Source organism: Elephas maximus, chromosome 11 (genome assembly GCF_024166365.1).
Source record: "Elephas maximus indicus isolate mEleMax1 chromosome 11, mEleMax1 primary haplotype, whole genome shotgun sequence".
Taxonomy (NCBI): Eukaryota; Metazoa; Chordata; class Mammalia; order Proboscidea; family Elephantidae; genus Elephas; species Elephas maximus.
The window spans coordinates 77865379-78153736 of NC_064829.1; the positions used below are offsets into that span (position 1 = coordinate 77865379).

The 288358-nt window shown below is 38.8% G+C and overlaps 1 protein-coding gene and 1 long non-coding RNA gene across 7 annotated transcripts; one reads left to right on the forward strand and one right to left on the reverse strand.

Moving 5' to 3' along the window:
* Window positions 1–19323: 19323 nt before the first annotated feature.
* On the reverse strand, window positions 19324–225696 carry RTTN (rotatin). 5 transcript variants are annotated; one of them, XM_049899909.1, is made up of 49 exons: window positions 225551–225696; window positions 225024–225211; window positions 221405–221582; window positions 218999–219088; window positions 218096–218186; window positions 216301–216415; window positions 215234–215384; window positions 212626–212791; window positions 210165–210346; window positions 206709–206824; window positions 197295–197465; window positions 185832–186044; window positions 184320–184432; window positions 182997–183123; window positions 181627–181752; window positions 179989–180105; window positions 178311–178450; window positions 167896–168067; window positions 166094–166193; window positions 158521–158609; window positions 158025–158142; window positions 140277–140373; window positions 139540–139608; window positions 139046–139234; window positions 138143–138382; window positions 135671–135815; window positions 126720–126874; window positions 120328–120547; window positions 111376–111504; window positions 110774–110884; window positions 109478–109636; window positions 108115–108186; window positions 93920–94109; window positions 86909–87000; window positions 72816–72909; window positions 70771–70963; window positions 64811–64901; window positions 61113–61266; window positions 57637–57774; window positions 54031–54248; window positions 42617–42722; window positions 41575–41672; window positions 39426–39503; window positions 36009–36135; window positions 31205–31407; window positions 27906–28173; window positions 22707–22810; window positions 21276–21345; window positions 19324–19804 (listed from the first exon to the last, which is right to left on the reverse strand). In XM_049899909.1, the coding sequence occupies exons 1-49, from the start codon at window positions 225579–225581 to the stop codon at window positions 19719–19721; spliced, it is 6690 nt and encodes a 2229-aa protein (XP_049755866.1). In that variant the 5' UTR covers window positions 225582–225696; the 3' UTR covers window positions 19324–19718. The 5 variants fall into 5 exon arrangements, with proteins under 5 accessions (XP_049755866.1, XP_049755865.1, XP_049755867.1 ...); XM_049899908.1 differs by having other exon boundaries at window positions 41575–41687; XM_049899910.1 differs by lacking the exons at window positions 39426–39503; window positions 41575–41672; window positions 42617–42722.
* A 245-nt stretch (window positions 225697–225941) lies between these two features.
* LOC126085418 (uncharacterized) lies at window positions 225942–228016 on the forward strand. Of its 2 annotated transcripts, none has more exons than XR_007519271.1 (3): window positions 225942–226181; window positions 226732–227689; window positions 227837–228016. It is a non-coding gene; the product is annotated as an uncharacterized LOC126085418 (long non-coding RNA). The 2 variants fall into 2 exon arrangements; XR_007519270.1 differs by having other exon boundaries at window positions 225942–226156.
* Window positions 228017–288358: the final 60342 nt, after the last annotated feature.

Below are 288358 nucleotides of genomic sequence, written 5' to 3' on the forward strand. Positions count from 1 at the left end.
TCTGACTGTATACTCTTAGTACTAGGACTACGTTCTTAACATAGAAATAATTGCAAAAAAAAAAAAAAGAATCTTAAACTTTCCTTTGTAGGAAAGTGACACCAACGTGTTGGTAGAAGCACTCATGTGGTGATTCTGAAACTATTGTCTGCAGGTTGTAGGATAGAGGAAATGAGTAAATATATTTACTTTGATGTTGGGAGCCAGGGCTGTCACTGTGAGGAAGAACTGTACAAATATGGAATGGGGAAAAGAGGAAGAACTCTGCGTCACCAATCTAAAATTAAAGTTATCAGTATGAACTCATGAATTTTCGAAAAAAAATATACTTCTAGCTCTGTCTACTGAAAGGGCCTAGAAGCAAAGGCTCCCCAGTAGCAAGGCACAAACCTACCACCCAGCTCTCGGTTTCTAAATACTAATCCTACTAAAGAAACCAGGGTTCCTTGAAGAAATTGTTGATTGAGGGTCTGGGGCAAGGAAAATACGATACCACTCTGTTATCCTACCTAGGCACAGACAAAAACAATCTCTGTGTAAACCACAACAATTACCACACACCCCTCGCCCAGCTGACCTGATGACTGCTGCTTCTGTGCCAATTACAGCTTTAGCCTCGCTCCGTTTGGCCATCTCCAGTCTGGCACCCAACCCAGAGTAAACCCGCAGTTCGTAGAAACACCCCCCCTCCACCCCCTATCTCTTAACACAAGCCAAATTCCTACAGTCAGGCCAAACCAACATCTCCTTGCTCCATGTCCCGCCATTTGCCATGGTAGGTGGTTTCCTTTGCTGCAGCCTGGACTAGAGGCTGTGCTGGGTGGTTTTCAGCTGAGGGGCCTCAACACTCCCACCCCATCCACATGAGATAAAGCATTTTGTAGGTGTATGTGCTGAAAACTTTTTTCTTGATGATGGTGCTGAAACACGTTTCTAGAAGTTCTCAGACTATACAGCCAGATGGCATTCAGAAAATCACTGTACCCCACACCTCCCCACCTTGCATTGCTGTTCCCTAGAAACAACCATTCTCAAATCTCTGAGCTGTTTTCCTTATGCCACATTCCAAAATGATATGCCTTTACTGTTACTTCTTGGTCTATCTATCTTAAACATTATCCATTGCTTTCCTTTAGCATATTTAACTGTCTTATACGTGTGAAAGAAAAATTTATTAGTCAGAGAAAGGCAAAATGATGATTGCTGGGTTTGTTTGGTTTTTATCATGCTAAAGCTTTTTCTCATAAATCTGCTTATCGTCTGACCCTCGAGGAATGTAACTTTTTTAGTTCTCAAAACATTTGACTAACAATGCACAGTCAGTAAAGGCATTTTCTCTTTTCACACATCCGTATCCACTTCCTCCCAATCTACGCTAATGGTGATAGTTAAAAATTGATAATCAGTGTTTACATTTTTACTAGGGTGTCAGTGCTCCTCATTCCTTCCTAGAAGGACATCTCTTGCTGACTCTTCTGATATACATGGCAAATACCCTCTGCTATCCGAGTAACATCAGTCTCTCGATTCCACTCTGAAAATTTCCCAACTTTGTTGCACAGACAAGTATGGCAGCTGGAGTGGTCCTACCCCACTGATGACAAGGCATGGTGTCACCCCCTCATGATACAGCACACAGCAGCATCTCTGTAAAGTGGTGTCAGGCAACCCAGGACTGAGAAGCCTGGTTGAAATATGTGTCTCACCTGTTCTTCTTGTTAGGTGGATCAATTAAGGAGGAGCTGGACTTAGAAGAACCAGCCTCACTGTTTAAGTAAATTGGCCTGAGATATAATGTTAATTTCCTCTCCCTAGTGTTATCAATTTTTTTAGTGTTATCAATAGATTAAAAAAAGAGCTTATGCCATTTTTATGTGGATTGTGTAGACACAACTTTATCTTCTGGATGTCTATTTTATCTATTGGAAAGTTCACAGTACTTTAGCAGCACTATACATTAGATGGAAACCCTGGTGGCATAGTGGTTGAGTGCTATGGCTGCTAACCAAGAGGTCGGCAGTTCGAATCCACCAGGCACTCTTTGGAAACTCTATGGCACAGTTCTACTCTGTTCTATAGGGTTGCTATGAGTCGGAATTGACTCCACAGCAGTGGGTTTGGTTTTGGTTTTATACATTAGATAACATGATTGTGCCCTGAGGCTCCCTTTACTTTAGGCAGCCACAGGATTAAAAAAAGAAAAAAAAAAAAAACAGGATAAGGCTGGGTGAATTATCTGTGTCTAAAAACCTGAGGCCCTTGAAAAGGAAGAGGTGATGGAAAGTGAGGCAGAAACCATGTATTGTTGTTGTGCATCCTTGAGTCAATTCCGACACATAGCAACCCTATAGGACAGAGCAGAACTGCCCCATAGGGTTTCCTAGGAGCAGCCAGAGGATTTGAACTGCCAACTTTTGGTTAGCAGCCTGAGCTCTTAACCACTTCACCACCAGACTTCCACCATGTATTGAGAGCATTCTAAATATGAGGCATTACTAGGCATACTCAGCGATACTACAATTTAAACAAGATCAGGGGACACGAGAGGGCAACATTGTTGCCCATTGAAGATTGGGAAACATTTTAAAAGAAGGGATAAATATGAACTTCTAGAAGCTTATTTTATTTCTTTTCCAACTCAATCATTTATCTCTTTATTCTTAGTTCCCATAACTCCCTATAGAAATGCATGGAAAGAAGTCCCCTAATTCTCTAAATTCTCCCATCCTTCTGGAAATGTTTGTCATTATATGTGGCTGTGTAATTGCTGCTCTGTCAATATGAGCAAGCTGCGGTTAGGGGGATCAGAAAAAACACTAATGAACCCCTGGATGATTGTACAATTCATTGCCAAGAACATGCAGGAAACCTGAATTCCTCCGAAGCGACCTACTGATATCAAAAAGGAAGTGAGATGACAGGCTGTGAGGGAGGCAGAGGGCTTGTGGGAAGGACAAGGCAAGGAACGTGACAAAGGTTTTACAAGTGGTTGGGGGTCTTCCCAGTATAGATGATAACAGAAGTCACAGTTGCTTTACGACATCTTGGGGAAAGTACACAGAGGAAGAGCAGAAAATTTTTTACAATGAAACTAAACCCAAATATAAAACAAAACTCAAAACTCCGAATTTCTAAAGGGCACTTGATGGTTCAGAAGACAGGCCTCCGGGTGGGTTCATATTCTCAGAAATGAGAACCAGTTCATAATTTAGAAGAAGTGAAACGTAAGACCTTCTCGCAAATGTTTTCAATTTAGCAGCCATTGTATAATTAACAATAAATAATATTTCTCTTCTATACCACAGAGTACCATCAGGGTATGCTAAATAAGAAGGAGATTTGGAGGTTAAATAAGGGATAATATCAAGCAACAAGCAACACAAAGTAGAACTGCTCCCAGAGGGTTTCCAAGGCTGTAATCTTTACAAAGCAGACAGCCACATCTTTGTCCCGAAGAGTGGGTTCAAACCACTGACCTTTCAGTTAGCAGCTGAGCACTTAACCACTGAGCCACCAAGGCTTGTTAATAAAAACTTAGCCATCTAAAATGCTAGAAGAATATTAGGGCTGCACAAGATACACACATGCATGCACACGCCCGCACACACACACACAGAATTCAAATTTATGAAAAGTCTTACCTAATAAATCAAGTTTTTTTTCTAGGGGAGGAAATTAGTTACTGTTGTCAGAGTTCTTGTGACCTGCAATCCTCTAAGTACGGATTAGAGACAAATCAGTAGATTTTTTTTTTAATAACTGGATTAAGTTGACCTCCACTCTTATCAGCTCTAAGCAGGTGGAAGAGTGACCTTTACCTTTCATCAGGCCATAGAACAACACAAAATTCAATTTTGCAGGATGTGATGTTGGTGTTTAAATGTTTGGAATTCGATTGTCAAATTAGCTTGAGAATCACTATTCAATCAGAAGTACCCTACTTGTAAGAAGCCCTGGTGGTGCGGTAGTTAAAGTGCTCAGCTGCTAACTGAAGGGTCAGTGGTTCGAACCTACTAGCTGCTCTGCAGGAGAAAGATGAAACAGCCTGCTTCCATAAAGATTTACAGCCTTGGAAACCCTATGGGGGCAGTTCTACTGTGTCCTACAGGGTTGCTATGAGTCGGAATGGACTCAGTGGCAGTGAGTTTTTGGGTTTACCCTATTTGTGGACCCCTGGTGGTGCAAACTGTTAACATGCTCAGCTGCCATCCAACAGATTGGAGGTTCAAGATCACCCAGAGGCTCCTCAGAAGAAAAGCCTGGCCGTCAACCTCTGCAAAATTAGTCATAGAAAATCCCATGGAGCACAGTTCTACTCTGTCGCACATGGAGTGGCCTTGAGTTGGGGTTGACTCAATGGCAACCAGTACTGGTACCCTAGTTATGGGAGCCTAGTGGATCCAAGCTGGGGGGCGGGGGGTATGAGGCAGGGCACAGCCTAGGACAAGGTGATAAAGTCTCAGCAGGGTGAGGAGAAAGTATGCACAGGATGGTCCTGCCCAGCACAGGCTATCAGAGCCAAGCAGAAGGGTGTCCACACAGAAAGGCTGCTCAGGGTGTGAGGCTGGAGCCTGAACCAGGTGTTAAACAGAAAATTTGAAGCTGTTTGTGTTCCTTGGTATTATTCCTGTCTCTCCATATCTTCTCTAAACTCTGATATATAGCATGATGTGTATGTATGTACGTGTGTGTATTATCACAGGGGCTGGAAAGTCCAAAATCTGTAGGTCAGGCAAAAGGCTGAAAATTCCTGTGATCTCGTGTCCCATAATCAGTAGGTCAGGTGGTGGGGGATTGAGAGCAATTCTGGAAAGATGTCTATTTATAGTCTGGAGGCAGACTCTTCCCTCAGGAAACCTTTTTGCTTTTAAGGCCTTCAACTGATTGGATGAGGCCCACCCACACTATGGAGGCTAATCTGCTTTACTTAAGGCCTGCTGATTTAATCACATATAACTACTTCATTAACTATATCTAGACTAGCGTTTGACCAAACAACTGGGGACCACAGTCTAGCCAAGTTGACACAAAAATTATCACAGAATTATTTCTTTTTTTTTTTTCCTCCTATAATATCAAACACTTTGGATAAAATGGGGATAATTTTTTCTTTGAATGTTTGGTAGAACTTACCTGAAAACCATCTGATCTGTGTTTCCTTTGTGGGAAAATTAATAATCACTTCTTCAATTTCTTCAATAGTTAGTGGACAATTAAATTTTTTTTTTTTTAATTTCTTGGGTCATTTATAAGGAGCCCTAGTGGCACAACGGTTAAGCACTCAGCAGCTAACCAAAAGGCTGGCAGTTCAAACCCACCAGTCACTCCATGGGAGAAAGATGTGGTAGTCCTTTTCCATAACAATTATATCCTTGGAAACCCTGTGGGGCAGTTTTACTCTGTCATATAGGGTCACATAAGTCAGAATTGACTCAACGGCAATGGATATGGGTTCATTTATAGTAAATACTATTTTTCCAAGAAATTGTCCATTTATGATTTTTTTTCATTTGCTAGTATAGACTTGTTGATAATATTCAAGTAGTACTTCTTTAATCTTCACTTTATCTGTAGTTATGTCCCCTGTTAGACTCATGACATTATTTATGTTTTTTGGGTTTTTTTAATTGGTTTTTTGGTTAATCTTTTTTGGCACAAGTTTGCTGCTATTCTTTTCCAAAAAACAAACTTTTGCTTTGTTCATTACTGTATTGTACCTTTAAATTCTACTTCATTAATTTCTGATCATTTGTTATAATCTCTTTAACTTTATTCTGTGTTATTTTCAGACATCTTTAGACACCTAGCGCATTAATTTTAAGGCTTTCTTCTTTTATAAGGATTTAAAGACAAAAAAAAATCCTCTTGAAGAGAATAAAATAAAGAAAACTTCCTCTTTTGCTGTATCTTACAGTATTTTCATTATCATTCAGTAAATTTCCACTGTGGTTTCTACTTTAACTTGTGGGTTATGTAACAGTGTGTCTCTTAACTTCCAAACATACAGAGATATTTTACTTATCTTTTTGTTATTGATTTTTAACCACATAGCGTTCATAGTTCTGGGTCTGTATGATACCTATTCTTTCAAATGTTTTGAAACTTCATTTGTTGCCTAATACTTGATCAATTGTAAATATTTCACGTGGGCTGAGAAAGAAAAAAAACAATGTGTTTCACCTAATTTTTGTTTGTAGAACTCTATATATAGCCATTGATTAAGCTCATCAATTACGACATTCAGATTATCTAAATCTTTGAGTTTTTTCTTGCTTGGCCTATTTATAATCAAAATATGTTGATTATATGTTTGAAGCTGTAACTAAAATAGCAGATTTATCATTTTATCCTTGTAATTCTATCATTTTTTCCCTCATATATCTAGAGGTTATTTTATTAGGTTCATTTACATGTTCAAAATTGCCATATCTTCTTGGTTAGTTGAATCTTTTATCATTATAGTGGCCTTTTCTATCTTTAACAATTATTTTTTTATCTTAAAGCCAATCTTATTTGACATCGATATCAGTTGATAACAACACAAGTTTCATTTTGGTTGTATTTGCTTGATACATTTTTTTCATCCATTTACTTCAACCTTGTGAACAACATATATTTAGATTGCTTCATTCCATCTTTCAAAATTATCTTTTAACTGGTGAGTTTAGTCCATTTACATTTATTGTAATTATTGATATATTTAGATGTGATTCTGCCAATCTTAATTTACTATTTCAATTTCTCCCTTATTCTGCTTTCCATTCTTTCTTACTTAAAAAAAAATGATAACTTTATTCTCCAATCTAATAAAAATATAGTATTCTCTTATATTCTTTGCTCTTTCACCAATGACCATTATATTATCTAGATTTGATTTTTTTTCCAGTGATTTACTGAAGTATAACACACACATAGTAATAACATGCACAATTTTTAAGACTTTTTACATATGTATACACCTGTTACTACAAACAGGATCAAAATATCGCAGACAGAAGGTTGCTTTGTGCCCTTTCCAGTCAAAATCTACCCATAGGTAACTATTATTATAACTTCCATCACCAGAGATTAGCTTTGCCAGTTATTGAACTTCATATAAACAGAATCATCCAATATAAACTCTTTTTGTGTCTGGCTTCTTTTGCTCAATTTAATATTTTGAGATTTATCTATGGTGCTGTGTATATATGTAGTTTGCTATATTTTATGGCTGAGCAATGTTCCATTGTATAAATACCACAATTTGTCCATTCTCTTACAAATGGATATTGGGGTTGTTTCCAACTTAGTGTTATCATGTGATTTTTTTTATTGGATATTTACCTAAGAGTGAAATTGCTGGGTAAATGAATTTTTTTAATTTATTAGAAACTGCTAGGTTTTGAACTTTCAATTCTAGTATATTTTTTGTTTTTTACTTAGAGATATTAACAAAATAAAAAAAAACTTTTATTAAAGTATCTCACTAACTTTACTTCTTACAGCTCTTGCAGCATCTACTGGAGCTTTTTTCTTCTCTTCCATAAGTATTTTATCCAAAAGTATTTTAACGTCAATCTTTGTGATGTCCTGTATACCTAAGAATACATTTATGACATTCTCATACTTGAATGACTATTTTGCTGAATATAAAATTATAGTTCCAAATGTTTTTCCTTCATTACTCTGAAAATACTATTGTCTCTTTGTATCCACTTTTAAAAATTCTGATATCAATCTGATTTTTATTTTTTGTTACCGGAGTTTTTTTTTTTTTTTTTTTTGTCTTTGATAGTCTTAAATTTTACATTGAGTTTAAATAGTCATTTCTTCTTACCTCTCTTCTTTGATTTCCTATGGGCTCTTTAAATAGGAAAATTTTTTAATCCTTTTTTTAATTTTAGGAAATTTATTTCCATTATTTCTTCAAGTATTTCTCTTCATTTTTAGTCTTCTCTATTTCTGAACTCCTATTTTTTTTTATTATCCAGATGTAAGCATTTTTACTTCTATTCTCAATATCTCTAAGTTCTTATATTTTTAATATTTCTATTTATTTGTTCTTTCTTCCTTCTTAGATTTTGATCCTTTTTTCTAATTCATTTATTCACAACTGAGATGTATCCATTCTGCTATTCATCCTACGTATTGCAGTCTTTCTTTCAACTTTTATATTTGTCCCACATAATACTGTCCACCATTACATACTTTTTCTTGTTCTTGGTTCATATTTTTAATATTTTTCCTTATCTCTTTCAATAGATTAGGGTAGTTTAAAATTCTTGGTTCATCTGTTTTAATATTTCTGCTTCTTTTGGAATATGTATTCCCAGCACGTTATTTCCCTTTGGAATGATGGTACTCCTCAAATGTGTTGTTACTTTGGTCAGTGAGCTCATTTTCTCCTGGAAGTATCAGCTACTCTATGAGGCAAATGCTCATAGTTGAAGATCAGGCCCCAGTTTACATGAGCCGTAGAGAGCTCCAGGGGTGGCGGTGGCAGTGGTGGGTGTGGGTGTCTGTGAGAGTCCAGGCACCAATTGAACAACCCCAGGCCAGGTCTTCACCCTTTGCTCCCTGGTGAGAAGGAACACTAGGAAGAGACATTTCTGAGACTGCCATCCCTAGGCCTGGGGTGTGAAGTGGCAGGGTGCAGGAGGACCTGGTGGATGGCAGTAACACACCACCTATGAAGCTCAGCTCTTCATAGCACAGGGCACACCCGGACTAGAAACCTGAATAGCCACTGGCAGGAACTTTTTTATCCCAAGGCCACAGATGAGAAAAGCAAGAGTAGCTCCCCAAGACCCCCTGTTTTTCCTCCCCTCCTCTTCCTGGGCTGCCTCCTGCTTTGGCCAAAAAGATACCCCATCCCTCAAGCACAGCTGTTCAAAAAGTTCCCTGTGACTGCAACGTTTTCTCTCAGCTCTCAGTTCTTTCTTGATCCTTTGGGTGGCTCTTGGTGGAAGGAGTCAGTAGTAATGATAACCCAGCATCTTGGTCAGCATCTCCCCATATCCTTAACCATTTCAGACCTTTAAATCACACAGAGTGATTGCTGTGCACGTTGGATTTACCTGTCTTGAACCAGACTCTGTACACTTAGAGCTTCCCTATTTGGGTGACAACTCAAAATCCCTGGGCAACTCAAAATCAAAGTACCCTCATTCTCGCAGATTAAGCTGTTGTCAGCTACCAGTAAGAAATGTGCATGGAAGATTTAGAGTGATACAAAGACTTCATTCCCCATTGAACGGTACCCACAGACTTAAGCATTTCCACTCTTTCTCGTTAAGTCAAACTGTTGAAGGTTTCCTTTCAGCCTTTGCCACTGCCCCCTCCTCTCTTCCTGGGCAAAGCAGTGCCACATTTCCTATAGTGGAAGTCAGATTCTTACAGTGCCTTTTTCTGCCAAAGTGAGAACCAAGAACCAGAAAGAGAAGGAAGCCAACAGGTGATGTATGGGTTTGTGCTCTTCACACAGTATGGGTGAGATGCAAACAGGTGTCCTTTGTTTTTTCCCACACCGCTGGAGCTGCAGCATAAACAAACTCCAGGGTTTACTGTTCTGTGCTCAAAAAGCCAATACCTACACTCCGCCTCCCGAGAAGAATATCCCAGTAAGATCCCTGGCAAGCAATGGGTCTTGAGGGTTTAGATGGGCAGCTCTGTTTTCACGCTGGTGCTGATTACATTCTAGAATCATAGGTAAAATCTCTCTCAATGAACTAAAGAATATTACAAAAATTTTCAAATGTTCTTAGGTAGCAATTACTACTTTTTCTTTATTTTTAGAACTTAATATCCATTCTCACAAAAGAAACATTTATAGTTCTGCAAATTTTGACAAAGTCCATAGAATTTTCTGTCTAGTTATGAAGTTCTTAGCTTTTACTAATAATTTTTTTTATAAATTCATTTATTCATTCATTTGAATAGTCAAATTGAGCACCTGCTGTGTGCAAGGCACCACTTGAGGCAGGGAGGTACAAGCTCCATCAAAGGTGCTGGCCTTAAGGAGTTGGTGGGTGCAATGACTGTATGCAAATACATATAGAACAAGGGGAAAAGCGCTGAGTGATACAGGGGGCAAAAAAAAAGAAAAAAGGTCTACAGTGGGTGTGGGAACTCAGAAAGTAAAGACTTCCCCCCAGCTGGGGAATCTGAGGCAGATCATGGGAGAGGCCACATTTGATCGAGGCTTTTTAAATAAGCAGAAATGGAAACATGAAGGTGGGTGGAGGCAGAGTGGTAGAGGAAAGTTCAAGAATGAGATCAAGGTTGTAGGAGGGGAAAGGGCACATGCAGGAACCTGGAGAATGTGAGGAGGGCACAGGGTAAGGGAGCGTTGGGAATCATCTCTGAGCAAGTACTCGAGTCCTCCGGCAATGTTTGTTTCTAACAGTAGGGAGCTGGGCAAGGATGAAACACGCCATGAGGAAGTCCAAAGTTAGGGAATCTTAAAACCCATAGTATACCATAAAAAACCAAGCCAGCTGCTGTAGAATCGACTCAGACGCCTGACAACCCCATGTGTGTCAGAATAGAACTGTACTCCACAGGGTTTTCAATGGCTGATTTTTTAAGAGTAGATCGGCAAGCCTTTCTTCCTAGTCCATCTTAGTCTGGAAGCTCTGCTGAAAACTGCTCGCATCATAGCAACACGAAAGCCCCCACTGATACACTGTGGCAGCTGTATACGAGGTGCATTAGCCAGGAGTCAAACCCAGGTCTTCTACATGGAAAGTGAGAATTCTACTCCTGAACCACACTGCCTCATTTTATGATATACCATGGCCATGTTAGTCATCTCAATTTCTGGGAGGACCTCTGGAAATAACTCCCTGGGATCTCTTTTAACTTATCCAGCCATTTCATGTGAGCTTGTTTCTCCCTGAAATGTCATTTATTTCTGCCTTTGAACCCAATCATTTGTTTTGAAGGACAAGAGTCACATAAGAGAGAGGAGATAAAGTCAATACCAAGTTGAAACCTTTTGCTGTGTTCCTGGGCCTTGAGAGTAAGTATTGCCTTCAGCACCATGACTACTGTTTGCCTGAGTTCCAGGGAAAGGCGGGTGGAGGCAGGAAGGCTGGGGGAGCAGCCTAGAGGGTGGGCACTGTGAACTCCTAAGTTCTGGAAAAAAGGAAGAAGCAACACCGTTAAATTATAACAGTAGCACTCTTAAGTATGGCCTTTGCTGAAACCTCTGGTTCCTGCCCTAGAGTCTTATCTTTCCAACCAGCTCCTGTCAAGTCAACTCCTATGCGTGGTAACCCCATGCATGACAGAATAGAAAACTATCCTCTATAGGGTTTTCAATACCTAATCTTTTAGAAGTAGATCACCAGGCATTTCTTCCAAGGCACCTCTGGGTGGACTCAAACCTCCAACCTTTCAGTTAGCAGACGAGTGCATTAACCATAGCAGAATGTATGTTGTTGTTAGATGCCATCAAGCCGATTCTGACTCATAGTGACAAAGTAGAACTGCCCCATAGGTAGATCACCAGGTCTTTCTCCCAGAAGCCATTGGGTGGATTCAAATCTCCAACCTTTCGGTTAGCAGCCGAGCAGTTGGCCATTGTGTCACCAGGGTTTCTTAAATAGTAAAACCTGTGACAGCTAGAATCTGTGTAAGGTGGAAACCTGTCAGAGAAGGAAAACTCAAATATTTTCCACTAACAGAGAGTGATAGAAAAGTGGTAAGATTGTACCCTGTCAAAGGCGAAAGCTAGAGAGACCTGGAAAATAAGGCAGGCTCTCACAGGTTTCACTGTAGCTGAATATACCCTCTCTTAATTGACCACCACATAAGATTCAACAGTTCTCTCCATTCTCAGTAAAACATAAGGCCGGATGCCTGAGCCTGTGAACACGTGGGCTAGTGGACCCCCCTCTAGCACAAACCCCACTCTGGTTTCCACTATGTGAGGTTTATGCCTGTTACAAAACTTTATACCACTTAGACTTGTTATAATATTAATGACAGAATGAGAAGGAAAAAAAAAAAAAGAATTTTTTTAATAAAAACTAAGTTGAATAATTTGGAAAGAAATGACAACAAAGAGTCACTTAAAAATTGCCATTGAATTTGATGAGTTAATTGCAAAAGAAAAGCAAAAAAAAGTCCAAATCTGGAAGACTTCATAGAGAAAATGGTAAAAATAATATGGAAGACGTTAGAGTTTGGATTTTGCTTAATAAGTGCCTTAGTTTTTGCTCCACTTCCAGAAATTGAGACTTGACATTGTCTAGATGCACGGGGTTGGGGAGCTTATGCAAAAACAGCATCAGCACCGATCAATCAAAACCAAATTCATGGCCATGGAGTCGATTCCAACTCAGAGCAACCCAAAAGGACAGAGAGAACTGCCCCAGAGGGTTTCCAAGGAGCGCCTGGTGGTAAAGGAGCTACATTCAAAAGAAGGCCTCAGCCCTTAATCAAAAGATTGGGAATGAATACACACTTCAATATTTGAAATAAAATGCTAGAAGTATGTACAATTTTTAAATTAATCAACTAGTTTTGAGTTCTGCCTTTGAGGGTGCTGGGAGACTGTGTTTCCAGCCTAATTTCTCCATCATCAGCAGGTAGACCCTGAAAGTTGATACCGGCATATACACAGGGAGGCACTCCACACAGGGTATCTGCTTCACATGGCAGGTCATCTTGCTTGGTCTCTGAAAATAATATTTTTAGCTCCAGATGCAACTAGAACTAATCACAGTCAAAATCTAAACGCAGACAGAACAAATTGCATAAGCATCCTTTTATTTTCCATTTGGGGGGAGAATGCTTTACCCTTAATTATGTCACATATTTTTCTCTGAAGTTCAGTAGAACTGTGGTGGGTGGCAGAATCTGGGGCCTCGTGGCAAGCATCTGGCCCCCTGTACCACTAGCACCCGGCTCCCTGCACCACCAGAACCCCTACCGCTACACCACCAGCACCCCTGCCCCTGCACCACCAGCACCCAGTCGGACCAGACTTTTAGGAAGGCTCTTTCAAGGGTCAACAAATAGCTGGAAAGTCCTTTTTGTCCTCTCTCCTTCCTGGTGTCCATTAGGTGACTGAAAGAAGTCATGAAACAAAGACAAAAGCAGAAAGCTAGGCATGTGAGATCCCAATGATATCACAAGGCCTTTGGTCATGGACTTCACACCTGTGGGCAAAAAAAAAAGAAACTCCTATCTCATTTACTGGAGCCCTGGTGGTGCAGTGGTCAAGAGCTTGGCTGCTAACCAAAAGGCTGGCCATTCATATCCACCATCTGCTCCTTGGAAACCCCATGGGGCAGTTCTGCTCTGTCCTATAGGGTCGCTCTGAGTTGGAATTGACTTGAGAGCAATAGGTTTTTGGTTTTGTGTCATTTAAGCCATTATTATGTTGGACTTTCTATTGTATGCACTTGTGGCTTTTCCTGATATGAAGAAAAAAGAAAAGTTGCCATCAATTCCAACTCATAGTGACCTTGTGTGTGTCAGAATAGAATTGCATTCCACAGTTTTCGATGGCTGATTTTTGGGAAGTAGATCATCACCAGGCCTTTCTTCTGAGATTCCTCTGGGCAGACCTGAACCGCCAACTTTCAGGTAGCAACCAAGCACATTAACTGATAAACCAGGTATTATATACAGAAACTGATTCTTTGCAACTAAACCTTAATGAATATCATCAGAAAATAATTAAAAATAGTAGTTTTCCATTTTATAATCTTTGGTAAACCAAAGAGATTTTATAATCTCATGGTGAATGTTCTAATAAAGTAGCTGAAGAAATCACGTGTTCAGAATTTATACAGAACTGCGACCAACCTGCTCTAAGAATGCAGTCTCGCTGGCCCAGATGAACCTAGACGGGATGCAGACACTCCAAACGCACAACTATGGGCAGAGGCAAAACCAAAGGAAAGACAGAAAAAGGAGAAATGCATGAAAGAATTCTGTCCTCTGAGTCTACATTAAAACACATACTCTTGGCTTTTGTACAAAGTTAGTTAAAGAGAAATGTATGAAGTGTTACTGTATGGGTCCTTTGTGAAACATTGCTTTAAAATAGCAGTTTTTTTTTTTCTTCTGAAGCAGATGGCTAAAAGGCAGAAGGAGTAAAGGAAGTGCAGAGATGAACAGTGTTGGGGACATTTGTAATAGGACCACACTGAGCCAAAGATTAGGATTCCCGGAATCTCGGCATCATTCTGGTACCTCCTGAGCCTCAAGACCTACCACACTGTCATCTCGTCCCAAATGACTTATAACTTGAGTTCATAAGGAGTAACTTTTAACTTAGAAAAAATAAATCCTAAATTTCCCAAAATGAAGTTTCCTAATTCACATAATCGATAGCATCTTATCATCCATTTCCCTTACTCTTTGGATCACGGTAAGTCAATAGCAGAAAAAAGAAAACAGCTACTCCCAAGTTCTTGGATTCTTGAAGCTAAGATTTTCTTTTGGCTACTAAGAAGGTTACAATGTCTTGAATTTTCCATTTTCACAAGTCAAATGGAGAAAGACCAATATTTCACCAACTGACACTCAACCATGACAAGCTGACAAGCAGAAGAATAAAACGAGCCAAATCACCCAGGTGCACTTAACACCTCTATGTCATGCTTTGCAAGAAGTAGGTTCTCAGTAACTACTTCCTGAATGTCTCTGCAATCAGTCATCTCAGGAGGACAGCCAACATGTATTGACCAGAAACTTTTTGGAACGTTGGGACGTTAGTTTTGACAACACAACTCTTCCAAAGCACAACTCTGTTCCCAAAGGGAGGGAGAGTTTGCAAGGGCAGAAAAAATTTAATGTTATAAATGAAGAGAGATGAATTTGATTTGAAAATTTCACAGGAATAACTAATAACTAAACATTACTAGCATTTAAGGAATACTCAACTATGTACCCGGAACTGGGCTTTCCTGTCTCACAAGTCTATCACAGGGTAGATGTCCTCATCCCCAGTGACAGCTGATGAAACCAGGGCTTCAAACTGGTTTTTTCTGGTTCAAACGCCTGCTGAGAATTGGCATTTCAACAAGTTCCCTACTGAGTATTTGCATTTCTACCCCAGATATGCTGATTCACAATCTACATTTTAACAAGAGCCCCACGTGAATCCAATGTAAAACTTCCTGGGAACTTGTTAGAAATGCCAATTCTCAGCAGGGGTTCCAACCAGACCAAACCAGTTCAAAGCCCTGCTCCTTGAGGTTTTCCCCAGGCCCCCCGCAGCTGTGTGTTGTGAGGCGGAGTTGATTTCAGAGTCACTATTTTTTTTTTATTGCTCCAGACTCATAGAGACCCTATAGGACAGAGTAGAACTGCCCCAAAGAGTTTCCAAGGAACGCCTGGTGGATTCGAACTGACGGCCCTTTAGTTAGCAGCCGTAGCACTTAACCACTATGTCACCGGGGTTTCCATCAGAATCGACTTGACAGCAGTGGGTTTGGTTTTTTTGGGTTTATTGCTCCAGAGCCTGAAACTCCCACCCCACTCTATTTTACTCTCATGCTGAGATAATGGTAGGCACATCTCATTATGGCCAAATAGGGATGCTAATCATGACTCTCGCCCATCAATCTGCCAAATCTGAGGAACGTTTGAGACAAGAAGTGATTTGGGATACCAGCCACTTCAGAAAATGAAAGACAAGGTACAGCTACAGAGACTAACAATGAGAAATAACTACAGATGATGTATTTAACACGACAAAGGAACATTGATGACCTGCAGTTAAATGGGCAGAACTCTATTTTTCACTCCATTCTTTAAAGAACACCAAAGAAAGGTACATCCAGCAATTCATCTCTGAATGTGATTTTAGGAACAGTGGGAAAGGCTCCAATTAGGTTGGCTAGCTCTATTCTCCCACGTTTCCTGCTTTCAAAACCAACATTTACCCCCTCACCCAGACTGCTCATGTTAGGGTACTCTGGAGGCTGAAGACACTGAAGACACCTAATTAATCAGTACTCCACCAAGTACCAGGCCACTCCCAGTCACCTCCCCACCACATCACTCACTTCCTCTAAGTTGTTTTTCAGACCCTCTGGAGAGCCCTGGAAGAGTGCAGATCTAACTGGCTCAGAGTAGCCTGACATACGCAGAGCAGACCACAATGACGGACAAACGACCCTGGGTTGCCACGCATGCTCAATAACGCAAGAGAACTTAAGTCCAGGAACCAAAAGACTCATACCAAGGAACTAAAATCACCGGAAATGCATCATCGACAATAGTGGAGCCCATTTCAAAAGCATTTGGTCTGTCAGCCACTTCCGTGCGGAGTCTTAGCCCCGCCTTGTAATAAATAATCAGTAGAAACTATGAATAGGTAAAACCTCTGATCCTACCTACCATTTCCCTCCACCCCTAAATGAATATATGTAAGTACGAATTGTACATTGCTCCCGCAAATCGTGGAACTCAATCTGAGGTAGATACCTCTTGAGTTCCCGCTCGCTAGCCTGCAAAATAAACCCTTTCTTCCTCTCAGAAGCAGCGTCTGAGAGTTTGGCTTCTTGCACGCTGGGCACGAACACATTGGTCTGGTTTCACTCAGGGTCTTAAACCCAGGGTCCTTGAGGATCCATGTCTACATATCCTTTTCAACAAGACACAGCTTTTGCGTACACCCATAGCAGAAACACTAACCCGATGAGACACTGGCAACCAGGAAGCACAGAGTAGTCGCTACACCTGTTTTCTGAGTCCTCCCATATATTGGACCATACATGGTAGAAAGAATACTTCAGTAGGACTCAAGGGACTCCAAGTCCTGATTTCGCCATGAAGTAGTTTAGTGATATTAAGTCATTTCCATGTTCTAGGCAGTTTTCTGTAAAATCAGGGAGAATAACTGGCGGATCTCAAATTGAGGGGAGCATAAAGACCACTTGGAGGAAGTGTAACAGTCCTCTTGGCTACAAGATCAGGCTTTGCTTTAGTGGACCCGAAATATGCATTTCAGCGCTCACCCTGGATGGCGCCACGGCAGCTGCTGACATGGCGAGGTCTTCGCCTCAGGGACTTACTGCTGGGACTTCGTCGCCATTGGTTGGCTGGGCACGTCGGAAGACACAGCTGGAGAGAGATTGCTCTCCAGGATTCGCAGGGCTGCCTGCTCCTGGGGTTTATGCTCTTGACCACCACCAACAGACGAAACACCCTGGGTGATACACAAGTCTCCCTGAAGCCATTCTCCCTTCCCCTCCCCCTTTGCCAAGGCCAGCAGTCCTCCTGGGCTTCTGCAGGTAACCGTCCTTGGGTGGTGCTGGCTACAAATCCCCCAGGGTACTACCTTGAACTGCCAGGGAAACTAACCAATTACAATTCCTCCTGGTTACAAAGAAGAGGAAAAGAAAACCCTGAGGCAAACATCAATAAACCAGTCAATGAACCATTAAGGAAGTGAACATTTCCTCTCAAAGATGCAATTTTTGTAGAAAAATGTGGCTAGTTATAAGATCCAAACTACAAAAATGGGCATTTCAATGGGGTGGAGTGGGGAAGCCACCCCATATAGTGTTTAGAAAACTTTAGGCTTATTACCAGCTCTCCTGGGTTCAAATCTCAACTTTATTACTCACCAGCCACCGTTGAAGAGCACATTACTTAACCATTCTGAGCCTCTGTTTATTCACTTCTAACACAGGGATACCAGTAGTATCTTAAGACCAAAAACCAAACCCATTGCCACTGAGTCAATTCTAACTCACAGGGATGCTATCGGACAGAGTAGAACTGCCCCACAGGGTTTCCAAGGCCATAATCTTTACAGAAGCAGACTGCCACATCTTTCTCCTTCTGAGAAGTTGGTGGATTCAAACCCACCATGCACTTAGCCACTGAACCACCAGGACTACTAGTAATATCTTAGGAGAAATAAATAAAAGGTCTGAGACTTGTGCCTGGGACATAGATCTTTTAAGTGAATGTCATAAAGTAATTCATCTCATTTATTCATCAGTGAGAGTTAACAATGCAATACAAAGAAAATGGCATAAAACGTAAGCAACCAGGAGAAAAGAAAGAATTCCTAAGATTCCTGCAATTGGTATTGGCAAATTTTCCAGAATACTGGCAGGTCCATTTCATCAAATGAAGTTGGGCTACTCGGAAACTTCTGAGCTTCCTAGATTTATTTTTCAGATCTTCTATCAGTAACTTTTAGACACTACAAACATACCTGCTTCTATTTCAGTATTTAACACATATCTTGTCTTTATACACCTAGCTTAAATAACATGTTGGTTGCTGTCTCGTTGGCTCCAACTCATGGCAACCTCATGTACAAGAGAACAAAATGTCTGGTCCTTGCCATCTTCATGATTGTTGGTATGTTTGAGTCCACTGTTGTAGTTATGTTGTCAATCCACCTCACTGAGGGTTTCTCTTGTTTTTGCTGACCCTGTACTTTACCAGACATGATATCCTTTCCTAAGGGTTGGCCTTTTCTGATAGTGTGTCCAAAGTAAGTGAGCCAAAGTCTCACAATCCTTTCTTCTAAGGAGCATTCTGGTTGTATTTCTTCTACAACTGATTTATTTGTCCTTCTAGCAGTCCACAGTATATTCAATATCCTTAACCAATACCATAATTGGAGTGCATCAATTCTTTTGTCTTCTTTTTTGTTGTCTAGATTTTGTATGCATATGAGGCAACTGAAAAGACCACAGTTTGGGTCAGGCATGTTAACAGCACTTAAAAAAATGTTTTTTTTTTTTTTCTTGTTAATCATAATTCAATTAGAAAACTTTTTCCTAAATAATTAGTGTGCACACTGGTATGTATATATATACATGCATACATATAATTGTATATAAATATATTTCAGCTTTCTTTTTTCTCTTCAAAAGTTTTGGAAAAACAGAGGAAAGTAATATTACTTGATTTTGATTTAAACACCAAATTCAAAACTACATGTTAGTTAAGGGTTATGTAATGGCATCCTCTCAGAGCTTGAACAATTATATTGATTTGCTCCTGCAATATTTTTCTACTTGCTCTCCATGTTTTGAGCCAACCAAGAATTTGAATCTAGGCCTATATGACCAGAAATCATACTATTCTTTACTGTATGGCATTCCAGAAGTGAAAAGGTAAAAATTATAAAATACATCTAATTTACAAATCATATTGAAAGAAGTTAATACAATTAAAGACTGCATAAAGAAGCTACTCACAAAACTGTACATGCTTACATACATATATTCCTTCACCCACGTGTATGCTCTGGAAGATATAAAGGCTTGAAAAAAAAGATTTGTACTAACAGATAAGAGCCAAATTTCATGTAAAAATTAAAATAAAAAAAGGAAACGAGAACACAATGCTTTTTCCATTCTTAAATTTTATATTCATGAGACCAATAAAAATCTGCAAACAGCAATTATTAGTCAATTTTCAGTTCCAAAAATATTTTGTTTTATTAAATAGCTGTTAAATAGGATTTTTACAAAGCAAATTGCATAGAAAAAGGTAAAAATATGTATGTCCCAGGAATGTTCTGTGCCTCTTTTTCCATCATCTCTTTGTCAGCTGCTCTTACTTATGGAGAGCTGCTGAATGGACGGAGTTTGAGATGTCCCCGTCCTACTTCTCACGGGGAACTGAGGACATCAGCACCTTGCAGAGACTTAGCCAGTCTTCAGGTAGCCGCTGCTGCACACACCTGCTCCAGTGCTGCTCTCCGCCAGGTAACTGTCACTGTCAGGGTGAGCCTCTCCTGGTGCTCAGGAGGAGCTGAGCAGCTGCACAAGGTTTTCAAGACATTGCAAGTAATAGGCATTGAGAGAGCTTTCTTCTGAGTCTGAGAAAGCTGAGACAGAAAAACAAGAGCGTGGAAATACCAGTTTATTAAACTTAGTGCTACTTAGGAGTAGATGCACATACAAACATATATGAATAGATTTATATATCATTTAAAGTTCCATTTATCTTCTTAATGTACTAAACATTTTAAGAATATTTTACATTTAAAAAAATTAGGTTACAGGATTTATGTTTTTATAATTACTAGTTTTCTCAAGTGGCATAAACAAAAACAATATACATCCATGGTGGACACCATTAACTATAGTCCTAAATGAAAACTTGCCTTCTATGCTGGAGACCCAGATTCAACTCCTGGACAGAGCACCTCACATGCAGCCACTGCCCATCTGTCAGTGTGTTGCTATGATGTTGAATAGGTTTTAGCAGAGTTTCCAGACTAAGATGGACTAGGAAGAAAGGCCTGGCAATTCCAAAAAATCAGCCTCTGAAAAACCCTCTGGAGCCAAGAGTCTGAGTCGCACTGATCAGAGGGATAGTGTAGGACCGGGCAGCGTTTTATTCCATCGTGCATAGGGATATCATGAGTTGGGAATCGACTTGGCAGCTAACAACAACTCTTTTTATGTACCAAAAACCAAAAAGCAAACCTGTTGTTGCTGAGTCAATTCCAACTCATACCGACCCTACAGGACAGAGTAGAATTGCCCTGTAGGGTTTCCAAAGAGAAACTGGTAGATTCAAACTGCAGGCCTTTTGGTTAGCAGCCCAGCTCTTAACTACAGTGCCACCAGGGCTCCTTTTATGTACCATTCCTCCTAAATCATAAACTCTAATGTAACTCAATTATTCACTATTCCTAGAAACTCATGCTCACAATTTTAGAAACAAAGTCCATTCTTTAAAAAGTCAGATTATTAAAAAAAAAGACCAAACAACCTATTGCAGTTCAGCAAAGACACAGTTCAGATTCCTGGCTTAGCATTTAAAAAAGAATAACGCCCATTGAAAACTGGTGTCGCCTTTCTTTAAAAAGAAAACCCCTATCTTGTATCACAATCTGATCACACAGCTGAGTGGATACAAGGGTAATGGAATCTATTCTTGGAAGACTGTGATTCAACTGCCTGATATTACATCAAAGCTTTCTGTTCAAGGTCAATTCTAATTGGGCTGAGTTCTTATCACCTAAGAACACACTTTAGTACAGTGGTCACCACCGGCAAAGGAAGGTTAGCCAAGAAAAAAAAAACCGGAGAAAGATCACAGACACGTTTTAGGAAACTACTGTACCTCAAACCTTCACTTATGAGAGCATTTTGTTATTTAAAAACTGCTATAATGAGCAGCGTGGACCAAGTATCTGCACATTTTACAATGCCACAACAAAAAAAGCCCCAGGAAACACACCGGTGCAAAAAACTATCATTTCGCTGTGGCCTGTGCAGATGTTTCAGTAATCAGAGAATTCTCTTAGCTTCCAAATTTAATCAAATCTTTTTAATAATGAAACTTACTTTTCTTTGCTAAGGAATATGCTTCATCCACTCTTCTTTTTATTGATGGATTTTTCAAAGTTGCTTTTGCCTAGAGGTAACACAGAGTAATCTATTAACTAGATGCATGCGCACGTGTGAAAGATCAAGGCAGCACAATCCTAATTCTGCCCATTGCTGGCACAGTATTAAAAGGGACATTAGAAAACATGACAATGCAGCTAGAGAATAATCTACTGGTGCATCCTACTGTGTCCATCTCTCTGCTTACCTGAAGTCTAGCACACCTCCTTCCTCATCTGACTCGATTTCTCTCACTACCGTTCCACTTTGTTCCCTACCCTTTTATTCTCTCTCCCCAATCTCAGTTTTCTATTTTAAACCAATCAACCTCAGTTATTTTCAGTGTTTCATATTCCTTCATGCCTTAGACTTCAGATCAAGTATATCAAACACTAGGAACCCCTGGAGGGGCAATAGTTAAGTGCTCAGCTGCTAACCAAAAGGTCAATGGTTTGAACCCAGCAGCCGCTCCGCTCCTTGGGAGAAAAGACCCAGAGATTTGCTCCCATAAAGATTACAGCCTCGAAAACCCTATGGGGCAGTTGTACTCTGTCACATGGGGTTGCTATGAGTCAGAACTGACTTGACAGTACACCACCACCACAACAGCATATTGAACACTACCAGTCAGTCAGCAAATATTTACTGAGACCACAAAGTAGTGCATGCTGTACTAAGGCCCAAGGACACAAAGTGGCAAATGACAGCAGCAGCCTCTGTCCTCCTGGGCTAGGGCTGCAGCCAGTGTGGGCACAGACCAGGGACGGCCAGCTTAGAGTAGCACCATTCCACAATCGTTGTCTATCCTGACTGTATCGTTTGGCTACTATTTCATCACATGCATGTTCAGGGGCCTGCTTGTCTCTCAGCTGTGCAAGAGTGAGGTGTCTGCGATAAAACTGAAGAGCCAAGGCGAAAGCAAGATCAGGCAGTCTCCTACTCCGCCAGCCGTTTCTCTGAGCTGCCCCTGTGAGGCAGTCTTACTAGAACTTAGCTGATTATCAAACTCAGGGATAATGTTTAGTAGAGAAAGGGGCATCAGATAATTGAATAGTATTTTGTTATTAGGTTTTATTTGAAGATGCATTTTTCCTTTATACTTTTTTTTAGAAGTAACAATCTATACTATAGACTAACCTTGCAACTGTATGGCAAATCAATTTAAACTAATGGGAAAACTCACTTAAAAGAGAAGTACTATTTTGAACTAGACATCAAGTTGAAATGATTAAATGAAAAAGCTTTGATTCACAGTCCACTAATTGCATGAAAGCACAGAGGCTATGCGGGTCTCTGGCTTCATATCTTTTCTTTTCCTGACATTCCTCCCACATCCTTGGATACATCACAAGAGCCTTAGCTGGTTTGCCCGCAAGTTTAAAAACTGACCTTCTGATAGTTGTGACTCAGAGCCCAAAGCGCAGCAGCTCCAATTCTCTGAGCATTTTGATTCTCACTTTCCAGACAGGCAGCTAGCACAGTGATGACTTTTTCTAATGACAAACACATTAAAAATTGTTTAGTCATTGTATTATTTTGGACTAGTCAGTTAGCCCCTCTTTTCCCATCAGACAGAATTCACATAAAGTTGGTATGATCAGACTATGGATAAAAAACAGGCTTTTATACCATGTGGCACATGGGAGGAAAACCTTAAACTGACAGGCACAGAACCATCAGGGAAATAGCAGCTGCTGAATTATTTAATCCTAATTCAACACTGGCACATTCCATCTAAAGACAATAGTGCAGAAATCAGCAATCACACAGTACAGTATATTAATGAGTTATTCAATCACAGCTCACATTCTGGTATGCAGAAAGATAGGTCTACTCTCCTGATATAGTATACAAACATATCAATAGCATGGGCTGCTCTGTAAGACAAGAAATGCCACGAATTAAGCCTTTTTAAATAGGACTGAACATTTTTAGACGATTTTTCCTCGTGTCAGAGAATATAACACACAGGATACACCCCCTTTTGCAAAGCTAGCCAGAGTATGAAATGAAGACTCAGAAATTATCTGCACCAGCCCACTCGTTGTAAGAGAAGATCCAGGGGTGTAGGGTCCCACACAAGTTGTCAGGCTGTCATCTGGTGTTTTAAGTTTCAGAACAATATTTGAACCTATTTTATTACTTATTTTCATATATGATTAAATTGCATCAAATTATTTTTCCTCTAAAATAGGTGATTTAAAAAACGTGTTGCTTTCTAAAGGACAAATATTGTATAAGACTACTATTATAAGAATTCAAAAAAAGGTTTAAACACAGAAGAAAACATTCTTTGATGGTTACAAGGGTGGGGAGGGAAGGAGAGGGGAATTCACTAACTACATACCACACAAGAATTATCTTAGGTGAAGGAAAGGACAGCACACAATACAGGAGAAGTCAATACAACTGGACTAAACCAAAAGCTAATAAATTTCCTAAACACAACCAAATACTTTGAGGGACAGAGTACCATAGGCGGAGGTCTGGGGACCAGGGTTTCAGGGGACATCTAGGTCAACTGGCATAACAAAGTTTATTAAGAAAATGTTCTGCATCCCACTTTGGTGAGTGGCATCTGGGGTCTTAAAAGCTAGTGAGCAGCCATCTAAGATGCATCAATTGGTCCCAAACCACCTGGAGCAAAGAAGAATGAAGAATACCAATGATACAAGGTAATTATGAGCCCAAGAGACAGAAAGGGCCACGTGAACCTGAGACTACATCATCCTGAGACGAGAAGAACTAGATGGTACCCAGCTACAACCAATGACCGCCCTGACAGGGGACATAATGGAGAACTCCTTAGGGAGTAGGAGAGCAGTGGGGTGCAGAAGTCAAATTCTAGTAAAAAGACCAGACTTAATGGTCTGACTGAGACTACAGGAACCCCAGAAGTCATGGCCTCCAAATTCTCTGTTAACCCAGAGCTAAAACCATTCCCGAAGCCAACTCTTCAAAGATTCGACTGGACTATAAGACATAAGGAAACCATGGTGGCGTAGTGGCTACGAACTATGGCTGCTAAATCAAAAAGTTGGCAGTTTGAATTCTCCAGGCACTCCTTGGATACCCTATACGGCAGTTCTACTCTGTCCTACAGGGTCACTATGAATTGGAATCCACTCGACGGCAATAGGTTTTTATTTTTTAAAAAGAATACAATGATACATGTGAAGGGTGTGCTTCTTAGTTCAAGTAGATACACAAATCTAAATGGGCAGTTCCTGTCCAGAGGTGAGATGAGAGGGCAGAAAGGAATACGAGCCGGCTGAATGGATGAGAAATTCAGCGTGGAAAGGAGGAGTGTGCTGTCACATTACAGGGATAGCAACTAGGGTCACTTAACAACATGTGTATAAATCTTTGTATGAGAAACTAACTTGAACCGTCAACTTTCACCTAAAGCACAACAAAAAAAATAAATAAATAATAAGAAAAAGGCAAAAAAAAAGTGTGTTCTTCAGGGTGAGACAAACATATTCTTGGGCTCTCTCTGTGTACATTAACCCCTCCCCACCAGACTCACTGGGATGCACCGAATTAAACTGTAAGTAGTTTAAGGGCAGAGTCTGTGTCTGGTTTACCGGTATATAGTCCAACCATTTAAAAAAAAAAAACAAACAGTTGCCACTGAGTACCTTTCAACTCATGGTGACCCCACGTGTTGCAGAGCAGAACTGTGCACCACAGAGTTTTCAAGGCTGTGACCTTTTGGAAATAGATCACTAGGCCTTTCTTCCAAGGCACCTCTGGTTGGTCACTGAGCACTTAATGATTTGTACCACCCAGGGACTCCTTACCTAGGCATCTAGATACAGTACAATTAATACGGTATTAAATCTGCATCTTATAATTCCAGTACATGACGTCTAGCCATTTTTCCCCTGCTGGTTCTCACACCTTGCCTTGTTTCCTAATGCGCATGGCTATCTTTCACTGTGAGCTTTGAAAAATCATTTGTGGCAGTTCCCTGAGGCCTAGTATGAGAGTGGCCTTCATCAGAAAGGCAGTTTGCTCTGTGAGGTACCCAGAGGTGCCACCAATCAGGGACACACCCAGTTCATGGTCCCCGGAGGCTACACATGCTATATATATCAGGGTGCAGAGCCTCATGGTGGTCAGTCTGTGGTGCCCTTTCTCACAGATCTTTTTTTTTTTTAATTTTCTTCATGGTCTCTTGGATGAGGACCGGAGGACAAATTTTATTCTGATTCTTCCTCATCCCAAAAGGACAGGTCTTTGGGGTTCCTGCCCAACATGGGCAGGACTCCCTAAGGTCTCCTGCCTTGGGAGAGTCTATACTCCTGACTCCTGGCCCCTTGGGACTCCTGAACAAAAGCACAAACATAGAATATTGGCAGATGTCCTTGGGGGCAAAAGAGCATTCTATAGACTTCCTCCCTCTCTGGGCAAAGGCAAAGCCTGGAAGTTTCCCACTGTCTTTTCAGTTCTTTGATTCTTTTTAAGGTGGATTTCAGTAAGTTTTATCTAGCATGTTTTTCTTGTTTTTAGAGAAAACATCACCTGACATGACCTGACAAGAAACAGGAGGCTCTCTGGATCTATTTTTAACAACAAGGTCAAGTACACTCCACTCCGGACCATCTGAACCAGACGTCTGGGCTCTACGATCAAAGCCGCTTGGCCTCCCTGGTAGACTGTGAGGCCGGCTGGCTCTGCCGAGGCTGCCTCTCTGAACCCAGGGATAGGGGAGCCAAGCCTGAGACCATGTCTTCCCAGATCCACACAGTTCTGTGACTGCTGTCTCTCCTCCTGTGCCTGCCTCAAATGCCCACTGCTCTCAGTCTGAGGGTGCTGGGGAGGCTCTGTCTCGCCCAAAGTTTATCCATCATTTCAAGTTAATGAAGGAGGGAGCGAAGTACTGACTACAAGGAAATGCTAAAAATGAACCCAGAGGGATCTAGAAGTGGAAAATAGTATCTTTTCCCTCAGTTCCCTAAAAGCCTAACCTTTTCCAACTCTCTCAATAATAAAAATGCAGGAAGTAGTCCTCAAAGAAAAAAATTGAGAAAGGTGAATAACAAAGGGTACTACCGAGTACCTACTTTATACCAGGAGCGGTAACAGATACTTCTCACATGTATCTCATGCCCCTTAAGGCAGGGACTCTTATCACCTCATGTGACAAATGTGCAGTTGCTAACAGATACAGTGTGAGGATGGTAACAAAACTACGATGGACCCCCCTCCGCCAGTGGCTGAGGGCGTGGTGCCAGCACAGGGCCGGGGGGAGCAGGGTGAGATACATGGTATTGTAGGTAAGCTAGAGCTGACCGAACCTTACGAATCTGTCCATACATTTCTAGCAATTCAGTCGTTATTATCAGAAAAACAGAAACAGCACAGTGTGATGCAGCACGACCTCCACCCACCTTGAAAGCTCCATGGTTCACAGAAAAAAACCTCTGAGAAAAAATTAAGTGAAAAATGGAGGGAAAAGAATATATATCTTGAGCATCTCCCATGTACCAGAAAACAGTGCAAAGGCACTTTATGTATATTCATAAACTGACTCCCATCTAATCCACGAATGCCCAGAGAAGTGAAGTTGCCCCAGGTGACATGGAATGAGCATGTAGGGGCTGGCATTCTAGACCAGGCAGGTGGGGTCTGGAGCTGTCTCTTTTTTTTTTTCACTATAACCCAGTACACCTCCTTATAAAAGTCCTTCCCTATGGAAGTCACACATTCCTGATAGAAATATGGCTGCAGACATAGATCTTTTGATTTCTGTTTTTCTTCTTCACAATTTTTCTAAGTCCTCACCACCCCCACCCCCCCCCCCACATCCACCCACGCTGGGTCTCAGAGAATGAAGCCTCAGCAAGGCTCCTGTCGAACTTAGCCCTGGATCCTGAGCCCCCCTGCCTGCTCGGTGCTCGCTCCCTCTCTCAGTCACCAGATGCTTATGATGTGACAGGCAATAGTCCCAGATACTACAGATACAGCACGAAAGGAACAGACAAAAATTCCTCACCCTATAGAGCTTATGTTCTAGTGCAGGAAGACTAGCAATAAATAAACATGTAAAACACAAAGTTCATCAGATGGTGATACTGCTTTGGAGAAAATAAAGTTGGGGAAGGAGACAGGAGGAGGGGAGAGGGAGGCAGGAGAAGTGTGGTGCTGCCATTTTGACAGGCTGGTCTTCAAAGGCTTCACTGAGATGGCAGCACTTGCTCAGAGACCTGGAGCAGGAGATGGGGAGCTGGAGGAAGAGCAGGTGAGGCAGGAGGACCGGAAGGCCCTATATGCAGTCTACATGCCTGATGCTCCCATTCCCTCGCTGCCTCCTGTGTACAGTGTGTCTGTCCCAGACAACATGGTTTGTTAACCCCAGCAGACTCGGTAGCTCCTGGCAGGCGGGGGCCACCTGTGACTCATCCCCATGCCCTGCCTTCCACAGCGCCTGGAGCACAGGTAGGGCCTAACACACCCCAGCAAATTATAATACAATCACTTCCAGTGTTTCTATCTGAATGGAATAGTCCATAAATAACTCCATGTCTAAACGTACGTATATATACACGTATGTGCGTGTGTCATGTACAATGGGACTCTTACCGTTAGCCAGTATCTTAGGCTTATTAGCAGGACCGAAGCAAATATTGTGAAAGATAAGGAGAGGTATGTAGGGACTGCTCTTGTGCTTGTACTTGCTCATCTCCGTGAGTAAGTCCAAACAGCCTTCGAGTCTCAGGATCATCTGTTGCCCATCTTCCCCAAACGATATGTTCAGGAGTAACTTCAACCACAGAACGGTCAGGTTACTGAGATGTTTATTTCCTCCTTTTGGCAATGTTAGAGACAGAAAGTTCTGTAAGAAGTTGCTCTGTGGGTGAACAGAGAAAATATTACGTTATTCTTGAGTCTTTTCATTATTTCCCTATTCCCTGAGTGACCAATTAACTAGCATTCTGGCATTCCTTTTTCGAATTTTAATTTCTCCTTCCTAATACCCTCCAAATACTCCATCTATATAATTTTCAGGTAAAAATAAAAAAGGTAAGGAGAATACAACAGTGCTCAAATTTTAGTCCTTACCAATTCTTTTCTGATGATGGATGAAATAAAATACAATCAACTCTTAATTATCCGAGATTGATAATTCAGATTGGGGGTTATTTCCGGCCTCTTGAGTGTTCGCTTTCTGTCTGCCTTTTGGCAATTTCGCTACTCACTGAAAACTATCCAGACGAACGGACACAGGGAACCCGGGGTGGAAAGGGGGAGCGTGGTGTCATACCATGGGGAACGCAACCAATGTCACAGAACAGTATATGCATGCGTTTTTTAATGAGAAGTTAACTTGAGCTGTAAATTTTCACCTAAAGAACAATAAAAATTTTTTTTTAAAGTATAGCAAAAGACTATCCTAACAGAAAAAAAAGAAACAAACCCAAACCAATGTCTTAGATACTAGTTACTAAGCCTGGTAGCGGTGAGGATATTTTGAATCATTACGGCTACAAGTGTGTTAAAAAAAAAAAAGAAGAAGGTGTAGATACAGCATATGTCCACTTTACACCAGTAATTATCATTACAGATAGTAATTTCTCTTGGCTACATGTCATTTTATTAAACTTACAGATGAGAAAGCTCTATTACCTGAACTGTAGGACTCATTACAACCTCCAAATAAAACCTCTTCCACAAAACCCCACCAAATCCATAACTATATGAAAGGCAATAAATCATGGTGTAGAATCATCTATATGCAGACAAATAAAGTATAAAAGTACTATGTCACGTAGCCCAAGGCAGTATGGGAACCACAGTCAACTGGCAATTTTAGCTTGATCAGCGTGCAAAAATGTGATCACTTAACTTTCATAGTTGCCCAGAACATCTCATCTCTCTCTGTTTAATAATCTACTGTTGCTTATTTCTTGGCTTCTCCTGGACCTAAATCAAGATGTTGGCTTGAATGTATAAAACGAACTTCATACTTTTATGTCACAGAACTCTGAGTAGAAGAATGAAATGAGCTAGAGACACGGTAGCAACATTACCCAAGCGATAAGTGAACTGTAAAACTACATGCCCACTTTTGAAATGCACTTGCTGTTACTAACACTCATCTCTCAGCCTAAATTAATGCTTTCTTAAAATCCACCTCTTGCCTTTTCCATTCAGCTAGACACCACGATCAATATTAGAGACTTGGGGCTGGCCCAGAGATAAAATATTTGCAGTGTTTTAACATGGAATGGGTTGCTGACGAACCTCCTTCTTGGGGGCCTAAAGACATTCTCAGAAAGGTAGAACGTGTAGTAATGGGCCATGGTAGAGAGAAACTAGGCATTTTGGCACCTTAGTTGTGCAGTAGTGTTCACTGCATTTTCTAGTGCCTACAGATGAGTAATGGAGTGCTAGAACTGTAAGTAGCCGAGAGCTAATTATAACTAAATGCAACATAAGAAGTCTCAGGAGTTTCCTAATTAGAGCAGAGGAAAACGACTTGATTGGTCAGCCTCTGAGAATTGAGTCTGATAACACTCACATGAAAATATTCTCAAGTATAGCACCAGAATCATAATTGAGATCCTTTTGTTCAGCTTAATTATTTTTAAAATGAAGGAACTGAGGCTTAAAGAGCATAAGCCTCCAGCTCAAAGTCACATACCAGACCCACGATGAACTTCAGCTCTTACCACTGTGCTCTATGAGGGAGACAAGGTGGGAAGCACCAGCCATCTGCCCTTACACAATACGGATCTCTAGTTTTGAAGGGTGGTAATCACATACATCCAGTTCAATGTGACTTCTCATTTGGGAAGTGAAAGGAAATACCCAGCCGCGTGCTGGTACATGTCTAACAACGGGCTTCGGTAGAGGTGGGGTTCCCTGATTTGCACACTTGTCAATTCCCATGGTGTGGATACGCCTATTATAGCTGATTTCAAGATACTAACATCATGTGAACTGGCTTTCAAAATTTCTGAAGATTTAATGACGACCCTAATGAACCAATATGAGCTGGTTCCAATACTCTACTGAAACAACGTCTCCTTAGTAAGACTGGTCTTATTTATTTGGTGATTGCACTCAAAGTTTCTTTCAGGGGAGGTGGGGGGAGATGATACAGTAGAGAAAAAGGATGAATGCTATCAACTCTTAGTAACTTATCTTGGCCTTCATGTAACAGAAATAGAAGCCTTCAAATTACCATGTGTTCATTAAAAAATCCAGTGCTGTTATAGCAGGTCATATATCATATGCTCATATTCAAGCTTTAAGGAATTTTCTCAATTAGGAATTTTGTTGATACACATCTAAATAGAGACTCTAACTGACAACTAGTACTAGAATATGTTTAACTCATCTGATCCCTTTTAAACTACCCTGAGTTAAAATCAGTGATAAGCAGTCAAATTTCGACACTGGAGTCCCAAAGGACTCAGAAAAGAATGAATGCCTATTATGTCACAAAGCAGTTAAAGGGGGGAAGAGGGGCTTTGATTCCATAAACCATTTTGCCAACATAAAGTGAACTGAAATTGTTGCTACTCAATTTGGTCTGTTTAAAGAGCAAACGTATTACTTTTATGTTCACAAATAAATGTAAGACAGCTGTCTTTCTAAAATTCTCGTTTTTGTGAGCAATAAAACACAATCCCAAAGCTAAGAAGATAAACTAAAAGGAAATGTTATGATCTTCATAATCTAGCATCTGTCCTTTTTCATGTATCATCAACGGGCTTTAAACAAAGCGGGCCTCTTAATCCTTTTACAACCCTTTAAAATAAAATGTCTGGAAGCCACAAGAAATTAACCTAGACTTCCCACAAGTGTCCTTCAATGGAAGGTGGTGTGTTTTTCTGTGCACCTTCTTACAACAGGGAGGAGAGCTCAGCGCTTACCTTCTGAATGACCCCTTTGCAGTCATGAGACAAGGCGAGGTTGGAGAGGAACATGAATACCGTCTGCTGAACAGCACTGTTCTCCAGAGGCATCTGTGATGCCAACTTCATAATGCACAGCATCAGGGAGCTGCTGGCAGCCCCTCTACATGCAGGTTGAACAGGATACTGTCCATAACTGGACCAACAAAGAGAACTGCAACCTGAACAAACAACAGCCTGTCACAATGTCTTCTCAGCTTCACAGCACAGTTTCTTAAAACACTAAGTGGTACAGCACACCGTCAATCACATGTCTTGGCGATAAACCTGTGAATAGCGAACCAGCCTGCAGGCCAGTGCTGATGTCCACATTCAGCCTAACAAACTCACTGTCCTCATGAAGGGTCTAACCATCTCAAAAGGACATTTTAAAACACCAGGTATATAAAAATAAAAGAAACATAATAAGTTGTTTAACTGTTCTGTAAGAAGGCATCTGGAGTCCCCAGGTGGTGCAAATGGTTAGTGTGCTCAGCTGCTACCCGGAAGACCGGAGTTAGAGTCTACCCTGAGGTGCTTCAGAGGAAAGGCCTGGTGATTTCCTCCCTGAACACTCAGCCACTGAACCCCTACGGGTGATAGCTCCACGCTGACACACACGGAGCGGACACACCCAGAGCGGACACACACGGAGCAGACACACAGGGAGCAGGCACACAGGGAGCAGGCACACATGGAGCGGACACACACAGGGCGGCCGTGAGTGGGAACTGAGCCCACGGCACCTGGTCCAAGGAGACATCTACGTAAAGGCACGGGTAACGAAGAACAGACGATAGAAACGGAAGGGAGCTTAGTCCAATGTCTTCCTTTTACAGAAGAGAAGAAGGGAACACATTAACCCTGGGATGGAGGTGGTGGTGCTGGGAGGGGACACGACAAATACTAGTGACCATATTTGGTAGATGAAGATATAACACTCAGAAAAGTCAAATGTCAAGGTCCACTATTCACACGGAGCAAGAGCCCACAATGGGGTCTCCTGGTTTTTCAGAGTCTAGTGTTTCTTTCAGTAAATTATGCATCCATATGAGATTTATTACAGATACATTTTAATGTTCAGTCTGTAAGACTGAACATTAAACCTGAAGTACAATTAAAATTTTGAAATTCAGGTGAGGAAGCAACTCAAGTATAATATCAAATCCAGAACATTCCACAAAATAAGCTCATGAAAGGTGAGTAAACACAAATTTTAAAAAAATACAGTAACTTTAAAGCAGTACCCAAATACCTATGTTTCATTAACTGTCACAAAATGGTATAGTTTTGCCTGGAAACAAGCCAGGTAAACACAAAGTTTTGTCCTCAATTTAGTATCCTAACAATAGTCTAATATTTACATCAGTTTTAATCATAAAGGTAACACAGATTATAGTTTCAAAAGATTTGTATTGAAGTAGACATTTCTTTTGCTCAGTATTTTCTGACTGGTTCTTGTTTCCTCCCTATCTCTCCAGCTCAAAATTAAGGCGTGAAGGGCAGGGGAAAGGAGAACATTATTCAGATGCACACCTACAAAGACAAGCTGTGTTGTGCTGGGTCACACCGTAGGAGATGCTAGCCGGAAGACAAACTATGAGAAGTGAGGGGCAGGGAGTTAGCAGCAGCAGAATGAAAGCAGGGACAGTCCTTGGTAGGCAGCATGCCCCACAATGGAAGCTCCAGGTTCAAAGGTGTGCATGTCCAGTTATGCTGAGGGTGCTGGTTGACGACAGCCTGTGTAGGCCGTAGAAATGGATAACCTCAGAGTGAAGCCTGAGACTGTGGTGGACAACTCCCACGAGTGAGCTACCACCACCACAGGCCCAGTTGCTAAGCAGCTGAATGTTACCAGAAGAAAGTACATAACTGTGGTTAACTAGCCAAACCTTAAATTTATGACCCGAAGTTTTAAATAGGAACCCTGGTGGCACAGTCGTTAAGCACTCAGCTGCTAATGACAGGTCAGCAGTTTGAACTCATCAGCCACTCCGAGGGAGGAAGATGTGGCAGTCTGCTTCCGTAAAGATTCCAGCCAAGAAAACCCTATGGGGCATTTTAACTCTGTCCAATAGTCATCTGTCGTTATGAGTCAGAACTGACTGGACAGCAATGGGTTTGATTTTTTGGCTTCAGTTTTAAATGGGTACTTAATACTGCCAGTGATCTGACTTCACTTCCCTTGCCTGTCTGCTTCCTCTCCTCTAAAACAGAATTTGCACCTTCTTGTCCCTTCTCTAGTCCTTCCACTCCATCTTTGCTCTCTCTTTGTCAGTCCTCTTTCAATAATAACTAAGAAACAGAAGCATTCAGGTGGGAACTCTCTCCTCTTTCACATCAAATCTACCAATTGACCTTAATGTATCCATGCTGTAACAGTATGTATCTTATCCTCCTGTAACAGCAGCAGGAGTGTCCCTGTTCTTACCAGCCGAGCCCCTCAACCTGACGTGGGATCCCATGCCTTCTCATGTACTCAGACTTCGCTCTTGCAATTGCCCATACTCTCCTGAATCTCTTTATCCCAATCCCGTGGGTTAGTAAACGCATCTTAAAAACATCCATCTTTAAAATAAACAAAGCCCTCCCCTGACTCCACATTCACCTCTTGCTATTGTTCAATTTCTCTGCTGCCTATAGGAGGAGAACATCCGGAAAAGCTATGTCCAGTTTTTCACCACCTCTTCTCAACCCACACCAATTAGGCTTCAGTCCCCAGTGTAGCATAAAATTGCTCTTAAGGTCACTGAGAACATCACTGTTAGCAATTCCAGTAGTCATTGCTTTCTATCCTCATTTTATTAGAGTTTTCATTTGGCACAGCTCATTCCCTTCTCTGGCTTTTTGTGACTCTGCATCCTACCCAACTGGTTGCTCCTTCTCTTCATCTTGTACTCAACTCCAAAGGCTGATGTGCCCAGGGCTGGGTCATGGGGTTCCCCCTCCTCCCTGTGCACATACTCTCCTGGATGATCTCAAAGGCCCCATGACTTTACCTACAATCTATAAGGACCTCCGAGGTGGCTCCACGGCCCCAACTCTTGGTATTCACACCTATAACGGTCCCCTCCCCCACCGTACCAGGGTTGGTCTGTGTGACCAATCAAATATAACAAAAGTGACAGGATGTCACTTCCAAGATTATGCCATAACAGACTGCAACTTCTGCTGTAGGCTCACTTACTCTTGGATCGCTTGGTCTCGGGAAAAGGAGGCCTCCTGCCAGCAGCCACATTAGTGACCTTGGAAGTGGACCCTCTAGCCTCTGCCAAGGCTTCAGATGACTGCAGCCCCAGCTGGCACCTTAGCTGCAGCCTCATAACAGACCAAGCCAGAGCCACCCAGCTAAGCTGCTCCATATTCCTCACACACAGAAAACTGTGAAATAGAGAGCTTTGCTGTTTACAGCTGCAAACCATTGGAGTAATTTGTAATGCAACGATAATTAATAAAACTCCCAACATCTATTATCTTCCATCTTACCTCTCCTCTGAATTTACCTCCAACTTGGTTTTCCATATGGATGTATAAAGACATCTCAAACTTAACATGACCAAAACAGAACTCTTGATTTCCATTTCTTTCCTAAGTCAAACCTGCTACTCCAAAAACCTTTCCCATTTTAGTAAATGGCACCACTATACACTGCGGCTCATTGCTCCAACGGAGGATCATCCTGGATACCTGGGTTCCTTCCCACATTCCATCGGCAAGTTCTCTTAGCTCTACCTGTGCACCAGATCCCAAACCTATCCATGTCTCTCAGTCTCCCCTGCTACCACTCTAGCCCAAGCTGCCACTATGTGTTGTTCCAAACTGGTTGCCCTGCTTCCACTCTTGCCCCTAATGATCCATTATTCTCCACACACCAGCCAGAGTGATCTTCTTCAAAGACAAGTCACACCATGCTACTCCCTAGCTTACACCTCCAGTGGCTTCCTGTCCTGCTCAAGTAAAAATTCAAATGCCTTCCCATGGTCCTGAGGCCCTGCATGATCTGTGCTCCTCCTCTCTCATTTCATACCATTTTCACCACAGCTCACTGTGATCTGTCTTCTGTTTCTTAAACACACTAAGCTTATCCCTGCCTCAGGGTCTTAACAACACCGTTCCTCTTTTCCACGGCCTCCAACAATGCCTGGCCCATAGTAGCCTCTCAATAAAATATCTGTTGAATGAATGAATCAAAGAGCAGTCCCAAGGATATCAAGTATCACCAGACCAACTATATCTAGAACTTTCATTATACCAGTCTCCTGCACTGGAACTTATGAAAGTTTTTAACTTTACCTGGTGTTCAAGGTATTATATCATAATTTGTACCTTCTCAATTTTTGTATTAAACTCAATTTCCCACTACTGGATAATCTGGCTGGCTTCCTGCTCTCTAGTCCCTGTGCTGTCTAACGACTCTCTCATCTCAACAAAATCCAAACCCACCACCATCAAGTCAGTGCCGACTCACAGTGACCCTACAGGACTTAGGAGAACTGCCTCATAGGGTTTCCAAGGAAACCTGCTGGTGGATTCAAACTGGCAACCTTTTTGGTTAGCAGCCGAACACTTAACCACTGCATCACCAGGGGTCCATCTGGACAAACACACATTAAAATATCTGTCCACGCTTATAATACTTACAGGAAAGCTTGCCTTTGAACAACATACCTCAAAAGATAGAAGAAACACTTCAAAATACACATTAGGTTTTCAAGCCCACCTTAATAACACCATATAAAATTAGTGTTCTAACATATTATCGTACAGGCAGTACTATATTTACCATTTGGGTAATTTGCAGTATAGACGCAAAGTAACTGCAGGGCAATTTGCATCAGTGAATCATCCATCAAAAGCCAAGGCCAGAGAGAGTGCAAGACAGGGACAAGATGAGCCTCGAGAGCTGCCTCCTGTTGTGGAAAAGAAATAATGACAGCATTAGTCTGAATATCTGAAAACATAAAAGTTAAATCAAATTCTTAAAAAATCGCTGCCAACTGATGAAAACAAAGACCGAATTGAACTTTGCTGAGTCCCGTGCTTTTGTCAGTATCCTTGCAGTGGATTCCGGACCTTGCCCCAGGCTCCCTGGGTACCACAAACGGCTACGCTGACCAAGAGCCCAGCAGGCTCAGAAGTCCCTTCAGGACATGCAAGTTATGTGGAAAATACAGAAAGCAGCTTCTGTAACATTTAAGTTAGGCAGGGAAGGGATATCTCACAACACTGAATACACTCTCATCAATGCTCTGATATGGTCAAAATAGGGGTTTTCCTGGTGAAGCAGACATTCTGATCAACTCAGATATATATACACTACACAGAGGCAGCACACACTCACATACACACATCTACCCGAAGTTGTTACTGTTTTTGAATATAGCAAAATTCAGTAAAAGTATCTTAAATCAATGAAATTCTTAAGTCACTCATAGCCCTTATTACTACTAGATCAACTACTACTGGGTAACAGTATGGATAAAATATAGCTGTAGTAAATGCAGCAATGTATTTTTCAAATGAACAGGAATTACTAGGTAACACACAGACTCAAAACATCACATTTTTATGCACACACATATATACACACCCTACTCAATTTTATGTAGCATCAAATAGCAAAATGAGGTCACGGGGGAGGAAGTTATTGCCAATGTTGCACTACTTTTCACAAGTTCTGAAGTTATTCCCCGTGTCATTCCCAAGGTTCACCACTCTCCGTAAGCCTGGAACATGGCTCCTACTTTTGTAGCGATGACCTTGACTACTACTTCACAGAGAAAACGGACGCAATTTGTTAAGAACTCCTTCTCTATTCTATCCATGTAGCTTATTTCATTCATTCATCCTTCCTTTCTGCCTGTCAATGAGGAATCTGGTGTTACTCTTCTTGTTGGGAGATGAACACATCCATCTGTGTTCTGAAACACAGCCCCACCTGCCTTCTCAGCAATCTCTCTCCATCAATTACTTCTTTCCTTTCTCATCAATGCTAATCCCTGATTTGCTCATTTCTCTGTTTCAAGTAGTTTACATATTAGGAGAAACAAACACGCAAACCAACTTCCTTAAAAGCTGTATCTCCTAAATTACTAATGCTGCTTTTGTCATGATCAAGCCTCTAGTCGTCATTTCTCCATCTCTCATTTAATCTTCAACTCATTCCAATTTCTTTCCTATCCTGATTAATTCCACTCTGACCATTCCTACCTTGGTAGTTTTCAAAACTCTCAGGTATTATGACATGTGACCTATTTGTCACAGGTCTCTTTATTTCCATGCTGCCACTCTTCCTGGTCATTTCCAATCTCCTTCTCCAAGATTCCCTTCTTAGCTGTTTTCTGCCTTCTCTTACATACTTATATTTCCCAAGGATATGACCTAGCCTTTCACTATATATTCTCACGGAAGATTTCAACTATAGTCATGGCTTCAAACACCATTTAATACACTGATAATTCCTACAATTCCTAGCCTCTGTCTCTCCTCAGAACCCCACAGCCTCATCATCTACCGACGACAAGGTATTTCCCACCAGGAGGCTTCAAAGCCCCCTTACACTGGCATCGCAAGCCAGACCATCCTGATCTTCCACGACTGCACTTTGCTCTAGCATGTACTTCTGCATTGGTAAACGAGCTAGACCCGGAAGTCACTCTACATTTCTCTTCTCTCCTCAATACTAAAAATGCACTCCCCACTCCCCTCCCCTATCTAACTGCCCAAGTTAAGGTCTCATCAGCCTCTACCTCTACCCTTGCCAGCTGTCCAATCTATTTACCTCATGGCCGCCAGTGATCATTCCAGTATGAAACCCATTAAATGTTACACAAATATACACATCAGGGTTGGGTGGGGATGGGTAACTCTGCAAATTACTACCATAATGATCAACAAGTAGTAATAAGAGTGTGTCATATACCTCTGCTAAGTTGGAAAAGAAAAAAAAAGGCCGCCCCATAAGATTGTATCTATACTTAAAAGTAATCCAAATTCTTCTTTTGATTTATCCCTTATTAAACTTGAAAAATGTGGAAATGCTTTGATTATTGAGAGACTGCACTTTTCCACATGATAAACGTGATACAGATGTGAGCACTATGTTTCCAACCAGTCCCAGGTTAGATTTTACCTGGTAAATATTCTAGAGTATTTCCTAAGTAAGGTATCATGGATAAATATTAAGTCACAAGGATACTAATTAGAATAAAGTAATCATAAATTTAGTAAATGACACCTCTATTTTAAGAAAAAAGCTCATATACTGGGAATTTTAATAAAATGTATAAATAATTCCCATAAATTTTTTTGGAATGTAAATTTTTGATTACGTGTCTCGAACAAACACAGCTTAAGGAATACATGTTCAAAATGTTCATTTTCCAGATGTTTCTGTCCAGTTCTACCATAAGTAAAAGCAAAAAAAGATAAGACATTTAAAAAACAAAGGGAAACTTCTATAATTTACCTTTGCCTTACCCATCTTCCACAGTACTTCTCTATTAAACGGTTAATCTACTGCTTTAACAGTGCTGAATCAGTAAAGACAAAGCAAATCAAAGTGCTCAAAAGATTCTATCCTGTGTAACAGTACTCACAGAATGTTTCAAAACTGCAGCACCGATACTTCACAACGCAAAACATCTCAATGGTTTCCAAGCATCAAGGGTCACTGGGTATCTGCAGCATTAGAACTAAAGCACTTCCTCTAGGTATATATGGCCACAGCAGGTAAGAGCAGGAAGTACTTTCTACTCTGAAGCTGGGAACATACTCATCTTCTTTCCTTAGGATCCAGATATCTCATTTTTCTCTTGGAGAGTTGTTCTGACAACTCCTTTGCAAAAACCCATCTTCTAAGACACACACACCCATTTGTTCCATCCTAGCACAGAAACAACTGACAGGCATCACAGCACACAACGAGGCTGGAGTTTGCATGAGCTGCCTGTTATCGAGGTTTTGATGATGAGGTGAAAACATTGAGGTAAGCAAGAATGTACTTGGCGCTGAAAGACAGCGAGCTGAGATGCATCCACTGCTCAGAATTACCACTGAGTTTATGCACCAAACAACTGTGAATCTTAAAAAAATAAAATTCAGAGAGTTCTCCATTTTCCATCCTAGATTATCTCATACTGTAATTAAATTGCTTAATACCAGTGCTGCTATCACAATTTCAAGAAGCCACTCTACTTACTTTACATTCTTCATTTTGATAAAGACAGTTTCTTAGGAGCTGCATGGCAGTGCTTAACTCTTTAATAAAACCATCCTCCTATTTAAAGAAAAAGTGAAAACCGTGAGCATAATAGTACAATCCACTTTTTAGATATGGTGCTTCCCTCCCCTTGCGTCACATTAGAGTGCAACAGCACTCTGATCATGCCTGACCACCATCACTTTGAGGGGACTGACAAGCTAACGATCTCTGAAAGATGACCATATCTCAAGAAGCTCAACCACCACAAAGAAAGCGATTTCTGTTCCATCAAGCATAAGAAACTGAGATATGTAATAGACTCCATGTTTCAACAGAGTGAGGCAGGTGTGACTGGTTTTCAATCACATCAAGTGTTGCCTGACTTTCTCAGTGATGAAGTGAAGAGCCTCTGGCTAGAGAGGAAAAAGGAAAAGGACAAGAAAAGAAACCGACAAGCATCTGGTAACTGCATCAATTAAAATTTTAAATAAGGTGCTCAATACATACTTCTGAAGGAATGAGCCTTTCTTGAGCACGTAGTTTATTAGATCTTTCCCTCACTATATTCTAAAACACAAAAAACCTTATAGTACTGTTGGCTGAAATAGCAGCCCAAAAGCTCAGGAAGGACATTGCCAGTTAATGTAGCGGGGAAGGCATTAGGCTTGGAGTTGGGAGACCTCAACTGGAGTCTGCTCTACCACTCACTGTTATATGGCATTGAGCAAGCACTGCACTCCACATCTGTAGGCCTCAGTTTCATCAGTCCTGTAACAATTACATTATTGTAGGAATTAGATGAGATACCACCCAAAGGCAATTTTAAGTGCTATAAGCATGTTATTTAGTTTTAGGGTTTAGAGCTACTGTCTCTTGGAACATGTGATGTACAGACACGGTAACATCTGGTGAAGCTCAGCAGATCGTGTGCTGATTATTCTGCTCCAAAGGAGCCCTGGTGTCACAGTTAAGCACTCCACTGCTAACTGCAAGGTTGGAGGTTTGAGTCCACCCAGAGGAACCTTGGAAGAAATGCCTGATGACCTACTTATAAAAAATCAGCCATTAAAAACCCTAAAGAGCACAGTTCACTCTGACACACATGGGGTCGGCATGAGTTGGGTTCAACTCAATGGCAACCGGTAGGTAGGTAAGTTGTTTCAAGTTTACATGAACATGCAGTTTGAACCTAAGTCCAAGAGACTTAGCGCTAGAAGAGACACGTAGAAGTCATGGGAACAGGTAAACAGAGATTAGGAACACCACCTCTGCAACTGCTCAGATGTGAGGCATATACTGGCTTCATCAACTGCTAATTGTGTGACAATGTTGTCTTAAGCTTCAATGAGATAATAAACACGAAATGCTTAGAAGAGTGTCTGGCATATGTTAAAACGAGGGAAACCCTTGATGAAATGGACTGACACAATAGCTCCAACAATGGACTCACACTAATGATCATGAAGATTGCACAGGACTGGGCACATTTTGTTCTGTTATACATAAGGCTGCCATGAGTCAGAGTCAAATCAATGGCAACTACAACAAAAACATACATGTCATTCCTCTTGAACTAATGCTTCCTTTGGGGGAAATGGTTTCTTTTTATAGTATAAAAATAATTTTTATGGTATAGTATCACATACATGTGGATACTGCAAAATGTTTATAATAACAAAAATAGATAATAAATTCCAAGGAGCCCTGGTGGCACAGTGGTTAAACACTTGGCTAACTGAAAGGTTAGCGGTTCATACCCACAAACTGCTCCCCAGGAGTAAGATGTGGCAGTCTGCTTCCGTAAAGATTTACAGCCTTGTAAACCCTATGAGGCAGTTCTACCCTGTCCTATAGGGTCACTATGAGTTGGAATCGACTAGAAGACAAAGAGTTTGGTTTAGGTTTTAAAGCTAATACTCCCATTCAAATGAGAATTAAATCAATACCCACCCCCCCCCAAAAAAAACTCACCAAATCTGCTAATGTAGAAATCTCATTATTTTATCTGACAGCACCTTTCTTCTAAATCAGACACTCATTTCAACCAAATGTTGATGTCACTGACAAAGCATGAGAGCACTGGAGAGATGGTCTCTACGTACCTCCCTCCATTCCTTTATCGCAGAATGTTAGAATTCACAGTTACCTTTTTTTTCAAGGCTGCTTTCCCAGGCCTCAGGGAATCTAGGTTCAGTTGTGCATGAATATGCTTCATCTGCTCTATGCAGTTGTCTATGAGATCAGCTGAAAGACAAAAATCTGTAACAGTCAAAAGGATATTCCACTTCCAAATAGTTAAAAGACAAATAACTATCAGATTCAGACAGTATTTAATATTTCTCACCAACTTCACTTCAGTATTTTCAGTGAAAGATTAAAGAATCAGAAGGGAAAGAAAAAAAAAAACTGGAAGAGAACTAACATGCTAAAGCTGACTTATTTTCAAAATGCTAACTAAGACAGTCCCAAAATCTAAATTTATGTTTTAGGCATGCATAATTTGTTTCAGCGGCAAATCACAACTGAGATTCACTTTCAACTCTAAGACCTGTGTTCCCAGTTGTCCACATGAGAAATTACAGCATGCTAAGGAGGAAATTTACGTAAAAATATAAGATCATTTCATGCTACTGTTTACCATCAAAACTGTGTTTTTTACATGTATGCAATATTTTTATGAATATTTTGTTATTATCGTGGAAATAAGAAATGCATTACTTTTTTAGCTTCTCTTAATACTCAGGCAAGGGGCCCTGGTGATGCAGTGCTTAGGCACTCGACTGCTCACCAAAAAGGTCAGCAGTTCAAACCCACGAGCTGCTTCATGGGACAAAGACGTGGCAGTCTGCTTCTATAAAGATTTATAGCCTTAGAAACCCTATGGGGCAGTTCTACTCTGTCCTATAGGGTTGCTATGAGTTTTTTTGTTTGTTTGTTTCAATATTTAGGCATAGATTCTTTATAATCATTACATAATAAAAAATAATCTACACCTATAATATTCTTAGTTTTAAAAAGTAATGCCTGTTTACCGAACTTTTGTATGGAAAATCTATTTTTTCAAGTGACACTGAGATTATATTGTAAATTCTTCACATTTTGAGTTCAGAGAAAATTAGAATGACCAAGCAGAGGAATACACGAATTGACAACATGCCACAGAACAGCTGCTGTGCCGTGCAGCTCACCTTTCAGAGCGTGTCTCTGTGCCCTTCTGCTGACAGCCAGGAGCGACATCAAGGCACGGGCCGCAACTCTCTTCAGGGGATCTTTGGAGGATTTTCCTTCATAGCACTGCAAAGAATACAGCACAAACTGCCTTGGAGAAAAACTTAATCTGCAGCAAAACAACTGTGAATAAAAGACGTGTACTGCTTAAAAGGCACTGCTAGATTTCAACCATTCAATGAAATTCACTGGAATGCTCTGTAGATCCAACTGCAAAAGGAACTTAGAATATGGAAAGTCCCACAGTCATTTTCAAGGACTCATCATCTTAAAAAAAATAAAAGCGTTTTTAGTATTAACACACAGCAAGTGCATGCACTTACTCAAATTCACAAAGGCGTACATATGCGCGTGTGTAACCTGTTAGAAAAAGTGTTCAGCGAGGGAACTGTCATCAAAGTCCTCCTTTCTTCTTCTTGGGACACACTCCCCTCTTGCCCTGTCCACACAACACACCTCCTGTATCTTGGATTCTTTGGTTCTTCCCAGCTTTCATTTCTACAATAACATTTACCTGTAATATGGCATGTTTTTCTAAAAAAAAAAAAAAAATACTTCCTAGTTGTTTTGGACTCTTAAATAAAAAATCACTCTCAATTATGAAAATATTAACATTTTGGTTGACTTTCTTCATATATTTGAATTTATGTTTAAAATGTTTTATTATAAAACAAGACAAACATTTATAAAAGCAGAGAAAACAGCATAACAAAGCCCCATACACCGTCTTTTAAAAAAAATTTTGCTCAAGTATTTTAAAGTAAATACTAGGTATTATACAATGTCATACTCCAGTAGAAATAATCATAAAGTCATTACCACATCTAATATAATTAACAATAAATTCTTGGCATCAGCCTTTTGATTAGCAGCCAAGTACTTTAACCACTACATCACCAGGGCTCATAACCAATAAATTCAAATTTTCCCTTTTGTCTCAGAAATGCCTCTCACGGTTTGTTTATTGGAATCAGGACCCAATGAAGTCTTTACATCATATTTGTAAGTCACATCTCCTAAATCTAAAGCAACACTGTTCCCCACACAACTACCAGAGTTTTTTGTTGTTGTTCCCTCATGTTACAGAGTTGTGGAATAAACCAGGTGTGTGATCCTACAGAACATCCCGAATTCCGAATCTGTATGTTTGCTTCCTCATGGTGCTTGTTCAACCTGTCCCCTCTCCTCTGTATTTCCCATTAACTGGGTCTGTTAGCTTTAAAGTCTTGTTTAGATGCAAGTTCAACTTCAGAATTTTGGGGATAAGTCATGTCGACATATGTATGAATTGTGATCACAGTGTCAAAAGGTTCATGAATCCCAGAATACACTCTATGAGAACAGATGAATGCACTCAACCATTAAGGGAGTTAGGCTATATGAAGACCGTGGCATCAGGATTGGAGGGAGACTTATTAACAACCTGTAATACGCTGATGACACAACCATGTTTGCTGAAAGCAAAGAGGACTTGAAGCACTTACTGGTGAAGTAAGTATGAATTACACCTCAACATAAAAAAAGCGAAAATCCTCATAACTGGACCAATAAACAATATCATGACAAATAGAGGAAATATTAAAATTGGCAAGAATTTCATTTACTTGGATTCACAACCAACACCCATGGAAACAGCAGTCAGGAAATCAAATGACATATTGCATTGGGCAAATCTGCTGCAAAACACCTCTTTAAAGTGTTAAAAAGCAAAAACGTCACTTTGAGGACTAAGGTGCACCTAACTCAAGCCACAGTGTTTAAAACCACCTCATACGCATGCAAAAGCTGGACAATGAATAAGGAAGACCAAAGAATTGATGCCTTTAGATAATGGTGCTGGAGCAGAATATTGAATATAGCATGGACTGCCAGAAGAACAAACAAGTCTGTCCTGGAAGCAGTTCAACCAGAATGCTTCTTAGAAGCAAGGATGGCGAGACAACATCGCACATACTTTGGGCGTGTTATCAAGAGGGATCAGTTCCTGGAGAAGGACCTCACGCTTGGTAAGATAGAGGGTCAGCAAAAAAAAGGAAGACCCTCAATGAGATGGACTGACACAGTGGCTGCAAGCATAACAATGATTGTGAGGATGGCGCAGGACCGGGCAGTGTTTCTTCTGTTGTACACAGGGTCGCTTTGAATCAGAACCAACTTGATGGCACCTAACAACAACGAGGAAAACAAAAAGCTGTGCAGGAAAGCAAACGTAAGCATTGTCTTCAGCATGGTTCAATTGTGTATAAAGTTTTCACGGATTTAATACTGTAAATCTACTATTCTTAGTTGACATTATGCTATTTTTAAGCAGCTCTAGATTACAAATCAGTTCCATTCCTAAGTCTGTTTTTAAGTCAAATTTGTACATAAGTCAGAACAGTTAGGTACAATTCCTATCTAATGTCAGTTAGTCAAATGTTTACCTTAATATACAGTATACAGTGTACATTTCTATGCATAAAAAAATTAAAGAAACATTGGAGCACTGGTGGCACAGTGGTTAAGCCAGTTGTTCGTAACCGGAGACTACCTGTATCAATGCTGGGGGAACAAGAAGGGAATTCATTTCAGCTGGATAGGTGGGTAGAGGGTGAAAAGAGAGCTAAACCACACTTCTGCAGTAGGAAGTCAATAGGTACTGTCCAAACAGAATAATCAAGAAACAGAGCACGTTATTCAGAGACATGGAAGGAAAACTGTAAAATAATCAGCTAAAAGAGGTTGCCTCTGAAGAGGAAGCAGAGGAAGGCGAAAGAAGCCCCCTATTTTGGGTTAAAAAAAAAACACAACTATTTGGTGCTTCAAAATGTGGACATAGCAAAAATGTATGACAAAAACTAAAAACAAACAAGAAAGAAGTGAACAGGATTGACCCATAGCAAATCCACATGCTTTTCAACCTACACGGAAAAGATCAGAGTACATTCTTTATTCATATGGCACTTACTTTGACTGAAGAAGTGGTTCTAAGCATCTGTGTGCACAGGGGTGCCCACGGCAGACAGTGTGAGGGGCCTGCACAGGGAGGCCAAGAATCTGAGTGTCTGTGTGTGCAGGAGGTACCCACGGTGGTACGCGTGAGGAGCGTGCAGGGGGGAGGCTAAGAATCTGGGTGTCTGTGTGCACAGGGGGTGCACAAGGTGGACGGTATGAGAAGCCAGCGGGGGGAGGTCAAGAATCTGGGTGTCTGTGTGCACAGGGGGCACCCATGGTGGATGATGTGAGGAGCCTGCGGGGGGAGGCCAAGAATCTGGGTGTGTGTGTGCACAGGGGGTGCGCATGGTAGATGATGTGAGGAGCCTGCGGAGGGAGGCCAAGAATCCAAGCCTCTGTGTGCACAGGGGCTACACAAGATGGACGATATAAGAAGCCTCCAAGGGAGAAGGCTAAGAATGAGATTGTTTGAAGAGATAAAAAACTAGCTTCTGGCTGATGCAAACACAAAGAAAAGGGAAAATAAATCAAAGGGATATAGAGCAATTTTACATCTTTTTATTAACCACAGGAAGAAAGGAAATACTCAATGTAATTTACCCAAAGCTTACGCTTTTTTAAAATTTAATTCCTTTTACACATTAAATGATCTAGATATTTTAGGTCAAAATCTTTTTGCTTTCTTTCCAAAAGGCACTTAATGTAAAAAAACAGGCTTTCTAATTACAGTGAACATTCGTCAACACAATGAACATTTATCAACACAGTGGTCGCTTAAAAATATAAGCCTTCTCTCCAACAGATTTATTGTTAAATTTTATATTCATTAAACATAAATGCAAAATACATTTCCTAAAATTCTTTGCTTCCTTGCAATACTATCCTTAGATGCTAGATCAATGTAAGGAGTAAAACTTATTCAATGTGTCAATTACAAATACAACCTACTACATATAGATTTTTACTCATCTTGTTATCATCTATGTGTATTTGTAACTGAAACATATTAAGCATCTCATAAACTAGGGAAAGCAAAACATCCATTAAGACAAATATGTTTGATAATTTAATGTCAAAAGAGAGTTACGCCAAATAATAGATTGGCTTATAAAATAAACAATATTAATCCTGAGTAAGGCATTCCCTTAAACAATCAACTATATGAGTCCAAAAAATCAACATTTACCGAAAAGCAAAGATGAGAAGGTAAGGAGCGGAAGAGAAGCTAGATCAACCGAAACAGAACAAACTGAATGGAAACAATAAGAATGCTGTGAAACATTGTGAAAACTGAAACAGAACAAACTGAATGAAACACTAAGAATGCTGTGAAACATTGTGAACACTGGAACCAATGCCACAGAACAACCTGTATAAAAATTGATAAATGGTTATCTAATTTGCTGTGTAAATGTTCACCTTAAACACAATATATTTTTTAAAAGGACAGTTAATAGTTTCTCAGAGAATATTCAGACCATGATATCATCTCAAACAGAAATTATTAAAAAAAAAACTTACACACTCTTTAAGAGATAAGTACCAAACACATACTTTCAACACGCATTTCCCAAAGGATAGTACTGCAAAGCAGCCACTTAAAAGACACTCTGCCAAGATATTTTAATTGAAGTTCCAATATAATAATTTATAAGGAAGATGGAGAACTTCAGAGCCAGGTGAAATTTTGCAGTAATGTAACATAAACAAACCTCTCATTTTCCATTTGAAGAACTGAATCACAAGAGGTTAAGTCATTTGTCTAAAATTCCACACCTCATTTTTTTTTTTAGTACATATGGCTTTACATAGGGTTTAAATATATCTTAAATACATCGATTTTAGAATACTGTTTTTTCTGATAATTTAAAGATTGTAGTTTGTTTCCCAGACCCACACAGTAAAATACTGTTTTTTTTTTCTGATAATTTAAAGATTGTAGTTTGTTTCCCAGACCCCCACAATACATGCACATATATTAACACACAGTATTTATAATAATACTGTTGCTGATTAACGTACTTTAATTCACATATCATGTCGATATAAGAACAGAAAGATAGCATTTTGTAGCTTAATAAGCTCATTAATAAATGCTGTTTTACATCAGATATACATTTTCTCATAAATGTGTGATAGGTACGATTCCATTTTTTTTTACTTTCCTTTGTCTTACAACTTACCTGTTCCTTCTAACAAAAACCGTATCTCCATATTCTACTGTTGATATAAACAAGGACAAGAAGGGTTTGATTTATTATGAAACATGGTTTAAATAACTTACTTTTTTAATGTATCCATATCCACATTGTTGTTGTTGTTAGGTGCCGTCGAGTCGGTTCCCACTCATAGCGACCCTATGCACAACAGAACGAAACACTGCCGGGTCCTGCGCCATCCTTACAGTCGTTGTTATGCTTGAGCTCATTGTTGCAGCTACTGTGTCAATCCACCTCGTTGAGGGTCTTCCTCTTTTCCGCTGACCCTGTACTCTGCCAAGCATGATGTCCTTCTCCAGGGACTCATCCCTCCTGACAACATGTCCAAAGTATGTAAGACGCAGTCTTGCCATCCTTGCCTCTAAGGAGCATTCTGGCTGCGCTTCTACCAAGACAGATTGGTTCGTTCTTTTGGCAGTCCATGGTATATTCAATATTCTTCGCCAACACAATTCAAAGGTATCATCTCTTCTTCAGTCTTCCTTATTCATTGTCCAGCTTCCACATGCATATGATGCGACTGAAAATACCATGGCTTGGGTCAGGTGCACCTTAGTCTTCAGGGTGACATCTTTGCTCTTCAACACTTTGAAGAGGTCCTTTGCAGCAGATTTACCCAATGCAATGCGTCTCTTGATTTCTTGACTGCTGCTTCCATGGGTGTTGATTGTGGATCCAAGTGAAATGAAATCCTTGACAACTTCAATCTTTTCTCCATTTATCATGATGTTGCTCTTTGGTCCAGTTGTGAGGATTTTTATTTTCTTTATGTTGAGGCGTAATCCATACTGAAGGCTGTGGTCTTTGATCTTCATTAGTAAGTGCTTCAAGTCCTCTTCACTTTCAGCAAGCAAGGTTGTGTCATCTGTGTATCACAGGTTGTTAATGAGTCTTCCTCCAATCCTGATGCCCCGCCCTTCTTCATATAGTCCAGCTTCTTGGATTATTTGTTCAGCATACAGATTAAATAGATATGGTGAAAGAACACAACCCTGACACACACCTTTCCTGACTTTAAACCAATCAGTATCCCCTTGTTCTGTCCGAACAACTGCCTCTTGATCCACGTAAAGGTAACTCATAAGCACAATTAAGTGTTCTGGAATTCCCATTCTTCGCAATGTTGTCCATAATTTGTTATGATCCACACAGTCGAATGCCTTTGCATAGTCAATAAAACACAGGTAAACATCCTTCTGGTATTCTCTGCTTTCAGCCAGGATCCATCTGACTTCAGCAATGATATCCCTGGTTCCACGTCCTCTTCTGAAACCAGCCTGAATTTCTGGCAGTTCCCTGTTGATATACTGCTGCAGCTGTTTTTGAATGATCTTCAGCAAAATTTTGCTTGTGTGTGATAGTAATGATATTGTTCTATAATTTCCACATTCAGTTGGACCACCTTTCTTGGGAATAGGCATAAATATGGATCTCTTCCAGTCAGTTGGCCAGGAAGCTGCCTTCCATATTTCTTGGCATAGACGAGTGAGCACCTCCAGCACTGCATCCGTTTGTTGAAACATCTCAATTGATATTCCATCAATTCCTGGAGCTTTGTTTTTCGCCAATGCCTTCACAGAAGCTTGGACTTCTTCCTTAAGTACCATTGGTTCCTGATCATATGCCACCTCTTGAAATCGTTGAATATCGACTAATTCTTTTTGGTATAATGACTGTGTGTATTCCTTCCATCTTCTTTTGATGCTTCCTGTGTCATTTAATATTTTCCCCCATGGAATCCTTCACTATTGCAACTCGAGGGCTGAATTTTTTCTTCAGTTCTTTCAGCTTCAGAAACACCGAGAGTGTTCTTCCCTTTTGGTTTTCCATCTCCAGCTCTTTGGACATGTCATTATAATACTTTATTTTGTCTTCTCGAGAGGCCCTTTGAAATCTTCTGTTAAGTTCTTTTACTTCATGAATTCTTCCTTTTGCTTTAGCTGCTCAACGCTCAAGAGCAAGTTTCAGAGTCTCCTCTGACATCCATCTTGGTCTTTTCTTTCTTTCCTGTCTTCAGTGACCTCTTGCTTTCTTCATGGATGATGTCCTTGATGTCATTTCACAACTCGTCTGGTCTTCAGTCACTAGTGTTCAATGCTTCAAATCTATTCTTGAGATGGTCTCTAAATTCAAGTGGGATATACTCAAGGTCATATTTTGGCTCTTGTGGACTTGCTCTGATTTTCTTTAGTTTCAGCTTGAACTTGCATATGAGCAATCGATGGTTTGTTCCATAGTCGGCCCCGGCCTTGTTCTGACTGATGATATTGAGCTTTTCCATCGTCTCTTTCCACAGATGTAGTCAATTTGATTTCTGTGTGTTCCATCTGGCGAGGTCCATGTGTATAGTTGCCGTTTATGTTGGTGAAAGAAGGTATTTGCAATGAAGAAGTCGTTGGTCTTGCCAAATTCTATCATTCGATCTGCGGCATTGTTTCTATCACCAAGGCCATATTTTCCAACTACTGATCCTTCTTCTTTGTTTCCAACTTTTGCATTCCAATCACCAGTAACTATCAATGCATCTTGATTGCATGTTCGATCAATATCAGACTGTAGCAGCTGATAAAAATCTTCTATTTCTTTATCTTTGACCCTAGTGGTTGGTGTGTAAATTTGAATAATAGTCATATTAACTGGTCCTCCTTGTAGGCGTATGGATATTATCCTATTACTAACAGTTGAAAAGTTCTTTTTGACGATGAATGCAACACCATTCCTCTTTGTCATTCCCAGCATAGGAGACTATATGATTGTCCGATTCAAAATGCCCAACACCAGTCCATTTCAGCCCACTAATGCCTAGGATATCGATGTTTATGCATTCCATTTCATTTTTTATCATTTCCAATTTTCCTAGATTCATACTTCGTACATTCCAGGTTCCAATTACTAATGGATGTTTGCAGCTGTTTCTTCTCATTTTGAGTCCCGCCACATCAGCAAATGAAGGTCCTGGAAGCTTTACTCAATCCACGTCATTAAGGTCAACTCTACTTTGAGGAGGTAGCTCTTCCCCAGTCATCTTTTGAGTGCCTTCCAACCTGGGGGGCTCATCTTCCAGCAGTATATCAGACAATGTTCCACTGCTATTCATAAGGTTTTCACTGGCTAATGCTTTTCAGAAGTAGACTGCCGGGTCCTTCTTCCTAGTCTGTCTTAGTCTGGAAGCTCAGCTGAAACCTGTCCTCCATGGGTGACCCTGCCGGTATCTGAATACCGATGGCATAGCTTCCAGCACCACAGCAACACACAAGCCCCCACAGTACAACAAACTGACAGACACGTGGGGGCCATATCCACATAGAATCCTTTGCATCACTCATAATTTGGAAGAAATGGAGAGGAGAATTAACTAGTCATTAGGAAAATCACTGAGGTATCCTGTGGCTTTAGGATACGTCATTTTCTTTGGCCAAGAAGGTAATACCCAAACGATTATAAACGATAACTTTTATAATGAAGAAAATTACAAAGTATTAGGGAAAAATAAGGGTAGGGTGAATTTATTAAGTTCTTCTGGCATAGAGTTTTTCTTAAGTACACTATTATAATATAGTTATCCCCACACAGAGTCACATTTATTATTGTATCTGTCTAATCATGGTTCCTTGAAACACAGCAACTCTGATAAATAAGAGAAAAGAGTCCTGGGGGAAAAATGCTCATTATTTGACCTGACTGGAATCCTTCATATGTCCCTAGGTTCCACAGGATTGGTGTGGGAACCACAAGTCCTCCAGGAGGGGTCAGGCTTAGGTGACTGTTTTTCTCTTCCCAGAGCTGCTCACCACTTTGACCTGAGCAGAGAAAGGGAGAGGCCAGGCACATTGCCCTCACAGCACTTTTCTCCAGGGGAAAGTGAGGCAGGTCTCAACACATGATTTAAATTCCCTCAACTGGAACGCATGTCAACAAGAGCAAAGGGCCTTCCCTCAGAAGTAAAGTGCTAGATCAAAGCCAAAGTCAGGAAATTAGTAATTAGACTGGATTGGAGGGTAGCATGGGACTTTCAGAAAGATGGGAATTTGAGTTTTCTCAGTGGGGCTCTGTTCATTACTAAGAGGAAATTTTGCTGTTCTGATGGGGAATGGAACAAGAGGGACAGGGTCCAGTTTTGTTTTTCACACTAAGCTGAGTGAAATGAGAGTGAGCAGACAGCTACAGGGAAGCTGTGGCTTACCAAGAATAAATGACTTCTAGAGGAATGTTTTGAGAATCTTTTCCCTGTAGAAAGCAAGGGTCCTGAAGGAGCTGCTGAAGGCAGATGAGAAAATGCAGGGAGCTGACTATGAGAAAGTAAGTCTGCTATGGAGAGAAGGACAACTTCAGTCTGGGACTCCTTACCTATGCTCTGAAGGGTATGTGGAGGTTCATTACTCCCTCCACAGGCCAGGCTCTAGCTGGGCCCGGAGCTACCCTCTCCTCTTCCTGGCAGCCTTGTTTGCATTCTGCATAATCAAGGCTGGTGCTCAAAATGCACAAGTTGTCAGGACCGTGATTTTGCAGCCAGAGAAGAAGCAAAATTCCCAAATCCTAAGCAGCAAAGGGGACTGGAACAACTCATTTGACAGAAACAGCCCTTCTGTCTTAGTAAAAATGTGGTTGGCTGAGTCAGACACTTAGGAAAACTCTTCGATGCACATTGTACTACTTTTTCATCTTTCAGTGAGAATACAAAAATCATAAAACCATATGATTATTAGAAAAGGGGGTTCTTAACATTGAACATCTAGTAATACTCATATATGTAAAAAAAAACAACTATATAACTTTAACTTAGGAAAACATTTCTACTTTTTTGTTAATCTATAAAATGGCAATACTTTAATGACTTTAGAATATTTTTTGATCAAAAAAATCCTTTATTCACATTTTAGGGTTATAAAAAATAAATTTATACATTCTGTATTCCACTTTGGAGAGTGGCTTCCGGGGTTTTAAACACTAGCAAGTGACCATCTAAGATTCATCAATGGGTCTCAACCCACCTGGAGCAAAGGAGAATGAAGAACATCAAAAACACAAGGTAATTAGGAGCCCAAGAGACAGAAAGGACCACATAAACCAGAGACTACATCAGCCTGAGACCAGATGAACTAGATGGTGCCCGGCTACAACCAATGACTGCCCTGACAGGGAATACAACAGAGAACCCCTGAGAGAGCAGGAGAGCAGTGGGATGCAGATCCCAAATTCTCATAAAAAGACTTAATGGTCTGAGACTAGAAGGACCCCAGAGGTCATGGTCCCCAGACTTTCTGTTAGCCCAAGACAGGAAACATTCCCAAAGCCAACTCTTCAGACAGGGATTGGACTGGACTATGGGATAGAAAATGATACTGGTGAAGAGTAAGCTTCTTGGATCAAATAGACACATGAAACTATGTTGGCATCTCCTGTCTGGAGGGGAGATGAGAGGGCAGAGGGGGTTAGAAGCTGGGAGAATGGAAATGAAGATAGAGAGTGGAGGGAAGGAGTATGCTGTCTCATTAGGGGGAGAGCAATTAGGAGTATATAAATTTTTGTGTGAGAGACTGACTCGATTTGTAAACTTTCACTTAAAGCACAATAAAAATTTTAAAAAATAAGTAAATAAGTTTATAAACAAGAAATAGGCAGAAGAGCTTGGAAAAGGGGTGTTTTCCTATGAATATGTCAATAAGTCCATCCTTTTGTATGCATATAAACCAATACCAATCCTACTGCCATTGAGTCGATTCCCACTCATAACGACCCTATAGAACTGCCCCATAAGGTTTCCAAGGAGCAGTTCCTGGATTTGAACTGCTGACCCTTTAGTTAGCAGCCAAGCTCTTAACCACTTTGCCACCAGGGCGCCTCTATACATACAACCACTCACAAAAACATATGGTTCATTGACATAAATCTAATGTCATTTTAGTCACTGTATCTTCAGAGGTATACACATATCTTTACAATGGCAATACATTTCAATTACACAGCATTCCTGAAGTATAGCCATTTTAGTCATGATGTGGCACTGTTTTAACAAACTGCTGGATTAAGATGACGACTATTTCAGTTGGAACTTTTATATCACATTCATTAAAGAAACTGGTCAACATAAGAAGGGTGGGGCCAGAAAAGCATTAATTGCTTTTTTAATTCAAATGATTGAAGCCAATTTCACAAGATCAAGATGGACAGTTAATTCACTTAAACATTAAACAAGTTTTGAAAAATTAAGAAATAGATACCTGAAGAATTACTTCATTAAGTCGTTCTAGCGAGTTCTGATTTTCCTCAGTTTTATCAATAAGCGAAGCCACTGTTGGACTGTGGCATATATTTGTTTTATCTTTATCCTGGAGACATCTTTTTGCTTCTTCAGTCAAGAAAATAGAAAGGAATTGCAGGCTGGCAGTATACAGGGTAGGACATGTGGCAGACAAACCCACACATTTGCAGAACATATCTAAGAGAGAAATTAAATTTCAGATTATACTGTTTAAAAATTTCTTTAAACAAAGAAAAGAATCAGATAAATCTGAGTAATTAATAATATAGCTTTTTTTTTACTTCTATGAAGTAAAGCTATAAATAGTTCAAGTATCATAAGAATAAGTCAGTATTAAGACAACATACTGAATCAAGGAATCTATTTGATTTTCATTTAATTTGGGTTCTTTTTTATATGACAGAGTGAGTGAGTCAGTCTGCATGTGTGGGTCTCATTTTAAGACTCTAAGTGAGAAGATTATGTAATTTTTGAGTATATACCCTTGTGGTCCTCTGGGGTCTATTGGAATCCACAGGACTTCTCTAGACTTTGATCTCAGTGCTAAACCAACAAAAAATTAACATAACTATACTGTGGACTATCTAGGTTATCATCTTATAACTGTGGTTATATTTCTGTTTTCAAACAAGTTGATGCCAAATAGTATTTAAAAGCAAGACTTAGTATGCAGTGTTGGCATGTGAAAGAGCAAAGGCTTCATGGTAGTTAAAATAGTTAACAAGAGAGGTTATGAACTGATTTGCAAACATATAACACAAAGTAGAAATAGGCAAGCCAAACTTAAAAGAATGTACACCAAATCGGCCATTATTAATTCCGTTGTGTGCAATGACTTAGTCTAACTTAAAATAACATTTGTTGTATTATGTTAATTTTATTCATTTATCATTTGTTTTGGGATTTTGTTGTATTTTATTTTTTAATTATTTTGGATTTATAGTCAAATAAGAGTTACTACTATAAGAATTTATCTACCTAAATTTAGGCTTACACAAATTTAAGTAACATAAAAAAGTAATCTACTCAGCTGTGGGGTTTCTTGAAAATTGTTGTTATTAGGTGCTGTCAAGTTGATTCCAACTCACAGTGCCACTATATACAACAGAACAGAACAATGCCCAGTCCCCTACGCCATCCCCACAATAGTTGCTATCTTTGAGCCCACTGTTGTAGCCACTGTGTCAATCCACCTTATCAAGGTCTTCCTCTTTTTCGCTGACTGTCTACCATAGCAAGCATGATGCTCTTCTCCAGGGACTGGTCCCTCCTGGTAACGCGTCCAAAGTACATGAGACGAAGCCTCGCCAGCCTCACTTCCAAGGAGCACTCTGGCTGTACTTCTTCCAAGACGGACTTATTCGTTCTTCTAGCAGTCGATAAGCAGTCCATAGTATATTCAATATTCTTCACCAACACCATAATTCAAAGGCACCAACTCTTCTTTGCTTTTCCTTATTCATTGTTCAGCTTTTGCATGCATATGAGGCGACTGAAAATACAGTGGCTTGGGTCAGGTGCTCTTTAGCCCTTCAATGACCTCTTTGTTTTTGAACACTTTAAAGAGGTCTTTTGCAGCAGATCTGCACAATGCAATGTGCTGTCTGATTTCCTGACTGCTGCTTCCAGGGGTGCTGGTTGTGGATCCGAGTAAAATGAAATCCTTGACAACTTCGGTATTTTCTCCATTTACACGAATGTTGCTTATTGGTCCAGCTGTAAGGATTTCTTTGTTTCTTTTTTTTTTTATGTTGGCATGTAATAGTCCATACTGAAGGCTATAGTTTTTGGTGTTCATCAAAGAATTATCTTGAGAATTATGTTCATTTAAATAAGGTCCAAATGTTAGTCAAGTTTGAGAAAAAAAACTCTTGTAGATAACATAAGTTACCACAAGATGTTACATGGTCATGTGAAAAGGACAAAATCAAAAAAACAGAAAATACCATGGCAAGGACTATCAATGATTGGTTTTACGAATTATGTTTCCACTCACATTACTATTATCAAAGCTAACTGTTTACATGATAGGTTATTTTTTATTAGGCTTATTATTACATAGAACTGTGTTTGTATTTTGAGGTTTTAAATTTAATGTCTTTATTTTATTACTAAAAAAAAAAAAAAAAAAACTAGGGACATAAAAATAGTGCCAGGTAAATAGTCTTAAATCAGAGGTCAGCAAACTTTTTCTATAAAGGCCCAGAAAGTAAATATTTTAAGCTTTGTGAGCCCTACACCTTTGTCACAAGTATAACTATGCAACTCTACTGCTGTAGCATGAAAGCAAACAAATGAGTGTGGCTGTGGTCCACTAAAAGTTTACCAAAACAGGCAGTGGACGAGCTGTGGTCAGCTGGTTTAAGTGTCCCATCTGAATGACATGTTGTTTTATGTTACTGGTTATTCAGGAGGTAAATGGTTTTCCCCATGGATACAGGAAGAAAATCTCAACCTCATTATCTCTTTTGATCTCTCTTTAACATGATAATGGTCTCCAACATGGACACTACACCCCATGTGGTAGACTCAGGGCTCTTATATCCAGTTAACTAGGAATTCTGTTTCTTGATGAACGGGCATTTCCCCGTAAATCTTACTTCAAAATTACCTGTCTGGTTAAAAACAGTATCATATGTGTTTTTATAGAATGACCAAATGATAAAATGTGGGGGGAAAAAAAAAGTCAATTGAATTGGTGGATAGCTTGGAAACTTAAAACAACTCAATTCTGAACACATTTCAGCAAGTTATTTTAAAAAGGTAAGGTAAATGTTAGTTATAAACATTTGTATAAAAGGAGGCTTACAGCTATGCTAAAATTCAGAACTAAGGAGACTTTCTGAGAAACCAAAGAGCAGTTACTTGAAAAATAATCACCATTTACCATACTTTAATGCAAATAACATGCACCTTCCCTACTTTTTTGCCAACCACACCCTCTCACTGCAAGGTACCTTTGTAAGCGCCACTATAACAAATTTTTTTTCACATGCTGTTATATAAAAAAAAAAGCATAGCATGTTATCTGCCTAAAAATATGGTACTTTAGTAGGCAACTATTATATGGAAAGCATCGTATAAAATAACTACACTGTCCTCTTGGCATTTCTGTGCTATAAGAAAATCTTGGTGTCTTAGACAAGATGATATTTTTCTTATAACTTTCCATGATATCATGTACACGGATTTCATATACACAGACTTACCCACACACAGTGCATATATGTCAAACGATAGAAGGAGACTGGTTTCTATACCAACACAAGCAAGCCTATCCCATTGCTTTATATAAAGCATATATATAACATATAACATTTATATATATGTTATCTTCATGAAACCACAGATTTAATTGTTTTTATGATAGCTTGAAAGGTGTTTCAACTTTTCAAAAATATATTTTTGGGGGTCCTTGACAACACTGCAAATTTTCAAACAAGAACCTCTTCCATATGCCATGGCATATTACTTAATTTAAAGGAATTTACATATCTAATAGTGAATAATAATCATCTTAGTTTTCATGACAGGAAGACCCAAGCCCTGGAGAGTATCTTCTCACCGGTCACCACTGCCCAGTGCCTGGTCATAGCCACTGTAATAAATGGGAGAGACACGCCCCCAGCTTTCCTCAGTAGTGCAGCCAGAAGGTTAAATAAATGTGTCCATGTGCGACGAAAAGCTGATACCAGCTCTGTATCTGTAAGATTAATATCAAGACATTTCAAGTAATTAACATAAAGAAGAAAAATAACTCTTCAAAATACAAAACCAGACACTTCATTACACTAACAATAGCATACACTTGTTGAATAAAGACAAATGCAACTCAATGTGATTCCAAATTTACTTTAATTTACTTCTTTCTTTGCTTGCTTCTTTAAGCTATCTCCCTTCCACCTTCCTACACATAGGCAAATAAAGACACACTCGCAAGCTCTCGCCTTATTAAGGAATATTTAGCAGCAATGGAATATTAAGCCATAACTTCAGAACTATGTATTGGGCACATTATAAAAACAAGCTGTTGTTTGTGCTGAGTCTACGAAAGTAAAGTTTCTCCTGTTCTCTTTATCCTCTCTAGCAGCTTTGTGAAGAGGGGAAAAGGGAAAACAGAATGTGCCAAAGTCAAGGCAGGAAAGAAAGGAGAATTTCTTTGAAGAACCAAGAAACGTATCATCACACAAAGAAAACTAAGATACAAGAGAAGGTTTTGCAGCTTTGCCTATAGCTAAGGATCCAGCAATTAACCTTTGAAGGTAGGGACGTATTTCCCCTTCTCTCTACCTAAGTAAACGGAAGCTGGTCAGCAGTGGTGACCTTAGAACTTTTACTGTCTTCTCCAACCACATGAGCAGCAATATTTGCCACCTGTCATCAAACTCCATTACAAAATAAACTGAGGACTTCATCCTAGGTGTTCCACACCCTGAGGTATTAGGAAATAGCACCTTCTGGGGGTTCAGATTAGAACCCTAGGTCCTAACCAAGTGTTTCTTAACCTATTTGTCACCATCAGCTCTCTAAGGAGCATTTTAAGACATATTTTTCCAAATCGCCATCTCCATGAAATTTTAACTCCACAGACAGACTGCATGTCTGTTTATATACTACATGTATCCCTGTGCTTTATACATAAAAAGAGTTAGCTTTATATTTTACACTTATTCTTTTTATTCAGTGCTGGCTTAAGAATAGCTAAATAAAATTTAAGTTGAAAGTTAAAAAGCTATTAACTGCATAAGTATACTCACTGAATAAATTTTAATATAATTTATTTACTTATATAAGTTGTAATGTATCAAGTTATATATGCAAATTATCAATTTACATAAATACGTAATAGTAATATAAGCAAAATTTTCAAAAAATCATTCAAAACATAATTTTCAAATAATTTAAAAATTCCTTAAAAATTAAGGTCAGCCTAATTGGACAGGATTAAAAGTAAAGAGGTTTCCGAGATAAAATGAAAGCTTCAAAGGATAGCGAAGCAGGGGCTGGGGTCTGGGGAACTTGGTTTGAGAGGACTTCTAAATCAATGGGCAAAACAATTCTATTATGAAAACACTCTGCATCCCACTTTGAATTGTGGCACCTGGGGTCCTAAATGCCAACAAGCAGCCATCTAAAATACATTAATTGGTCTCAACCCACCGGGAGCAAAGGCAAAGGAAGAACACCAAGGTCACACGACAACTAAGAACCCAAGAGACAGAAAGGGCCACTTGAACCAGAGACCTACAATATCCTGAGACCAGAAGAACTAGTTGGTGCCCGGCCACAATCGATGTCTGCCCTGTCAGGGAACACAACAGACAACTCCTGAGGGAGCAGGAGACCAATGGGATGCAGACCCCAAATTCTCATTAAAAGACCACACCTAATGGTATGATTGCGACTAGAGGAATCCCAGAGACAATGCTCCCCAGAACTTCTGATGGCACAGGACAGGAACCATCCCCGAAGACAAATCATCAGGCATGAAAAGGACTGGTCAGTGGGGGGGAGAGAGATACTGATGAAGAGTGAGCTAATTAAATCAGGTGGACACGGGAGAGTGTGTTGGCAACTCTTGACTGGAGGGGGGATGGGAAGATAGAGAGAGAGGGAAGAAGGTAAAATTGGCACGAAACGAGAGACTGTAAGGGCTGACTCAATAGGGGGAGAGCAAGTGGGAGAAGGGAGTAAGATGTATGTAAACCTACATGTGACAGACTGATTGGAATGGTAAATGTTCACTTGAAGCTTAATAAAAATTAAAAAAAAAAAAAAAAATTATTTTAGTGAACTTTTAACTTTTGCTAGATATAAAAAAACAACCACCTTCTAGATGTGCATTCAAATATTGTCAACATTTTTTCTTTTCAGGACTTGACATAACTAATGATAGGTTGGATATTTTTATAAAATTAAGTAATAAAATATATACTATTTTATTTAATTCTCTAAGCCCAAGTCACATACAAAAGTAGGGGATCAATAAACAACACGTACAAAGCAGGCAACAGCAGCCACAGGCCACCTCTCACAACAGGACTTTGGGACCAAGCAATCATTCAAAAGCCCTCCACCCACACACAGCCATCTATCTGCTATGGTTCTGCAGCAGTGACCTTGCAGACATTTTGTGTATCTCCCATGAACTCAAGGTCAGTACTGCTCAAGTGATACCCAAGAAAACTCAACAAGAGAGATAAAGTACTAAGGAATAAGATCTTATTAGGCAGGGCTGAGCTTTGGAGGACCATAAACTATTATAATATCTAAGAGGTTTTTGCCTCCTTTCCCCAGAAATGTTTTCTCTCCCATGAAGGTGTTATCACCCCCAAAGAGAATGCTTAGTTAGGACATCATTACTCCTCCAGCACTGGAATAATTTTAACAGTGAGGAGACACTGAGGACTGGCTTTGCTGAGCTTCACGAAACACTTCACTTTTCAAACCTAAAAACAAGCAAATCCACAAACTTCAAAGGGCTGCATAAGAATGAACAGGAACACAAAAAAGAATTACCAAATGATTGATTACTTCATTATAAACCATTTAAAATAATTATCATATTTGGGTTTTGAAAAAGATCTGGCATTGTTTCAATTTTCTCTACCATTAAGCATTACATTCAACTTTTCATCATAGTATATTTTTCAGTACTTTAGTGCCTTCAGGAAATTTTTCCAAATTTTTTATACTTGTTATTCCAAATAATTTATTAGTTGGTCATCTGGTCTTAGCCATAGCTTAAAAGAATAACTGATACCTAAAACTCACTGTACTTGCTAACATTATATAACAACTTTGCCTTCCTTTATAAACTGGCAGCACTGAGCTAGTCCTTTTTATACCACATAATTGCCTCAAATGGTCTCCTAGAGCCACTTAAAAGCATCCAAACTATAAAACACATTTAAAAGACTTTAAAAACACTACCAAAGACCAACTCAAAGAGTAATCTCATAGTCAATGTCTGGTGCAGAGTAAGATTTTTCTTCTTACAATTATTCACTTCTATCCAAAACTAAAAAATACAGAGCTTACCTAATACATCTTTGGTGCATATGGTGAGAACCCTGACGGTGTTTGTGAGCAAAGGTTTCAGGAGCTCCTCCTGAACCACGAGGTCAGGGTCCACCAGCAAACAGGACTGCAGAAGACTGGACACAGAGGACAGGTATTCCAGGAGGAAGGAGAGCTGCCAAAAAAGGAGATGGGGTAAACTGACCCAGATTGTATGAAAAGCCCATCTCAGTGATAAAGTAGTTTACTTTTCTAGGCATTATAATAAATCACTTCTTTGTAAAGTGAGTTGATGAAAAACTAATAAAACATTAATCATAATTTTTAAATGATCTGAAATTAAAACAAAGTAGACGAAGCATTATTTTTCTTATACTATAAGCATGCCATTCATGGCCATATCAACACTGTCAACTGCAATGATATCAAACAAAGCTGCATTTTCAAAGCTAAATTGTGAATTCCTTTTAGAAAAAGAAAGACTGTGGACTCAATATCCTGGAAGAGGCAGAAAAGGACATTTCAAAGCCATAAAGTCTACACTTCTGTAAAGAAAGAACCATTAGAATATATTCTTCAAAGTGGTCAACTGAGGAAAAAATAAAGGCGGGGAGGAACCTAATATCCAGCTATTGCTACAAATAAAATACAAATATGTTCTTTCTTTGGCCCTCAACTACCCTTTAGCATAAAAATACTATTCTTAATTATAAAAGAAAAAATTAAATCTTCTCCAATATTACCAACAAAACCATCTTTGAAATGTTGTTTGGTACTAATATTATAGTAAGTATTAACTGGCAAAAAGGCTTTGAAAACATAATTCTCTAGTATGTAATAACTGAAGAATAAGCTGTGGTATCTCATTTATCCACTATACTCAGGCAATGAGATACTCCACATAAGGTGAACTACACAGAGATAGTCTGACACCAGTATCTCTCTCCATACGTTATGGGTTTTGTCCTCCCATCTAACTTTGATGTTGCCTTACAGTGAGAGCCAGGGGCTGCTCTACATTTGTAGAGGGGTATGTGCCTCTTGGAATCCCCGGTGGCGTAGTGGTTAAGAGCTATGGCTGCTAACCAAAAGGTCCACAGTTCGAACCCACCAAGTGCTCCTTGGAAACCCTATGGGGCAGTTCTACTCTGTCCGATAGAGTCACTATTGAGTCAGAAACGACTAGACTGCAATGAGTTTTTTGATTTTATGTGCCTTTTAAATAAACAGCCTCAGGCTATTTCAAAATAGTTTTGTCTTCTCCTGAGGAATAAGCCCTCCCTTTTAATCTGCAGAGCTATTTTACATAAAGGTACAGGTGGCACTACAGTGTCCTACTGAAGTTACAGCAAGTCTGACCTCTGGATGGATAAAGTGTTATCATAAATAGTTATGCCATGGAAAGGAAGAGCCAATAAGAAGCATTGAGAGAAAAGAGCTGAATTAAGGATTCTTTTTGTAATTTACTATACTTGAGATTAAAATAAAATATTGATTTATAACCAACAACCAAGCACATACATTCAGCACATTCACACCTCTACTAGACTGTATAACACCACCATCCAGATTCTGCCCAAATGCCGGGGCCAGACACCCCGTGGCCTGCTCCCTCACTGCCTCAGGTCTTCGCTCAACTAATCTAAAAACTGCAGCCCCCACCCCCTTTCTAACTCACCCTTTGCCCATCCTCCTTTATTTTTGACACTTTACATTTTGTTTACTCGTTTATCGTCTGTGTCTGCACCCATGACACAGACTCCACACAGGCAGGGATATCTGTCACTGATGTGTCACGCTTGCACCTAGAGCAGAAGCTGGTAGAGCAGATGCTCAAACATTGTTCTAGAATGAATGAATGAGTAAACAATTTAAATGAATGATCTCATGGAAGCACAGCCAGGAAGCATTTAATCTACACAAAGCTGCCTCGCACAGTGGTTAAGAGGTGGGCTCTGGGGCCAACCTGCTCAGCTGGAATCCTGGCTCACCACATACTCCAGAGCAACCTTGGACAGGTTGCAGGCTGCTTACGTGTTTGGGCCTCAGTCATTTCCTTGATTAAATGAGGGTACCGATGATACTTCATATGATTGTTGTGAAGGTGACATAAATTAATACAAATAAACAACCAATAAACTTCTTCTGTTATTATTCATTCATTCCTCAAGCACTGAGTGTCTGCCATGGACAGGCACTGTCCAGGACACTTGGGATGCACGGCGTCCACTTGGCCCCTCTGACCACATCTCCGCTCACAGTCTGCTCCAGCACTCTGGTCCCCACAATATCCTGGACATGTCAGGTATGCTCCGATCTCAGGACTCTTGCTTTGTCCCACAGGGCCAGCTTCCTCACTCACTTCTGGTCACATGTCATTGTCTGAAAGGCCCCCTGACCACCTTAAGTGGACTATCAGCACTAAAATACTATTTGTAATTGTAAAAGATGAAACCTTTCCTAACATGACCTTATCTCTGGCATCACTTTCCATCTCCTGTTTGAGTTTTCTTCTTAGCAATCTACCATCATCTTGGCATACATGGATGTGTTAGGCGTCTGTTCTCACAACAAGAATATAAACTAACTGAGGGAAAGGTCTTTGTTTTGTTCACTTAGGAAAGATCTTGGTACACAGTAGGCACTTAATAAATATTAGTTAGATGGACAGACAGATGAATGGAGGATAGTCATTATTCAAATAAGCATACACACAATAAAAAAGTGCACTGTGACAAGTGCTTCAAAGATGATGTCCATCATGTGACTCAACCTGTAACAGGGGGTCTGACCCGTAACAGGGAGCTCAAAGAAGATTCCCAAAGCAAGAGATACTGACCTAGTCCACCTTAAATTCACCATCCCAAATACATCGTGTAGCCCTTCTTAAAGCTTGATCTTAAGACATTCGTCTATACAATAGCTACCAAAGGAATTGCTAACCACACTTGTGCGTATAAGTTTTATCTATAGAAAAAAAACTAAAAATAGTAAATTATGTGGGAAGGATGAAAAATGAACTTATGCCTATTAGGTTGGGTTCTGAAAATACATATAACTTAGCCACTAAGCATTTTAACAAATTGAACTTGGGTGAAAATAACAGACATAACAGAGATGATTTAAAACAGGGAAGGTAAACTATATCAACTCCATTTTTTCATATGGTGCTGAAAGATATCCAGACACTTGATTGAACATTTATGACTGGTTAACAAGTGCACAAATGGGCAATATTTCATTCTGTTATACAGGATGAGTCAGAGCGAACGGGACAGCAACTAACAAAAATGACAAATGATGGAGTCAGGAATAGAATCTAGGTCTTCAAATTCACTGCTCCTTTCCATCATTCAAAAATGTCTCGTATTAAAATTTTAAGAAACTTAATTTAAATAAAGGAATCCTGGTGGTACAGTGGTTAAGAGCTTGGCTGCTAACCAAACGGTTGGCAGTTTGAATCCACCAGTTGCTCCTTAGAAACCCAATGGGGCAGTTCTATTCTGTCCTATAGGGTAGCTATGAGTTGGAATTGACTTGACGGCAATGGGTTTGGTTTGGTTTTAATTTAAATAACCGCATTATACCATGTATATTCGAAAAGATTTTCTTCCCCCTCCTATGGTTACTATTTCCTCAGTAAATTGTCTGTTTGGGCACTTAAAACAAAGACACACACACACAGATACGATGCATAGAGGCATGTGTGGGAAACTCACCTGGGCCAGAGCGTGTTCAACTGGAGACGAGGAAGGCAGGGGGGTCCTGAGCTCCTGGACACACTTTTCTATGAGGGCAGCATCTGTAATACTATTACGGACAGAAAAAGAAAACCCATTAGATAATTAGAATGCTTCTTACTAAAGATTAATAAATCTAATTTGCAATTTGAAGTTAACCTTGAATACATTTCAAGAGTTTGTTTTTTTTTTTTTTTTAACAAAGAAAACGTTTATAAAAAGACACTCTACAAAATTTCGGAAAACAGTAAAGTTCTCATCAGATAAACGTGAGAAGCAAAGAATTATTAAAAAATGTATACCTAATGAAAACTTAATAGAAAGAGAATAAAATATAATGCAGTCTTTTCAGGAGAAAAGCAAACAAGAATAATACGTCTGTGGTTACTTTCTATTTAAAATAGGAAAGAAACTGGCAAGAAAATAAGTTTCAATTTATTGTTGTTGTTAAGTACCATCAGGTCAGTTCTGACTCAGAGTAACCTCATGTACAACAGAACAAAATGCTGCCCGGCTCCCAGTCCTGCACCATCCTCACAATCGTTGCTATGTTTGAGTCCACTGTTGCAGCCACTGTGTCAATCCATCTCATTGAGGGTCTTCCTCTCTTTCACTGACCCTCTACTTTACCAAGCATGATGTCCTTCTCCAGGGTCTGGTTTCTCCTGACAACATGTCCAAAGTATGTGAGACGAAGTCTCGCCATCCTCGCTTTAAGGAACATTCTGGTTGTACTTCTTCCAACACAGATTTGTTCGTTCTTCTGGCAGTCTATGGTATAGACAATATTCTTCACCAACACCATAATCCAAAGGAGTCAATTCTTCTTCGGCCTTCCTTATTCATTGTCCAGTTTTCAAAGCATATGAGATAATAGAAAATACCATGGGTTGGGCCAGATGCACCTTAGTCGTCAAAGTGACATGTTTGCTTTTTAATACTTTAAAGAGGTCTTTTGGAGCAGATTTGCCCAATGCAATATGTTGTTTAATTTCTTCACTGCTAGTGATCCAGTGATTGTGGATCCAAGTAAAACGAAATTCTTGACAACTTCTGTATTTGCTGCTTACCAAGATGTTGCTTATTCGCCCAGTTGTGAGGATTTTTGTTTTCTTCATATTGAGGTATAATCCATTCTGAAGGCTATAGTTTTTGATCTTCATCAGAAAGCACTTCAAGTCCTCCTCACTTTCAGCAGGCAAGGTTGTATCATCTGCATAACACAGGCTGTTAACTAGTCTTCTTCCGATCCTGATGGCCAGTTCTTCTTCATGTAGTCCAGTTTCTGGGTTTAGCTGCTCATCACACAGTTTAAGTAAGTATGGTAAAAAGATACAACCCTGATGCACACCTTTCTTGGCTTTAAACCACGCAGTAGCCCCTTGCTCTGTTTGAACAACTGCCTCTTGGTCTATGCACAATGTTCTGGAATTCCTATTCTTCCCAATGTTATCCGTAATTTGTTATGATCCATTCAGTTGAATGTCTTTGCATAAACACAAGTAAACGTCATTCTGGTATTCTCTGCTTTCAGCCGAGATCCATCTGATATCACATCAGCATTGATATCCCTCATTCCATGTCCAAGTTCCAATTTAAAAAGTAAAAAATAAAGTAAAACAAACAAGTAGGGAAATATGTTTTTTAGGTCAGAAATAAAAAATAGGTACGACAACATGACAAGCCTTTGCCTAAATGCCACAGAAGACTCTTAGCTGACTCCTATGACGCAAAGCTCCATTTGGTCATTTTTGAGGCAGGAAGCATCCAAGAAAGAAAGTCAATCAACTAACAGTTTCCTTTTCCAACTCTGAGAGGCACTATAGTAGAAAGAAGATGACAATATAAAAAGGAGAGAAAATTCACAACTCATTGCATATTATAAATGGTAAAGCAAAAGAGTAATCATGATTGAGTGAAGCAGAACAAGGAATGCTTCTTTTTTGTTAGGGTTTTCTTAATACCCCCAAGAGAAAGAGAATGCACTTTGGCAAAGACAAAGGAATACATTTCAGACAGTGAATATTCAAAGGCAAAGAGACAGAGGAGTAAAGCAATACAAATGAATACGTGGTTAAAAGGAGGTGGGTATGCTTGGCAAGAGTAAAGTGGATGAAGAAAAAGAGAATTAACACTTAGTATAGCTATCTTTTTTTTTTTTTAGATAGATAAGGGAGTACTCTAGACACTATCACTTCAGTCTCCACCACAACGCCAGGTGGTGTTATAGAGAGAGTCAAGTAACTTTCCAAGGCCTCACAGCCGCTGAGTAAATGAACTATAATGAGGCCCCAGTTCAGTCTGAATTCAACATTTAGTCTTTTTCTACTCTACTATATAAATAACAAAATTATCAGAAATAATTATGTCAGAAGCTATTAATATTAGACATACGAATAGTAAAAATTCAAGGATCAAGTTATGATTTCCCCAAATTTTATCAAAATACTTTCTGATGAAAAGTTTAGTGTCCCATAACAAATAATGCCAAATGATTTAAACAATAATTTTTCAACTCAGAGACATTATTCTGATATAACCACTAAAGAGTTGAATTCTTCAACTCCTTCAAATCCATTAAAAATAACAGAATTAAACAAGGTCTCAGGAAAGAAGATCAATACACAAAAACTAATGGTACCATAAAACCTGCAAAAGCTAGAACCTGTGAAGGCTGAAACCGGTCAGAGAAGGAAAACGCAAATATTTTCCACTAATAGAGAATGACAGAAAAGTGGTAAAACCACACCCTGTCAAAGGTGGAAAAGTTACAAGACCTGGAAAAACAAGGCAGTCCCACTGAGTTCTGGTTTTCACAGGTTTTACTGCATATCTGTATACTTGCAATGAAATATCCAAAAATGAAAGAAAATAATTCCATCTGTAATAGCATAAAAAATAATACAAAGGAATAAATTCAGCAAAAGGAGTGCAAAACTTATACTCTGAAAACTACAAAACATTGATGGGGAAAAAAAGACAAAGAAGATCTAAATAAATGTAAAAGCATCCCATGTTCATCAACTGGATGGCTTTTTTTTTCTAAAATGGCAATACAGGCAGTCTCCAGGTTACGAACATCCAACAGGTACAATTCGAAGTTACGAACCAACATCCCTAAAGCCTATTATATTAAAAATTCGAGGTACACACAATGGTCTGTAATAAAGAACGGGAGCTACTTTGCAACATGCATCAAAATATTATTATTATTGTATTGTTATGTTAATGGGAGCCCTGGTGGTGCAGTAGTTAACTTCAACTGCTAACCAATAGGTCGGCAGTTCGAATCCATAAGCCGCTCTTTGAAAACCCTATGGGGCAGTTCTACTCTGCCCTTTAGGGTTGCTATGAGTTGGAATCAACTCGACGGGAATGGGTTTGGAATAATGTTAAAGATGTTTTATTGTATCTGAAGTGTTTCTTTAATGTTTTTTTTATGCACAGAAAGGTACACTATATACTATATATTAAGACAAATACTGGACTGTTAGATATGAACCATACCTAGCTGTTCTGACTTATTTACAAATTCAACTTAAAGACAGACTTAAAGAAATCATTCGTAATCTGGGGAACGACTGTACTCCCAAAACTGATTTACAGATTTAACATAATCTCTATCAGAATCCCAGATGACTTCTTCATAGAAACCGACCGGGAGATTCTAAAACTCATATGGGATTGCAAGGGAACCAGAACAGTAAAAATAATCCAGAAAAAGAAGAATAAAGTAGGAAGACTCATACTTCTCAATTTCAAAACCTACTATAAAGCAATGATGCAGTGTGTAGCCACGGTTTTATAATTCCTACTCAGGTGATTGGGCGGAACTATGTGATAGGGTAATTGTGGCCACCAAGGGGACTGGTCAATTTTGCCTTAAAACAGAGCCAATTCCAGAGCAGAGAGGAGGATCCTACCACCACCAAGGAGGAACACCAGGAGCGGACAGCGTGTTCTTTGGACCCAGGATCATACACTGAGAAGCTCCTGGAAGCAGAAGACAGAGAGACAGGAAGAGAGAAAGAGAGACAGAGACATAGAGGGAAACAGCCCTGAAGACAGTAAGAAGTGGTGGCAGGAGACACCGGGCAGCAGAGACCTGAGCAGGCTTCCTGGCCCACAGAGTGAGAAAGCTGAGTGCCTCTGGGCAGAGGCCTAGGGCCCGGGAGAGGCATACCCGTGAGTATGCCTGGGAAGAGGCTGTCCTGATGGAAGAACTATATCCTGAGCCTCATGTAACTGTTACTTCCCTAATAAACTCTATTACTGTGAGATTTGTCTTTGAGTTCTGTGTGGCCATTGCAATGAATTATGGAACACAGCAAACAAGTAGAGAGTGCTATGTGAGGGATGGCTAGGGTCAGAGTTAGTAAAGATGATAGAGAGAGAAGGTTTGTCCAGCCACCACCTCATGAGAGTCAGCCTTGCGCTGTTGGTCCTGGTTTTCCTTCCCCTTTGTGGAGTTGGGGGAGGTCAGACACTGTCCTCAAGCCGTTTTTATAAACAGTAGTCAGACAGTGTGGTTCTGACACAAAGACAGACATCTGCATCAATGGAATAGTATTGAGAGCCCAGAAATAAAGCCACACATCTAAAGACAGGTGATTTTCAATGAGGATCCCAAGGTCATTCAGTTGGGAAATAATAATCTTTTCAAGAAATGGTGATGGGATAATTGGCTCTCCACACACAAATGAACGAAGTCAAACCTTTACTTCACGCCATATAAAAAAATTAATTCAAAATAAATCAAGGACCTAAATGTAAGAAAGCTGAAACTATAAAGCTCATTAATAAAAAGATAAAAAACCCAATTTATAAACAGGCAAAGGATCTGAATGGACATCTCTCTAAAATAGATATGTAAATAACAAATAAGCACATGAAAAGATGCTCAATATCATTAGTCATCAGGTAAATGCAAGTTAAAACACAGTAAGAAACCACTTCACACCAACTAAAAGGACCATAATCAAAAAGCCAGATGACAGCAGGAGTTGGAAAGGATGTACAGAAATCAAGACCCTCATACACTGCTGTTGGGAACGTAAAGTGGCACAGCTGCTTTGGAGAACAGTCTGGCAGATGCCCAGAAAACTAAACTTAAAGTTACCATATGATCCAGCAATTCTACTCCTATATACCCAAGAAAAATGAAAGCATATGTTCACACAGGAACTTATTCACAAATGTTACCAGCAGCATTATTCATAATAACCAAAAGGTGGAAACAACCTAACTGTCCACCAACAGACGAGTAAACAAAACGTGACATATCCATACAACGGAACACTGTTCAGCCATAAACAGTAATTAAGTCCTGAGAACATGCTAAAATATGAATGGCCCTTAAAAGCATTATGTTAAGTGAGGAAGTCAGTCACAAAAGATCATATACTACATGATTCCATTATTAGAAAATCTATAGATAGAATGTAGATTAGTAGGTGCTTAGGCTGTTGGGGGAACAGAGGGAAAGGGGAGTCAAAACTAAAAAATGTGGAATGTCTTTATGAGGTGATGAAAATATTCTAAAATTGACTGTGGTAATCATTGCATATACTTGTGAATATGCAAAAATGACTGAATTGTATGGCATACGAATTATATCTCAATAAAGCTGTTTAAAAAAAAAAGAAGAAGAAGGAGAGGTTTACATCAAATTCCTTTAGTACTGGAGGAGAAATAAGGTTTAAAATCACTGAATTTTAAAAATCATGATTTATTTTTTGCCTTAACAGTCAATGTAACGGGCCAACACGAGGCTCTTAAAATAAAAACCATCAGGACAGTTATGACAAAAGTAAAAATCTAACAGGCCTACAGAGGAATAATGATATTCCTAGTACACATGAAGTCCTCTATTGAGTCATGAACACACTTGCGCAAACTGATCTTTCCTGCTGTGCTACCCTGCAGAATTTCTCTCTTACCCACACAGGAGCTCGATGAGATGGGCTTGTCGAAGAGCATTTGCAGTGTCTCTTGGAGCAATTGCCAACAGGTTGTCTAAGAGGCTGCACATTGCTGAAAGAAGAGGGGGAGTGACCAAAACACGCTGTTTTGGCAGAAGAGCAGAAAAGGATGAATCATGAGGAGGCCGTGGTGATGTAGTTTCATGCTGACCTATTATTGAAAAAAGCATGAAAATTATTTCATTTGCCTTGCCGTTATGTACAATATTCACAAGCTCTTAGAATCAGAGGGAAGTTCCTGAAAATGCCAAAGAGATGGCTAGGAAATTTCCCTAGCTGTTCAGCTCGTCTTGACCGTGTTGTCAGAGAGTTCTGCTCCTCCTGTTCTTTACCTCCACTGTGTGTGCGTGCGTGCGCGCGCACACGTGCATCAATGTGTGTGTGCACATTTATGCATATGTCTGTCCTGGGGGACAGTAGAAGAGCCATGACAGGAAGGGCAGACATGCTTTGTGCTTCAAGCATTCAGACAAGGAGGAACAATTACATCGTCCACAATCCTCAGAATTCAAACAAGTTTTGGATTTTAGAAGAATAATAAGGTATATAGAAAAAAAAAAAAATTTTTTTTATTTATTAATTAACACTCCAATGGGATCATGGGCAATACCTCATAATGAAATAAATATTTCTGTAGGCCTTGGTGGCGCAGTAGTTAAGCATCTGGCTGCTAACCAAAAGGTTGGCGGTTTGAATCCACCAGCTGTTCCTTGGAAACCCTCTAAGGCAGTTCTACTCAGTCTTATAGGGTCACTATGAATCAGAACCGACTTGACGGCAACAGGTTTATTTTCTTTGGTAGGGTATAAACCAACCAAAAACCAAACCCAGCGCCGTCGAGTCGATTCCAACTCATAGCGACCCTGTAGGACAGAGTAGAACTGCCCCATAGAGTTCCCAAGGAGTGCCTGGCAGATTCAAACTGCCGACCCTTTGGTTAGCAGCTGTAGCACATAACCACTACGCCACCAGGGTTTCCTTAGTAGGATACAGCACATGCATAATACAGCAAGTAGGATAAATGAAAGAGTAAATATACCTTCACCATAGCACTGGTCAGACTTTGTAGACAAATGTATTCAGGTATGGGCAAGTTCTGCTACCGATAAGTTTTGAGAAAACTTTCCCTTTCAGAGGTGTTTGGGTTTTAGAACTGAAGATACGGGATTGTGGAATTTTCCTAGCCAACGCAGTAGGAGACTGCTAACAAGAAGGCTAATATGCCTCAAGACTTTCCTAAAGATCCTCACTCCCTATTTCTTTTTTAAAGAAAACTTATATTTTAAATATATTCTGATAGAAAAGTTTACAAAAGCACAAAGAATTTCCATATATCTTCACTCAGGTCCCATAAATATTAACATATGACCACATTTTATGTACTACCTACCCACTTACACCTCCATCTATCTTTTTCTGAACTATTTGCAAGTTGCAGACACAAGGCCCCTTTAACCCTATAAGATTTTTCTAAAAACAAGAACTTTCACCTTTATAACCACAGGACAATTCAAAACCAGTAAATCAGCAATGAGGCAGTAGTACCATCTAATCTGCAAGCCTTTTTCTAATAAAATAAATGCAAGAATCAATGTATTTTGTTTGCTTTTAAATAGAAGCACAGTCTTAGACTGACGGACCAGAGTCTCTTCATTTTCAAAGTGGACTACTATGGTAACTTTAACTGTTTTCTCAAAAGAGAGGGAAAAAAATCAAGCTAGCTAATATCCGTCAGTTCCCACCTTCTTGATTCAAACTCCAAACATCCATGCTTAACTGATAAGGAGCCATATGACAATCAGTTTATTCATTTGGTGGCTAAATTTCCATTTATTAGTTAAGGGTATTTGTTTCATTAAACTTCTGATATACTTATTCTAATCATGTGCTGTGACTTATTTCACTAACATTTGTTCTTATCTGGACACTACTTTTAAAATACCTGTCTGGACAAGCATGTCATTTTTTCTTTTTGAAAGTAGAAAGTCTTCCTAAAAGGATACCTGGAACCACAAACGGGTCATGAGAAGCTTCGGATACAAGCGTTGCTGCTGGTACAAGTGGCTGAAATTCTGTACTCCCCGCTGAAGGTGTCACCTATCAATCAGTAAATTATTTTATTCATTCATGCCACAACACTGAAAACGAAACATATGCAAAATAGACACAAGATACCCTTAAGCAAGAAGGTTTACAAGAATATTACATTAGTATAACTAAAAAACATTCCATCTGAGAGTTCTAAGAATTTTTTTAATGTCATTTTCTAATTCTCCTTATGCAGTTTATTACAGTTTATGTAAATCTGGAAATTAAAGGAACAAAATTTTGACTGGAAGCACATCTGATAAGGCCTATTGCTTCTTACAGCCCAAATGTTGAAAACCTAGGGTATACTACTTCAGTTATATTGTATTCTTAAGATATTTTGCATTTCTTAATTGATAATAAAAGGTTTCTTTAATGTTTCAAAATTGCACACAAATTTTAAAATTGCCTATAAAAATTACTAAGTTTTAAAAGGGCTTTCTATACCTCTACCCATTTCAAAAAGAACTGTAAAAAACAAAACAAATAAATAAGCTCTATGTTGATAATGTATTTCAGAGTACAACATTTTTAAAAACGTTAACAGAAATTACGCAGAAAGCAAACCCAGTTTCACCTATAGGTTTAGAGATGAACACGCTGTGTGGTCTCCTGAAACTGAAAATGCCCAGGCTGATGTGTTTGGTACCTCCCATGTGAAGAAGATCTCATCTGGAACAGTCAGACAATACTTTTTCTTGCCATCAAATTTATTTTCTCTGAGAGAGCATGCACCTCCCATACCTGGATGGCCTCCATGCACAGAGCAGGAGCAATCAACTTAACTTATAAATCGACACTGACTAGATACTATCTAACTCACAATATTTGAACGTTTATTGTGCATATATCATAACACGGTAGGGTACATTGGACTTGGTATGATAAAACAAAAAAAGTAAGTTTATCTGCCTTTGCAAAAGTAAAGGGAATATAAACTGGAAGGAATTGGAAAGAATGAAAACGTAACATTCTTCTATAACACAAGTTAAGGTGATAATGATGCTGGAATCCTTTATTTTTTCACTAAGCATTTCTTCAATTGATGAAGACTCAAGAAGTGTTACCTTTAAAAATAAATAACTGTCCCTGGGTATCTAGAGTTAGGCCAGAAACCTCTTAATAGTGATTTTTATATAAGCACTCAGGGTGCTTCCTCACAAGAACACACAGAGAATGCTCAAGTTCTCCACTGAGACTGGTTACTTAGAATCATAGCTAACGTTAAACATTTTGAGCAACTCAAAGAAATTCCTTATTCTTAATCTCAAACTCATTCTTGGCAGCCATGATCTTTACGGTTTACTGTGGCTTATAACTATCACTTGCTCTAGTCATTAAAAGGGCCTTAGTGCGAGGCAATAAAATCACCTTTTCCTCACTTTTACACCTGCCACATGACAGATCCTAAGATCTTCAATTTATGTTCCCTTGATAAGACAAATAAAATGGAGCTTTATTTGAAGTAAGCGTAGCTCTTCCATATTTAGCCATGTCACCTTATTGGTATTATAGAAGGCAATAAGAATTTATTAGTGAGGATAGATTAATGCTACTTAAAGCCACTGTCTAAAAACACTTAAATTTGCATATAAAAACTGAAAAAGATAATCTTTTCTCCATTGTGTTTATAAACAGATTCGATAACTAAAAAATTTTCTAAGTCATGCTTCTTTGTACAATAAAAAATTTTTTTTTTTATTGTACAATAAGCAATCTAAATTAAGAGTCGCTTGAATAGCAAAAAATAGAAGCCATTACCATATCAAAGTAGAATTGGAATTTAAAAAGAGACAATTTTTGTCACATAAACAAAATGTATAACTGTTCAAAAACTATTTTCTCTGTACTTTACCCTACAGAAACAAAAGATTTCACTGGATATATTAATTTTTTTTAAGTTAATTTGCTGTTGTTTTATGTGCCATAGAGTCAATTCTGACTCATAGCCACCCTATATGACAGAGTAGAACTGCCCCACAGGGTTTCCAAGAACCAGCTGGTAGATCTGAACCTCCAACTTTTTGGTTATCAGCCTGAAATCTTAACCACTATGCCACCAAGGCTCCTAAAGTTAATTTAGAACTTGGACATTTTATTTGTCAAAATGACTTTATAGTACTTTCCATTCTCTCTCATTAAAAGCAGTATCAGTCTAAATAGGCTACTTAATTTTTTTTTAAAAAAGAGGACACAGGAAGAAAATAAGAATCTGTGGTCTGAAAAAGACAGGGTACAAATCTGCTCATATTTAAAAACCATGACAAAATATAAGGTATAAAAAGTTTCTAGAGACTCCAGGTTCACATGTTCATTTTTATAAATGACACCTTTCTCTCCATGCCCAGGAATAGAAAAGCTCTGGCATGCTTCACAATTTGTACCCATTAATTCTAATCAAAATTATAACAAGAATTTTTTTTTTAATTATAACAAGAAGCCTAAATAACTTCAACTGTTACAGATTCATGATAGAAATGGATTGTGTGCAATATTAAAAAAGGTGAAGAAGAAAGAACTAAAGAACAGAAGATGATATAAGATTCTATTCACTCATACGCAGAGATTTAACTCCACGACATAGTCACGGGCCCCTATGCTGTACTGGTCTAATTTAAGAATACAAGTTTGCAATAGTTTATCCTTTTCCCCTCTCTATTATCAGCTTTGTGACCTTGGGCCAAGTAGTTAAATTCTCTAAGAAGGTGTTCCTTCATTTGTAAAAAGGGTATCTCCCTCAAATGGCACAGATGTTACAACTTAAGCCATTCACAGCATTTAACAGGGGGAACAGCGCAGAGCAAATTAGTGGTGAGGTCATTCTGAGCTCTAAAGCTTAAGAAGTAGCTCTCCACCCAAAGAGTAAAATGAGAACTTACAGACTGTGAAAAAAATTTTGGCTATGACATACCCAACAATGGTCTAATCTCTAAAATCTATAGGAAAATTCAGCAACTCTACAACAAAAAGACAAATAATCCAATTAAAAAAAGGGCAAAAGATATGAACAGAAACTTCACCAAAGACGACACTCAGACAGCTAACAGACACATGAGGAAATGCTCATGATCACTAGTCATTAAAAAAAAAAAAAAGTCATTAGAAAAATGCAAATTAAAACTACAATGAGATACCATCTCACCCCAACATAACTGACACGAATCAAAAAATTAGAAAATAACAAATGTTGGAGAGGCTGTGGGAAGACTGGAACTCTTATGCACTGCTGGTGGGAATGCAAAATGGTATAACCATTTTGGAAAATGATATGGTGCTTCCTTAAAAAGCTAAAAATAGAAATACCATAAGATCCAGTAAACCCACTCCTAGGAATATATCCTAGAGAAATAAAAGCCATCACACAAATAGACATACACACACCTATGTTCACTGCAGCATGATTCACAATAGCGAAAAAATGGAAACAACCTACATGCCCATCAACAGATGAATGCATAAACAAACTACGGTACATACACAAAATGGAATACTACACAAAGATTAAGAACGATGATGAATCTATGAAACATCTCACAACCTACTTTACTGCAGTTATGGTCACCTGCTTAAAAAAATTGCCGAGATCCTAGTTCAAAATGTTTTTGTCAGTTTTTTTAAGCAGTTTACACTTCTGATGATAATGGCTAGTAACTATATAATTTAGTTTGAAAGATCTCAAAGTATACTAAAATGAGTACAAAATATAGGAAAAAAGCAAAAGAAGCAGTTATTTGCTCTTTCTAATAATATTTGAAAGGGTAAATGTTTACAGAATATTTACAAAATGGTAATTAGTTATGCACAGTAAACATGAATATTCTATTTTTATCCATCATTGTATTCATTCTAATGCTACACACTAAAAATTATCTAAAAACTTACATCCTAGCTATTACTAACCATCAATATCTAAGTCTTACTAAGCATTAATATTAAATTTGTATACAAAAAAATGTACTTTCATTTTTTTTTATATGGTCTATGTTAGCAATACTACTATGTTCTATAGGGTCGCTATGAGTCGGAATCGACTCGACGGCAGTGGGTGTGGGTTGGGATGTTAGCAATAGAAACTAGAATCTCACGTGTATTTCCCTTCTAATTAAACTACCCAAGGTTCTTAGGCCCTGGGTAATCCGTGATAGTTGAAATGATTTAAATCAAGGACATCATTCTCTCCCTCTACCACCTTGCACTCAGCCATCTCCTCAGGTATTCCTGGGCTCACCACTAGGCCCTGTCACTGATCCCTGTCTAAACCATCTTTCTTTTAAAAAGCCTCTATTAGGTTTTCTGGATTATGGATTGAATTATATCCCCCCCAAAATGAGTTGTAAATACTAATCCTTATAATCCCATATGGGAACAGGTTTTCTACGTTATATTAATGTAGTAGTATTAGTATAGGGCGTGTCTTAATTCAATCTCTTTTGAGATATAAAAGTGCAAGGAGGAAGAGATTGGGGAAGACAGATGCCACACCACATGGAGACCACCCAGGAGCCAAGGAACAGAAGATGAAAAGAGACAGGGAACTTTCCTCAGAGCCAACAGAAAGAGAAAGCTTTCCCCTGGAGCCGGCGCCGTTAAGTTCAGACTTCTAATCTTCCAAACCGTGAGAAAATAAATTTTTGTTTGTTAAGGCCACCCACTTGTGGTACTTCTGTACAGCAGCGCTTGGAAATGATGACAGCCTCTTAGGGTCCGTTCATTCCTGTTTAAACTCATTGTATAGAACAGCTTTTAACTACTACCAAACAAGTGTCAATACATTGTTTCTCTACTGTCAACAGTAACATTTCAGGCCATTTTACCCTGCTGAAATATCTTCGTATCTGTATCTTTATAAAAAAAGAAAGTGTTTATAGTTATTAGAAATTACCTCTTCGAATCCCACAATGACTCAGTTCTCTTGGCTAATCCTATCTAATTACTTCAGTATTCCTCCCATACCCATTTTCTGAATATCTAATAATACAACTTACCCACTAAACCAAATATTCAGTTATTTTCTAATTATGCTTTAGGTTCTCAACTAGACTTTTAACTCTTGGAAGTAGGTATTGAATCCAGCATATACTTGAATCATCCTTGCAGAGCGGAAGTTAATCCCTTAAAGCCCATTTCAATTGCTGTACTGTCATCCCTCAGTATCTTCAGGGGACTGGTTCTAGGACACCCCTTCCCTACTTCCATCCTCTACCCCTCCCACCACCCCCATCCCCATGGATACCAAAATCCACAGGTGCTCAAGTCCCTTATATACAATGGCATAGTATTTGCACATAACCTACACGCATTCTCTCATATACTTTAAATTATCACTAGATTACTTATAATACCTAATAATATAAAACCTCATAATACCTGATAATAATAATTTTGAATAATACCTAATACAATGCAAATGATATGTAAATAGTTGTTAACGCTCACATTTAATACGTAACGCTTCGTCAGTCTGCAAACTCAAACAAATAGTGCTGGAGAGACTGAGGACCTGTGAAATGGCGGGAAGCTACAGTAGGATATGCCTGCATATCACTTCATTCAGTGTAGTGCCGCGTACATGCCAAATTCAAGTCTGGCATTTTGAACTGTTTTTTTCCCCTGAATATTTTCAATCCATGACTGGTTGAATCCAAATGCAGAAGCCACAGATACGGACGGCCAACGGTACAAATCACCCCCTACTCACCATTCCTTCCAATGTAGCAGCCCTGCATCCTAACTATACCTCTTTATGGTGTCAGTCACATTTGGCTCTGTCAAGAAGGAGTATGACATTGTGGCCAACAACCTGGGCTCTGGAGCCAAACATACTTCTCGATTCAATAACGGATATACCAGTTGGCAGTGACAGGACCTTGAAGAAGACATTATTCACAGCATGCCTCAGTTTCCTCTTTTGTAAAATAGGCACAGTAAGAATGTCAATCTCATGTCAGTGTCTTAGGACCAGGTGGTGAATAGTAGGCAGTCAGGAAATTGTATCTATTACACATAACACTTTTTATTATTAATGCTGCAGATAATGTTTTTAATCAACTAGTAATTTACATTTGTGGAGGCTGAAACAAAAACAATGATCAGAGACCATTTGACAGTTCTCTGTGTATCTAGGAACCTTCCAGTGAATGTTTAATTTTCATTTTTTTAAGACTATGAAGTCCCAGAAATAATATTTTTCTTTAAATGTTTAAATAAACTTAAAGTGAGATCCTTAAATTTGTAATCCAGTAAGAATCACATATCTAACAAAGAAGAGATTAAAAGAAATCATACTTCCCACATACTTTATTTTGACAAATGATAAAACAGATATTAAAAATACAGACAGACATCCTTGCTTAAGAGCAAGAGAAAAGACCAAATTTTGTTGATGAAGCCATTGCTGCACAGTGGTATGCCCCAGGCATAAATACCTATCCGGTTTTGATACGTTGAGGAGTAAAAATGTGATTTCAGAAAGAAGGAATGACTAATGCCTGACTCTTCCTACCCCAGAGGAGTAGAACGCTAAGTGAGGAGGCTGACCTATAAAGAGGCACTTACAAGGACAATGCCACCAGGTGGCAATGACACATGTTATTCTATCTGTAATTTACAAAACATATAGGTCCCAATTCTTATGAAGCTTGCCAAACAAACCAAACTCATATTCATTAGAAAATACCATTAAAGTCTCTAATGTGACATTAACAGCACAGAATGGGTAACGACCCAGCAACAGTACATTGGATGATATGACCCAAATCAAAAGAGAGTACTTTGCTTAGAAAGAAAAGATGGGGGGAAAAAATCAACAAACAGACTGTCTTTTCTCAATTCTGGGAGATAAACTAAATGATGATATAAGTAACCAGATAGGCTGATTAGCAAGATTTGTATCTCAATTTGTAACTTCAGCACTTTTTTATTCTTGAAAAAGTACTACTGGTTTGGGTACTGCCAACTTAGGTTTAAAGAAATACTGAAAGAATAAATTCCCAACAACCAAAATAAATGTGTGTGGTTATACAAATAGGTATAAAGGCATGTATGTGTATGAGTGTGAATATATGGGTACATATGCGTGCACAGATAGGTATCTCTATTGGCATGTGTACATACAGGTATATGTGTGCATGCACGTATATCCATATATATAAAATAAACCACATAGGGGACACAGTTACGGATACTTCTTAGACATAACCAAATACCTCAAGAGATTGGTTTTCTGAGTTTGAAGGCTTAGGAACATGGTCTCGTAGAGCAACTCAATTAACTGGCATAATATAGTTCACAAAGTGTGTGTTCTATATTCCACTGTAGTGGCTAGTATCTGGGGTCTTGAAAGCTTAGGAGCAGCCATCTAAGATACAACTATTAGTCTCTACTCATCCAGAACAAAAGACAAAGAAGGAAACCAAAGACTCGGAGAAGAAACTAGTCTACAGGACTAACAGTACACATGAACCATGGCCTAATCTACCCTGAAACCAGAAGAACTAGATGGTGCCCAGCTACCACTACTGAATGTTCTCATCAGGGTCACAACAGATGAATCCTGATAGAACAGGAGAAAAATGTGAAACACAACTCACATTCTTACTGCACTGAGTTCAGACTTACTGGGCTGGTTGAGACTAGAAGATTCCCTGAGACTATCACCCTGAGATACTCTTATACCTTCAACCAAAATTATTCCTTGAAGTCACCTTTTAGCTAAATAACAGACTGGCTCAAAAGATAAATAGCATCACCCATGAGTAATGAGCTTCTTTAAAAAAATCAACTATAGGAGACTGTTACAGACTGAATTGTGTCCCAAAACATCTAGTAGAAGAGACATGAACATACACATGCATGCCTACGTTCATTGCAGCACTACTGACAATAGCCAAAAGAAGGAAACAATCTAAGTGCCCATCAATAGAAGAATGGATAAACAAAATGTAGTATATATACAATAGAAAACTATGCAGCCAAACACAAAAATGAGTTTCCAAAACACCTTGGAACATAAATGAACCTAGAGGACATTATGGTGAGTGAAATAAGTCAATCACAAAGGGACAAACAGTGTATGATCTCACTTTTATAAAATGACAAGAACAGCTATTAAAAAAATAAGTAAATAAACTCTCCAGATTTTTTTCTGTTGGGTCAAGATACACATCGTCTCTGTCATGGTAAGGTAAACATGACATCTAGTGGAACTGGGGGATTAAACTATTTTTGTGAATAAAAATCACCAACTTGGTGGAAACAAACTCTTAGGTTTGGAATCCAAAAGAAAAAAATTAACTGTCATGGATTGAATTCTATCCCCCAAAAATATGTGTATCATTTGGCTAGGCCATGATTTTCAGTATTGTGTGACTGTCCACCATTTTGTCATCTGATATAATTTTCCTGTGTGTTGTAAATATTACCTCTATAATGTTAATGAGGTGGGATAGGCGGCAGCTATTCTAATGAGGCAGAACTCAATCTACAAGATTGGACTGTGTCTTGAAGCAATCTCTTTTGAGATATAAAAGAAAGAAGTGAGCAGAGAGATAGGTGGACCTCATACCACCAAGAAAGCAGGACAGGGAGCGCAGTGCATTCTCTGGACCCGGGGTTCCTGTGCAGAGAAGCTCCTAGTCCCAGAGAAGACTAATACCAAGGAACTTCCTCCAGAGCCAACAGAGAGAGCAAGCCTTTCCCCGGAGCTAACACCCTGAATTTGGATTTGTAGCCTACTAGACTGTGAGAGAATAAGTTTCTCTTTGTTAAAGCCATCCACTTGTGGTATTTCTTTTATAGAAGCACTAGATGACTAAGACTGCAATTAACTGTAAAACTTCTAACAGAAAACACTACTCTCTTTTGAGAACTATAAGAAATAAATCTTACAGAGGCCCATATACCAGACTTCTTAAAAACAAATTTAAAAGAATGCATTGGTATATATTTCTGTAAGTCTGTATGACACTCGAACACAACCAAGTGAAAAAAATCTTTATATTCATAGAGGTTCTTTAATTTTAATAATGATTACAATAAATATTTCCCAAACTTCTGTCAGTTTGTCATACTATGGTGGCTTGTGTGTTGCTATGAAGCTAGAAGCAATACCATCAGTATTTCAAATACCAGCAGGGTCACCCATGGTGGACAGGTTTTAGTGGAGCTTCAGGACTAAGAAAGACTAGGAAGAGGGACCTGGCAATCTATTTAAAAAAAAAAAAAATTGGCCAGTAAAAACCTTATGGACAGCAGCAAAACACTGCCTGATACAGTGCAGGGAAATGAGCCCCTCAGGTTGGAAGACAAGCAACATAAAACCAGGGAATAGCTGACTCCTCAGAGAAGATTCATCCTTAATGATGTGCGTGGAGTAAAGCTTTCAGGAGTAAAGCTTTCAGGACCTTCATCTGCTGATACATCACGACTCAAAATCAGAAGAAACAGCTGCAAACATACATTAGTAATCAGAACTGTGTAATGTATGAAATATCAATCAAGAAAAATCAGAGGTTCTCAAAATTGAAATGGAATGCTTAAAGATTGATATCCTAGGCTTTACTGAGCTAAAATGGACTGGTATTGGCCATTTGGAATTAGACAGTCATATGGTCTATTATGGAAACCCTGGTGGCACAGTGGTTAAGTGCTAAAGCTGCTAACCAAGAGGTCGGCAGTTCAAATCCACCAGGTGCTCCTTGGAAACTCTGTTGGGCAGTTCTACCCTGTCCTATAGGATCACTATGAGTCGGAATCGACTTGACGGCAGTGGGTTTGCTTTTTGGTTTTATGGTCTACTATACTGGGAATGACAAATTTAAGAAGAATGGCATTGCATTCATTGTCAAAAAGAACATTTCAAGATCTATCTTGAAATACAACACTGTCAGCGACTGGGTAATATCCATATGCCTACAAGAAGGATCAGAAGGAGCCCTGGTGGTGCAAGGGTTAAACGAAGAGCTGCTAGCTGAAAGGTCAGCTGTTCGAACATCCAACCACTCTGTGGGAGAAAGAAGTGCTTCCATAAAGATTTACAGCCTTGGAAACTCTTCAGGGTAGTTTTACTCTGTCCTATAGGGTCGCTATGAGTCATAATTGACTCAATGGCAGTGGGAGAGAGGCAGACAAGGAAGACCAGTCAATATGACTATTATTCAAATTTACACACCAATCACTCATGCCAAAAATGAAGAAATTTAAGATTTTTACCAACTTCTACTGTCTGAAAATGATCAAACATGCAATCAAGATTCATCAATAATTACTGGTGATTGGAATGTGAAAGCTGGAAAACATGGCCTTGGTGATAGAAACAATGCCAGAGACGCATGACAGAATGCTCAAGACCAACAACTTATTCATTACAAATATCTTTTTCAACAACATAAATGGCAACTATACACATGGAACTCACCAGGTGGAATACACAGGAATCAAACTGACTATATCTGTGGAAAGAGATGACAGAGAAGCCCAATATCATCAGTAAGAACAAGGCCAGGAGCCTACTGCAGAACAGACCACCAATTGCTCAAATGCAAATTCAAGTTGAAGCTGAAGAAAATTAAAACAAGTCCATGAGAGCCAAAATACAACCTTGAGTATATCCCACCTGAATTTAGAGACCATCTCAAGAATAGATTTGATGCATTGGACACTAATGACTGAAGACCGGGTGAGCTGTGAGATGACATCATACATGAAGAAAGCAAAAGGTCATTAAAAAGAAAGAAAAAGAACAAATGGATGTCAAAAGAGACTATGAAACTTGCTCTTGAACACAGAGTAGCTAAAACAAACTGAGGAACTGATGAAACGAAAGGGTAAACAGAAAATTTCAAAGGGCAGCTCGAGGAGACAAAGTAAAGTACCAAAATGAAATGTGCAAGGACTTGGAGACAGAAAACCAAAAGGGAGGAACACACATGGCATTTCTCAAGCTGAAAGCACTGATGAAAAAATCAAGCCTTGGGTTGCAATACTGAAGGATTCTGGGGGCAAAATATTGAATGACGCAGGAAGCAGCTAAAGAAGACGGAAGGAATACATAAAGTCACTGTACCAAAAAGAAGTGGTTGATGTTCAATCATTTCAGGAGGTAGCGTATGATCAAGAACCGATGGTACTGACAAAAGAAATCCAAGCTGCGCCGTAGGCACTGGTGAAATACAAGGCTCCAGGAATTGAGATGTTTCTACAGATACAACATTCGAGGTGCTCACTTGTCTATGCCAAGAAATGTGGAAGGCAGCTACCTGGCGATCCATATACGTGCCCATTCCAAAGAAAGATGATCCAATGGAATGTAGAAATTATTGAACAGTATCATTAACATCACACAAATGTAAAATTTTGCTGAAGACAATTCAAATATGGTTGCGGCAGTACACTGACAGGGAACTGCCAAAAATTCAAGCAGGATTCAGAAGAGGACATAGAACAAGGTATACCGCTGCTCATGTCAAATAGATCTTGGCTGAAAGCAGAGAATATCAGAAAGATGTTTACCTGTATTTTATTGACTACACAAAGGCATTCCACTGTGTGGATCACAAGAAATTATGGATAACACTGCAAAAAATGGGAATTCCAGAACACTAAATTGTGCTCATGAGGAACCTGTATATAGACCAAAAGGCAGTCGTTCAAACAGAACAAGGGGATACTGCGTGGTTTAAAATCAGGAAAGGTATGCATCAGGGTTGTAACATTCCACCATACTTATCCAATCTGTATGCTAAGCAAATAATCCAAGAAGCTGGACTATATGAAGAAGAATGTAGCATCAGGATTGAAGGCAGACTCAACCTTGCTGGCTGAAAGGCAAGACGACTTGACGCACTTACTGATGAAGATCAAAGAGAGCCTTCAGTATGGATTACACTTCGACACAAAGAAAACAAAAATCCTCACAACTGAACCAATAAACAATAGAAAAAATATTCAAGTTGTCAAGGATTTCATTTTACTTGGATCCACATTCAAAGCCCACAGAAGCAACAGTTAAGAAATCAAATGGCATAACATATCGAGTGAATCTGCTATAAACGACCTCTTCAGAGCGTTAACAAAGCAAAGATGTCACTTTGTAAAGTGTGCTTGATCCCAGCCACGGTATTTTCAATTGCTTGCCTTGTATGCATGTAAAAGCTGGACAATAAATAAGGAAGACTGAAGAATTGATACATTTGAATTATGGTGTTGGTGAAAAACACTGAATATACCATGCACCACCAGAAGAAGGAACAAATCTATCTTGGAAGAAGTATAGCCAGAACGCATCTTAGAAGTTAGGCTGGCCAGACTTTGCCTCACAAACTTTGGACATGTTATCGGGAGGGACCAGTCCCTAGAGGTGGACATCATACTTGGTAAAGCAGAGGGTCAGTAATGAAGATTCGGAAGACCCTCAATGAGATGGATTGACACAAATGATTGCAACCATGGGTTCAAACATAGCAATGATTATGCGGATGGCTCAGGACCAGGCACCATTTTGTTGTTTGTAGGGTCACTATGAGTCAAAACCAACATGACAGCACCTAACAACAACAATCTGTAAGATTTAAACTTTATCATAAAGTAGAGAAATACAAAAGTTCAATGTCCTTCTGCTGTTTTTACTTAAGTCTTCTTGTATAGGATAAGTACAACTTGAGTGATAGCTACAAAATAAGTAAGATAACTCAAAAGTCAATTAGAGCAATTACTATTTACTGAGTGCCTACTATAACTAAGTAACTGAAGAATGTACAAAGATTTCTAGATTTGCCTATAGCCCTTTTCACAAACAGGGTAACCCAAGAAGATCTACTTTTTAGTACACACTGATGCTGTCCTTTTGTGAACTAAATTGGTAGTTATTATACCTCATTTTGGTACTTAATCATATTATTATTTCTCTTGATTACAGAAAGATATATACTATCTCTAGGTTGGAAAAGAAAGCAAGACATTTGCTGGAATTGAGATAATTATCACACTTGTCTAAATAAAGGTCATTTGGCACTAAAGACGAACTCTTCTAAGTTAAAAAAAAAAAAAAAAAGACTCCAAACTATAGCAAAAGTACCAGTCTCTTGAAAAACTGTAGGAGGTAAACCTTATTAATGCCTGCATAATTATTTACTATTCTCACATTACTGTCTATTTTTGCTCAGGGAAGCAGGAGTGTCAAACCGTTACCTTCCTAACAGGTCCTGTCCTACAACACAGTAATTATTCCAAAAACCCTAAAATTAAATGCAGTATTTTCCAGTTGAGAATAAATGATTTTGTATGCTTGTAAAACTACTGAAGTCTAGAATCAGTTCATTATTTATAAGTACTTAATGTCTCCAACCTTTTTGGAACAAAGCAACTTATCAATGAAAGAATCAAAGAAAAAGGAAGGCAGGCAAGCAGCATGCCAGGTATTTCAGATAATCAAGACCAGATTAAATCTGACGCAAATACTTAGAAATGTATTTAAAATCATTACTGCCACACTTGAGTCACTTGAATGGGTCAACCTTCTCCAAGACTACCCTGCCCTTAAGCAAAATTTCAGGGTAATCAAGCCTTTTTAATCATCTAAGATCTGTTCTCTTTTCTACTACTATCGATAAACATATAGAAATTTTTGTACTTAAGATTCTATCAAAACAGAGAGAAGGCAGGCTGAAATCTCTCACCTAAAAGAATATACTCAGGACTATAGGTGTGGTTATAGTGGAGCGAGTCCAATTCCAGTTCAAATTTCAACTCTGTGACTTACAGCTATTGATCATAGTGACTTAACTTCTGAGCGACCTCCTCACAGAGGCTAAAAGGTACCCACCTTGTTGATGTGCAGATTAAATGAAATAATTTAAGTAAATACCTAGCAGAGCTCTGTACAGACACTACTTCATGTAAATCATAGTTGTTTCCTCATAACCTTGTACTTCATATCCAGCCTGATCTCTCTACTATCTAAATTCAAACTTTTCAGATTTCAAATGAAGCACTTATGCATTCCTTGAAGTACCATTGTTTCCGAGGTGGAGAGAGAGCTGGGATCTTGATCATGAGTGGACAATATAGATGGAGCCCTCCAGAACTTGAATGAGTCGTCTGAACCTGTGATGACAAGAAAACTGTTAACATGAACACTCTTCTGAAACAATTAGAAGAAAAAGACACATTAAATGAAACCAATCAAAAACTAAGGAAAACGGCTTGCCCAATTTTATTATTCTTAATTAGTTTACACATATGTGTGTACAAATGTAGTTGATTTCACTTAAATTTAATCCAACAATTCATCTAGAATGCCAGCTCTCAAACTTTAATGTGCAGAAGAATCTTAAAGAGCTTATTTTTAAAGCAGTTTCTTGGGCTCTATCACCAGAGATTCCAGTTCCTTAAACTGGGTGAGAGGCATGAATTTTGCATTTCTAACAAGCTCTCAGAAGATAGCAATGTTGCGGGTTCAGGGGCCACACCGTGACTAAGACTGATCAAGAAATTCAAGCACTCAAATGGGTCACTGTCCTAACAGGGACATTTATTTAGAATGTTCAAAACTTCACCAAATGTCATTTTTCTCTTAATTCCTCCATAAAATGAACAGAAAAGTGAATTACAAAACTTTATAAAATATATAGATAGCAGTCAATTAACTGTATTAGGGTTAGTATAAAAAAAAGTCACTTTTCTTCAAAGTAAATGGGCTTATCATCTGGAAATTAAACAACACCTTTTAAAATAAGTCTTAGGCAAAAAAAAAAAAAGGAAATTACAAACTATTTCAAACTAAACAGCCCTAAAAACACTATGGAACAAAACTCATAAGATGCAGGAAGCATATTCTAAAAAAAAATATAGCTTAAATACAAATTATGGGAAAATAATGATTTCCAGTAAATGAACATAGCTCTCAACTTAAAATGCTAGGGGAAATGATGGAATTAGAAGGAATAAAATATATTACCAGAAAATGATGAAAACAAACACACAAAACAGTAAAACCAAGACTTTTTTTTTTTAATACTATTAAAAGAGACAATCCTTTAACATGTATGATTTTTCTACAAAAAGAAAAAGACCATAAACTATCATAAATGAAGGCATGGCTACATTTGAACAGCCAGATAAAACGGTTATTTTACATATATATTTCAAAAATTGACACAAAATATGAAAAACCAAGGTAGCCCAATGTCTTAGTTATCTCGCACTGCTACAACAGAAATACTACAAGCAGATGACTTTAATAAAGAGAATTTTATTTCCTCACAGTAAAGTAGGCTAAAAGTCCAAATTCAGGGCATCGGCTCCAGGGAAAGACTCTCTCTTTCTCTGTCAGCTCTGGAGGAAGGTCTTGTCCTCAATCTCCCCCTGGTCGAGGAGCTTCTCAACTGCAGGCACACCGGGTCCAAAGGACACCCTCTGTTGCAGATGCTGCTTTCTTGGTGGTATGAGGTCCCCAACTCTCTCCTTACTTCCCTTTCCTTTTATCTTTTGAGAGATAAAAGGTGGTGCAGGCCACACCCCAGGGAAACTCCCTTCACGTTGGATCAGGGAGGTGACCTGAGTAAGGGTGATGTTACAATCCCATCCTAATTTTCTTAGCATAAAATTAAAATCACAAAATAGAGGACAAATAAACTTGTGCTGACCAAGTTGATACAGACATTTTTGCGGGGGCCTAATTTAATCCATGACACCCATTAACACAGAAGAAATTGAACTGGCTGACAAAAACCTGCCCCTAAGAAGGCAGTGGCACCCTGGTGGCAGAATGATTAAGAGTTCTGCTGGAGAAAGATGTTGCAGTCAGCTTCCATAAAGATGACAGCCTCTGAAACCCTATGGGGGCAGCTCTTCCCTGTCCTATGGAGTTGCTATGAGTCAAAATCGACTCGATGGCAATGGTTTTTTTTTTTTTTTAAATACTGTAAATACCTTACTTAATGGTAAACATAAGAACATCAGAGCTTTTTAAAGTCAGGAGGAAGACAAAGATGCCTGTTACTACTCTCTAGACTTGAACACTGTGCAGTAGATCTAGCCAACAGAGCAAAACTAGAAATAGAAATACAAAGGAATTATAACTTAATAGGAGTCCACGAGCCCACACCAATATAAATAAGGGAAGGAAGGACATAGAAAGGAAAGCTCTGTTTTACAGTAGAAAGCTAACTAATAAATGTAGAAGAAATGAAAAATTAGGAAAATCACCATCTGCCAACCAACATAATAACTGATTGAGGCAAGAATCATCAACAGGTGCTAAAACTAATGGATGAACACTTGAAGAGTCTAAGTATATCTACACAACATACTCTGAAATTACGAAAGGAATGTAGTAACTTTACAGCTAATAGAAATCACTTTAATCAAATAATCGAGATAACACTGTAGGAATGGGACTAGTCAACAGCATGTACCTCCTGATACGATGCACAGAGAAAAACTTGGCACCATTTCTGTGGAGTTCCTGCCAAAAGTTCACAGTCTGAACCTAACCATGAGGAACCATCGTACATACATTGAGAGGCATTCTACAAAGTAACTGGCCTATTCTATTCAACAATGCCAACGCCATGAAATACAGAGAAGGACTGAGAAACTGTCTAGATTAAAGAGACTAGGAAGACATGACAGCTGAATGTAATACATGATACCAGATTTCCTTTTTTATAGAGGACATTTTAAACCAAAACCAAGCCCACTGCTGTCCAGTCAATTCTGACAACTGGGACAAAATCTCAATGAGGTCTATGGAATGCAATATTGATTCAGAGTTCATCACCTGATTTTAATAGTTATGCTGTGGTTATATAAGAGAATTCTTTGTTTTTAGCAAACTCACACTTAAGAATTTGCAGGCAAAGGGACTTCAAGTCTGCTACTTACTCTTAAGAAGTCCAGAAAAAAGACACACATATATACATACATACAAATAAGTAAATGAATAAATTTTACTTCTATATACATATACACACGGGGAGGTACAAATATAGCAAAATCTTAACATTTGGAAAATATGGGTAAAGGATATCTAAGAATCTTTGCACTATTTTTGCACCTTTTCTATAAGTATGAATTTAAGTTAAATTTTTTTAAATTACTTTTAAATAATTACTTTAGAAATACAAGCTACTTATTATTATTAAAATATTATTTATTATGAGACATAATTGTTATTATTTATACATGTTAAGATCTTATAGGAATCCCTGGGTGATGCAAAGTTAAGCGCTCAACTACTAGCTGAAATGTTGGCAGTTTGAACCCATCCAGAGGCACTTTGGAAGACAGGCCTGGCAATCAGCTTCTGAAAGGTCACAGCCTTGAAAACCCTGTGGAGCAGTTGTACTCTGCACACATGGGATTGCAATGAGTTGTAATCAACTCAAAGGCAACTAACAACATCTTATAATTAGCAAATCCAAGAGAATCTACAAACAGAAATAAAATTTCAACAAGATATTCTGGTAAGTGAGTAACATATCAAAACTAAACAGCTTTTCTCTACAGTAGCAAAAACAAATTAGAAGATTATCTCCGTCATGAGATGGGGGGGAAAAAAAAAACAAAAATTGTGGCTTGCTTAGGAATGAACCTTCCAAAAAAGTTTAAGTCATTAATAGAGAATGAAAACAAACCAAAAAAAAAAACCTGTGTGAAACTTTCCTGCAGGGAATAAAATAACTTATGAAACATAAATATATGTCAAAAATGTTTCCCATAAAGAATTTATAACAGAGAAATGCTTAGGCAATGTTTAATGAAAGAAAGGAACACAGAAATGTACATAAGATATGAATACGATTACATAAAATACAGTCTCTGGGTTAGGAATGGAATACATTCCTGTGTCTTTAAGTCGAATTTTTCAGTAAGTCGGAACAGGTGCAAACGGTTCTTATTTAGCGTTACTTCAGCGCAAGAAAAGGCTCGAAGACTTTTCAATGAGTTAAAAGCTGCATGTGCGGCAACTGAAGGTGACTGTGATGAAGAGTTTGTTGCCAGTAGGGGTTGGTTCAATTCTTTCAAAGTGAGGGCAAATGTACAAAACATTAAAGGGCAAGTACAAGTTGTTGGAAGTTCCTAACCTGGGGACAAAACTACAGAGAAAGAAGACTGGAAGAAAATACATCCTAACATAAGAAGAGTAATCACTGGTTAGTAGGACTAGAGATGTTTTTTCTGCATGCTTTTCATGATTTCCCAAGTGTTTTGTAACAATAAAGTTAACCACTAAAAAAGTTTATATTTTTTGCAGATGACATGATCTTATACACAGAAAACTCTAAGGAATCCTCAAGACGACTACTGAAACTAATAGAAGAGTTCAGCAGAGTATCAGGATACAAGACAAACATACAAAAATCAGGTGGATTCCTCTACACCAACAAAAAGAACATCAAAGGGGAAATCACCAAATCAATGCCATTTACAGTACCCCCGAGAAGATAAAACACTTAGGAATAAATCTTACCAGAGATGTAAAAGGTTTACACAAAGAAAACTACAAAACACTTCTGCAAGAAACCAAAAGACTTACGTAAGTGGAAAAGCATACCTTGCTCGTGGATACGAAGACTTAACATTTTAAAAATGTCTATTCTACCAAAAGTGATCTATACATTTAATCCAATTCTGATCCAAATCCCAACAACACTCTTTAATGAGATGGAGAAACAAATCACCAACTTCACATGGAAGGGAAAGAGGCCCCCGGATAAGTAAAGCATTACTGAAAAAGAAGAACAAAGTGGGAGGCCTTACTTCACCTGATATTAGAACCTATTATATTGCCACAGTAGTCAAAACAGCCTGGTACCTGTACAACAACAGATACATAGACCAATGGAACAGAATTGAGAATCCAGACATAAATCGATTCACATATGAGCAGCTGACATTTGACAAAGGGCCCAAAACAGTTAAATGGGGAAAACACAGTCTTTTTAACAAATGGTGCTGGCATAACTGGATATCCATCTGCAAAAAAATGAAATAAGACCCATACCTCACTCCATGCACAAAAACGAGCTCAAAATGGATCGAAGACCTAAATATAAAATCTAAAATGATGAGGATCATGGGAAAAAAAAACATAGGGACAATGCTAGGAGCCCTAATACATGGCATAAACAGTATACAAAACATTAAAAAGGACGTAGAAGAAAAACTAGATAACTGGGAGCTCCTAAAAATCAAACACCTATGCTCATCCAAGGACTTCACCAAAAGAGTAAAAAGATTACCTACAGACTGGGAAAAGGTTTTTAGCTATGACATTTCTGATCAGCACCTCATCTCTAAAATCTACATGATACTGCAAAAACTCAACTACAAAAAGACAAATAACCCAATTAAAAAATGGGCAAAAGATATGAATAGACACTTCACTAAAGAAGACATTCAGGGAGCTAACAGATATATGAGGAAATGTTCACGATCATTAGCCATTAGAGAAATGCAGATCAAAACTACAATGAGATTTCATTTCACTCCAATAAGGCTGGCATTAATCCAAAAAACACAAAAAAATAAATGTTGGAGAAGCTGTGGAGAGATTGGACAACTTCTACACTGCTGGTGGGAATGTCAAATGGTACAACCACTTTGGAAATCGATTTGGCGCTTCCTTCAAAAGCTAGAAATAGAACTACCGTAAGATCCAGCAATCCCACTCCTTGGAATATATCCTAGAGAAATAAGAGCCTTTACACGAACAGGTATGTGCACACCCACGTTTACTGCAGCACTGTTTACAATAGCAAAAAGATGGAAGCAACCAAGGTGCCCATCAACAGATGAGTGGATAAATAAATTATGGTATATTCACACAATGGAATACTACACATTGATAAAGAACAGTGAGGAATCTGTGAAACATTTCATAACATGGAGGAACCTGGAAGGCATTATGCTGAGTGAAATTAGTCAGTTGCAAAAGGACAAATATTGTAGAAGACCACTATTGTAAGAACTTGAGAAATAGTTTAAACTGAGAAGAAAACATTCTTTCATGGTTACAAGAGGGGGGAGGGAGGGGGGTGGGAGAGGGGCACTCATTAATTAGATAGTAGATAAGAACTACTTTAGGTGAAGGGAAAGACAGCACACAATACAGGGGAGGTCAGCACAACTGGACTAAACCAAAAGCAAAGAAGTTTCCTGAATAAACGGAATGCTTCAAAGGCTGGCCTAGCAGGGGCAGGGGTCTGGGGACCATGGTTTCAGGGGACAGCTAAGTCAACTGCCATAATAAAATCTATTAAGAAAACATTCTGCATCCCACTTTGAAGAGTGGCGTCTGGGGTCTTAAACACTAGCAAGCAGCCATCTAAGATGCATCAATGGGTCTCAACCCACCTGGATCAAAGGAGAATGAAGAACACCAAGGACACAAGGTGATTACAAGCCCAAAAGACAGACAGGGCCACATGAACCAGAGACTACATCATTCTGAGACCAGAAGAACTAGATGGTGCCTGGCTACAACCGATGACTGCCCTGACAGGGAACACAACAGAGAACCCCTGAGGGAGCAGGAGAGCAGTGGGATGCAGACCCCAAATTCTCATAAGACCGGTCTTAATGGTCTGACTGAGACTGGAAGGATCCCGAGAGTCATGGCCCCCAGACCTTCTGTTGGCCCAGGACAGTAACCATTCCCGAAGCCAACTCTTCAGACATGGATTAGACTGGACAATGGGTTGGAGAGGGATGCTCTTGAGGAGTGAGCTTCTTGGATCAGGTGGACACTTGAGACTATGCCGGCATCTCCTGCCTGGAGGGGAGATGAGAGGGTGGAGGGGGTTAGAAGCTGGAGAAATGGACACAAAAAGAGAGAGTGGAGGGAGAGAGCAGGCTGTCTCATTAGGGGGAGAGTAATTGGGAGTGTGTAGCAAGGTGTATACGGGTTTTTGTGTGAGAGACTGACTGGATTTGTAAACTTTCACTTAAAGCACAATAAAAATTATAAAAAAAAAGTTTATATTTTGTAAAAACAAAAACACAAATTGATTGTGCTTACCATTTAAATCACTGCCTTCTGAAGTTCCATCAAAGGCAGAGCAATTCAAATCAAATGTATACCGTCCTAGAAAACAATGCTGTAGCATCTGATTCAAATGTTCATAAAAATGGCAATGGTATAAAAGGGCCTGGAGGGCAGGTTTTCCTACAAGTGACATGCCAGAGTCCTCATCGTGGACACAGGGGCCCTGTAGGAAAAGAGGGAGAGAAATAGAGATGGACACTCTATTCATGACATAACTTCTCATTAAAGATTGACGTCTCTCCACATTCCCACCGAAGGAAACCATGGAAACAATGAGTCCTAAATACTACCATACCCCTTTCACTCTGCCTCTGTCCTTCTACAGTTACAAGCAGCCTGACCTATGGCAAACTATTTTTTAATAGTCTTGGTCTTTGCTACCTAAAAACCCCCTGAAGGTAGAAGGCTATCTATTCTCTCTCTTGAGGAGCCATTTAGTTTAAAATGTTTCTATGAAATGGTACAGCTTTAACCAAGTAATTATGTTCTTGATTCACAAGTACAATAAAAACAGTATTTTTCAAACCACACAGAAGAGTAAACCGGTAAGTACTAAAATAATTTGAAATACTGTGATCCAAGTAATTACATTCAAAATTATTTTCTGTACCTAGCAGTATGCCAGATAAAATAAAAAGGCTCATCAATATCCATGTTGAAATCTGATTCCCACTTTACTTCCCATTGGATTAAAACTGCCAAAGGAAACAAAATGTTCACACACATATAACACATCAAAGGAAACTAAAAGATAGGAAATAATGCCAACAAGAAAAGGAATAACTGCCAGCAAGAAAGGTATGTTCAAAAAAATACTCAAGTTTACCTTTAAATCTAAACTTTGTGTCCCTACTCTCAACCCTCCCTATACCAAATGAATATGGAAATTAAAACTCCATATTCAGGACTATAAAGTAATTCAGAAATTAGAAGTAAAATTACATTAACAAGGGTATTGCCATTGACACTTATTTTTGAAGGTATTATCATAATTAAACTTCTTAATTCAATATTAAACATTTTATGTATAGTTTTTTTGTTTTTGCTGCTGTGTTCTAATAAATCTATCCAACACTGTGACCTTGTGCTTCATAAAGCAATTTTCTTTGGAAATGAGACTATTTAGTAAACAGCCACCACATGAATGTCATTGTTATTTTAAATTTAGAGGTCTGGAAGAAGCGGGTTAATGGGGGGGGGGGGCACCAGGGAACAGATCATATGGTTCTCATTTACTAACCATGGCATATGTCTCATGCATTGTGGTCCTTTGATGCATTACCTTATTTAATTCTCTAGGGTGAAGCAATTTCTCCAAAACCACAGAGCCAATTCTAACATTGTTTTATGCCACATATATCATTCTTAGATGTACAGAACATGTAAAATATACAAAGAGATTCACAGTAGTTGCTTAAACACCACAAAGTAAAGGCCTCATTATGATAATTCAGGGAAGGAATTAACAACCAAGATGAGAATTATGAATGGTTCTGCTAAGGTTACTATCTTAACTCCAACTATGTAACACAACTCAACAAATCAATTTAAAAAATCACCAAAGTAGTACAAAACTACTTTCCTAAATATATTTCATAATGATGCCCAGAACAAATTTAAAATATTTTATTGTACAGATTATATAAAATTTTCAAAATATTTTTGTGAAATTGTGTCTATATAATTGCTTCCCATTTGAGTTACTGCCACAGTGCTAAACTCACAAAGGTTTCACACAAATAGCTAAGACATGAGCCTTGGCCTCATCTACCCTGAGACCAGAAGAACTAGATGGTGCCCGGCTACCACTACCGACAGCTCCAATCAGGGCCACAATAATAGATGGCCCCTGAAAGATTAGGGGAAAAACATGAATCATAACTCACATTCTTAAAATGTCCAGACTTACTGGACCAGTTGAGACTAGAGAACTTCCTGACACTATGGCCCTGAAATATTGTTTAACCTTGAACAAAATTATCCCTTCAGGTTACCTTTTCAAGAAATAAGAGACTGGCACACAAAATAAAGGATATTACTTGTGAGTAAGACGCTTCATTAAAAAATCATCTACATAAGACCAAAGGCCAACAACTACTCTAAAGCAAAGGTAAGAAGAAAAATGGGAGGGGAAACTAGAGCACTGGAAACAGATTAAGAATGCAATTAAAAAGAATGTAGCCACACTGTGAAAAATGTAACTAATGTCAGTGAACAATCTGTACAGAAACTGTCAAATGGGAACCTAATTTGATGTGTAAACTTTCACCACAAAAACTATAAAACATCATTTTAAAAAATAGGTGAAGGAATATAAATGGTATAAATCTTATAAACAGAAAAAACAAAAGGCATTTACAGCTCTTCAAGAGCTCTTGATCTGTAGATTCTTTATAATGGCTTGCTGCAGCAGACGGTTACACCATCTGCTGGAAGAAAATGTGTTACAAACACACTATCTTTTAAAATTCATCTTTTTCTTCAATTTTAAGTATTTTCAAAATAAGAGAAAACTAGAGACATAAGTATGATAGAACTCCAGTAATTACTCTACAAATATGTATAATTATCAGTGATGAATCTAATTAACCCAATCACATTTACCCTTCAATTAATAATTTTTTTATGCATTTGAAATTTTTTTCTCTTACGAATATAAAAAATTAGAAAATAAAGATACCAAAAGATAATGAGACATAACTTTATAATTACATCTACTTAATAAAGTTTTAGAATAAGATTTTTTTTCTCTGCCTGTAAGTTATATTGTTATTCAGTCTATAAAGATTTAAGAAGCTAAACTAATTCTGATATGAACAAGAGAATAGTTTCACTAATTCAAAACCTATTCGTAAAAGTTAAAAAAATGTATTAGAAAATAATTCAAGTTGATTGTAAATACAGGTAAAATTATTCTTTATATGGCTTGATTATTATATAAATAATCCATGTTTTTAAAAGCTGAGGCTGGCTTTTCTTTGCACTCAGTATCTTCTTCAGTATGTACGACTATACATACTTAAGTGAGTATGTATACCCAGAATGTCAACCATATTAACTATCTAACAAAAATCATTTATCATAAAAAAACATTCAGGCAGAAAAAACAGTAAGACCTCAGAAATACAAAAGGGAAAGACAATCTAATTTTGGAATCCTAAGTAACTAATAGTAAAAACGAGCGAAACCTTTAATGAGATGGACTGACACAATAGTCACAACAGTGGATTCAAACATACCAATAAACAACCATGAAGACGACACAGGATCAGGCGACATTTTGTTCTGTTATACACAAGGTTGCCGTGAGTTGCAGATGACGTGATGGCGCAACAGCTAAACACAAACTGATGATACCATACATACAAAACACTTGATGGTGATTTGGACAGTTTATTATTCTACAATATCTCCACACTAAGCCCTCCATGAATACTTCAAACACTTCACCACAGAATAATTTTCTGAAAAGAAACAAAAAACCTCAAGGAATAGTTGACACAACATATAGAACATGGAAAAGCATGGTCTACTTCAAAACAAAGCTCACTGAGCAGGCTGGGAATACTGGCAGTCCTCGTTCCCTCACAGGCAAGTTATTCTCCTCACTCCCATCTTGCCTCTGCCTGCCCTCTCCATCCTACTAAAACTGCTCTTCAGCAACCTCCATGTTGCCAACTAACAGAAACGTTGCTGGTCTCCATTTACCTCTTTCCTCTGCAAGATTTGACGTAGCTGGCCCTCCCTCATAGTCTAGTAACATGGCTTTAAAGACCACCTACAGGTAGTCCTCGACTTACGATGAGGTTCCATTCCAATGAGTCTATCATAAGAAGGTTCTGACATAAGTAAAATACCTCTTTTTTTTCCTTTCAGTTTTCCATTATTGCTTGCAATATGGCATTATTTTGAGCAGTAAATCATAACACTGAACGTCTGTCAGTGAAATCTGAGAAGGATAACATCAGCAAATTATGCACTGCAACACTGTATGTAGTATATATTACCAACGATAAGAAGTACAGAAAAAAGTCTTAAGTACGGTTTATCGTAACTCAGATATACCAAAAGTCAGGGACTTCCTGTATACGTAAATGACTTCACACGTATGTTTTCAGTCTACATCTCTTCCCCTAGGTTCCAGCTTGCATGCCTACCTGTTCATTCCCCAGTCTTCCCCGTATCGGTAAAGGTCAAGGCATTCAAATGTGATGAACAAGTTCATATTCAGTCCATAATGTTAAACTGTGATCATGACTCTTCTCAGCCTATCTATACAGAAAAGTCGTAAGTGATATACTTACTCCGTCCTGGCACATTCCCAAAGACTAGCTCTACTGGCCTGCTCCTTTCATTACAAGCCCTCTGAACACTTTAGCTGCCTTTGTTTGGTCTCGGTTTCACCACATCTTTTTTTTGATGTACACCAAATCCAAACTGCACATGATATTCTATCAGTGGACACACTATAATTTTATATAAATATAGGGCAATATTTTCTATATTAATACTATCTTGAGGAAGCCCAGTATTCTGCTAACCTGATAAAATGGCTCACTTTGCAGACTACACCAGGAAATACATCCCTTTTCTGGGGCATGTATGATCAACAGCAGCCAATTTTTTATTTTATGCAAAGTTTAAATATTTTTATTTTTTTTATCAGTAATCTTGTATTTGACAAAATTAAAGTTTACTCAACACTTTTTCAGCCCATACAAAAAAAATTGTTTTGAAATTTAACAATTCTGTCATGATTTCCTTTCCTACAAGAATTATATATATTAAATTAGCACTGAAATAATAGATAAAAGCATCACCAAATGTCCTTTTTTGGGGGGGAGGGGCCAAAACTCCCTCTCTACATGTACTGTCTCATTAGGGGGAAAGCAGTTAGGAGAATATAGCAAGGTGTACACAAATTTTTCTGAGAGACTGATTTGATTTGTAAAGTTTCACTTAAAGCACAATTGAAAAAAAAAAAAAAAAAAAAACACTCCCTCTCTACCTTGCTTCTTTTCTTCTCTACCACAGGTCAAAATGTCATAAACAACACATAAATCTTTCAAACACTTTTAACAGTAACCGCATATGTATTTTTAAGTTGGCTACAAGGTTAAGTATTACATGGCCCTTCTGCACTCTTTAAAAACTGGTTTTTGCTCTAAAGTATCAAGATTTTAATGTTCTTTAAATAAGGTAAAATAATTTACTAGCAACTTTTTTTTAAAGAAATAGTTTTGATAGCTTTAATTCGATTCAGTAATTCAAGCTCAGCTGTCAAAATGATCCCAGTATGTGCTTAAGAACCCTCTACACAAAGATAAAATTCCAATAAGCCTATAACAGCAGTCCCCTCTCTTACCCTTTCACCAAGTATAACTGTATTATACTATTAATTTCAGCAATCAATAAATAATTTCCTAAGAGATAAATTTCAGCTAGGTGCCTGCAAGAATTACCATAATTTCCAACTGATATAATGCTGAATTAGTTATATTTCAATGATGAGTACATTAGCAAGTTCTATCTGGGCTGTTTTCCTGTGTTGTTAACTTTAAAAGGGCTACATCAAGAATTGTGATGATAGGTCCTGTTTCATTTAAGAGTTTACTAATAAACAAATTTTAAAATGACAAAAGGAAAAATGTTTTTGAAAGCTCCCCATTTTTGACGTGTTGACCTAATTCTGCTTTTTCTCTCTGGTATAAGCACATAGGAATAAATAAACCCATCCCTTGTTAAACTCCCACACTCTCCTTACTCTATGCTTCATCAGGGTAGCTGAACTTTTCTGTCAGACCACACAATCATTCTGACTACTGTCTCTTTAAATCTCAGAGAGTCACCCAATATAATCTGAAAATACTACTGCATTTTAGAAACAAATCCACTTTCCAATTATCAGAAAGATCTACTACATATCTCTTCTTTCTTCCCACCTTTAACATCCCATCCTTTCCCTCAGTGTTGCTATCAGATGGAATCTCCCTCATCTCCTACCATCAAATGGCAGCTGGTAGCCTACCTGCCATCAATGTAGAGCTAATACACTCTGTTATACTGGAAGCAGGGTCCGCCTCTACCTGAAAAGGGGCCTAGGATTTTTTTGTTTTTGTTTTTAATTCCCTAGATGAAAGGAAATTATGTAAACTGGGAAAGGTCTCTATTAGCACAGTCCCATAAGCAAACCAACATGTCTTATAATCCCTCACTTAACGGGGAAAAGCCCTCCCTTATGTCACCCTCCAGCTGTCACACTGCTCTGCTGCCATTCAGAGCCGGAAACACTGCACGGTCCATCCTCTCCAGCGCTGCTTCCTCACTGTCAGTAAACTCTTTGGAGCCCTTCTGTTCCTTTCCAGTACAACTACTCAGAAGAAGCCCATCATTAACCTCTGTGTGGTCACTTTACCCATCTTGATCTCACTGCACCTCTCAACAGAATTCCCACCGCCAACCACTCTCTCCTCTGCGGAGTTAAGCACTTCTTCTGGAATGCATGATGGTTTTTCTTTTACCTCACCGACAGCTTCTGCTCAATCTTCTCCATGCCTTTTACCTCCACAGCCTCCCATTCTGTGACCACGTCCTCCTCCTTCTCTGCCGCATGCCTCCATACTAAAGTATCCCAAGGCTCAGTCCTAGGTGTGAGCTCTTCTCGCTCCCTAAATGTTTTATCCAGTCACACGACTCGAAATGCCATCAGCACACTCAGCAACTAAGAGTGGGGACAATGGGAGCAGACGGCCTCAGAGTGACTCTCAGCTCCAACCGTTGATATCAGGTTGTTCGTGGGCAAGTCATTTAACCTGTGCTTGTTTCCTCATATACAAAATGAGGACAATAGCAGTACCTACCTTACAGGGTTGTTAAGAGGATTAAGCGGTTCATATACATGGACTCGTTAGAACAATATCTGGGGTATAACTAGCGCATTGTTATTATTACAAGCTGTTGACTCATTCATTTGTCTCTCCAGCTCTCACCCCCAAGTTCATATAACCAATCACGGTATATCCACTAAAGATTGCAGTTCCACTGAAGTTTGAACCCTTGGTTTTGCTCACACATCTGTTTCTCCCTTGGCTTCCCCAGGCCAGGAAATGATACCACGATCTATAATCATGTTCAAGCCAGAATCACAGAGGTTATTCCTCATTTCTCACTTTTCCTCACTGCCGAAATCCAATCCATCAACAAGTCTTATTGGCTTGACCTCCAAAATATACATTCCTTATCTACCCACTTCTGTCCATCTTGTGCCAGGACTCTTACCTAAGCCACAATCCCTCCCTGCCTGGACTCCGCCCTAGACTCCTATCAGATCCCCCTGCCTCTACTCATTCCACTATAATTCCCACTGCAAAGCAGCCAAAGGGATCTTCTTAAACACTAACTCAGATCAAGTCACTTCTGTGCCTTTAAACCCTCCAGTGGCTTCACAAGACAACTAGAATAGATCCAAACTCAAGAAAAGGTTCACTCAGGATTTAGAACTTGAGGACCTATGGTGTGATTCTAGTAATATCTATATATCTTAAATTTTATTAAGCTTTATTTTGATAAGTCAAGACAACATTAATAAAAAAGATATTACAACTGAACTGCTAATAGATATGTGAGTTGTATAGTCTTGTGCAAAGCAAACTGAGAGGACCTATTAAAATGAGGGATATTTATACCCTATTCCTAGAAATCTAGTTTAAAGAAATAAAAACTTAATTACAAAAGGAGAGATACACACATGTTTAACCAATTACAACCAAAACCAAACCAAACTCACCATCGTCAAGTTGATTCCAACTCAAAGCAACCCTATAGGACAGAGTAGAACTGCCCCATAGGGTTTGTGAGGCTGTAAATCTTTATGGAAGCAGACTGCCACATCCTTCTCCCGTGGAGCAGCCAGCTGGTTCGAACTGTCAACGTTTCACTTAGCAGCCAGACACTTTAACCACTGCACCATCAGGGCTCCTAATTGATTATAAAACTAAACCAAACCAAACCCACTGCCGTTGAGTCGATTCCAACTCATAGTGACCCTAGAAGACAGGGCAGAATTGCCCCATAGGGTTTCCAAGGAGCTCCTGGTGGATCTGAACTGCCGACATTTTGATTAGCAGCTGTAGCTCATAACCACTACACCACCTGGGTGTCCCTAATGGATTATAGAGGCTGAAAATTAGGAACACCCATCAATCCATCAAAACAGGAGTAACTGAATAAGTGGAATACTACACAGTTATTTTTTTAAATGTATCAGTTATACCAGTAGATTTTGACAGACTTTCACTCAGTATTATTGGGGGGAAAAGATCAAGGTGCAGAGATGCATATGAAATTATCCAAGTTTTGTAAAGCAATAGTTCAAACACCTCTACATATGTAAACGTGTATGTGTACTAACTTTTATTTACGTAGGTGTGTGCATGTGTTGGAGTGTGTACTTGCTTTTGTGCATCTGAGTATCGGAAAAACACTAAAGGATACTGTGTATCTCTCCTTTTGTAATTAAGTTTTTATTTCTTTAAACTAGATTTCTAGGAATAGGGTATGATTATTCAATCGTGTACCCACTTCCCCAAAGTACGTGCTGAATCCGTAGCCCTTGTAAATGTGGATGTGACCTGTTTGGAAATAGGATTTTTCTTTTGTTGTTAATGAGTCATACGAGTGTAAGGTGAATCCTAAACCTAAGTATTCCTGAGTTATAAAAAGAGCAATATAGACACAGACACCTCTCCCTCCCTAAACACACACACACACACACACACACACACACACGGGAAAACAGATGTCACGTAAGGATCATTTACAAGCCAAAGGACACCAAGGAACGCCCAGGGATGCCAACAAGGAAGGAATCAATATAGTTGGGACGCTACTTGGACTTTCATATTCCAGAACTGTGAGAAAATAAATTTCTGTTCTTTATAGCCACCCGCTGTAGTATTTGTGTTACTGCACCACTAGCTAACTAAAACAGATATATATCTGAGTATCAACAGAAGTTGATTAAAAATGACCCAAAAATAAACAGAAATAATTTGAGTACTGAAGAAAACTACTAAAACATACAAATGAAAAGCTCTCCAACTGGAATTATCAGAGATTCAAGAAGAAAGACAGGATACTAAGAAAGAGGAACAATCCTTCTGTGAAAGAAAAAAACAATCCAAATATGCTATAATGTAATGCCAATGAGAATGTAAATGTAATCAATTCCTGCAAAGCAAAAGGTAAAACTGGCAAACACTGGCAGTAAAAATGGAGAAGGAAAAGGATAGGAACATCATAACCACATCTTACTCATCTTCCAAAGAGTGGAAGGGAGATGCAAGAGATGATCCAAGGGAAATGGGACCAGAAACAGCAGGGGTGACCAGTGGAGAAACTACAAATGGTGACAGAACAACACCATTAGGACAGTGTATAAATGAGCTAAGTCCTTATGGATCAACGCAGTACATAAACAAGCACAGTGTTACTAACATGTTTGTCAGAGATAGGAAGACAACTACTTAAAGAATTAAAATCAAAAAGAGATAAAACTGTTCCTGTTAACGAAGAGGGGTAATAAATTTCATTGTAAGCTATATTAGCTTTTTTAACCACCTGTGTTTATTACTAGAAAAAAATAATTTCCTCTAAAACATTAATTTATTCAAAGTATTTTTAACTTCTTGAAAAAAAACCCAAATGATCTGGAATATGTACATATTACATAACCATTATTTATTTATTTATTTTAACTAAGCATAAAGCCTGAATCTCCATGCCAAGCTTCCCAGTAGCAACAACATAGTATCAACAGAGCTTCTCTTGTGGCAATAGAGCAAAGCCCAGCATATGCACAGAAGATGGTCAAACTCAAGCTTTCCACAGGCGACTAATGGCACAAGAGCCAGAGCAATGGAGTCTTGCATGCACACACTAGGCTCTGCTCCATGCCATCAGTAGTTAATAAGGCTGTCTTCTGGCACAGTAGGAAAATCAGCCCAGTTTAAGCTCTGTCTGAAGATGTCTGTATCTTTATCCGTCCTGCCCTCGGGTCATGCTGGAGCTGTCAGATCATCTGCAGAAATGCCAGGGAGAACTGAGAAGGACAGTATGCAAACAAAGAAAACTCTTCAAATCACTAGGTGCCATTAAAAATAAATTTTCAAGGAAAACAAATTAATTATATCCCAGAAAGCTCTAATTAATTCGAAAACAGTTCTCAAGGATGCAGTAAAGTAGAACATTAATTAAAAAAAAAAGTTTTAGTCCTACTTTCATACTGCTCATATACCCATTAGCTGTGACTGAAAAGTAACTAGAAGTAAAATGAAAATTACATTACAAGAAGAACAACAGGGAATTAAATTTTTCAAGAAGAAAAAAGAATTTTGATTTATAACAAATAACAAATGCTACAATGTAATCAGGAAAATGGACCCTAATTACATTACAAATTCTTAACAATTATGTAAATTATGAATACAGTTAAAATGGCATTGCTTCTCTGACACTAAGTATTTACCGTCTGGTGAAGTCAATACTCAAAACGATTCATGACGAATACATTAAAAGATGAAAACATATGTAATAATCACATCAAATATGAAAATGATGTGTATTATAACTAAAAAGAGTCAACTATCTATCTAAAATACACACAAAGACATACACCAACATTTAATAGCTCCATCCACTGAGAGGGCAGAGAAGCAATCTCAACCCAGGAACAGCAAGCATACCTAGAACCCACATCTTGGTTTCTAACCACCAGTCTCCACAAAAAGGAATCAGGGCCCTTTGGAAAAACATGTGATTTCAGGGCTGGGGCTGAGAACATCGGGAGCATCTTGCTGAGTCAGAAGAAAGAAGTGCTTAAAGATTAATGAAACACGTTAAAAGGACACAAGGGTCATCATGAAGGGGCTCTCCTCAGCGAAATCAGAGAAAATTTGAACATCAAAATAAAGATAGCAACAGATTATAACTAATGAAGTAAACAAACAAAAAAAATCCTAAGTCCATATTAGTCTAAATAAATTAATGAAAACGGAAAAAAGGAAAGATTTTCCTTACTGTAGTATCTAACACATGCACAAGGAATGATGGGATAGGAAAACTGTCCTTTGGCAACCAGTACGTAATAACCGTTTCAGGCAAGGATCATGAATGGCGGTTCAAACCAGTAAGAGAAGGTCTGATGAAAAACAGATATATATACAGTCTCCAAGTACCTCCCTGTAAAAGGAAAAACTGCAACTCTACAGTGAAGGATTTGGACCAACTCTACATTAGCCAAGTAACCTTAACCAGATACTCAAAATTAATATCACCAGTATGGGACAAACAGATATCATGGGTCACCTGATATGATACACTGAGAAGAAAACATCATCACTTTCATGGTTATTCTGCCAAAAATGCATAACCTGAATCTAGTTCTAAGGAAACATCAGAAAAAACTAAATTGAAGGATATTTCAAAAAGTAAATGGCAGCACCCATTAAAAATAAATGCAAAGTATATTCCTGCACTGGATCCTAGATCTTGGATTTTGTGTGTGTGTGTGTGTAAGAAATTCATACTTAAGTATTTAGGGGGAAAGAAACACTGTGGCTGCACCTCTCAACAGTACAGGAAAAAAAAACTCTAGACACAGCTAAAGCAAATGTGGGAATATGATAACATTTGAGGAATTGGGGTGGTGGGTATATGAAAACTGTACTGTTTCTGCAACTCTTCTATAAATTTAAAAACCCAGTTATATATTTCATAACTTACATATGAAAATTATTACTATTCAGAAGTATAATAATTCCAGACAGTAACATAAAATAGGAATGTATACTGGGTATATGGATGGGGAAAGGAACGGAGACATAATTAATCAAACATCTACCTCCAACAAAATAAGGTATTAACAAAGCTCCTAGGAACTGGTGCTACTTCCTGCTACAACCTCAAAAATATTGTGAAATGTATACTGAGAAAAGTAAATGAAACATTTTTCTAGGTAAGGCTATTACTCATAAGTTAGCTGAAAACATATACAGAAAATAACTAATTTTAGAATACTAGATATGTAGCCCCTTCTTTCTGACTATAATAAACTTGCCAACTCTGTCAGGCCATGACTTCTCTGAGATTATAAAACTCCATCATCTGTATTTGAAGACTATCTTTCTGTCTTTTTACAGTGTTTCCACTTTGGGATGTAAAGTACCATTAACCCTTTTTAAAATCAGGGAACAAATACTGGGTCACCATCTGTTTATACTGCTGAGGACATTTAAATTAATATAAATAATAACTGAAAAAAGATTTCAAAAAGAAAGAAAATCTGACTTTACCAAAAACATGTAAGACTGTCATTATTTTTCTAATTTTGTTTTGAACTCACAAAAGTGTCGTCATCAAGTACTGTTTGGGAATGGAACAGCTTTCAAGCAGGTTTTATTTGGGCCAACTTAGGCAGGGCAAAAGACACCAAAAGTTCATTTAAGCCACTGTCTTCAACTTTTTAGTAGAAAACAAATTCCATTATAAAGAGGTGCAGGATAGCTAAACAAACAAGCTGCAGTAAAAATGTCCCCAGGAACAAGTGGGAACTGCTTATTACTTAATTTGTAAGAGAAGAATGTGAACTTCTACACATGGTTTTATAATATCATGTCCCATGAGCTTTAATATAACCCAGAAATCTTGTTATTCTTGCCTTTCTATTATGTTTATTTCAATAATAAAAAATTCATTGGAAGGACATCAACAAGCTGTATAAGTACACAAATGTCACTTGTTTAACAATGGGAGTAGAAATTCTTTGTATTTGAACCGAAAACAACACGTTTTTAAAAATCTAGTTATTGGATATTGCACACCAAAACTACTACACTGTCAATATTAATCCTGCGTATTGGCACACTGGTTAAGTGCTTGGCTGCTAATCAAAAGGTCAGCGGTTTGAACCCACCAGCCGCTCCACCAGAGACAGATATGACAGTCTGCTTCTGTAAAGATTACAGCCTTGGCAACTCTATGGGGCTAGGAGTCTTGACGGCAATGGGTTTGGTTTTTTTGGCATATTCCTTACAGTTTTGACTTTTATTATTTTATTAGATCACAGGATGTGAATAAGGAACCAGTACCAGGAGGCAATGTTGAACAAATTGCTAGGAACCAGCACAAAAGTGGCCTGGGATTTATAATAACTGGCTAAGTTAAACAGGGTTTGTAAGACATGGAGACATGATGCTTCCAAAAGTTACACATGACCTGAGCCTTGAAAATTCAACCACCTGGATTCCTACCCTCACAGCTGACCCCAGTGCAGCTCAGCCTGACTTGGTAACTCCCCCAAGGATATATTCTAACTTAGACTTAAAAACAGACTTCTGATTTGTACAGCTCCTAGGGGATGAGGTGTAACATGATGATAAGCAAACACTTACAGGAGAAGGACATACAGATAGGTAAAAGGGTAGAGAAGGAGGATATCTTATTTCCCTGCTGATAGCACTTTAATATCCTCCAAATTATCTAAAAAGCACAAGGCTATAAAGATCTTAGGTAAATATTTACTAACTTGATATTCAGAGCATGAAACAAAAAATTAATACAACAGAAACCAAAGAAAAATCAACTATGATCCTAAGTGTGCATTAACCCAGAAAAGGAAAAAAGATGTTAGCATCAAAGCATACTTAACTATAAACAAATATGTTTATTACAATTAAAAAGGCAATAAATTGAAGTGAGTAAGACCCAGGCTCTGAGTGAGACCAAATGGACTCAAAACAAAGGTGGACCACTCACCAGCTGTGTAATTTAGGGCAAACTATTTAAATCCTCTGTGCTAAAGTTTCTTCATCATAAAATGAGGATAATAATAACTCACAACTTCAACAATTACACAACTTAATAAACTTTATGCTCCTAAACAAGTGCCTAATAAATAATAAGCACCATAATGTTATTTCTATTTAAAGTGATGTTTAACACTATGGAGAAGAATTTTTAAATCTTATCAAGCATAAGAAAGTTCACCACTCTAAGAAATCCCTGTTGTCTTACACAAAATTTCAGCAGTGATAAAATACATATATGCTGAAACTTTATCATCAATTAACCTAAAATATCTACTAGGTTGATAATTGCTTAAAATCACCCACCTGCCATGTATAATCCTTTATAATTTCTGTAGGCATTGGAATTACAAGGAGATTCTGAAGAATAAATGCAGCCTAAAAAAAAAAAAAAAAAAGTCAATACTGCCATCTTGTTGTCATCTCTGAAATAACCAGTATATCATAACTTAGTAACAAAAGACATATCCCTGGTCAACTGTGCATGGTAGAAGTCATTATGAAAACAGTCAAACTATAAAATGGTGATGACCTAACAGCAGACGAAATTATTTTGTAAAAAATATATTTTTTCCTATTTCAGGATTTTTCTTCAAAAATGATTTGTAGAATATAAACTGTTCTGTTATCATTTAACAAATATACTTTCAAGTTTCTATTATGCCCTCACACACACAGACATACATACACACAGTCTTCTTGCTCTCCCCTCTCCCTTACATACAAACTCATCTCAATAAAAACTTGCTAACTAGAAAAACAAATTATAAATGTCCAAATTAACTACTAGGCCCTGATGATATCAAAGTAAATAATCATACTAATATGAACACTGACTATCAATTTAATGCAAGCTTAGGATATAACCATAATGGGAGAATGACAGGAACAACAGTGGTTTCTGAGTTAAATATTCCATTATCTTAACTTGAAGTCAGTAGATACAGCTTGAGTTGATAAATCAAGAGTAAGCCGTAAGTTTAGGCATTACTACATAAAAACAAGGAAGCAAACAGCAAGAAAACTAAAGCTTTGGGGTTTCAAACTAGGGTCTAACTAGCGCTGGGCCCAGGAGCTGCTATTTTCTTTATAAACCTCTAAGTCCTACTTGATTATTGTTTTTAAAACTATTTACGTGATTTAATCTCATTTTAACGAAAGTAGCAACGAAAGGAAATGCATAGAGTATTTAAAAAAAATGAAAACATGTTTACTTTTCCTCTTATTATGGAGCCCTGGTAGCACAGTGGTTAAGATTTTGGCTGCTAATAAATCAATAGACTGGCAGTTCGAACCCACCAGCCACTCCTTAGAAACTCTATGGGGCAGTTCTACTCTGTCCTATAGGGTTGCTATGTGTTGGAATTGACTCAGTGGCAATGGGATTTTTTTTCTCTCATATGTTACATGATAAACACTACAAAGAGTATTTTTACAGTCACTATGAGTTGGGATCAACTCGAAGGCACCAGGTTTGGTTTGGGTTTGGATCTTAACTTTATAAACATTAAAAAAAAAAAAAACAGAGACCCATAAAGACTGCAGTTATTTTCTTTGTGAACTTCTGTGCGTGTCTGGTAGGCAAGAGAGATAACAAACATTATCCCAACAGATTTCTACAGAAAAGCATGGGGGGGGGGGCAGGCATGGGGTAAGCAGACAGACATACCTCCCGGCGCACCATACTACATTCCGACTGGTCCAGAAGAATATTCACCACAGTTCCCCAGAGCCCACCAGAAATGTTCTGACAGCTGTTTGCCAGGGCTACACAGCCAGCTTCAAGGGTGGTTAATGCTGATCCTAACCCCAGAGAGGTGAATCTGACCTGTTCAAGTTAAACAGAAAAGTTGTCAAGTCGCAGAATCCTATTTCCTAACATAAATTCTTCATCATTTTTCTGGTATATAAAATATCATACTTCTGCAATTATGGCATTGGTTTATAAAAGACACCTGTACAAGATGGTGTTCTATAAGTTTATGAATGAATAAAAATCCTGTTCCATGGTTCAAGAAAGCAACGATATACCCATGGGTGGGCGGAAGGCTAAATAAAAGGAAATGTCACAAAAATTCAAATCCAGCTATAAATAAAAAGTTCGAAATGATAATTTATGAATCTTTTTCCAGAAGTACAGGGAGCTCACATATTTTTTACTTCTCCAATAATTTTCCACTGTTCTTTCTGAAAGTGATGGATTTATACACTTTTCTTTTTTATATTTTCAATCTGTACTCTAACAAATTTGACTAAAAATAACACCATTAAAATGATCTCATTTTGGCAAAGGAGAATGAAGAACACCAAAAACACAATGTAATTATGAGCCCAAGAGACAGAAAGAGCCACATAAACCAGAGACTACATCAGCCTGAGACCAGAAGAACTAGAGGGTGCCCGGCTACAACGGATGACTGCCCTGACAGAGAACACAACACAGGATCACTCATGGAGCAGGAGAGCAGTGGGATGAAGACCTCAAATTCTTGTAAAAAGACCAGACTTAATGGTTTGACTGAGACTAGAAGGACCCCGGAGGTCATGGTCCCCAGACCTTCTGTTAGCCCAAGACTGTAACCATTCCCAAAGCCAACTCTTCAGACAGGGATTGGACTAGACTACAAGATAGAAAATGATACTGGTGAGAAGTGAGCTTCTTGGCTCAAGGAGACACATGAGACTAAGTAGACAGCTCCTGTCTGGAGGGGAGATAAGAAGGCAGAGAGGGACAGAAGCTGGCTGAATGGACATGGGGAATACAGGTTGGAGAGAAGGAGTATACTGCCTCATTAGGAGTATACAGCAAGGTGTATACAAATTTTTGTATGAGAGACTGACTTGTAAACTTTCACTTAAAGCACAATAAAAAAAATTTTTTTTAATTTTTTAAAAAATCTCATTTTGGAAAATTGCATGCTTTTTAAATCTACAAAGAATTGACTGGATTCTCCTTCACACTAACCTCTGGGTCCCGATCAACCCATAACGGGATCAGCCAAGCCAGTCCTTGTTGAGAAGAAACATGCTCTTCACTGGGGCTACCCAAAGGCAAAAACCAAAGTGACATCCAGTCCTACAACAAGAAAAAGGGGAACAGAAATACTTTAGGCAAGTTTCTAAGAACCAAATAGAATGATTTTAAAATAATTCAATTTTTAAAGATCAAAACAAAGTAAGAATATATTTATGACTTCATTTAATCTATTATTTACTCCAAACATGGCAAAAAAAAACCTCAGCTTCTCCTAAAAAAAGTTAAAAATACCATTCTTTCTTCACAACAGCTTTTTTCCAATGATTTAGACAAAATGTAGTTTTCCAGTGAAGGCTTCAGTCAAAATAAATTTTGAATAAAATGAAGTACTAATAAAATTCAAACTAAAATTCAGTCATAATATATAACTTCTAACAAATACCTTAGTTGTAAATCATTTTTGTTTCCTAAAAAGGAAAATCAAAAGAGACATCTTCATGTAACAAGCTTTTAAGCTTGAAATCTGTTAGACAAAGCACACTGGTTCTCAAGAAACTGTTCAGAAGATAGACAGCTGTTAATGCTCTCACCAAGCTCCAGGCTTCGGTCATCATCTCATGCGATAAGTGAAGTAGGCAAAGCACTGTGCTCTTGGTGACACCTTTCCCCATAAAGGACATGGCATTCCCTCCACGCTCCACATAGAAAGAAGTAATAACCTGAAAAGCAAACGTGAAGAATTTCATGAGGGCTTTACTCTGAGTAGGAGCCCTGATGGTACAGTGGTTAAAGCGCTCAGCTATTAACCAAAAGGTAGGAGGTCTGAACCCATCAGCCACTCCAACGGACAAAGATGTGGCAGTCTGCTTTCTTAAAGATTTACAGCCTTGGAAATCCTAGGGGCAGTTCTACCCAGCCCTGTAGGGGGGCTGTGAGTCAGAGCCAATTCAACAGCAGTGAGTTTATTTTTTGGTTTTACCCTGAGTGGTACATAAAGGTCAGTATACAACTTTCTACTGAATTAAATCCTAGCTGCATCAAGAAAAAATATTCTTAGTTTGAAAAAAGTTTCCCTTTGGAATTTGTACAAAGATGTGTGCTGCCCTCCTAGAACATTTTGGTGATTTGGAATATGCTTAAAACATTTTTCAAATGTTATAGTACCCTTTAAGCTCTAAAGCTAAAAAGTCAATAAATAACTTGTTGAAAGTATACACAGCAATTGCTAGAACCATAAAATGCGTATTAACAACAAGGCTTATACCAGATTTTCTAAAATTATGGTATAAAAAAAAAAGAAAAAAATGGACATTTTCTCCACTTCTGAGCAATTACATATTTCTACTGCATATTTAAGTATATGTTAATTATTTAAATCACTGATTCTTAACTTTTTCACTCCCACATAACTAAAGGATTTGAAACAATTTCCATCAATAAAAACAACAAAAGGGCACGAATCAGAATGGACACAAGAAGATGGCAACAGCAGGTTAAGGAAAAGTCTGCACACCTGATTTAGAAAACCCTTTGAAACGTGTGATAAAACTCTACTGGACTGACAAGAGGGCTCAATGCTGAAAGAAAAGAATAAAATAGGAGGACTCACTCTTCCTGATTTTAAAACATACTAATATAGCTTGAGTAATCAAAACACATTGGTGCTGGTATGACAATAGACACACAGACCAATGAAACAGAATTGAGAGGCCAGGAATAAACCCACACCTCTATGGTCAACTGACTTTTGACAAGGCTATCAAGTCGATGCAATGGGCAAAGAAGAGTATCTTCAATAAACGGTGCTGGTAAAATTGGATTTCTACAAGCAGAAAAATGAAACAGGATCCGTGCCTCACACTATACACAAAAACAAATTCAAGATGGATTAATGGCCTAAATATGCAAATTAAAATCATTAAGTTCTTAGAAGAAAATGCAGGGGCAACGCTGTCAGGCCTAGCTTTTAACAATGCATTACCTAATAAGAAAAGCACAAACAGCAAAAGACAAAATAAACAAATGGGGCGTCATAAAAATTAAAAGCTTTTGTTCATCAAAAGACTTCACCAAAAAAGTGAAAAGACAAGCTACCAACTGAGAGAATTATCTTCAGAAACCATATAACCAACAAGAACCTAATAACCAAATATATATAACTTCAACAACTTACAAAAAGACAAATAATCCAATCATAAAATGGGCAAAGGACTTGAACAGACATTTCACCAAAGAGGATGTTCAAATAGCCACCAAACACATGAAAAGATGCTCAGCATCATTAGCCATTAGAGATGAAAATCAAACCCACGATGGGATACCATTTCACTCCCATTAAAAAAAAGGATGGCTAAAATAAAAAATTATTTAAAAAAAAAAAAAACAGAAACCAACAAATGTTGGTGGGAACATGGAGAAACTGGAGCCCTTTACCCATTGCTGTTGGGATGTAAAACAGTGCAGCCATTGCAGAAAACAGTGTACCGGTTCTTCAAAAAGCTAAAAATAGAACTACCATATGACCCAGCAATTCCACTCCTAGTTATATAGACTTGAAAGCAGAGACTCAAACACAGATTGCACACCAATGTTCACTGAAGCACTATTTACAACAGCCAAATTATGGAAACAACCTAAATGCCCATCAACAGATGAATGGATAAAACAAAATGGGGTACATACATACAATGGACTACTACTTAGCCAACAGGAAAAATGAAGTCTTGATACATGCTACAATATGGATGGAGCTGAAAGGCATTATGCTGAGTGAAATAAGTCAATTCCAAATGGACAAATATTGTATGACCTCACTTATATAGAGATAAGAAAAGACAAATGTATAGAGAACACAGTTTATGAGTGGTTACCAGGGGTAGGAGAGGGAGAAAGATGGGTGATGGAAATATTGTGCTGATTAGGGGTAAGGTTGCATGGCCGATTACTGCACCATATTTTTAAGTAAATAACACACGCTTTCTTTGCCAGGTGTGCCCTCCTCCCACGAGGTATTTTCATAACCACGCTATGCTAATTTTTTTGACAGCAACATGTGGAAGAGGATCGGCACAGTGGCACTTGTGAGGCTGCCTTGCAGGGGGAGGGTGCAGCCAGCAAACAAAGGCAGAAGGCGCACTTTATTTGCGTAAAAATATGGCAACTGCCGTCAATAGGTTGTACGCCTGTAAAAAGTTTAATCGGCAAAAGTTGTGTGATAGATATATTTACAACAGTGACCAAAAAACAAAAAAGACTAGCTGCTGAGGCTAATTATGTGCAACCCAAAACCTCACAGGATGTGGTTCCTTGGTTTGGAGGTCTAGGGTCATGGTTTCATGGGGCATCCCAGTTACCGTATTTTGACGCAAATAACACACGCCTTCTTTTCTTCTATGTTTGCCAGTTGCGCCTTCCCCCTCACAAGGTATTTTCATAAGTGCGCTATGCTAATTTTTTTACAGCAACATGTGGAATAAGATCTCAGCATGGCAGTGACTGTTAGGGTGCTTTGCCAATTTGCATAAAAACACAGTTGTTGGCCTAATAATGCATTTGCTGTTTTTGTTCTATCTCCTAGTTCACTGCATAGTGCCTGGGGTCTTAAAAGCTTGCAAGCAGCCATCCAAGGCACAACAGTTGGTATCTATTCACCTGGTGGAACAGAGGAAGAAGGGTAGTCAGGACTAGGAGGAGGATATGGAACGTATGGCTAACTGCCTCCACGAACAACTGCCTCATTTGCCACGAGAACGGAAGAACTGGATGGTGCCCAGCTACCACTGCTGAACATACTGATCAAAGATTCCATAGAGGAATCCTGATCAAAAGGAGGAAAATACAGAACAGGATTTCAAATTCTCATGGCCTCCAGGCTTTCTGAAGCTATGAAGGTTGGATGAACCCCTGAAACTATTGCCCTGAAATAATCTTTAAACCTTAAACCATAAAAATATGCCCTGAAATCTTCTTAAAACCAAGCAATAATTCAGCTTAACTAGTAAAAAAAAAAAAAGGTCTGTCTTGAGCATTATGCTTGTCTTAGTCATCTAGTGCTGGTATAACAGAAATGCCACAAGTGGTTGGCTTTAACAAAGAGAAATTTGTTTTCACAGTAAAGTAGGTTGAAAGTCCAAATTCAAGGTGCCAGCTCCGGGGAAGGCTTTCTCTCTCTGTCGGCCTTCTCATCAATCTTCCCCCAGACTAGGAGCTTCTCCATGCTGGGATCCCAGGTCCAAAGGACGCACTCTGCTCCTGGCACTGCTTTCTTGGTGGTATGAGATCCACATTCTCTGCTTGCTTCCCTTTCCTCTCTTGTGAGAAAAAAGTGGTGCAGGCCACACCTCAAGGAAACTCCCTTTACGCTTTTACGCTGGATCAGGGATGTGACCTTAGCAAGGGTGTTATAATCTCAGCCTAATCCTCTTTAACATAAAATTACAATCACAAAATGGAGGACAATCACACAATACTGGGAATCATGGCCTAACCAAGTTAGCACTTATTTTGAGGGGACACAATTCAATCCATGACAATGCTCTTTTAAGAACTATCTATTTGGGATCAAACTGACAACAGCAACTCAAAAGATTAGATAGGAAACTCAGGGGACAGTGAGTTTATGTTAATGAGGGAGGAACAACACAGAAAAGGAGGGTGAGAATGGTTACACAACTCAAAGAATGTAATCAGTGTCATTAAATGGCACATGTAGAAATGGTTGAATTGGTGTATGTTTTGCTGTGTATATTCTCAACAAAATATATATAAATAAAACTCTGTTGGACCATTTCTGTATAAATCATACAGTTCTGCTCCATCCTTCTTTTTCTCTCAAATAGGGGTTTAGTATATATTTGTTAACTAACTGAATAACAAGAACCTTTATAGTTCTGTAACTCTTAAACAAACAAAAACAAAGAGACAAAGATCATTTATAATTTACAAAATTTAACAACCAAGAATGCTAACTAGGTTTAGCTGCCAATACATTTTGAAGGAAAAAACTGTTCTAAGTCAAAGCAATCAAAACTACTTGTTATCTGCACTAATACAACAGAGAGAATTCAATTCATTCATCTGAAGACTCTAAGTGCTTATATTCATCACAAAATCCTTCAATGTAAGCCATTTTATCTCTAATAGTCTCCTTTTTGGTTTGAGTTTTTTTTCAGCTCATGTAGCGGAGCATATAAAAAAAGATGGCATAAATCATGTTAGCCACAGCTTATTTAATAATAGCAATTTATGCATACATAATTTGGGGGCTCTGATCTAAATTAGAATTTTCACAAAGCAAATAATCTAAAATGTCTAAAAAATGAAACAAAATTGGCTGTGGGTTAACAACTATGAGTGCTAGATGGTGATGCTACACAGGCTATAGCATTCTATTCTTTCTCCATGTGTACATTATTGAAATTTTTCATAATTACAAGTTTAAAAACTTTAAGAAACCACTCAATTTTAAGTAAACCTATTCCTCAGTTATCGACTAGCTCCTTAATCCAACATTTTGCATTTAAGACAACAGTAAAAAAACTACTATCCAACTATTTTGTGCAGTAACCTGGGTTTCCTCCCAGAGTCCAGCTCCTGCCTGCAGAGACATCCATGTTTGTCAGGATCACAACCGAAGCAGGCAACTCTCCAGGAGGCCTCTTGCCAGTGCCATCCCCACCACCAGAGCCACCGTTACAGGTCTTCATGAGAAAGAGGAGACTGAGGCAGATTTTGAGGGAACCCTTCTTAAAAGGGTCCGCAAGTGGCGAGAGAGGCCCAGGAGGAGGTGGGGGCAGGAGAGGTTGCTGCTGTTGCGCCCTCCTATTCAAGTGTCCTGGAGGGATCAAGTCCTGCAGTGGGAAGGGTACTGGGGGCAATTCAAGGCCTGGGGACTTCAGAAGCCAGCCGACCCCTCCTTCTCTGCAGCCTGGGCTGCTGAGCTCCCCTACTAAGCAGCTACTAGTCTCCAGGCTTTTGGCCTCGAATCCCAACCACTCCAAGACCAGCAGCATGTCACTCGTTTTCATGGGGTCCTCCTGGCCTGCAGGGCAGCAGTAGGTGGCTGGAGCTGAGAAGGGGGCAGGTGTGGGGGACACGGGCACAGGCAGCAACCCCCATTGGTCATCTTGACCTCCGGCCCTGCCAGCTGCCCAAGCCCAAGGACCATCAACTGTGCCTCTAGTCTAGCCGTTGGACCCCAGTTGCACTTGAGCAACAGCTCCAACAACAGGGCCTTGGGGTCCAGAATACAGCAGTGCCGGAGGCACAGCGGTTCCAAGGGTCTGGGCTCTGGGGTCATCTAAGGGTCCTCCTCCTCCTTGCATAATACTTACTTTGCATACTGACCTGATCTTTGAAACTTAACCATGTTGATTAATGGGTGTATGTAGTAGAAATGTAAGATCACTCAGAAGTGGGGAAAATGTCCATTTACATTTAAACCATAATTCTAGAAAACCTAGCATAAGCCTGGTAGTAAGAATTTTATAATGTTAGCAATTTCTATGTACACATTTCAACAAATAAAAGACCTGGACAAGGAAGTCCTTATCCTCCTCTGATACACAGCTATATCTAACATCCTGTGTGATGATTTTATCTCCAGCTTATAAGTGATAAGCAAAGAACTTCACTACTATCACCTTCCACGTTGGCTTTTTTGTCAGATCCCTGGAATTACATACCATAGACCTGGTTTTAAGGACTTAGTTACCAAAGCTGAGTCATTATCAAAATTAATCATGATTAGTTTGTAAGTCCCATTTCTCAACTACAAAAGCAAACAGTCTGCATTCAAATTTCACTGTGTAGAAACCAAATAATAGGATATCAGAAGCGTGGCTCCCTTTCAAAAGGCAGCCAGCTTTACTTAATGGGAAACTATGAAGCAAATCACATGGACCAGCAATGACTTTGTTTTGAAGTAGGTTCACATAAACTGTCATGGACTGAGTTATGTCCCCCCAAAAATGCATGTATCAGTTTGGCTGGGCCATGATTCCTGGTATTGTGTGATTTTCCTATATGCTGTAAATCCTGCCTCTATGAGTTAATGAGGCAGGACTCAATGTACAAGACTGGATTGTGTCTTGAGGCAATCTCTTAAGATATAAAACAGAGAAGGGAGCAGAGACAGAGGAACCTGATACCACCAAGAAACCAGTGCCGGGGGCGAAGTGCGTCCTTTCAACCTGGGATCCCTGCATGGAGAAGCTCCTACTCCAGAGGAAGATTGATGAGGAGGCCAACAGAGACAGAAAGCCTTCCCCTGGAGCTGATGCCCTGAATTTGGACTTTTAGCCTACTTTACTGTGAAGAAATAAATTTCTTTTTGTTAAAATCACCCACTTGTGGTATTTCTGTTACAGCAGCACTAGATAACTAAAACATAAGCCTTACTTCATTTTTAAAAAGAGTGAATTCAGTCTGCAATAAAATAAAGACACTGGCTTAGCTTAGTAATAAACTACACATAAGGTCCCAAGTAAGATTAAATGTGATTTTGCTATAATTTCTATCAAAAGTAGCAGATTTCTTTGTGTTGAATCCAGTCACTTAATATAAAGACATTAAGACTTTCTTCTCAAGATGTTTTATGAGGTCTGAAACAGACCCCCCTGTTTATACCAAATCAAGATTCGTTCATCAGGTTTTGCCTAACAGTGGAACATTATAAAACAGGAACAGTACTTTTTATCTATTCCTTAGCTAATATACTATGCTGATTTTTACTGCCTCAAAGATTATTGCCTTTTCTCCTCTACTTCTTACCTAAAACTAAGCCCTTTTGTTCTCTAGTACCATGAAGTTGATTTTAGTTTCTGGTATTTGAAACAGAGATGGGATCTAAAGTCCCTTCTTTTACACAGTTTTAAAAACAAAGCACTTCTGATAGTATCTAAATATAAAACAACACAATCCTTAGCTTCTTCTTCAATTACTGCTGTGGCAGGTCCTCACATATCCCTAATCTGAAACAGATAAAAATCACTTTATAGAAAAGATGTGCTCCATAAAACGTTTGTAAATAATTTGCCAATCACATTACAAATAATGCTGTAAATTAGGCACTCGTAATTTGAATTATATTTTGAGTACATGAGAGCAGCTGCCTTTCTAAAAACAAAATTGTTGTTAATTCTTTAGCTAGTATATATGCTTTTAAAATTCACACATTACTGACAATGGAACACTTTGAAGCATGGGATAACTAATTAAAATGCTGACAAGTCTGCCCTTTTTCAGTATTTATAATTATTCAACCAAAAATAAAATCTATTCTAATGAAGTAGCTACACTCAAATTCATATTAAATTTTATAAACAGCTAACAGTGTTTGGAACTTTGAAATCTTTTTTAAAAAACAAGATTATGAGGCTTTGGGGAAAAAATTATAAACAATATAATCTGAAGCATGATTTAATAATGAAAATACAAAACTTAAACATATATCATTTACATTCATTTATGCCATATTTCCAACGCTATTCAAAATGTATTCTAATTGGAAAATAGTATGTAAAACACATCTTAATTAAATTATTCACTATTTGTCCACTATGTTCAAATCACTGTGCTAGGACAAGGAGTAGCCAAGGGCAGTGGGAATGGCCCAAAGATGATTCTCCCAAGCTCAAGTCTCCTAGTAGATGGACACATAAAGCAAAATTAATATATAACGTGAAAAGTGTCATAATAGTGGTATATATAAACTGCTATAGGCACAAACCTATAGAAGAGAACAGTCAAATGATATTAAGTGTCTATGTCTAGAAGAATAAGAAAAGGTTTACTACAGACTGATAAATGAATAAGTCAGACCTCAAACTGTGTGTCAGAGATGGCCATCCAAACAAGACTGGAAGTGTATACATGAAAGAAATTGATTTTTTTAAGGCTTTTTTTTTTTTTTAATTTCCTGCCAATGGCCAGATATGACTGAAACTTCAGAGATGTAGTAAAGAGTCTTAAGCACTTGTAAAAAGAGGTCTGGGTAGAAAGGTTTCTATTTCTCAAGGAGGACCCGGTGGTGGTGCAGACAGCATGATGGGAAGTAAACATTTGGAGCGTGAAAAGGAAGAGTAAGCTGAATGTACAATTTGCTCAAAACATTCCATATCTAGAATGCCCATGCCTACCTATCAACTTACTCATCTTTCAAAATCCAGCTCTAAGCTGTCTCCCCCAACAGTCTTCCCCGAAATCTAGCACAGTTAGGACTCCAACCTCTGCTATCATTGAAACCTTCAAGACAGAGACAGGCTGACAGATTTGGCCAGTAACATAAAACAAGCCCTTTCAGATTCAGTGTACTGCTTGCATAAAAAACAAAACCAAGAGTAGCCACTGGAGCCAGCTCTCATGTCCCCTGCATGAGTGGCACTGAAACAAAGGGGGCGAGATGACTACAACACAGATGACAGGATACCTGGTCACAATGCACTTAATGTGGTGCCTGCCATAGGAAGGGGTCCACGAATAGTAGAAAGCTCTTACTTGGGGGTTTGTTACTCTTGTCATAGCCATGCGCTATTTTTACTCACCTCAAGGAGACCTGACAAGTACTTGGCACAAATGTCAAGTGGCTTTGTCAGTGGAGAGTGGGCACTCCAGCCTGGAGCCGCAGTGAGGTGGGCCATGCCCCGCAGGGTCCGCTCCAGGGAAGGCAGGCCATAGAAATGAGGGGCGTCCGTCACTCGCAGACACTGCAGCAGTCTCAGAGCCAACTGAGTGTGGAAAACACGAAGAAGCTCCAAGCATTTCCTATATATGCAAAGAGGCAAAAAATCAACCACAGAACAAGTGCCATGAGCTTAATGGGCTATTTTTCTGGCTGGAGAGAAAACTAACCACGCCAGAAATGTATGAGCTACATGGAAATGGCAAGAAAGATTCCCTTCTCAAAATAAGACTTTTCAAAGAAAGCACAGTTAAAATGCCAAATAGTGTATAGATGTAAAAGCAAGTAGCAATTATATTTAAAAATACATAAATGAAGATTGGCATTGCCACCCAATAATATGAAATTCAAAGTTGGAAATGGGATATATCAAAGAAAAGCACACATAAAACCTATATATTAAATCATTTAAAAAACTGAAGTAATTTTTAATTGGCTAAAATATATTGTTTTTTCACAGATAGCTAAAATAAAAGGAAAGAAAAAGTTTTAGTGATTTGACACATACTTTTTTTTTTTTTTTGGACAAAACTGTTCAAAAATAGAAGAGAACACTGCATTAGAGAACAAAATTCCTGCAATTAGGTAGCTAGGTAAGGACTCAAAGATATAACTCCTAAAAGAAACAATATCTTTGTACTACAAAACTTTGAATTAAATCTAAAATATCTTCAGTTTTACAGATCATTAGACTTCTAAAAATTGACAGTTGCTATGTTATTACTTATCCTTCACCAAGGAGCCCCGGTAGCACAGTGGTTAAGTACTCGGCTGCTAACTGAAAGGTCGGCGGTGTGACCCACCAGCCACTCTGCTCTGTTCCAAAGGAGGAAGATTAGCAGTCAGCTCCCATAAAGATTAAACAGCCTTAGAAACCCTGTGGGGCAGTTTTACCCTGACCTATAGGGTCACTATGAGTCAGAACTGACTCGATGGCAATAGGTTTGGTTTTATCCTTTCACACTGTTGTAGGCGTATTGCATTTTTAAAGATCAGAATTTTAGTATACCTGTTATCTAAAAAAAAAAAAAAAATCTAGCCGCTTGTAAAGTCTTACAAACACACAGAACTTACACCAAGACTAAAAATTATTTATATAAATTCATTACTTCTCACAGGCCAATATCAAATTAATACCATTAAAAATGTCCTTAGTGTTTTTTAATATGTCATTATTTATTAACATACAAATCACTCACATGTTCTGCTGCTCTTACCTTAATCACTTCAGAAGAAACACCATACAATACCAAAAGGATTAGTGCCACTGCAAATGTCTAGCCTCCAACTTCTGCTAAATCCTGGCATCTCTGTAGTCAGTTCCCTCTCCTGATCCATGTAAACTTTCCCCAAGCTCCATGCCCCACTTCTCTTGTCTCTATACTGTTCCCCTCTTGGTAAACGGCCTTGCCTCCTCCTTCATAGAGAAGACTCAGACTATGAGAAGTGGACCCCCTCAACATTCTTCTCTCAACCTGCATATTTACAATACCCACAATCATCCTCAGCCCCATGGCTCTCAGTGGAAGAGGCAGCCCTTCTCCTAGCCAAGGAGAATCTCTCCCTCTGTGCTCTTTATTCCAGCTCTTTTCCAAGACACTGCTCATTCAGTTCTGTCTCTCTCCTGAATACACTTTTCTCTTCTCATGCTCCTCATTTTCTCAGCTTCTCTTTCACGATCTACTTACCAACCTCTCTTTCCCCTTCTTCCTTTCCATCTCTTTTTCCTCCTCTCACTTTTATGTTCCCTTACTCTGGGCATATGTTCCAGCAACCTATAAGCATTTATAAGTATCTCCCATCCTAAAACAAAAACCCTAACCTGAATTGATACTGACATAGATAAAAGGGTCATACTCGCATCTTATATTAATATCAAAACTCACATAGAAAACAGGCCACACCACTGGTTTTCAAAGTCAGGTCCAAGGACCACCTGCCGTTGAATCACCTAGGGGGCTTGGTTAGAATAGACTTCTGAACTATTAATAATGATGATACCATTCTAACACGCCCACCAGGAGACTCTCAAGCACATTGCAGTTTGAAAACTACCAGTCTGGCTGCACAGGCTCTACTATCTTTGGATTCGCTTTGTTACTGTCTCAGTTGTAAAATCTGCATTTAGCAAATGGCCATCCAATGTATACAATTGGTCTCTACTCACCTGGAGAAACAGAGGAAGGACAGTCAGGAATAGGAGAAGGATATGGAATGTGTGGCTAACTGCCTCCATGAACTGCCTCCTTTGCCATGAGACCAAAACTGAATGGTGCCCAGCTACTATTACTGAACATTTTGATCAAAGATTCCATATAAGAATCTTGATCAAAAGAGGGAAATTCAGAACAGAATTTCAAATTCTCAAGGACTCCAGACTTCCTTTAAATTTTAAATTTTAAAGCAAAAATATCCCCTAAAGTCATCTGGAAACCAAACATCAGTTTAGCTTAACTAGTAAAAGATGTCTGCTTTTAGCATTATGCTCTTTTAAGAACTGTCTATATGAATTAAACTGACAACAGCTACTTGAAAGATTAGATAGGCACCTTAACAGGCAGTGAGTTTATATTAATGAGGGAGGAACAGCTCAGAAAAGGGGGTGAGAATGGCTGCACAATTCAAAGAACATTCTGAATTGTACATGTACAAACTGTTGAACTGCTGTATGTTTTGCTGTGTAAATTCTCAACAAAATTAATAAAATTTAGAACAGAAATACTAAAGCAAAAAAAATTACATTTAATTATTTTTGTAGTTTCCACTTCTCTGCTGCTGATATTCTGTGTATTTTCATAGATTTTGATCACCTTTTCATCTAATTTCTATTTACTATTTGTAAATTTAAATAATGATTATCTATAGTAGTTTTTTTTTTTATAGTAACCTACCTAACCTAGTGCCATCGAGTCGATTCTGACTCATAGCGACCTATAGGACAGAGTAGAACTGCCCCGTAGAGTTTCCAAGGAGCACCTGGTGGATTTGAACTGCCGGCCCCTTGGTTAGCAGCTGTAGCACTTAACCACTATGCCACCAGGGTTTCCAATAATAGTAGTAGAAATAGATAATACTACTAATAATAGTAGTAGAAATAGATAACACTATTAGTAATTGTAATTACCCGCTGCCGTCGAGTCGGTTCCAACTAATAGTGACCCTATAAAAAAAAAAATAAAACTGCCCCATAGAGTTTCCAAGGAGCTACTTGTGGATTCGAACTGCTAATCTTGGGGTTAGAAATCTGAGTTCTTAATCACTGTGCTGCCAGGGCTCCAGTAATTATAATTAGTAATTAAGGTGTTGGCGAAGAATATTGAATATACCATGCACTGCCAAATCGATGAACAAATCTGTCTTGGAAGATGTACAGCCAAAATGCTCCTTAGAAGCAAGGATGACAAGACTATGTCTCATACCCTTTGGACATGTTATCAGGAGGGATCAGTCCCTGGAAAAGGACATCATGCTTGGTAAAGTAGAGGGTCAGTGAAAAACAGGAAGACCCTGTTTTTCAACAAGAGGGACTGACACAGTGGCTGTGACAACGGGTTGAAGCATAACAAGGATTGTGAGCATGGCGCAGAACTGGGCAGCATTTTGTTTTGTTGTACATAGGGTCACTATGAGTGAGAACCAACTTGATAGCACCTGATGACAACAACATTAGCAATTAATAATACTAATAGTAATAGATAGTGGTCATTTTTATTTGTAATAATAATTTTAAAGTTCTTGTCACACTGGACAACTGTGACTCTGTTTCTAATGTCCTTTTTCTCTTAATCATGTGATTCATTTTCCTGTATCATCACAATCCTCTTCATTTGTAACTGAATGTCAAGTGTCTTTTAAAATAAAACTGTTGAGACTGAAGTATAATATTTTCTCAGGGAAAGGGCTCACCCTATGGTCATACAACTTGGGTTAGAGGCTGGTCTTTTGTATCTAATCTGGTGCTGGGCTGAATTAGAACAGTTTGGACACTTCATATTGTGAATGGCATCAGGTCTTTCCCTCTGGCAGAGCTTTGAGAACACAGATTACATCTTATACACTGTGTGCCCATTATGATAGATATAGAATGACTGCTTTATGCACCTGTCTTTTAGATCATATGGGAAAAAAGAAGTGCTTCGTAAAATACAACACCAAAAGTACAAACGAGAGAAAAATAAAATAAATTGGACTTCATCAAAACTTAAAACTTTTGTGCATCATAGGGCACTACCAAAAAAGTGCAAAGACAAGCCACAGAATGGGATAAAATATTTGCAAATCACACATCTGATAAGGTGGCCTACGTCCAGAGTATATAAAGAGCCCTTCCTCACAACAACAAAAAAATACACAACCAAACAAAATGCAAAGGACTTGAATAAACATTTCTCCAAAGAAGATACACAAATGATCAGCAAGCACATGAAAAGATGCTTACCATGATTAGTCACTGGAGAAATGCAAATCAAAATCACAATAACATACCACTTCACCTCTCTAGGATGGCTACTGTCAAAATATAGAAAATAACAACTGTTGGTGAGGATGTGGAGAAACTGTACATTGCTGGTAGGAATATAAAATGGTGTAGCCACCATAGAGAACAATATGACACTTCCTCAGAAAGTTAAACATAAAGCCACCATATGAATCAGCAATTCCTTTCCTATAAGCACTTGCAAAGGAAATGTTCAGAACAGCATGTCAGGGATTGAATTACGTCCCCCAAAAATATGTGTATCAATTGGGCTGGGCCATGATTCCCAGTATTGTGTGGTTTTCCTATATGCTGTAAATCCTGCCTCTGTGATGTTAATGAGGGAGGATGGGCGGCAGTTGTGTTAGTGAGGCAGGGCTCACTATACAAGACTGGATTGTGTCTTGAGGCAATTTCTTGTGATATAAAAGAAAGAAGCCAGCAGAGAGACAGGAGGACCTCATACCATCAAGAAAGTGGTGCCGGGAGTAGAGCACATCCTTTGGACCCGGAGTCCCTGTGCTGAGAAGGTCCTAGTCTGGGAAAAGATTGATGAGAAGGCTGCCTGAGAAAGAAAGCCTTCCCCTGGAACTGACACTGAATTTGGGCTTTTAGCCTACTTCACTGTGAGAAAATAAACTTTTCTTTGCTAAAGGCATCCACTTGTGGCATTTCTGTTACAGCAGCAGTAGATAATTAAGATACAGTACTATTCACAATAGCCAAAAGGTAGAAACAACTCAAATGTCCATCCAGGTATGAAAGAATAAACAAAATGTGGTATATCCATACATGGAGTATTATTCAGCCGTAAGAAGGAATTAAGTACTGAAACATGGTACACTGATGAACATTGAAAACATGATACTAAATGAGACGCCAGAATCAAAAGGTCACATATTATGTGAATCCAGTCATATGAAATGTCCAGAACAGGCAAATCCATAGAGATAGAAAGCAGATTATTGGTTGTAAGGGCCTAGGGGAAGGGGGAAAATGCAGAGGGACCCCTTAATGGGTACAGGGTTTCTTATTGGGGTGATAAAAATATTCTGTAATTAAGATAGTGGTGACAGTTGCACAACATTGTGAATATATTAAAAACTACTCAATTACACATTTTGAAATGGTTAATATGATGAATTTTGTCTTAATTTTTTAAAGTCAGAACTAAAGATATACATTTGAGAATCATCAGTGTAAAAACACTCAGTGAAGTCACAGAAATAATTATGATTGCCCAGGTAGATATATGGAGAATTTAAGAGTACCAAGTACTAAACTCCAGGAAACAAAACTGTGTGTGTGTGTGTGTGTGTGCGCGCACACAGTAAAGGAGACTAGAAGTTACAATAGCCTGTAACAGAGAATCAATTGAAACAGAAAGAAACAGACTAATATAACTTATTACTGAAGTCTTTCCTTCCTTCTAATTTGAAAGAAGAAAGCAGAGCTTTGAACCAGAAGGAAGCCCTGCTGAGAATCTGCACTTCTAGCAAGTTCCCAGGCAATACTAACATTTTTGGTTAGGGACCAATTCTGAGAACCACCAGTACAGCAGCAGTTCTCAAAATTTATTATACATAAGAATCACCTGGGGATCTTGTTAAAATACAGATTCTGATTCAGTACATCTGGGCTGGAAATGCAAATTCTCAGAAGGGGTTTGAACTGGAACAAACTAGTTCCAAGACCTGTAAGAAAGTAAAACTCTTTGGACATAAAAAGAAAACTAAGTTCTATAAACGTATCGAAACCTTCAGTACTACAAATCGTACCTGTCCGTGACGGCTGTGAAACCAAGCAGCAAGGTATTGAAAAGGGCGATCAGTTCTTTCTGAAGCTGCTGCCTGACAGCAGTCCGGATGTCATCCTCTTCTTCTCGTGCCTGTGACTCTGTCGGAACCAACAGGTCTAACAGTGGGTTTGGACCCTAAAAAATGAAATCGCAAAAAATACATTCACTCTCTAACTGAGTTATGTGTTGTTTCCTATAAAGGTTTTTGTTGTTAATCATGTTCTGGATTAACTAAAGGTTATATTACTTAACTAAGGAGCCCTGGTGGTGTAAATGGTTAAGTGCTCAGGAGCTAACCAAAAAGTTGGTAATTCGAATCCATCCAGCAATCTCCTTCCGTAAAGATTACAGCCTGGGCAAGCCTATGGGGCAGTTCTACTGTCACGTGGGGTCTTCTACGAGTCAAAAAAGACTTGACAGCACACAATAACAACAAATATTACCTAACTACTAGGTATCGGTCTTTACTGCAAACATGTCAAACAATTACAGCATAAATAGAGACGTTCTAAATCAAAGGTATTTTAATTTGTTCTCTCAACAAAAGGAAAACATATGCATTATAGAAAACTGAGGAAAAGACAGAAAAACACAATGAGAAAAACAAAAAGCACCCTAATCACACCTCATACTGATAGCCATTCTTAGCAGGTTGGCACTTCTGAGCACCCATGTGTGTATGTGTGTGTATAAATCTAAACACAATCAGTTAAATATTTTTTAATAAAACTGAGACCAAGTAAAAAGATCCATTTTTTGTAACCTTTTTCTATTTAATACTATTACTAAAAAATACTAGTTCTCCAAAAACATTATTTTTCACCCATAAAGATTTACCACATCAACAACTGTAATTTCTAAACTCACCTGCAATAAACAAACTGTCCTCATCTTTGATTATTTCCTATGTAGGAATTCTAAGCAAAGGAATGACTAAGCCAAAACATAGTGATAGTTTTAATGCTTTTGAGATATACTGTCCTGCAAAAAGAGTGTACCAATACATACTATTAAGTGGTGTGAGAAGAGTCCTAGCATCCAAACCAAGGCTAAGTATTATTGTTGTTGTAATCTTTGCCAATTTGATAGGCTAATAAACAGATAAAAGTGAACTAATGCTTTTAAACTTTTTTCCTATTTTTCCAACTGTAAAACACTGTAGCTGAAGAAATGTAACAGGATTGTTTCTAATATTTAGACGCTAGAAAATGTTACATTAAACAACATCATTAATAAACATAGTGAATATTTATTAATTATCTATAACGTCACAGGTACTCTTCTAAAAAAAGAGAACAAGATTCCATTTAATTTTTTAACTTAAACTAGAAGATATGCATTTTTATTCCTATTTTACAGGTGGACAAAATGAGCTTTATAAAGAGGTTAAGTAACTTGTCCAAAGTCATATAAAAAGGGAAGAACACAGATTCAACTTAAGAACCATCTAACTCCAAAGCTAGTTAATAATCCATCCTCAGTGTTATGTCATATCAACGGTACACAAAATGGCACTCAAAAAGAGATAAAATCAAAATTTAATTACTGTTTTCATGAAACCCTTCACGTAAAAACACAATTCAAAATTAACTGCATTTCCTTTAGGGAAAAGAAATTTTTCAAAATAGGGAGAAAATTCCAAGTTGCTTACGTCATGTAGTATGTAGACTATACGTCAGTCAGGTACCCACAATTATTAAAAAACTATAACTGAAAGCTTTTGGAAAGTATTGAGGGAAATATTTTGTTTTTAACTTAATTTATGACACAGTTTCGTATAAAACCTAAGCAGTATTTTTTTCCAACATCTGCTTTCACCCTGAGCAAGAAGAAAGGCGTCATTGGGAATCACATTAAATTACATAAAACAAAACTGCAACTTCTACCTACTTCATACATGAATAAAAGAATCAAGATACACATTTAGTAAAATTATAAATATTAATATATCTTCTGTAGTATTATTAACCCTAAATAACCAAAAGCTGACTTAAACTTTCCCAACCTTCCTTCAACTCCTATAAATACTGCCAAAATGAACAAGCAGCTTTTAATGCAAGCTCCATCCTAGTAAATACATAATTTTACTACCAGAAATTATTAATTTTCATATAATAAAGTAGAAGCTATTGATTAATATGTACGTACATACTGATACAGCATATGACACTTCTGAAGAATTCTAAAGAATTATGATTCTGCTAAAGAATCTCATCCTACTAATCTCATCGCTGCTACTTGTAAACTGAGATTTTTTTCCCTTTTTACCTTCAATTTGCTTGTTACCATTAATCAGTAAACCTCAGCAACATCACTTCTAAAAAACAAGATGAATTACCATTCCTCAACTATAATGGAGAGCAGAATAGATGTCTCTCCTGATGCCTATTGATCCCAAGTGCTTAATCATACCTGAAGTATTGTCTTCAGACAATAGTATTCAACTCTAATTTTAAACCAACTACTTGGGTCATTACTTTGTCACCGCTGACCTCCAAAAGGCAGCAATATCTATAACGACGGTAGGCTTTCTTCATGCACACACTGCTACCACTGATCATATCCCCACTTACACCCATCAGCAAGCCAGGGCAGTGGGATGTACAGCACCCTAAAGAAGCCCTCCGAGCGCAGACGAGGCTGTGAAAGGCAGCCACAGAAGAGAGCTGCATGCTGCGTAGTTCTAAATGGCCTCACCCCCAAAAGGGGGCGGAGGCAGATTATGGCATTTTTTATGGCACTTTCCATTAAAATACTCATTCTGAAAAGAAAAGTTTTCAAATTCAGCAACTCTAGGTTATTTTATATATTAACAAAATATCATTACAATAAAATATAGCTTAGTGGCACAATGAATTTCTAAAGTGCTTAAGAATCACAACATGTTTGTAATGAATGTTCTGATAAAACACAAAGGCAAAATGAGCAAGTTAATTAATTTTGTTACTTCATATCAGCATTCTTCTGTGTAATCAGACACTCACATCTGCCTAATTTTCTTAGTTTTTGCCACTAGAGTTTTTGTACATCTTTTTATGTAGGGCCACACATTGAAAACAATTTCTTTGAACTGGACTATAGATCCAATTGCCTCCATGAACCACTGCTTCCTCTGCCATTATTAGAACTCAGTCGTGGCCAGCTACCGTTACTGAACATTTTGGTCAAGGACTCAACAGATGGATCCTGAACAAAAGGGGAAAAAATGTAGAATAGCATTTCAAATTCCTATGGGATACAGATTACCGGACCCATTGAAAGTGGAGGAACCCCTGAATTTACTGCCCTGAGATAATCGTTAAACCCTGAACCAAAACTATCCCCGAAGTTATCTTTAAGACAAGCAACAGTTTAGCTCAATTAGTAAATGGTGTTTACCTTTAACTTTGTGCTTTTTCAAAGAATTCTCTATATGAGACCAAAATGACAACAGTAACACTAAAGCATAGATGAAAAGATTAGGGTCCAGTGAGTTTGATGGGAGTGAAGTAATAGAGATAGCGAGAAGGATGACAGAAATTGAAGAACATAACAAATGTTATTGAACTGTATGTGCAGAAAATTTTGAAGTGGTATTATGTTTTGCTGTATATATATTTTCACCAAAAATAAAAATAATACAATAAGAATCCCAGAAGAGATATTTTAGGTATCAGAAAAGTAGAAAGAAAGTCAAACTGCAATTATGGCTTAACTAAATGAGTTCAATTTAAGCATATAAACTGAAGAGTAATTTAAATGACTTTTGTCTCTTCCAATTATTAAAATTCTTAATTAAAAAAAAATTCCTTTGAAAATGCTATTTCACAAGCCTCTTTACACCATTTGATTTTACTCACTTATTTTACTCATTTCAAATGATAAACTATAAAAGACAATCAACTTTCTATTTTCAGGCTTCCCTTATCCTGAACACGGCATTTACTAATTTAATCCTCACAGCATGATAGATAGTACAATGCTTAACTCCACTTTTGTTGTTGTTGTTGCGTGCTGTCTAGCTCATCCCAACTCATGGCAATCCCATCTGTTAGAGAAGAATTACCCCATAGTGTTTCGAAGACAATAATCTTTACGGAAGCAGGTTGCCACATCTTTGTCCCCTGGAGTGGCTGGTGGGTTCGAACTGCCGACCTTTCAGTTAGCAGCCGAAGAGTTTAACCACTGTACCACCAGGGTTCCTTAATTCTACTTTATCAAACCCAAAACCAAACCCACTGCCACTGAGTCAATTCTGATTCACAGAGACCCCACAAAACAGAGTAGAACTGTCCCGCAGGGTTCCCATGGCTGTAATCTTTACAGAAGCAGACTGCCACATCTTTCTCCCAGAGTGGACCGCTGGGTTCAAACCGCCAACATTTTGGTTAGCAGCAAAGCTCTTAACCACTGCACCATCGGAGTTCCTTCAATTCCACTTCACTCACCCTTAAAAGTATTATCATTATTTATAATGATAGTGATGATCATATTTTTGTAGACAAAATAAAAAAACTTTCCAAAGACAGTCTTGATACCACACAAAGTCAAATAAGTAAATTTAACTATACCAAAAACTCTTTTGTAAACTGCATTAAAATTATACTACAATCTCCTAGATGCCTGTAAAACTTTCATTTCCATTTCATTTAACTATAAATTATAAAATATACATCAGCACCCAGGATACACCACAAAATTCAAGATCATTTACAGTTTTGACTTATCTAGTTTGTTGTTAGGTGCCGTCGAGTCAGTTCCGACTCACCTATGCACAACAGAACGAAACACTGCCTGGTCCTGCGCCATCCTCACAATCGTTATGCTTGAGCTCATTGTTGCAGCCACTGTGTCAATCCACCTCGTTGAGGATCTTCCTCTTTTTTGCTGACCCTGTACTCTGCCAAGCATGAGGTCCTTCTCCAGGGACTGATCGCTCCTGACTACATGTCCAAAGTATGTAAGACGCAGTCTAGCCATCCTTGCTTCTAAGTAGCATTCTGGTTGTACTTCTTCTAAGACAGATTTGTTCGTTCTTTTGGCAGTCCATCGTATATTCAATATTCTTCGCCAACGCCACAATTTAAAGGCGTCAACTCTTCTTCAGTCTTCCTTATTCATTGTCCAGCTTTCACATGCATATGATGTGATTGAAAATACCATGGCTTGGGTGAGGCACACCTTAGTCTTCAGGGTGACACTTTTGCTCTTCGACACTTTGAAGAGGTCCTTTGCAGCAGATTTACCCAATGAAATGCATCTTTTGATTTCTTGACTGCTGCTTCCATGGCTGTCGATTGTGGATCCAAGTGAAATGAAATCCTTGACAAATTCAATCTTTTCTCCGTTTATCATGATGTTGCTCATTGGTCCAGTTGTGAGGATTTTTGTTTTCTTTATGCTGAGGGGTAATCCATACTCAAGGCTGTGGTCTTTGACCTTCATTAGTAAGTGCTTCAAGTCCTCTTCACTTTCAGCAAGCAAGGTTGTGTCATCTGCATAACGCAGGTTGTTAATGTGTCTTCCCTCAATCTTCCTGTCCCGTTCTTCTTCATATAGTGCAGCTTCTCGTATTTGCTCAGGATACAGATTAAATAGGTATGGTGAAAGAATACAACCCTGACGCACACCTTTCCTGACTTTAAACCAGTCAGTATCCCCTTGTTTTGTCCGAACAACTAACTGCCTCTCGATCTATGGAAAGGTTCCTCATGACCACAATTAAGTGTTCTGGAATTCCCATATTTCTCAGTGTTATCCATAGTTGTTATGATCCAGTCAAATGCCTTTGCATAATCAATAAAACACAGGTAAACATCCTTCTGGTATTCTCTGCTTTCAGCCAGGATCCATCTGACATCAGCAATGATATCCCTGGTTCCATGTCCTCTTCTGAAACCGGCCTGCATTTCTGGCAGTTCCCTGTCGATATACTGCTGCAGCCGTTTTTGAATGATCTTCAGCAGAATTTTGCTTGCGTGTGATATTGATACTGTTCTGTAATTACCATATTCGGTTGGATCACCCAGGATACACCACCAAATTCACAATCATTTAATTTACAGTTTTGACTTATCTAGTTGCAGATATATAATTTAGCTATATTTTAATATGCACAGTGATTTTTCTTATAGTCAAACTAGCTCAATTATGTCATAGATTTTCATGGATTTCTAAAACAGAAGCCCACTATATCTATTTTCACAAGTCAATAAAGCATAATTCCCAGAATACGACTCTAATCAAAAAGATTATTTTAGTTTATTTTTAAAAAGAAACAAATGAGTAAAAAGATTATTAAGTTATAAAGAATTTATAAAACAAAAATTGATTTGAGTTATTGAAAAGGTCCTTATCAGAGAGATTTCTTTAATAATATTTTAATATCCATCTCTAAAATATTTAAGCACATTTAAAACCTATAAAAAAGAACTATAGTGACATTAGGTTTTACTGTTTTGCTTTATTAAAAAATGTTCGGGGAAGGGGGAGTGAGAAAAAAGTTTAGAAAATAACTGCCTAATAACACTTCCTTAGTTTTATTTCAATAATTAAAAGATGAAAGAAAATAAAAGTACTTTGAAATCATCTCTGAGAAAGTTAACAGAGACCAAACTTTACTGAACAATGAGTGTATGCACTTTGGAAGTTCAATCCTTTTATTAAGGACTCAATAAATGTATGCTTGTCTCTCATTTGTGTTATATTTTTCTCAGATTTATCATGTCTTCTTAACTTTAAGGTATTACTTGCCATACATACAGAAGGCAATGAAATTCACATATAAATGTTCTCCCACTGGACTACTGTTCTATAATTAGTGCCACAAAACGAAAATAAAGTTAATCTGGAAAAAGTAAAAATAGAGAAAAATATAGAGAATAAAGTTTGTTATGGAAAAGTTTGCTGTAAGTTAAAAATGTGGTTCCTGAAGAACACAGGCACATCAAAGGAACCTATTACAGAGTCCAATCAAAGAGCCATGTACATATAAGAAATTAGTTTATGATTTAAAAAAATAAAGGTGGCAATTCAAATCAAGAAGCAATACACGATATTGAGAAAACTGCCAATCATTTGAAAAAAAATAATCTTCACATCAAAAGAAATTCCAGATGAATAAAAAGATGTAAACAAAAATAAAGCCTTAAAAGTTATAAAAGGAAATATGGTGTTGTTTACTTAAAACTTTGGAGTGGAGAAAATCTAAGATACAAAATCAAGAATTTATAAAGAAAGAAACTAATAAATTGGACTACATAAAAATAACATGGCAGTGGATAAAACAAATAACCTGTCCTCCTGAGGCCTACATTCTAGTGAGGGGGCGGTGAGATAGACAGAAAATGAACAAAGATATTCTTCAGGTGGCAGTGATAAATGCTATGGAAGAAAAGAAAAAAAAAAAAAAACTGTCTTGGTCATCTAGCGGTGCTATAGCAGAAATACCACAAAGAGAAGTTTATTCTCTCATAGTCCAGTAGGCTAGAAGCTCGAAATGAGGGCGCCAGCTCCAGGGAAAGGCTTTTTCTCTCTGTCAGCTCTGGAGAAAGGTCCTTGTCGTCAGTCTTCCCTTCATCTGGAAGCATCTCAACACAGGAACCTCAAGTCCAAACGACGCGCTCTGCTTCTGGCACTGCTTTCTTGGTAATATGAGGTCCCCACGTCTCTCTGCTTGCTTCTCTCTTTTATTTCTCAAAAGAGATAAGCTTAAGACACTATCTAATCTTGCAGACCTCATCAGTATAATTGCCACTAATCCATCTTGTTACATCATAGTGATAGGATTTATAATATACAGGGGAATCACATCAGAAGATAAAATGGTAGACAATCATACAATCATACAAGGGAATCATGACCTAGCAAAGTTGATAGATATTTGGGGGGTACACAATTCAATCCATGACAAAAACTGAAGTAGGATAAAGAGGCAGAAAGAGACAGGGAAAGAGAAATGCCATATTAGATACGACAGTCAGAAAACGCTTCTCTGTTTAACCAACACTTGAACAGAGCACTGAATTCATTGTGGGAGTCAGCCACACAAACACTCACGGGAAGAGCATTCTAGCCAGAGAAAAGGAAATGCAAAGGCATTCAGGTAGTTGAGAATGACATGTTTGAAAAGCAGACCTAGAAGACCAATAAGCAATACTTGCATAAGTGATAAATGATATATGTAAAAATATTCATAGCAGCATTATTTATAATAGCAAAACACTGAAAACAACCTTTATATCCACAAATAGAAAACTGGTTAAAAAATGAATAATGTTGAAATCAGTTATGATTAAATATATACTCTTCTGTTAATCTTTCCCTCCCTCACTCGTCTCCATCCATACTGTCCTCCTGGTTGTTCCTCAAACAAGTCAGAGACTCTCACCTCAAAGCCTCAGCACTTCCTGTTGCCTGTGCCTCGAATCTCTTCTTCTCATGCATCTGCGTGGTTGGCTTTCTCACCTCATTCTCGTGTCTCCTCAAACGTTCCCTCCTCAGAGAGGCCTTCTTTGGCCGCTGCATCTAAGGTAGAACCCCTGCCACTTGCTATCCCCTATCCAATTTTATTTTTCTTCATGCATTTATTTATTATCTGCTCCACCACTAGAAGGAAAGCCTCGTGATGGCTCCGCTACCTGCCTCTCCACATTCCAACTGGAACATCCAATGAGATCCTCACGTTAAAATACAGTCATATCAGAAAGCTCGCATACAGGTTTTATTAAACACCAAGATCAAAGGTCTCATTCATTCTATGGAATTTTAATTTAATAAACACACAATCATTTCAGGAAGGCATGTTGCTATGAATCATCTATGGCAGTATGAGGGTTACTTTAATAAGCATTATCTATATAAAAATTATCCTTTTCCATTATATATTATTAATGATTTTTACAAACGAATCACTTATCAAACCTAAAATCCAAATTCCTTAACAATACTTACATGTCTGAGAAGTAAATCTAGAATCCAGTTTAGAAGTTCTATTGATGAATTTTCCCTTCGTTCCTTCATTAATTTATTTAAAAAATGTATGACATCTATTAACAGTTTCTCATCTTCAGTGCAAGCAGGAAGCACTTGTAAAAACCTACAATAAAGAAGGCAATAATCATGGTTTCCACCTCTTCAAAATTCACGTTATCACCATTCATCATAGATTCAAACATTCAACACATCTTCCTGAGCATGCTATTTCATGAGACACAATGCTAGGTGCTATGAAAAACACAAAGGTAGAGGAAACAAGAATCTTTCTTCCAGATGGAGAAAACATGTGCCCAAGTCACTAACTAAAAATAACTGGAAATGATGAGTACCAACAGAGGAAAAAAAAAATTTAGAATATTGCCAAAGATGTACAAAGAACAAAAACATTGCCTCTAATTGCCCAGGGAAAGTCGCTTCTTCCTGCTGGAAATTTCATCGTTCGGTGATAAGAAGAACTAGTATTTTAAATATATTTCTAATCAATTAGGAAGAACAGGATAATAAAGTAGAGGTGGAAAGGGTGGATCTTGCAAGGAAGTGGCTAGAACTTGTATAAACAAAAACACCAAATACAGGAAGGATTACCTGTTAGGTTCAGAGAAAGGAAGTGAACCAATTTTCTGAGGTTCTTAAAAGAAAAACTAGTTTAAGACAGCCAGACAATAAGAAAGCTTTTATAAAAAAGAGAAAATCAGTTTGGGAAATTTTTTAGAAAGGCAATCCAGAAGAGGTATAAAGAGATTCAATTTTACCTGTAACACTTAATATTTTTATTTTTTAAAAATCTATCTAAAGCAAGAATACAAAGTAACAATAATGCTAATAAAAATATCCAGTATTTACTGAATTCTAACAATGTGCCAGGCTGTCCTAAGGACTTTCTAAGCATTTTCTCAATCTTCAAAACAACCCTTGGAAGTGGGTCTCTCCACTTTACAGATGAGAAAACTCGGGCACAGATCAGTTACATAAGTTTCCCTGGTCACATGGCTTGTATGTGTTAGAGTACAGATGCTAACCTAAACAGTCCAACATAACACAGAGCTGTATTATGCTCTATGTGTTAGCAATATGGTGTTTGCCCTATTATTCTTTAATTTTCCCCTATTTAAAAGTCCCACCTTCCCAAAATGACATTCAGCTGAGAAGGATGGCAGTAAATTTACATACAATATTAGCTTTAAACTTAAAATATTCCTTTGAAAAACAAGAATTTATCAAATTTACTTAACCTGCACACTTTACTCCTGCATCAGTTAAAAATGTTTAAAAGCAGTAGAGGACTAATAAATATTTAACTGGCTTGGTAGCTGGGGAAGGGGACAGCTGATTTGTTGTGTTTGTCAATTTCCTTGGTGTAAATATCCCCACCATAGCTGATTTCAAGCCACCAACGTAACAAGTAGTTGTATTTCCAAAATACCAGGATACAACAGATATAAATAACCTAAAGAGCACAGATAATAGTGAGACGTTGTAAAATAATTAGAAAATGATGAGGTTTGTATACTGAATATCTTTGCTGCTGTTCATACAGTTTATTTAAGTTTATATAATTTAATGTTTAATAATGGCTGTATTTAACAATCAAATTACAAAAATACTGAAAATTCAACCATCAGTTCTCCTGTAAGGTAGTAGTACCTGCTAGGGTCTAGCACAGAACAAGAAAAGCCTAATGAGACATTCCAACTGTAAAAGCTAAACTAAATAAAGGAGTTAACATTTTGGAGACTCAAGTAATCTAACATGTTGAAAATTGCACATTTTAGGCTTAATAGGAAAGTTATACATGTTAAACTAAGGTCATATGGACACCAAGATGAAAAGCTGCTTGTAGGGGCTGCTTATCAGTTGTGTTTATTTCAAATGCAGCCACTGCTACCAGTACAAAACATTCAGGTGAGAAGTTAGGGCCTTTCCAGTAGGTGCTAGAGGACCTACGCATAGCAATCAACTTAATGAAATCCAGAAGAAAAAAAAATGAGATAATATACCTAAGAAAAAAGCAAAACAAAACAAACAAGTCTGCTACAGGTATACCAAACCTAGGAATCAATCCACTGATGTCTTAACTCACTTTTAACACAGGCAGGAATAAACCTGCGGTTTGTTTCATCCATGTCTTAGCCTAAGTACTTACTTTTGTGAGATAAGACAACAAACAAAATTTTCTAGGATAGGATAACAAATAAAATTGCTATAAACTTATTAAAATACAGTGATAAAGTTTTTAAATTCTTTCTTGCTGTTATTAGATTTTTATTGCAGACATTAAAAATCCTGGAGTTTTTCCTATAAGAAAGAACATTTCTCTCATAATAGCCATAGTGAGAATACACATTCTCATCTTCAAAGATGTGGAGATGAACCCAAATACAACTCAACTGAGTTCTTTGAAACTGGCAGCAATGAGTTTACACTGACCTGTTTAGTGCTGTGTGCCAAGCCAAGGACTTCAAGGTAACCCCACATGGGCCACTGCCACTCTTTAAAGACAGTCTGTCATTCAGAAGATAAAAACTCATCCTAGTGACAGCAGCCCTGACTTCCCTGTGGGCCGCTGCCCGAACAATGGAATGGAGGCAATCCTGCAGCCCACTGGCTGTGTGTGTTATCTTCAGAGTAAGGCTATCCTCTGCGGATAACTTCAATGTACCTAAAAATCTTAAAAATAAAAAAAGAGAGAGAGAGAGAGAAAGCCACATAAAGCTGCTTAAACAAAAGCTCCCACACATTTTTATTATACAATAAACTCCCTCCAAAAAATGTGGCTTATCTTCATTTTCTTTTAATTAAAGGCTGACTCACGGCAGATCAAAAACTGGTATACATCTTTAATACTAGAGCTTTACACTAGCATCCCAAGTGTTTATGTAGACTTGTTCCTACTTGTAGAAATACAAAACATTTTTATTCGTACACAAAAGTGCTGATAGACTAAAATTTTGTTTAAGAAATTCTAGATATTCCAAAATAATTATCATTATCATAGTAATGATAACAATATAATATGTAATAATTATTGACTTTTTACTCTAATCTAGAATACCGTTCCTGGTTATTTACATTTATTAACTGGCCAAACTTTATATAATAATCTGTAAAACAGTACACAATATACAATGCTTTTTAATTTGAATTTCCTTGTTTGACTCATTTTTTACAGTAATAAAAACATGTAATCTTTAACACAAAGTAAAAAATTAGAATCTTCAGTTAAAAGCAGAATCCAATAATGAGTGCAAGAATGATTTAACCTGAAGAAAAGGCAAAGTCTACCTCACTAATTACATGTGAATGCTTTTTCAACTAAGCATAACATCTTACTCTTGGATTTTAGTTTCCGAATTCATTTGGTTCAACAGATTGTCAATCCCATGATGCCATGACAGGTTCCAAGCTACTCTTAACATATCTGACACCGGCTTCAAGGCCAAACAGTCAGCAGATAAAGGCAAGACTATGGAGTTCGGACTCACAGCATGATGGCCACGGACATGCACTGGGAGGTGATACCTAAGAATATGGATACAAATAATTGGAGACTTTCAAAGTCTAGGGTGAAGAGCATGCAGGTGTTAACTGTACAATTGAATCTTTCTATAGATTTGAAGAATATCAAAATTAGAATTTGGTGCTGTAAATATGCTGGAGGCAAGGTAAGGGAGGCTTACTGAAATCACCAAAACATCATCATGAACTTTGCATAAAAACACTATAAATTATGTGATTTAAATGCTAAATGAAAATTGTGACAACTTACAGATTTTCATTTCCCTTTCCATAACCCTTCAAGAAAATCAGAGAAATACATACTTCACCTTCTAATAACTGAAAGAGGCAAACTGAAGACTGATGGCGAAGAAGATTTACTGGAAGGTTTAACAGACCTATTTCATAAGGGAAAAGCAAAAGGAAAGAAACAACTGAATAGACCACACTTGTGTCTAGCAAAAACAAATTGCTTCAGTTCCTTGACAAACTCAAACCAAGAGGCACAACTGGTTTCATCATTAAGTATACTTATGGCACAGTCTGCTACTACCTGGATTTGCTTATTAAAAGTAAAAGGGTGCCTTTTTAAAACGAGTCTCTATAATAAGCATTTGGGTTTATAACGTGGCCATGGCAGTGGCAGGTGAACTCTTTGGGGCCCCCTACCACTAAGCTTGCTCAAGACCTGTGTTAATTAGATATTATCATCCTAAACATCTTCCCAAAGATGCTTATTTTTTACAAGAATAATCAAATATTAAAGAGAAAAGCGCACACAAAATTAAGGATATATACTAAAAATTTATTAAAATCAAAACACTGTAGTAATTTTTAAATTGTATACTTAGAAGTGTTCAGAAAGAAAATTTCAGGGTGACCTTTTGAGCAAATGGGTTTTTTAATACTGCTTACTCAAACTAAAAAGCATACCATGTAAGTCTAGCATGGAAAGCATAATAGGCCTCCTAAGTCAGAGATTTCAACGCACTGCTTTAAGATTGCATCAGAAACCTTAGATAAATATTTTTAAGAGTAAAAGACTTTCAAAATTCTCACAGCTCACCATATGTCCATTCTTGATACTTCATCAAATAATAGAAGACAAAACAATGCTCCTACTTCCGTCACAATAGCACAATCTTCATGGAATATCAAAGAAACTGAGGAATAAAAAGAAGCATGACTTTAGGAAATGTTTTTCTTCTAAAAAACAGGCTTCAAATTAGAAAATCCCTGAACTTCCTGAAACTTCTGCAGAGATAATCTTTTAAACCTTAAACCGAAAATATTCCCGACATCTTCTTAAACCAAATAATAGTGAACAATGGTCCAAAACAGCTTAGTTAGACACATCATGCCATCCCCCTACAACAGAGACCTGAGAAACCAAGTGAAACAGATAAAGATGACAATCCTGGAACCCTGAGCACTAAAAGGAATGATGAACTAGATCCAAGACAGTTTGGGAGGAGAAATTGAACAAAAACAGCAAACAAGGAGTGTTATAGCTCAGAGGTGCCCTGCCAGCAAGCCTGCAGTAGCATGGCCATCTTGAGACAAAGGGAACAGCAACCCCACGTGAGAAGCACAGGAAAGAAACGTCACAGAATTCCCAACAGGAAACAGAGAAACTGTGTAGACAAACTTAGAAACTGTGCAGCAAGGTGAGCAGGATAGGAACCGGATCTAAGAAGGGTAAGTACAGGAAAGCAGGCAATAACACCAGGAATGCTGGTGACCACAGAGCAGGCAGGGGGCCAGGAACCAGAGACAGGATCACTCACCAGTGGCAGTACCCAATCATCAGGGTGAGTAGCACACACAGAGTAATAGATCCACAGAGTGTCAGCCGAGGTCCCCCACCCAACCAGACTCCAGACAGCCCCACTCCTCCTCGTATTAGGTTGGGGCAAGGTCCCAATTTCCGGCTGCAGCCTACATAAGAGTGCCCCAGCACTCACACGTGGTGACCAAAGGAGCACGTTCACATTCCCCCTGCCCCGCTCTCCTGGTAACCAACGGCATGCATTCCTCCACCACCACCACCACCCTGGCCACCAAGGAACCACAGTAAAAGCTCCTTTCCTCCCTTAACCAGCCCTGCCCCACCTGAAGTTGGCAACATATATCTGCCCCACCCACCACGCCCTGCTGCCCCAACCACTAGGCAAACAGCAGTGTGTGCTCCCACACCACCAGACAGCTGGGAATAGTGCATACCTGCCTCACTTATTATCCCCCTGCCAACCTACCACCTGGCAAGTGGCAGCGCACACTCCCATACCACCAGAGAGATGACTGGCAGCACAGCATGCCAACACCACCTGCCGTCATGCCCCTCCACCGCTCTGCCCAGTCAGCAGCAGTGCACACTCCCGTACCAACAGACCAAGAACTGGCAGCAGTGCATGCCCACCCTGCCTGCCTGCCCATCCCCCACCCCCCATCCCCCACCCACCCCCCTATCCTGCACCCCGTCCACCCAGTGATCAACAACATATGTGTGCTCCACCCACTATCTCCCCCTCCTGCTGTCAACCCAACCATCTGGCAATAGGTGGCAAGTGCTCACGTGCCGCCAGACCAGTGATCAGTCATACACACCCACCCCGTGGCCCTGATATATCAAAACAAAAAAATTAGGAAAAAATACACACAATAAGTAGATAAATATATAAATAAATAACACCTTAATGCCTCAGAGACAGCAATAACAAATGATCTGAAGAAATCAGGTAAGTGAGCAAAATAAAGGGTAAAGAAAGCCTTCCAGAGGAAGAAATGATAATAGAACTACCTGAGAAGGAATTGACAACAGACTTAAATTTAAGATCCTCAAAAACATCAAGGAAAATACAGAAAAAGCCTTACAAGAATTCAGGAAAACAACACAAGAACAAAATGACAGATTCAATAGATAATTAGAAACCATACAAAAGCAACAAGTAGAAGCTCAGAAGATTAACAAAAAAACATCAGAAACAGATAACACAACGGAAGGGCACAGATATAGAACTGAATCAATGGAAGAAAGAATCAACAAGATAGAGGGCAAATCCATCCATACTAATGTGAGGAAAGATCAAAAAAATAATGAAGAAAAATAAAGAAACCCTAAGAGTTATGTGGGACACCATAAAGGTGAATAATCTATTCATAATAGGAATTCCAGAAGAGGAAGAGAAAAAAAAGTACAAAGAGAATTTCTGAAGATATATTGGCAGAAAATTTCCCAAACATCATGAAAGATGAGAATGTTTCCATCCAAGAAACTGAAAAAACCCCATATGGAAGAGACCCCAAAAGAAATTCACCAAGACATATCATAATCAAATTTCCAAAACCAAAGACAAAGAAAGAATTTTGACAGCAACTTATGAAAAATGAAGTATCACTTAAAGGGGCACCGATAAACTGATTTCTCATCAGAAACCATGCAGACCACAGGGCAATGGTATTATATACATAAAATCCTGAAAGAAAAGAATGGCCAACCAAGAATCATATATACAGCAAAACTATTTTTCAAAAACGATGGCAAAATTAAGACGTTCCCAGGGTGCAGAACTCAAATTCACAAAAAAAGACCAGACTTAATGGTCTGACTGAAACTGAAGGAACCCCAGAAGACACGGTCCCCCGACTCTATGTTAACCCAGAACTAAAACCATTTCTGAAGCCAACTCTTCAGACGAAGATTACATCGGATTATAAAACATAAAATAATACTTGTGAAGAGTATGCTTCTTAGTTCTAGTAGATACTAGAGACTAAACGGACAGCTCCTGTTTGGAGGCAAGATGAGAAGTAGAAAGGGAAAAGAACTGGTTGAATGGACATGGGAAATCCAGGGTAGAAAAGGGGAGTGTGCAGTCGCATTATAGGGATAGCAACTAGGTCACATAATAATATGCATATAAATTTTTGAATGAGAAACTAACTTGAGCTATAAACTTTCACCTAAAACACAATTTTAAAAAAAACAAAAAACTAAGACATGCCCCGATAAGCAAAAATTAAGGGAATTTATAAAAACCACAACAGCCTTACAAGAAATATTAAAGGGAGTCCTTCAGAAAGAGAACCAATGACATCAGCATTTATAATAATGCCTTCATTGTCTGTTGTAATGAATATGGGCTTAAAGTTTGTTTATCTGAAATTATTATTGCTACTTCTGTGCTCATTTAGTTACTGATTGCTTGATATATATATACATATATTTTCCCTTCTTTGATTTTTAACTTGTTTTTATCTTTGTGTCTAAGGTGTATCTCTTGTAGGCAACATATTGAGGAGTCATTTTTTTTTTCTTATGTATTCTGCCATTGTCTGACTCTTGACTGATGCATTTAATCCATTTGCATTTCATGTGATTAATGAAAGATAATGAATTCATTGCTGTCATTTTGTTGTACTTTTTTGTGGTATTAACAGTGGTTTTGTTTCTCTTAATTCTTTGTGCTTGTTCTTTATGTATATGGATTTTGTTTGTATCCCTTGTTGTTTTTGTGTTTATGAGTCTTTTTGATTTTCTTCTTTATTTTGGTGATTAGATTTACTGATTTTTTTTATGGTTACCCTGAAGTTTACCTTTATCCTCTTTGCTTTAAAATAATCTGTATTATCTTGAAATTCCCTTGACTTCCTTTCTGTTTGGAAGTTCTATAACTACACCATTTATTCCCGCTTTTTTGTTTTGAAGTTGTCATTGTTTACAGCTTATCATCTCTAGTTCCCTATACTTTTGTAGCTTTATTTCACTTTTGTGAAACCTTTATCTCTTGTGTGTTTTATCTTAGGTTGTCAACTTTTGTGAGGCCTTTATCTGAGTGGGTATCTTGGTGATGCTGTTGTGTGTTTTATCTTAGGTAGTTGGCTGATGTCATTGGTTCTCTTTCTGAAGGACTCCCTTTAATATTTCTTGTAAGGCTGTTGTGGTTTTTATAATGACTAAAGGGTCAATTCGCTAAAATATAACAATAATATTTATGCACCCAATGACAGAGCTCCAAAATACATAAAATAAACTCTAACAGAATTGAAAAGAGAAATAGGCAGTTCTACAATAATATTAGGAAACTTTAACACACCAATTTAGATGATGGACAACTAGAACGAAACCCAGGAAAGAAATCTATGATCTAAGTAACACAATCAACCAACTCAACCTCAAAGACATATACAGAACACACCATCCAACAGCAGTATAATACACATCCTTCTCCAATGCATGTGAATCATTCTCCAGAACAGATCACATTCCAGGCCACAAAGCAAGCCTTAATAAATTCAAAAACATCAACATAATACAAAGCATCTTCTTTCACCATAACACTATGAAACTAGAAACCAGTAACAAAAAGAGCAAGAAAAAAAAAATGACATACCTGGAAGCTGAATAACACCTAACTTAAAAACTACTGGGTCATAGAAGAAATTACTAAAAATTTCTTAGAATCAAATGAGAATGAAGACATAACATACCAAAACCTCTGGGACACAACAAAAGTAGTGCTCAGAGGAAAATATGTAACAAAAAATGCACACATCCCAAAAAAGAAGGTCCGAAATCAATAACTGACACCAACAACTTGAACAAATAGACAAGGAACAGCAAAAGAAATCCACAGTCACCAGAAGAAAGGAAATAATAAAGATCAGAGCAGAAATAAATGTAACAGAAAATAAAAAGAAAAATAGGAAGAATCAACAAAATTAGAAATCGGTTCGAGAGGACCGATAAAATTGACAAACCACTGGCCAAACTGACAAAGGAAAACAATGAGAAGATACAATAACCAAAATAAGAAATGAAATGGGCAACATTACAACAGAACCAACCAAGATAAAGAGGATCATAACAGATTATAAAAAACTGTATACCAACAAATTTGAAAACCTAGAATGGACAAATTTCTAGAAACACATTACTTACCTAAACTAACAAAAATAGAGGTAGAAAAATCTAAACAGACCCGTAACAAAAGAAGAAATTGAAAATCTCACTAACAATACTCCCAACAACAAAAAAAAAAAAGGCCCTGGCCCAGATGGCTTCACTGAAGAATTCCACCAAAAATTTAAAGGAAGTTGATACCAATTCTGCTCAAACTATCCCAGAACATGGAAAAGGAAGGAATACTCCCTAATTCATTCTATGAAGATACCATAACCCTGGTAGCAAAGCCAGGCAAAGGTATCACAAAAAGAAAATTACAGACCAATATCCCTCATTAATATAGACACAGAAGTTCTCAACAAAATTCAATCCAACAGAGTACAACACCATATTAAAAAAATAATACATCATGACCAGGTAGGATTCATACCAGGGATGCAAGAGTGGTTCAACATTAGGAAAATCAATCAATGTAATTCACCACATAAATAGAACAAATTAATCACATGATTATCTCAGTCGATGCAGAAAAAGCATTTGATAAAGTCCAACATCCTTTCTTGATAAAAGCTCTCAGCAAAACAGGAAGAGAAGGGAAATTCTTCAACATAAGGACACATATGCAAAACCAAAAGACGACATTATTCTCAATGGAGACAGACTGAAAGCACTCCCGTTGAGAGTGAGAACAAGACAAGGATGTCCATTAACACCACTCTTATTCAATAATGTACCAGAAGTCCAAATGAGAACAATAAGGCAAATAAAGGAAATAAAGGGTAGCCAAATTGGTATGGATGAAGAAAAGCAGCTGACATGAGATTCTACAAGAAAGTTACTGAAACTAATAGAAGGCTTCAACAAAGCAGCAGAGCACAGGATTAACATACAAAATCAGTTGGGTTCCTCTACGTGAACAAGTAGAACTCCGAAAAGGAAATCAAAAATACAATACCATTTATAATAGCCTCCAAGGGTAAAAAATACCTAAGAATAAATCTAACCAGGGACATAAAAGACTTATACAAGGAAAACTACAAAACTAAAACAGATCTACGTAAATGAAAAAACATTCCATGCCCACAGACTGGAAGACTCAACGTTGTAAAAAGTCAATACTATCCAAAGCGATCTATAAATAAAATGCAATCCCAATCCAAATTCCAACATTGTTTAAAAACTAATCTCCAACTTCATAAGGAAGGAAAACTTGAACAGCTAAATTAATATTAAGTAGGAGGCCTAGCACTTCCCGATCACAAAACTTACTATAAAGCCACAATAATCAAAACAACCTGGCACTGGTACAACAACAGACACGTAGACCAATGGAAGAGAACTGAGAACCTAGAAGTAAATCCATCCACCTATGGGCAGCTGATCTTCGACAAAGCATCAAGGCCTATTCAATGGCGAAGAGAATCTCTTTAACAAATGGTGCTGGCAAAAGTGGATAACCATTTGCAGAAAAATGAAACAGGATCCATACCTCACACCATATACAAAAACTAATGCAAAGTGGATCAAAGACCTAAATGTTAAAGCTAAACTATAAAGTTTCTGGAAAATAACATAGTGGCAAAGCTAGGAGTCCTGATTTTGGGCATGAATACACTATCAAACACAAATAAAAATGCACGAAAAACAGAAGATATACTAGATAACTGGGACCTCCTTAATATTAAATGCATATGCTCATCAAAAGACTTTACCAAAAGAGTAAAAAGAGAACCTACAGACTGGGAAAAAAATTAAGGGTAACGACATCTGACAAGGGTCTCATCTCTCAACAACAAAAAGACAAACAATCCAATCAAAACAAGAACAAAGAACATGAACAGACAATTCATCAAAGATGACATTCAGGTGGCTAAACACATGAAGAGATGTTCATAATCATCAGCCATTAGAGAGGTAAATCAAAACTGCAGTGAGATACGATCACATCCTGCAAAAATGGCAATGATCAAAAAAACAAAATAAATGCTACCGAGGTTTTGGGGAAACTAGAGCTCTTACACATCGCTGGTGGGATTGGAAAATGGTATAACAACTATGGAAAACAGTAAGCACCTCTTCAAAAAGCTAAAAATAGGGAGGAGGGAGCAAGATGGAGGATTAGCCAGGTGCTTCCAGCGATCCATCTTACAACAAAGACCTGAAAAAACAAGTGAAAGGAGTATATTTGTGACAAGCTAGGAGCCCTGAATATCAAAGGCAAAGTCAGAAAATGGACTGAGCGGCAGGGGGAGGGTAAGACTGTTCAGAAACGGAGAGGAGTTGCCAGACCTGAATCACCCGGATCCCTCAGGCACCATTCCCAGGCATGATTGCAGTGGGCTGGTAGTAGCGTTTGCCAGCACGTTTCTCAGGGAGAAGCAGCCAGCTGCACAGCCTACTCACACCTCCAGAACCAAAGAACAGCGCTCTCAGCAAAAGCTAAGTACTTGAGGGTATTTTACTGTGCCCCCCACCTCCAACCAGGTTCCAGAGGCTGATGATTTCCCTGGGCCTGACAGGCCCTGTTGAGCACTGAGAACCATTCTCCCGGCCTTGTAGAAGGAATTCACAACTGGGGAAAAGGATAATTTGCCAGCTCTATGAACTGGGGGAGCTTAGAACAGAAGTGGCTCCTGTCCAGGCATAAACAATCCGTGGACTTTGAATACCTTTCTTTCTCCCTGCATGGACCTATGAGGGCTTACTGTAGTAGAATAGGCCCATGTTGGCAGACTGCAACTACTTCACCTGTGCGGTGGAGGGGTGGGTATTTGATATTTGACACTGCTTTGGCTATTAAACAGGGTCCTTACTTACCCAAATCAGGGGCATAAGGACTAGTGGCTCCACTCAGGTCGCCCACCCACCTACGACAGGGGTCCAAGGATAACTGGTACCTCGCAGTCCTTACAACCAAGAGCACTGATTGCCCACGGTCCGTCTGCAGAACCCACCAAGCTGTGCACTCTAGGGAACAGGGATAAGCTTTCCTCAGAGACACATGGGAGATGGATGTCAGCCCCATGCCTTCCTCAGAGCATGACCCCACGCTGCAATCAGATGCCAGTACCTACACCAATCACCGCAGCCCCTCTAAGACTGTAGTACAGCACACACTTGATGATCAGCTACCTGAATACCTGAGCTGAATTCATATAAGAAAAGTGAATGGACTCCTAAGCTGATATACCTGATAACAGCTCTAGCTATCTGGGGACAGAACGTCAGAGCTCCAAAGGCAAAATAATCAAATTAGCTCACTCAAGCAACCCATTTGGGCATATCAAAGCAAGCAGCTATGACAGAGTAAGCAAACATAAAATCCAAAACCCAGTGCCGTCGAGTCGCGATAAACTAATACAAAAACCTATAGATGACTCGGAGACAACAGTCAATATCAAGTCAAATAAAGAAACAGACCATGATCACCTCAACAAGCTCTCAAAACAAAGAATCAAGGGATCTTCCAGATGAAAGTGTCTTCCTGGAACTACCAGATGCAGAATACAAAAGATTAATATATAGAATCCTTCAAGGTATCAGGAAGAAACTCATGCAATATGAAGAACAAGCCAAGGAACATGCAGATAAAGCAGTTGAAGAAATTAAAAAGATTATTCAGGAACATAATGAAAAATTTACTAAACTGGAAAAATCCATAGACAGACAGCAATCAGAAATTCAAAAGATTAACAATAAAATTACAGAAGTAGACAACTCAATAGAAACTCAGAGGAGCAGAACTGAGCAAGTGGAAGGCAGAATTTCTGAACTTGAAGATAAAGCACTTGGCATCAACACGTTTGAAGAAAAATCCATTAAAAGAATTTTAAAAAATGAAAAAACCTAAGAATCATGTGGGACTCAATCAAGAGAAATAACCTATGACTGATTGGAGTACCCGAACAGGGAGGGAAAACAGAAAAAGCAGAGAGAATTGTTCAAGATTTGTTGGCAGAAAACTTCCCGATATCGTGGAAGATGAGAAGGTCTCTATCCAAGATGCTCATAGAACTCCACATAGGTAGATCTTAAAAGAAAATCACCAAGATACATTATATTCAAACTTGCCAAAACCAAAGATAAAGAGAGAATTTTATGGGCAGCTACGGATAAGCAAAAGTCACCTATAAAGGAGAGTCATTAAGAATAAGCTCAGATTACTCGGCAGAAACCATGCAGGCAAGGCGGCAGTGGGATAACTGACATAAAGCACTGAAGGAAAAAAATTGCCAGCCAAGAATCATACACCTAGCAAAACTGTCTCTCAAATATGAAGGTGAAATTAGGACATTTCCAGATAAATACAAGTTTAGAGAATTTGTAAAAGCCAAAGCGAAACTAGAAGAAATACTAAAGGGAGTACTTTAATAAGAAAATCAATAATATCAGATATCAACCCAAGACTAGAACACTGGACTGATCAGATGTCAACCCAGATGAAGAAATCACAAAAATATATCAAGATTAAAAAAATGCTCAAAACAGGAAAACAGCAATGTTATTATCTAAAAGAAGACAACATTAAAACAATAAAGAGGGACTAAGAAATGTAGTCATAGATCTTTCATATGGAGAGAAAGAGAAGGCGATACAAAGAAATAAAAGTTAGGTTTAAAGTTAGAAAAATGAGGGAAAATATTAAGGTAACCACAAAGGAGACTAACAGTCCTACTCATCAAAATGAAATAGAAGAAAAAAATAGAGACTCAGCAGAAACAAAATCAATAAGGAACAAGAGGAAAAGACAATGAATAAAGATTAACTACTCAGCACAAAAAATTAAGTGGGAAAAAGAAACTGTCAACAACACACAAAAAATGACATCACTAAACACATAAAAAATATAACCTATACATAATTATGCTGAACATAAATGCACTAAATGGACAGAGACTGGCAGAATGGATAAAAAAACATGATCCGCCTGTATGCTGCCACCTCAGACTTAGAGACACAAACAAACTAAAACTCAAAGGATGGAAAAAATATATCAAGCAAACAACCATCAACAAAGAGCAGGAGTGGCAATATTAATTTCTGGCAAAATAGACTTTAAAGTTAAATCCACCACAAAGGATAAGGGAGGACACTATATAACGATTAAAGGGGCAATATACCTGGAGGATATAACCATATGAAATATTTATGCACCCAAAGACAGTCCTGCAAGATACATAAAACAAACTAACAGCATTGAAAAGTGAGATAGACAGCTCCACAATTACAGTAGGAGACTTCAACACATGACTTTCAGAGAAGGATAGATCATCCAAAAAGAAGCTCAATAAAGACACGGAAGATTTAAATGGTACAATCAACCAACTTGACCTCATAGACATATACAGAACACTCCACCGAACGGCAGCAAATTACATTTTCTTTTCTAGAGTACATGAAACATTCTCTAGAACAGACCACATATTAGGTCATAAAGCAAGCCTTAGGAGAATCCAAAACACTGAAATATTACAAAGCATCTTCTCTAACCATAAGGCCATAAAAGTAGACAGCAATAACAGGAAAAGCAGGGAAAAGAAATCAAACATTTGGAAACTGAACAATACCCTGCTCAAAAACAACTGGTTTATAGGAGGCATTACAGATGGAATAAAGAAATTCATAGACACCAACGAGAATGAAAACATTTCCTATCAGAAACTTTGGGACACAGCAAAAGCAGTGCTCAGAAGTCAATTTATATCAATAAACATACATATGCAAAAAGAAGAAAGGGCCAAAATCAAAGAATTATCCCTACAATTTGAACAAATAGAAGGAAAGCAACAAAAGAAACCCTCAGGCACCAGAAGAAAGCAAATAATAAAAATTTTAGACCAGAATTAAATGAAATAGAAAACAGAAAAGCTGAAAGAGTTAACAAAACCAAAAGCTGGTTCTTTGAAAAAATTAACAAAATGGATAAACCATTGGCTAAACTGACAAAAGAAAAGCAGAAGAGGAAGCAAATAACCCAAATAAGAAATGAGATGGGTGATATTACAACAGATCCCACTGAAATTAAAGAATTATACCAGATTACTACGAAAAATTATACTCTAACAAATTCGAAAACCTAGAAGAAATAGATGATATCCAAGGAAAAAACCACCTACCTAAACTAACACAAACAGAGGTAGAACAACTAAATAAACCCATAATAAAAGAAGAGATTGAAAAGGTAATTAAAAAACTCCCAACAAAAAAAAAGCCCTGGCCCAAATGGATTCACTGCAGAATGCTACCAAACTTTCAGAGAAGAGTTAACACCACTACTACTAAAGGTATTTCAGAGCAAAGGACAGAATACTCCCAAACTCATTCTATGGAGCCAGCATATCCCTAATACGAAAACCACGTAAAAACACCACAAAAAAAGAAAATTACAGACCTATATCCCTCAGGAACTTATATGCAAAAATCCTCAACAGAATTCAACAACATACCAAAGAAATGATTCACCATGACCAAGCGGGATTCATACCAGGTATGCAGGGATGGTTCAACATTAGAAAAACAATCAATATAATCCATCATCTAAATAAAACAAAAGACAAGAAACACATGATTTTATCAATTGATGCAGAAAAGGCATTTAACAAAGTTCGACACCCATGCACGATAAAAACTCTCAGCAAACTTGGAATAGAAGGAAAATTTCTCAACATAATAAAATTCATTTATACAAAGCCAACAGCCAACATCATCCTAAATAGAGAAAACCTGAAATCATCCCCCTTGCAATCAGGAACCAGACAAGGGTGCCCCTTATTACCACTCTTGTTCAACATTGTGCTGTAGGTCCTAGCCAGAGCAATTAGCCTAAATAAGGAAATAAAAGGCACCCGAACTGGCAAAGAATAAGTAAAAGTATCTCTATTTTGCAGATGACATGATCTTATACACAGAAAACCCTCAAGAAAACTACTGAAAATAATAGAAGAGTTTAGCAGAGTATCAGGATACAAGATATACGAAAATCAGTTGGATTCCTCTACACCATCAAAAAGAACATCAAAGAGGAAATCACCAAATCAATACCATTCACAGTAGCCCCCAAAAAGATAAAATACTTAGGAATAAATCTTACCAGAGATGTAAAAGAACTATACAAAGAAAACCGTAAGACACTACCGCGAGAAACCAAAAGAGACCTACATAATTGGAAAAACATACCTTGCTCGTGGATAGGAAGACTTAACATTTTAAAAATGTCTATTCTACCAAAAGCGATCTATAGATACAATGCAATTCTGCTCCAAATTCCAATGACATTTTTTAACAAGATGGAGAAACAAATCACCAACTCCATATGGAAGAGAAAGAGGCCCCAGATAAGCCAAGCATTACTGAAAAAGAAGAACAAAGTGGGAGGCCTCACTCTACCTGATTTTAAAAAACCTATTATATTGCCACAGTAGTCAAAACAGTCTGGTACTGGTACAACAACAGATACATAGAGCAATGGAAAGGAACATAAATCCATCCACATATGAGCAGTTGATATTTGACAAAGGCCCCAAAACACTTAAATGGGAAAAGGCAGTCCTTCTAACAAATGGTGCTATCCACAAAAAAAGAAACAAGACCCATACCTCACACCATGCACAAAAACTAACTCAAAATGGACCAAGGACCTAAATATAAAATCTAAAACAATAAAGATCATGAAAGAAAAAATAAGGACAACATTAGGAGCCCTAATACATGTCATAAACAGTATATAAAACATTACCAACAATGCAGAAATGAAACTAGATAACTGGGAGCTCCTAAAAATCAAACACCTATGCTCATCCAAACACTTCACCAAAAGACTACCTACAGATTGTGAAAAAGTTTTTAGCTATGACATTTCTGGTCAGCATCTGATCTCGATATCTACATGATGCTGCAAAACTCAACTACAAAAAGACAAAACAACGCAATTAAAAAATGGGCAAAAGATATGAACAGGCACTTCACTAAAGAAGACATTCAGGTAGCTAACAGATACATGGGGAAATGCTCAAGATCATTAGCCATTAGAGAAATGCAAATCAAAACTACAATGAGATTCCATCTCACTCCAACGAGGCTGATATTAATCCAAAAAACACAAAATAATAAATGTTAGGGAGGTTGTGGAGAGACTGGAACGCTTATACATTGCCAGTGGGAATGTCAAATGGTACAACCACTTCCAAAATCGATTTAGCGTTTCCTTAAAAAGCTAGAAATAGAATTACCATATGATCCAGCAATCCCACTCCCTGGAATATATCCTAGAGAAATAAGAGCCTCTACACAAACAGATATATGCGTACCCACCATAAACCAAGGTGCCCATCAACGGATGAATGGATAAATTATGCTATATTCACACAATGGAACACTACGCATCGATAAAGAACAATGATAAAACCGTGAATCGTTTCATAACATGGAGGTACCCGGAAGGCATTACGCTGAGTGAAATTAGTCAGCTGCAAAAGGACAAATATTGTATAAGACCCTATTTTAAGAACTCAAGAAATAGTTAAAACAGAGAAGAAAATATTCTTTGATGGTTATGAGAGGGGAGAGGGGGAGGGCGGGAAGGAGGGAGGGAGCAAGAAGGGTTTTCACTAATTAGACAGTAGATGAGAACTATTTTAGGTGAAGGGAAAGACAACACACAACACAGGAGAGGTCAGCACAACTAGGCTAAACCAAAAGCAAAGAAGTTTCCTGAATAAACTGAACGCTCTGAAGGCCAGCATAGCAGGGTTGGGTGTTTGGGGACCACGGTTTCAGGGGACATCTAAGTCAATTGGTATAATGAAGTCTATTAAGAAAACATTTTGCATCCTACTTTGGAGAGGGTGTCTGGAGTCCTAAACGGTAGCAAGCAGCCATCTAAGATGCATCAATTGGTCTCAACCCACCTGGACCAAAGTAGAATGAAGAACACCAAAGACACAAGGTAATTATGAGCCCAAAAGACAGAAAGAGCCACATAAGCCAGAGACTATATCAGCCTGAGAGACCAGTAGAACTAGATGGTATCCGGCTACAACTGATGACTGCCCTGACAGGGAACACAGCAGAGAACCCCTGACGGTACAGGAGAGCAGTGGGATGCAGACCCCAAATTCTTGTAAAAAAACCAGACTTAATGGTCTGACTGAGACTAGAAGGACTGCAGTGGTCATGGTCCCCAGACATTCTGTTAGCAGAAGACAGGAATCAATCCCAAAGCCAACTCTCCAGACAGGGATTGGACTGGACAAAGGGATAGAAAACGATGCTGGTGAAGAATGAGCTTCTTGGATCAAGTAGACACATGAGACTATGTGGGTATCTCCTGTCTGGAGGGGAGATGAGAGGGCAGGGGGGGTCAGAAGCTGGCCCAGTGGACATGAAAAGAGAGAGTGGAGAGAAGGAGTGTGCTGTCTCATTGGGGGAGAGCAATTACGAGTATATAGCAAGGTATATATAAATTTTTGTATGAGAGACTAACTTGATTTGTAAACTTTCACTTAAAGCACAATAAAAATTAAAAAACAACAGTATTAAAAAAAAAAGCTAAAAATAGGAATAGCTTATGATTCAGCAATCCCACTCCCAGGTATATATCCTAGATATAACAGCAGCGACATGAATAGACATATGCATACCCATATTCACTGTAGCATTTTCACAATACTAAAAAGATGGAAACCACCTCAACAGATGAACAGATAAACAAATTGTAGTATATACATACAATGGAATATTACTCAACAATAACGAGTAATGAGGAGTCCACAAAATATAATATGGATGAATCTGAAGGACAGTATGCTAAGCGAAATAAGTCAAACACAAAGGGACAAATATTGCATGATACCACTTTTATAAAAAAGAAGTTAAAAATAGGTATTACGGTGCTATAGATTACTTTTATATGGCCTTTCTCACCATGCTGTTGTAACTCCCACCTAAGTGAACGGGTGGGACTATGCAAATAAGGTAATTGTGGCCCACCAAGAGGAGAGGTCAGTTCTACCATCCTGCTAGGTTTAAAATGAGCCACCCCAGAGGTAGGAGGAGAGGATCTCACCACCACAAAGGAAGAAGAGTCAAGAACAGAGTGCATCCTTTGGACCTAGGATACCAAGGTAAATGACACAGAGAGGTATGCAAGAATAAAGGAAAACTAAGATAAATGCTGTAACATAAACAATCTTGCAACAACAGCAATTACAAGCAAAAAGTATGTGAGTAGTTACATAGGTAGATATGTATGCTACGTGGGCTTAGGAAGGCATATGAAAGTACATGCGTGTGCATATATAGGTGTATTTGTGAACATGTGTATACAAGTTTGTGTGTGCTGCATATATATTCATATACACAATAAAGCAAATAGGGGGCACAGTTAGGGATACTTCCTAAACATATTCAGACGCCTCATAGGATTGATTTACTGGGTCTGAAGGCTTCAGGACCATAGTCTCGTGGGATAACTAGGTCAATTGGAATAACTTAGTTCATAAAGATAATGTTCTACATCTTAGTTTAGTGAGCAGCGTGTCAGATCTTAAAACTTTGCAAGTGGCCATCTAAGATAGAACTATTGGTCTCTTCCCATCTGGAGCAAAGGAGAGTGAACGAAACTGAAGACTCAAGGAAGAAATAAGTCCACGGGACTAATGGCCCACATGAACCACAGCCTCTTCTATCCTGAGGCCAGAAGAGCTAGATGATCCCTGGCTACCACCATCGACTTCTCTGACCCAGCACACACTATAAGGTCCCGGTCAGAATGGCACACAATATAAGGTCTTGGTCAGATGAGAGAAAATTGCAGAACAATACACAAATTCATAAAAAACACCGGACTTACTGGACTGATAGAGACTAGAAGAACCCCCGAGACTATTACCCTAAGGTACTCATTAACTTGGAACTGAAGCCACTCCCAGAGGTCACCTTTTAGCCAAATAATAGACTGGCCCATAAAATAAACAATAACACCTTCGAGGAATGTGCTCCTTTTAACAACTACAGGAGACCAAACGGTCAACACTTACCCAAATGCAAAGATGAGAAGGGAAGAAGGGGCAGGGAAACTGGATAGAAAGAGGACAGGCAGGGTGGAAATGGTGAAAGTGCTGACACATTTCAGGAATTGTAACCAACGTCACAGAACAATCTGTGTATGAATTGTTTGATGGGAATCTAATTTGCTGTTTAAACTTTCACCTAACACAATTAAAAAAAAAAAAATCAAACAATAGTTTAGTTTAACTTGTAAAGAATGTCTGCCTTGAGCTTTATGCTCTTTTAAGATCTATCTGTGGGGGATCAAACTGACAACAGCAACTTGAAAGGTTAGACAGGAACTTCAGGGTGCTCTGAGTTTATGTTAATGGAGGAGGAACAACTCAGAAAAGGAGGGTGAGAATGGTTCCACAACTCAAAGGATGTGATCAATGTCACTGAATTGTACATGTAGAAACTGTTAAATTCGCTTGTTTTGCTGTATATAGTCTCAATAACCAAATTAAAATTTTAAAAAAAAATTATTTTATTTATTTTTTTTTTAAATCTTAACTTCAAGGGAAGATGTACCAGTCTCAGAAAAATGCATCATTAGCCCAGGTAAAATGTTGCTTGTAAAACATAGTGTCTGATTCAGCAGGTCTAGGGTACAGCCTGAGAACTTGCATTTCTAACACGTTCCCAGTGATGCAGACACGGCTGGTCCAGGAACCAGCCCTGCAAATCCACTCACCAGACACTGTCATACTTCAGTTGATCAGAGAAGCGAACTGATCCACTTCTAGGAAGGCTGTTAAGTCAATCAATTCTAGCTAATGTTTCCTCATTGAAAGCATATTGAGACATTTCACCAAGATGCCTCTTGTAGCGTATTTAAAAGCAGTTGCCTACCACCAACACCCTTTTAACTCATTACTCAAGTCACTCCTGCTGTTCACCCTTCAGCCAAAGATTAGACAGGTCTGTAGGGTTGCTATGAGTCAGAACTGACTCGACAGTAATGCATTAGGTTTTGGTTTGGATAGGACCGACAATAACACACATGAGGGACGTGCTTCACAGTTCAATCATGTATACGAGACTAATGGGCACACCGGCCCAAAAGCAAAGACAAGAAGGCAGGAAGGGACAGGAAAATTGGATGAATGGAAACAGGGAACCTCAGGTGGAGAATGGGAGAGTGCTGACACATTGCAGGGTTGGCAACCAATGTCACAAAACAATTTATATATTAACTGTTTAATGAGAAACTAATGTGCTCTGTAAAGTTTCACCTAAATCACATACAAAAAAAAGCAGTGGCCTAAACCTCTAGGAAAGAAAGTACCACAAAATGTGACCAAGCTCTCTACTGAAAACACAGTCAGAAGAGAAAAGAAGACAACAAAACCGCATAGAATTTTTCCATCTAAATGCATTACTAAATTAGAACTGAACTAAAATGGGTTAAACACACATACGTCACTTTATAAACTTCAATAAATTAGTACTTGGAGTTGCTCCAGATGGCCAAGTTCCCAACGCTCACAGGTTAGGTGTATACACTAAATGCCAGCCTAATGACATAATCAGGTACACACCAAAGGATCTAAAGGGAGGCGTAAAACAAGAAAAAGGAAACAAATACTGGGAAGAAGGCAGCAATGGCAGCCAGCCCAGCTTTATCTCTTCATGGATAAGAGATAACCATCTGGGCCCCAAATAATATATACACCAGAATGCCAAGACTATGAGACAGAAGTACTAGGCATCTTCCTTTCTGGTGGGATTTTTTCAATGGCATACTCACTAATAAACTTTGTTATTCTATCAGTAATATGGAAAATAAACCTAATCTACAGTCATAAAAAACAGTGAAAGCTTAAGAATCATCTCATTACTGGCAGAAGTTACTTTATTCACCTCTGAATAACAGGGTCAGGAGAGAAGGCCTTTGTGAGAGGGAAACACGCAGAACTGGGTCAGCACATAACACTTTCCGGAACAGTGTGAGGCTCGGTTGTATCATGCATTCCATAACCTGGTCAGGAAGGGGATAAAAGAAAGCCCAGTTATTTTCATCAATTCTAATATGAGATAAAAAAATATTATTTTATTCTAAATTTTATGTTTCATCGAAACTGTGTGAAATTAAAATGAAAATACATATTAGTTATCTTCCACTGAAAATAAGCTTTGTACGTATTTCTGTTTACACTTCCTATGGCAATTTCAAGATAGTTTTTCTTTAACAGAGACCTCATTTTTAGAAATTAAAAAAAAAAAAAAGAACAAGGTACTGGGCATTACTCAGGATTGAAAATCCAAGTACTCATTCAAATTCAGTTGGATTCAATTTCAGATCTGATTAATGAAACATCAACTTGTCAATTTATGTCTAAATACACATTAGTCTTACCTCCCCATCTTGACATACACATTTATTTAAATACTCAATTATCTTGTCAATTAAGCATAACTTTTTCACCACAGCATGCATTTTAATATCTGTAAACAAAAAAAAGTTACTAAAAGTTAAAGGATATAGTCTGTACTTTTAAAAACATGTTTTGAAATATACAAAATATATATTCACAAAACTTTCTGTTTTGAAATAGTTACTTCTGGGTTAAATAGTTACATCTGGAGATGAAATAAGAAGTAGAAACTTTGACTTTTTATGTTATACATGTCTATACAATTCAAAAAATTTTAAACAACAAGCATATCCGACTTCTGTAATGTGAAAAAAAAAAACTATAAAAAAGCATATGAATTCAGACTCTAAAAGTACTAGATTTCAAAGCGTACAAATGAATTCTTTAATTTGCACATGGCAAATTATCATCTTTGTATTGTTTCATTGATAATCCTTCTCTTTTCTAAATCCATTACCTCACAATGTTTTGAGAATTTTCTATCTTATGTGTAAATATGACTTACAAGATGAACATTTTCTATTAACAAAAGGTCTTTAATCCCAAACTGTTAAATAGTTAATATAACGGAGAAGAGGTTGTATTGTACTATATATTTCTGTAAAATACGAATTTTTCTAACAAGCATATATTTACATGTTTGTAATAAAGATTATATTTACACACACATACTAGACATGTTACTACAGCTAAAAATTCTAGTTGCTTATATGATTGCAAGTATTTAACAACTTGGAAATTTTGTTAATTTGCTCTCCTATATGGTAAGTAGAGCAAAAAAACACATACTGGTAATACTGTATTGAATTAGCAATTACCACTGTTAACTACCTTTATCTGCTACTGAAAAACAAAACAAACAACATCAAAAAAAAACACTAGGTTTCACTACCCTCCAGTATGGTGCTTACCAAAATCATATTTTCGAAATGTTAACAACACTAAGTAATACGCTCTAGAAGAGTTTTTCTTAAATTTTTTTTAACTAAGGTCCTCTCACCTTTTTTTAGAGCCTTACTTTCTTTTTTTTTTTTTTTTTTGGAGTGTGAAGGATAGTATTTTAGTATGATTTATAATTTTTTTATGTGTGTGCTTTAGGTGCAAGCTTACAGCTCGAGTTAGTTTCTCAGACAAAAATTTACACACATATTATCATGTGACACTAGTGGCAATTCCCCACAATATGACAGCACATGCCCCCTTTCCACCCCAGGTTTCTTGTGTCCATTCAACCAGTTCCTGCCCCTTCCTGCCCTCCCATCCCGCCTCTGGACAGGAGCCATAGAGCCTTACTTTCTGTATTCTGCAGTCGGTACTACTGTTATTAAAACCAAGAATACTGTTGAACATGCTTTTTTAAATTACTCCCTCATCTTAGTTCCCACTAATGTCAGGATCAGGAATGTTAACCAGCCCAGGTTAGAAAAAAGTGAATAGTTCACCATATCGCTCAAAACAGATTATATAAAGGGAACAATAAAAACTAACCCAAAGAAAGGAACGGAAGCCATGGATTAACAACAACACTAACAAAGCTAACAGTATATTTTGTAGTAGCTTTTAAAACTCCTTAAAGAAAAATACATAGCTACAGTGCTTTACCTATGCACAAAAACCACCACTCTTCTCTCAGTTTATTGTAATGTGGTGGCTTGTATGTTGCTGTGAGCTAGAAGCTATGCCATCAGTATTTCAGATACCAGTAGGGTCACTCATGGTGGCCAGGTTTCAGTAGAGTTTCCAAACTGGTTGTCTAGTTCTAAAATAAACTGGCCCAGGAAAACATTATGAACAGCAGCGGAACATTGTCTGATATAATGTCAGTAAATGGGAGCCTTCATTTGCTGATGTGGCATGACTCAAAATAAGAACACCTGGAAACATTCACTAATAATCAGAATGCGGAACATACGAAGTATGAATCTAGGAAAATTAGAAGTCGTCAAAAATGAAATGGAACACATAGAGATCGATATCTGAGGCATAGTGAGCTAAAACAGACCAGTACTGGCCATTCTGAAAGAGACAATCACATGGTCTGCTATGCCAGGAATGAAATATTGAAGAACATGTTGCATACACTGTAAAAAGGAACATTTCAAGATTTATTCTGAAGTTCAACCCTGTTAGTCATAGGAAAATATCCATACGCCTCTAGGCAAGACCAGTTAATCCAACTACTATTCAAATTTATGCACCAACCACTAATGTCAAAGACAAGAAATTGAAGATTTTTACCAACTTCTGCAGTCTGAAATTGATCAAATATGCAATCAAGATGCATTGATCACTACTGGTAACTGGAATGGGAAAGCTGGAAACAAAGGAGAAGGATCAGTAGTTGGAAAATATGGCCTTGGTGACAGAAACAATGCTGGAGATCATATGACAGAATTTTGCAAGACCAATGAACCATTTGTTGGAAACACCGTTTTTCAACAACATAAATGGCCACTATACACGTAGACCTCGTCAGATGGAATACACAGGAAATCAAATCGACCACATCTGTGGAAAGAGACAATGGAGAAACTCAAGATTATCAGTCAGAACAAGGACAGGGACTGACTGCGGAACAGGCCATCAATTGTTCATATGCAAGTTCAAGGTGAAGCTGAAGAAAATTAAAACAAATCCAGAAAGCCAAAGTACAACCTTAAGTATATCCTAACTGAATTTAGAGACCATCTCAGGAATAGATTTGACACACTGAACACTAACGAGCAAAGACGAGATGAGCTGTGGGACAACATCAAGGACATCATACCTGAAGAATGCAAGAGGTCATTAAAAAGACAGTGGGGAAAAAAAAAAAAAAGATCAAAATGATGGCAGAAGAGACTCTGCAACTTGCCCTTGAATGTTGAGTAGCTAAAGCAAACAGAAGAAATGATGAAGAGCTGAACAGAAGATTTCAAAGGGCGGCTGTCACAGATTGAATTACGTCCCCCCAAAAATGTGTGTATTAACCTGGTTAGGCCATGTGTGGTTGTCCTCCATTTTGTGATTTTCCTACGTGTTATAAATCGGAATCTCTGCCTGTGGTTAAAATGATTAGGGTGGGATGTAACACTCTTGCTCAGGTCACTTACCTGATCCAATATAGAGGGAGCTTCCCCAGGGTGCAGCCTGCACTACCTTCAATCTCTGAAGAGATAAAAGGAAAGGGAAGCTAGCAGAGAGTGGGAACTGCATACTACCAAGCAAGCAGCTCCAGGAGCAGAGCGCATCCTTTGGACCTGAGGTTCCTGCGCTGAGATACTCCCAGACCAAGGGAAGACTGATGACAAGGGCCTTCCTCCAGAGTCAACAAGCAAGAGAAAGCTTTCCCCTGGAGCTGATGCCCTGAATTTGGACTTGTAGCCTACTACACAGCAAGAGAAATTTCTCTTTGTTAAAGCCATTCACTTGCAGTATTTCTGTTATAGCAGCATTAGATGACTAATCCAGAGGCTAAAGACAAAGTATTATAAAGAAATGTGCAAAGATCTGGAGTTAGAAAGCCAAAAGGGAAGAAAACACTTGGCATTTCTCAAGCTGAAAGAACTGAAGAAAAAATTCAAGCCTCAGGTTGCAATGCTGAAGGATGCCATAGACAAAATAGCAAAAGATGCCGGAAGCAGTAAAAGAAGATGAAGGAATACACAAAGTCATTGCACCAAAAAGAATTGGCTGACGTTCAACTATTTCAGGAAGTAACATGTGATCAAGAACCCACAGTATTGAAGGAAAAAATTCAACTATACTGAAGGCATTGGTGGAAAACAAGCCTCTAGGAATTGATAGGATACCACTGAGATACTTCAACTAACAGATGCAACACAGGAAGCACTCACTCATCTATGCCAAGAAATTTGGAAGACCAATCCTGGTTAACCGAATGGAAAGATCCATATTTATGCCCATTCCAAAGAAAGGCAAACAGAATGCAGAAATTATCGAACAATATCATTAATATCATCTTGTTGTTGTTGTTGTTGTTGTTAGGTGCCGTCGAGTCAGTTCCGAACCCATACCAACCCTATGCACAACTGAACGAAACACTGCCCGGTCCTGCGCCATCCTCACAATCATTGTTATGCTTGAGCTCATAATTGCAGCCACCGTGTCAATCCACCTTGTTGAGGGTCTTCCTCTTTTCCGCTGACCCCATACTCTGCCAAGCATTATGTCCTTCTCCAGGGACTCATCCCTCCTGACAACATGTCCAAAGTATGTAAGACGCAGTCTCGCCAACCTTACTTCTAAGGAGCATTCTGGCTGTACTTCTTCTAAGACAGATTTGTTCGTTCTTTTGGCAGTCCACGGTATAGTCGATATTCTTCGCCAACACCACAATTCAAAGGCGTCAACTCTTCTTTGGTCTTCCTTATTCATTGCCCAGCTTTCACATGCATATGATGTGATTGAAAATACCATGGCTTGGGTCAGGTGCACCTTAGTCTTCAGGGTGACATCTTTGCTCTTCAACACTTTGAAGAGGTCCTTTGCAGCAGATTTGCCCAAAGCAATGCATCTTTTGATTTCTTGACTGCTGCTTCCATGGCTGTTGATTGTGGATCCAAGTAAAATGATATCCTTGGCAACTTCAAACTTTTCTCCATTTATCGTGATGTTGCTCATTGGTCCAGTTGTGAGGATTTTTGTTTTCTTTATGTTGAGGTGTAATCCATACTGAAGGCTTCATTAGTAAGTGCTTCAAGTCCTCTTCACTTTCAGCAAGCAAGGTTGTGTCATCTGCATAACACAGGTGGTTAATGAGTCTTCCCTCAGTCTTGATGCCCCATTCTTCATATAGTCCAGCTTCTCGTATTATTTGTTCAACATACAGATTAAATAGGGATGGTCAAAGAATACAACCCTGACACACACCTTTCCTGACTTTAAACCAATCAGTATGCCCTTGTTCTGTCTGAACAACTGTCTCTTGATCTATGGAAAGGTTCCTCATGAGCACAGTTAAGTGTTCTGGAATTCCCATCCTTCGCAGTGTTATCCATAGTTTGTTATGATCCACACAGTCGAATGTCTTTGCATAATCTATAAAACACAGGTAAACATCCTTCTGGTAGTCTCTGCTTTCAGCCAGGATCCATCTGACATCAGCAATGATATCCCTGGTTCTGTGTCCTCTTCTGAAACCAGCCTGAATTTCTGGCAGTTCCCTGTCGATGTACTGCTGCAGCCGTTTTTGAATGATCTTCAGCAGAATTTTGCTTGCGTGTGATATTAGTGATATTGTTCTATAATTTCCACATTCAGTTGGATCGCCTTTCTTGGGAATAGGCATAAATATGGCATTAATATCATACACAGGTAAAATTCTCCTGAACATAACCCAAAAATGGTTTCAGTAGTACATCAACTGGGAACTGTCAGAAATTCGAGCCAGATTCAGAAGAGGACATGGAACAAGGGATATCACTGCTGATGTCAGATGGATCTGAGCTGAAAGCAGAGAGAACCAGAGACTTGTCTGCTTATGTTTTAATGGCAAAGGCATTCAATTGTGTGGATCATAACATAGTATGGATAACAGGGCAAATAATAGGCATTCCAAAACACTTTATTGTGCTCATGAGGAACCTGTACATAGACCAATCGGCAGTTGTTCCAACCAAACTAGAGGATGCTGTGTGGTTTAAAATCAGGGAAGGTGTGCTCCAGGGTTGTATCCTTTCACCATACTTACTCAATCTGTATGCTGTGCAAATAATCCAAGAAGCTGGACTATATGAAGAATGCAGTATCAGGACTGGAGGAAGACTCATTAAAAACCTGTGATATGCAGACGACACAACCTTGCTTGCTGGAAGTGGAGAGGACTTGAAGCACTTACTAATGAAGATCAAAGACCACAGCCTTCAGTATGGATTACACCTCAACATAAAGAAAATGAAAATCCTCACAACTGGACCAATAAGCAGCATCACGATAAACAGAGAAAAGATTGAAGTTGTCAATGATTTCACTATACTAGGATCCACAATCAACACTTATGGAAGCAGCAATCAAAAAATCAGACGACGTATTGCACTGGGCAAACCTGCTGCAAGAGACCTCTTTGAAGTGTTAAAAAGCAAAAATGTCACTTTGAGGACTGAGATGCGCCTGACTCACGCCACAGTATTTACAATCACTTTATATGCATGCAAAAGCTGTACAATGAATAAGAAAGACTGAAGAAGAATTGACGCCTTTGAATTATGGTGCTGGCGAACAATATAGAATAGCGCATAGCCTGCCAAAAGAACGAACGAGTCTGTTTTGGAAGAAGTATGGCCAGAGTGCTCCTTGGAAGCAGAGGTAACGAGACTTCGTCTCATGTACTTAGGACATCTTATTAGGAGGGATCATTCCCTGGAGAAGGACACTGTGCTTGGTAAAGGGTCAGTGAAAAAGGGGCAGGTCCTCAAGGAGATGGACTGACACAATTGTTACAACAATAGGCTCAAACGTAGCAACAATTTTGAGGATGGTGCAGGACTGGGCAGTGTTTCGTTCTTGTACATAGGGTCGCTGAGTTGGAACCAACCTGACACACCTAACAACAAAAACAGTCCACAACAACAAAAACAGTCCACAAAAGTACTGATTAACTTCTCTAAACAAGACTGCACAAATTGGAAACATCATGTACTAGGTAAATTGAAAAAAGGGATGTCATGTATTAAACTGTGTCCCGAAAAATTATGTCAGCATTGGCTAGGCCATGATTCCTAGTACTGAGCAGTTGTTCTCCATTTTGTGATCTGATGTAATTATCCTCTGTTGTAAAACCTAGCCTCTATGTCTATGGTTATGATCCTATTAGAGAGTGAGCTCTCCATCATGTTAATGAGGCAGGACACAATCTACAGGATTAGGTAGTATCTCGGGTCAACGACTTCTGAGATATAAAAGACAGAAGCAAGCTGAGAAAAGAAGGACCTCATTACCCCCACGTAAGAAGAGCGAGACGTGGAGTGTGTCCTTTGGACTCAGGGTCCCTGCACTGAGAAGCTCTTAGACCAAGTGGAAGATCAACAACAAGGACATTTCCCTAGAGCCAACAGAGAAAGAAAACCTACCCCTGGAGCTGGCACCCTGAATTCGGACTTCTAGCCTCCCAAACTGTGAGAGAATAAATTTCTGTTCATTAAAGCTATCCACCCGTGGTATTTCTGTCATAGCAGCACTAGAACTAAGACAAGGGACGTAATATTTTACAGTCAGGCTTTTATCAATATTTTTGAAGGAAGATAATTCTATCAACTGACATTTTAGAGTCAAAAAGTCTAGAACAGGGGTTGGTACACTTTCACGTAAAGAGCTAGATAGTAAATATTTTAGGCTTTGCTGGTCACAGTCTCTGTTGCATATTCTTCTTTGTTTTTTTGTTTTTACAACTCTTTAAAAATGTAAAAAGCATTCTTAGCTTGCTGGTTGCACAAAAACAGGGCACAGGCTTGATTCAGCTAGAAAAATTTAGTCTACCAACCCCTGAATACTATACACAGCAATCTAAACATTATTATCAGCAGTACAGCAATCATTTTCCTTAAAAGACATTACCTTGCATAATAACAGCTAACTGCTCTGCAGCTGACTTTCTCAAAACAAAATCAATGTCATCTGAGGTAAAGATTTCATATACTTTTTCAACAGTCTCCACCTGAAGATTAAAAAAAAAAAAAATTACATTTTTCATCTGCTTTCAATTTTCCAACAAAATTTTGTAATTGTGCCATAAAAACAAATGCTATAAAAGCTCATGCACTTAAGTAACTGACAAGCAATTACGTGCTTGTCAGGAAGGAACCGCAAAGAGCCATGGGATGTCAAATAAGCCTTTCTTCTTAATGTATATTTTTGCTAGGAAGTCATCATAAGCCACTAACCCATTAATGACATTAAGAATGTCACAGAAAACATTCAAGTTACATGACATCTCTACAGGTAGTGCTGGGCTAATCTGAGAACGGCCTCCCCAGCCAAGTGACTCAGGAATCCCTGGGGCTCCCAGAAGCCTCCAGTTGGAATCCGTCTGCTGGCTCCCTCTCCTTTCCCTGACAGACCCCCAAGCAGAAAGCATGAAGGGACTTGCTGCCTAGCACTCCAACAAAAGCCACTGTCAAGACTAGTTTCTGATGTCACTTCATGCCAGGACACAGTCTGCGGTAGCAAAGCTGGCAACAGGAAAAGGAGAGAGAAAAAGAACAAAGCCAACTCTCCCTTTCACCCATGCACTGCTATCTCCTAGCCCTAAGTGTGGTCTCATAAAAAACAATTCCAGAACACTCATTCCCTTCCTGCATATTATCGGCAGGGCACAGGAGTCCCAACCTGGTGCTGAGCTGGTGGAAGATTCCCCAATCCTCCAGCCAGGGCTATCATGTAGTCCCCAACACTTAGGTTAGAAGAACACTGCATGTATTTCCCCGTTAGAAAACTGTTACACATGGCTCAACAATACTACCATGGGCTTTGGTGTCCTGGTCTAAAATAAGTAAAAGTGATGAATTGCAGACGTAGAGACAGGTAAAACTATGAAACACAGGAATGAATCCGTGAAGAGAATAAAACCAGAAAAAAAAAAACCCATTGCTATCGAGTCAATTCCAACTCATGGTGACCCTATAGGACAGAGTAGAACTGCCCCATAGGATTTCCAAGGAGTAGCTAGTGAATGTGAACTGCCAACCTTTTGGTTAGCAGCTGAGCTCTTAACAACTGTACCACCAGGGTGCCATGAAGAGAATACGCAGCTTTTTAAAAAGAATTTCACATCAATCCAGGATGATGTGGGCACAGTTCTGGTAAAAGACAGGGAAATGGCTGCTAAACCTTGGGAGGGATGTAAGGAACCAAAGATTTAGAAAAATGATTGACAACAAAATTTCAGAACTGTTAACATTTTAGGGAAACCACCTTTGCCTACTATATTATTTTTCCTCTGATAATGAAGAGGCTAAAAACATTCAACATAGAAACTTTTTCGTTTTTTTTTTTTTTTTAATTTCTAATTACCAATAGTTTTTATGTCAGGGATATTTGATTTTTAAAATGCATCACAAAATTTCTTTCTGCTAGATTAGCCTTATGTTATATTTAAGGTTCTATCAACATTAATTTGCATTTCAAGTATATATAGTAAATGAAAGAGACTTAATGCCTGCCATATAGTAGGCACTCAAGAAATATCTGATCAAAAAACAAATGTACCCAGAAGCCAGCACACAATTTCAGACAAGCCATGAACAATCATACCTGATGCTACTGCTTCTCTCCCTCCAACCTGAACATGTGACATAAAATATGTGATAAAACAATGCATCAAATAACCACAGAATAATAAACCCAAAAGTTATAGTCACCTTAATAATTACTTCTCTTCTGTCATCCAAATTGAGTTCGATGGGTTTTTTCACAATAAATAAATTAGTAACTCTGGAGAGAACCTTGGCGTCTATGAAAGGGCGTTTCATATCAGCCCCGTCTTCATTTGTAAGATGAAATGCTAAAAGCTTTAATGCTAGGGAGCGGACCCTAAAGAAACAATGTATTTCAGTCAACATCTGCAATATACAAATGACTATAAATTATAAAAGTCTACAGTTACAGTTATTATATATAAACAAAGTACAATAAATTAGCCATACCTCTATTGAGACGTTCCTAATGTTATTTTACTTTTTCTATTAAAAATCTTTAGTTCAGGAGGCGGGGCCAAGATGGCTGACTAGGTAGAAGCTACCTCGGATCCCTCTTGCAACAAAGACTTGGAAAAACAAGTGAATCGATCCCATACGTGACAATCTACGAACCCTGACCATCAAACACAGATCTAAAGAGTAGACCTGAGTGACAGAGACTAAGAACGAGCAACCACGGGGAAGCAATGACTGTTTTCGGAGCCTGGAGCCAGCGTCCCAGTCAGAAAACCTTGGTGCCGGGCTTTGGCCTGGGCGCAGGGGAGCTGAGCATGGCATCCTGAGACGGAGCAAACACGGGATGCAGCCCTAGCCCCCAGAAATGACCTTGAGGGAAGCCCAGCCACTGCACGCAGGCAGGAAGCACAGTGACGCGGCTGAAAGGAGGAGAAGTCACTGGGAAGCAGCGACTGGTTTTGGAGCCTGGAGTGTGGCATCCCAGCCGGGGAACCTTGGTGCTGGGTTTTGGACTGGGAGCGGAGGAACTGACCATGGCTTCTGAGACAGCACAAGCACAGGACGCGGGCCTGACCCTCAGGGGCAATCTCGACCCAGCCAACGCACACAGGCTAAACACCCCTCGGGAATCTCAGACAAAACAGTCATCACAAAGCAAGATACGTACCTTTGCCTGTATTCCAGGTTCTAGTCTCTACTATCTATCTGATCCCTCCCCTCCCCTTCTCAGGTGGCTTCATTAACAATGGAATTTCCTGAGCCAGAGAGTGAAGTGCTCTGTGGTTTTTTTTGGTCTTTTCCTAACCCATTCTCCTGGCCTGAGAGAAGCAGCTACAAAAACCCAGGGACCAAAAATCCTTCCCTGACTTCCCGAAATTGGACTAAAAACACAGAACCAGCTCCAGCTAAGCATCTGAGATCCACAGTCTTGGGCTTTCATCCCTACAGGGAACAAGGTGGCTATTATAATGCAAAGGCAATTCTGATAGGGATCTGACTGTAATTGTTTTAGCAGATTATTGGAAAGACAAGTTTCCCAGGTCTGAGATCTCTGCATATTAAACACAGCCCTCACTGACCCACAACGGGGAACTGAGGGCTGAAGCTCCCCCCAGACCACCTAGCCTCCTACCTTAGGGGTCTGAGGATGGTGACACCTACCAATCTGTAGAGGTACTTGCACTGGGGGCCTAAGGTACAGCTGCAGAGCCCACCCACCAAAGTGCTTTAGGAATAGAGACACACCTACCTCACTAGCACTTGGGCGGAGCCTGTCGGCATCCTGCCCCCCCTGGAGTGTGAAACCCTGCTGCTACTAGAATCTGGTGCACACAACTATTACCACTACTCCTCTAGGTGGATAGGTGACAGTCTGCACCACATACCTGGTGACCAAAATCAGATTCCACTCAAGAATAGTGATTGGACTCTTAGGCTTATATTTCTGGTACCAGCCCAAACCGGCTGGTAAGAGGACATAACTGATTCAAGGGCTACAACAATCAAGACAGCGTAATCTAGCAGCCCATCTACGTATATTCAAAGAAAACAAAACAAGATAAGACTCAGTGAGCAAATATAGAATAAATCATTACAATACCTTTGTGATGGGTCAGAGACAGCAGTCGATATCAAACCACATAAAGAAGCAGACCATGACTGCTTCTACAACCCCCCAAACTAAAGAATCAAAATCTTTCCCAAATGAAGATACAACCCTGGAATTGCCAGATTCAGAATATAAAAAACTAATTCACAGAATGCTTCAAGACATCAGGGATGACCTCAGAAATGAAATAAGGCTTTTACAGAAAAAGCCAAGGAACACACTGATAAAGCAGTTGAAGAACTCAAAAAGATTATTCAAGAACATAGTGGAAAAATTAATAAGCTACAAGAATCCATAAAGAGACAGCATTCAGAAATCCAAAAGATTAACAGTAAAATTACACAATTAGACAACTCAATAGGAAGTCAGAGGAACAGAATCGAGTAATAGGAATGCAGAGTGGGGGACATGGAGGATAAGGGAATTGACACCAATACAGCTAGAAAAGAATTTTAAAAAATGAAGAAACCCTAAGAAATCATGTGGGACTCTATCAAGAAGAATAACTTCCATGTGACTGGAGTTCCAGAACAGGGAGGGACAAGAGAAAATACAGAGAGAATAGTTGAAGATCTGTGGGCAGAAAATTTCCCTGACATCATGAAAGACGAAAGGGTATCTATCCAAGATGCTCATCAAACCCCATATAAGACTGATTCAAAAAGAAAATCACCAAGACATATTATCATCAAACTTGCCAAAACCAAAGATAAAGAGAAACTTTTAAAAGCACCCAGGGATAAAAGAAAGGTCTCCTACAAGGGAGAATCAATAAGAATAAGTTCAGACTACTCAGCAGAAACCATGCAGGCAAAAAGGCAATGGGATGACATATATAGAACACTGAAGGAGAAAAACTGCCAGCCAAGGGTCATATATCCAGCAAAACTCTCTCTCAAATATGAAGGTGAAATTAAAACATTTACAGATAAACACAAGCTTAGAGAATTTGCAAAAACCAAACCAAAGCTACAAGAAATACTAAAGGCAATTGTTTGGTCAGAAAATCAATAATATCAGATACCAGCACAACACAAGGTCACAGAACAGAACATCCTGATATCAACTCAAAAGGGAAAGCACAAAAACAAATTATGATTAATCTTAAAAAGAAAAAAATGCTCAAAACAGGGAATCACTGAAGTCAATATGTAAAAGATCACAATAATCAAAAAGAGGGACTAAATACAGGAGGCATAGAACTGCCATATGGAGAGGGATACAAGGCGATATAGGACAATACAAGTTAAGTTTTTACTTAGAAAAATACGGGTAAGTATTAAGGTAACCACAAAGAGGTATAACTCCGTAACTCAAAATAAAAACCAAGAAAAAGATAACAACTCAGCAAACATAAATTCAACTACTACGAAAATGAGGAACACACAATTTACAAAGAAAAACATCTCAGCACAAAAAAGTAAGTAGAAAAGTGAAATTGTCAACAACACACATAAAAAGGCATCAAAATGACAGCACTAAACACATACTTATCTATAATTACACTGAATGTAAACGGACTAAATGCACCAATAAAGAGACAGAGAGTCTCAGGCTGGATAAAGAAACACGATCCGTCTATATGCTGCCTACAAGAGACACACCTTAGACTTAGAGACACAAACAAACTAAAACTCAAAGGATGGAAAAAAATATATCAAGCAAACAACAAGCAAAAAAGAGCAGGAACAGCAATATTAATTTCTGACACAATGGACTTTAAAATTAAATCCACCACAAAGGATAAAGAAGGACACTACATAACGACTGAAGGGACAATAGACCAGGAAGATATAACTATATTAAATATTTATGCACCCAATGACAGGGCGGCAAGATACATAAAACAAACTTTAACAGAACAGAAAAGTGAGGTAGACACCTCCACAATTACAGTAGGAGACTTCAACACACCACTTTCGGAGAAGGACAGGACTTCCAGTAAGAAGCTCAATACAGACAAAGAAGACCTAATTGCTACAATCAACCAACTTGACCTCATAGACTTATACAGAACACTCCACCCAACAGCTGCAAAGTATACTTTTTTTTCTAGCGCACATGGAACATTCTCTAGAATAGACCACATATTAGGTCATAAAACAAACCTTCGCAGAATCCAAAACATCGAAATATTACAAAGCATCTTCTCAGACCACAAGGCCATAAAGGTGGAAATCAATAACAGAAAAATCAGGGAAAAGAAATCAAATACTTGGAAACTGAACAATACCCTGCTCAAAAAAGACTGGGTTCTAGAAGACATTAAGGTGGGAATAAAGAAATTCATAGAATGGAACGAGAATGAAAATACTTCCTATCAAAACCTCTGGGACACAGCAAAAGCAGACCTCAGAGGTCAATTTATATCGATAAATGCACACATACATAAAGAGCGAGCCTAAAAAAGAGAACTGTCCCTACAACTTGAACAAATAGAAAGCGAGCAACAAAAGAATCCATCAGGCACCAGAAGAAAACAAATAATAAAAATCAGAACTGAACTAAATGAATTAGAGAACAGAAAAACAATTAAAAGAATTAACAGAGCCAAAAGCTGGTTCTTTGAAAAAATTAACAAAATTGATAAACCACTGGCCAGACTGACTAAAGAAATACAGGAAAGGAAACAAATAACCTGAATAAGAAACGAGATGGGCCACATGACAACAGACCCAACTGAAATTAAAAGAATCATACCAGATTATTATGAAAAACTGTACTCTAACAAATTTGCAAACCTTGAAGACATGGATGAATTCCTAGAAAAACACTACCTACCTACCTAACACAATCAGAACAACTAAATAGACCCATAACAAAAAAAGAGATTGAAAAGGTAATCCAAAAACTCCCAACAAAAAAAAATCCCTGGCCTGGAAGGCTTCACTGCAGAGTTCTACCAAACTTTCAGGAAGAGTTAACACCACTATTACTGAAGGTACTTCAAAGCATAGAAAATGATGGAATACTACATAACTCATTCTATGAAGCCACCATATCCCTGATACCAAAACCAGGTAGACACCACAAAAAAAGAAAATTACAGACTTATATCCCTCATGAACATAGATGCAAAAATCCTCAACAAAATTCTAGCCAGTAGAATTCAACAACTTATTAAAAAAATAATCCACCACGACCAAGTAGGAGTTATACCAGGTATGCAAGGCTGGTTTAATATTAGAAAAACCATTAATGTAATCCACCATATAAATAAAACAAAAGACAAAAACCACATGATCTTATCAATTGATGCAGAAAAGGCATTTGACAAAGTCCAACACCCATTCATGATAAAAGCTCTCACCAAAATAGGAACTGAAAGAAAATTCCTCAACATAATAAAAGGCATCTATACAAAGCCAGCAGCCAACACCACCCTAAATGGAGAGAGTCTGAAAGCATTTCCCTTGAGAACAGGAACCAGACAAGGATGCCCTTTATCACCGCTCTTATTCAACATTGTGCTAGAGGTCCTAGCCAGAGCAGTTAGGCTGCTCTATTGTGCTAGAGGTCCTAGCCAGAGCAGTTAGGCTAGGCAAAGAAATAAAGGGCATCCGGACTGGCAAGGAAGAAGTAAAATTATCTCTATTTGCAGATGACATGATCTTATACACAGAAAACCCTAAGGAATCCTCCAGAAAACTACTGAAACTAATAGAAGAGTTTGGCAGAGTCTCAGGTTATAAGATAAACATACAAAAATCACTTGGATTCCTCTACATCAACAAAAAGAACATCGAAGAGGAAATCACCAAATGAATACCATTCACAGTAGCCCCCAAGAAGATAAAATACTTAGGAATAAATCTTACCAAAGATGTAAAAGACCTATACAAAGAAAACTACAAAGTACTAGTGCAAGAAACTAAAAAGGACCTACATAACTGGAAAAACATACCTTGCTCACGCATAGGAAGAATTAACATAGTAAAAATGTCTATTCTACCAAAAGCCATCTATACATACAATGCACTTTCGATCCAAATTCCAATGACATTTTTTAATGTGATAGAAAAACAAATCACCAACTTCATATGGAAGGGAAAGAACCCCCAGGTAAGTAAAGCATCACTGAAAAAGAAGAAGAAAGCGGGAGGCCTCACTCTACCTGATTTTAGAACCTATTATACAGCCACAGTAGTCAAAACAGCCTGGTACTGGTACAACAACAGGCACATAGACCAGTGGGACAGATTGAGAACCCAGATATAAATCCATCCACATATGAGCAGCTGATATTTGACAAAGACCCAGTGTCAGTTAATTGGGGAAAACAGTCTTTTTAACAAATGGTGCTGGCATAACTGGCTATCCATTTGCAGAAAAAATGAAACAGGACCCGTACCTCACACCATGCACAAACACTAACTCAAAATGGATCAAAGACCTAAACATAAATACTAAAACGATAAAGATCATGGAAGAAAAAATAGGGACAACGTTAGGAGCCCTAATACAACGCATAAACAGAATACAAAACATTACCAAAAATGACGAGGAGAAACCAGATAACTGGGAGCTCCTAAAAATCTATGCTCATCTAAAATCTATGCTCATCTAAAGACTTCACCAAAAGAATAAAAAACCACCTACAGATTGAGAAAAAATTTTCAGCTATGACATCTCCGACCAGTGCCTGATCTCTAAAATCTGTATGATTCTGTTAAAACTCAACCACAAAAAGATAAACAACCCAATCAAAAAGCAGACAAAGGATATGAACACGCACTTCACTAAAGAAGATATTCAGGCAGCTAACAGATATATGAGAAAATACTCTCGATCATTAGCCATTAGAGAAATGCAAATTCAAACTATGATGAGATTCCATCTCACTCCAACAAGGCTGGCATTAATCCAAAAAACACAAAATAATAAATGTTGGAGAGGCTGCGGAGAGATTGGAACTCTTATACACTGCTGGTGGGAATGTAAAATGGTGCAACCACTTTGGAAATCCATCTGGCGTTTTCTTAAAAAGTTAGAAATAGAACTACCATACAACCCAGAAATCTCACTCCTCCGAATATACCCTAGAGAAATAAGAGCCTTCACACAAACAGATATATGCACACCCATGTTTATTGCAGCTCTGTTTACAATAGCAAAAAGCTGGAAGCAACCAAGGTGTCCATCAACGGATGAATGGTTAAATAAATTATGGCATATTCACACGATGGAATACTACCATCGATAAAGAACAGTGACGAATCTGTGAAACATTTCATAACATGGAGGAACCTGGAAGGCATTATGCTGAGCGAAATCAGTCAGAGGCAAAAGGACAAATATCGTATAAGACCACTATTATAAGATCTTGAGAAACAGTATAAACTGAGAAGAAGACATACTTTTGTGGTTACGAGGAGGGGAGGGAGGGAGGGAGGGAGAAGGTTTTTTACTGATTAATTAGTAGGTAAGAACTGCTTTAGGTGAAGGGAAGGACAACACTCAATACATGGAAGGTCAGCCCAATTGGACTGGACCAAAAGCAACGAAGTTTCCGGGATAAAATGAATGCTTCAAAGGTCAGCGGAGCAAGGGCAGGGGTTTGGGAACCATGCTCTAAGGGGACTTCTAAGTCAATTGGCAAAATAATTCTGTTATGAACACATTCTGCATCCCACTTTGAAATGTGGTGTCTGGGGTCTTAAATGCTAACAAGCGGCCATCTAAGATGCATCAATTGGTCTCAACCCACCTGGAGCAAAGGAGAATGAAGAACACCAAGGTCACATGACAACTAAGAGCCCAAGAGACAGAAAGGGCCACATGAACCAGAGACCTACATCATCTTCAGACCAGAAGAACTAGTTGGTGCCCTGCCACAATCGATGACTGCCCTGACAGGGAGCACAACAGAGAACCCCTGAGGGAGCAGGAGATCAGTGGGATGCAGACCCTAAATTCTCATAAAAAGACCATACTTAATGGTCTGACTGTGACTAGAGGAATCCCGGCGGGCACAGTCCCCAAACCTTCTGTTGGCACAGGACAGGAACCATTCCCGAAGACAACTCATCAGACATGAAGGGACTGGACAGTGGGTAGGAGAGAGATGCTGAAGAAGAGTGAGCTAATTATATCAGGTGGACACTTGAGACTGTGTTGGCATCTCCTGTCTGGAGGGGGGGATGGGAGGATAGAGAGAGTTGGAAGCTGGCAAAATTGTCATGAAAGGAGAGACTGGAAGGGCTGACTCATTAGAGGGAGAGCAAGTGGGAGTAAGGAGTAAGATGTATATAAACTTATATGTGACAGACTGACTTGATTTGTAAACGTTCACTTGAAGCTCAATAAAAGTTAATTAAAAAAAAAAAAAAGTTAAAAATACAACTACCATACAACCCAGAAATCCTACTCCTCTGAATATACCCTAGAGAAATAAGAGCCTTCACACAAACAGATATATGCACACCCACGTTTATTGCAGCTCTGTTTACAATAGCAAAAAGCTGGAAGCAACCAAGGTGTCCATCAACGGATGAATGGGTAAATAAATTATGGTATATTCACACGATGGAATACTACCATCGATATAAGAACAGTGACGAATCTGTGAAACATTTCATAACATGGAGGAACCTGGAAGGCATTATGCTGAGTGAAATTAGTCTGGTGCAAAAGGACAAATATTGTATAAGACCACTACTATAAGATCTTGAGAAATAGTATAAACTGAGAAGAATACATACTTTTGTGGTTATGAGGGGGGGAGGGAGGGAGAATGGGAGAGGGTTATTTACTGATTAGTTAGTAGGTAAGAACTACTTTAGGTGAAGGGAAGGACAATACTCAATACATGGAAGGTCAGCTCGACTGGACTGGACCAAAAGCAAAGAAGTTTCCGGGATAAACTGAATGCTTCAAAGGTCAGCAGAGCAAGGGCGGGGGTTTGGGGACTATGGCTTAAAGGGACTTCTAAGTCAATTGGCATAATAAACTCTATTATGTAAACATTCTGCATCCCACTTTGAAGTGTGGCGTCTGGGGTCTTAAACGCTAACAAGCAGCCATCTAAGATGCATCAATTGGTCTCAACCCACCTGGATCAAAGGAGAATGAAGAACACCAAGGTCACACGATAACTATGAGTCCAAGAGACAGAAAGGGCCACATGAACCAGAGACTTACATCATCCTGAGACCAGAAAAACTAGATGGTGCCCAGCCACAACCGATGACTGCCCTGACAGGGAGCACAACAGAGAACCCCTGAGGGAGCAGAACAGTGGGATGCAGACCCCCAAATTCTCATAAAAAGACCAGACTTAATGGTCTGACTGAGACTAGAAGAATCCCAGCGGTTATGGTTCCCAAACCTTCTGTTGGCCCAGGACAGGAACCATTCCCGAAGACAACTTATCAGACATGGAAGGGACTGGACAATGGGTTGGAGAGAGATGCTGATGAAGAGTGAACTACTTGTTGGACAATGGGTTGGAGAGAGATGCTGATGAAGAGTGAGCTACTTGTATCAGGTGGACACTTGAGACTGTGTTGGCATCTCCTGTCTGGAGGGGAGACAGGAGGGTATAGAGGGTTAGAAACTGGCAAAACCGTCATGAAAGGAGAGACTGGAAGGAGGAAGCAGGCTGACTCATTAGGGGGAGAGTAAGTGGGAGTATGGAGTAAGGTGTATATAAGCTTATATGTGACAGACTGACTTGATTTGCAAACTTTCACTTAAAGCACAATAAAAATTATTTTAAAAAAAAGGTCTATAGGAACACCGAGAATAAAAAAAAATCTCTAGTTGTTAACTTTGATTACTGATTCAATTTTATAGTATTTATAAAACAAACATCAGAAACAAAGAATATTCGACAATAACAACTGAAGAGATAGACTCACAGTCAACTTTGAAAAGTTAATCTACAAACAAAGCTAAAATGCTTGACTTCAATTCTAGTGCTCTATCAGGTTTATGGTAGATACTTAGTACTTGCCGAATCTAATAAAAGTAGGACTTCACTGTGATATTACTGATATATAATGGTCAAGGAAAGGATACTTTTTCAATTTCCCAAGTAAGTAGACAAAGTAAATGAGATTAAAATACCTGTATTTTCTGGCTTATGAGGCAACTGGTTCTACACTTTTATGAAAAACTTAATTGTGAGAACAAATGTTTTAAAAAAGGACAATTCCAAGAACCTATCAATTTCTAAAGGGACAGGAAGGGAATGCCCCACAACTTTTGCAATCTGTTTATTTCCATGGCTCTCCAAGCTGCCTGGGGCATGCCTGCAGAGCACTCAGTGTCAGCAGTGCTGTGACACAGACCAAACTGGCAAAGGAGTTAGCTGTGAAATGGATGAAACATTCCAGGAAAGCCTGTAAAAGGCCCTGTATCTCTTCAATTTCACTCATTATTTCCTCTATTTCCTTCATATGCAAAATCACCTCCTTTAGTTCTATTCTGTTCCAAATTGATATAATTACTACACTTTCTTGACTGTTTTCATTAATCTTCTGTATTCAAAAGATGAAGACACTGTACTCACGGTGGCTTCTTCACCAGTAAGAGCCGTAGCACAGACTTGAACCAGGTCGTGTAGGGTAGAACCCCTTCTCCTGCCTCAGAACCCACTTTGCTCAGGAAGAGAATGCAGTTACCTAAAGTGTCTTCTGTATCTGCATAGCCCTGAGAGATTTTTTAAAAAGAGAAATTATAGCTTGATTTTATACATATTGCTTAACTTTTGAACTTGAAAATAAGAACTGTATTGGCCTATCAAACAACTGACAAATTTATTTTGGAATCAGTTGAATAAAACAGACACTTTTTTCAAAAGAGCCTACATGAGTTAAGGAGCTTAAATAAAACTGCAGTTAAAGAATAATACTGGAGGAAAAGAATTTGGGGGTTCCTCAAAAAGTTAAACATAAATTACCATATGACCCACCAATTCTTCTCCTAAGTATACACCCAAAAGACTTAAAGCAGGTATGCGAACAGACCAAGTGCACCAATGTTCACTGCAGCATGCTTCACAACAGCCAGAAGGCGGAAGCCATCCAACTGTCCATCAACAGGTGACGGGCTAAACAAAACGTGTTTCATCCATACATTGGAAATTATGCAGCCATAGAGGCAAATGAGGTTCTAATACATGCTATGCCATGGATGAACCTTGAAAACATTATATTGAGTGAACTAAGTCAGATACAAAGGACAAACATTGTATGATCCCACTCTATGAAATATCTAGAACAGGCAAATGTATAGAGACCAAAGTTTATTAGTGGTTACCAGGGAGCATGGGAAGAGGAGAATGGAGAGTTAACTGTTTAAGAGGTATTAAGTTTGTTTGGGGTGATGAAAAGCTTCTAAATAGGTAGTGGTGATGGCTGCACAGCATTGTGAATGTAATTAACGGCATTGAGCTGTATGGGTAAAAATGGTTTAAATGGCAAACATTTTGTTATATATATATTTTTTACCAAAATAAAATTAAAAAAAAAAAAAAGTAACAGAGAACTTCGCAAAAGCATAACAATCTTCTTCACACTTGCTGTTTTCTATTTCCCAAGATTCTAGTAGTACCACCGCCCCAGCTGAGGTACTTCACAGATCCTCAGCCTGTCCCGACAGCACAAGAGTGTTACACACTAACTACATGCATGGAAGTAGACAGGGAGGGTCAAGGCCCAAGGCCTGGGCTCTCTTCACAAAATAAGATTGTACCTATGATCGTGCTTCCTATCTCCGCTTCTCATCTGAGAGAGGCAGAGACCTGAACTTCCCTCACTCCTTTATTGCCCAGAAAGAAAGAATTTGTTTCCAAGAGGTTGTTAATCACTGTATAACTCCGGTTACATATATATACTGATAGAATTAATAAGTCAAGTTTAGTTATGTAATGTCAGCTTAAAAAGCACCACTAACTTTGCCTGAAAGGCTTCCTATAGAGTTCTATTTTCACAGTCAATGCGAAATGCCTGCACCTCATTTTTTAACCACTCATCCAAATACATAAAGTAACAGACAAATTAGCTATCCTTGTTTAACCCTCTGCCAGAAGCAAGAGATAGGCACGCATTTCCCACCCGTTTATCCACAGCCTTGGTAGCTTTTCTTCATTTCTCTCATGACATGATAGTTCTGCTGTTTTCATGCTTTTATATCAATCACTCTCAGCAAAGATAAACTGTATCAGAAAGGAGAATTGCACAGAGCACCTGCAGCACTGGAATGATGGGACAGAGAGACTCAATGAACTTGTTCCAGGTCAGGGCGGTCATCACCAAGCGTCCCTGCAGCAGGTACATCAGAATGGCCTTGGCAGCAGCATTCACCTACTCAACAACACAGACAAAACAATCCAATAAAATGAGCTACTCCACTACATCATCTTACAGATATATAACATTTTATAAAATCCAGAAGTGTACTGTAATCAATATATCTTCCTTCAAATGTTCATATTTCCCCTGCATCATCTCACATTCTATTCTGGACCAATATGCAACATCATGATAAAAGGAGAAAATACTGAAGTTGTCAAAGATTTCATTTTACTTGGATCCACAATCAACATCCATGGAAACAGCAGTCAAGAAATCAAACGATGCACTGCATTGGACAAATATGCTGCAAAAGACTGCTTCGAAGTGTTAAAAAGCCAAGATGTCACTCTGAGGACTAAGGTGCACCTGACCCAAGCCATGGTGTTTTCAGTTGCCTCATAGGCATGTGAAAGCTGGACAATGAATGAGGAAGACTGAAGAAGAATTGATGCATCTGAAGTATGGTGCTGGTGAAGAATACTGAATATACCATGGACCGCCAGAAGAATGAACAAATCTATCCTGGAAGAAGCACAGCCAGAATACTCCTTAGAAGTGAGGATGGTGAGACTTCCCACATACTTTGGACATGTTATCTGGAGGACATCATGCTTAGAAAAGCAGAGAGTCAGAGAAAACAAGGCAGACTGACACAGTGGCTGCAGCAATGGGCTCAAACATAGCAATCAATTGTGAGGATGGCCCCAGACGGGGCACCAGGCAGCATTTTGTTCTATTGTATATATGGTCGCTATGAGTCAGAACTGACCAAATGGCACCTAATAACAACACATTCTATACTCAATCAGTTTTCCTCCTTTTGTGATTCCCATTTTTTACCTTTAAAGTATACTTTCCCCTTGCATAGACATTTTCTTTAATGAAATAACCAGCTTGCTATAACTCTTGTATATTCCTCAGAGTCTTATATGAAAAACATAACCAGTGTGATCTGAATTCTCTGAGAAAAAGCATGTCCTATATTGTGATTTCCACATTTTTTAACATTTCTTTTTACTTAAATAACACCTCAAGTGAACTCATACATCAAAGACAAGTTTCCTTCCAATTTTCCATTGTATTATCTATACCCACTGCTGACTTATCAACATGGTTAGGTTCCAAAGACCAGGTCATTATGCGAAAATTGGCATTACATGAAAATGGAGAACGACCACATCAGATCACAAAATGAAGGATGACTGCATGATTAGATAACAGCCAAATTACATCACTACGTAACTGCCAAACCACTGAGAATCATGGCCCAGCCAATTTACATATAACCTTAACCATCTCAGCTGGCATTACTCTTGCCTTATACCTCAGCATTCGTTACTGGTAGACTTACGTCATTAATGGTAAACAGTTGGATAGAAGATTTTTTTTATTATTGTTGTAAATGCAAAATGTCAGATAATAAGACAGTAAGTGAGGGGTAGGTGTAGTTATATTAGAATCCTGCCTTCATTTAGCTGAGGATCTAAGGACTTACAGTAGTCTTTTGCACTTACTTTTAACATGTCATACCTCATTTTTGGGTTCTTGAATGCCAAATGTGGAGATTTCATACAGAACTTTTGGATGAAGCAGAAAATGAATCCCATTACAAACTGAAGACACAGGTTTAGTGACATTATGGACACCTAAGCATTCCTGTAAAATAATGTAAAAACACTTTTTTGAAGTAATGACACTGATTTTTCCAAAGATTTTCTTCTGTTTATAATTCACTTCTAATTTTAATTTTCAGTTCATTAAAACTTTTTTCTTTACCAATAGAGGATATAGAAGATTTTCTTGCCTAACCGTTTGTGAGTCAGCACGAGATACTTGTATTATTTTCTGCCAACAAGAAGTCTTGATAAATTAAATGACCAAACTGCTAAGACCACCATAATCTCTTAAAGTTGTTCATTAATATAGAAATAAAGAATATAAAGTAACAAGCTAATCCTAAGATTACAGTTTTATTTAGAGGTTTGAAAGAGAGAAACAAAATCAAACCGAAACACACTTAAAGTTATAGCATTGGGGCTGAGAAGACAACATACATGCAGGGTTTTAATTATCAATACAGCTATCCACCTAAGTACAAGTAATGACCCTGTACCATCCACAGACTAATTATTATAAATTTCTTTTCTTTTAAAGTGTCAAAAACAAGAGGATGTTTTCAAGAGCATATACGAACATGCATACCTTTCAATATTACCTGATATACAATGCTCTTTTCAATACTGAAATATTTAATATTCTATATATCATTATATACCAAAATACTTTGTAATTTAAAAACAAAAAGAAAATTTGTTTAAAAAGAAATAAACATACTAATAAGAAAATAAGACTTGAAACTGTAAAATTTAGGCCATAATAACCTAAAACTTTCTGAGTATAAAAATCACATGAATATTTGGTAGAAGTCAACCTTTCCTTATAATCTTTTCCATCATTAAATAACAAAAAATAAATATAATAATGTATCATATAACAAAATAGGACAGAGTTGAACTGCCCCATAGGGTTTCTAAGCAGCAGCTAGTGGATTCAAACTGTAGATCTTCTGGTTAGCAGCCTGGTTAGCAGCTGAGCTCTTAAACGCTGCACCATCAGGGTTTCTAATCAAATGCAATAAAATCAAAATCTTAATAAAAACTGTAATAAAGTAATTCAATTACTAGATGTATTAAGTAGGGAGGGAGTTTAATTGTGTGAATTTCCTAGAATTGACTAATAAATACCATCTATTATTACAGAATATAGTTTTTATATTTAATATAATTTAATATCTATTTAATATAGTTTGTGTAATTTAATTTGGGGAACAGAATAATAGAACCCACTGTTAGTTTTCCCTCCTTACCCCCACCCCTAAAGTTAAAAAAAAAAAAAAAAACCTTAACAATTTCCAGACAGCAGCGGTAAGTCTCAACTTTCACTTTCAGCAAGGGATGAGCCAACAAACACAGAAACACCTTCTGACTTTCTCCTTGTAGTAACGGGCTGGCCTGTGCAGATTTCCAACTGGTTAAAAGAAAAAACATCTAAGACATCTACGGCAAGTAAGTTACCAAACAAAACAGACTGCAAAGCACTAAAGGGTTTTCTTCCTACTCCAATTCCTCCAACTGGGACTCACTTAACTTATCCAATATTTACAAGTACTTACCTAAGCACTTACTTGTTTCAGGGTAGAGAATATTCTCTCTTAAAGAGTACGAACAACCCAAACTGTCTTTGAAAATCCATTATTAATTCTTAAGGTTATAATAGAGTTTTTGTTTCTCCTTAACCCAAGCTTAAAAGGAAAAGCTTAAAATCTTTACCTTTTGTTTGAATTTCAGACATGGACATATTTAGTCATTACTTGGTTTTTTTGTTTGTTTGTTTGTTTGTTTGTTTAACTCAAATTACCACCTAAAAATAGCTTTTTATTTTCTCAAATAATTTCAAATTCCTTAGTCTATCACCACAAGACTGATTTTCTATGTTATTAATCACTTCCATTTTTCTTTCTTGGGCTTTCTGCAAGCTTTTCAGGTCTTTTGAATTCTACAGCCTTTATATCCAATCAATAACAAATTATAGGCTTACCCTTGGCATTATAAAGGCTTGATAAGAATAAACATTAACATCAGAAATTTTTTTTTTATTTAACTTACTTAACAGGAAAATAAATGAAAGAAAAGCATTTGATGCTTATCACTTCATGAAATTTACTCTTTCAAAAAGCAAAGAAGATACTAAGTTCTAGACTGGAATGTGCTGTGATGTCCTCAGGATAAATTAGGCAATGGTTAATGTTTTCCAAAAATCCATATAAGAAAAAAGTAAAAAAATCTCTAAAATAAAAAAAAAATACTCAATATAATTTAATTAAGACTGTAAGGTGAATAAATAAAAATTTGCTTGAATCATTCATTTGGGTGGATGCCAAAAACAATCCAGGAATTATTTATTTTAATTATACGCATAATATTTTTAAAGTTTACTTTTGAGTAAAACAATTAACTGTCCTAATACAGCTATACATAGAGTTTAAAGGTCAGAGACATATAACAGCAATTTAAACTAAAAAAAAAGATAACAAGATTTAAGACGAGATTCATTTTCCTAAATCCTCAGTTTAAAAACACATTCATGTGTGCGTGTGTGCACACACACAGGTAAACACAGTGTACCCTATAATAATATAAGTAGATTAGGAAAGAAAATATTACATCTTTGAACAAATGCAGATGATTTCCTTTATTAGGGGAAAATGCTGATGAAAAGAAAAGCTACGCAAGGCCTGGTCTGCCAGCTCCAGTAATTCTAAGAGATTCCTCTCTCCCTAAAAAAGAAACAGAATGGAACAGTAAATGTCAAGTTCATGTACTATAAAATCTTCAACAGCTACCTAAGCAGCTCCAAGAACTTAGAACATTCAGAGACCCTGAGATTGTTCACCTTTGCTTAAGTCTACTTTCTCAACAAGCAAACTGAAAATGTCACCCTAGGGGGAAAATGTGGGAGACAACCCCAACCTAACTGTCACATGAGACTTTCTATTGTTAAACTCTGAATAAGCTTAAAATTACACTAGAGTTGCCTGGCTCCCTGACTGCCTGTTTGTAGCCCCATCTCCCCTATCAGCTGCAGGCTTAAAGGCAGGGTCCACCTGCCTCTTCCATTACCCTGCCTGGTTCTAGGAACAAAAAGAACATTCAATACATGACCATGCAGAATACAACAGAAATATTTCAACTTAAAGACAATTCTATCATGAACAAAACCAGTGGCATCAAGAAGCAGCAAAAAGAAGAGAAAAAGAAAAAAATAATAGTAGGCAAATAAAGGAAAATTCAAATAGGTTCAGATAGACTCCATTGTAGGAGCCAAAATGACTAAGAATTACATTTCTAATTCTACAAGGTCTTCAGGGCCCATGTTGGCATTTTCAGATAGTAAACAACTACTGTAGTGAATGTCTATCTTGAAGATTCATTAACCCCTACACTTATACTCAATAATATCCTAATTAAAAGAAGAAAAAAAAAAAAAAAAACCCATTGCCAGCAAGTCAATTCTGACTCACAGAGACCTTATAGGACAGAGTAGAACTGTCTCATAGTGTTTCCAAGGACCAGCTGGTGGATTCGAACCGCCAACCTTTAAGTTAGCAGACTTAACCACTTCTTAACCACTGTGCCACCAGGGCTCCAGAATATCCTAACAGTATATCTAAAAAGGTATAAGTAGTACTTCTAAAAAAGTAAAAATAACGGTGCACCTAAAGTTATCCTATGATTTTGCAAACGACCTAGTTTATGACCATATTAAAAAAAAAGAAAAAATCAGGCTCTTTGTTAGTATGTGTAAGTGTCTACAAACATTAAAGCAAAAATGTGTTCACAAGTAAACACTAAAATGGCCCTGGCCCTCATAATTTCAACTGTCACTCTGCTCATCCACACTAAGTCACTTCAAAGAAGAACTCACTATTACATATTAAGACGTTTGCAATAATTACTGTTTTTTTAACCACTGATGTTAGTAATACACACCATTCATTAAAGTTTTGGTTTTATTTTTATATTAATCACATTCTTTAATCTCATAACTAACCCAATCAGTAATAGCATACTCCACCTCTAACAAATCAATTGTTACATGTCTATTTGAAAAGTATAGATTAAATGTTCTAAATAGTTTATCAAAAGGATTTGAAAGAGATATGAGAACACTTTTACCTCCTTCCCAACATCAGCCATGAAGTTACAGGTGCACTCAATTGAATACACAGCCTCTGCAGTCCTTTTGTAAAGACTGTAGTTTTCAGCATTCAGCTGCTCCAAATAGGCCACAACGGCTTCATGAACATTTGGGTATTCCAAAGAAAAAGGCACATCCAAAGAAAGAAGGAATAACGCTGCTGACACAGGTTCTGGTAAAAACTGGCTTGCCTTGATGAAGTTAAAAACAAAAAAAGTTTGAAAAGCATAGACTATAATCTTAATTCATCTACTTCAACTTCCTTTAATTAATTCTCCATCACTAAGTTTAAGTCTAAGCTTTTACCAAGGGAAAATCTTATTCCCCAACACATAGAAGCCCAGGTTACAGAAGACCTCCTTTAGAAAGTCTCCTTCAAACCAATAACCAGGATGGCTCTCTCTCCGGGGCCCTGCATGTTGTTCACACCTCTGCTACTGAACTTGAAGCACAAGGCCTTTTTCTCTACATATTTTGTGCATGCAGACACAATCTTCCCAATAAGGCTATAAACTCCTAAGGACAAGACACCTTGCCCCTCCAGAGCTGAACACATAACACCGGGCTCATTAACTACATGCAAAATTGGATAACAATAAATCAAGTCTAGCTCTAGATTGATTTAACATCATTAATTTTTGTTGTTGTTGTTTGGTTTTGTTTTTTGGAAGGGAAAGGAAAAATTCAACATAATATACAAAATAGTTTCAGAAAGCTTAATAGTTCTAGAAAAGGACTGTCCGTTAATTAGTATGAAGTTTATAGGCCCAAACGAAGTATGTTTTATAATCTTGAATCAATTAATTTAAAACTGAAAGAGCTATCTGGTTTTGGTTTTTTTTGTTTGTTTGTTTGTTTTTAATGAATCTAGCTTCATGATAAGATTTTACACACCAATTAAGGAAATGAAAAGAATTAAACCCTCAGTGTTCAGAAAAAAATCATTTGGCAGAGCTCACTCTTACGGCTGAAATGCTATCTTTATTAACGTGGGCTTGGTCATAACTTCTTTCATGGAAAACCTATTTTAAGGATAATCATTAACTGCCTGAAAGTCTAAGATTAAGCGCTGAATAAGCTAAACAAACAAGGCCTTCAAATGAAATACAGCTGCTAAACGAATATCAGAAACTTTGGAAACCAAATTTTTAGACTAGCAAGGATAAAACCCCCCAAACTAATGAGATAGCAACTATTAGAGAGTTGAGAAAAATTTCATTATTCTGTGAAAAAGCTCTCCTAGCAGGAAGGAAAAAGATAAACTAAATTAAATTAGTACCTATTATTTACTCATTCAACAGCTATTTACTTCACGCTCCTACTATGTGCCCCCACTGTGTGCCAGGCACCATTCCAGATCCTGGGAGTACAGCAGCAAACAAAACAAAACCTCCGCCCTCAAGGAGCTGACACCCCAGTGTAGAAGACAGAGTCAACGAGTCAGATGTAAGGTGTGGCTGAGAGAGCTAAGAAAACAAAAATGAAAAAGCAGGGATGGGAAAGATGACAAGGAACAGAGAAGTGGCAGGGGGTGGGGGCACAAGAAGGGAAGACAGTTCCGACGTGGTGGCATTTAAGTGAGACCTGAGAGTCAGAAGTCATGGGGGTATCTGTAAAAAGCCTTCTTAGAAGAGAAAACAGCAAGTACAAAGGCTCAGAGATAACAGGATATCCCTGTTTAAAAGCCAGCACAGAGGCAGTGTAGCTGGCCCTAAGGGATGCAGCTGAAGGGGCAGTGGCGGGCCAAACCATGGATGGCATTTAGGTCACTGTCAGGACTTTGCACCTCTGAGGGAAGCCACTGGAATGTTTCGAGCAAGTATCAGGATCAATTTGTAGATAAAAACCCACTGCCATTGAGTCAATTCTGACTCATGGTGACCCCATATGTTATAGAGTTGAACTGCTCCACAGAGTCTTCTTGGCTGTAATCTTTATGGAAGCAGTTCATCTGACATTTCTTCCATGGAGCCACTGGGTGAGTTCAAACTATCAGCCTCTAGGTTAGCAACCAACCACAAACTGCTTGTACCACCAAAGGACACGTTGTTGCTGTTGTTGTGTACCACCAAGTTGATTCTGACTCAGAGCCACCCTGTTAGAGTAGAATTGCCCCATAGGGCTTTCTAGGCTGTAAATCTTTACAGGAACAGATCGCCTGATCTTTTCTCCTGCTGAGAGGCTGGTAGGTTTGAACCACCGACCTGGCAGTTAGCAGTCAAGCACTTAACTATTGTGCCACCCAAGGACATTTAGTCTATAGACAGCAGATAGTAAAAGGGCAAGGGTAGAAGCTGGAAGACCAGTGAGGAGGTTACTGCTATGCAAGGTAGGATGGTGGTCATAATTCAGATAATAGCAGTGGAAATGCTGAGAAGTTCTCAGACTCTGGATATATGTTCAAGGGAGAAATGATGAAATTGGCTCAGGGATTGGATCTAGGTTTGAGTAAAAGACAGGAATCAAGGACGAGTCTAAGGTTGTTGCCTGTTCAACTAGAAGAATGAAGTTGCCGTCTACTAAGATAAGGAAAACTACAGAACAGATTGAGGGAGGGTACAAAAGTAGGTATGGGACATGTTACGTTGGAGATATCTATAATTATCCAAGTAAAGGCTGTCAAAAAAGGCATATATGAGTTTGGAGTTCAGGTGATACATCTAGTCTGGAAACATAAATTTGGGAGGCACCAGCAAACAGTATTTAATTAGATGGCTTTTAAAGCTCTGCAATGGGGTGCTATTTCGTGAGTGACACAATTAGTCCTGCGGTTCTCCTTTAAGAGGTTAGGACGAGAAAGAGGAATCAGGGAAGGAGACTCAGTAAGTCAAGCACTGTGATAAGACAGTAAAACCAAATGGATCTAACTCCAAAGGCACATGTTCTAGTCTGAAGAACTCTTTCTGGCTCTAGTCAGAAAAACAAGAATAACAGCTGCTGAGAGAATTAAATGAACACTAGGCAGAGCGCCTGCCATAGAGCACTCAACAAATATTCATCTCCTTTTCACTTGACCTCAGAGGAATTGACATGTTCTCTCTACATACCACATCTGAAATTCTGTTATCTCAGCCACTAGAAGCTACATGCTAGGTACGGTTCTAAGTTTAATCCTTGCACGGCCCATGGACTGATCACAAGTACAGCCTGGACTACAGACAGCTGTCCTTCGTGCAGAAGCACTACTCAAAAGCAGGTTGGGACTAAATGTGAAGATGTTCTCCTGACCAGAGTCTGATCAAGTGGTGGAAAACACAGGGTTGTGGGATGAGGGGGAAAGACAAAAGCCAAAAAAGTAGCAGAGAGATTGTTTTCAGTCTAGGATGGTTTTAAAAAACTATCTTGCTTACAAAACATCAATCTGGTACCTTACTGAACATTCCATATCAAATAAAATAAACTAAAATGGACAACTCCGGGCAACTCAATCCCTTTCTAGATAAGCATTCTAGACACCAAAAATGACATATCTGACTGACAGGCTTGGCCCTATTTAAATTAAAAAAACTCTCATTAGAAATCTAGTACCCAAACTCACAAAGGAAATAGAACATGCTGCAACTTACTTTTGCTATGTTTGATGTTCTCATCAAATTGAGGCTTACGTGGAGTTAGAGGTAGTAGAAAAAATTAAGGAATAAATAACCTTCCCTGAACAAAGTGAGCATGTTTCAGTGTAAATCCACGCCACTATTAGATAAACAAGAGCCAACACTATCCTCTGTTAGAGGAATGGGGGTGTAATACTGTTTTCTCTAAACCTTGCTACTCAGAACCGCCCACCAGGACAGCTCTGGGAGCAAAAGCTTCCCAAGAGCCTGTGTTCCAGGGCTCTTATCAGGCTCTTATCAGTCAGTCCACATGCTCAGCACCTGCTCCCAACAAATTCTCGGGTGTAGCCAACAGACTTTAATTGCCCAGGAAATCCCCTAAGGTTATTTTTTCAAAAACCAAGGGAAACAGCCAAATAGGGGCAGTCACTGCACCACATCAGGTGATCTGAATGCACCTAACACTTTGAGAAGGGCTGGTCTGAATGCCTCCACGGTCTTAACCACATCGTTAGATTTCATCTACCTAACTGAAAAAGTTATGGACCTCGTGGTACATACTCTTCCTTACCCTCAGCCTTGCTGACCTAGCTAAGAGGGGTAAGGGGGGTCCTAAAATGCTCTGTGATTCTGCTTCCAGCACAGCACCAGTAATTTCAACTCATTTCCCAGATGTTTCCCCAAATGAAAATACCTTCCTTCGATTTACCAATTTGGTTTATTCGGCCAGAACATTTTCACAAGATTATCAACACATTTTAATCTATACATGGGTATTCTTCAAAATCACTTAAAATAATTTAAAAATCACTATCAAAAAAGACCTTTGAGATCATTTGGTCAAAATTTTCAAATTTAGGATGGCCTCTTCATAGATTCATACTCATTTTCTAATATCCAAATCACATACTGAAAACCAAAGACACAAGAAAAATATTAGCCCAAAGGACTAATGGACCACATGAACCACAGCCTCCACCACCGACCCCAGAACTAGATGCTGCCAGCTACCACCACCAACAGCTCTGACAGGGATCACCAGCACAGGGACCCAGACAGAATGGGAGAAAAATGTAGAACAAAATTCAAATTCACCAAAAAGTCCAAAGATACTGGTCTGACAGAGATTGGAGGAATCCCTGAGACTATGACCCCCAGACACCCTTCTAACTCAGAACTCAAACCACTCTGGAAGCTCACCTTTCAGTCAAAGATTAGACAGGCCTATAAAACACACAATAACGCACGTGAAGAGCTTGCTTCTTAGATCAATCAAGTACACGAGACCAAGTAAGCAACACTTGCCCAAAAGCAAAGACAAGAAGGCAGGGAGGGACAGGAAAACCAGAAACAGGGAACACAGGGTGGAAAGGGGGAGAATGCTAACACATTGCAAAGGACTACAGTAAATGTCATGAAACAAGTTGTGTACAGATTTTTAAATAAGAAACTAATTTTCTCTGCAAACTTTCACCTAAAGCACAATTTAAAAAAAGAAAAAATTACATACTGATTAGGTGATAAGTCAAACAATTAAAAACCACTTTCAAGGTAGAAAGTTGCAGAGTCCAATTTCCATTCGATTTTTGGTGGGCTAGCAACAGGCAGAGGGCAGCATAACCTCACGTTACACAAACCAAGGTGGAAATTCCACAGCAATGGAACAGCATTTTGCTTAAGTTCTTATTTCATAACTCTTTATCAACCAAAGCAAATATAACTATCTATAAACCAATATCTTAACTACAATCTCCAACATGACCTTATTTACTGTTGTAATGAAGCTCCAAGTTAGACATTTAAAAGAGCTACCAAAAACTGAAGATACTGATTTGCCTTCACACTCAAGAACAAATTTAAAAAAAATTACCTTTCAAAAAACCACGTAGAATTGACTTTACAGTATTGGCACTGAACTAAAGCAAAATAAAATATTGATTTCTGTCTCATTGATTGCTGCTGCCCAAATATGCACATACTGGGTGGGGGGGGGAACTATAATCATATAAGCAATAAATAAACTATGATATACCTGACAGCAATAAATAAATGTTCTATCAATTTTTCAACTGATAGATAAATTTATAATATTTAAATAACAAGTTATTCCAAATGTGTTACGTATAGGTATAACTGCACGTATAGGTGTACATGTCTATGTGTGCTGCACATATCTTCAACTAAAAAATAAAGCACATAGGGGTCACAGTTATAGATACTTAGTAGACTTAACAAAGCACCTCACAGGATTGGTTTACTAGGTTTGAGGGCTTAGAACCATAGTCTCGTGGGGCAACTGGGTCAATAGGCACAACACAGTCCATAAAGACAATGTTCTGTATCCTAGTTTGGTGAGGAGCGTCTGGGGTCTTAAACTCTTGCAAGCAGCCATCTAAGATACAACTATTGGTCTCTACTCATCCAGAGCAAAAGAGAAAGAAGGAAACCAAAGACACAAAAAAAGAAACTAGTCTACAGAACTAACAGTCTACACAAACAACAGCCTCACCTACACCTTGAGACAAGAAAAACTAGATGGTGCCTGGCTACCACTACTGACCAATCTGACCAGGGACTCAACAGATGGTCCTGGATAGAGTGGGAGAAAAATGTAGAACAAAACTCAAATTCCTTAAAAAAAAAAAAAAAAAAAAGCCAGACTTAGTAGACCAGTAGAGATGAGATGAACCTCTAAGATAATTGCCCTTTAAACTTGCAACTTAAACCACTCCCAGAGGTCACCTTTCAGCCAAATGACAGACTGGCTTATAAAAGAAAAAATATCACTCGTGATTACTGTGCTCCTCTAAATAATCACCTAAATAAAACCAAAGAGTAAACATTTTCCCTAGACCAAAGATGAGAAGGTAAAGGGGGACAGGGAAGCTAGATTAAGAGAAACAGAAAACCAGCATGGAATAAAAAAGCTGATACACTGTGGAAAATGTATCCAATGCCACTGGATACACTATGTACAGAAGTTGGTAAAGGAGAACTTGCTGTGTAAACTGTCACCAAAAACACAGTATTTTTTTTAAAAAATTAAGTTATCCTAGCACCACTAATTTTTCAGTTATAAAATATTGTTATGTAAAGTGAGACCCCCATATTGTAATGCCAATTTGTAAAGGTCTTATGTAACTTTTAGGCTCAATTTTTAACACTTATGCCTTGTAAAATTATCAGTCTTTAAACAGAAAATCACTTCAGCAACGTAATAACTAATTATTAAAAGGTAAAAATTTAAATTAACAGAAGTGATGTTATTTTCCCTAAAGCAAAATACTGTACTTAGAATTTAACATTTTATTCTTGTTTTTCCAAATGACCCTATATTATACATGCAAGAGTTTAAAATAGAGTATAGGCTACATTTTCCACGACACTCTAGAGAACAGAACTGTAAATGGTTAATATCTAAGGACAACAAAAAGGCACAGGAAATAGTTCTTTAGTTGCAGTGATTTCTTCTATGCCTTCATTTAAGTGTGTCACACCTTTGGTTTTACAATAAGCACACTACAATATACTTCTGTGTGAATCATCTGAGATATTTTCACCACTGACACTCAATTTCAGACATACAACCCACATTTAAAAACAGTCAGCAAAGAGATTTAAAAGAAATATTTACTCCAATGAAAAACCACCTTTCACATACAATCATACAACAGAGTAGCATTCAGCAATCTCAAAAAAACAATATTGAGCAAGCACGTACTTTATAATTCCACTTACACAATGTTCAAAACCAGGCAAACCTGACCTATAGTGATAAAAGTCATAATGTGGGTTACCTTGGGAGCTTACAACGGGTTGTAAGAAGTCTTTGGAATACTACTAATGTTCTATTTCTTGCTCTGGGGGTGGTCCCTTTGTAAACACAGATATGTTCACATAGTAAAAACACATTGAACAATGCACTTTTCCAAACATATGTTATACTACAGTTTTTTTAATGTTAAAAAAAAAAAAAAAAACACCTTTACGCCCCAATCAAAAAGTTTTGCTACTTGATTCCCCTTGAGATGAGGAACCAGACAAGGATGCTTTTTATCACCGCTCTTATTCAACATTGTGCTGGAAGACCTAGCCAGAGCAATTAGGCTAGGTAAAGAAATAAAGGGCATCCAGAGAGCCAAAGAAGAAGTAAAACTATCTCTATTTGCAGACGACATGATCTTACACACAGAAAACTCTACGGAATCCTCAAGAAAACTACTGAAACTAATAGAAGAGTTCAGCAGAGTATCGGGATACAAGATAAACATACAAAAATCAGTTGAATTCCTCTACACCAACAACAAGAACATCAAAGAGGAAATCACCAAATCAATACCATTTACAGTAGTCCCCAAGAAGATAAAATACTTAGGAATAAATCTTATCAGAGATGTGAAAGACTTATATAAAGAAAACTACAAAACACTTCTGCAAGAAGCCAAAAGAGACCTACATAAGTGGAAAAACATACCTTGCTCATGGATAGGAAGACTTAATATTATAAAAATGTCTATTCTAACGAAAGCAATCTATACATTTAATGCAATTCCAATCCAAATCCCAAGGACATTCTTTAATGAGATGAGGAAACAAATCAGCAACTTCATATGGAAGGGAAAGAGGCCCCGGATAAATAAACCGGTACTGAAAAAGAACAAAGTGGGAGGCCTTGCTCTACCTGATTTTAGAACCTATTATACCGCCACAGTAGTCAAAGCAGCCTGGTACTGGTACAACAACAGATACATGGACCAATGGAACAGAATTGAGAATCCAGACATAAATCCATCCACATAGGAGCAGCTAATATTTGACAAAGGCCCCAAAACAGTTAAATGGGGAAAAGAAAATCTTCTTAACAAGTAGTGCTAGCATAACTGGATATCCATCTGCAAAAAAATGAAACAAGACCCATACCTTACTCCATGCACAAAAACGAGCTCAAAATGGATCGAAGACCTAAATATAAAATCTAAAACGATAAAGATCATGAAAGAAAAAATAGGGACAACGTTAGGAGCCCCAATACATGGCATAAACAGTATACAAAACATTGCTAACAATGCAGGAAAACAACTAGGTAACTGGGAGCTCCTAAAAATCAAACACCTATGCTCATGCAAAGACTTCACCAAAAGAGTAAAAAGATTACCTACAGACTGGGAAAAAGTTTTTAGCTATGACATTTCTGATCTGCACCTGATCTCTAAAATCTACATGGTACTGCAAGAACTCAACTACAAAAAAAAATCCAATTAAAAAATGGGCAAAAGATATGAACAGACACTTCACTAAAGAAGACATTCAGCTAGCGAACAGATACATGAGGAAATGTTCACGATCATTAGCCATTAGAGAAATGCAAATCAAAACTACAATGAGATTTCATCTCACTCCAACAAGGCTGGCATATAATCCAAAAAACACAAAAGAATAAATGTTGGAGACGCTGTGGAGGGATTGGAACACTTCTACACTGCTGGTGGGAATGTCAAATGGTACAACCACTTTGGAATCGACTTGGAGCTTCCTTAAAAAGCTAGAAATACAACTACCACACAATCCAGCAATCCCACTCCTCGGAATATATCCTAGAGAAGTAAGAGCCTTTACACGAACAGATACATGCATACCCATGTTCACTGCAGCACTGTTTACAATACCAAAAAGATGGATGCAACCAAGGCGCCCATCAACGGATGAATGGATAAATTATGGTATATTCACACAATGGAATACTACGCATCAATAAAGACCAGTGAGGAATCTGTGAAACGTTTCATAACATGGAGGAACCTGGAAGGCATTATACTGAGTGAAATTAGTCAGTTGCAAAAGGACAAATAACATGTAAGACCACTATTATAGCATCTTGAGAAACAGTTTAAACTGAACACATTCTTTTGTGTTTATAAGAGGGGGAGGGAGGGAGGGTGGGAGAAGGGTATTCACTAAGTAGATAGTAGATAAGAACTACTTTAGGTAAAAAGAAGGACAACGCTCAATACAGTGGAGGTCAACACAACTGGACTAAACCAAAAGCAAAGAAGTTTCCTGAATAAACTGAATGCTTCGACGGTCAGCAAAGCAGGGGCGGGGGTTTGGGGACCATGGTTTCAGGGGACATCTAAGTCAATTGGCATGATAAAATCTATTAAGAAAACATCCTGCATCCCACTTTGAGGAGCGGCGCCTGCAGTCTTAAATGCTAGCAAGCAGCCATCTCAAATGCATCAATGAGTCTCAACCCACCTGGATCAAAGAGGAATGAAGAACACCAAGGACAAAAGGTAATTACGAGCCCAAGAGACAGAAAGGGCTACATGAACCGGAGACTACATCAACCTGACACCAGAAGAACTAGATGGTGCCCAGCTACAACCGATGACTGCCCTGACAGGGAATACAACAGAGAACCCCTGAAGGAACAGGAGAACAGTGCGACACAGACCCAAATTCTCCTAAAAAGACCAGACTTAATGGTCTGAGACTAGAAAGACCCCGGCGGTCATGGTCCCCAAACCTTCTTTTGGCCCAGGACAGGAACCATTCCCAAAGCCAACTCTTCAGACATAGATTGGACTGGACAATGGGTTGGAGAGAGATGCTGGTGAGGAGTGAGCTACATGCATCAGGTAGACACTTGAGATTATGTTGGCATCTCCTGTCTGGAGGGGAGATGAGATGGTAGAGGGGGTTGGAAGCTGGCAAAATGGTCACGAAAAGAGAGACTGGAAGGAGGGAGCAGGCTGTCTCATTGGGCAGAGAGTAATTGGGAATATGCAGTATGGTGTACATAAGTTTTTTTGTGAGAGACTGACTTGTAAACTCTCACTTGAAGTACAATAAAAATTATTAAAAAAAAAAAGCTAGAAATACAACTACCATATGATCCAGCAATCCCACTCCTTGGAATATATCCTAGAGAAATAAGAGCCTTTACACAAACAGATATACATACCCATGTTCACTGCAGCACTGTTTACAATGCCAAAAAGATGAAAGCAACCAAGGTGCCCATCAATGGATGAATGGATAAATAAATTATGGTATATTCATCGATAAAGAACAGTGATGAATCTGTGAAACATTTCATAACATGGAGGAACCTGGAAGGCATTATGCTGACTGAAATTAGTCAGTTGCAAAAGGACAAATATTGTAGAAGACCACTATTGTAAGAACTTGAGGAATAGTTTAAACTGAGAAGAAAACACTCTTTCATGGTTACGAGAGGGGGGAGAGAGGGAGGGTGGGAGAGGGACATTCACTAACTAGATAGTAGATAAGAACTACTTTAGGTGAAGGGAAAGACAGCACACAATACAGGAGAGGTCAGCACAACTGGACTAAACCAAAAGCAAAGAAGTTTCCTGAATAAACTGAAAGCCAACTCTTCAGACATGGATTGGACTGGACAATGGGTTGGAGAGGGATGCTGGTGAGGCGTGAGCTACATGCACCAGGTAGACACTTGAGACTATGTTGGCATCTCCTGTCTGGAGAGGAGATGAGAGGGTGGAGGGGGTTAGAAGCTGGCGAAACGGACACGTAAAGAAGAGAGTAGCAGGAGGGAGCGGGCTCTCTCATTAGGGGGAGAGCAACTGGGAGTATGTAGCAAAGTATATATAAGTTTTTATGTGAGAGACTGACTTGATTTGTAAACTTTCACTTAAAGCACAAAAAAAATTTTTTTTTAAAAATTGTTCAATGTTACCATTTCTCATCTGCTACTTTTTCCCATATAATCTTTGCACCTATACTTATTTTTGAAAATAGTATCAACCAAAATACCTTCACACTGTGAAATGATGAGGAGAAATTTACAGCAGAGCCTTAATTTATAATAGTCAGTAAACTACAGGTAAGCACCGCTGCCTGCCTTACCTTTTCTACAGGGAGCAGTATTTGTAAGAGCCGTACAGTAAACAGCGAGATGCTGACGAAGGCCATTCTGTGATGCACCAGCATTGCCTCCGGCTGTTCCCAACTGGCACTGCTCTTATGGTGGGACATGGTTTCGCCAAGTGACTCCAACACTGTGAGCAGTCTCTCCTTCTGAAAACATTTAAACACCAAACAGAGGTAAACAACCAATTGTAGGGGCCAGTATACAGATGTTGTGTAGAACACTTTAAAATATTACCATTATAAATAACAAAAACAACCAAAGCAAAAATTTATTATCCTCCCTGAGGCTAACCAAAGCCTCCTGAGATAAGTTTTAAAAAATACGAAAGACTGATAAGCATACCAAATTTAAAAAATTTTTTTTAATTATTTGATATGAATCCTAACTTACAGTGAATAAAAATAATACAATACAAAAATGTCATACAGTAGGACCATAAATTCCTAATTTCTAGTGTTTAAATCTATTGCCAAGTAGTTACTGGGCTTACTATATGCCTAACTCAGTGGTAGGAATCAAGGGAAAAAATGCACTAGCATAAGAGACATGATCCCTGCCCTCAAATGTACTAGTATGAGAGACATGATCCCTGCCCTCAAATATACCAGTATGAGAGACATGATCTCTGTCCTCAAATGCACTAGTATAAGAGACATGATCCCTGTCCTCAAATGCACTAGTATAAGAGACATGATCCCTGTCCTCAAATGCACTAGTATGAGAGACATGATCTCTGTCCTCAAATGCACTAGTATGAGACATGACCTCTGCCCTCAAACAGATCCCAAAGCTACTAAAGAAATGAAACTAGGTATGTCAAATAATCAAAAAGCAATTAAGTACCAAATTGTATACCAAAATACATTCTTGATATTGACATGCCCGGTAAGCTAATTGGCAGCCTCAGTAAGGTGGCAGAACAAGAAAAAGCACTGGAGTGCTCACTCTCAACTTTCCATTGAACACATATGAAAATTAAAATGGGAAATAACTTCGAAACTAAGGACAAGCATTTAATATACGTCAGAATTCTTTTATTCAAGATGAATACAGGAAACAAAAAAAAAGTATGAAGTCTATAAAAATTACGTAAGAGAATAACTTTGCTATGTTATTTACACGGATCATTTTGATACTTAAGGTTTAAAATAACCCCAAGTGAAATTAAAACTATACTTAACTTCCCAAAACATGGCAGAAGTAAAAGGAAAACAAAAGTATCTATATAGAAAAAAAAGGAAACAAAAAAGATAGGAAAAACTTCTGGGAGAAGATCAAGTATAACTGTATTACCATTGACATAAAAGTTTAAATTCTCCTATAAATAAAATACAATTTCAGACTGAAGTAAAAAACAAACAGTAATATTACACTTAGTAAAAGACAACTCAGCTTTGAACATGAAAGGTTAAAAATTAAATGTGTAGTGAAAATGAACAAGAAAAAAGACTAAACAATATTTAGGGCAAAAAAATAACATTGAACAAAGGGAAACATTTTCTATCAGCGACATGTAAGTTAAGACTAAAGACCTAGTAAAAACAAGTCTCTGTAACTGGAATAACATACAACATCAAGGAAAACCTGTTATTGATATAAAGATGAATTTTGCTATTTTTAACTCAGTCTTTTTAAACATAATTTAACGTAACTTCTCAAGTTTCTAAGGAACAGTGATAAAAAATTAATCATACTTAACCACACAGAAAATTTGAATATACATTTTAAGCTATACTCTCTTATCCCAAGGAAATAAAACTAAAAATTAAAAATTAAATCGTAAACCAAAAGTACAGCAGCCCTTACAAAATTAAAGCAGAAAAACTTAGAAGCTCTCATGTAAATAACTACTAGTCCAGGGAAAAATAATCACAGTCTTTTTATATTGACTGGCAATTACTCCACAGAGTACTTCTCTATTAAAGTAATCCTTAAATACACAGGCAGTCCCTGGATTACAAACGACACCTGTTCCTGCGTCTTTAAGTGAAATTTGTAAGTAAGTTGGAATAGATGCACACGGATCTTATTTAGCCTTTACCGTTACCCACTGACCTCAAGTCAATTCCAACTCAGAACAACCTTACAGAATAGAGTAGAACTGGCCCGTGGGGTTTCCAAAGAGCAGCTCGTAGACTTGAACTGCAGGCCTTTTGGTTAGCAGCCACAGTACTTAAGCACTGCACCACCAGGGGACTTCTAACCATTTCTTTCTGGTTCAAACCCCTCCTGAGAATCTGCCTTTTTCCGCCCAGATATACTGAATCAGAATCTGCATTTTAACAAGATTCCCAGGTGATTCCTTCATATAAAAAATTCTGAGAACCACTGTTCCACCAGTGCTTCTCAGAATGGGTCCCTAACCAGCAGCATTAGCATTGTCTGGGAACTTGTTATAAATGCAAATACTCAGCAGGGTTTTGAACTGGAAAAAACAGGTTAGAAGCTTTGCTTTAGTGCAAGAAACGGCTCAAAGCCTTTTCAATGATTTAAAAGCTGCACATGCAGCAAATAAAAGTGACTGTGATGAAGAATCTGTTGCAAGTAGGGGTTGGTTCAATTGGTTCAAAGAGAGGTTAAATTTACATATTAGTAAGTGCCAGTGTAAGTCATCAGGAAGTCTGAAGTTTGTAACCCAAGTACTGCCTGTAGCTATGAGCAACGTACATCTATTAGTCAAGATTAATTTTGACAATTTACAATTTAAATCAATGAACATATTTAAGATCTTAGTTGTATAAGGCTTTTTCTAAAAATGTAATTATTTACCGTGTTTTTATGCAAATAACTCATGCCTTCTATGTTTGTTTGCCAAGTGTGCCCTCCCCCTGCGAGGTATATTTTATAAGTGCGCTACATTTTTTTTTTTTACAGCAACATGTTACAAAACAAATTGGCACATTAGCACTTACAAAAATACGGGGGCGGGGGGACACAGTTGGCAAACATAAAAAAAAAAAAAGAAAGCTCGTGTTATTTGTGTAAAAATATGGTGCTTGTGACATTCTTTCAAATAATTGTGTTAACTGTAATTATGAACTGGATGCTTCTCAAGATAGCATAAAAAGGAAGTACTGTAAGTATTAGTTTTAGGATCTTCATGATTACCAGCATTTCTTCTAAGAAAAAGAGAGAGGAAGAAAGGGAAGGAGGGAGGGAGGGAGGAGAAAATGTATTTTTTTTATTGTTTTAAGTAAGGAAAGGATTGGAAACAATAGTAAATTGTTGAGAGTTTTAATGCCTTAGGCTAAAGATATTTAAACAACAGCTTTAACATAGTTGAGGGGAAAAAAGGCCAGTTTTCAGAGAATATTCACAGCTTTTAAAAATTAATAGAGTACCTAGTCCATTCAATGAAGAAAGAATAGTCTCTTCAATAAACGGCGCTGGGATAATTGGATCTCCACAAGCAAAAGAATGAAGTTGGCCCCATAGCCCGCACCCTATATGAAAATCAACTCAAAATGGATCAAAACACAAAAACTAAAACCATAAAACTCTTAGAAGAAAATAGGAGTTAAGCTTCAAGGTCTTGTTTTTGACAATGGAGTCCTAAAGATGATACCAAAAGCATGAGTAATAAAAGAAAAAATAGATAAATTAGACTTTATCAAAATGAAAATTTTTTGCATATCAAAAAACTTTATCAAAAAAGTGGAGAGACAACCTGCAGAATAGGAGAAAATATTTGGGAACTATGTATCTGTTAAAGGCTTAATATCCAAAATATATAAAGAACTCCTACAACTCAACAACAAAAAAACAACCCAGATGAAAAAATAGGGGAAAGGACTTGAATAGACATTTCTCCAAAAAAAGATACATGAATGGCCAATAAATATATGAAAAAATGCTCAATATCATTAGTTACTGACTAGTTGCTGTTGAGTCGATTTCAACTCATGAAGACCCCATGTTTGTCAGAGTAGAACTGTGCTTCGCAGGGTTATCAATGGCTTATTTTTCAGAAGTAGATCGCCAGGTCCTTCTTCAAAGACACCTCTCTGAGTGGACTGAAACCTCTAACCTTTCAGTTAGCGTCCAAGCACATTAAAGTTTGCACCACCCAAGGACTCCATTAGTCATCAGGGAAATGGAAATCAAAACCACAATAAGATACCACTGCACTCCCACCAGGATGGCTATCACCACAAAAATGAAAAGTAAGTGTTGGAGAGGATGTAGGGAAATTGGAACACTTGAACATTGCTGGTAGGAATGTAAAATGATGCAATGCTACGAAAAATATTTTGGAAGGTCCTCAAAAAGTTAAAAATAGAGTTACCATAAGATCCAGTAATTCCACACCTTGGTACAGCCAAGAGACTTGCAAAAAGGGATTCAAAACACACACATATATACCAACATTCATCACAGCATTGTTCACAATAGCTGAAAGGTAGAAACAACCTTTAAAAAAAAAAAACCAAAACCATTGCCATCGAGTCGATTTCAACTCGTAGCAACCCTATAGGACAGAGTAGAACTGCCCCATAGGGTTTCCAGGGAGTGCCTGGTAGGTTCAAACTGTCGACCTTTTGGTTAACAGCCGTAACCCTTAACCACTACACCACGGGGGTTTCCAGAAACAACCGTATCTCTGTTTTATTAGTGTCACATCAGAAGTGTCCGTTTCCCACAAGATTGAAAAGAACTACATCTTATTCATCTTGTACCTCAGGTGCCTAATACATAATATGCATTCAACAAAAATTTAGTTAATTAAAAATAATTGCCCCTGGAGGTGGACAGGAGTTGGTTGAATCGACACAGGAATACAGGGTAGAGAGGAGGGTTGTGCTGTCTCATTAGGGGGAGAGCAGCTAGGAGTACATAGCAAGGTGTATATAATCAGTTTTTGTATGAGAGACTGACTGGATTTGTAAACTTTCACTTAAAGCACAATAAATAAAAATAATAATAATTGCCTCTGGACTGATGGCAGTAGCAGGGAAGGCTTTACACGCTAATCAGAGATCCCACTCACCCAATTACAAATTCACAATCCAGATCAATTCCCTTTCTTGAGCCCTTACTGGATACGGAGCCACACCAGAGTCTTTCCCAACCCCCTCGGCCCCAAATAACTCCAACCAGCAATCCTTCCAGCATACCTGGATATCTAAGTGACCAGCTCATAGCAGGTCAGATGGGAGTCATAAAGAAGGAGAAAATACTGCTTTTAGATGGCATTGTAATGACAGGAGTGACAGAGAGAAGAAACAAAAAGACTGCACAGGACACAGACCCTGAGAGTCTGGGGTTCTGTGGTAGCAGGTGAAGAACCCTACTCCTCGACCCTCACTCACCATGTGAATAAGCGGGTGGGCACACTACACGTAAAACTCACTTTTACAAGTAAAAAAAAAAAGTAAAACTCACTTTTACAAGTACTCATCAATAAAATGTTCATTTTAGTAAAAAATAATCATTTTGGCGAATTTTTTTCTTTTATTTACTTCGAGTGAAACAAAAATATTCAATTTCTCAAGGAAAAACTTTCTTTTACTATGCTTACCCAAACTGAGTAATAGAGTTCCAGACATGACTAACATTAGTACTACTTAGACATATTTAGATATTTGATTATATATCCATGGGTATTTAATTTCTTAACTGGTAACAGCACATTTATTATTTGCTCATTTTATGACTCAACAAAAATACTGCTTCTACTTTCCTTCTTAAACATGGCAAAAGCAGGGAAATTAAGGAATTCTACTGAATTGCTTGCTTCTCTTAATACACAGCCAAAGGAATGAGATTTTTTCCTACTAGACATTGATTCTTTCTAAACAAGTAAAAGTAAGTCGAATGTAATTTCAAGAAGTACTGTTTTATTTAACATTTCTAACATACCAATTGGCAAAAGAGTTAACCTTTAAAGTAAAAATAATTCATTGAATCATAAAAGATCAGCAGCCAGAAGTTGAAAGTAAACCACTAAATTCTACAGATAAATATTCTGGCCAAGAAAATTTAAGTTAATTTAAGAAGCAACCGATAAAACATTCTTCACACTTCAAAGAAAAAACTCACTTGTTGAAAACCTTCAATATGTGAAAATCTTCTAAAAATACTATGAAACAGTGTGATAACCTTAAGGACTAAAGAAAAACTAAGATTAAAAACTATCACCCCAGTTTTATAAAACTGAAGGGCCTGAAACTTAATATAGTATCCAAAAACTCACTGCCATTGAATCAATTCCAACTGGTAGGACCCTCGAGAATAGAGTAGAACTGCCCCGTAGGGTTTCTAAGGCTGTAAATCTTTATGGAAGCAGATTGTCACATCCTACTCCCTCAAAACAGCTGGTGGATTCGAATGGCCAACCTTTCGGTTAGCATCCAAGAACTTAACCATTGTGCCACCGAAGCCACTTAATACAGTACACCTACTGTATTTCTCTTCTCAAAAAGTTTGTTATTAAAAAAAATAATAAAAGTTTGGGTTTTTGGACACATGGGTGTTGGTATTAACTAAATATGTTCATTTTATCTTATCTTTTTATATTCTGACCTCCACACAAAAGGATTTGAGACAGCCTGCAACTAAGTTTAAAAAAACACAGACAAACCTATATCACAACAACATAAACAGAAAGAAAATTCAGCAACCATAAGGGTCAACACATATTTTTATGATTAACAAATTTTGCATCCAGCTCCCTGACAAGGGAAAAAAAAAAAAAAAGAAAGCTGAAAAAGAAAAACGTAAGTTGCCAATTCATATTAACAGAAAAGACAGAACACCAGTTCTTCACAGAAGGTAAATTTATTAGAAGGTAACTTCTCAACAAAAGACATAAAATGACAAAACTATCAAAAAAAAAAAAAAAAAAAAGATGATATCCTATTATGTGAAAGCATACACTGGTAGTTAATAGAGCTCTTAATATTATGTGCTAAGATTCTCCTGAGGCTACTATACATGTATTGATTAGTCATCAAAATATTAATTATCATTTGTTTAAAAAAAAAAAAGATAAAACGCACGGGGAGCCCTGGTAACACAGAGGTTAAAGCACTCGGCTACTAACAAACGGTCGGCAATTCGAACCCACCAGCTGCTTCACGGAAGAAAGATGTGGCAATCTCCTTCCATAAAGATTTACAGCCTTAGAAACTCTAAGGGGCAGTTCTACTCTGTCCTAAAGGGTCGCTATGAGTAGCAATCAACTCAACAGCTGGATTTGGTTTTTTTGGTTTGATACTTTCCAAAATTATCTCCTCTACTGAAATACAAACAATAAAGAAAAATAAGGCATCCTTCTGATCTCTCCACATCCTGAATGATTCTTCTAAATTTGATCCAGAATTTTCATTCCAGATAACTGTACATTTATGTCACTAATAATTTATAGATAAGCCTGTTGCTTAAATGGCATAATTAAAAGCCTTAAACAAATCCTCCCCTTTTGGTCATGGAGGAGTACAAAATATATGAAACAACTGTTTTCAGACATTGGACGTTAGGTTGCGCAGGACTGTAATCCCAGAAAGAAGAAAAGTAAGCAAGGAGAGTCCTACCATCACCTGAAAGCAATTACTGGATGGCATGTACCAGAAGAAAAACCCAAACAGAGCCTGAAAGTCTCAAAAGACTTGAGGATATGTAGATATTTGGGGAAGCTGAGATGGTTAAAAGCCGCTGGAGAAAAGACATATAGTAAAGATGAGCCCAGGAGATAGAAAGGGTCACATAAACCAGAGACTCCATCAGCCTGAGACTGGAAGAACTAGATGGTACCCAGCTACCACCAACGACTGCCCTGGCAGGGAACACAACAGAGAATCCCCGATGGAGGAGGAGAACAGTGGGATGTAGATTTCAAATTCTCATAAAAACACCAGGCTTAACAATCTGAGTGAGACTGGTGGGACCCTGACGGTCATGGTCCCCGGACCCTTTGCTAGCCCAAGACTGGAACCATTCCCAAAGCCCACTCTCCAGACAGGGATTGGACTGGACTACAAGATAGACAATGCTACTGGTGAGGAGTGAGCTTCTTGGCTCAAGTAGACACATGAGACTATGTAGGCAACTCCTGTCTGGTGGCAAGATGAGAAGGAAGAGGGGGACAGAAGCTGGTTGAATGGACATGGGGAATACTGGGTGGTGAGGAGGAATGTGCTGTCTTATTAGGAGCAGAGCAGCTAGGAGTACATAGCAAGGTGTGTATAACTTTTTGTACGAGAGGCTGACTTGATTTGTAAACTTTCACCTAAAGCACAATCAATCAATCGGCAAGCTGGTGGAAGGAACTCTTAAAACTCATTAAGAAGAAAACAAGCAACCAATAAAAAAAAAAAAAAATGGGGAAATGATTTGAACAGATATTATACCAAAGAAGACATATAGATGGCCCGTAAGCACATGAAAAGGTACTCAAAAGACACAAATTACCAAAATCAGGAAAGGCAGAAGAGACACCACTACAAACCTAACAGCAATTTAAAAGATCATAAGGGTAAATAAACTTATGCCAACAAATTACACAACAGGTACATCTTAGACGGAAAAGGAACGGTAGCAAGACATTCTTGAGCTACATTTTCATGAAGAGAAAGCAATTCCTAAAACTGAAAATAAATTGAAACAAATCCAACTGTATATTGAATTGGTAACAGAGAAAAGAATTGTATCAAGTGACTTTAAGGCACAGTATTTTGACCATGTATCCTTAGTGGGGTTTAATCTAGGTCAAAAAGAATTGTTCAGAATGTTATCAATATTGCTATTGTAAAACTATTTTATGTGCAGTGATGGTTAGAGCTAATAAGCAATTTTGTTGGTACTGTTATGAACTAAGATTTCCAGGGCATGAGCAAAGAAACAGAAGTTTAATATCAGAGAAATTGCAATATGAACTCATAATTTTTTAAAAGCTGTATGTTCTAGTTGTGTTACTGGAATAGGAGGCCTGGTGGTGCAGTAGGTAAGCACTTGGATGCTAACTAAAAGGTCAGCAGCTTGAACCCACCAGCCGCTCCATGGCAGAAAAATGTAGCAGTCTGCTTTTGTAAACATTACAGCCTTGGAAACCCTATGAGGCAGTCCTACTCTGTTCTATAGGGTCGCAATGAGTCAGAATTCACTCAATGGCAATGGGGATTACTGGAAGGAAAGAATGATTTCACAGTAGCTATAAGCACCCCTAATGGCCTGGGTTTAGTCTCTATATACCATTCCCCATTAAAAGTACCCAAAGCTTCTAAAGAAAGACCAATTCCAGACTTGGGGCAAGAAATGCACAAAACATGCTTGGAAAACATCGTCCCAGGAAGCAGGAAAACTTTCAAAGACTAATGAGACAATTAAAGCAGGTTAAAAGGACCAAAATAAAATATTATTACCCACATCACAAAGAAAACATTGATTCTTACCATATCCATAGCAAAAAGGCTGCTGTCATCCCAGATACCTGCTGAAACTGCGTCCCCAGTGAGGATAATAACTTCTGCAAGCAATTCCAGAACTCTTATTATCACCAGCCTACTACCTAGGAACACAAGTAGAAAACAAGTTAAAAAAAAAAGTTACTGAACGTTCAAATAATCAGCTGAAAATCATGTTGCTCAATTTTCTAGGTAGTCATACCCCAAAAATTCCTATTTCTCTTTTTTCTGATGTTTTTAGAATAGCTGAAAGAGATAGAGGGACGCCATGATCTACAACCACCATTAAAAACGTCTGTCCTGACCATAGTACTATTTAAATAAAACAAATCAAATATATGCATAAGTGCAAAGTCTCTTGAGAATAGCAATAATCTAACTAAAAATACTGTGAGATTGATTAAAATAAAGTTTGAAATTCAGAAACCAACCATTTTATATGTAATAAGTGACAATGCACCAGGTGAGTTTAGAAAATGCATCCTCGTTTCCTACTCCAAAGAGCATACAATTTCCTATTTAGTATCAGACGGCTAAATCCCCATTATAAATGAGCATTTTCCCATTCAGGAGTTGCCAGGGAGGCTCAGCTTAGTATTGGGCAACTAAAGGAATAAATTTCCATCCTGGCATTTGCTGATGAAACTTCAAGAAATTCCATTTGAAATGTTCTCAAGCCTATACCCATCCTAAATTCAAAAAAAAAAAAACTGCAAGAGAATTTTGGAATTGCCAAAATCATAGCCACAAAAGCAATCTCCATTCTCCAAGGAGACGGAAAAAAGAATTTCTCTCTCCCTAATACTAAATGACATTAACAATCAATGAAGACCTGCCTGTCCCACATCCCAAAAGCTAGTTTCTAATGAATAAAACAAACTCGCAGACCTTCAGGGTCCAGATTTATTTTTCATTAGAATAGGTGGAGTGAGTTCCCTTAGCAATCTCTTGTGATATTCAACAACTACAAATCATGTAATAATTTACTATAAAAGGGCAAAAGAACATTTAGAAAATTTTATGTACCAAGATGATGATGTTGTTAGATGCCATCAAGAGGCTTCCGACTCATAATGACCCCACGTACAACAAAACGAAACACTGCCTGATCTTGCGCCATCCTCAAAATCGCTGTTTGAGCCCACTGTTGCAGCCACTGTGTCAATCCATCTCACTGAGGGTCTTCCTCTTTTTCACCAAGCCTCTACTTTACCAAGCATGATGTCCTTTTCTAGGGACTGATCCCTCCTGACAACATGTCCCAAGTATGTGAGATGAAGTCTCCCCATTCTAATTTCTAAGGAGCATCCTGACTATACTTCTTCCAAGACGGATCTGTTCGTTCTCAAGGCAGTCACCATGATTCAAATGCATCAATCATTTCGTCTTCTTTACTCCCTGTCCAGCTTTCTCAGGCACATGAGGTTATTGAAAGCACCATGGCTTGGGTCAGGCACACCTTAGTCCTCAAAGTGACATCTTTGTTTTTCAACACTTTAAAGGAGTCTTTTGCAGATTTGCCCAATGCAATGCATCACTTGATTCCGTGACTGCTGCTTCCATAGGTATTGACTGAGCATCCAAGTAAAATGAAATTCTTGGTAACTTCAATATTTCCTCTATCATGATGTTATTTATTGGTCCAGTTGTAAGGATTTTTGTTCTTTATGTTAAGGCGTAATCCATACTGAAGGCTGTAGTCTTTGATCCGCATCAGTGTTTCCAGTCCTCTTCAATTTCAGAAAGCAAGGCTGTGGCATCTGCATATCACAGGTTGTTCATCAGTCCTCCAGCCCTGATGCCCTGTTCTTCTTCAAGTAGTGCAACTTCCTTGATTATTTGCTCAGCATACAGACTGAATAAGTATGATGAAAGGATACAACCCTAGCGCACACCTGATTTTAAACCATGCGGTATCCCCTTGTTCTGTTTGAACGACTACCTCTTGGTCTACGTACAGTTCCTCAAGAGCACATTTAAGTGTTCTGGAATTCCCCTTCTTCCCAACGTTATCCATAATTTGCTATGATCCACGCAGTCGAGTATCTTTGCATAAACACAGCTGTACAATTACCAATCTCTTAACAGCAAATTTTAAAAAAGGCTAAATACAAAACTATTAAAACTTTCTTCTGTTTATCATGCAGAAAAAACATATACTTTAAAAAAATCACATACTTTATGATGCCAAAATTCAGATCTTCCTTTATTTCACATTATTAATATACAATCAGTATGTAGTCATAACTCCCAGAAGCAAAGTTATTCAGTCAGTGAGAAATTAGGGTATACAGTTTCCCTCAGGGAAAAAAAAAAGTTAACACTTCCCAAATATACCCAACCCCTTCCTCCTACTTTCCTCTCTATTACCTCCAAACAAGCAAAAAATAGCCAGAGGACTTACAGAACCATAAATATGTTACATACATTTTACTCTTCCAGTATACAACACAAAGGGCAAAACATTTATCTTGTATTTATATCTTAACAAGTTTACCCACTACTGAAAGTGTATAGATTTAGAGAATAAAAATTACCATTCCTTCTAAATCTTTCCACATTTCTGTTCTCTGTGGCAAATGTTGAAATATTTCAGAGCATGGACTCTGGATTGAGGAGGGCCTTGGTTCAAGTCTGTATTCTTAGTTGTTTGACCTTGGGGACATTTTTAAACCACTCTAAATCTCCTGGTAAAATGGAGATAAAAATAGTAATTCTTACCTTTAGCAGTGAATGAAACACTGCATACAAAACCAAGTACGATGACCAAACATAACAGGGACTCAATCCATGGGAGCTGTTGTCTTGTTACTACTTTAGGAGACATCAGCCGTGCTGTTATTGCTGTCATTAATGACTCCTACTAAAACTACAACAACATGCCAGTGTCCGATTTAGTACATATTTGCAAACTTACCTAGCACACTTGAGAGAAAATCTAGTGTTGTTTTGTTTTGTTCTTCAAGATAAATATATTACTGCAAAGGTAAGAATCCAGTTTTGGTTTCGCTTTTAACATGCTTCATGGCTTGAGTAAGAAAGCAGGAAAAGTAAACAACTGTTCAAGAGTAACTCAGAAAGTTTCTGAAGAGCAAACGGCAAAGATTTGTTTATTCTGGTCTACTCATGCCAATCCACCTTCTCTAATTTACTCCAGTTGTACTGTATTTTCAGTGCTCCCATTTAAAGTAGCCACACAGAAGTGGAAGCCTGTGTAATAAAAAGCTGTAAGGGAGAGGAGGTACTCTAAACAGCTCTTCACAGCATCCACATTTAAAAAACAGATACTGAAAACCCTACTGGGTTCTTAGGAACTTATGGCCCAACAGAAAAGTATACGGGCTCTAGAGGCCCTAACACAGAAGAGAAAAAAATAAGAGTCCTAGAAAACATATTGAACAAACAGAAATTATAGAAAACAGCTATGATTTCAAAAGAACTAACCTGTCCTCAACAGAGGAACTGCTGATTCCAGAACAGAGACACAGAACTGGGGGAGACTGAGCTGCTGAAGCTGCAGTCCCAGGGTGTCTTCAGCACCCAGCTCAGGCAGGTCCATGTGCCCCACATCCAAGGGAGAAGGGACAGACATCCTGGAGTCCACATGAGCATGACTACTGCTTCCACTGTAAGACAGACAAAAAATAAACCGTGCACACAGAAAACACCCTGGACACATTTACTGTGCATCTGTTGCCTGGCATGTTCAAAGTCTCATATTAAAAACACCTGTATTGCTTCAAGGAGCCCTGGTGGTGCAGTGGTTAAGTCTCAGCTGCTACCAAAAGGCCAGTGGTTCAAACCCACCAGTCACTCAGCATGAGAAAGATGTAGCAATCTGCTTCTAAAACGATTACAGCCTTGGAAGCCCTATGGGGCAGTTCTACTCTGTCCTATAGGGTCTTTATGAATCTGAGTCAACTCTTCAGCAACAGGTTTGTATAACGCTTCATGCAATAATTCTTATAAGATTTTTAGAAGACTTGACAAGTTTATGAGATTAAATTCCAAAAAGATGGCTCGAAATGTAATTGAAGCCAAAAATACATTTACATTTTGTTTTTCAAACTGAGTTATCTGGAAACATATTCCCATTACCATAGCAGCAATCAACATGAGTACTGATAACCCATTTGTTTCTAAAGGAAAACAAGTAGATTTATAGCAGAGTCTTTCTGTAATCAACTTATAAGATCAGCAAAACTAGCTCAGACGGTCTCTTAAACTTTTTGTGATTTTCATGACTTGTTCTTTCAAATTCAATATATCAAGCATTCCACACCAAAGAAGAATTGATGCCTTTGAATTATGGTGTTGGCAAAGAACACTGAAAATACACCACGGACTGCCAGAAGAATGAACAGGTCTATCTTGGAAGCAGTAAAACCAGAATGCTCCTTAGAAGCAAGGATGGCAAGACCCCATCGCACATACTCTGGACATGTTATGAGGAAGGAGCAGTCCTTGGAGAAGGACATCATGCTTGCTAAGGTAGAGGGTCAGCAAAAAAGAGGAGGACCCACAAGGAGATGGATTGACACAGGGGCTGCAACAATGGGCTCAAACATAGCAGCGATTGTGAGGATGGCGCAGGATCAGGCAGTGATTCGTTCTGTTGCACATGGGGTTGCTATGAGTCAGAACCCACTCTACAGTACCTAACAACAACAACAAAGCACCACGTACAGTACAACAGTGAGTGAGGAACACAGGTTCCCACACCATGTTATTCAAATCCCAGCTCTGGAAATCGGGTTGAGGCTCTCCACCTCTCTAGACCTCAGTTTTCTGTGAAATGATGATCATACTGGTAATACGAAGCCTAATATACGGTTGTCGTGAGGACTGAAGGAGACAACGCATGTAACACACTTGGCACAGCACCAAGCACACAGCAAGCATGAAGCACTGCTGGCTTACAGCACTAGGAGCAGTAGCAGCAGTGTCAGGAGAAAATAATCAAGCCAAGAGATGACTGTTCTTCTTATAGAACATTTATTAAAATACCACTAAAGAAAGAAAAGACTAATACGTTTTTAAGGTGCTTTTTTTTTTCTAGCCTAAGGAAGTGGTGCAGTGGCTAAAGAGCTTGGCCGTTAACCGAAAAGTTGGCAGTTCGAACCCACCAGCTGCTCCACGGGAGAAAGATGTGGATGTCCACTTCCATAAACATTACAGCCTTGTAAACCCTATGGGGCAGTTCTACTCCATCCTATACAGTCACAATGAGTCAGAATCGACTTGACGGCAGTGGGTTTTTTTGGTTTGGTAGCCTAAGGATGAGGTAACATACAAACACCATACTGATCCCTTTAAGCAAATACGATAATATGAAAATCCTGTATTTTAGAAACATGTAAGTAATATAAATTGTGCACTTTAAAGAAGTCCTTGCTTTAGAAAGAGATTCTCCAATCGTTCCTTTTAACAGTAAACAATGATGCATTTAAATTATGATTACTCTTACAAAACTTTTTAAAATATTACAAAACATGTACATATAATTAAAGCAGTGATTTTACACTAAATCACAGTTCATTTGTGGCTGACAAAGACAATTTCATGGGTCAGAATCATCAACCTTTTTTAATAAAATAGAAAATATCATAGGTCAGTGTATAACACATGAAATGGACAGTGCTGTTTTATGAACATTTTGTTTATTTTGACACACACACAGAGTATGTTTTTGTACTAGGCTGCAATGTAATATTTATTTCTCATTGTGGATCATGGTCAAAAAAGTGCCAAAGCTACTGGTTTAAAACAAGGCCTGTACCTGCAGCAACATTTTAAGAAAAAGACAGAGAAAAATAATTATCTCCCTGTGAAATTAACATACACACACTCAAGTACGCAAGTTAACCAGGTTTTTCTAATGTTCTGCTGACATAACCCCAGTTACCTGGAAGACACTGCATCCCAATCCTGGCCATCCCCTCGAGGGCGCTGGCCTGTGCGCCCAACCACAGAGGGCCGAGGGCTGCTGCTTCCTGGGGAAGGGTTCTGGGAGTGATGAGTACCTCTGGCTTCATGACAGTAAGACAAAGAAGAATTCTGGGAAATTGTGTCTGGAAAAAACATAAATAACTAAAATTACCCCTTAGTGAAAACAGATTAATGATTACATTGTGGTTATATCCACCACCCATGTGTCGGCTTGTCACACTGTGGTGGCTTGAGTTTTGCTACACTGCTGGAAGCTATACCAACTGTATTTCAGGTACGACCAGGGTCAGCTATGGTGGACAGGTTTCAGCAGAGCTTCCAGATTAAGACAGACTAGGAAGAAAGGTCTGGTAACCTACTCCCCAAAATTCACAAATGAAAACCCTGTGGATCACAGCAGAACATTGCCCACTACCCTGCTGGAAGATGAGCCCCTCAGTCCAGAAGGCACTCACAACACACAGCGGCCACAAGACAGACTGGAGCATACCGACCATCACGAAGATGGCACAGGGCCAGGCAGCGTTTCATTCTGTCGCACATGGGTTTGCCATGAGTCAGAGCCAACTCAACGGCAACTAACAACAGCAACAGTACTATTGTGTCATTCTTCCAAAAAACATTAACGAAATTCAGACAGCAGGAATGCTTCTACTGGGGGGAAAAATGTAGAAATCAACCTTTTCATTGAGTATCAACATCACATTTAGGTTTATATCTAAATGACCTGATTATATAGAACCTTCTAGCCAACATTACTCCCAATACTAGAAAGATTTCCAAAGTAGAATTAATACTGGACCATGTACTTCCCTATTTAAAACTCTCCAAGAGGTTCTCACCACACTTCAAAAGAAACATAAAATCCTGCCAAAATCTGTAAGTTCCTCTTTGATTCTCTGACGTCATCTCACTCCCCTGTGCCCCACCATACCGCACTCGAACCACCCTGGCCTTTTTTTTTGCTCCCAGGCTTACCACTCGCCCTCTGACCTTTCTGTAATACTCTGCTTGCAGCTCTTCAAGTGGATGGTTCCTTCTCACCATTCAGGTCACCTCCTCTGAGGGGCTTCCTCTGACCATCCCATCTAATTAAGCCATGCTTCTCTGGTCCCTTTCTGTCACATCACCTTTATGGCCTTCAAGCATTCTCATTACCTGAAACTAACTCGTTTATCTACTTATTACCTGTCCCCGACCTTCTAAAATATCAGCTCTAATGGGCTGGGGTCTTATCTGTTTTGTTCAATGTTACATACCTAATGGCTAGAATATCAGCTGGCATATAGTAGGTTATGAATAAATATTTATATAATAAGTGATTAAATCTTCAGACACATCTACCGTTATCAGCATTAGAACATTCTGCTGCTGAAATAAGGGCACACAGATGCGGTTATCAACCACTGTGGAATGCTATGCCTCAAGAATGTTAATGACGAAATCTCACACTCTGAGTTCTATAATAAAGCTGATGTAAAACTAAATAATCAAGCAGCACAAAAAAAGAAAAAACCCCAGTGCCATCAAGTCGATTCCGACTCATAGCGACCCTATACAGGATCATTGAAATTCCCGACAAAACAGGGATTAACTGTGAAGCGTGATGACAAGTCACCGCAGTTTAACATTAGATTTCCAGTGTCAACTGTGTAAGCACAGAAATCATAAGTTACATAGACTGCTTTATCAAGGTCAGGTCCGTGCTCTATTTGGCCGGTAGGTGGTGCTTTTTCGCTGAGCAGTGTGGTGTTGATGTCACTTTGACTAGACCACAAGTTACATAAAAATACAGTTTGGAGGAGTTATTACTTAAGGGCTACTGAGTTTCTATTAAGGGTGATAAAAAAAATTTGGAAAAGCATAGTGGCTATGGTTGCACAACATGGTAAACGTAATTGAGGTCAATGAACTGTACTCATAAAATATGCTGAACTTGCTAATGTATGCATATATGTATATAAATATATATACGTCTATTTACCACGATAAAAATAGTTTGCATAAGATACAAATCAATGTTTTTCAAAGCAAACAATTTACTAGCACAATATATGACTCACTAAAATGCCCAAGGAGCCCTAGCAGAGCACTGGTTAAGAGTTCAGCTGCTAATCAACAGGGTGACAGTTCACATTCACCACCTGTCCCTTGGAAATCCTATGGGGCAGTACAATTCTGTCCTGTAGGGTCACTATGAGTCGGAAGCGACTTGATGGCAACGGGTTTAGTTTTGGTTTGGCTTAAAATGCCCAAAGTCCCACACAAATAGCCATACTGAGAATTCCAGTCTCTAGCTCCCAACAATACTCTGTTTATACGGAATAGAAGAAAAAAGAAAACACCTTGTAACCATGTTATCAAAACAAACAAAAAAGAACATGGTGGTTCTGTTAGTCATACAGTCTGTTTTCAAAGACGATAATCTGGTAATGTTCGGGAGTGGGGATTTTACATTGTGAAAATGTATCAACAGTAAGCCTAACAGTAACAGTAAGCATAAAGAGGCGTTTTCAGAAGGGTCTGCAAATACCAGGAGCTAATGAGTAGATGAACATAAATACCTTGTTTACTAGAGAAAAAGCCTGGGTCTCGGTGAAAGTTGAGTCTATTCCTTAAGTTCATGCACAGCTGTTGCAGGCAAGACACGGACTGCAGAGCCAGGCGATGCTTCCCATCTCCTCCAACAGCCAGCCTCAGCAGAGATAAAAGGTTCTGGAATAAACCCAGCAGAGAAAAAGAGGAAACCAAGTGCTCAGCTCCAAAAAAGGAAGCAGAGCTTAAGTGAATAACCAAAGGAAATAAAATGAACTGCCAAATGTATGTAAAACCTAAGAAACAGAAATGAGCAAAAATGATTTAGCATAATGCACAAAGATGGGCCAAAATAAGATGATGAAACTTAAATACAATAGTCAGGGTTTCTTATTTCTAAAATCTGTTAGTTGAATACCCATTTTGAGAGAACATAGGAATTCGTCCCTATTTAGGACATTATATTACACAGAACTTTCAAGTTCTTTTCATGTCAAAAATCTGAAGCATTTTGCCACTTTTTTGGTCATTCACATTTCTCCTCTGCTATCACACACCAGCTATGACACGGGCCATTTACTGGCATTCATTCATTTCAGCCCAGTGATTGTGAAGGGGCCAAGGCACGACTAGATAGCATGGATATGCCACGATTCCACCCTGGGTCCCTCACTCTCCATTATTTAAGCAGTACACTAGACAGGAAAGATCCACCTATATTATATAGTTCATTTTCCCAGCATCAACACTGTGCCTAAACATACTAAAAAAATACTAGATACTCAAAAAATAGTGCTATTCTTACCATTAACAAGTTTCTGCTGCAGGGCCAAAACTCCCAAAGCCCATTCACCCTTTAGGTGGAATAAATCGTAAATTCAAAGTAGCCAAACTGAGTATTTGGAATAAAACTACCACCTATCCGAAAAACTACCACTTTTCAAAAAAGTTAGAGAATATATGGTTTAAATAGCCAAATACTTTATTTTTTAAATACATTAGTGCAAATTTCCTTCCCAAGGACTCCTCTTCGAAAAATGTTTCATTGCTAAAGCCCTCTATTTCAAAATCTAAAACAATCATAGAGGGTACTCACCTGGACAATTTTAGGCCTTTGAAGGAAAATCTCAGCAGGAAAATCTTGCATGATAACATCCTTCAAGAGTTCACAAGTATTCCAGATTAAAGTGTGGTTATTACTTCTTAAGGAGCTACAAAATATAACATGATTTATTTTTAAAGAGTTCACCTATATCAGACCCAGTGGCATGACGTTCTTAAAAATCCTTCAGGCTCAGATCAGACACCACTTCCTCTGTAGGCCTTCTCCTAGAGCTGAATAAACACGTGTAAATATTATGCAGCTAATTGGGTTTTTAATGAGAGCAAGGTTTCTTATAGTCATGAAAACCACAAAAAAAACCAAACCCTTTGCTGATGAGTAGATTCCAACTCACAGAGACTCTACAGGACAGAGCAGAACTGCCCCATGGGGTTTCTGAGGAGCAGCTGGTGGATTCGAACTGCTGACCTTTTGGGGCTCCGTATTGTCATGAGAAGGTTACAAATAAGAAATGGAGGAAAACTTAAAGATTGTGGTGTTGGATTGGAATCAGGTGTCATTACATGCCTTTTAAATAAATCATTAAATCATAGACGCACACATAAACAGAAGGATTGATACCGAAACATAGAGGTATTTGCATGCATGACTATAGGTGCTTCCTCCACATGCATGTATTTTGTGGTCCTAAGATCGCCTGTTGACTTTGTATCCCCTACTAGAACCTCCTCAAGTGTAGAGACTACACCATATTCACCATTGTTACAAATGTTACAAAACAAGATCACTAAGGTCAAATGGTACACAGTTCAAAGAAATCTGCAAAATACATTAAGAAACGAGACCAATAAAATAATAAGAGTTAAACTCTGCGAACTAGATTCCTTACTTCTCTTTTCTACTCTAGCTAGGGCTACCTTCTTATTCCAACAACTTCCTAGAAAACATGTGCCCACCTAGGAATGTAGTTGTTCACCCCTGACACCAAGAAACCAACACCTACCCCATCCTGGTCTTGGCCACCACCCATCACCCAAAGGCCTGCACTAGAAACCATCAATGCCTCTCCATCAGGAACTGGCTAAGAAATCAACAGATCAAAACAACCCTGCCCACTTCGCCTGTTAAACACTGTGTCCCCAGAGGATTTACCGATGCCTTGTAACAACCATCATCAAAAATCATTTAACTGCACTCACCGATATCTGACCCTAACCCCAGCAAGCTGGTCTTTATTTTCCAGATTCCCACCAAAAAATGACAGATAACTCATTTGTCGCACCACTCACTGAAACTAAAGTTTCTGAAAAAGTAAATCTAACGTTAAAAATCTCTCCAAACTTGTTTGTATCAGCTCACCACTTTTGAGGAAAACAAGGAATTAACATGTATTACAAAAGACCAGATCAGACCAGAGGTTCCCAACCTTCTCAACACCATACAATTTTCCTCCTAATAGAGCTCCTGTTTTGAAATATAGTGTCTATCAGAAAACTGCATTTATGTTTGGTTTTTCCATTTTCATTAATCCAAGATATAAGCAATGGCCAGTCAGAGGATCTGGTCAATAAGAAATAACTCATGTCACCAAGGAGGACATAAGACTCAAATCACAAAAAGAAACTTAACGTACAGTCTGATGAAAGGCAAACATAGATTTTCTGCTGTGCTTTTCGAGAGACTGAAAATCATTCATGTATCCCCACTGCTACCCTTCACAGCCACTATCTTTTTTCCTGGTGAAAACGTCAAGTACTAACTAGTACTAACTACGAGACGTAAGGACAATAAACGAGCAAGAATGCCTGAAGCACTTCAAGCACCATACCTTTCGTTAGAGGAAAGAACGTGTCTGTCTGTCGTGGTCAGGGGCAGCCAAGGAAACGCAGAAAACTTCAAACATTTCACGGTCCAATTTACTGTTAATGGAACAGCAAAATGTAAGGCCTTAAAGAATAACAATATGATAGACACATGATGGTAAGAGTAAGGCTTCACCTTTAAAACTATTTCCAAAATAAAGGTTTCTTCTTACAGTAACCTAGGATACACCAAACAAGATAAGTTGCAAATGTGTTCTCTCACAGGGTAAGTAAGAGAGCTCCTCATAATTTAAACAGAACTCACAGTTATTAAAACGAGTATCAGAGGAAGAGAATTAGGCACAAATCAATAATGAATGATATTTTAAAGTTTCAATTGAATTTTCTATTTTACCCTGTGGCTGACCAGATCATCGAGTTTAAATTTAACATAAAAGAAACTGGCAGCTGGCAAAAATCTTTACTTGTAGAAATTAATGCTGATTTAATCTTATATTACAACAAATTAGCCATGCTCAAATATCCTGTACAGTGTTAAATTTCTCCTTTAACTGTAAACCTCTATGAAGAGGACCTGAAGCCAATAAGGCTGAAGATCAAATATCAGTGCTCTAAGAAAACAAAAGGAAACTGAGAAGCCAACACAATTTTAAACAACACAAATCAAATTACTTTTTTTTGTCTTTTCATATTCTTCTTTAAGAGATTTTATTGTTCTAAAATACATATGACAAAACATTTGTCATTTTAACGATTTTTAAGTGTACAATTGGATGCAATTGAAACTTTCAGTCTGGTACTAAAATTTCAAGCTTGCCCGTTTAAGATACAGCTTCGCAATAACAGGAGAAGCCCCTTTATTTCAGATTTACCTGTTAACAAGAATCAACTTCACTGCACATACATACCCACTGGTCGTGGAGGCACTTCCACTTGCTGGAAATTACTTTTGTCTTGAGGAAAATACCCTGTCAAGGTTTCAGGTTTGTGTGAAAACTCTGAAAACAAAATACATAGTATTACATTACTGTTTATTTGCTAAACATAAACAATGTTTCTTATTCAATAAACTAACTTGCCCAAAATTACCTGGTTTGCTAATCTGTGGCTGAGCCAGGGCTCTTTTAATCCTGGTCACTTTCTATCTATGTTTAGTTTTCTTCCTAACACAAATCATGATGTGAAATTATGTATTTATCTACTTCTTGCTTATTTTCCTTACTGTAAGTTTCATGGTAGCTGTGACCATTGCCTTATCCCCAGAGGAACCAGATTTGGGTTTGAGTGACTGACGCAGCACTTAGTAAGATGGAGGATAACCGAGAGGACAGACAGCGTGTGGCACAGCGCCTGACAAGAATTCGTGTTCAGTAAGCACCAAGGATCACAACCATCATCACAACCTAGCTTTATGACTGCTGCTGTTGTTACCGCTATGGCCGTCCGCTGCTGTTAAGTTAGCTCCTGGCTCATGGGGACCTCACGCACAGCAGAACAAAATGCTGCCCAGTCCCCAAGCTCACAAGACAACGGTCTATTGGGATCCACGTGATCTTCATGAGCAGATTTTCAGCAGTAGACCACCAGGACTTTCCTCCTCGTTCTTCTTAGTCTAGAAACTCCATTGAAACCTGTCCAGCGTTACAGCAACACACACAACTCCACAGACAGATGGGTGGTGACTGCACATGAGGTGCACTGGCTGGGAACTGAACCCGAGTCTCTAGTATGGAAGGCGAGAATTCCACCACTGAACCACGAATGCCTCCCTACCTATATCCACACTTCACTCATCGACATCGCTCAGTTCCATAGACTAGGTTGTTATGCGAAAATCTACATTATGCAAAATGGATGACTACATCATTACATAATTGCCAAATTACATCATTACAGAACGGCCAAATGCCATCATTACATAAATGCCAAACCACTGAGAATCACGGCCCAGCCAAGTTGAAGCCTAACACTAACCATCACAGTCAGGGTTACTCTCACCTCACACCCTGGCGTCTGTTACTACCAGACATATGTCATTAATGTGCAAAATAGTCGGATAATAGATTTTTGCTACTGTCATAAATGCAAAATGTCAGATAAGGAGACAGTGAATAAGTGAGGAATAAAAAAAAAAAAACAAGGTGTATCTAATTGCTCCCCCATTATTGTGAAGATAAAGCAAAGTTAGAATCCTGGTTCTGTCATAGATTAGCAAACTGAGAAACTCTGGGCAACTTAGTTCATTGAAAAAAATTTTTACAAAATATTTCTCATCTAAGAAATAATATAAAATGAAAAAATATTATAAAATAATAATAGTAACATCACAAAGGGCTGTTTTAAGAGTTAACAGGATAATGTGCTTAAATAATTTCATTCAGTGCCCTATCACAGGAGAGCTCACTAAATGACAGCTGCATTACTGCTGTTGTTAACAGTAAGTGCCAAGAGTTACAGCAGTAGCAGCACTAGCAATGGTATAGAGAAAAATATTGTCTATCAGATTAAACCATCAAAAAGAACTTTTATACTTTCACTACCAATCACATAAATTTCATAAGCATTTTTTTCTTCAAATATATTTAAATGCCTTCCATGTGTAAGGTACTACACTGGACATTAAGGAACAAGAGCGCACAGTACAGCTAACATTGCTGTGTTTATACGTGTCAGGCCCTACGGTAAGCACTTTGCAGGCACTGTCTCATTGAATCCTTATAACAATTTTACGAGAGAGGTGCTATTATTATCACAATTTTTGGATGAGAAAACTGAAGCCTGAGGGGTTAAGTACCTCAGACAAGGTCAAACAACTAGTGGCAGAACTGGGACTTAATCCATGTCTCTCTAACTCTGATTTGCATCAGTGTACCATGGTGCACTGCTGTTTATAAAATACATTATCTCATTTTTATTTAGTCCCCATAACAAAATCATGAGTTAAGGCAGATATTATTATACTGGAATGTGAAGAAGAAGATCCAACAATGCAAGTAAAGGCCCTTTAGAACAACATCTGGCACACAGCAATGAGAGCTCAGTGAAAATTTGTTATTGTTAAAGAATAATCTGTCAAACTAATCTCACAAAACAAAAGTCAACGGCATCTTTTAAGGAATTTGGACACAGGTATCAATATAAATGTATCCTCCTTTGAATAAGAGTAGAGGAGCAAAAATAAAAGGTCAAGTTCACATTCACGTGAGTCAACACAGAAAAATAAGGTTGAGGGGGTGAGAAAAAAACATTTTTTTTAATCTAAGATCCCTTTCCTAATTTTAACAGAATGCATTAAATCCATTTCAAAGTGTTACCAGTCGGATTGGCTTGGTAAGATGTAGAAGGCAGTGTTGGAACTTCTGAAGGAAGAATAAATAGTCCATCCAGAACACCATCAACTGCAGCCTGCAGATTTGGCTCCACGTTAGAACGAAGCTTAGATAAGAACTCTACGGCACCAAGGTCAACCAAATGCTGGACTGCTGGGGGATACTAAAAAGAAGGGAACAGTCTTGAAAATAACTATAAATATCAAAATCTCTGGAGCCCTGGTAGCGCAGTGGTTAAAAGCTCAGCTGCTAACCAAAAGGTTGGCAGTTGGGAGTCCACCAGCCACTCCTTGGAAACCCTATGGGGCAGTTCCACTCTGTCCTACAGGGTTGCTATGAGCCAGAATCGACTTGATGGCAACAGGTTTGGTTTTTGGTTTATCAAAATCTCTAAACTTTGTCTTGTTGTTGTTGTTGGGTGCCACTAAGTCAATCCTGACTCATAGCGACCCCATGTGACAGAGCAGAACTGCCCCACAAGGTGCCCTAGGCTGTAACCTTTATAGGAGCAGACTGCCAGGTCTTTTCTCTCTCAGAGCCACCGGGTGGATTTGAACCACTGACCTTTTGGTTAGCAGCAGAGCTCTTAACAATTGCGCCACCAGGGCCCCAAACTTTGTCTTACTACAATGAAATAATTTTTGGCAGACCAGATGTTTCACTTTAAAAAAATAAATCAATCTTGTACTGGTATGCCCCAAGTAAAGAACTTCCATGAATATAAGAACACAGGTTTACAAACGCATACATAAAACACTTGATAACATTCGTGAGAGTTAAGCCCAGTCACCAAACACTGCAAATGCACCCTGTTCATTCCCACTCTTGTAATTATTAAATGAGTTACTCTTCTCCCACTTCCAACCAGCCCCTCCGCAGAACACACTTCTGGTATCTCAACTGCCCAGCTTCCCCTGAAAGAGATCTTATTTTTTTAATTGCAAGAGACAAAAGAAAATAGTGCATGGTGTGGGTTCTCTAAACCAACAATAACACAAACACAACTAAGAACAAGTTAGGAAACAGGTAACCTTGCCCTTACTATCCAGTTTAAGGACTCGTACCTGTTTAAGTGGATGTATGTCATCGACTTTCCAATGTTTCTTGTCAAAATCAAAGACAGTTTGATTACCATTTTTACAAACGGAAAACCTCATTCAAAAATCTGAGTTTCATAAACACTACATACATTTATAGGTTTTCAAAAACTTGAATTGACAAGGGTATGGATAAATGGCCCACTAATGTTGAAAGAGGAGCCCTGGTGGCCCAATGGTTAAGCATTCACTGCTAACCTAAAGGCTGGTGATTCAAAACCACCCAGCAGCTCCTCAGGAGAAAAGACCTGGTGATCTGCTCCTGTGAAGATCACAGCCCAGGAAACCGTTTAAGGCAGCTCTACTCTGTCACTTGGAATTGCTGAGTCAGAATCCTCTGGGAGGCACCTATCAACAATGTTGAAAGTGTGACTGATACAATCGTTCTGATATTCAATCTGGTAATATGTATCAAGAGTCTGAAAAAAGTTCTTTACTTCTGACTCATTAATTCCACTTCCGGAAGTCAATCATAGGGAAAAAATAAAACGTGAACAAAATATTGGTATGCTAGCATAATTTAAAATAGCAGAAAGTAAGAAATAGTTAAGTGCTTAGCAATGGAGATTAGAAAACCATATCTTTGTAATATAAAATATACAGTCATTAAAAATCATGACCTTCAGTAAAGGATGTAGGGAAAGAATCATGGTATACTGAGTCTTAAACAAAGCTGTAAATAGAATACAATTCCATTTTAAAGTTTGTTAGGATCTATTCCAAAACATCAAAAGTGGTTAAGCTCTCAGGGATGGCATCATGGGTGACTATTGCAGTTTTAAAACTTCTCTTACTACATAGTTGTCTTAGTTATCTAGTGCTTCTATAAAAGAAAATGCCACAAGTTGATGGCTTTAATAATCAGAAATTTATTTTCTCACAGTTTAGGACGCTAGAAGTCCAAATTCAGGTTGCCACCTGTCAGAGAAGACTTTCTGTCTCTGCTATGGAGGAAGGTCCTTGTCTCTTCTGAGCTTCTGCTCCTAGGCAATCTTTGTGTGGCTTGGCATCCCTCTTCCCCCATCTCTACTTCTCTCACTTGCTTGTTCAATCTCTTTTATAACTCAAAATGATTGACTCAAGACACACCCTACACTAATCCTGTTCTCATTAACATAACAAAGACAGCTCATTCCCAGAAAGGATTATAACCACAGTCATAGAGGTTAGGATTTGCAACACTATTTTGGGGACACAGTTCAATCAATAACAATAGTCTACACTGAACATGCCTTGTTTTTATCATTTGGAAAGTGAACAGCAAGTGTCTTATTTTTAATGATATGAATACCAATTGGTTATTCTTGCTCTGAAAATTTTAATAAAGCTCTATGTCTCAAAATGTAGCTTAACCACCTGTTTTAGAAAAATAATTAACAGGTACCTGTTTAATCTCATCTGTTTATAAACAAATATAAAAGTTAAAGATAAAAAATACCATCACTGTACATTTATTGTTATTGTCATATTTATTACTTTTCCCTTCAGTGGAAATCTCACCACTTCAGTAGAATTCAGTTCTGCCCCGTCACCAACTGGTTAACACAAATGGTAAAGCTTCTAATTCTAAAAGATATACAGATCAATTTCACTTGCTCCCCAGACATTTTATCAATTAACTCAGTGGAGACGTTTGCCATATTGTTTGTTTCTAATTTCACTGCCTAATGAGAAAATGCTAAAGACAGATACGATTAGCCTTCTACCCTAAAGTCAATAACTCTGCCACTGACATGGTTAGAAACTATAAACTCAACTGTGTTTTACTCTATACTCTCAGCCCCATGAGCACAAAAACATATACTGTTAGTCTAAAGAATGCCAAAGTAACAATAAGAATTCCTGATAATTGTATAGTAACTTACAGTTTTCAAAGCTTAAACTTGCACTTTCACATTTGACCCTGACAACTAACTACTCTTAAGGTGGGCAGAGGAACATAAACCTGAAAAACAGATGAGACAAGTAATTAACCATACTTGTGCTATTTACTAATCCTGGTCTGTAACAGGAAAGCTGGTGGCGTAGTGGTTAAGTGCTACGGCTGCTAACCAAAGGGTCAGCAGTTCGAAACCGCCAGGCGCTCCTTGGAAACTCTATGGGGCAGTACTACTCTGTCCTATAGAGTCGCTATGAGTGGGAATCGACTCGAGGGCACTGGGTTTGGTTTGGTTTTTGGTTTGATCTATAACATTATTCACGAATGTGTCCTCTTTCATACAAAACACATGTAAATCTTAGAACATAAAGAAAAACAGTGACAAATACTGACCTCGAAAGATGATCCCAAAAATCAGAAATAAAGACACTACCTCTGAACAACGGAGGCAACGTGAGATTCAACATCACAAGACAGGCACGACCTAACCAGCTAAATTAAAATGCAACATCTCTGGTTGTTTTTAGAATGAAAAACGCTCCCAATTATCTAACTCTCAACAAGTAGTATATTGAAATGATTAAGAAACACTCACTTGTCTTATTATTTTATTTCAAAATGACCCTACCTTAACTAAACTGTTCAGCAAGTTTAAAACCTCTTCTTTCATCGGAACAGACGGGAAGTTGAACCATTCCAGCAAATGGAGAAAAAGCAGCCTCTCCTGAATGAGATCAGCGTAGCAGATTAAGTTGTGCTCAACCTTGCAGAGAATACTCCTCAGGGCGCGTTCCCTGATCTCGGCCAGCTGATGACCTGCCAAGGGACAGCACAGAGCTATTTTACATTCCGGCTCCAAAGACACTCCTTCCCAGAACTGACCCTAACGTTTCGTTATTCGCGCTGGGGGCCGCGTGCAGGAGGAACTAAAGAAGCCCATTCTCCGAGAGGCAGGCCGAGTGCGTTCAGGACGCCACCGCGGAGTTCACACCAAGTGCAAGCCGGATGCCGGGGGCTGCCCTGGCAAAGCCGGGTCAAGTGCGCGAGGCGTCGCGGGGTGGCCTGCCAGGGGACACACGATACGGCCATTCTCAGCAAGCGCTCACAACCGGAGGGAGCCTCGGCGAGGGGCGACACGGGTTCTCAGAACGTTACCGAGTTTCCTAATGAGTCCGGTCAGGACCATCGCATCCAACTCAGTCAGTCGCCGCCGGAGAATTAAACCGCCGCGCCTGGCGTCCGGCCACAAGAAATGTCCCCCCGGAAACCCGGCCGGCCGAACAATGGGTTCCGATAGGTCAGAGGGAAACATAAAAAGAATGAGTGGCATTCCGTGAGCTGTTCTCGGCCCCCCTGCGCCAGAGAAGCTTACAGTCGCTATATTTACTACTTTGGAGTTCCTAGACACGCCGCAAGAATCGGAAACGATGAGGCAGCCGAACGCGCTTTAGCCACTGTGCACGACGGGAGTTGTAGTTCCCCCGGCCCCCGTACTCCCGGCCCCAAGTTCCGGCCTACCCTTGCGTGCACCAGCCGAAGGATCCGGCTTTCCAGCGCGGGCTACGGCGCGGGCTGCAGAGGCGGCAGACTGCCCGCGGACGCGCGCCTGCGCTTCTAAAAAATGCCAAGCTCACTGCCATCCGTTCGATTATGACTCTCAGGACCCTGTAGGGCAGAGTAGAACTGCCTCATAGGGTTCCCAAGGTTGTAAGTCTTTATGGATGCAAACTGCCGCAACTGTCGCCCACGGAGCGGAGGCTGGTGGGTTCGAACAGCTGAACTTCTGGTTAGCAGCCAAACGCTTTAACCACTGCACCACCGGGGCTCCTGGGGCTCATTTAGGGCACTGCAAAACTGAATGCTGGCTCCTGGCGCTTGGCTGTAGAACGGAGATTTGTGTTCTGTTTTGTGAGGACTTCTCTTTCCCCCCACCTACCCCCCATTGCTAAATGACTTATGATCTTTAACTGTGAAATGTACCTGCAAAGGTAAACAGTGTCCTTAGATATGGGCACAGGTATAAACTGTCAAAATCGAGCAACAAAAGGACAGCTAAAAGAGAGGGAAATAATAGAAAAGAAAAATGGGGGCCGTAGAAACAACAACAAAATGGAGGCGAGGTTAATTAGTATTTGAATGGGGTAAATTACTATTTAAACAGAGTGAATAGTATTTAAAGGGAGGGCGAGTTAGTATTTGAGTGCCACCAGTTGATTTTTGCACCAGGCAAAGTGACCCACTTGAGCAAACAGAAAAAAAAGTCTAAACAATGGCAAGAACTTAAAAGCTTGCAGGTGGCCAGCTGAGATACAATTATTGGTCTCTTACTCTTTCAGAACAAAAGAAAAAAGGAAACCAAAGACTCAGAAAAAACTACCCTACGGGACTAATAGTCTATACAAGCCACCACCTCATCTACCCTGAGACCAGAAGAACTAGATGATTCCCCGCTACCACTACGGAAGGTTCTGATCAGGACTACAGTAGATGGATCCCGCTAGAACAGGAGAAGAATGTGGAACAGAACCCAGATTCTTAAAACATCCAGAATTACTGGGCCAGTTGAAACTAGAGGACTCCCTGAGACTATCACCCTGATACCCTTTAAACAGACCAAAATTATGCCTTGAGGTCACCCTTTTAAATAACAGATTGGCTCATAAAATAAAGACTATTGCCCATGAATAATAAGCTCCTTTAAAAAATCATCTGTAGAAGACCAAACGGTCAAAAATTACTTTAAAGCAAAGATGAGAAGGTAAGGGGGCAGGGAAACCAGAGTATTGGAAATGGTACAACCAAAACTGAATGAGAATGATGGTAAATTGTGAAAAATGTAACCAATATCACTGAATAATTTGTGTAGAAATTGTTAAATGGGAACTGAATTTGCTGTGTAAATTTTCACCTTAAACATAATAAAATACTGTTTTTAAAAAATGGTAAGAGCAACAACATAATTAAATTTTTTTAATCATTTGTATTTAAAGAGCATCTACTGATCTTTTCAGTATCCTTGGAAAAATAATACCAAGGCAGTTATTCTCATTCCCATTTTGCAAAAGAGGGAACTTAAAGAAGTACCTCGTCCAAGTACACATGAATCTGTGAGGAGCAGATTGAGGACCTGACCTTAGGTTACTTTGTCAAGTTCTTAGGACCTTGCTTCCTCTTTGTGATGCAGCTGAAAGACAGAGTGACAACAATTGAGCTGGATCTTGAGGGATAAGTAGGAGTTTGCCAGGCAAAAAAAGAGGGAGGGAATTGCTGCCCAAGAAAACAATGCATGCAAAGGTAAGGATTCACAGAAAGTAAGAAATTTAATGTAGCCATATTCATATTACCTCGGGAGGAAGAGAGGGAGGAGAAAGGGACTGCTAGCTGCTGGTTATTCTCCATTAGTCCCTTCAATAGTCCTCCACGATCTGCCATCCTTTCCAGAAGCTGACCTGAACAGATTAAAAGGCCGCACCACCCAGGCCCCCTGGCCCCAGGCTTCCAGTTAGCTGTGACCAACCGGAGACATCCGCGGAATTTGAAGAATGGATTTGAAGAATACACGTGACCGTTCAGAGGAATAATGGAAACAACTTGCAAATGGTATTTCTAAGACACTTTTAGATGATGAAGAGACTAGAGATGCTTCAGAGGTGGTAATCAGGGTAACAAATTAAAATGAGCACGTTGCAAGCAAAATGGGCAAGGCAGTGGTGTGAAAAAATGAAGTGGTCTTATTTATTTTGCTTTTCTAAATTTGGTTGTTATGGTTGAGCATGTATTCTTTTTCTAATCAGACAAAAATCTTTAAGGCTGGCATTTGACATTCAAACCAATTATCTGTCATTTCTCTATCAGACTAGGTAATGCTTTGGCAATTTTCCCCCAAAGAATCAACCTTCAATTTATTAATTCCACTGTTTAAAACACCACACACACGCAGATATTCTGATACACTAACTAGTTTTATTTGTCATCAATGATTCTCATTTCTTCCTTAGATTTGTTTTACTGTTCCTTTCCTAGCTTGAGATAAAAGCTTTTTGCTTTACTTGCATTCTTTCTAATTTGGTAATAGAGAGCTTTAACTTCATGAATTTGCATCTCAGAAACATCTTAGTCATATATCGTGGATTTAGATTTATATGTTCTAAGTATTTTAGTTCTCAACCACTCTGAAACTGTTATTTCTGATACTTCCTGTTTCACCCAAGACCCACTGGAGGGGTGGTTTTTAATCGCCAAGTCTTTCTTGGTATACGTTAGTTATTAATTTCTACTTTTGTTACATCATTGTCAGCTGCTGAGACATTTTGTAATGTTGAATTTTAAGGTCAAATACTGTAAGTGATGCCTGGAGACTTGAAAAGAAATAGGTGATAGATGTCTGTGTGGACACACGTATGGAGAACTGTGTGTGTGTGGGTATGTGTGTCTTCATCAGTTTCTCTTTGTATTTCCAATAGTTTCTGCTGTATTTATTTAAATATTACTTTATGCTAAAAACCTATGTTGAATTTTCCACGATGGCAAATCGTAGTCATTCAGCTGTCGATACAAATACGGCACAAAGGGGTGAGGGTAAAGGGTAAAGCATGTGGAGGCTTGCTTACCATCCTAAGCCTGGCAGCGTTGTGGGGAACAACGCGTGGACTTGTAGATCAGGTCAAATTTGAGTAATTATTGCACTCCATTTACAATTATGAATCATTCTTCAGCCTCTCCGTCATTACTGGCAGCCCTTGCCTCAGTCTGCTATATCAGATCACTCAGATAAAGATATTTACACTCAAAGTCGCAGGAAATGTTCAGTTACTCTCCTGGAACTCATATTACCATCTGTGGTGATTTATTCTAGGAGAAAAAGAAGTGCTTTATTTCCAATCTGAAAATACATGCATTTTTGGTCTTCCTCACTCTTTGGACACAGTTTTAGTATTTGGAGATATGTAGAGTGATCCAGGGACAGAGTACCCAGTAGGCAAGGTATGCACAGGCTTACTTGTGCTTACTTACTAATCTGTAGTGCACAATTTCACCTGTTTTTCACCACATGTGAAACTGTGTACTACGGATTAGTAAGTAAACACAAATGAGCCCATGCATACCTTGATTGCTGGTTAGTCTGCCCCTGGGGGCGATCATACCCATTTCATACCCTTTCTTTGTGTTAATATTTGACTAACTCAAAATATCTGGCACTTTTTTTTAGTCATAGAAGCTAGATGAAGTATTACATAGTGCATAAGCTTTGGCGTAACACAGACGTAGATTTAAAACCAGCTTTATGACCTTCTTTGTAACAGTCATTGCATAATTTTGGACAAGCGAATAACTATCTTGGTTGCAAATGACAAAATTCTAACTCAAACAAGTAAGAAAAAATGGGTTATTTATTGCCACTCTAAGGTGCCTAAGAAACCCTGGTGGCATAGTGGTTAAGAGCTACAGCTAACCAAAAAGTCGGCAGTTCAAATCCACCAGGCACTCCTTGGAAACCTTGTGGGGCAGCTCTGCTCTGTCCGATAGGGTCACCATGAGTCCGAAATGACTGTAAGGTTCCTAGGTACTGCAAATGGTTTGCGCTGGGCTATTAACTGAAAGGTTGGCAATTCAAACCCACCTGGTGGTATTCTGAATTAAAGGCCTGGCAATCTGCTTCTGTAAAGATTACAGTCAAGAAAATCCTATAAAGCAGTTCTGCTCTTTAACACATCTTGTTGCCATGAGTCCTTTTTTTGGTGTTTTATTCTTTTTTTTGGTTATTTTACTCTAAAGATGGACCTAGCCTCAGAAAATCAAAAAAAATCAATATTCTTTCTATCTCTGGGCCCTGCATTTCTTTTTTTTTTTTTAAGCTTTTTCTTTTTTTTTAATAAAAAAAAGATAATATTATTAGTATAAGTTACACTGGTAAATTTTAAGTGTAAAAGATAAAATACGGAAGTGCTTAGTACAAAATTTAGCAGGATTTTTGGTTGGCATAGTGCCAATAAGTCTTTCCTAATATAAGTGTGTCTTCTGAATTTCTACATGAATTACTCCATCTTGATTATCTGTGCTACCTCTGACTTATTTCTTAATCATATAAAAGGAGCTTTTTTTTTAAACTATATTTCTATATTTACATTGGTCTATTTTTTTTTTAATTAAGTTGTTTTTGTTACTAGATGCTGTTGAGATGGTTATGACTTTATAGCGACCCAACGTACCACAGAACGAAACACTGCCTGATCCTGCGCCATCCTCACAGTCATTGCTGTGTTTAAGCCCGTTGTTGCAGCCACCGTGTCAATCCATCTTGTTGAGGGTCTTCCTCTTTTCCACTGGCCATCTACTTTACCAAGCACGATGTCCTTCTCTAGGGACTAGTCCCTCCTGATAACATGTCCAAAGTACATAAGATCACGTCTCGCCATCCTTGTTTTTAGGCAGCGCCTTGGCTGTCCTTCTAAGACAAGTTTGTTCGTTCTACCAATCTATGGTACGTTCAGTATTCTTCACCAACACAAGAATTAAAAGGCATCAATTCTTCTTCAGTCTTCGTTATTCAGTGTCCAGCTTTTGCATGCATATGAGGTGATTGAAAACACCATGGCTTCGGTCAGGCGCACAGTTCTCAAAGTGATATCTTTGCTTTTCAACACTTTTTTTTTTTTTTTAATTGTGCTTTAACTGAAATTTACAAATCAGGTCAGTCTCTCATACAAAAACCTATATACACCTTGCTGTATACTCCTGGCTGCACTCCCCCTAATGAGACAGCACATTCCTTCCCTCCACTCTCTCTTTTCATGTCCATTCAGCCAGCTTCTGACGTCCTCTGCCCTTCCATCTCCCCTCCAGACAGGAGATGCCAACATAGTCTCATGTGTCTACTTGATCCAAGAAGCTCACTCTTCACCGGTATCATTTTTTATCCCATAGTCCAGTCCAATCCCTGTCTGAAGAGTTCGCTTTGGGAATGGTTCCTGTCTTGGGCTAACAGAAGGTCTGGGGACCATGACCGCCGGGGTCCTTCTAGTCTCAGTCAGACCATTAAGTCTGGTCTTTTTGTGAGAATTTGGGGTCTGCATGCCATGGCTCTCCTGCTCCCTCAGGAGTTCTCTGTTGTATTCCCTGTCAGGGCAGTCATCGGTTGTATCCGGGCACCATCTAGTTCTTCTGGTCTCAGGCTGATGTAGTCTCTGGTTTATGTGGCCCTTTCTGTCTCTTGGGCTCATAATTACCTTGTGTCTTTGGTGGTCTTCATTTCCTTTGCTCCAGGTGGGTTGAGACCAATTGATGCATCTTAGATAGCCACTTGCTAGCATTTAACACCCCAGACACCACTCTCCAAAGTGGGATGCAGAATGTTTTCTTAATAGGTTTTATTATGCCAATTGACATAGATGTCCCCTGAAACCGTGGGTCCCCAAACCCCTGCCCCAGCCACACTAGCCTTCGCAGCATTCAGTTTATTCAGGAAACTGCTTTTGGTTTAGTCCAGTTGTGCTGACCTCTCCTGTATTCTGTGTTGTCTGTCCCTTCACCTAGAATAGTTCTTATCTATTATCTAGTTAGTGAAAACCCCTCTCCCTCCCTCACTCCCTCACCACTCTCATAACCGTCAAAGAATATTTTCTTCTCTGTTTATACTATTTCTCGAGTTCTTATAATAGTGGTGTGATACAACATTTGTCCTTCTGCAACTAATTTCACTCAGCATAATGCCTTCCAGATTCCTCCATGTTATGAGACGTTTCATGGATTCATCATTGTTCTTTATCGATGCATAGTATTCCATTATGTGAATATACCATAGTTTATTTATTCATCCATTGATGGGCATTGGTTGCTTCCATCTTTTTGCTGTTGTAAACAGTGCTGCACTGAACATGGGTGTGCATATATCTGGTTGTGTAAAGGCTCTTATTTCTCTAGGATGTATTCTAAGGAGTGGGATTGCTGGATCATATGGTACTTCTATTTCTAGTTTTTTAAGGAAGCACCAAATCTATTTCCAAAGTGGTTTTAGCATTTTACATTCCCACCAGCAGCATGTAAGTGTTCCAGTCCCTCCACAACCTCTCCAACATTTATTATTTTGTATCTTTTAGATTAATGCCAGCCTTGTTGAAGTGAGATGGAATCTCTTTGTAGTTTTGATTTCCATTTCCTTAATGGCTTTTTTTTTTTTTTTTAATGGCTAGTGATGGTGAGCATTTCCTCGTGTATCTGTTAGCTACCTGAATGTCTTCTTTAGTGAAGACATATCCTTTGCCCATTTTTTAATTGGGTTGTCTTTTTGTAGCTAAGTTTTTGCAGTATCATGTAGATTTTAGAGATCAGACACTGGAAAAGTCACAGCAAAAAACTTTTCCCCAGTTTGTAGGTAATCTTTTTACTCTTTTGGTGAAGTCTTTGGATAAGCATAGGTGTTTGATTTTTAGAAGCTCCCAGGTATCTAATTTCTCTTCTGCATTGTTAGTAATGTTTCGTATACCATTTATGCCATGTATTAGGGCTCCTAACGTCGCTCCAATTTTTTCTTCCATGATCTTTTAGATTTTATATTTAGGTCTTTGATCCATTTTGAGTTAGTTTTTGTGCATGGTGTGAGGTATGGGTCTTGTTTCATTTTTTTGCAGATGGATGTCTAGTTATGCCAGCACCATTTGTTAAACAGACTATTTTTTTCCACATGTAAATGACTTTGGGCCTTTGTCAAATATCAGTTGCTCGTGTGTGGATGGATTTATGTCTGGATTCTTAATTCTATTCCATTGGTCTATGTATCTGTTGTACCAGTTCCAGGCTGTTTTGACTACTGTGGCAGTATAATAGGTTCTAAAATCAGGCACAGTAAGGCCTGCCACTTTGTTCTTCTTTTTCAGTAATGCTTGGCTTATCCATGGCCTCTTTCCCTTCCATGTGAAGTTGGTGATTTGTTTCTCCATCTCATTAAAAAATGCCTTTGGAATTTGGATCGGAAGTGCATTGTGTCTGTATTTGGCTTTTGGTAGAGTAGACATTTTTACAATGTTGTTTTCCTATCCATGAGCAAGATATGTTTTTCCACTTATGTAGGTCTCCTTTGGTTTCTTGCAGTAGTGTCTTGTAGTTTTCTTTGTATAGATCTTTTACATCTCTGGTAAGATCTATTCCTAAGTATTTTATCTTCTTGGGGGCTACTGAAAATGGTATTGATTTGGTGATTTCCTCTTCAATGTTCTTTTTGTTGGTGTAGAGGAATCCAACTGATTTTTATCCATTTATCTTGTATCCTGATACTCTGGTGAACACTTCTAATAGTTTCAGTAGTTTTCTTGAGGATTCTTTTGGGTTTTCTGTGTATAAGATCATGTCATCTGCAAATAGAGATATTTTTCTTCTTCTTTGCCAATTTGGATGCCCTTTATTTCATTATCTAGCCTAATTGCTCTGGCTAGGACCTCCACTACAATGTTGAACAAGAGTGGTGATAATGGTCATCCTTGTCTGGTTCCCGATCACAACAGGAATGCTTTCAGGCTCTCCATTTAGGATGATATTCGCTGTTGGCTTTGTATAAATGCCCTTTATTACGTTGAGGAATTTTCCTTCTATTCCAATTTTGCTGAGAGTTTTTGTCATGCATGGGTGTTGAACTTTGACAAATGCCTTTTCTGCATCAATTGATAAAATCATGTGTTTCTTGTCTTTTGTTTTATTTATATGATGGATTACATTGTTTTTCTAATGTTGAACCATCCCTGCATATCTGGTATCAATCCCGTTTGGTCATGGTGAATCATTTCTTTGATATGTTGTTGAATTCTATTGGCTAGAATTTTTTGAGAATTTTTGCATGTAAGTTCCTGAGGGATATAGGTCTATAATTTTCTTTTTTTGTGGTGTCTTTACCTGGTTTTGGTATCAGGGATATGTTGGCTTCATAAATGAGTTTGGGAGTATTCTGTCCTTTTCTGTGCTCTGAAATACCTTTAGTAACAATGGTGTTAACTCTTCGCTGAAAGTTTGGTAGCATTCTGCGTTGAAGCCATCCAGGCCAGGGCTTTTTTTTTTATAGGGAGTTTTTTTTACTACCTTTTCAATCTCTTCTTTTGTTATGGATTTCTTTAGTTGTTCTGCGGCTGTTTGTGTTAGTTTAGGTAGATGGTGTTTTTCTAGGATATCATCCATTTCTTCTAGGTTTTCAAATTTGTTAGAGTACAATTTTTCTTAGTAATCTGAAATGATTCTTTTAATTTCAGCTGGGTCTGTTGTAATATCGCTCATCTTATTTCTTATTTGGGTTATTTGCTTCCTCTTCTGTTTTTCTTTTGTCAGTTTAGCCAGTGGTTCATCCATTTTGTTAATTTTTTCAAAGAACCAGCTTTTGGTCTTGTTAACTCTTTCAGTTTTTCTGTTTTCTATTTCATTTAATTCTGGTCTAATTTTTATTATTTGCTTTCTTTTGGTGCCTGAGGGTTTCTTTTGTTGCTCTCTTTCTATTTGTTCAAATTGTAGGGCTAATTCTTTGATTTGGGCCCTTTCTTCTTTTTATCTGTGTGCATTTATTGATATAAATTGACCTCTGAGCACTGCTTTCACTATGTCCCTAAGGTTCTGATAGGAAGTGTTTTCGTTCTCATTGGAGTCTATGAATGTCTTTATTCCATCCTTAATGCCTTCTATAAACCAGTCGTTTTTGAGCAGGGTATTGTTCAGTTTCCAAGTGTTTGATTTTGTTTCCTTGCTTTTTCTGTTATTGCTTTCTACTTTTATGGCCTTATGGTCAGAGAAGATGCTTTGTAATATTTCAATGTTTTGGATTCTCCTAAGGCTTGCTTTATGACCTAATATGTGGTCTATTCTAGAGAATGTTCCATGTACTCTAGAAAAGAAAATATAATTCACTGCCGTTCGGTGGAGTATTCTGTATATGTCTATGAGGTCAAGTTGGTTGATTGTAGCATTTAGATCTTCCATGTCTTTATCGAGCTTCTTTTTGGATGTTCTGTCCTTCTCTGAAAGTCATGTGTTGAAGTCTCCTAGTATAATTGTGGAGCTGTCTATCTCACTTTTCAGTGCTGTTAGAGTTTGTTTTATGTATCTTGCAGGCCTATCATCGGGTGCATAAATATTTAATAGGGTTATATCCTCCTGTATGTTGTCCCTTTAATTGCTGTATAGTGTCCTTCCTTATCCTTTGTGGTGGATTTAACTTTAAAGTCTGTTTTGTCAGAAATTAATATTGCCACCCCTGCTCTTTGTTGATTGGTATTTTTTTCCAACCTTTGAGTTTTAGTTTGTTATATTTTTTCCAACCTTTGAGTTTTAGTTTGTGTCTCTAAGTCTGAGGTGGCAGCATATAGGCGGATCATGTTTTTTTTAATCCATTCTGCCACTCTCTGTCTCTTTATTGGTCCATTTAGTCCATTTATATTCGACGTAAGTATGGATAGGTATGAGTTTAATGCTGTCATTGTGATGTCTTTTTTTGTCTGTTGTTGACAGTTTCTTTTTCCCACTTAATTTTTTGTGCTGAGTAGTTAATCTTTATATATTGTCTTTTCCTCTTATTCATTTTGTTGATTTTCTTTCTGCTGAGTCTCTATTTTTGTCTCGTATTTTATCTTGATGAGTAGGATTGTTAGTCCCCTTTCTGGTTACCTTAATATTTTCCCAAGTTTAAACCTAACTTTTATTTCTTTATATCACCTTGTTTTCCTCTCCATGTGAAAGATTTATGACTACATTTCTTAGTCCCTTTTTATTGTTTTAATGTTGTCTTCTTTTACATAATAACATCGCTGTTTCCCTGTTTTGAGTGTTTTTTTATCTTGATTTATTTTTGTGATTTCCCTGTCTGGGTTGACATCTGATTGCTCTGTCCAGTGTTCTAGTCTTGGGTCGATACCTGATATTATTGATTTTCTAACCAAAGAACTCCCTTTAGTATTTCTTGCAGTTTCGGTTTCGTTTTTACAAATTCCCTAAACTTCTGTTTATCTGGAAATGTCCTAATTTCACCTTCATATTTGAGAGACAGTTTTGCTGGTTATATAATTCTTGGCTGGCAATTTTTTTTTCCTTCAATGCTTTATATAAGTCATCCCACTGCCTTCTTGCCTGTGTGGTTTCTGCCAAGTAGCCTGACCTTATTCCTATTGACCCTCCTTTGTAGGTAATGTTTTGTTTATCCCTAGCTGCTCTTCAAATCTCTCTTTATCTTTGGTTTTGGCTAGTTTGATTAGAATATGTCTTCATGACTTTCTTTTAACATCTACCTCATGTGGAGTTCGATAAGCATCTTGGATAGATATCTTCTCATCTTTCATGATACCAGGGAAGTTTTCTGCCAACATGTCTTCAACAATTCTCTCTATATTTTCTGTTCTCTCTCCCTGTCCTGGTAGTCCAATCACTCCTAGGTTATTTCTCTTGATAGAGTCCCACATGATTCTTAAGGTTTCTTCATTTTTTGAAATTCTTTTATCTGATTTTTCTTCAAATATATTGGTTCCAAGTGCTTTATCTTCAATCTCACCAATTCTGCCTTCCACTTGCTCAATTCTGCTCCTCTGACTTTCTATTCGGTTGTCTAATTCTGTAATTTTTTTATTGTTAATCTTCTGAATTTCTCCTTGCTGTCTCTGTATGTTTTCTTGCAGCTTATTAAATTTTTCATTATGTTCTTAAATAACCTTTTTAATGTCTTCCACAGCTTTACCTGTGTGTTCCTTGGCTTGTTCTTCATATTTCCTGATCTCCTCCCTAATCTCGTTCCTGATGTCTTGAAGAGTTCTGTGTATTTATCTTTTGTATCCTGCATCCGGTAATTCCAGGAATCCACCTTCATCCAGGAGATCCCTTGATTCTTTGTTTCAAGACCTTGTTGAAGTAATCATGGCCTGCTTGTTTATATCATTTCATATTGACTGTTGTCTCAGAGCCATCTACAAGTTATTGTATTAATTTATTTTATGTTTTCTTGCTATATCCTAGCTTGCTTTGTTTTGTTTTGATATGCCCACGTGGGTTGCTTGAGTGAGCTAGCTTGATTATTTTTGCCTTTGAAGCTCTGATGTCCTGTCACCAGATGGCTAGAGCTGTTATCAGGTATATCAGCCTAGAAGTCCATTCACTTTTATTGTGTAGATTTAGCTCAGGTGTCCAGATAGCTGGTCATCAAGTGTGTGATACAGGCTCTGTCCTATGGTCTTAGAGGGGCAGGGGTGACTGGTGTACATACCAGAATCTGGTTGCAGCAGGGGTCACACTCTGAACAAGGCAGGGGGCTGACAACCATCCCCTGAGTGTCTGTGAGGAAAGCATGTCCCTGTTCCCTAGAGCATACAGGTGGGTGGGTTCTGGAGCCTGACCATGGGCACCCAATGCTTTTGGTTGTAAGGAATGGGAGGTACCAGTTTTCCTTGAACCCCTGTCACAGGTGGCTGGGTGACCTGAGTGGAGCCACCAGTCCTTGAGCCCCTGATTTGGGTAGGTGAGGACCCTGTTTAATAGGCAAAACGGTGTCAAAGATCAAACACCCACCTCTCCACCCCACAGCTGAAACAGTTGCAGTCTGCCAACAAGGGCCTATTCTCCTGAAACAGGGCCACACAGGTCCATGCAGTGGGGAAAGGTATTCAAAGTCCACAGTCCATTTATGCCTGGATGGGAGCCACTTCAGTCCTGAGTTCCCCAGGTTAGTGGAGATAGCAAATTATCTTTTCCCCCAATTGTGAATTTATTCCTTCTCCAAGGCTGGAAGAATGGCTCAGGATGCTCAGCAGAGTTTATCTCAAACCCGGAGAAATCAACAGCCACAGAAGCCAGCTTGCAGACGGGGGGTGTGGTAGGATATACGCAAGTACTTAGCTTTTGCTGAAAGTGCCATTCTTTTCTGGTTCCAGAGGTGTGAATGGGATGTGCAGCTGGGTGTTTCTCCCTGAGGAAGCTGGCCAGATGCTACCACCAGCCCGCCACAGTCGCTCCCGGAAATGGTGCCTAAGGGATCCTGGCGATTCAGGTCCGGCAACTCCTCTACATTTCTGAACCGTCTCTCCCTCCCCGTGCCACTCAGACCATTTTCTAACTTTGCCTTTCATATTCAGGGCTCCTAGCTTGTCGTGAACATAATTGTTTCACTTGTTTTTTAGGGTCTTTTTTGTAAGAGGGATCACCGGAAGCATCTGGCTATTCCGCCATCTTGGCCCTGCACCCCTTGGCCCTGCATTTCTTGATGCATTTATCTCATTCTCTTCTGTTACAGGCAGAATTCTCCCAAGATACTAAAGGAGAAAGGATTGCAGTTCAGACTCTGCCTTTCCATGTTAGTGACCTGTTAGTTTCTTAGGGCTGCCATAAAATACAGACCATCAAAGTGGCTCTAAAGAACAGAAATTTATTTTCTCAAAGTTCTGGAGGCTAGAGTTCTGAATTTAGGGCATCAACAGGGCAGTTCTCTCTATACCAGTTCTAGGGGCAGATTCTTTCTAGTCTTTTCTGTTTCTGTAGCCCCAGGTGTTTCTTGGCACTCCTTTGCTACTTACAGATACATGTGCCTCTCTTCACCTGGCATCTTGCTTCTCCCTGTCTGTCCCCCTTTAATAAAACACCACTCAGTAGGGATTAGTATTGGGGTCCACCCTACTCCAGTATAATCTCATTTAATGTAACTGATAACAAAAGAGAAGCCCTGCTGCCAAACAAGGTCCCATTCACAGGTACAGGGGTTAGGACTTCAACGTATCTTTTAGGGAAAAACAATTCAATCCATAACATGACCCTAGGCAAAAAAGAAAGAAAGGGTTTCTCTCAATATCTGGATATAAAATCTAGGATAAGAACCCCAATTGGAATCACTGTTCTCAGGTGGCCTGAGCCTAGGTTCACACTCTCTGCACAGAGTTACAGGGAGTAGGGCAGAAACTTCCCCTAAAGAAAGGGGTGTTTGTCTTGGTTATCCAGTGTTACCATAGCAGAAAAACCGCAAGTGGATGGCTTTAACAAAGTGAAATTTATTTTCTCATGGTCTAGTAGGTTACAAGTCCAAATTCAGGGCGTTGGCTCTAGGGGAAGGCTTTCTCTCTCTGTCAACTCTGGAGGAAGGTCCTTGTCCTCAATCTTCCCCGGGTCAAGGAGCTTCTCAGGCTCAGGGACCCCGTGAGGAAAGGACGCACTCCGCCCTTGGTGCTGCTTTCTTGGTGGTAGGAGGTCCCCAATGCTCTGCTTGATTCCCTTTCCTTTTATCTCTTGAGAGATAAAAGGTGCTGCAGGCCGTACCCCAGGGAAACTCCCTTTACATTGGATCAGGGAGGTGACCTGAGTAAGGGTGGTGTTATAATCCCACCCTAATCCTCTTAACATAAAATTACAATCACAAAATGGAGGACAACCACACAATACTGGGAATCATGGCCTAACTGATTTGATGCACATGTTTTTTGGGGGGAGGGGGCTTAATTCAATCCATGACAATGCTATTAACAGAAAATGGAGGAAACAATCTTGGATAGGGGGGTGAACTGATGTCTCTATGCTCTTAAGCCTCAGTTTCCAAATCTGGAAATTGCTAATTAATTAATAATAGTACCTACTTATTGGACTATCTGAGAACCAAATGAGATAATTTAGAGAATGCACTTAACCCAGGATCTCCTATAATTGGGCATTACTACAAATAACAAGGGCAGTGGTGGTTCAGTGGTAGAATTCTAACCTTCAATGCAGGAGACCTGGGTTCGATTCCTGACCAATGCACCTTATGTACAGCTACCACCTATCTGTCGGTGGAGGCATGTATGTTGCTATAATGCTGAACAGGTTTCATTAGAGGTTTCAGACTAGGACTGCGAGGAAAGGCCTGGCGAAAGCCAATGAAAACTGTATGGAACCCAACAGTTCAGTCCCAAGGTGATCATGGGGATGGTTCATGATCAGGCAATATTTTGTTTCATTGCTCACGGGGTCACCACAACTTGATGGCAGCCTACAGCAGCAGCACTAGAAATAACAGATCTGCTTCACTGGATTGGGTTTGCCACCCCTTTCCAGGCTTGATCATATTTTCAGTCTCTTAATCACAATGAGTTGAAAGTTTCCAGAGAGCAAGAGACAAAGACTGATCAAAGAATTTCACATGGCTCTTATTTACAATCAAATGCATTGTCAATTCAAGTACTGTTTTTGTTGTTGTTAGGTGTTGTCAAGTCCAGCTTGACCCATGTGACGGAATAGAACTGCCTGTGATCATTAAGGTTGTGTATCAACTTTGTTGGGCCATGATTCTCAGTGATTTGGCATTATGATGTAGCTTGGCAGTTGTATAATGTAGCTTGGAAGTTGTATAATGATGTGATCACACCTCCATGATGAGATTTGATATAACGCGATCACCTCTATGATGGGATCTGCTGTGAATAGCCAATCAGTTGAAAGGGAGTTTCCTTGGGGGTATGCCCTATATTCAATATAGGTGGACTTTCTGGCAAGGCTTTTGCTCGTTCTGGATCCTGCAGCTGGCTCTAGTTCCTCTGACCTCTAATTCTTGGGACTTGAGCTAGCAGCTTACCTGCCATCCTGCCTGTCGATTTTGGAATTTGTCGGTCTTTGAAGCCTATGAGCCAGAGCCCTGCTGTCTGACTTGCTGATCTTGGGTTTGATAGCCCCTGTGGGTACATGAATCAGGAGAAGCCTCCAGCCTGACTCACAGACTTGAGACGTTCTAGCCTCTACAATCGCTTGAGCCATTTCCTTAATATTAATCTCTCTCTATATATGTATATATTTATACTCTTTACTGGTTTTGCTTCTGTAGAGAAACTAGCCTAAGACACTGCCCCATAAGGTTTTCTAGGCTAAAATCCTTACTGGAGCAGATCACTAGGACTTTTCTCCTGGGGAGCAGTTGGGTGTGTTGGAACTGCTGACCTTTTGGTTAGCAACCAAGTGTTTAAACATTGTACACCAGTGCTCTTCATAGTAAGCACTCCCTGAAAGTATAACAATAGAGAAGATGCTCCCTTTATGGGAGGGATCCCAAGCCCTAGGAACAGCCTTGCTTCCTCAGTGAAGGAGCCTTCTAAGAAGGAGGTTCCCACAGCTCTGCAGCAATTTGTACAATCATAGCCTGGCAAAATGTCCCACAAAGAAAGTGTCTAACCCTTTTACTTTTTCTTATTTTTCAAAAGGGAGAAATTATTGGCCCAAGGAGGAAGTTCTTTTACAACCTACTTTTGCATTAATTGGGTTCCTAATTTATTTATGAAGATACTATATAAAATAGAGCAAGCAAGCAGTATTCCTGAGCAAAAGGTGCTCAAGCCAGTCAATGTGTGGATGTTATTCATTGTCCCCAGGGCAGGCATACATTCTGGGTCTCCCAGAAAAGTCACCTGGCCCCCTGCCTGCCTTGCTTAAGAATAAAGGCCATGAGTTATCGCCAGTCCTGATCTCTAAGAAGAAAAATGTTTGGGGCCAGAAGTTTCATCTCCGACTTAGCGATTTTCTTAAGCATGCCCCATAACATCATTCTATGAATTCATATAATATTTTATCTCTAAGAAAATCATCAGATTCTAATTTATCCACCCCATACCAACTGTATTTTTTGTTTGTTCTGGTTTTAGGGCACCTATAAAAAATTTTACCTACCTTTGTGGAGCTTGCATTCCAGTAGGGGGAGACAAACAAATGTAAAAAAATGAGCAAAGTACATAGTGTGCTTAAAACCAGTTGGTGTTGAGTTGATTCCGACCAGGGCTTCCAACTGGTTCGTTCCAGCTGGAACCCCTGCTGAGAATTTGCAGGCCCACCCCAGACATACTGAATTAGAACCTACACTCTGACAAGATCCCCAGGTGATTCTTACAGTAAAATAAATTTTGAAAACCACTGCTCTGCTAGTGGTTCTCAGAATTGGTCTCTAACCAGCAGCATTAGCATCACCTGGGAACTTGTTAGACATGCAAATTCTCAGCATGGGGTGTGCACCAGAACAAACCAGTAGGAAGCCCTGATTCTGACTCATGGTGACCCCAAGTGTGCCAGAGTAGAACTGTGCACCTTAGTGTTTTCAACGGCTGATCTTTCAGAAGTAGATAGCCAGGCCGTTCCTCTGAGTGGTAGGTGGCGATAACTGACATGAGAAAAACAAAGTAGAAAAAGAGGAATGTGGTGGGAAGTGCTGTGGGCGAAGTAGGGTGAGTTAAGGGAAGAGCAAAGGGACCAGTGTGGTTTTGTTTGTTGTTAAAGCAGCTTTCCTGGTGAAGCAGTGGTCAAGCACTCAGCTGCTAACCTAAATGTCGGCAGCTTGAGCCTATCAGCCACTGTGCGAGAGAAAGATGTGGCAGTCTGCTTCCATAAGGATCACAGCCTTGGAAACCCTGTGGGGCAGTTCTACTGTGTCCTGTAGGGTCAGTATTAGTTGGAATCGACTTGACAGCAAAGGGTTTGGTTTGCTTTTGGTTTTATTGAAATATAATTCATATACCACACAATTTTATTGAATTTATTGAAATATAATTCATATACCACACAATTCATATACCTGAACTGACCCAATTCAGGCATGCAAGTCAGTGGTTTTTATATGTTCGCAGATATGTGTACCCGTCACGGCAGTCAAGTTTAGAATGTTTTTATCACTCAAGCAAGAAACTTTGTACCTTTTTGCTGTCACCTCCCCATCCTCCGTTTCTCCCTCTTTCTCACGCACACGCGTATACAAACACACACCAGCCCCAAACAGCATCTATTTTCTGTCTCTGTAGATTTCCCTCTTCTGGACATTTCATATAAATGGAATCATACTTCAGTTGCTTAGGGCTGAGTGTGTGGAGAGAATAGGGTGGTAATAGCTAAGGGGTGCTTGGTTTCTTTTTGAGGTGATGAAAATGTACTAAAATTGACTGTGGTTATAGTTGCATATATCTGAATATACTAAAAACCACTGAATTTGTACACTTCAAATGGGTGAATTGTATGGTACATGAATTATGCCTTGTTACAAAAAGAAAAGCAACAAGAAGTTAAAAACAAGGACTTATTTTGTAAAAGTAGCTACCAAGACAAATTACTGAGGAAAATCACAGAACAGCCTTTCCCAAGAGTTCGTAAGGGCATAATTTCACATATAAATGGTGGCATTTTGGTACAGCCCTTCTAAAGTGATAGATTTGTTAGATGGCCTCTTGTGAAACCTAGGCTTCACTCCCAGATATCTGCGTTACTGCAAATACAAGAGGTTTCTGCCTGTTTCCCTAGTTCTTTTGGGTTGGGGTAACTGTCTATCATTTAACCTCTCAAAGACATTCCCTTTGATAAAAGGAGGTGACTGTGTATTGTCCCTCCCAAACTGTGAGGTTTAATTAGCTAATGATGGGAGAGACCGTGGATGAAGAGTACAGTGTGAGTTCAAAGCAATATTGTTTAATGTTTAGACATTATTTCAACACGTAAAGTCACACAACCTCATTACTGAGTCAGATATATGATTCTGGGCAAGCGTTGCTTCCAGGAAAAAGAAAGAAAGGCCATGTCTTCAGAGGTCTAGCACAAAGATAAATTCTCCTGTGACCTTCAGGGTGCCCCTGTGTGAGTAACCCTTCTGGACCCAACTGAGATAATAATAATGGCCTCCATTTCTGCTCTAGCTGAATGTGATACGTTTAATTAAAGTTCAGAAAATGACCCTGACTTTTCAGCCTTACCTTGGCTGGCCACACAGCTGTGCTGAATATATGCTGGGTCTGTAAATAAAATACACGTTCCAGGCACTTGTGCCGGAATGCGTTCTGATGGTCTGGATATTTTGCAATCCTGGCTCAATTTGAAAGTTAGGTAAGGGAAAGTGAGATATCAGTTAAGACAATAAACAAAAACAGTTTAGAGATAATACTGGCAGTTTGGGGGAAAAAAATTAAAAGTCGTTTTTCTCATAATTGGTGGAGGTAGCCATGCGCAGTCCTCAGATTAAGCACTGTGTCATGATAACTCCCAAGCGAAGACAGAATTTCTGGAATTCTGAAGGATGCATTCTTATAGGGCCTGTCTCCGCAATCTAAAATGCCTTTCATTTATAGTCATTTCAGACACCTCTTTTGGCCCAGGACAGGCTGACCACTTGAAGACCTCTCACCGTCTCTGCTTTTCCACAGAACCTAGCTCAGGTTACCTGGTTAATAAGTATTCTGATGGAATAAATGAATGGACTTCCAGCTGATGCTTAAGATCATTGCTCCAGTAGCTTCTCTTAGGGAATGAATTATTAAATCATGAACCAGAAGAGACTTCATCTTTTTGAAAAGAGATTTCATGAAATTGGAAAAATAAATTGGATTGTTTTACCATGTGTTTTCTTAAATCCTAGTATGAAGAGTCATTCTCCTTCACACACTATTAACGTTGGGGGTTCCGAAATGCTGAAGCCTGGGCCCATTCTATCCACTCCCAACCCCCAAGCAATCTCATTCACATCCTTGGCTTCAGTTAACATCAAACTCAAATGACTCACAGATTTATATCTCCTGTTCTTTCCTGTGAAACCCAGACCAAGGCATTCAATTGCCTGCCCAGCATCTCCAGACTGTCTCAGGCTCAACACACCAGAAATTAAACATGTGGTCTCCCCTCCCAACACCATCTTCCTGCAGTGTTTCATATTTCAGTGAGCAGCAGGGCAGTGCCATCTATCTGGTTCTGCAAGCCAGACACCGAGAGTAGCCCTTGATGCTTTTCTCTTCGTTGCCATTACATAGAAAATATCTTCAAATACAATATTACCAAATCCTGTCACTTTTTGCCTCTAAAATATCTCTCGAATACAATTCTTTCCCCCTTTTCTACCACCACCACCTTAGTCTGAAGCTTTTAACTTGTCTGGGTTACTACATGCTCCTAGATTGTGTACTTACATAAATATACACGTTATGGGTTGAATTTTGTTCCCCCAAAAGACATGTCAAAACCACAAGTCTGGATCCTTAGAATCTGACCTTTTTTGAAAACAGGGTTGTTGCAACATAATCAGTTAAGATGAAGGTATTAGAGTGGCCACGAACCCTCAGAGTGTCTGTCAGTCACCGACACGTGTACAACTTCCTTTTTATATTTGCATGCGTGCAGTATTCTAGGAAGAAAGTCAAACACTGTCATCAGATTCTTAAAGCATTCCATCAACCTGCAGAAAATAAATGAATCTAGTCTACTCTCTTCCTTTTCAGATATGGAAACAGATGGGAGAGATGAAGGTTCAAGCAAAGGCCATACCTCATTTGCCTTCATTTACTGAACAACTTTTGATGTGTTTGACTGAACTATTGGGCTCTTAAAGGAGACAGAGTTGCACAGTGGTTAGGTGTGTGGCTGCTAACCAAAGGTCAGCAGTTCAAACCCACCAGCTGCTCCTCTGGAGAAAAATGTGGCAGTCTGCTTCCATAAAGATTCCGTTCGTTATAGCAGACCCTGTTCTCCTTTCACTAATGTATTTAGGGTTTCAGGTGACTTCCCCTGTGGGAGTATTTTTGTTTTAAGCAAGCACCATGGGAACTACTGTCCTGAGTACAAAGGAGTCAGTTGTACCGCAGCCCCTGACTGCTGGCCCTGCCTTTAAGGATTCCAATGGGAGGCTTTCAACAAGGGAGGGAGGAGGGACGCTGGAATAGGAGGCAGAGGAAGGGTATACAGCATTTGCTGGCAGGGACGGTCAGGTGAAGAGGAGGTGCAGACTGTCCCTCTGGTTGTCCTTGGGCCTGAACAACTTGCCTGAGACTGAGCAGTAGCAGGAACTGGAACTATTGTGCTCATATCACAGCCCAATCTAGATGCTGGGACAGCACGACCTGCCTCTGAGAGGGAGAAGAGAGAGCAGTTCATTGCAGGTTCCCAGAACAAAAGGAGAAGGAAGAAGCTTGGGCTTCACACAATGACTGCAAAGAACAAGCAGGCAGCCTGATAAAGCATCAAGCTGACCACAGGAATCTTTTCTTACGGAGAACTACCCAGGTTTGGCAATAAGGTCCTTCCTCCTGAAAGCAGGTGCTTTGTGGACAGTTGGTCTCATTGAGCACACGTTCATAGGTTTGGCTAGAAGCCAGGCAACACCAAAGACCACAATAAAACCGGTTGCCATCAAGTTGGTTTCAGCTTGTAGTGACCCTATGGGACAGAGTAGAACTGTCCCATAGGGCTTCCAAGGCTGTAATCTTTACGGAAGCAGACTGCCACATCTTTCTCCGGAGGAGCAGCTGGTGGGTTCAAACCGTTGACCTTCAGTTAGCAGCCACGCACCTAAACACTGTGCCACTGGGACTCCTTTAAGAGCACAATAGCTCAGTCAAACACATCATAAGTGGTTCAGTAAATGAAGGCACAGTACTCAGAAACTGCACCTTTCTATTCAGTCTCAAAAATGTTGCACCAAGTGACACAATGCTCAAAAGAAGTGTCAGTTCAATTAGTGCAGTAGAATCATCAACTCATTAAATTGTGAGACATTGTCTTTCTAGAATGAAGCAGTAGCCAGCAGCCAAGGGACTGCTCCAGTAAACCAGGGAGCAATCCCATTTCAGATGAGGAAAAGCCCCATGGCACACATGACTCCCAGCAGCTCAGAGCTTCACTTAGTGATGGTGAGAGACAATGTTCATGAATGTAGAACATTCCTGCAATCAGTCATTTTCCTAACTGTACATCTCCGTCTTCCAGGTGATGTAGATATAGAAGAAATGTAGGTTTGTTCTTTCTTGCCTCCCTGAAATGAACAATCCAGAGGGATGAGGCACAAGAGTTAGGCTGTCCTGATAATGATCTGTGTGCTGCAGCCAGAATTGGGATTATTTATCCTATGGAAAATAAAAATCATCTTCCCGTGATCAGCACAGTTTCCTACTGATTTAATTTTTAATCGTATATTGACTCTCAAGCTATCGAAGGATTGTCCATAGTAATGCACAGCATGATTAAAATTTACCAGAGAATAAAAAAGAAACTAAAGATCTATATGGCAAACAGTTCAATGAGTAGAACGTACATATGATTTGCATCTTAACATTATCCAAACGAACGCTACATGAGCTGCCTAGCTTAGCAATTGCAGAGAAAATCTTACGGGCAATTAACTGGTATCGATTTGGCATCAATGACAACTGCTTTGTTTTAGTGTCTTAAGAATGTTATTGCTTACCGTCAAGTCAGTTCCAACTCATAGCAACCCCATGTGACAGCATGGAACTGCCCCACAGAGTTTTCTTGGCTGTAATCTTTATGGAAGCAGATCATCAGGTCTTTCTCCCGAAGAGCCTCTGGGTGGGTTGGAACCGCCAACCTTTTAGTTAACAGTGGAGCGCTTAACCATTGGCACCACCAGGGCTCCTTATCATAAGAATAGACATGCAATAAACTCTCATCAAAGGATGTATCATAAACAGTCCAATTGGATTATTTTAATTGCCCAAATAATTCAAGATCATTGGAATTTTAAAATTATATATTTGGGGTTTTCACCATAAAAATAATAATTACCATGAAATAAATGTTCGAAATTATAAGAAAAGGAGAAAAATTACATTTCGCTTTTACTTTAAGACTTCTATGTACAGGTTCCATTGATTATTTTGCTTCTCTGTATGTGCTACAATACTATCTATGGTTAACACTTGATGAATTTTTCAGCCACCCCCTTGCCTTTCTTGCCTAACCCTAGTGGCATAGTGGTTAAGTGCTATAGCTGCTAAACGAAAGGCCGGCAGTTCAAATCCCCCAGGTGTTCCTTGGAAACCATGTGGGGCAGTTCTACTCTGTCCTGTAGGTCACTGTGAGTCAGAATTGACTCAACGGCAATGGATTTTTTTTTTTTTTTTAATAGTAGCACCAGTCAAGAAATCAAACGACGCATTGCATTGGGCAAACCTGCAGCAAAAGACCACTTTAAAGTGTTGAAAAGCAAAGATGTCACCTTGAAGACTAAGGTACGCCTGACCCAAGCCATGATGCTTTCAGTAGCCTCATATGCACGTGAAAGTTGAACAGTAAAAAAGGAAGACCAAAGAAGAATTGACAACTTTAAATTATGGTGTTGTCGAAGAATATTAAATATATCATGGACTTGCAAAAGAACAAACAAATCTGTCTTGCAGGAAGCACAACCAGAATGCTCCTTAGAAGCAAGGGTGGCGAGACTACATCTCACATACTTTGGACATATTATCAAGAGAGATTAGTCCCTGGAGAAGTAGAGGGTCCAGGGAAAAAGTTGAGGGTCATTGAAAAAGAGGAGGACCCTCAATCAGATGGATTGACACAGTGGCTGCCACAGTGGGCTCAAGCATAACAACAATCATGAGACTGGCGCAGGACCAAGCAGTGTTTTGTTCTGTTGTACATCGGGTCAATATGAGTCGGAACCAACTTTACGGCACTGAAGAACAACAACCAATACAGCAAACTCAGTTTATAAGGTTGAGATAAACAGTTAGATTCCGAAAGTTTTTAGAGTACTTTAACATTACCTCCCTCTTCATCAAGTATTATGTTAGCCATTTGACCTTCTAAGTAAATTCCTACTTATATGGTCCTATTTATATGGTGCTAGCCCTATTACGTGACAGATTTTTATAGTCGAGTTGTTTTGATTCCTTTCCTCCTAAGACAGCTGTTAGCAGTCAAGAGACAGAAATCACAGCAGCTATTTTAAAAGATAGTTTAGTATAAAGAATCGATAACTAAGGATAAAAGATGGGTAACTACATTTCAAAGCACTGAAAAGGTAAAAAAGAGAACACTAGGTGATCACACATTCACACACACCACCCATCTGTCAGTTTGTGGTACTGTGGAAGCTTGCATGTTCCTGTGATGCTGAAAGCTATGCCATCAGTATTTCAAAAACCAGCAGGGTCACCCATAGTGGGCAGGTTTCAGCAGAGCTTCCAGACTAAGACAGACTAAGACAGACTAGGAAGAAAGGCCTGGTGATCTACTTCCAAAAATTAGCCAATGAAAACCTTATTGATCACAACAAAATATTGTCCTTCACAGTTCTGGGAGATGAGCCCCCTTTTTAGTATGGAAGGTGCTAAAAATACACAGTGGCCACAACAATGGACTCGAGCATACCAGTGATTATGGAGATGGTGCCAGACTGGGCAACATTTCGGTCTATTGTGCACGGAGTCACCATGAGTTGGAGCTGACCCAACTGCAACTAATAATAACAGCAAAGCAATCACAGAGGTAACAACTGCAGGAAGCAGCTGCCATGCCTAGGGTTGGGAAACCAAAGAGAAGCTTAGAGGAGGGGTCCCAACATCAAATCCCAGACCTCTGAGAAGGGGAAGCTGCTTGGCTGGTGATGATGACTCTGAGCTCTGAGTTGAGGCCGTGCAGACTAGAACCCAGACTCTGAAAGCCGACTGTCTCTTGAGGAGGTACGTTGAGACTAGTTCTTCAAGGGTTAGAAAAATTGCAAACTGGATCAACTTCTGCTCCAATAATTAACTGCTCTGACTGGGGTGAAGAAGTGTTGCTGGGGTGATACTCGCAGCAGCAGGAGGCCGACAGGGAGTCCACAGTTAGGGGAAGCCCTTCCCCCACCAGCCTTGCAGCCTCTCTTGCACAAAGAGTTGGCAGAGCCAGCAGGAGACCTGCTGGCAAAGCAGAGATACAGCCCCCACTTCACATCACCAAGCACAGAGCAGTGGCTTCAAGCTGAGAGGCAATAGCTTAATAACTGGTACACACCCTGTCAAATGCAGTTATATAATTTATGTATGTTATTATTTCTGAAAAATGAGTGGGAAGTACTCATTGCTATCAAAGCTATTCTATGGACTGTAGTCATGAGGGCCGTGTTTTATTTCTGTGTGTGATACACTGGAGTTCAATCTACGGGAAGCCTCGGAGTAGATCCTCAAAGCAGTAACATATCTTTTCCTCTCTTGAGTGTGGAAATATCCTGAATTTTCAGCTGATGGTCAATACTTTATCCTTCTGAATGCTTAATTTATAAACATTAATTGTAAATATAACTTATAAGCATTTCCTTCAGGCTTTCAGAAGGATTTGGTGGTTCCTGCTAGAATGTAATGGTAAGATATTCTAAGCATTACACTTCTAAAAACTGCCCCTGTTTCCCCACCAATTATAAAGGCTCACTTTCAGTAGCTGTATGAATTTTTATCTCTATCCCATGGGGTAGACATTTGGCTGTAAATTCCTCCCTCAAACTCATCTTCTACTAAAATACTTAAACTATGATTCAAATATGTACTCCATTCAAGGCATATTATTATATTGATAATGTTTGGTTTAGGGGAGTCCTCATGGTGCAGTGTTTAAGAGCTCAGCTGCCAACCAAAACGTTGGCAGTTCAGATCCGCCAGACGCTCCCATGGGGCAGTTCCATTCTATAAGTCAGAATTGACTCAAAGGCAGCAGGTTTAGTTAAGGAGCTTCAGTGGCACAGTGCTTAGGTCCTCGGCTACTAACCAAAAAGGTCGACAGTGCTTAGGTGCTCAGTTACTAACCGAAAGGTCGACAGTTCTAACCTACCATCAGCTCTGCAGGAAAAAAGATCTACTCCTGTAAACATTTCAGCCTAGGAAACCCTACGGGGCCATTCTACTCTGACTTATAGGATCACTATGAGCTGGAATGGACTCCATGGCACACAATAACAACATTTAGTTATTTCTGAAGAGCTACGCTCAGTTTAACTGTCAAGGGAATCATGTCAATATCATTAATCGCAGATATACAGCTTGTATAGTTTTTGAATATCAGTAGGAATTCAACACTATATTGAAGTTTTAATAATTAGAAATATGCATTGTTAATGAAGCCCAACGTACTCTGTGTGACTTGTTATAACAGCACGGACATTAAAAAGTATACATCACACTATGTAAATGAGACCACAGAGTTTGGGGAAAAAACCCACTACTCATTGATGTAACATCTTTCCTGTTTTAATTTTAAACAAGTGTGCATCATTTTAGTGACAGCAAAGTAAAACTAAGTATGGAATTGACCACAAAGAGCTACTAACTAGATACTCTAGTCGTTAGAAAGTGCTACCAAAGTAATATTAATATCAGTAATGAGATTCTTCTTTGGTTTTATACATGTTAATTAAAATAATAGTAAAAACCTCTGATAACAAAAGGATATACAAGAGATGTTTTCCAAAGCAAGAGATTGTTTTCGTGCCGGATATAGTTTTAATAACAATAAATGTAGTTTTATTTGTGAAAATATCTCTGTGAAAGATAAATCTGCATATCCAGATTTTAACTACCTTATGTATTTGATATAATCATTATTTGTTAATTCATCCATTCAAACACATCTTCGTGAAGAGATACAAAAATAAATAAGGCACAATATGGTGAATATAATTGTACACTTAAATATGGTCAAAATGTGTTACATACAGTGAAACCTGTGAGAGCCGGAACTCAATGGGGCTGCCTTGTTTTTCTGGGTCCTGCAAGGTTTCTGCCTTTGACAGGGTATAGTCTTAACCACTTTTCTATCACTCGATTTAGTGGAAAATATTTGAATTTTCTTTCTCTGACAGGTTTCTGCCTTACACAGGTTCTGGCTTTCACAGGTTTTACTCTATATTTTACTACAATAAAATAAATAAATAAATAAGGTATTGCCTCTGCCCAGTGGAACTTAAAGTTCAGTACAATCTAGGATTTCAGCTCTAGCCCTTACGCAGATTCACCTTTTTTATACAATCCTTGAATATAATTAGTGGCATGAGAAAGCACCTCATTTAAGATTGAGATGTAATCTTTCCAGATTGTGTCACAATGGTGCTCATCAGGTCTTGTCTCTGCATCCTGCCTTAGTAACCAAGTGTCTGTGCTACATTTATCTGTTGAAGTAACATATACAACCACTGTTTATAGAATGACCACAGTGCTATACAAAGGATTAGAGAGATTTTCCAGATAAATAAAGCTAAACAAGAATTTCTTGCTCAGATCATGTTCACCAGATAATCTACTTCATGATATAACTCAGTGTCATAGATTGAATTGTGTCCCCCCAAAAATGTGTGTATCAACTTGGTTAGGCCATGATTCCCTGTACTGTGTGGTTGTCCTCCATTTTGTGACTGTAATTTTATGTTGAGAGGATTAGAGTGGGATTGTAACACCACCCTTATTCAGGTCACCTCCCTGATCCAATATAAAAGAAGTTTCCCTGGGATGTGGCCTGCACCACCTTTTATCTCTCAAGAGATAAAAGGTAAGGGAAGCAAGCAGAGTTGGGGAATCTCATACCACCAAGAAAGCAGTACCAAGAGCAGAGGGCATCCTTTGGACCCAGGGTTCTCACACCTGAGAAGCTCCTCGACCAGGGGAAGATTGAGGATGAGGACCTTCCTCCAGAGCTGACAGGGAGAGAAAGCCTTCCCCTGGAGCTGACACCCTGAATTTGGACTTGGTACCAACTAGACTGTGAGAAAATAAATTTCTCTTTGTTAAAGCCATCCACTTGTGGCATTTCTGTTACAGCAGCACTAGATGACTGGGACACTTAGCTACGGGGAGAAGGAAAATATTTCCCTTCTGTTAGTATCTATTTATTTTAATTAACTTTTGGTTATTGTGGTTGCCATTTCTAGGAACTTCTGAGAACTTGTTATTGCTGGTTACAGTAAGTCAGTAAAATTAAGTTTTGGTTTAAAGAAATAAAAATACACAACAGCCGTGCCAACAGTTATGAAAGATTTGTTTTGGATACTTTAAGGACTGTACTTCTCCTTCGATCAGAAATTTCTTGCAATTTGTAGATGACTGATTGATTGATGTGCAGTTTTCTCAACCATGATAGCACAGTGACTAGATAAAATAAATTTAGTCTAGCACTGAGACATTAGGATTTCAAGAAGATTATAGAAGGCAGTTGAATTAAATTTGCAAAAAGATTCTTCATTTTGAAAATGTTTATTTTTAATTATTACTATGCCTTAAAGTAACATAGAAGCCAAGTACACAACCTAATCCCTCATTTAATCCCCACAATTTTATGAAGATGTTGTAATTAACCCCAATTTACACATGAGGAAAGCAAGTTAAGATAATTGTCTAGCATCACACAACTAATAAGTGACACAGTTTCTCTCTTCACTCAGGTGCACCTAAGAACTGGTTTTCCTTAGAACAGTTTTATTTCACCACAGTATCAAGGGAAACATTGTATGAAGTTAAAACTATGTAAACTGTGCTGCCTGCGAGGAGCAAGAGAACCTCTTGGTTCAAAGCTGGTGATCTTAATGCTGAAAACCTTTAAGACCAAAATAACTTGTGTTCTTCTATCTGGCATCTTCAGAGGCAGATGATTCCATCCATTGTATCTGTAACCGTGCTGATGATGTGTGATCCAGGCGCAAGGCAGAGGGCTTCCCGTTGATGTTCCCTCCCTACTTCTCAAATTCCGAAGGTAACTCTTCATGTCCAGTTTCTCCATAGCTATCAATTTAATCTCTGTGAATGTTTCAGTGTATATTGTTACCAACCAAAAACCAAACTCAGTGGAGTCGATTCTGACTCATAGCAACCCCGTAGAACAGAGTAGAACTGTCCCCTAGAGTTTCCAAGGAGCACCTGTTGGACTCAAACCGCCAACCTTTTGGTTAGTAGCCATAGCTCTTAACCACTACACCACCAGGGTTTCCAGATATCGTTAGGTGTTTGTAATTATGAGCTCACTAAACGAGCTCATTCAGAAGTCTAGGAGGTCTTTGTTGTTATTAGTAGCTGTCAAGCTAGCTCTGGCTCATGGTGACCCAATGTACAGCAAAATGAAACGCTGCCCAGTCCCATGCCATCATCATGATTGCTGGCACGTTTGAGTCCATTGTTACAGCCACTATGTCAATCCATCTCATTAAGGGCCTCCCTCACTTTTGCTGGCCCTTGACTTCACCAAACATAATGTCTCCTTCCAGCAGTTGATCTTTCCTGATGACAAATCCAAAGTAACAATATTGCGTTGTGATCCTTAGGATTTTAATTGGCTAATTTTGGGAAGTAGATCATCAGGCCTTTCTTTCTAGTCAAGAGGAGGTCTAGAATCAAGATAATCTTTAGATCTATCCCCAGTGTCAACCACTGTGCCTGACACACAGTACAATATATTGAATGGATGAATAAATAAAGGAATAAATGAAAGTAAGTTACAGTGACACAGGAAAAGCTAACATTTTGGAATTTAAGTTTCACCTAGCAACCAAGGCTACAGAGATACATGGTATATATGAGATACATGACAGGGAGAAGGGAATCACCATCTCTATTGCACTGTAACTATCCATCTCCATGTGGTCATCTGTTCATTTTTCATCTGGGAACCTTAAGACAGAGACAACACTCCCAACTACTTCTCTTTGCCCACCTACCCATACACACACTGTCTACTTTGTTGTTGTTGTTAAGTGCTGTCGAATTGATTCCGACTTATAGCAACCCTAAAAGACAGAGTAGAACTGCCCCCGTAGGGTTTTCTAGGCTGTAATGTTTTCTTGAGCAGATCACCAGTTCTCTCTCTTGTGGAGCCACTGGGTAGGTTCAAACCACCAGCCTTTCGGTTAGCAGCTAGGTGCTTAACCATTGTACTGGCAGGGCTCCTTACAGTGTCTACTAATGGGGAAAAAAAAAAAGTTGCTGTGGAGCCGACACCTATTCACCTGACGCTGACTCATGGTGGCCCTGACTTATGGAGACCCCATGTATGTCAAAGTACAACTGTTTTAGCGTTTGCAGTGGCTGATTTTCTAAAAGTAGATGGTCAGGCCTTTCTTCCAAGGTGCCTCTGGCTGGACTTCAACCTTTAGGTTACCAGCCAAGTGCTTTAACTGCTAATCATATGGGAACTTCAGTAATTAGGCCAAAAAACAAACAAACAGAAAACCATTGCCATCAAGTTGATTCCATCCTGTACCAGTTATTAGGCAGTTAGGACAAAAATCAGCATATCACTGCTAATCAATGGTGTGCAGGTAAATGTTTTTCTGGCTGGAGGTAGCAAAAAGCATAGTGGGAGTTAGCGTAGACCGCTGAAAATACTCTAGAAAGTATAAAAGCCAAAAGTTTAGGACTAAAAGACCTTTGGAAGTTACCTAATTCAGTGCCTTCTTTTTAAGAAGCACCTGAAATCCAACGAGAAGTCACTCCTTAAAGTCCTAGGGTTAGTGACTGAGCTAGGAGTAAAAACTGGGTCCCCTCTTTCCTCACCCCAATCAGTGGTTCCCAAATGTTGGTTGTGGATATTGTGCTTTGGTTTGTCATCTTTCCCCAGCAAATTGCAAAACAAAATAAATGTGCTCTATTGATTTATTTAGCACTTCCCTTTACGAGTAACTTAAAATCAAGATGCACTAATTCTCTTCACCAGAAGCCTTGACTAGACACAATTGTTAAGGGCTCAGCTGATAACTGGAAGGTTGGCATTTTGAGTCCACCCAGAGGTGCCTGAGAAGAAGGTCCTGATGATCTATTTTTGAAAAATCAGCCGTCGAAAACCCTATGGAGGACAGTTCTGCTCTGACACACGTGGGGATGCGTGAGTTGGAATTGACTTAACGGCAACAGTTTTTTGGTTTTAATGCAGTTTTTATGCCTTCGCCAGAGAAGGTAAGGATAAGACTCTACATATCAAGGAAGATAGAAGATTTCCAAAAATTCTCCCAATACTTTCTTTGGCAGTCATTCACAGATTTAAAGGAAAACCATGTGTTCACTTGTACTATTCATGTCATCATTCTTTCTGGTCAGAAGTGTACCCACTTTATCAAAAAGAACAGATTATGTGAAGTCAAAAGATCTGAATTCAAGATGTAGCTCCTCCACTTCTGGACAGGAAACTCTGATCAAGAACTTGACGTCTCTGGACCTCTGAATCACATCCGTAGAGTGCAATGCTATGAACACTCCTTACTTCCCAGCATATGAAAATCAGAAGAGGGGATGTATGAGAAAAGACGTGTCAAATATATTGCTTTAGTATTTACCAATATATCTTCCAGGCAGGAAGAGTAATGTTTTTAGAATAGACCTGCCTCCAGAGAACGAGTTAAGACATTTTGGATCATAACCTGCTTGTGATATATACTCATTTCCAATTCTGAGGAATGATCATCACAGAGAAGATAAGCAAAATATATCTAAGTTCAACTTTACATCAATTCATTCTCATTTTGTGAAATATAGGCAAGTAGTAGTACTTAAGCTTGGGAAAAAAATCACAGAAAACAGCCAAAGCAAGGGAAAAATTTAAAAAGGATTCTGAATAAATGTGTATTGAATAATGCACAATTTTCCCCATTGCCACTTATATAGTTTACTGTATACATTAAGGGCCAGATCCCTGGGTTTCCCAGTAACAGTCACAAAAAATTCTATTTTCAGATCAGTTTTTCATGGTTTATTTACATTTCTGCACAAAGAGTAATAAGGTAATGAACAAAGTTTATTCTTAATTGAAGAACTGCTGTCAAAACAGTATTGAATTCAATTGTAATGAAGTATTTGTGTAAGGAGAATGATCTTCCTTTTTGAGTTTCAGTAATCATAGTTGTTTCATTAAACTAAGTTCTTCACTTGGAAGTATTTATCAGTTTGTGCAGGGAATCCTGTTATTCTAAGGTGTCCATTTTACTGCAGCAAAACACATCTTTCACTTGGAGATGGTAAACTTTTTTTCTGAAGCAAGCTAAACTTGGTAACACATGGTAAAAATAAAATAAGTTCATTATGGAGAACTAGTACGAATCTAGGAAAATTGGAAACTGTCAAAAATGAAATGGAACACATGAACATCGATATGAGCTGAACAGAATATTTCAAACCGAGGCTCAAAGAAGGCAAAGTATTATAACGACACGTGCAAAGGCCTGAAGATAGAAAACCATAAGGGAAGAACACGCTCTATGTTTCTCAAGCTGAAAGAACTGAAGAAAAAATTCAAGCCTTGAGTTGCAATACTGAAGGATTCTATGGGCAAAATACTGAATGATGCAGGAAGCATCAAAAGAAGATGGAAGGAATACAGAAGCCGCTGTACCAAAAACAATTGGTCGACGTTCAGTCATTTCAGGAGGTAGCATATGATCAAAAACCAAGGTACCGAAGGACGAAGTCCAAGCTGCACTGAAGGCATTGGCAAAAAACAAGGCTCCAGCAATTGAAAGAATACCAATTGAGATGCTTCAACAAACAGATGCAGCACTAGAAGTGCTCACTTGTCTTTGCCAAGAGATTTGGAAGACAGCTATCTGGCCAACCAACTAGAAGAGATCCATATTTATGCCTATTCCAAAGAAAACTGATCCAACAAAATGCAGAAATTATCCAACAATACCATTAACATCACCCACAAGTAAAACTTTCCTGAATATTATTTAAAAGCAGTTGCAGTAATACATAGACAGAGAACTGCCAGAAATTCAAGTCGGATTCAGAAGAGGACTTGGAACCAGGGATATCATTGCTGATGTCAGATGGATCCTGGCTGAAAGCAGAGAATGCCAGAAAGATGTTTACCTATGTTTTATTGACTAAGCAAAGGCATTTGACTGTGTGGATCATAACAAATTATGAATAACATTGCGAAGAATGGAAATTCCAGAACTCTTAATTGTGCTCATGAGACACTTAGACCAAGAGGCACACATTCAGGCAGAACAAGGGGATACTGCGTGGTTTAAACACAGGAAAGGTGTGCATAAGGGCTGTATCCTTTCACCATACCTATTCAGTCTGTATGCTGAGCAAATAATCCGAGAAGCTGGACTATATGAAGAAGAACGGGGCATCAGAATTGGGGGAAGACTCATTAACAACCTGCGTTATGCAGATGACACAACCTTGCTTGCTGAAAGCAAAGAGGACTTGAAGCATTCACTGACGAATATCAAAGACTACAGCCCTCACTATGGATTACACCTCAACATATAAAGGAAACAAAAATCCTCACAACTGGAGGAATAAGCAACATCATAATAAACAGAGAAAAGATTGAGGTTGCGGAAGATTTCATTTTACTTGGACCCACAATCAACACCCATGGAAGCGGCAGTCAGGAAATCAAAAGACACATTGCATGAGGCAAATCTGCTGCAAAAGACCTCTTTAAAGTGTTAAAAAGCGAAGATGTTGTTTTAAGGACTAAGGTGCACCTGATCCAAGCCACAGTGTTTAAAATCCCCTCATATGCATACAAAAGCTGGGCAATGAATAAAGAAGACTGAAGAAGAACTGATGCCTTTAAATTATGGTGTTGGTGAAGAGTATTGAATATACCACAGACTGCCAAAAGAAAGAACAAATCTGTCTTGGAAGCAGTACTACCAGAATGCTCCTCAGAAGCAAGGATGGTGAGACTTTGTCTCACACACTTTGGACGTATTAGGGATCAGTCTCTGGAGAAGGACATCATGCTTGATAAAGTAACCAAACCCAAACCCACTGCCATCGAGTCAGTTCTGACTCATAGCGACCTTATAGAACAGAGTAGAACTGCCCCATAGGGCTTCCAAGAAGCACCTAGCGGATTCTAACTGCTGACCTCTTGGTTAACTTAACCACTACACCACCAGGGTTTCCTGATAAAGTAGAGGGTCATCAAAAAAGAGGAAGACCCTCAATGAGATGGATTGACATAGTGGTTGTAACAATGGGCTCAAGCATAACAACGATTGTGAGGATGGCACAGGACCTGGCAGTGTTTCGTTCTGTTGTACACAGGGTCACTGAGTTGAATCCGACTTGACAGCAGCTAACAACAACAAGAAAAAACTGGATCCATGTGAGCTGTGTAGTAGGACTTAATCACCATAAACTGCAATGGTCTGTCTCCTTATTTTCTGTACTCTGAGACCTAAGCCCCATTAAACTGTTGCTGTGGAGTCGATTCGGACTGATAGTGACCCTATCGAACAAAGTAGAACTGCCTCATAGGTTTCCAAGGAGCACGTGGTGGATTTGAACTGCCAGCCAAGAGCCCCATACTGCCTAGCAAATAAGTGTCCAATATGTATTTGCTGGATGAATATCACTGCTGATTAGTCTCTGTTGAAAACTTGATATTTCTCTTTTTTGCTAGATGGAAAAATTGCATAAACCATTGTGGTGGACACTGCTGGCAGTACCATTCCCACTTTCTGTCCTTGATACACATTAAAAAAAAAACCCGTTAACATGAAGTTTGACTCATGGTTCGACTCCTTGTGTTAGAGTAGAACTGCCCCATAGGATTTTCTTAGCTGTAATTTTTACGTTAGCAGATAAGCAGGCCTTTCTTCTGCTGGACTGCTGGATGAGTTTGAACTGCCAACCTTTTGGTTAGTAGCTGATTGTAAACGGCTTTCACCAGGATGAGATCCTTACTTGGATGGTGTTTAGATATCACATGGGTCTGGGCTTAAGTGGAGGAGAGTGCTCCTTGGTCATGGGGTAGGAGTGGGGGTCAGGTTGAAACCTTATTAGTCATCCTTTAGCCAGGGATTGGTGGACAGACTGGCCAGACAGCACCAGCCAATGAGGCTAAAGAGGAAATCTATTTGGGACTCTAAAAATAGGAAATGAGAAAGGAATGTGCTCTCCACTATCCACCCAGCCCAGGGGTATTTTTATGTGAGCACATGATGGCTGCAGCCAACTTGTGACAGTGAGGAGGAGGGGGCCCGTCTGCTGAGGAAGGCAGAGAGGAAAGATGAAATCTTTGTTCTCCATGAGCCCTTGAGCTCTGACTTCATGATCCATGAAACCAGCCTTCCTCCAGATGGCTGTTGTGTACGAATTTCCCCTTACCTTTTGACTGGTAGTACTATTCTCACACAAAAGTATCATAACTGACACTTAATACAGACAACAGTGAATTGATTAATTCCTGGTTAATTTTTGGAGTTGACTGCCAGATGCTCACAGTCATATTTAATGATAACTCATTATCTTTGGGTTGGTCCTAGCTCTAACAGAACATCAAACAAGGTTTTTTTTTTTTTTTTTCTTTCTTTCCTCAGCCCAGTCTAGACAGGCATACACCAGCAGCCTTTGCCATAGAGAGAAGTGGAAGGAGAAATGCGTTTTTTCTGTTTTGTAGCCTGTCAGGCATCTCCTGCCTCTTCTCAATCTCCTCCATCCTCTTTCCCAGGTATCTTGGATACCTGGAGTGCTACTGAGAACCCCACTTCATCTAGAGAAGGAAAACCAGAGCACTGCTGGGCTGATTTGCTGGGGAGGCCTCCACCTGCTCTGTGCCAACTTCTTCCTGGTCGAGCCCTGGTCCTGTTCATCTTGGCCTCGTTTCAGATGGAAACCCAGGGCTAACTGAGGATCCGGCTCATTTCCACTCTGTGTGCGTGAAATTGCAACTTTGTCTCCTTTATCCAGGTCAGATTTCTGTTCAGATCCTGATAACAGGACAGACCAGGGTCACAAAAAGAATTTGAATTTCCTCTAAACAGGATAAAAAGCCATGGGTGTTAAATTTTAAGCAGGGAAGCTGGCTTGCAGTAGCAGCTGATCCCCAGAGCTCTCTCTTCCCCAGCCCAGCTAGTTTCAATCACAGACCTAGCTGCTTGGTCCTCAGGCCTTGGAGTTGTGATTCCTGGTAAAGGAAGAAACAGGGCTTGGAAGTCAAACCCTGGGTTCAAATGCTAGCTCTGAAACATACCAGCAGGAAGTCATTTTGGCAAAGTTACTTAATATCTTTCAACCACAATCCCATTCCAGGCAGGTGGGGATGGAACGGGGGAGGTATAGGCAGAGGAAGGAAGCCAAATCATAGAATTTTCCATTCCCATTCTTAATAAAAAGTGAATGGAAAAAAATAATTAAAAGAAAAAGGCAAAAATGCACCAGCAGCAATCAAATAGGGGCATGACTTCGTGATATAAACTAGCAGTTTAGGAAATAAGAAAATCCTTGGCGGAACTCCTGGTGCCACCCCAATCATCCAGAATATATATCGACTGCAGAGGAATGTCTGGAAATATCTTTATCTCCTCCTGGCGTGTGTGTGTGTGTGCGTGTGTGTAAATGAATGTTGCAAGGATAACTATGGGGACTGACTCTCTCCCTGAAGCAGACATTTGTGGGTTTTGTGCTGGATTGGGGGACCATCTGAACCCTGGGAATATCTCTCCAAAAACACAGCATAGCTCCTGCCTGTTCTCTAGGTTAAAGGAACAGTGGTGTAGGACATTACTGAAATCTCAAAAAGACCTTAAATCTCTAAGCTCAGTTTGTAAATCACACTATTTGTCCATTTTAAATAACTCCAATTTTTTTGTTCATTCAAAATTGAATCTGACTTAAAAAAAAAAAAACTCTTTGAAGAATATTTTCAACGAGTGAACAAAGGTATTGGGCAAAGTAAAATTCTTATTTGAACAACTGCGCTTTCATCAGAATAAACAACGAATTATTCTTTATTCACAATAGCTGTTGTTTAATTACTTAAACAACAACAGCATCATTACAAAATGGTGAGAGTTTATAATGAGGAAAAAATGACAGTACACTCGACACCCAGCATATTTTTCAGAGGTGTGCCTTTGTTAGTTAGGACTGGCCAGGGTGTGGTGGAGCCCACAGTCAGTGTGAAGTTCAAGGCTTATGAAAACAGCAGCATTAGAGGACACCTCTGATTCACAGACAACGGAAAACTCGAAAATTAGTGTGCTGTATATAGTGACACTCAGATTGGAGCCAAGAACAAAAATGAGGGTCATTGAGAGTTTTGGAGTAATTCTTTTGAAAAAGGCATTTCTTTTCTGTTTAACAATGGTATATTTCTTTATACAAATTTGTAGGGCATTGCAATACAAGGCAAAATATTGGCCTGGCTTGATGGAACATTGTATTCTAAATAATACAATTGCTTGCGTTTGTCTGAAGACCAATAATTCACAGTGAATATCAACAAATGACCTTGTTTGCTAATTTGAGCACACAGGGAAAAATTAATGGAATCTGGTTCATAATTGTAAGAGGAACTGCCTTCTTTACCTTTCCCACACCCAGACACAAAAGATCCACACATAATTTAGAACTGTAGATACAAACAAAATACTTGCTACTTCATTTCTCTGTTTACTCAAAATTATTTTTCTCAAAATTTCATTTCAATGATGCAGAATAAGACAAAGGTCTACAGTGTAATAGTCACCCTTTACCCCTAACAAAGAATATAAAGAAAAAAAAAGAGACTATCAGGAATTTTTCACAATGTTTGGGGGGAAAAAAAAATGACTTTTTTTGAGTAGCAATGGAATGTTTTTATAGAGGGTGGAAACAGTAACAACAGACACTGAGAAACAGAATACTATACTTTTTTATTTAATAGAAAAATTACTTCAAACATATTGTAAGCAGTTTATGTACAGAAACATGAGTGTACAGAAAAGCGAGACGCATGGTTAGTTTTCAAAGTCATAAACCAGACAAAAACTTGACTTAAGAATCTTTCTTTACATGGACAATGTTGTTAAGTATTAAAAAAAAGTCTCATGTAAAGAAATACATTTCTAAATAGTTGTCGTGGTTAAGGTGGTTTGGTAATTTGTGTTTTTCTTTGTTTTTACAAATATCTTGAGATATATATGTGTGTGTATTTGTGTGTATATTATATATACCGTTCTTATACATATATATATATGGAACTATTATCAGTTATTTTAAAATGTTTATTTAAGTCAGGAAGTACATTTAAAACAGCATCATTTATTCAATTTAAAGCTATATTGCATTATGTGTAGTATACTTGTTTCAAGATATAAAATAGCAGTTTAGGAAATCACCAAATCCTCAGAGAAATTTGCATAGGGCCAATAGTAGATTGTTGGTGGAATCATCAGTATCTATTAGCTACTCAGGAGCCCTGGTGGCACAGTGGTTAAAGCGCTCAGCTGCTAACCAAAAGGTCATTGGTCTGAACTCACCAGCCTCTCTGTGAGAGAAAGATGTGGCAGTCAGCTTCCACAAAGATTTACGGCCTTAGAAACCCTGGGGCAGTTACGCTCTGTCCTGTAGTGCCACTGTGAGTTGAAATCGTCTCCATGGCTGTGGGTTTGGTTTGGGTTTGGGCAATAGCTATCCACCAAAAAAAAAAAACCAAACCTGTTGACGTCGAGTCGATTCCAACTCATAGCTATCCACAGTAGTCTATAAAACAAGGACTCAGACATTTTTATGCCAAAAATGCATCAGAAGAAAAAAGCCATGAATTAGAAGGTTAACATTTCCTGTCTGCAAAACCAAACTTTCCACAAGCTCACGCAGGAAGACTTTTGCAGAATTCTTTTCATTTGGGTATTCCACCTTTGCTATCATGTGCACCACAGCCAACATTCCAATATTCTGATGAGAGAGGGACACAGAACTTAGATAAGAGACCAATGATTCCAAGTCTGGCTGGCCATCAGAATTACGCAGGGAGCTGCTTTTGAAAACCATTAGAAAGTCATATATGCTCATAGGGGAAAAAAGTCTAGAATTATAAGAATTAAAAATTAGGCATCCCAAATTGTACCTGTAGAAACTGTTGAATTTGGTGTATGTTTTGCTGTGTATGTTCTCAACAACAAAATTAATAAAATTTAGAAAAAAATTAGGTGTCCCCTGTTTCTTCTCCCCACAAGCCATTTCAGAGATAACCACTGCTAACAGTTTAATGTATAGCTTTCCAGATACTGCTTCTGCCCATATAAGAATATATGAGTGAAGCTGTCAACTAATAGGTTCTTGTCATGTAGACTATCAAGCTGAAGTCAGCCAGACACAGGGTTGGAAGAACAGAAAGTTTTATTCACAGTTTGCAAACTGGGAGACAGGCAGCGTCTTGTGACCTCAGGCTGCCAGCTCCCATAACCAGGGCAGATTTGCTCCTTTTATAGGGAGTGACATACATATGCATGAACAATGAGGGGAGGATCTTCAGTCTTTTGATGTGTGCACAGTCCGCATAACTTTAGTGAATGGGTTTTTTTGCGCACGGCTCTAAAAATACTGCGCAGAGCCCTGAAAAAATGGCCATGGCTTACTACTGCCACCCCAGGAAGGTCATATAGTGGGTAGATTTGGAGTCAGTGGCCGCCTTCTCTGCCTCCCACCAGGAGACAAGAAACCTGGGGATTTGACCAATCATGGTGAAGTGCTGTAAAAGTTGTAACAAAAATGTAGCAAGAGTAGACTTTTCTGAAAAAACAACTATTATGGGATGGTTAATAACCCTTGATAACCCTTTCATGACTGCATGCTTCATTAAGTCTATATGCTTATAAACATGTAACATGTACATATGTTACCAATTGCCAATCTGACACAAAGGGTCCTTGTCTTTTCCTGAGTAAGCTTTATGTTGCTTGAGTCAAGCAAAAGGAGTCAGGGGAGATCTAAGCCTCTCCAAAAGACTGACTCAAAAAGGGAAGCAAGGCTAGGGCTTATATGGGTTCCATGGAGACAATACAGTAATGAATATTTAGTGGGCATCTTTCAAGGGGCAGGTACTTCTCAGAATGGCGGTGTATGTTAATTAGGTTGCCGCCCATCTGGAATCTAAGATGGAACCCGCTGATATTCAAGATGGAGTCCTCTTGGCAGCCCTTGGCATCACTTATTATGGGATATAGTGCAAGCACACTTGCTCTTTGGCACTACATTGCCATCTTCGGAGTGCTAAGGAAGGTCAAACAGCAGTCACGTTCTGCTCCTCTGCGCATACGGAGCCTGCAAAGGAGGAGGGGACTAGAAAGACACTAAGAAGGAGGTAGTAATTCAAATTCACGGGCTACCCCAATCCTATCTCTTGTTGACAGGATGGGTTCCTGTTTACCCAACTTCTAGATGGTAATCTTTTTAAAAGCTCATTTGTTCTACCAGCACAGTTAACTCTATCTGTCTCACAATAGGGTGTGGTTCTTGTTTACCCTACTTCTAGATGATAATCTTTTAAAAGCTCTTTTGTTCAGCCACAGGCACAGTTAACCCTATCTGCCTCACAGATGACACTCTTTTTAGAAAACTTGAGTCATACATACTGTTATGCAACTTTTTGTTTAACATTTGTTTCTTCACTTAATCTATGGTAAAGTCTAGAGATTTGTTTATTGGCTATATGGAACTACAGGGGTTCTGGGCTAGGGGCTTCTAGCATAGCCAAAAGTGAATCAGGTAGGATCTTGGCAGGAACCAGATGGCACATAATCCCCTGTGCTGAAAAACGAGGATAAGTGAAAAGTGTGTCCCCCAAGCCTTTTCCCTGATTAACTCTCAGTTCACAGGCAGCCCAGTGTACATTTCTGAGGAAACTGATCAAACCCAAAAGAAAAACAAAAAACCTCTTAAAGGTAGAGCTGTGTCTCAATATCCCTGCATGATACTTGCAAGGGAATAAGCATTGCCTAAACCCACAGTGCTTCCAAATAAGTCTTTTAGAGCCTCATTTTAAAATATGAACAGACGGTAAGGGATCACTGAATATTTGAAGAAGGCCTGATAGGAAAGACCAAGAACAAAATTAAGAACAGAAAAAAAGAAACTTGTAGGGGACAGAGAAAGCTCAGGAAGCAGAAGGAGAAAAACTTATATTCTCAAAGTTATAAGAGAATATATTTAATCCATGAGACAAGTAATCCATGAATACTCCCTCTTGTATATAAAGGAGAGTATCCAGAGGAGAACAGCCCTGGGAAAGTAATCTCTGAATAGGACAGATAAAACCTGCAGTAGAATTGGAAGATAAAGTTCAGCATACCTCTCAGAGAGGAAAGTAACAAGGCAAAGAGAATGGGTAGAGATAGAATGGTGACACAATGTGAAGTATGTAACTAATGTTATTAAACTGTTCATGTAGAAATTGTGAATGGATATATGTTTGGTTGTATATTGCCACCAAAAATGAATTTTATATGTGTGTGTTTGTGCCTGTGTGTGTATATGTATGTATATATATGGAGCCCTGGTGGCACAGTGGTTAAGAGCTACAGTGTGCTATGGCTGCTAACCAAAAAGGTTGGCGTTGGAAACCACCAGCAGCTCCACTGAAACCCTATAGGGCAGTTCTACTTTGTCGTATAGGTTCACTCGCTATGAGTCAGAATTGACTCAATGGCAGCAGGTTTGGCTTTTTGGTTATATGTATGTATATGGCAGAGATGGAAAGTGGGAGAAAAGGATAAAAAAAACAAGGTCAGAACAGAGATCCAATATTCAATTGGTAGGAGTTCCATAAACAAGGGACAGAAAAAAACGGAGAAGAAAACACCAAAGACAAAATGTAAGAGCATCCCCCAAACTGTAAGGTAAGAATTTTCAGAATAAAAGTCTGTATCAATTCCCTATCAAAGCACATGGAGCTTCTATTGTCAGAGCCTTCACTGGGTCTCATCGGGTGTCAGTTATCTAGAGCTGCTGTAACAGAAATACCACAAACAGATGGCTTTAACAAAGAGATATTTAGTTCCTCACAGTAAAGTAGGCTAAAAGTCCAAATTCTGGAGGAAGGTCCTTGTCCTCAATCTTCCCTTTGTCAAGGAGCTTCTCAGGCACAGGGACCCCAAGTCCAAAGGACGAGCTCTGCTCCTGGTGCTGCTTTCTTGGTGGTATGAGGCCTCCACTCTCTGCTAGCTTCCTTTTCCTTTTATCTCTTGACAAGTGTAGGCCACACCCCAGGGAAACTCCCTTTAAATTGGATCCGGGATATGACCTGGTAAGGGTGTTACAATCCCACCCTAATTCTCTTTAACATAAAACTACAATCACAAAATGGAGGACAACCACAGAATACTGAAATTATCATGGCCTAGCCAAGTTCATACGCACATTTTGAGGGGACATAATTCAATCCATGACATTAGGTTTGATTGATTGAATCAGACCCCGTCTCCTGAGGTAGGGCTGATAATCACCTGGTGGCTTTTTGAGGCCTGGCCAGTCCTCATCTAAGAGGCACATACACATTAGCATAAACCCTCAGGTGTGATCTGAAGGCCTTATCAAAAATACTTTAATCACTGGGGAAATTCCAAGGTTTTAGAAGTTCTCTCTCAGAAACTAAGGAAAAGACCACATTTTCTGGGAAAAGTTAAATTCTTTACCCCACACTCAGTCTATGCAAAATTTTGGGTCTGTGTTACATGGTAGAAATTAAATAATAATAATTAGTAAATATTACAGTTTTTTTGCAATGAAAAGTTAGAAAGATATAACAAGAGTAAGAGCAAAACTGAAAACCAATATTGCTTTCTGGTACCTACTAACTGCTTTCACTCAAGATTATACAGATAAGTCTATTTATAACTTAAAGATAAATTTTGTGAGACTCAACTAATTAGTATTATTACTTTTAAAAATGATCAAAAAATGTATTTTAAAAAGGTATTCATGGTAATAAATGAAATTTTTGTTGATAGTAGGTGATTAATTGTATGTAGGATTGCCAGATTTAGCAAGGAAGAATACAGAGCACACAGTTAAATTGAATTTCAGAAAAACGACTAATAATTATGTATATAACTATGCATACAATATTCAGAACATATTTATACTAAAAAATATTTGTGTTTCTGAAATTCAAGTTTAACAGAGCCTCCATATTTTATCTGACAACCCCAGTTATATGGCCACTGGTAAAACCAGTTTACATACAAACAATTCCCACTTAAAATTTTTTTTTTTTATGTTTGTGCATTTATGAAAATAGCATAAAAATCGTCTTAATCTTCCTAAAGATAAGCTTCTACCTAACCAGAAATCACCATTTGTATCACCAGATACCACTGTACATTGGTTAATTGAAATGCAAATTGAGGCTATTGTTACTGGAGAACATACTTCAGAGATGGATAAGACTCATGAATAACTGATTAATTGTGAAAAATGAGAGGTGAGTTTTAAGTGGCACTGTTAGATAAGTAAATCAGTGAAATTCAATGCAGGAAAGGAATTAATGGTTGTATAATTAGAAGATGCTCTGGATTATACAGCAGCAGGCATTTCCTTAGGGGAATTTGGTATGCAGGGCTATTTCTAGGAAGTATTGAGGCACGCATAACCACATTAGATGCTTCCTAACCATCAGTTTTGTCCAGCTGAAATCGAGTTAAATAAATTTCAGCAGCTCTCTTGAGGAAAAAGAGAGGTCGCAAAAGGGCAGAGGGAGAACAGTTCCCTTTTTTGCTTTGGAAATTTGGGGAGAAATTATAGAGTAAGAGTATATGCTGATCAATTTAGAAATAACCAACAGGGAGAAGTGGGGGAAAAAATTGAATAAAGCTCTGTATTTCTTCCCGCACTTCTAGAGCAATAGGACCCCTCTAAGACATATGACTGATGCCCTCTAAGGTTTAGGGGTGGCTTCAAATATGAAATAAAAAGACTGTAATGTGAGGCCAGATCTAATTTATAACTGAGATGTCAAAATTCCAGTAGTCATGGACATTAGGGAGCAAGAGATAGGTTATGCGGTACTTAAAAATAATAGACGTATCTCAACTACCAACAATGTGCAAAAGAACCATTCCCAAAATGTTTCCATCCATCAGTTCCTGAACTGCATTTGTTCTCATGACCTTTTTGATCTTGTTTTCCTTCTTCTCTTCTTTAATGCCTTGGCCTCAGACCCAGCACAAATGAGCCCTTATCCTTCCTTAGTCAGAGCCTTTTACTTGGAATAAAATTTTAAAAACCCAGTTTCCATTAAATCAGTTTTGACTCATCTTGACCCCACGTGTGTCAGAGTAGAACCGCATTCCATAGGATTTTCAGTGGCTGATTTTTTTGGAAGTAGATCTCCAGGCCTTTCTTCCAAGGTGCCTCTGAGTGGACTCAAACCTACAACCTTTTGGCTAGCAGCCGAGCCTATTTACTGTTTGCACTACCCAGCGCCTCCTAACCTGGAATATGCCCTTTCAAACACAGGTACACATCCCACACTCTCCATCCAACTCACTGCCAACAATATTGAGAACAGAGAGCAGGTTCTCATTCCTATCTTTTCATTATTCTTCTCCATAAAGATTAATTTTGCTACAGCCTATGGCTTGATGAGGCTGCAATCAAGTGATTACCATATTTTTACTCAAAGGATGCATGCATTCTGCATTCGTTTGCCGGCTGTACCCTCCCATCCCACAAAGTAATTTCCTAAGTGTGTTATGCTAATTTTTTAAAATTTAATTTGTGAAGGTGCCTCATGGGGGAGAGTGAGACCAGCAAACACAGAACATATTTGTGTAAAAATAAGGTATATGAAAGTTTTCTTTTGAGTAAATGCTAGTCTTGTAATTTTGATATGTTGGTCATCATCTTTCAAGTTTGAAAGAGAATCTTATATTTAAGCGATCGTAGGCTTATGCAAATTAAATTTACTTTCATCCATTGAGAGAGCAAATGCAAAAGATTAATGATTGGAAAGAAGTGAATATATATAAACAGGTAAAACCCTACAGGTGGTTAAAAGCAATTATAAAATTGTAGGAGGCTAATGTGATTACAGTTTATCATTAAAAAAAAAAACAAACCCAAACTAGTTGCTGTCAACTTGATTCCAACGCATGGCGACCCCATGTTGTTACCAATCGCCACTCTTACACAAAGGGTCCTTGTCTTTTCCTCAGTAAGAATACACGTGAAAGACAAACTTTATCTTCAGCAAGCTTTATTTTGCTTGAGTCAAGCAAAGGGAGTCAGTGGGGACATAAGCCTCTCCAAAAGACTGACTCTAAAAGGGAAGAAAGGGTAGGGCTTACGTGGGTTTGGTGGAGACAATAGAGTAATGAATATTTAGTGGGCTTCTTTCAAGGAGCGGGTACTTCTCAGAATGGCAGTGCATGTTAATTAGGTTGCGTGAGCATCTGCATTCCAAGATAGAACCCACTGATATTCAAGATGGAGTTCTCTCTGCAGCCCTTGGCATCACTTATCATGGAATATAGCGCAAGAACACTGATCTTTGGCACTACATCACCATCTTTGGAGGGCTAAGGAAAGTTAAACAGCGGTCACACTTTGTTCTTCTGCGCATGTGGGAGCCTGTAAAGGGGGAAGGGACTAGAAAAACACCAAGAAGGAGATAGTAATTAACGGGTTGCTTCAGCCTTATCTCTTGTTGGCAGAGTGTGTGGTTCCTGTTCACCCAGCTTCTAGATGGTAATCTTTTTAAAAGCTCCTTTGTTCCGCCAGCACAGTTAACCCTAACTGTCTCAATGTGTGCAGAGTAAAACCACTCCATAGGGTTTTCAAGACTGTGACCTTTTGGAAGCAGATCACCAAGCCTTTCTTTCAAGACACCTCTGGATGGTTTGAACCACCAACCTTTTCGTGGTTGTTTTTGTGTGCCATCAAGTAGATTCGGACTCATAGTGACCCTATAGGACAAAGTAGAATTGCCCCATAGAGTTTCCTAGGCTGTAATCTTTATTGAAGTAGCCCTGGTGGCACAGTGGTTAAGAACTCTGCTGCTAGCTGAGAGGTGGGCAGTTTGAACCAACCAGCAGCTCCATGTTGGCAGCCTGCTTCCTTAAATATTGCAGCCTTGGGAACCCTGTGGAGTAGTTCTACTTTGTACTATAGGGTCCTTATGAGTTGGAATTGACTCAGTGGCAACGGGTTTTTGGTTATCTTCTCGGGTGCTGATCACCAGTCTTTTCTCCCTCAGAGTGGCTGGTACGTTTGAACCAATGACCTTTTCGTTAGCAGCTGAGTGCTTAAAGGTTGTGCCACCACTACTACCTTTCAGATGGTAGTACAGATTTATATGCTGTATGTATATATACCTACACACATAAAGATATGTATATCTATGCCAAATAATCCACATTTTTCCTTAATGACATTGTCTTTTTTGCAATTTCGGAAGTGTACCAAAAGAATCCATTTTATTAAAAACTTGAAATTGTTTTTACTTAAAATAAACTTATATGACAGTAGTTTCTTTGACATAGTCTTACTTGAGAGGGAGTGACTAAGGAAGAGAACAGTAGGGGTAAGACTGATGTAGTATCACACATGAGAAAATGGGCAGGCATAAAAGGCTTCTCAGTTCTTCTCTAAAAGTATTTGTTCATTTTTTCACACCAACGCTGTAGTTCCTCAGAATACCCTTTTCACCTTTAATAGTCATTTTATCATTGAGTTTACACATAAGCAAATCATTTCTTTACTGCATTACCTTTCAATACAATTTTTTTACAGCAAATTTTCAATGAAGGGGTGCTATATATATATTCTTTTATTGTGCTTAGCAAAAGTTTACAGCTCAAGTTAATTTCTCATACAAAAATTCATACACATAAAGTTATGTGACACTAGATGCGATCCCCACAATGTGACAGCACACTCCGCCTTTCCACCTCAGGTTTCTCGTGTCCATCCAACCAGCTTCTGTCCCTTTCTGAATTCTCATCCTGCCTGAAGACGGGAGCTGCTGTTTGGTCTCATGTATCTGCTTGAACTAAGAAGCACACCCTTCCCGAGTATTATTTTATGTTTTATAGTTCAGTCTAATCTTTGTCTGAAGAGTGGGCTCTGAGAATGGTTTTAGTCTGGGTTAACAGAGCATCCAGGGGCCATAGCTTCGAGGGTTCCTCCAATCTCAGTCAGAACGCTAAGTCTGATCTTTTCACGTGAATTTGCGTTCTGCACCACAGGGACTTCCTGTTGTGTTCCCTGTCAGGGCAGTCATCGGTGGTAGCCGGGCACCTGTAGATCTGCTGGTCTCAGGCTGATGGAGCCTCTGGTTTATGTGCCTCTTTTGTCTCTTGGGCTAATATTTTCCTTGTGTCTTTGGTGTTCTTCATTCTCCTTTGCTCCAAGGGGTTGGGACCAATTGATGCGTCTCAGATGGCCGCTCGCTAGCTTTTAAGACCCCACTCGCCACGCACCAAAGTGGGATACAGAACATTTGCTTCTTAAACTTTGTTATTCCAATTGACATAGATGTCCCCTGAAACCATGGTCCCCAGACCCCAGCCCCTGCTACCCTGTCCCTTGAAGTATTTGGTTGTGTTCAGGAAACTTCTTAGCTTTTGGTTTAGTCCAGTTGTGCTGACTTCCCCTGTATTGTGTGTTGTCCTTCCCTTCACCTAAGATGATTCTTGTCTACTGTCTAGTTAGTGAATTCCCCTCTCTCTCCCTCGCCACACGCAATGGAATACTGTGCAATACTATGTCCATTACCTCTAGGTTTTCAAATTTGTTGGAGTATAGTTTTTCATAGTATTATGTTATGATTCTTTTAATTTCAGTTGGATCTGTTGTGATATCGCCCATCTCATTTCTTCTGTGTTTAAATCTTTTCTTGAGCTCTTACAATAGTGATTTCATACAATGTTTGTCCTTTTACGGCTGCCTAATTCCACTGAGCATAATGCCTTCCAGATTCATCCATGCTGTTTTCACAGATACATCATTGTTCTTTATCATTGCATAGCATTCCATTGTGTGTATGTACCATAATTTATCCATTCCCCTGTTGATGGGCACCTAGGTTGTTCCGATCTTTTTGCTATTGTGAACAGTGCTGCAATGAACATAGGTATGCATATGTCTATTCGTGTGAGGGCTCTTACTTCTCTAGGATATATTCCAAGGAGGGGGGCTGCTGAATCAATCATATGGTAGTTCTATTTATAGCTTTTTAAGGAAGCACCAAATCAATTTCCAAAGTGGTTGTACCGCTTTACATTCCCACTGGCAGTGTGTAAGTGTTCCAGTCTCTCCACAACCTCTCCCAGCATTTATTATTTTGTATTTTTGGATTAATGCTAGCCAAGTTGGGGTGAGATGGTGTCATGGGTTGAATTATGTCCCCCACAAAAATGTGCGTATCAATTTATCTGGGCCATGATTTCCACATTGTGTGCTTGTCCTCCATTTTGTGATTGTAATTTTATGTTAAAAGGATTAGGGTGGGATTGTAACACTACCCTTACCCAGGTCACATCCCTGATCCAGTGTAAAGAGAGTTTCCCTGAGGTGTGCCTTGCATCAACTTTTATCTCTCAATAAATAAAAAAGGAAAGATAAGCAAGCAAGCAGAGCGTTGGGGACCTCATACCACCAAGAAAGCAGCACCTGGAGCAGAGCATGTTCTTTGGGCCCAGGGTTCCTCCAAGGGAAGACCGAGGACAAGGACCTTCTTCCAGAGCCAACAGAGAGAGAAAGCCTTCTCCTGGAGCTAATGCCTTGAATTTGGACTTTTAGCCTACTTTACCGTGAGGAAATAAATTTCTCTTTTCTAAAGCCATCCACTTTTGGTATTTCTGTTATGGCAGCACTAGATGACTAAGACAGATGGTACCTCATTGTAGTTTTGGTTTGCGTTCCTTTAATGGCTAATGATCATGAGCCTTTCCTCATGTATATATTAGCGGCCTGAATGCCTTCTTTGGTAAAGTGTCTGTTCATATCATTTGCCCATTTTTTTAATTGGGTTGTCTTTTTGTTGTTGAAGTTTTTACAGTATCCTGTAGATTTCAAGATTAGATGCTAATCGAATTTGTCATAGCCAAAATTTTTTTCCCAGTCTGTAGGTTGTCTTTTTACTCTTTTGATGAAGTCTTTTGATGAGCATAAGTATTTGATTTTTAGGAGCTCCCACTTGTCTAGTTTCTCTTCTGGTGTTTGTTTATTGTTAGTAATGTTTTGTATTCTGTTTATGCTGCATATTAGGGCTCCTAGCATTGACCCTATTTTTTTCTTCCATGATCTTTATCATCTTAGGTTTTATGTTTAGGTCTTTGATCCACTTTGAGTTAGTTTTTGTGCATGATGTGAGGTATGGGTCTTGTTTCTTTTTTTTTTGCAGATGGATATCTGGTTATGCCAGCACCATTTGTTAAAGACACTGTCTTTTCCCCAATTTGTGGACTTTGGGGCTTTGTCAAGTATCGGCTGCTCATAGGTGGATAAGTTTACATGTGGTTTCTCAATTCTGCTCCATTGGTCTATGTATCTGTTGTTGTACCAGTACAAGGCTGTTTCAACTACCATGGCTGTATAACAGGTTTGAAAATCAGGTAGTGTGAGTACTCCACTTTGTTCTTCCTCTTCAGTGATGCTCTACTTATCCAGGGCCTCTTCCCTTTCCGTATGAAGTAGCTAATTTGTTTCTCCATCTCCTTGAAAAATGTACAAATTTTGGTCGGGATTGCATTGAATCTGTAGATCACTCTGAGTAGTGTGATGGTTGAGATGGTGTGTCTACTTGGCTGGGCCATGATTCTCAATGTTTGTGTGTGGTCACTCTCATGATGGAATCTGCTGTGAGTAGCCAATCAGTTGAAAGGAAGTTTCCTTGGGGGTGTGCCCTGCATCCAAACATCAGCAGACATTTTGGCTTTTTTGCTTGCTCTGGATCTTGTGATTGCCTCTGTTCATCCAACCTCTGGTTCTTGGGACTTGAGCTGTCAGCTTATCTGCTGATCTTGGGATTTGTCGGTCTTCACAGCCTGTGAGTAAGAGCCCTGCTCTCCTCTCCGACCTGCCGATCTTGGGTTCACCAGCTCCTGCAGCTACGTGAATCAGGAGAAGCCTTTCGGTCTTGCTTGCCAGTCTTGGGATTCATTGATCTTCACAGCCTGTGAGCAAGAGCCCTCCTCTCCGACCTACCGATCTTGGGTTCACCAGCTCCTGCAGCTACATGAATGGAGAAAAGCCTCTATCCTGATCCACAGACTTGGGACGTTCTAGCCTCTACAATTGTGTGAGCCGTTTCCTTGATATAAATCTATGTACATGTATATGTTTTACAAGTTTTGCTTCTTTAGAGAACCCAGCCTAAGACAGGTAGAACTGACATTTTCACAATGTTGAGTCTTCCTATCCATGAGTGAGATATGTTTTTCCACTTATGTAGGTCTCCGGTTTCTTGCTGTAGTGTCCTGTAGTTTTCTTTGTATATGTCTTTTACTTCTCTGGTTAGGTTTATTCCTAAGTATTTTATCTTCTTGGGGGCTATTGTAAATGGTATTGATTTGGTGATTTCCTTTTCAAAGTTCTTTTTGTTGGCGTAGAGGAATCCAATTGATTTTTGTATGTTTATCTTGTATCCTGATACTTTACTGAAATCTTCTAAAAGTTCCAGTAGATTTCTTGTGGATTCATTGGGGTTTTCTGTGTACAAGATCATATGATCTGCAAATAGGGATACTTTTACTTCTTCCTTACCAATTTGGATGCCCTTTATTTCTTTTTGTTGCATTATTGCTCTGGGTAGGACCTCCAGCACAATGTTGAATAAGAGTGGTGATAAAGGGCATCCTTGTCTGGTTCCTGATCTCAAGGGGAATGCTTTCAGAATCTGCATTTAGGACGATTTTGGCTGTTGGCTTTGTATAAATGCCTTTTATTAAGTTGAGGAATTTTCCTTCTATTCCTATTTTGCTGAGAGTTTTTATCATGAATGGGTGTTGGACTTTGTCAGATGCCTTTTCTGCATCAATTGATAAGACCATGTGGTTATCTTTTATTTATGTGATGGATTACATTGGTTGTTTTTCTAATGTTGAACCATTCCTGTACACCTGGTATGAATCCCCCTTGGTCATGGTGAATTAGTTTTTTGATATGTTGTTGAATTCTATTGGCTAGAATTTTGTTGAGAATTTTTTCATCTATGTTCATGAGGAATATTAGTCTGTAATTTTCTTTCTTTGTGGTGTCCTTACCTGGTTTTGGTATCAGGGTATGCTGGTTTCATAGAATGAGTTTGGGAATATTCCATCCTTTTCTATGCTCTGAAGTGCCTTTAGTAGTAGTAGTGTTAACTCTTCTCTGAAAGTTTGGTACAATCCTCCAGTGAAGCCGCCAGGGCCAGGACATTTTTTGTTGGGAGCTTTTTAATTACCTCTTCAATCTCTTGTCATAGATTTATTTAGTTGTTCTACCTTGGTTTGTGTTAGTTTAGGTAGGTAGTGTGTTTCTAGAAATTTGTCCATTACCTCTAGGTTTTCAACTTTGTTGGAGTACAGTTTTTCATAGTATTCTGTTATGATTTTTTAATTTCAGTTGGATCTGTTGTGATATCACCCATCTCATTTCTTATTTGGGTTATTTGATTCCTCTCCTGTTTTTCTTTTGTCAGTTTGGCCAGTGGCTTATTAATTTTGTTGATCTTTTCAAAAAACCAGCGTTTAGTCTTGTTAACTTCTATTCTCTATTTCATTTCTTTCTGTTCTTATTTGTATTATTTCCTTTCTTCTGATGCCCAAGGGCTTCTTTCGATGTTCTCTTTCTAGTTGTTCAAGCTGTAGGGTTAATGTTTTGATTTTGGCCCTTTTTTCTTTTTGGGTTTGTGCATTTATTGCTATAAATTGGCCTCTGAGCACTTCTTTTGCTGTGTCCCAAAGGTTTTGGTAGGATGTGGTTTCATTCTTATTTGAGTCTGTGAATTTCTTTATTCCATCCTTGATTTCTTCTATAACCCAGTAGTTTTTGAGCAAGGTGTTGTTCAGTTTCCATGTATTTGATTTTTTTTTTTTTTTGCTTTGCTTTTTCTGTTATTGATTTCCACTTTTATGGCTTTATTGTCAGAAAAGGCACTGTAATATTTTGGTGTTTTGGATTCTGTTTTGTAGCCTAATATATGATCTATTCTGGAAAATGTTCCACGTGCTTTGGAAAAGAAAGTATACTTGGCTGCTGTTGAGTGGTGGAGTGTTCTTTATGTGTCTGTGAGATCAAGTTATTTGAGTGTGGCATTTGGATCTTCCGTGTCATCATTGAGCTTCTTTCTAGATAGTCTGTCCTTCATCAAAAGTGATGTGTTGAAGTTTCCTACTACTGTTAGAGTTTGCTTTACATATTTTGGAGCCTTGTCGTTGGGTGTAAATATTTATTATATTGACCCTTTAATCATTATGTAGCGTCCTTCCTTATTCTTTGTGGTGTAATTTGCTTTAAAGTCTATTTTGTCAGAAATCAATATTGCCACTCCTGATCTTTTTTAATTGTTGTTTGCTTGATATATTTTTTTCCATCCTTTGAGTTTTAGTTTGTTTTTGTCTTTGAGTCTAAGGTGTGTCTCTTGTGAGCAAACTATAGACAGATCGTGTTTTTTTAATCCATTCTGGCACTCTTGTCTCATTGTTGGTGCATTTAGCACATTTACCTTCAGTGTAATTATTGATAGGTATGAGTTTAGTGCTGTCATTTTGATGTTTTTTTTGTGTGTATTATTGACAGTTTCTTTATTCCACTTAATTTTCTGTGCTGAGTCATTTTCATTATGCATTTTCTTTTCATCATTTCCATTGTTGTTGATTTTGTATTTCCAGAGTCTTTATGTTTTTTTTTGTTCTTTATTTTAATGTGTAGGATTATTAGTTTCCTTAAAATTTACCTCTGTTTTTCTAAGTTTAAACTAATCTTTTATTTCTTGATATTGCCTTAACTTCCTCGCCATATGAAAGTTCTATGACTGTATTATTTAGTGCCTTTTTTGTTTTAATGTTGTCTTTTACATACTGACATCTCTGTTGCCCTATTTTCAGTGTGTTAGGTTTGACTTATTTTTGTGAATTCCCTATCTGGGTTGATATCTGGCTATTCTGTCCTGTGTTTTAATCTTGAGTTGTTCCTGACGTTATTGATTTTCTAAATGGAGGACTCCCTTTAGTATTTCTTGTCATTTTGGTTTGGTTTTTACAAATTCTCTTAACTTCCATTTATCTGGAAATGCCCTATTTTTGCCATCATATATGAGAGACAGTTTTGCTGGATATATAATACCTGGCTGACACTTTTTTTCCTTCAAGGCTTTATATATGTCATTCCATTTCTTCTTGCCTGCATGGTTTCTGCTGAGTAGTCAGAGCTTAGTCTTATTGACTGTCCTTTGTAGATGACTTTTTGTTTGCCCCTGTCTGCTCTTAAAATTCTCTCTTCAACTTTGGTTTTGGCACGTTTGATTATATGTCTTGGTGACTTTCTTTTGGGATCTAGCCTGTATGGGGTTTGATAAGCTTCTTGTATAGATATCTTCTCATCTTTCACGATATCAGGGAAGTTTTCTGCCAATAAATCTTCAACAATTCTCTCTGTATTTTCTGTTATCCCCTGTGTTCTGATACTCCAGTCACTCCTAGGTTATTTCTCTTGATAGAGTCCCACATAATTCTTAGTGTTTCTTCAATTTTTTGAATTCTTTTATCTGATTTTTCCTCCAATAAATTTGTGTCAAGTGCTTTAGTTTCATTCTCACTATTTCTCTCTCTCATCGCCTCAATTCTGTTCTTTTGACTTTCTATTGAGTTGTCTAATTCAGAAATTTTATTGTTAATCTTTTGGATTTCTATTTGCTGCGTCTCTGTGGGTTCTTGCAGCCTGTTAAATTTGTCATTTCACTCTTGTATAACCTTTCTAAATTCCTCTGTTGCTTTGTCTGTGTGCTCTTTGGCTTGGTCCGCATTTTGCTTGATCTCCTTCCTGTTCTCTTGAAGAGCTCTGTATACTAATCTTTTGAATTCTACCTCTGTTAATTCCAAGACCTTCTCTTCCTCCGGGAGGTTTGCTGGGTGTCTGTTTCGGTCAATTGCTGAAGCTATCACGGTCTGCCTCTTTATGTGATTTGATATTGATTGTTGTCTCTGTGCCACCAATAAGCTATTGTATTTATTTTATGTTTGCTTACTGTGCCAGATAGGCTGGTCATGTGAATTACCCTGATTATTGGTGTCTTTGAAGCTCTCATGTCTTGTCACCAGGTGGGCAGAGCTGGTGAGCACAGGAGTACATTACTTTTCTTGTGTGCATTCACTCAGGTGTCCAGGTCATTGTTCACCAAGTGTGTGGTACAGGCTCTCACCTACAGTCCTAGAAGTGCAGGGGCTTTATAGGGGTGATTGGAGCAGGCACAGGTATCTGGCTGCAGTAGGGGGTCATGTAGTGAGCAAGGTAGGGGGCTGATGGCTGTTCCTGAGTGTCTGGGTGGTTAATGTGTCTCTGTTCCCTAGAGCACGTAGGCAGGTGGGTTTTGCAGTGGGACTTTGGGCACCCAATGCTGTTTGCTGTAAGGACTGGGAAGCACCACGTATTCTTGGACTTCTGTCGTGGATGGCTTTGTGGAGTAGGTGGAGCCACCAATCCTCAGGCCCCTGATGTGGGTAGGTAAGGACCCTGTTTAATGAGCAGAGCAGTATCAAGTGACATGAATCTCTCACTCCACCTTAGCTGTTGTACTTGAAAATAGGCTTCAGGTATACTCTCTGCTGCACTATGCTAACGAGGGTCTGCAATGTTGAATGGGCCCACACTGGTCTAGGCAGGGGTGAAAGGCATTTGAAGTCCTTATGCCTGTGCCTTGGCAAACGTGCAATACCTGCCCTGAGGTCCTGGCTTAGGGGAGCTGGCAGATTATTTTTTCCTGGTTGTTATCTGTTTGTTCATACCATTTCTTAAGCTGGGAGCCTGGCTTGGGAGTGTGTGACGTGTCCCACTTCCATCCTGAGTGGTGTGGCAATCGCTGAAGCTGGACCAGGACTGGAGCAGAGTGGAGAGGGGCCAGATGATGGGGTGTGAGGAACTTCCCAGAGGAGGAAGGGTTATTTTGATCCTCTGTGGTAGGTTGTGGCATAGTGGTTAAGTACTACGACTGCTAACCATAGTGGTCAGCAGTTCGAATCCGCCAGGCACTCCTTGGAAACTCTATGGGGCAGTTCTACTCTGTCCTATGGGGTTGCTATGAGTCAGAATCGACTCCGCAGCACTGGGCTTGGCTTGGGCTTGGGTGGTAGGTAGAGGCTTGCATTTAACTTTCGCTGATCCCGTACTGCTTCCCCCTGGCTCCAGAGGCTTCTGCAAATTCTCTGCACTCAATTTCTCCCAACGTGGAAAATGTGTCTTGAGTGCTACTGCTTACTTCAGCCCACATGCACCAGCCGATCCAGCCTGCAGGGTGCTGGCCAGATCACGTCTGACAAACCCTTGCTGCTTCTGAACTGTCTCTCCCTCCCCCTGCCACTCAGTCTACCTTCTAAACATTATTTTTGATGTTCAGGGCTCCTAGATTGTCATACATAAATGATTCACTTGTTTTTTCCAATCTTTATTGTAAGAAGGACCACAGAAAGCATCTGACTATTGTGCCATATTGGCTCTGCCTCCAGTGCTATATTTTTTAATACCAGGTACCTTAATGTTGACTTGATAATAATCAATCATTGGATATATATATATGTACAAAAAAATGTATATGTATATATAAAATTAACACAGAAATTTCACATGTGACTAGACCACAAAAATTATATTTTTCTATTTAATCTGAAAATGTTATCAATGACATCTCCTTCCTGACCTTCTTGTCCACTTTTAATGTTATTTTTATTATTTTTCAACTATTTATTGTAAAATTTTTAGAACAAAAATTTTAAAGGATAGTAAGATGGACACCCACAGTGCACACATTATGAAGCCTCTATTTCAGTACACATCTTCTAAAAAAGACTATTCTGTATAATCACAATAAGGAGCCCTTATTGCAAGAGCAAAATTTACATTATGTTCAAATTATTCCCTATTATATCAATCTCATTGGAACAAAATTACAATATCAAAACAAGTACTGTAGCAAATTGTAATCTGGGTTGAAGCATTGACTCCATAGGAATGTCCTGTTTCTCACCAACCTTTTACTTGTAGGTTTTGCATCCTGATCTTCCCTGCCTAAATAAATTATTTTCATGGGAGTTGCAAAATGGTTTTCTTAGGCTGGGTTCTCTAGAGAAGCAAAACCAGTAAAGCATATAAATATATATAGAGAGAAATTTATATCAAGGAAATGGCTCATGCGATTGTAGAGGCTAGAACGTCCCAAGTCCATGGATCAGGATAAAGCCTTCTCCTGATTCACATAGCTGCAAGGGCTGAGGAACTCAAGATTGGTAGTATGGAGAGCAGGGCTCTTGCTCACAGGCTGTGAAGATCGACAAATCCCAAGATTGGCAGGTAAGCTGCTAGCTCAATTCCCAAGAACCACAGGTCAGACGAAGAAGAGCTAGTTGCAGGACCCAGAGCAGGCAAAAGCCAGAACGCCCACTTATATTTGGAGGCAGGCCACACACCCAAGGAAACTCCCTTTCACTGACTGGCTACCCACAGCAGATCCCATCCTGGGGATGGTCACATATAAACACTGAGAATCATGGCTCAGCCAAGTTGACATACAATCTTAAATATTACAATGGTGATTTTCTAATTGTATCAGTCCTTCCACATTTATAAGCTAACATTGATCTGCACAAAAGGTTTTCCTCTTCTAGACAAAGAATGGTCTCAGTTTTACAGCTTTCCTGGGCACAAATCTAATCCTTCTTCTTTTCATGGCTGTCCATCAAATATTTTAAAGCTGCCATTTTGGACTTTTTCATTCTCCCAATTAGATACCCCCAGTTTCTTTAACTGCTGCTCATATCACATGCTTTGAAATTCCATCACCATTCTAGTCACTGTCTTTTAATAAGCTTCAGTTTGCACACAGAAAATATAATTTTCCCAGTGTGGTCTGACCGAGTGGGTTGAGATAACTGCCTTCTTCATTCTGGACAGTATAGTTTTAGTAATGCAGCCCAAGTTCAGTATAACTTTGCTACGAGTCACATGTTACTGTTGACTCATATTTTCCTCACAGCTCACTAAAATTGCTCAGCTAAAGTTCCTCCAACCTCACTTATTCAATCTTTTTAAGACCAAGTTTCAAGAACTTACCCTATTAATTTTATCTCAGTACATTCAGCCTAGTTGTCCAGATCTGTTTGTTATTCCCTTTTTCATGATGAGCATAAATCTAAAGAGCTCCATATTTTCATCCAAGTCATTAAGAAATGTGATCAGCAAAGGGCCAAGGATAGAGCTTTCCCTTGATCATGATTATTCGGCATTTCTTGATTATGATCATTCACCCGGGGCTCAATCTATCAAAATGTCCTTGCCTGTAAAGCTCACATTTATCCATCAAAGATGCTATGAGTCAGAATTGACTCCATGGCACTGGGTTTTACTGGTATCATCAAAGATACAAAAACATGGCACTATTTAATTCTCAAAGATGTCACTTGGGAGACTTGTCGAATGCCTTGCTTAAGTCCAAATACCCTGGGTCTTCAGCACACCCCTTGTTCTTGTTAGGTACCATTCAGCTGGTTCCTACTCCTGGCGACCTTATGTACAACAGAATGAAACACTGCCCACTCCTCCACCATCTTCACAATCATTGCTAGGTTTGGACCCACTGACACAGCCATTGTTTCAATCCATCTCGTTGAGGGTCTTCCTCTTTTTTGCTGACCCTCTACTTTACCTGGCATAATGTCCTTCTCCAGGAACTGGTCCCTCCTGATAACGTGTCCAAAGTATGTGAGAAGAAATCCTGACACCCTCACTTTTAAGGAGCATTCTGGCTGTACTTCTTCCAAGACAGATTTGTTCATTCTTTTGGCAGTCCATGGTATATTCAATATTCTTCGACAACACCATAATTCAAAACTGGCGATTCTTCTTCAGTCTTCCTTATTCATCGTCCAGCTTTCCCATGCATATGAGGCTATTGAAAATACCATGGCTTCCGTTAGGCACACCTTAGTCCTCGAAGCAACAACTTTGCTTTTTAACACTTTAAAGAGGTCTTTTGCATCAGATTTGCCCAATGTCCTGACTGCTGCTTCTATGGGCATGGATCGTGGATGCAAATAAAATGAAATCCTCTTTTACTTCATCATTTCTCTCTTATCATGATGTTGCTTGTTGGTCTGCTTGTGAGGATTTTTGTTTTCTTTATGTTGAGGTGCAGATCTGTACTAAAGGCCGTAGTCTTTGATCTTCATCATTAAGTGCTCCAAGCCTTCTTCACTTTTAGCAAGCAAGATTTTGTTATCTGCATATCATAGGTGGTTCATGGGTCTTCCTTCAGTCCTGATGCTGCATCCCTCTTCATATAATCCAGCTTTTTGGATTATTTGCTCAGCACACAGATTGAATAAGTATGGTGACTTATTTCTTGACACCTTTCTTGGCTTTAAACCACACAGTATCCCCTTGTTCTGTTCAGACGACTGCCTCTTGGTCTATGTACAGGTTCCTCATGAGCACAATTAAGTGTTCTGGAATTCACATTCGTTGCAATATTATTCATAATTTGTTATGATTCACACAGTTGAATGCCTTTGCATAGTCAAATAAAACACAGGTAAACATCTTTCTGGTATTGTCTGCTTTCAGCCAGGATCCATGTGACATCAGCAATGATGTCCCTCATTCCATGTTCTCTCCTGAATCCAACTTGAATTTCTGGCAGTATCCTGTTGATTAATTGCTGCAACTGCTTTTGAATGATCTTCAGCAAAATTTTACTTGTGGATGATATTAATGATATTGTTTAATAATGTGCACATTCTGTTGGCTCACCTTTCTTTGGAATTGGCACAAATACGAATATCTTCCAGTCAGTTGGCCAGGTAGCTGTCTTAGTATAGACGAGTGAGTGCTTCCAGCGTTGCATCCATTTGTTGAAACATCTCTGTCAATTCCTGAAGCCTTATTTTTTACCAATGCTTTCAATGCTGCTTGAACTTCTTCCTTCAATACCATTAGTTCTTGATCATATGGTACCTCCTCAAATGGCTGAATATCCACCAATTCTTTTTGGTACAGTGACTCTGTGTACTTCTTCCATGTTCTTTTGATGCTTCCTGTGCCATAAAATATTTTGCCCATAGAATCCTTCACTATTGCAACTAGAGGCTTGAATTTTTTCTTCAGTTCTTTCAGCTTGAGAAATGCTGACCATTTTCTTCCCTTTTGGTTTTCTTACACCAGGTCTTTGCACATTTCATTATAATACTTTGTCTTCTTGAGATGTCCTTTGAAATCTTTTGTTCAGCTTTTTTACTTCATCATTTCTTCCATTCACTTTAGTTACTGTAATTCAAGAGAAAGTTTCGTAGTCTCTTCTGACATCCATTTTTTGTCTTTTCTTTCTTTCTTGTGTTTTTAATGATCTTTCTTGTACAATGTCCTTGATGTCATTCCACAACGGTCTGGTTTTTGGTCATTACTGTTCAATGTGTCAAATCTGTTCTTGAGATGGTCTCTAAATTCAGGTGGCATATACCCCATAAAAACCTGTTGCCATTGAATCGATTCCGACTCATAGCGGCCCTATAGGTGGGATATGCTCAAGGTAATACTTCAGCATTTGTTGACTTGTTTTAATTTACTTCAGCTTCAACTTGAACTTGAACATGGGCAATTGATGGTCTGTTCCACAATCGGCCCTGGCCTTGTTCCGACTGATAACACTGAGGTTCTCCATCGTCTCTTTCCACAGAAATAGTGGATTTGATTTCTGTGTATTCCATCTGGCAAGACCCATATGTGTATTCACTGTTTATGTTATTGAAAAAGGTATTGCAAAAAAGTAGGTTGTTGGTCTTGCAAATTTATATCATGCTATCTCTAGTGTCATTTCTATCTCCAAGGCCATATTTTCCAACTACTGATCCTTCTTTGTTTCCAACTTTCACATTCCAGTCACCAGTAATTATCAATGCATCTTTATTTCATGTTTGATCAATTTCAGACTGCAGAAGTTGGTAAAAATCTTCAGTTTCTTCATCTTTGACCTTAGTGTTTGGTGCTTAAATTTGAATAATAATTGTATTAACTAGTCTGATATTTTCCTATCACTGACAGCACTGTACTTCAGGATAGATCTTGAGATATTCTTTTTGGCGATAAATGGGACACCACTCCTCTTCAATTTGCCATTCCCAGCATAGTAGACCACATGATTGTCTGATTCAAAATGGCCAATACCAGTGTATTTCAGCTGACTAATGCCTAGGATATGTATCTTCAAGTGTTCCATTTTATTTTTGACAATTTCCAGTTTTCCTAGATTCATACTTCATACATTCCATGTTCCAATTTTTAACAGATGTTTGCAGCTATTTCTTCTCATTTTGATTTGTGCCACATCAGCAAATGAAGGTCCTGAAAGGTTTGCTCCATCCACGTCTTTAAGGTTGACTCTACTTTGAGGAGGCAGCTGTTCCCGAGTCGTATTGAGTGCCTTTCAACATGAGGAGTTCATGTTCTGGCACTATATCAGAAAATGCTCTACTCTTATTCATAAGGTTTTCACTGGCCAGTTTTTTTAAGAAGTAGACTGCCAGGTCGGTCCTTCTTCCTAGGCTTTCTTAGCCTAGAAGTTTCTCTGAAGCATGTTGACCATGGATGACCCTGCTGGGATTTGAATTACCAGTGTCATATGTTCCAGCATCACAGCAACATGCAAGCCAATACAGTACAACAAAATGACAGACAAGTGGTGGGCATGCCTCTTTGGGACTCATTTATAGTTTCTTTGTATGAAAAAGAAATGAGGTTAGTGTGACACTACCTGTTTTTAGTGAAATTCCACAGCCTTTTGGCCATGGCTTCTTTTCCAGGGAGTTTACAAGCTGCTGTCAAGCAATTCATTCATCCACATTGCAAAAGTATGTTCTGAAAAAGTAAAAAAGGTATGTGTTTAGAGAGAACTACTTTAAAATTCAGGTAAAAATACTGAGTTGTAATTCTTGGTTATTTAAATATTTTCTAAATTTCTATTGTGTTTTGATCATGGATGAATATTGTTGGAAGCATAACAATATCATAAATGGCAATGATGAGTATATTTAACTTTAAGAGAAATCCTTTCATTTAGGTTTTTGGCTTTTTTTTTGTGAAAATATACATATCAAAACATGTTCCCATTTCTTTATTTTTATTGTGATTTAGGTGAAAGTTTACACAGCAAATTAGATTCTCACTAAACAGTTAATATACAAATCATTTTGTGACATGAGTTGCCAACCCTGTGATGTGTCAACACTCTCTTTTTCTCTACCCCAGAATCAGTTTCTATTCGTCTAGTTTTCCTGTCCCTTCCTGCCTTCTCGTCTTTGCTTTTGGGCTGGTGTGTCCATTAGTTTCGTATACATGATTGAACTGTGAAGCACGTCCCTTATGTGTGTTATTGTTGGCCCCATAGACCTGTGTAATCTTTGGCTGAAGGGTGAACCTCAGAAGTAACTTCAGTACTGAGTTACAAAGGTTTTTCGGGGGCCATACTGTTGAGGTTTCTCCAGTCTCTGCCAAACTAGCAAGCCTGCATGGTCTTTTGTGTGTGTGTGTGTGAATTTGAATTTTGTTCCACGTTTTTCTCCCACTTTGTCGGGGACCCTCTATTGTGATCCCTGCCAGAACAGTTGGTGGTGGCAACTAGGTACCATCTAGTTGTTCTGGACTCAGTCTGGTGGAGGTTTTGGTAGTTGTGGTCCATTAGTCCTTTGGACTAACCTTTTCCTTGTGTCTTTGGTTTCCTTCATTCTCCTTTGCTCCAGCCAAGATGGGACCAGTAGGTCTATTTTAAATGGCTGCTCACAGGCTTTTAAGGCCCCAGTCAATACTCGCCATAGTCAGATCTAGAAAATTGTCTGTGTAGACTATGTTATGCCAATTGAGCTAGATGTCCGCCAAGATCATGGTTCCCAACCCTCAGCCCAGTAGCTCAGTCTCTCAGGGCATTTGGATGTGTCTGTCTGTGAAGCTTTTACAACTTTGCCATGGTCAAGTTGTACTAATTTCCTCAGTATCGTGTACTGTCTTACCCTTCACCAAAGTTTTCACTTATCTACCATTGCCCCTCTCTTGTAACCATCAAAGATTGTTTCTTTCTGTGTGGAAACCTTTTCATGTGTTTTTGTAATAGTGTTCTCATACAATTGACTTATTTCATAATGCCTTCCAGATTCATTCATGTTGTGGGATGTTTCTCAGATTCATCATTATTCTTTATCATTGCATAGTATTCCACTGTGTGTATGTACCACAATTTTTTTACCCATTCATCTGTTGATGGGCTTTTAGTTTGTTTCCATCTTTTTGCTATTGTGAATAATGCCTCAATGAACATGAGTGTGCATGTGTCTGTTTGTGTGACAGCTTTTATTTCTCTAGGATATATTTCTAGGAGTGGGATTGCTGGATTGTATGGTATTTCTATTTCCAGCTTTTTAAGGAAGCACCATATGGTTTTCCAAAATGGTTGTACCACTTTGCATTCCCACCAGCAGTGCATAAGAGTTCCAATCCCCTCACAGCCTCTCTAAATTTTGTTATTTTCTGCTTTTTTTTTATTTGTGCCAATAATGTCAGAGTGAGATAGTATTTCATTGTAGTTTTGATTTCCATTTCTCTAACGGCTAGTGATCTCAAGCTTTTCCTTATTTGCTGTTAGCCTCCTGATTGCCTTCTTCGGTGAAGTGTCTCTTCATTTCCTTTGCCCATTTTTTCAGTTGGATTATTTGTCTTTATATTGTAGAGGTGTTGGATTTTCCTATAGATTTTAGAGATTGGATCTTTGTCAGATGTGTGATAGCCAAAAAACTTTCCCAGTCTGTAGGTTTTCTTCTTACTCTTTTGGTGAAGTCTTTTCATGAGCATAAGTATTTATTTTTTAGGTGATCTCATTTATCTAGCTTACCTTCTGATGTCTGTGTATTGTTAATTATGGCTGGTATGCTACATGCTTCCATTTAACAGTTTCTGCCCATATTGTTTGGTGACATCAGTTACATTCTTCACATTATGTCACCATTCTCATTATTTCTGCTGTAGTTGTTTCACCCCCATTAATTTAGAACCATTGCCCCCAAACTTCTCATCTATGCTTTAGAGTTACTGTTACTCCGTTGGTCTCACATAGATAATTTTTTTATTAAAGTGCAATACTCAAGGATCATATTCTTTACTTTTTTTGCTAAAATTTTGTCGTTGTTGAAAGATGACTTCAGGGGATAATTTAGTTTCAACGTTTGAATAATATCCCAGGGCAATAGTCTCCGAGGTTCCTCTAGCCTCAATGGATCTAGTAAGTCTGGATTCTTCGGAAATTTGAAGTTCTGTTCCACGTTTTCTTCCTTTCTACCAGGATCCATCT

Excerpts from the sequence above, each read along its gene's own strand:
- RTTN (XM_049899908.1), bottom strand. The coding sequence starts at position 225,581 with ATGGTCCTGACCGGACTCATTAGGAAACTCG. Across the intron at positions 181,753-182,996 it reads GCTGTCTGGAAATTGTTAAG|GAATGCTTAGGTGTCCATAA; the intron begins GTTTTTTTTTTT and ends ATTATTTTACAG. Across the intron at positions 70,964-72,815 it reads TGACCCGTTTGTGGTTCCAG|GTCAGCATGAAACTACATCA; the intron begins GTATCCTTTTAG and ends TTTCAATAATAG.